The following is a 226,606-nucleotide window of genomic DNA, read 5'->3' as shown; positions in this document are numbered from 1 at the left end:
CTTCGGAGCTTCTCACTGGGCACATTGCTTTTATTAAAACACACATTAAAATGGGCAGCGCCCTTGATTACAATATTTTCTCACATGTAGTCACGTACACACTTTTCCTGCCTACCATATTAGGACATGTTCCTGTCTCCCAGCTGCATCCCGTATCTACTGATATAAGGAGGGAGTACTTGGCCCGTTAATTTTTTCACATCCTTTTCCCACCCCTACAGTTCTTCAGTATTTTTCTGCTTCACCACACTCAAGGCCAAGTTTGTGCAATAACAATTCTGCAGGCCACTAACACAGGTTATACATTTTATTTCCCACGCTGGTTATGAACATAATAATAATGATGCACACACATAATATATCTCCACAAAATGTACAAAATGCACATGTATAATTGTGCATAAAAAACAACAACAGACTACAAAAAAATGAGGGAAAGACTGCAAACAATTGCTGGGATGTAAACATTTATTGCGTTTGTTGGGAGTCTAACAGCTGCTGGGAGGAAGGATCTGCAACAAGGCTCCTTTGTGCTCTTATTTTGTTTTATTTAATTTTTTTAATCTTGCTTTAACTGTATTTTTATTGCGGACCACTTTGTGGCTGCAGTCTGAGAAAAGTGGTACATAATAAAATGGACTTACTACTTACTTACTCCTAGGGTGCAGTAGTCTTTATCTGAAGGAGCTCTCCAGTTCTGCAACAGCTTCATGCATAGGGTAGGAGATATTCTCCAACTGTAATACTGTATTATTTTTGCTAGAGTCCTTCTGTCTCCCACCGCCTGGACTGTGTCCAGGGGGCATCTTGGACATAGTGCAAGTGGTGGGAGACAGAGCTGGCCTTCCTAATGAGCTTATCTAACCACTTCCTCTCAGCTGTAGATAAACTGCTGCTCAAACAAACTACACCATGGAAGATGGCAGATGCCACCACAGAGTAAAAAAAAAATGTTTCCATATCCTGTTCAAAAAAAGTCAAAGTCACAATTGTCTTCTGCCAATGGTCAAATGTACAGAAAACATTGAAAAGACTTTTCTGTTCAGTAGAAACCACCTCCAATGTCCATATTAATCTCCAAAACGCAAACATAGTGACAGTTTATATAGTCTTTGTATAAATCACTGTGAAGATGGTTTTACCGTCAGCCTCTGAGAACAACTAATCTGGGTTTACTCTCAAAAGAGAGCGTTTCCCAAGAGAGCTGCTGCAGGTAGGATATTTAGTACTTGTAACGTTTTAAAAGAACACGCTTTCAAAATCCTGAAAGATCCCATTTGGTCATTGTGCGTCAAAAAAACCTGTTGTGACAACCTTCTATTTTTTTAATCTGTAGACATAACAGAACACATAGGAATGTGCAGTTACAGGTCAATATGTCATTCTGCACTTTATCACTCTGACAAGACAGATCAGTCATTAGTCGACCTTTATGCAAGTCGTTTTTGTTCAAAGAATCACAAGATCCCAACCAGCTCCACTTCTACAGGTAATTTCCTTTTCTGGTCTTGCTGTTGTGGCAACCAAAACAGATTTCAAAAGTTTGTCCCCATGGCTTTTTGCACTTTTGTCTGTTAATAATAAAAAAATACTGTAATTGTACATATGCATATGTAGGTGTACATATGGATTTATTGTCCATGTTATATTGCTATATATCCTACTTATTCTAGCATTTAAATGGAACCAAGAGTAGCCAGCTGAAAGACTGCAAACATTAGTAGAACAAAGTTGTAAACATGGTATTTGCTGTATTTTATTTTTCCAGATGATTTAATTTATTTTTGATTTTCTTTTCCATTTTATTTGTTGTACAAACAATTTTTCTTACTGTTGCGTTGGACACTTTACTCTCCGCCAAACATTATGTTACTTGTTATACGTTGTAGCATCTGAAATCTGATCTCTCCTCTTACTTTCCAGAAGAGCTCATGTTCTGTTTAACATATAAGTTTTCTTCTGACAAAATGTATTGCTGTAAGTTGTTTTTGAACATTGCACAAACTACAAATATTATAAGCCTTCTATCATTTTACAAGAGTAATATATGCCTCCATATATATTTCATTTAACATAGTTAAAGAGCGTATTGTACATTACAGTCATTTTATTATTGTTATCGATGACCAGCACCTTTATTATGGAGTATTTGTTTTTACGTGTGGCTCCTAAAGGAACCCATTTAAATGTTATCTGTAGTTTTTAAAACCTGTCTATCTTCTTGTGTTTCCCATTTGTTGTAAAGCTTTGTGTACTGACAAATTATGTTTTCTCCATATATCAAACTCCTCTGTTATAGTTACTGTTTTTCAATGTCTATGGCTTTAATTGCCACTAACTTGTTTATGTGAAATAACTGAAGCACATTTACTTAAAACGCTCCATCTACCAAATATGTGTATGACTGTATACAACAGGAGGTCAAACGTACAGGAAGCTGTTACAAGATGTATGTAGTCCTGGAAAATAATTGCTAAAATAAACCAGGACAGTGTCGACTGCTGTTTAAGCTGTTTTGTTTCAACAATTCAATTCAATTCAAAAATACTTTATTAATCCCAAAGGGAAATTAAATGTTGTTATAGCTCATATTATGAAGGTTTCCTCAAAGAGCCGTTGTAGATGCTGATGGCTGTCGGCAGGAAGGATCTCCTGTAGCGCTCCGTCTTACAGCAGATCTGAAGAAGCCTCTGACTGAAGACACTCTGTTGTTGTAGGACAGTCTCATGAAGAGGATGCTCAGGGTTCTCCATAATGTTCTTCATTTTATGAAGAATCTGTCTTTCCACAATGATCTCCAGAGGTTCCAGAGGAGTCCCCAGAACAGAACCAGCCTTTTTTATCAGCTTGTTGAGCTTTTTTAAGTCCCTGGTTCTGATGCTCCTCCACCACCTCCACTTCTTCTCCCATGATAGAAATAGTTTTTGACTTATTCCTGTTTCTCTTAAAATCTACAATCATCTCCTTTGTTTTAGTCACGTTCAAGATGAGATGATTGTTTCCACACCATGCCACAAAGTGGTCCACCACCTTCCTGTACTCATCTTCTTGTCCATCTCTGATCCACCCCACAACCGCAGAATCATCTGAGTATTTCTGCAGATGACAGGAGTCTGTCTTGTACTGGAAGTCTGAGGTGTACAGAGTGAAAAGGAATGGTGAGAGTACAGTCCCCTGTGGTGCTCCTGTGCTGCTGACTACCTGGTTAGACTCACAACCCTTCAGTCTCACAAACTGTGGTCTGTTTGTCAGGTAGTCTTTGATCCAGGAGATTGTTGAGGCCTCCACCTGAGTCTTCTGGAGTTTCTGACAAAGCAAATCAGGTTGAATTGTGTAAAATGCACTGGAGAAATGAAAGAACATGATCCTCACAGTGCTGCTGGCTTTGTCCAGATGACAGTGGGTTTGTTGAAGCAGGTGTATGATGGCATCTTCAACTCCAACTCCACAGCGATAAGCAAACTGAAGGGGGTCCTGATGGTTTACTGTTTGCTTACTCAGGTGGGCCAACAGGAGTCTCTCTAGGACCTTCATGATGTGAGATGTCAGGGCAACAGGTCTATAGTCATTGAGGACTGATGGGTGAGTTTTCTTTGGTACCGGAACAAGACAGGAGGTCTTCCACAACACCGGAACCTTCTTCTGGGCCAGGCTAAGGTTGAAGAGGTGCTGCAGAATCCCACAGAGCTGCTCTGCACAGGCCTTCAGAACTCTAGGGCTGACATGATCTGGACCTGCAGCCTTATTCAGATTCAGTCTCTCCAGTTGCATCTTCACCTGACTTCTTGAGACACACAGGTGGAAGGGGGAAGCAAAGGAAGCATCAGCATCTTCTGATATGGTTGAAGGCAAACATGTAGAAGCAGAAGGGTCCATGGTTGAGGTGGAAGATAAAAAATGTGAGGTGTTACTGGACAGCTGTGGATCCTGTGGGTCAAAGGAAGGTGGAATGTCTGTTTGGCTGTGAGCAGGAGAGGAGGATGCTGAGCTTCTTTCTGAACTGAACCTATTGAAGAATGTGTTCAGTTCATTGGCTCTGTCCAGACCTTCATCGGTCTGATCTTCTTTCCGCTTGAAGCCGGTGATCTTTTTCATCCCTGTCCACACATCTTTGATATTGTTTTGCTGGAGCTTGCTCTCCAGCTTCTTCTTGTACACCTCCTTGGTGTCTCTTATCTTGACTTTAAGATAAGAGACAGCAATCTAAATGTATTTTTTTTTATATAATTGTATGTAAATTTAAGCAGCAATGGGTTTTAAAATCTTAACATGCAGGATTAAATGACAAGGACTCTCTGGCAAAAACGTACCGTACCTAAACGGGACCTTTCTGAATAAATAAAATATTCGAGTAAGCCACCTTACTCTGAACAAAACTGTGCTGTATGAAACAGTGGTTTACAATAATGCATCTTTGTTATGTGAATTGCATTAAGCTCACATCTCCATAGAGAAGCACCAAAAAGTCACTCCTCTGAGTCACTTCCAGAGCAGAAGGAGATGAAACAGTTTTCTCACCTCCTCCTTAAATGTTCTGGATAAGAAAAATGAATCAGCAGCACCAGACTGGTCTGTTATGGTTAAAAAAAAAAAAAAACAGAGGAAGCTGGACTAGAAAAGCAAGAACGATGCAACAATCCAGGTGAAAATATGCCCTCTTGTTGTGATTGTTACATGGTTGCATAAAAGCACACATAAGTAAAGGCCAAGGGAAAATATTTAAGAATTTCACTTTTCGTTTAAAAAACAATAATACATAATATATTACAAATAAAAATGTAATCCTACACATAGCCACAAAAGTGAACAGACATCTTGCTGAATTCATTTATTGAATTTAATGAGCTGATGGACCCAAACTGGAATCATTTTGGCAGAGCATATATTAATGAGGCCTGTTTGTTTCAGAAGAAACTGAAATGGATGAAAAAAACAAAAATCACAATAAAGAAAAAAAAAAAAAAAAGTATTTTTCTCTCATTTTATTGAAATGAAAAAGAGAAAAATAATGAATATTCATAGATTGTAATAGCCTTAAAATAAGACTTGGCAAGATTCAGGAGCCGCACTTTATGACACATCTGAAAAGAATCCTAAGCTGGATATGTAAATGAAACCAATACAACTGGGTAAAAAAATCCACTGAGATGCACACTCAGAAAAAAATCATAAGATGCAACAAAATAATCCCAATACTTAGACCAGTTTCTTCGGGACTAACTTATGGCAATGTCTAATAAAAAAAAAAAAAAACGGAAATAACTTGAAAATTTGCCATTTCAAAGGCCATTCAAGACCACATGTTCACAAACAAAAAAGTAAAATAAAAAACAATATAGAGATCCATAACAGCACAAGTTAAAAACTAAAAAAAAAATATCAGTACATGTTCATAGGATACAAGGATTGCAAATTTATTTATCAGTCATATAGAACAGCAATAACCAAAATAAGATAAAACATAAAAGCAAAAAGATACAATGCCAACATTCAACACTCTGTAACATTTCATTTCGGTCAAATCCAAGTTGTTGCTCAGAATAACTGTGGCTATTGATGGAATGTATGAAGCTAAATATTTATTCACCAAGTGGCTAAATGTATTGGAATACAGCTTAATATTTAGCTGCTGTGTATGAAAATGTACCCGTTTGACTTGCAGCTCTTCGTCTTCGCAGCTGGATAAAACATTTCACATTTGTTTAAGTCTCTAAACCACATGACTCCATGCTTTCAATAAAGTTACGCTGCAAAACCGGCGCTTGGAAATACAAAGTCGGCCTGGCAACAGATGAAAGCTGTGTATGTGTAAGATAAAATAAGGATAAATAAAGATGCTTTAAAATGTTTTTGATAAAACCGTTTTCATAAAACCTGTGTCTGACCCATTAATTCTAGAAATATGGACTTCAAGAGAAATCCCCAGACAAGCATGGAAACCATGAGCAAATGTAATGAAGTTTGGCAAAGCTACGTTACATAAAGCATAAAGTTAGTATGCTTTAATCACCAAGAACATCTGAGGCATCTGCAACCCCACAAAACAGTGATATATGTAAACAGCAAAGCACCTCTCCAAACCCTCACCATAGGGGTGTGAGCCTACAGTTTGTGTCCAAGTCAGGGAAAAAAGAAAATACACCCGGTTGATATTCATTTCATCTGAACCGCATATTCAAAATGCAGGACCAGCAGGTGACGGCTCAATGCACACAATAACATAGCTCCAATAAGCAACATATCATCACTCCAGCCCGTCTAATAAACCTGAAAGCATGGGCTGGACTCTCCACAGCCACTAATCACACCTCTGTTAATAATAGTGGCATATCTGCAGCCTGCTGCCTACATCGTTCTTCCCTGGGCTGAAGAAAGGATAGACGGGCTCCTCGAAGCAGGTGTTGAACATGTAAAGTCTCTTCATTGTAACCGCATCATAGAAACTGAGGCGCCCGTTATCATAGTCCAGATACACACCGACGCGAGGGGAGTTCCAGTAGTCGGCGAGGGGAATGCGGCCGTCTTCCACGTTGGCGTACAGTCGGTCTTGCAGACAGAGGCTCCAATATCCTGCAGACGGAGTGAGGTTGACAAAGCCCTTTCTGTTGCTGCATTCAGTCGTCACCCCCAGGTACCACACTCCTTTGTCCCTGACGTCCACTTCCCAGTAGTGCTGACCGCTGGCATACTGGGCTGTGGCGAGGACTCCGCAAAACCGGTTGAAGCGGCCCGGAAGGTCTGGCTCCTGGCTGCGAACGCGGCCCTCCTCCACTTTGGTGTCAAAGTCTGATATAAGCAGGTTTGCGTGAGCGGTGTCAGGGTCCAAGGTCAGGTTCTGAGGCACTATGCAGAAAGAAATAAGGAACATTTAGTTTACCTTCCTGGTAACAGTGAACACTGAGACAGTCAGAACCATGATATATTGGTGGTCTGAGACGTATAAAGTAAGTCTTTTTATTGGATACATTATTGATGCTATAGTGGAACAAGGCGCTCATCATGTGATGACTAAATGTTTCAAATGAATATGCAAGCAATCTGAGCACCATAACATCCTCTTGAATGATCTATAATGAAAATGTCAGGGGTGTCAATTATAATTAGGCTTAAATATTAGCGGCGCACTTCGAAAATGGATGATGACTGGTCGGTCCTCACTGTTGAGCTGCTCGAAGAATAAAAATCCCTTATTTTACCAATAAGTCAGCGCACAATACCTCAGAGCTACTATGTCACAGTCACACTACCAACTACAGTCCTCAGTGTGGATGTTTTTACTGCAGGAAGAAGACTCAGTTTGCCTTTTTTAATATTAGTTAGGAGTTGTAAAATAAAGTTGGGAAACATAAACTAGGGGTGCACCGATTGCAGTTCTCTGGTCGATCACCGATCTTTAAAAAGCCTGCTCTGCAGATTTCAGATACTGATTTTTTTTAATGACTGACACTGCCAGGTGTTATAAGGTCACAATACACCTTCAATGTTCCAATCTTATTTTATGGAAAAACACTGAACAACATCTATGGAACAATACAAACATGTTTTAACTGCACGAAGTGTCCTCAAATATAAATGAAAGGTTTAGAGCATTGCAGTTCCTTTAGTCTTTCATTTTTCACACATACAGGGGCAGGAGCTGCTCATTCTGCTTCTTAGTCATTTTGTATTTTTGCAATTTTGGTTGTTCTGTAAAATCTTTTTCTCTCCATGAATTGGTCTTCCACAGTACATTATGCCCAGAGACATTTCATCAAAAGGGACAAAATTACTCGACTGCAGCCGATCCCAGGAAGGCTGAATGTATTACTGCACAGTTGTCATGGAAGATGCCGAATTAGAAATGTTGCGACGGCGTTTTGGAAATCTCACAGTTAGTGTATGGTAATTAACACTAACAGTGTACTGCAGTAGTTTACAGTTAGTCATGCTCACCAAACTAATCATGCTAATTTCAAACATAAGATGCTAAAAACAATTTAAAATGCCAACTCCATAATTTTTTATCTAAAACAGTAAAACCCTGTTTAACAGTGACTGCTCTCACACCACTGCTTCTAATCTAAACATTGAAAAACATATTTTCTACTTTAATTAAAGAGAAGTAACAACTGGCTAAAATCAGTACTGGCAGGTCCCAGTTTTACAAACCCCAAGATCAAAAATCGGATACAAACTCAGATCCTTCCAGTTCGACAACACCCCTGCCTTTTTTTTGTGCAACGTTTCAAATATCTGTTGCACATCACAAAACAAGCCCAAACATGGATGTAAATAAGGAAAGAACAAAGATCATCTTTACAGTTCTGAAACTCAATCTATTGTCAAGGCAGAAAAACTAAATTATAGCAAAGTTTTTTGCGTAGAGAATCTCTTGTTTCAACAGTGACCACTGTAATCTTTACTGTAATCTTTACTGTAATCTTTACTGTAATCTTAAGGAATTTTTGCTGCATAAACTTACTGGTGTGCAGCACGTGCATCATCTTCTTCCACATGATGAGCTGGAAGGGCCCTGAGAAGTCTGTAAATTCAATGGTGCAACTGACTGGCTCAAGGGATGTGAAAGACTTATGATGCATTGCTCTGGAGAGGAAATAAATATGTTAACATTAATTTTTTCCTTTTTAAATTTAATGAAGTCTTCAGCTGTGGGTTACTTACTCGTTAAATGTTTCAGCAAGACTCTGTTGGAGTAAAAAAAGATGTTACCTTAATTGTCATAGTGAATTTTATCACTAATTTACTGCAAATAAAACTTAGCAACAGTAGTCATTAAAGGTTTTGGTTCACATTATTTAACTGCCCGCATGTCCAAATTCTTCCATTTGTTACACGTGTCTGTTCAGCACAGATTGCGATGATACCTTCATGCTCAACTGACCTCAAAGTTAGTCTTCCCGCCGATGTGACTATGAATATCTGCTATGAGTTTGTCCAAATCTGCTGCTTCACTCTCAACAAACTCTAGGTTGTCGTCAACGACAGACAAAGAGGCGGCTTCCTCTGCGTCCAAGCTCTCCAGAAAAGAGTCTCGCTCATCCAACAAGAACTGGACCAAGACCCCTACATCCGCTTCAATCTTCTCTTTGAGTCGCTGCTTCTTCAACTGGAAGACAGAGAAGTTTCAATATTCATGGCAAACTAATTAATATACAGTCATGAAGAAATTAGATACCCTACAGAAGACTGTGTATTTTTCTTACATATTTGGACACATGGATATTTAATAAAAGTTTCTACTACTGAGAAATTTAAGCAATAAATTCAAGTAATGTTTGGCATAAACCAAATACAGTATTCCATGTATGGACTTGGAAGTGTCATGGTTTGTGAAAGCTTTGCTGCAGCAGGACCTCATCTGCTCACCATCCTAGAATCCACCATGAGTTCTATCATTTATCAAAGGGTGCTTGAGGAAAAATGTGAGACCATCTGTTAAAAAGGTCCAGCAAAAACAGAACTAAACCTGCCAACATGACAATGACCCAAACATACTAAGATATGAACTGTGCCGTGTAGTTTTAACTAAATTTGAACTAAGGCACTGGAATGGAGTTAAAGTCCAGACCTTAATCTCCCTGAGATGCTGCAGGGTGACTTGAAAAAGGCTGTACAAGCAGGAAATCCCCCCAAAAAACTTGCAGCTGATAGTGAGGATAGGGGCAGATTTTCCTCTGACTGTCGGGGACTGGTAGATGGCTACAAAAAGCATCTCAAGGAAGTGATTTCAACCAAATGGGGTAAGACTAGCTGTTAGGGCTTGGGGTGTGCTAACTTCTTAGAATACATATTTGTTGATATCTTTTATTTAATGGATAAACAGGGTTCATTTTTAGGTGTTTACCTGTTAAGGGGAACGCACATTGTCTTTTGACGTCTTACCTCACATCGGAAGTCCCAGAACACATCTGTGAATTGTGGCCAAATGCAGTTATCCATTTATGCCAGAAGGTGGCGTAACCCACCATGGAAAACATGTACAACTACACCAAAATGCTTTACCATTAAACGTTCATGTAAATTTTTTAGACCGCTTTAAAATATTACCACACTCTTCAACTAGATCCCTCCCCAGAATAGCTAATCACCACCAATTGTCCTTATAATGACGAGATTGTAGTTAATGTAAACTTTTTCAACTTAAATATCATCCATTTTGAACTATTTTGCCACCAGAAACGGTGCTACCATACAACCATTGAAGAACAACCACAGTTACTGGAGCCAGAATTTACTGGCATTAGTGTTTATGTTCAGGTTTGAAAAGGACTGCTGCCTTGAAGCCTCAGCTGTGGAATGTTCTTGACGTGCGTTTCATGCCGCCGGTGTGTGTTACCCTTAATTTAAAAAAAAAACTAAGGGTAAAAAAGATTAGCCATCAATACGGGAGGACTTATTTTGAAATCCCTGAATATTTAATGTAGTGTGGTAATTTTTTATATGACTGCAAAATAGGTACAATTAAAAATGCTACGGTACAGAGCTGAACACAGTTCATTGTTATAACCTGAAAATGTACAAAATATTTAGACTAAAACAATCCTTAACACACTGCAATTTACTCATGTAGTTTAGGCTATGAAGATCCCACAAGCAAAGAAAAATAAAATTGCACTTCACATACCCGCACTTCATTTTTAGTCCGCTCATCCGTTGTCCTAATTTTGGAATATTGCGACTTTTGCCAGTTGAGCTCCATCAGCCTCACTTTCAACTCCATCTGTAATAAATGAACACCATAATGCAAGTAGAAAAAAATAAAAAAAACAGAACACATTGTACAGGTAAAGTCTGAATGCAACAACTAGAATGTACAATAAATGCCATAAACTGATCTATCTGCAAAATTACCGTTTTGATTCACACTTTTAAAGTCTCCTGCATTTAGTCTTACCTTCATATCATTCACAACTTCTGGCACTGGAGCAACCTGATGGTGTCTGAAAAACAAAGTTTATGTTCACAACTTGAGCTATTTACAATTCTCTGTAGAGCTTCCTATATATAAAAAAAAACAGATGTTTGGGTTATAGCTTGACATGTATTTCAGTATTTTGTCCCTAGCTCACAAAATAACTAGACCTCTGTGTGTGTATGTCCTTGAAGTCAAGCAAAAATTGCTAAGTGCATTTTTCTTTTAAAGCATTTCAAATGCACTTACAAAAATTACATATTTTAATGATTTGCCAAATTCAATAAAATATCATTTATCATTTCCCTTTCAAAAAGTAATCCCATCATGAAAAAACAAACTAGGTTGTTAAACAAATCCACAAATATTTGTGCAGTTACATTCCTTTTCTCCTCTTTTTGTAATCTTGTTTATTCTAATTTATAGATTAGAATAAATTCTTTTAGATTTGTATCAGATGGAATACTTTTTTTGTCCTACTCTTGCCCTTGAAGGAAAGGAGAACATACATTGTATGGACTACTCAGAAGGGAAATGGGTTTTACTCTAGTTGCTCTCTACAATATTTGGATTTATGTCCTTGTGTTCCCTTTTTTATCACATATTATGTTGAACAAATAAAAAGTTAAACTGTTTCAAGGTTTCTAAAGGAAGGACACAACCAACCTATGAGCTCTGGATTCCCTGCAGACAACACAAATGCGCCTCTTATCAGTTTGGCAGTAGAGTTTCAGCTCTTCGCCATGTTGCTCACACCTTCCATCCGGTTTCATGGACTTGGAAGGAGCAGGAGAAGAACCAAGATGCTCCAGATCGTCCAGTTTGGCCACTAGGTTCTGCACCAAGTAGTTTTTAGTGAAGCTCCTTTTGTTGAACACCTGAGAGAACAAAGAAATAAACACACATATTGTTAGGTAACTAAAGTGCTCTTCAGTTTGTGTTGGTTGTCGACAGCTGTCATAGCAACCGTATCCAAAGACAGTGCTGAGTGGCTAATCGGTACGAGTTCAATTTTCTAACGTAAACCTGCTATTTGGTAAACCTTTAACGTTTTTATCATTAACAAAACGAAATAACAGTTAAAGCCCTCTCACAGCAGCAGGTTCCCCAAAAAATTTACTTTGGTAATAATAAAAAAATTGCTCATCACCCATTCTCAGCAAATAAAAAACAACCCTTCATGGCTGTAAAAAAAAAAAAAAAAAAAAAAAGCAGTTAGCCTGGCTCAACTTACCGTCCGGCATTGAGGACACTGATACCCGTAGTCTCCGCCATTTTCATCCCAGTGCATGCAGATACAAAAGCGACAGAAATTATGTCCGCACTTAAGTATCACGGGGTCTTTGAAGAAGTCCAAACATATAGCGCATGTAAGCTCTTTCTTCAGGTCGTCTCCAGTTGCTCCAGCGGTCGCCATGTTTACAAGCCAACAGCGGCAGTTTGACAACACACCGCTGCTCCTGCAGGAAGTGAGGGAAGAGGAACGAAGAGAGAAGAGACTTTGTGCTACGTCATTCTCCGTCCCAGCCAATAGGATTCTGCGCTTTCACGCCTCCTTTATTTCTTCCGTTGACAAACTTAAAGTTTTGACCCAGAGGTCATTCTTTAAATGTTCGAAATTTTACATAGATTTTATCCAGTAAAATATTATTTTTGTCGTTTCTTTCCAAATGTCAGTAGCAACTGCTCTTTTTGTCAGTGTGCGGGTGAAATTATTGAACATTTATTTGTAGAATGTTCTCTTGTAATATTTTGGTCAGATTTGCAAAGTCTCCTTATAAAGAAAATTGGAAAGAAGCTTGTATTTTCAAAATTTCAAATATTGCTTGTCTTTAACAATTCAAGCTTTTCTTCAGATGTAATAAATTTAGTCAGTTTAATTATTATCCTAGCAAAATATTACGTCCACAATATGGTATGGAGTAACAATATGCCCACTTATGTTAATTTTAAAGAAACTGACTTAAAAACATACATTTCCTCTATTTGAAAACTTAATTTAAACAATTATAAACTTGGAAAAACAATAGCACTTCTTGAAATATTTTATGTCTTAAGCAGACCCCCGTACTATATTGTTCACTTTTATTTTTCTATATTTAGTTGTGGTAACGGACCCCATTATATTTGTTTATGTTCTTGATTGTACTTTCGCAACAATGTACAATTATTAAGAATGAATAAAAAAAAAATCTTTTGATGTATGTCTAACAATGCCCACTTGTGTCCCATAGCTTTGTGTTCAATATGTAATTTAATTACCTTGATAAAAAAAGTATTTCTACAGACAGTAAAAAGCCTTAATAATTAATCTGTTATTGCAGAAGCATAATCTCTCACGTCTTAATTTTGTGAAATCCAGCCTTTAATTTGAATACATTTGTTCGCTGGAAGGGAAAGAAACCCTATGTTAAGAAATACACTATATCTCAAAAGTGTCTCAACACTGTCAAACTGCAAGGCTTTTGAGATTAAAAAGAAAATGAGACCATGATGAATTTTTGGAAACATTTTCCCATCCATCTTAAATGTGTCTTTAATCCTATACATTTCAATTGAAAAACACAGTCCTATTTGGAAGAAAAAAATGAAGGAAAAAAAGCAATAACCTGGTTGCATAAGTGTGCACACAGGTTACTTTTTTAATGCACCTTTTGATCCAATTTCAACCATTGGTCTTCTTGGGTACATACCTGTTGTAGTGAAAGTGATGGTCTATATTTCCAAAGCTCAACTGCCCTAGTTGGGTTTTCCTAACAATTGCTCATTTTCATAAAGCAATAGTTTGCAAAGAGGTTCTAAAGGATCAAAGGGATCTAATTTTACAAAGGTGTTCATCGGGAAAAGGGTATAAAAACTTCCACTGCATGTTATACAGGTCCTTCTCAAAATATTAGCATATTGTGATAAAGTTCATTATTTTCCATAATGTAATGATGAAAATTTAACATTCATATATTTTAGATTCATTGCACACTAACTGAAATATTTCAGGTCTTTTATTGTCTTAATACGGATGATTTTGGCATACAGCTCATGAAAACCCAAAATTCCTATCTCACAAAATTAGCATATTTCATCCGACCAATTAAAAGAAAAGTGTTTTTAATACAAAAAACGTTAACCTTCAAATAATCATGTACAGTTATGCACTCAATACTTGGTCGGGAATCCTTTGGCAGAAATAACTGCTTCAATGCGGCGTGGCATGGAGGCAATCAGCCTGTGGCACTGCTGAGGTCTTATGGAGGCCCAGGATGCTTCGATAGCGGCCTTTAGCTCATCCAGAGTGTTGGGTCTTGAGTCTCTCAACGTTCTCTTCACAATATCCCACAGATTCTCTATGGGGTTCAGGTCAGGAGAGTTGGCAGGCCAATTGAGCACAGTGATACCATGGTCAGTAAACCATTTACCATTTAAATGAGTTTCAACATGCTTTCCTTTAACAGTGGAGTCTTGTGCAGTGAGTAAGGCCTTTGAGGTTGAGGGCATTACGTATTGCTTTCATGATACAACTGTACCTGCTATTCTTAGGTTATTCTGAACCTCTTTGTGAGTGCTCCTTGGTTCTTGGACCACATTTCTGGTTATTCTTTTGACTCTGTCTGAAATAACCAGAGAAGCCTCCAGTTCTGGCTGGTTTATGTTGAACTGATGTTACAGATTGTGGTCCCAAGGGTGCTGACTGGAACATTCAGAAGTTTAGAAATATGTCTGTGTCCAATGACATAAGTATGGTTTGCAACAATGATGTTGCAAAGGTTTTGAGAGAGCTGTGATGCTTGTTCTGCACCACTTTGGTAATAAAACAATTTTTTATAGGTCATCAGTTTGGACTAAACCAACTGATATTAATTGGCACCACTTGGAGCAGGGCTCCTTTTTAAAAATACTAACAGATTTCTGTTGGTTTCTTGGCTTTCTATGGCGTTTTACTGCTTCTTTTCTTCAGGTGTTAAATACTTATTCTGTCATTTCACTACACTTCACATATCTTAATTTCAGAGAACTGTTGATAAGTTCAATATTTAGTGTTTTATTTGTCATAACTCATTGTTTCTGTATTTGACAGAAGCACTGCATCTATAAAACTCTACACAAGAACTGATAACACAGGACGGACCAGCAGGCACCAGTAAACAATATTTATTATTAATTACATTTACATAAAAATGAATTAATAAAAAGACAATACCAAGATTGATTGTGCTGAAATTGTGGCCTCTATGTAAATGACTGACTGTGGAGTGTACGTTACATTGCATAGCTTGTATCGACATGTAAGTGTTGTGATGCAAAAAAGTGCATTTGATGTTAGATACGATGGCATTTTCTGATTCATCAGGGTCCAAAATAAAAATCACAGTTGGATCTCAGCAGGATCTTACATTTTCATGTTTCCTATTGATTTACACCTCATCACCACATTAGCTTACCCTGATAAATATAAGCCATAATTATACAGTGATGACTCACAGCATCATTATGAGACAAACGTTCAAGCACACTGATCTGAACATGTTCAAAGCAGAGTAAGACACTGACTTAACACTACATCTAAACTGTACAATTCAGATCTTAATAAAACCATGAACATATGTAAAATAGCAAAAGCTATACTCTGCCCTATAGTGATCTGTAAGCAGCTCTTATGTGTGCATTGCTTGGTTGAAAACGATAAATCTACACAAAACTGCCAAGAAATAAAGCTTTGAAATACACATTGTGAGAGAAACAGAGGTCAGATCGTCAGGCGCAGATACATCTTTTCATTGTCACAGCACCAGACTCTTCTGTAGTGTGACAAAGAGGCTGAAAGTGGCTTTCTGGAGATTCTCTTCAGTCAAAACTACTACACTGTGCCCATTTGAAGCAAAAGAAATAACTAATGAGATGAACATTTTTATACAAGCATACCGTAACCTCCTGTGGTTAAAAAGAAATCTTTCCATTAACTTTTAATAAATATGACAATATCCTAGCAAAAACACAGTGGCTCACCAACATTCAGGGTGGTTCATATAAGTAAACCCACAATCGGTCATAAAAAAACATAGTCAGAAAAAGTGATATTATGCCATATGGTATTTAAAAAAGGGATACATAAAAAAAATATTAGCTCAACAAATAAGCAAGCAAAAATCCTGTCAGATGCTGGATTTATCTAGTGGGACTGCAAGGCTAGGATATTTTATAATGAAGTGACTGTTTGGTTTTTTGTTTTCCACAATAAATTGGAAAATCCAGAGGGATTTTTCTAACAACCACTCTACAGAAATGATGATTATCCTCTTGGAAAGCAAGAAAAGATGATTTGTATTTTTCAAAGTATGCTGAAATGGCAAAATAGATGCAGCATCCCCTTGCACCCTTTTGAATCCCTAATATATCCCTAATATCCTTAATAATCTTTTGCAGGATGCAGAAAACATAAGGGTGAAACTGTAAGCATCGGACGCCCGATTGTTTGATGACCGCCAGGTTTTTTTTTAGGGGAAAATCTCAGTATAAATACTTTCATTTGCTAGGAATAAAGTAGAAGCTAGGCATGGGCTAACAGTATTACATTATACTGCTAAGATTTTCCGTCGAAAGTTTCAACTGTTTAAAGTTGCGACATATCTGTTAATTTGCAGTTATCATCCAGCATCCAACCTCTTTTAACCATCCACAAACACTCCTACAGTTGTCTCTTTTCCTTCAAACCAGCTTTCCCTCCAGTTACTGTAGTCACTTTATTGTTGAACTGATGTCTCTGTTGGAGCTTTCTGACAAGAATCTGTTGCAACAACAAATCAGGAGATACTATAAAGTATAATGTTGCTCTTATCCACAGTGACATGTTCGAGCCCTGTGCGATTGTTGAAATCGCACACTGTGTGCTGGAGTTCAAGCTACCAGTTGCATGCTAGCTACCGGAGCAAGATAGTCATGCTAATTAAACTGCTAACATCAGATAAAATACAGATGAAAAAACATGAGAATATCAACTTTGATAGTTTAAATGGGATGCACTCTCAACTCAAAGATTGCAAGTATGACCTGGAGAAATGAACTCTGATTACATATACCATCACATTTTGCTGTTTCATAAATCCAATTGCTATGGAAGAACAAAGGTAAAAATACAATTTAAGTCAATATTAATATTAATAATTTTCTATACTTTAAAATCAGACAGCTCAATACCTGTGCATTTTTAGAGGCAGTTTTCTGCTGTAGGTGAAGAATGCTGTTAGGGATGAAGAAAACGGGACGTGATCAACAAACAAATTATTGATGATCAAAGGGTGTACCAACATTGAGCATTATTTACTAAACCTAAAATCTGATCTGCTCGCAGCATTGCTGTTATTCATCTACAGAAGCCAACGTTTCTTCCCTGGTGTTCAGTTGTAACTTGAGCAAAATGGAGCAAATAAACAAGCTGTTCAGTGATTGCCTCTTATTTAAATTCGGCATTCATCTTGATTCCTTGTCTGTCGTCAACCTATTACAAATAATCCACTATTCTCAGAATTAATCCTTTTTCACTTTGGGCAATTGATTAGACAAAATTAGACAAAATATCTGTGAAAGTTGCAATGCTGCCAGGAATATAGGTAGCATACAGTGACAAATATTGTAACGGTAATATGTTTTATTATCTTAGCTGCAATAGTAAGAATTGTTGCCATTTTATTTTAAACAAAGGGATTAAATCGTGACATTTTTTTTAAACATTCCTAAATAACGCATACTGGCCCATGCCTCCTTCCAGCACTGCATCATTAGTCTGCGTCATCCTTACGAAAGCTGGAGTTGACTGTCCTGAAGGATTAGAGTTTCTTCAGGCACTTTTAGACACAATAAAACCAGTACCCGAGACTGGAAATACCATGGTACTAGCAGCAGAAACTGAAATGATAAATAAACATATGGCATAATAGTGTTGAACTGAGTGCACTTGAATGAATTCAGTACAGTGGTAACATTATCAGGCACGCTCAAGAACACATTTGCCCAGTTAAATTATTTTTGGTGTTGTGAAAGTAACTCAGAAAAAGAAAAGGACATATAAAACCGCCCACATATCCCCTGTGTCTGTTTGTCCAATCCATGCATTCACTGCTCAGACCTCAGAGCTGTTTTGACAGTCTTGCATTCTCACCACCAGCATGGGTTCGGTGCTGACAGACCCTTTCACCACCTCCTGCACCCCCTCGCTCCAAACCTCCTTCCCATCTTTCTGTCTGGATCTCAGTACCAGTGCAATGGTGACAATAATGAGAACCGTCAGCAGCAGCCCCACCAGTGCCCCCACTATGCTCACTAGACTTTCCTCTTGGTCATCGGTGTTCAACTCTCTGAGTCCTCGGCCACCAGGAAACAGCTCATCCATTCCCTTCGACCTCCTCTTGGTATGGTCCAAAGCAATATGCATAATGTTGGTGCCCCGGCTGTTCTCTATTTCAATATTTTCAGCGATGGCTGGGATTTCATCGCCAGCAGACCTTCTCCTGCGATGCCTTTTATTGCTTGAGGATGTCAAAGTGGAAACAAAAGAGTGGGACTCTAGGCTGCGTCTCCCAATGCCCCTGTTGGTGTTCTCTTTGGAGCGAACAGTGTAAATGGTGTGTATATACCACTCACGCCCTGCAGCAACCTGAGAGTGAGAAAAGTTAGAAACAGTCAACAAAAAGGCTATAGATAGTTAGAAGGAAAAAACACAACAGGACATGACATGAAACATTCTGCTGCAAAAAGCAAATATCTGTGACAGACTTATTAAATAAAGCTCATTGTTGACTAACAAAATAAAGAAACACTCAGAGTCTGAGACCCGTTTTAAAACATTTGTAAATCCCTGTTTTAAAATGACTCTTCTCTCTCATGGCATGTTTACCTAGAGCATATCCCTTCCATACCACACTTTGTAATTTTTTTCATGCCCACTCTGCACAGCATGAAATCACCTCTTCTCCTAAAGAAAGGTTAGAAAAAAGCTTTTCAATGTTCTCTTACACCCTCTTCAATTATAGCAAAATCGGAGATCAGAAATCAGCATCAACATTCTGATAAGTGCATAAGTACAGTAAGACATGCCATACTTGGAACATGGCGGTAGAGTCCAGTCTAAACCCATCAGATCCTGGTTGTCTGACAAGAGACATAGCTGATAGATCATCTACTGCCAGCACTGCATTAAAACTGACATCTCCGAACACTCGTGCCTGAGTCTCTGGCTGGTCCTTGTCCTGGTGAGTCAAGCGATTTTGGTTTATGAATAAAAGGAAGTGAAGTGAAAAGATTTTTATAGCAGTCATAAATAACGTTTTACAGAGACTTGTTACACAGAGACCTTTGTATACTCACAAGAATCTTGAATCTGTATAGTAATGATGGAGAGTCTGCCAGACAGCCAAATTCAAACTTGGTTGGGTTATATTTGGGCACGTAGCCATCAGCACCAGTACAGAGAAACACCTTCTCTATGCTGCAGAAGAAGGAATCTCCCAGATTCTGCACTGGATCCACCATGACACGACCGTATATTGTGTCACCTATAAGAGGTAAAAATGCTTAAGTTTTAAGTGCTATTCTATTATCCAGTTTAACCCTCTGAGTACCCATGCTTTGAAAATACCAATCAAGTGGAGAACCCGGTTATAAAATGTAATTTCAAAGATAATGCACTCACCCATAAGCTGTAAATACAGTACTTTCCTTAATTCATTTAAGTCAGTATCATTTTAAATGAAATCTTTGCAAAAAAAACAACAACTGAAATCAAAGTAGCATGCAGGTTTGCAAAATGAATGAAGAAAATAGAAAGTCGCACCTTCAGAAAAGGCAACATCACTTTCCTGACCAAAACCCAAAGATCCATCAGAAAGCCAGAGGCTCTTTTTGGACAGCAAGAACATCTGAGTATTTAGACTAAATTCCACTGCAACTGGGTCGCTCACCTAACGAAGGATGCAGTAATGTAAGTGAGTGAAGAGCACAACTCCTGACAAAAAATGACAAAAAAACCAAACACAAATGTTCCATAAGTGGATTTTCCATGAAATGATTATTCTTACTTGTTGAAATCTAATGTCGAGGTCAAAAGTGAGATGTTCTCTGGGACTGCAGACAGGTGGAACAGTGTATTCCATATTCTGAGATGTTGTACAGGGGATCAGTTTTACTGTGTATGTTCCAGAATAATCTCTGACCTGTATACGAGGAACACAAAAATATTAGTATGTCCCTATATTGTGACCCTCAGGTTGTTTATAAAGCTTAGACAGGGGCCGGTTACTGGTATCAAAGTACATCAAGGTTTTAAAAAGTTAAGGTTCAGAGCTGTTACAATTCTACATCAGATGGGTTCTACGAAAGCCTTTTTAATGGGTTGCCAGAGAAAGTTCAGGAGAAAATCCAAATAAAACAAATAAATACTACAGATAACATTACAACTGATTCTCAGTGACTCTGAATATATTCCAAAAGTTTTTTATGCCAGTAACATTTTTCAGTTACACAGAGTAACATATTACAAGCGTTTATTTTGGTAAAGTTTAAAGGTTATTTGAGGGTTACAGCAAATGAAAAGCCATAATTATCCATCCCTCCAACCATTGTCTATACCCACTTGTCCTTGCAGGGTCGTGGGTGGGTTGTTGCCTATCTGCATGGGGCCGAGGGGCAGGGTACACTCTGGACAGGTTACCAATCCATCATAGGGCAACCCAAAAATTTGTTTTTTAAAAACTTTAAATACTACAAAGACCAATAAAAAGTAGTTTTTTAATACAAAGATGTTGGCCTACCAAAAAGTATGGCCATGTACTGTATAGTATATGCACACAGTAATTGTTGGGGCTCCTTTAGCTTGAATTACTGCATTTATATGGCATAACAGGGAGGTTAACTTGTCGTTAAGGTAGCCCGATTAACTTGATATTGTCCTTCAGCTCGTCTGCATTGTTGGCATCAAGATACACGTTTGTTTTACTTTTTTGAGTAAATACAGGGATACTGTAAAACAGCAGCATTTTCACTTAGGGTTAGCACACTGTGAGAATCTCATACTGACCTAATCACGGTACAAAACTGAGAAAAATACATAATGTCTTACAGCAAAATCCGAGATGAAGGTCCATTGCTGGACAGGTTGGTTGTAGGTGGGCTCACTCCTCACTAAGGTGAGGTTAAATGTCAGGCCTGGGTGGTCCACACTCATCACCATGGATGCCATGGATGTTGCTAGACACATTTTAAGAAGTTTAAAAGAGGTATCAGCATCACCAATAATTATTTTGTTTTAATATTTTGCATAACAATGTCAGCCAGTCTTACCGGTTCTTTTAATTCTCCCTGAGGAATGAGACTCAACAAACAGACCCCTGAAATGAGCTTTGGTGTGGAAATTCACTATCAAACGTCCCTGCTCATTAATGCGCATGCTGGTAGGATACAATAATCCTAGGAAAAAAAAATATATATAATTTTTAAAAGAACTCATTTTTAATGAAGCACATGCTCTTTCTGATATGGAACCTACCCTGCAGCCCTGCCTGTGGGGGGCTGCCGATGCCGTCCTTCCACAGAATGGCGGTGTCGTACACAAAAGTGAGACGAAGCTCTGACTGGAGGTCAAAATGCTGCCAGCCGCCGGTGCCCAGGGGTGAGTGGAACACATAAGACACGTAAAGAGGCACACGTAGGGTCACGTAAGATTGGACCAGGTTCAGCACCTATAAAGAGGTTTTACGTGGATGTGAGTGAGAACTTTGTTCAACTGAATGCAGACATCTCCGATTATTGTTTTATGCTTTAGTTATTTAAATAAGTCTTTCAAAGAGTGAAGTTCATATTTTATATAAAACAGCACCTTCCTCTGTACTTATAGGTATTTGTTTAAAGCAGTCTAATAAAACATGTTACAACCTTTCAGATAAAGAAATGATTGTTGGTGGAAAAACTATAATAAGTACAGAATAGATGTAACAGATGAACACAGTGCTCTACTCCTCAAGGTCCTAGAAGTCTTCCACTCCTACTCAATGTGTTGCAGAAATGTCAATGTCAAGATGCAGGCACGCCTTCTTGTGTTGTACACAAACAACCAGTGGGCAGTGATGTAGGCTTATACTGACATTACTATTATGTTTCAAAGCAAGCTGCGTCCGCGATTTAAGGCTTCAAACTGATCATGTCTGAAGGTAGACTGGATATACATTCCTTATTTATTTCCTTAGTTATTAATTAAGTTAATGCAATTTATTTAATCACATTCAGCTTTTATGAATGCAATTCCCAAAACGCTACCACTAGATGTCACTCCTTACCAATATTTTGGTTTTTAATCTGGCTTTAAAGATTCGAATCACAAGACTTTACCCAAATTTGAAGCTCTTTTTTGAAAACAGCTGAATTGACACATTATATTTAACTGGCATAGAGTGAAATTGTTTTAAATTAGATATTCCATTACGGAACTGGAGGAAAAAGTGTCAGAGGAGAAAAAAAGCTACAATGCTATTCCCTCTGCTGTAACAATCCTATTTCAATTCAATTTACATTTTCCGCTTTGTGTTTGGCATAGGCAGAGCTACTCCTGCCAATAACTTCATTTTCTCTATGACAAACTTAACTCTCTATGATAAACTTAACTCTGTCTTTAAACCTGTCTCTGTCCTAGACAAACTGTGAATGAGATCTTGCTGTGACTAACTGTATTTACTTCCATAATTCCCATAATTTTACTATTAGCTCAACCCTGGAAAAGTGCCTATGTGCTTTTTGTGTGTCTGCTGTGTCTTATCAAGACCCCAGTCGGTCACGACAAATGGCCGCTCACACTAAAATAGGTTCTACTGGAGGTTTCTTCCTGTTTACCTTACCACTGTTGCAACATACATGCAGAGTATGAGGGATTTCTGCACAGTTAATGACTGGATGCAATCAAGTGTCCACTTTTTCCACATGTACGTTTAGGAGGAGGGGTTGCTCCAAAGTCAGTGACTCAATGCATTTGGGTTATCTTAGATAGAAAACTTGTTACCAACTTGACTGCATTGTCTCATAACCAGAATCCAACTGGAATGTATGTAATTGGCTTTAAAAGAGTCTATATTATATGTTCCTGTAAAGTGTAAAGTGCCTTGTGGATCACAAGTCTCACATATAACTAATGTGTGCTATTGCTGTTCCCAGCAACTATTATTTTTACCTCCTCTCCATCTCTTTCTGCATCACATGCGCTGTCACAGTTATACAAAATTCCACAAGACTGGAGGGGGACAAAATAACAGCAGGACATTCCCATTGTCTATATCCACAGAAACTATCTAAGGACCACTACAAAGGTGCATTGTAATAACTGAAACATCTGCAGACGAGATGCAAACAGAAATTTTGATTTGTAATGTTGGGACCCCCCAGCCATGGGTTACAAAACTAAAGGCCAGTAAGAACTTTTCTGGAACTTTCAAAATAAATCGCATTAACCTACTTTCAGCACAGCCAGGAACAAGAGTAACAGCGGACTTCTCGTGCCATCACTGTTCAAATAAAAACCCCGCTTTGGCAACAGACTGTCCTCTTCCACGCAGAACTGGACGGAGGGACACAGCGCTAATGTCTCTTTGCTGGCAAACAGACATAACTCTTCAAACTGGATCCAAGAGTGTCATACGATCACACGATCATATGCACTAAGTTAAGTAGGAATGAATTGCTGTTTGTGTATCCGGTATTCATTCATGAACTGGGTAATTAAGGTACAAGCGTTGCTTGACTTTCTCTCTGAGGTCTACAGAAGCAAACTGTGTTCCAGAGAGTTCCCAGCAGAGACCCTGTCTCTACAACGCTGAGTGGAGCAGTTTTTCTGGTCTGAAGGAAGGACAACAGAACTGCGTCACCGTGGTTACAGCAGTAATGTGCAGTTTGGCCGGGACCCCCCACACAGCTACGGAGGTTAACTGCAGTTAACCCTTTGTTCACTGTGGATGCTTTCTTCAACTTCGTCGCCCCGGACAACTTTTCCTGAGCACGGTTCATGTAAGAGGTTGTGTTTTGGGCAGAGAGAAGTAGTTTAGAGTGAAATAATCTAAACATTTTTGGTTTTATGACGTTTGGTTTTGTTTGTGTTGAAAACTCAGCCACCTTAGTGCTAGCAGATTAGCTGTAAGCTCATGTGCTCAGTTTGTCTGTTCTGTGTTTATGTTTTTTTAAAGTTAAGACAAACTTTATTTAAAGGGTGATTTTAAACACAGAAGATTGGACATAATGCGCCGTCCAGGCTTATGCATTTTAACCCTTTTATCAATGGTATTTTAAAGGTAGGTGTTTGATTCTGATGATAAGCTATAAGCTTCTTTTGTTAGCTCCAACCGCTAACAGCTAAGAACACGTGCTTGCCTACTAAAGATCATTTACCCAAAATGGTTCTTAGTTTTCAATTCTAGTAAAATAATATTTTCCTAAATATTATTTTTCTAAAACTAAGTTAAACACCATTAAGCCCCATTTCTCTAAAATCTGGTTGTTATTCAAACTAATATCACCTTAAATATTATTTTACTATTTCCATAATAATATTTATTTAAATATTATTTTAACAAATAAAGGCAGCTAATTAAACACCGCTGAGAATTGGTCATCCAGAATGTTGGTTTTATTCAGCAAATCATTCTTTAAAATATTATTTTATTAAAATAATATTTTATCTGATCTTGCATTGTGAATGGTTGTCTAAACGTATGCTGATTATTGCCCAAGTTGGTTCCAAGACTAACTTAACTTCATTTCCAGATTCTTCAAGATAATCCTTGGTTCTCAAACATAAACATTGCATGGTAATGTTGCATCACTCTTTTGGTCATGGTTTTCAACCATCTTTGATCAACTTCTTTATATTGTACATAGCCCATTAGTCCTTATTCTTTCATTCTGCTTGGTAGTTTAGTTGGATTGTTTTAGCATAGTAAAGAGTTTGTTGATTGAAATATGTTTGACTTTGAGTTGACTTATTTTTGTTAATAAATTCTTGTATTTTAAGAAATTGTGTGAATTCAGTCTGTGTGTGTGCAGAGTTTATGCTGTTCAATAATGTCAGAGCTTGGCTCATCCCTTTCAATTTTGTCCTAATATCACCACCTTATTGGGCTGGTATTCACAGGACAACCCTTAACAGACCGAAATATTATTTAATAAAATATTAAAGTATTACTATTAAATAATATATTCATATTCATAATCACAGCAGTAAGGATTCAGGGGGCTCACCTTGTGCAATGTTTTACTCACAACCTGGCATGTACAAAAATGAATGTTGCGTGGAAGTGGGTGTAAATTTACGCAAACTTTTGACCTGCCATGAAAATGTGCCTAAGCCATGTAAACTTTTTCAATCGACAATAATAAACTACAGAAAACTAAAACTCACCTAAATCCACTGAAATATGACTCATTTAGCTTTATGTAATTCATGGAGCATCAAACCTGATGCTTTTCTCATTAGTTTGAGCTTGTATGGTTTAAACCAGAGCGATGCAACTGAATTACATTTAGCCTCATACAATAACATAACACCCATCAGAAAATGATGGAAACAACCTCAGTTGGATGTAAACTGAAACTCCCTGTGTATTTGTCACATGTAGATGGACATGCTCATCCGTCTATGCACTGAGGAACATAAAATGTATGTGAATCATCTAAGGGGGACTTTCATTCTCACTGAGAAAGAAAACATGTTGGATCAGCAGATTAATTCCTAACAAGTCAGGTGTGATGATTCCTGCGGTGGACAAGTTGTAGACAATCACAGATGTCCATAAATAGCTGCGTAAAGGTAATTGTAACTGTGGAACGATGGCTTTGGCACAAGTGGAGGATAGAAGATGTCAGAGGGAACGTTTGATTCAGAGATTTTACTGACCAGCTGGGACATGATGATGCATGGCTTATCGGACGGTTTAGATTGCCCAGGGCAATTATTTTGAAGTTCTGCATGGAGCTCACTCAGTGTTACAGAGGGAAGTTCTCACTATGCCGCGGTCCTTTCAACCGAAGCTTTTCAGAGCGAGCTGACTGATAGGTCGGGTATTTAACAGTCATCCCCGAGCCGTGCCATGCCAGCCATATGGGACAGCCTCATTCGTATGTTCAGATATATAAAGTTCCCCTAAACTATGGCTCTCATTTGCAGCGATGAACCGATTTCTGAATGTAATCACAGCTATGGACTACACTGATATTGCTATAAGGGTCAAGCTGTAAGTGAATATTAATTTATGAATAGAAAGGATTTTCATTCAATATATGTGCAACCTATTTATGACACGCTAATGTGTCTCACTAATGCAATGGCACATTGGCCTCCTCAGCTCAAGATTCCTTTATACTATAATAATTATAAGTGTTGAACAAACCTTCGTGCACAATGGCTGGCTTCTATGTGATTTTCTATTTTTTATGTGGCTTCCTGAATGGTTTTAAAGTTCTTCACATAGTGTGTGTGGTGACAGTCTTCCAAATTGAAATATGGGAGGAATATTCACATCGTTGTAATGATCAGCACTGAGCTGTAATTGAGCTTAGTACAGCAGCTAGAGTGCTGTATGGATTTGATGCAGATATTGTCGAACTTAACGGGTTCGGGCCAACAACCTTTTTATTTCTAGGCAGGTTTGATTTGCTGATTTTATTCAAGAAGTTGTTGGTTAGCTGTAACTGATTAAAAATATCCCTCATGGTGTGTAGACACAGTCTTTCTTAGCGTTTTCCGCCAATAGGAACCGGTTGTTTGACTGTCACAGCACCGTTGCCATGGTTATTTGGACATGTGATGGGTGACGTCCGGCTATTTATACTACTTTGCATATGTATTTAGGGGCGGTCCAAGTGCCACGTGCAGATCAGATCCATCGCAAATTGGGATGTATGAAAGCTACGTGTGCGGTGATATATCTACACACAGTTTTGTACATTTGAATTTTCTTGTGCGCCGCAAGTTTCAGAATTTCTCCCTACCGCAAACTTTTTGTATGAAAGCTGTGCACTCTTTGTAAGTGAGGCGCCTGGTCATAATGAGCACAATTAGTAGAGCTAAATATTTTCAGGTGTTTCAAGTGGTTTTCAGTTGATGTTAAAATCTTTCGTGTCAATCTAAGCAGTGTTAAGCATTAGGAGAATCATTGGCTCGCTGGACAAACTTTGTGTACTTTTTTCACTGAAAGCTGTCCATCACAAGCAGGCATCTGGAATTGGCAAACACATGCACAAACCTGCACTAAATGAGACAAAAGGAAGAAAACTGATTTGGTGCCACTCTGTCTGCACAGCCTCCTCATTCAGATGTCTGTAAACAAACTGAGCATACACAGGGCAAAAATCCGCACAGAGGTAGAAGTCAACCAGACATACACACAATTCCTACATTTGATTTAAAAAGATGTTTCGGACAAATGCTATACACACCTGTCCATTCGTGCCTATTGTTCCTCCACAGTCTGTAAGCAGCTCAGACATGTGGTAGTAGCTCCTGAACTCCCAGAGACATGCTTCCAGGTTCAGGTTCTTGTAGAAGCGCAGTGTGCTGTTCCCCCGCAGTGAGCTGCTGAACTGGTATGGCGCAGACTCTCCAATGCTCTCAGGGCTCTGTATCGAAGCGGTGATAAAGCCGTGACCTGTGGTGACCTCACTGAAATCAAGCAAATTTGAGCAGCGGTGGTTTCCGACTCGGGTTCCATCTGGACTAAGAGTCAGATCAAAGTTCGTGAGGGGTCGAGTGGAGATTACAGGAAGCATGCCTGCAAAATTTACAAACAAAAGAGTCCAGGCATGTCCAACTATCTTTGATACAGAGATACAGAGCCTCACAAAACTATACAGACCCTTTGAACTTCTTCAAATTTTCTCACATTAAAACCACCACATTTTTTTTTTATTATTGGGGTGCCAAAGACCAACATAATGTGGTCCAAAATTGTAAAATGAAAGGAAAATCATACATGCTCTCAAACTGTTTGCAAACAAACCTGAAAATGTGCCTTACATTTGCTTTTAGCCCTCCTGGTTCAACACTTTAGAACCTCGTTTTGCTGCAGTTACAGGTGCAAGTCTTTTGTAGTATGTCTCTACCAGCTTCTTTTAGACACTAAAATCTTTGCCCATTGTCCTTGCCTGGCTTGTCCATTTAGGTGGACGCCAGTGTGTTAGTCCGTCAAACCACTTTCCATTTTCAAATGATGGAAAGAACAGTACTCTTAGAACTGTTTAGCACCTGGGATACTCAGAGCCGGCCCAAGGTAAATACAAACTAAGCAGCTGTCTGGGGTTGCTTAACCGTCAGGGGTCACTCAAAAATGCTTGAATTTGAACGCATTTTAACACAGTCCATTGTTCTTAAAGTGTTACATTTGTTTATTGAGAATGACTTTTAAATTTGATCTGATAGTTACAGCCTTGATGAATTCAAAATACTTTTAATTGTTTAAAATCTTAATTTAAGATTTAAAAAAATTGGCACGACATGTTACCAAATAATTATCAATTTCACTAAATCTGTATTGAAACACTGTTAGTGGTGGTGAAGGTTTTAATAGGAGAAAGGCCCCCAAATCAAGTTCTGCTTAAGGCCCTGTACAACCTTGGGCCAGCTCTTGGGATATTGTATTACAATCTGGCCCTGTTGTCAAATTCTCTATAGTTTTATCCTTGGCATGCTGTGTTCCTTGTCCTTTATGAAGCAGTTTGTTCTTTAATGTTCACTGATAAAACTCTGAGGCTTTCACAGAACAGCTGCATCTACAGTGGCATTTAATTACACGGGTTGACACCTTTTAAAATTAGCTTATATCTAAAGGCAATTGATTGCACTGGATTTTATATAGGGATTATCAGAGTAAAGGGGGCGTAATACAAAAGCATGTTCCAGTTTTCAGATTTTCATTTGAGAAAAACAATATTAACAAATCCTATATTATTTTTCCTTCTATTGAAAGATTTAGCAGAAAATTGTAAAGGTCTATCACATAACTCATAATAAATCACTGACGTTATTAAGCAACAAAATGTGAAAATGTCTCATGGGTATAAAAATTGAAGAGAAAATGGTAAAATTTCTAGAAGTTATAAGTAATTTATAAAAAAAGTAAAATCAAAACCCTTAATTTCAAGTAGTAGCCTTGCAGCAGGTCTTTTTTTGCCAGCGTTTGATCAATATTCTGGTTGCTATTCTGCTCCTGATTCCCAGTTGTGAATATTACTCACACTACATTACACTTGAGTTCATCTGTGGAAGCAGGCCTGCCTCCAGCTCCAAACTAACCATCTATGTGAGGCATGGTGATGGTCACTTTGATGAGGTTAGGGTGTTTCAGGTCATCTGTTCCGGTGTAGTGCAGCTTTGCAGAGAAAGGTTCGGCGCCTACAGTTCCCATCTTGCGAGGCAGACACATACCTTTTTATGACAGAAAAAGAAAGCAGAGACACAAACATATACTGCAAATCAAAGACAAAACTGCTCATTGAACAATGTGCATGGGTGTTGTTTTAAATGGAAAAATAGATTTGGTAATTTATACACGAGTGACACAACTATTACCAAGTCAGGTAGCGATTTCCAGATTTGCAGAACTACACTGCCACCACCCAGGGAGAGCAGGTTTGGACTTGTTTTCAGGATGTGTAGGTGGAATGAGTGCAGCATAAATGATTGCGTAGCAACAGCAAAAACCAAGAATTATTTTCTCTTTTTGAGAAATGACTGATAGCTTTGAAAAATTCTCAGAAATCACAGCTTTTAGCAGCACTGAATCATGAACTGTTATAATAAGTGAAAAGAATGCATGTGTTATCAAAATGTTATATTTTTGCATAAATGTGATACGTTTGGTAATGAATCACTCTAGCTAGCAATCTAAAAGTGGGTTTTTAAACAATCACTAAAGTAGAAAAAATGAAACCAATTTAGGAAGGAGACAGAAAGATTATTCTTGATAATTTATTTATGGTGAAGTCTTACAGGAACTGTTACACATGCTTGAGTGGGTAAATGTAGGCAAGGAATAGCAATCCATTTAAATAGGGGCCTTCAGAGTAAACGAGATGAGAACAAGTAAATTGTTTTTTTTTAAAAACAAGGTCTATAAAAAGATATTACAGAGATTTCTGAAATATTGAGAAAGGAAATTCATCATTGATGTTTCCCAAATCATCCTTAATTACCCTCCCTAAAGAGAAGCTCATAAACAAAAACTTCTCAAGAACACTATAGGTGTGTTGCACTCTTAGGCCCTCTTCAGACCTGATATTAACATGTTTCCTGGCTGATTCGGGTACAAGTAAACAAGCTTTAGGTACCATCTGGTCAGTGCATGGAAAAATAAATAAAATAATTCATTTATGTGAAATAGAAAAAATACAAGCAGTTTGTTTCTGTATGAAGCGGTGAATAACACAGTACAACCTCTACCCTATCTCTTACTGTGCATTGCTGGTCAGCTGGCTGCAAGAAAACAACGGTGGAAATACAAGAAGGCACCGTGCAAACTAAAAGACTTTCACTTATCTCTCATATCAAGAGTCATGTACAATAGAATCTGGGTTACAGGAGCATGGGGGTTTGGCAGCTGGGGCCCACTGGTGCCTGGGGTCCTAGCTGGTCTGGCAGGTCTCTGGGTCCTGGGCTGCTGACGGTGGGCTCTCACATCACCTGGTTGACCCGGGTTCTCCCAGACTGGTCCCGACCTGCAGGGGAGCCACCCTGTGGGGACTTCCCCCAAGTCTTCAGACTTACCCAGGTGTGATATTAACTAACAATTAAACACAGAATTTTACAGCATCCCTGGAGTTTACTAAGATTTTATGGACAAACCAGAATACTGCTGTTGTTGAATGCATATAACCAAACCTATTTATGCTTCTTTTTTAAAGAGAAGTATAATCTATGCAGGCATCCTGTTGCACTTTGCATTTCATGCTCTGCTTTTGCAAGCCTCTGCTTGGTTTACTTCAGCCCCTCCACCAGCACCCCCTGTGGCTCTGCGGTCAGAGACCCTCTCTTCACTTCCCTACCAAAGACATATTGACAGGGATAGAGATGAGCTCATCACTCCATGCCATGTTTAGCAGCATGTCCATGAAGTCATGTTGCCAAACTCAAACTTATACTTTATTGCCTACATAATATGTATTTAAACCTTTACACGAGTTGTTTGTAGCATTGCTGGAAAGTAAATGACTCTGTCTACTGTTGCCGCATGCTCATCCAGGAGGAGCAACTGCTGCAATCGGCTGGGTTTCCTTAGATAGAAAACCTTTTTACTAATCTGAATAATAAACTGAACTTGATTGCATTGTTTTACAACTAAAATCAAATTGGATTGTATGTAACTGGCTATAAATCTGTCTGTATGACAGGATTGAATTGAGATTTTTGTAAAGTTTCTTGAGACAATATTTGTTCTGAATTGGAATTATATATATAAAAAAACTAATTGATCAAACAATCACTGTTCTGCAACAAACAGTTTTATTTCTAATAATGTTTTTTTTTCAATAATAATTTAATTTAGTAATAATTACAGTTAAACCCTGTTTTCATGTTAAGAAACCCACTCAAAAATCTAGTGATTTCTTGTTTATTTCAGGTAACATTATTTCAAAAACTTAAAAGGGTGAAAAAATAGGCCCAAAAGCCTGACTTCTCAAAGAAGAGAAGGTTTTACATGGCTCAGTATTATGCTTTATTGTGTCTTTATTTAATAGCCCATTTCCTGAAGATTCATAAGGCCTAAAGTACAAAGCTCTTTCTCTGTGCAACAAGGGGGCAAATCCGTTAGATTTCTTTTCCTCTGGAGAATTGGAAATGCACAGAATGAAGTTCATTCATTGTTTGGCTCTCACCTTCTTCTTGGCTGATGGTGACAATGGGGCTGCTGAGCTCCAAACCCTCCTCACCATTGGAATTAACAGCCCGAGCGGCACACCGTACCCTCGACCCTGCCTGGAAGTAGACCGAGTCCAGCGTAATCATCTTAGTGGAAGTAAAGAACGTCTCAAAATCCACCTCCTTCATGGGGCTGGTGACGCCATTGGGGCCAGCTGGGGCACTGATGAGCCAACGGTAGCGGGTCAAGGTGTTGTTGATGCACTCACTGACACAGATAGAACCTGTCTTGTCATAATCTGAATATTTTGGGTCGCAAGCCTGGAGGATGGGGCACAGGAGGAGTGGGTGGGTAAAAAGTAGAGAAGATAAAATCCACATGTTTCAATATGTTATGTTCTCATAATGGAGTGTTTATAATTAGCTTTTGGATATTTAGCAGGGTAGAGATAATCGATGGAGGGGTGAGCTTTAAAGAGATTCTGCAGATTTGCTTTTAAGCCTGTTGACACTAAGCCCCCTGGCGCAGCACTCAACACTTTTTTGTTATTTTATGACAAGACTACTTCATTTTGCCTCCTTAGGGAGCCTCCCAAGCAGCTGACCACACTGCAGCAAAACAAGCACATCCACACTCCTGCACTCAGTCCCTCACACACAAAAGCACTCAGGGTCCACACACAGCAGCCACCTGTGGATCAAATGACTTAGCACATCACCAGAACCCACTTAAGAGTCTCACTGAGCCTGTCTTTCGAGAGTGGAAGTGATTCTCCTGTGTTTGAAAGAAGGAGGACTACAACCCCTGCTAAACCATGGACTGTTTCTTTTTAGTGAAAGGCTGGCCAAAACCAGGACGACATTTTGGTGTTGCTGTCCTCATTATAGGGAGACCATCAAATCTGACTGTATATAGTTGGAGTATTGCTATTTTGTTTTGAATTTCTTAAAAATAGCTTCAGAATCAGATGTGTGTGTTGCTTGACTTACTGTCACACAGATGACTGGGTAGCCAGCTGGTGGGTAGAGGTTGTCCGCCTTCCTGGCGACATCATCGTAATGAAGCAGTGACATGACATTGGGCAATGAAGGGAAGGTGACATCAGCCATGCTGTTGGACTCCTCGATGTAAACTATAGCTTTCGTCACCTGTTCCAGAAAGAGTTTGAAATTAATGACAGCTACCTATCATTAAAATCTTTATTCAGTTTCTTCTTCTTCTTCCTGTACATCCCTTTCTGTTTCTGTCTCAGGCTCTTAGTGTGCTGGCTGCTCTTTCCTTTTCTTAAACGATCTATTATTTATTGTGAAATGTTTTCATTACAGCAAAGTGCTGCTGTTGTCTGTTCAGCACATTCCTGGAAAACAGATCCCTAGTCTCACAGGGACTGACCTGAATAAATATGGCTCTATACATCTTTTTACGCTTGCAGTTTGTAAAGCTCTACAAATTAAGTGTGATAATAATGTGGTGGTAAAAAAAGAATAAAAGCATAACTGACCTGGGTTTCAGCCACCATGTTTTCATCAGGCTTTAGATGGACCGTAAAAGCCTCCCTCATCTCTCTGATTCCATCGAACAGTACCTCCACCTCTACGACATGCCGCTTCTCCCCCTGTTTAAACTCGATATCTGGGCACACACAAACAGCTTTAAATGCAACTAATGAATTGCACACAAAACAGGACAAAGAGATCATTACCAAAAGTGTTTGTGTAATGCAATCATATCTGTGATCTTTCTGTTGCAACATAAACCAATGTCATCAAGGCCAGGGTTCTTTTTTATGTTTAATGAACATATCCTCTCGGGACATACGACAAAAGGCAGTACAGACTAGACTAGACCAGCTACAGTACATCAATTGGCACTTCTGGTAAAGTTATGTGAAAAACTTTAAAGTAAACTAATCATTTATAGTTTTAGCATGATTTCAGGTTGAAAAATGTAAAGAAATAAAAAAAATAGCTTGAGCACATTGATTCAGTTATTTAGCACTTTGTCTTTTTTCAAAGGATTGCACAATGCTAGATCACACAGTGAGAGGGATCTTTGAACATTTCTCTTTGCACAATCTCTCAGATTACCCAGACTTTTGGCTCCTCTTTAATGTTCTCTCCTCTTCAACTCAACCTAAAGCTTATCTATTGAGGTCAGGAGACTAAGATTATGATGGAAGAAGGTTGATTTTCTGTATTGCTAAGCATTTCTTTGTGGATTTGGCCATTTGCCTGGATCATTCTCCTGTTGAAAGACTCAATGATAACAGGTTTTCAAAGTACTGGTAAGAGTCTACTCGATTTTTATTCAAAATCTTCTGATGTTTTATAGAGTTAATGGTGCACTCCACTGAAATGGTGTCCAAAGGTTTTGTTCAAATGAAAGAACTTACTGGCTATGGATTTTTTTTTCTCACTTTTTCAAAGATTTTATTCGCAAAAATACATTTATTGAGAACTTCTTTATTTTTACCAGTTCTTCATTAAACTAAACAAACACTAATGAAACTATTGTGATTTTGTAAAAAAAAAAAAAAAGCAAACAAAAAAAAAAACATTTTAAATGCCAGTTTTTGGGGTCAATTTTTCTCTTTTTTTTTTTGGTCTACATATTTCTTCAATCTTTTCTCAGTAACACAAGTGATATGAGTCACTATTTTCAAAAACATCTGCTGTATTTAACCACATTTTGTGAAAAAGTGCCACAAGCTGGATGTTGGTATGTGGTAACATTTACCATGAAATACAAACACAAGCAAAAGATGTGGTTAATAAAAGACAATAACTTTGTGTTGTAACTAATATTTTTGAATTTAAGACTTTAAAATTGAATCACATGTAGACCCTATTCCCTGATTAGGTGACTTCTGTCACTTGGTTGAACTGTATTTTATCTAGGGGTATCAGAGCAAAGCGGTGTGAATACAGATGTATGTCACATTCTTCCATTTTTTATTTGCAAAATATGTTAATATGTGTTTCATTTCCTATTCTTCATTATTATGCGCTACTTTGTCTTTGTCTGTTTAACAAAATCCTAATAAAATGCATTGGCTGTATCGTGAAAAACTCAAGGATGGAATTTCAAATTGTTTGCATCTTGTTTGAGAGGCCTCGCATCATTGAAAAAGACAAAAATAACAGCATCAACAACATTTCTACCAGTCTTGAATTGTTGTCAAGGGTCTCACAAAATAATTTGCGAATAGGCCACAGGCCACACTTTGGACACCCCTGAAATAGTCTAATCTGATTATAAACAGCAGACATTTGCATTGTCTTTGAATGTTTACATAATACTAATAAATGTACAAAATAAAAACAAGACAGTAAGTTGCAAACAATGAGGGATTTAGCATTTTTGCGAGACTTTTCACATATTTTGGTGAACATTCAGTATCGTTTGCACATTTGGGAAATATTGATTTTTCACAAGCACTTTCTGAATTGTTTTTGCATATTGTTAGATTCCTGCTAAGGTTCTATAGCAACTTCAATAAGAAGGTGTAAATAAAGTTTACCTTTAGACACAGGATAATAATCTACTCCTGATACAGCCGACCCATCTTTCGTATGAACCCGAACCACTGACACTTTTGATGTGTCACCAACTCGTACCACAGGGATCCTCACAGTTACCACAGCACCAGCTTCCTTCGGTTCGCTAATGCTGAACTTGGCTTCCGTAAACCGGATGATAGGTTCTGGAAAATATAAACATAGCGAGTAATGCAGAATAAATTCCTATCAATGTCTGATTGTAGGCATAAAGCTTTTAACTGAGAACCACAGATTAAAATATCTGACCACTGATCAAGGAATTGATGTCTGTCTTCGCTGTTCTTCATCTCACTTACTGTCAGCTGTGTCCTTAATTTTGAGCAGAGCCTCATTCTGAGATCCCACTGATGCACCAAACTGTGAGCTGCTCTTTGGTGTCGCTAAGACCAGCCTCAGCTCCTCAACCGCCTCATACAACGTATCATCAACCAGCAACAAAATGCACAGCTTCTCCATCTCGCCTAAAGTGAGAAAAAGATTGTTGACACAAAACATGTAAAGATTTTAATTAAATGCAGGAGTTACACAATTTTAACTGTTCCCGAAAGCAGTGGAATTTACATAAAGAAAATCTCAAAGAAAATCATCCGTTGTGATGAACTTAAGAATTCACAGGCTGATTCTCAAGAAGAAAAGAAAGATCTTGACAAAAAAACTGATGCTTTGGAGAATTTAGCTTGTTGTCACAGTAAGAGCAATTCTATTTACGCCACTAAATTCCTGCACTTTTTTCACTATACAAGGCTAGTAGTTTTTCCGTTATAACATTAAAAAAAGTTTGGTTTTTTTTCCACGTTCTTGCATATTTGTGCCAAAACACATATGCGTGTGACATCGCCCGGTACGGCGGAGCCGAGGTCCCACCCTGGAGCCAAGTATGGGGTCGAGACTCGCCGGAGAGCGCCTGGTGGCCGGGTAGCTGCTCGCGGGACCCAGCCGGGCTAAGCCCGAACGAGAGACGCGAGGCCACCCCCCAGTGGGCCCACCACTTGCAGCGGGAACCGTGAGGGACCAGTGCAAAAAGGATTGGGTGGCAGACGAAGGTGGAGACCTCAGCGGCATGATCACCAGATGCTTAGGTTGGCTCTAGGAACGTGGAATGTCACCTCGCTGGGGGGGAAGGAGCCTGAGCTGGTGCGGGAGGTTGAGAGATATCAACTAGAAATAGTCGGGCTTGCCTCCACGCGCAGCGTGAGCTCTGGAACCCATCTCCTCGAGAGGGGCTGGACTCTCTTCTACTCTAGAGTGGCCCACAAGGAGAGGCGGCGGGCTGGGGTGGGTTTGCTTGTAGCCCCCCCAGCTAAGCCGTCTCGTGTTGGGGTTTACCCCATTGGATGAGAGGGTCGCATCCCTGCGCCTTCGGGTGGGGACAGGTCTCTGACTGTCGTTTTGGCCTACGGGCCGAGCGGCAGTGCGGAGTACCCGGCCTTCTTGGCGTCCCTGTCGGGGGTGCTGGATAGTGCCCCTCCCGGGGACTTCATCATTCTGCTGGGGGACTTCAACGCCCACGTGGGAAACGACAGTGACACCTGGAGAGGCGTGATCAGGAGGAATGGCCTCCCCGATCTGAATCCGAGTGGTGTTTTGTTATTGGACTTCTGTGCTAGTCACGGGTTGTCCATAATGAACACCATGTTCAAACATAAGGGTGGCCATCAGTGCACTTGGCACCAGGACACCCTAGGCAGGAGGTCAATGATCGACTTTGTTGTCGTATCATCAGACCTTCGGCCGCATGTTTTGGACACTTGGGTGAAGAGAGGGGCTGAGCTGTTCACTGATCACCACCTGGTGGTGAGCTGGATCCACTGGAGGAGGAGAAAGCCGGACAGACTTGGCAGGCCCAAACGCATAGTGAGGGTCTGCTGGGAACGTCTGGCGGACCCCTTGGCCAGGGATGTATTCAACTCCCACCTCCGGGAGAGCTTTGACCAGATTCCGGGGGATGTTGGAGACATAGAGTCCGAGTGGACCATGTTCTCCGCATCTATTGTCGATGCTACTGCCCGTAGCTGCGGCCGTATGGTCTGCGGTGCCTGTTGCGGCGGCAATCCCCGAACCCGGTGGTGGACACCAGCAGTAAGGAACGCTGACAAGCTGAAGAAGGAGTCCTATCGGCTGTGGTTGGCTTGTGGGACTCCTGAGGCGGCTGACGGGTACCGTGAGGCCAAGTGTGTCGCGGCCCTGGCTGTGGCAGATGCAAAAACTCGGGCCTGGGAGGAATTCGGTGAGGCCATGGAGAAGGACTACCGGTTGGCCTCAAAGCGATTCTGGAAAACCGTCCGGCGCCTCAAGAAGGGGAAGCAGTGCTTCGCCAACACTGTTTATAGTGGGGGTGAGAGGTTGCTGACCTCGACTGGGGACATTATTGGGCGGTGGAAGGAGTACTTCGAGGATCTCCTCAATCCTGCCATCACGCATTCCCTGGTGGAAACAGAGGCTGGGGACTCGGAGTTGGACTCTTTCATCACCCAGGCTGAAGTCACCGAGGTGGTTAAAAAGCTCCGCGGTGGCAGGGTTTTGGGGGTGGATGAGATTCGACCTGAGTACCTCAAATCTCTGGATGTTGTGGGGCTGTCATGGTTGACACGCCTCTTCAACATTGCGTGGCGGTCGGGGACAGTGCCTCTGGACTGGCAGACTGGGGTAGTGGTTCCCCTTCATAAGAAGGGTGACTGGAGGGTGTGTTCCAACTACAGGGGGATCACACTCATCAGCTTCCCTGGTTAGGCCTACGCCAGGGTATTGGAGAGGAGAGTCCGGCCGATAGTCGAACCTCAGCTTCAGGAGGAGCAGTGTGGTTTTCGTCCCGGTCGTGGAACACTGGACCAGCTCTATACCCTCTACAGGGTACTTGAGGGTTCATTGGAGCTTGCCCAGCCGGTCCACATGTGTTTTGTGGACCTGGAGAAAGCATTCAACTGTGTCCCTCGTGATGCCCTGTGGGGGGTGCTCCAGGAGTATGGAATCGGGAGCCCTTTATTAGGGGCCATCCGGTCCCTGTACAAGCGGAGCAGGAGTTTGGTCCGCATTGCAGGCACTAAGTCGGACCTGTTCCCGGTTCATGTTGGACTCCGGCAGGGCTGCCCTTGGTCACCGGTTCTGTTTATAACTTTTATGGACAGGATTTCTAGGCGCAGCCAAGGGCTGGAGGGGGTCTGGTTTGGGGACCAGTGAATTTCGTCTCTTCTTTTTGCAGATGACGTGGTCCTGCTGGCCCCCTCTAGCCAAGACCTACAGCATGCGCTGGGGCGGTTCGCAGCCGAGTGTGAAGCAGCTGGGATGAAGATTAGCTCCTCCAAGTCAGAGGCCATGGTTCTCGACCAGAAAAGGGTGGCTTGTCCTCTTCAGGTTGGATGGAGTCCTGTATCTCGAGGTCTTGTTCACAAGTGAGGGAAGAATGGAGCGGGAGATCGACAGACGGATCGGTGCGGCTGCCACAGTAATGGGGGCACTGTGCCGGTCCGTTGTGGTGAAGAGAGAGCTGAGCCGAAAAGCAAAGCTCTCGATTTACTGGTCGGTCTATGTTCCTACCCACACCTATGGCCATGAACTTTGGGTCATGACCGAAAGAACGAGATCCTGGATACAAGCGGCTGAAATGAGCTTCCTCCGTAGGGTTGCCGGGCACTCCCTTAGAGATAGGCTGAGGAGCTCGGCCATCCGGGAGGGGCTCGGAGTAGAGCCGCTGCTCCTCCACATCGAGAGGAGCCTGTTAAGGTGGCTATCTGTACTGTATGTCTCCTGAACGCCTTCCTCGGGAGGTGTTCCAGGCACGTCCCACCGGGAGGAGGCCCAGGGGATGGCCCAGGACACGCTGGAGGGACTATGTCTCTCGGCTGGCCTGGGAACGCCTTGGGGTCCCCCTTGAGGAGCTGGAGGAGGGAGAGGGATGTCTATGTGTCTCTGCTAAGTCTTTCGCCCCAGCAACCCGGTCCCGGATAAAGCAGAAGACGACGAGTATGAGCACATATGAGTATGTGCACGAGTGTGCACGTGGGTGTAGGGGTGATAGGGAGCACAAGCTGTTGTTCTGTGTAAGAATGGAGGATCTCAGTAGAAGAGGTTGTGAGACCACTGCTCTAAAGCAATAGCATTGTTTTTAATGTCAATAATAACATATAATATGAAATAAAGATTTAAAAAATACTAAAAACACAAATAAAAAGATAAAATGTGAGATGTACCCGTGTGCCTGACAAGCTACCTGGTAAGAAAGTGATGACAGAAGCGTCTGTGTTGGGTCGCTCCTCAAAGTCAGAGGCGACTTGTGCGGAGCCTTGACGGGAGTAACAGCGAACAGATGATTTGTGCCAGATGTCACCACTGCGGTACACTGTTGCTGTTATCTGACCATCACTTTCTTCTCCACTGTAAACCGGTTCACGAAACTGGACCTTTGGCACTGGTGGTCAAATATAGCGAATAGTGAAGTTGTAATAAAATTCCCATTGGTGATCTCAGAAGACAGGTCATACTAAATTGACAACAAGGAGGTTTTGGTCAACTATGATGATGATGATAACCAAGCTGTTAAACCATAAATGCAATTAATAGAAGACAATAAAAAAGATTTTTAAAAAATCACAGCATTGATGTATTATAGATTGAAAAACAAATTAAAGAATTTTCAGAAATTTTACCAGATGATAAAATCTATTATTAATTCTGGACAGGCCAGAAGCTCTTGCGGAAGCTCAGGTTTAAATCAATTCATGTTTTTAAAGTTGGTTTTATTAAGTTAAAAAGCATAGTCCATTTGCCAATTTTAATTGTTTTCAATGGCATCAGCTAGATAATAATCATCTTGATTCGTGAATCAAATTTAGCAGAAAAGATGAAGCCAAAACAGAATTTTTAAACACCAGGACAACAGCTACAGCTTTTCATTTCATTTCACTTTTCAGTTATTCTTCAGTGTCAGTAAGCGTCTGGCATTTCAGGATTTAACAGAAATGCAAGTCAGACTGAATTTGGATAAAACTCATTTGGTGATGATGATAATCTGATTCTGGTGGAAGATAAGAGAGATAAAAAGTAGGAGGAGTAATGAAACAATCTTTTGCCAATGCAATTACCAGGTCTTGACTTAATTCAGAGAGGACATGAAGTGCCAAAGGCACAGAATAAAAGGGTAAGTGGACCACATAACTCTTTGGCTAAATTAACTTTTTCACAAAAAATCTAGTTAAGCTGCAGTCACACTTTTTCTTCCTGCCACACTTAATTGTGCAAAACCCTTTTTTTGTATGGGTTCAAATGTGAAGAATTCAAATGCATATAAGTGTGCGTATTGTCTCTGATGTGACCCTGTTACGTATTATGCAGAAGTATGGGGACAAAGTTTGTCAATAGCAAGCAAAATAGTGTGGTAACTAATAAATTCTGACCTACCTTTATAATGACAGAATGGGGGAATAAAGCTAGGAAAATTAGTGCTGAAAGCTCTAATTCTCTTTCCTGTCAATTAGAGCTTCATAAATCTGGAAGGTGCTACAGAGCCCATCTAGCTAAAACTTGCTTCAGAAAGTGTTTCATCATAAATGCTATTGGCATTCCTAAGTCACTGAAGTGAACAGCCCAGAGTAACAATATCAACTGCTATATGACTTGACTTTATATATCTTAACCTTGTGTTTTTGCTGTAATGGGGGCGCTGTGTTGGTCTGCTGTGGTGAAGAGAGAGCTGAACCGAAAAGCGAAGCTCTCGATTTACCGGTCAGTCTACGTTCCTACCCTCACTTATGGACATGAACTTTGGGCCATGACCGAAAGAATGAGATCCCGGATACAAGCGGCTGAAATGAGCTTCCTGAATAGGGTGGCCGTTCCCTTAGAGGTGAGGAGCTTGGCCATCCAGAAGGGGCTCCGAGTAGAGCCGCTGCTCCTTCGCATCGAGAAGAGCCAGCTGAGGTGGCTTGGGTATCTTTACCGGATGCCTCCTGGACACCACCCTCAGGAGGTGTTCCAGGCCACTGGAGGAGGCCCAGGGGATGACCCAGGACATGCTGGAGGGACTATGTCTCTCGGCTGGCCTGGAAACCCCTTAGGCTCCCCCCCGGAGAAGCTGTATGTGTGTCTCTACTGAGTCTGCTGCCCAGCGACCCGGTCCCGGATGAAGCGGAAGACAACGGGCACGAGTATGAGTACAAGTTTTTGCTTTTTTTTTCATGTGCTTCATCCTTTTTCAGATTTTTAAAAGGTTTGTCTTGTATGTTTTTGAGCAAATCTAATTTTACACTTTGGTGGACAATAAAGTCCTGTTCTATACTATTATATACTTAACAATTGCCTAACAATCTGTGGATGAATGCTCTACAGCTACATCTAACAAAAATTGAATAGTGTGAAATCTTCAATATTTTTTGTCACTCATTTCAGAAAGTGACACTTGTATATTATAAAGATTCCTTACACATAGAAGCCTTTTTCTCTTGTTATTTTGATAAATATGGCTTACAGATAATGAAAACCCAAAAATTCGGTAAATGTCTCAGAAAATTAGAATATTACATAAGATCATAGTGTCGACGACTATGAGCCATTGTTTATGAGGCATGTGCTCCACCGCTTTTACCACCCTATATATGTTGATTTTAAATTGATTGATATCTCTGGAGGCTAAAAACCAATGTTTCATTGAGTGTTTAAAACATTCTGGACAAACTTTATCTTGCCTATCAATCTAATTTAACGCTTAATTAGGAAGTGTGACTAAGCTACCATAGGTGTGATATTCTATTGGTTTTCACTCTATTGGTTAGGCAGTTTTACTGTACAAATAGAAAAAGTCCCCTACATATTATGTTCTTACTTAATCAAAGAGACAATGTAATATTAAAAACTAAAGAAATTGAGATATAGATTTATGTAATGAACATTGATAGAGAAGACATCATGAATAATGGAAACAAGAACCGTGACCGTATGTAACCTATATTGCTCAGGTAGTGTGTTTTTATTACTTACAGTCAGAAACTGAGTCATTGATGAAGACTGTAGTCTTTCCTGGTTCTCCCAGGATACCATTCAATGGCATTCTCAGGACTAGCTCAAAGCTCTCAGCTCCCTCCAGCTCTGGCTGTCCCATGTCATCCAAAATTGTGACCTTAAACATCTGCATGCTGACACCCGGGGCAAAGTCCAGGTTGTGACTTATGCCCACATAATCGATACCAGCTTGAAATTGGAAAGGGGGAGAAAGGTTAGAAATATGTTGAGGAGATACACAGAATAGACTACTGATGATGATAAGTGATAAATCTCTCTGTTTGTGAATATTTAAAAACAATAGTTGATTGTGGAAGCCTGCCTTCAGCAGAGGCACGCTCCGCCTTCCGAGAACGGACTGTCACAGTCCCAGTTTTGGACAGATCAGTTCCAGTCCTCCATACTTTCACCTCTATGTAGCCATCACTCTCATCCACGTTGTACTGGACCTCTCCAAAGTAAAACACAGGAGCTGCAAAACAGAGATAGGGAAATTGTGTTGGCTTCCAATTAAATGTGATTGAAAAGTGTAAAACTGTCAACATAAAGACATCTATTTATCCCTAAATGTGTTTGAGAAGTTGCTAGGATTGACCAAATGCATTAAGAAATCCTGACTTTTACTGTAGTTTTATTGTTTAAGGGTCTATGGGCTAAAAAGGTCCCACAGTAATGAGATCAGATGCATCAAAGCATTGAGATATTGAAACACTGCAATATTTCTTATTGAAGGATCAGTCTCTCAAAGCGCTAACTAGTTACTGTACCAGTCTATGCTCACATAGAAAACAAAAACATTCACAAATTGACATACATGAAATGAACAGTTTATACGCACTGTGAAATTACTGCAAACGTGAACTGGATAATTCTATACTTAACAAAGATTTATAATAAAACACCATTTGAGCTTCATGAAAACTTTATATGATTTCTAAATTCAGAAAAAGTACTTATAGGCATTAGGAGCACTTTAGAAAGAGATAAGTATTATAACTGCAACATACACTAGCAGGCCATTTTGCACACATGTACAATTGTGAATCAGCCAATACCATGGCAGAAACACAAGGCATCTACGCATTCCGACATGGTGAAGATTATATGCTGACGTTTCAACCCAGTATCAGAATAAGAAATAAAGGGGATTTAAGTTACTTTGAACGTGGCATGGTTGTTGGTGTCAGCTCGTCCAAGTATTTCACAAACTGCTCATCTATTTTATGCACAACAGTCTCTTGAGAAAATATCCAGTGAGAAGCAGTTGAAAATGTCTTGTTGATTTCAGAGGTCATATGAGAATGGCTAGACTAATTTGAGAAGACAGAAAGGCAACAGTAGCTCAAATTAATACTTGTTATATAAAAAGGTATGTATAATTTTATCTTTAAACGCACGTATGTTGAACCTGTGGTATGTTCTGCACCTTGGTTTCATTTTTAGATTAAATTCAGCTGTTTCTTCTGTTTGGCTCATGTGCTATTTTTTGTTTGGTAATTAATAATTAATTCTTTAAAGTATAGTTTGGAATGGAAATTCTTAGTTTTCCCCAAAATATTATTAAACGTTTTGTCTCGTTTTGTGAGCTAGAGGTATCATTAGATGCCTATGGAATAGAGACATAGACCAACAGAACAGAGACAGACCAACCTAAAATAAAAAACAGATGTCCATGGATGTCTACTGTTAGGAAGACTATCAGTTCACAGTTTACCTACTGCTTTAGCTTGTTATGCCATTTTACAAATGTGCTTTCTGGTGCCGTTTTCCTGAGTTTGACATCTTGCTATTCATTTCCAAGCCTACTGACATAATTAGCATTTTTGCATTTCTTTGCTATTGTTGCATGCTGATTTAACATGAACCTGTCAGCAGGCACATGAATCATTTGTAAAGGCACAGGCCAGGCACAGGGGTCAAAAAAGCCAACAGCCCATTAGTCTGATATGAAACTGCAGGGAGGTCTGACATTGCAACCTTTCCTGTCTTCTCATTCAACTTCTCTGTTAATTGTCATTTGCCCTTTCACACAGAAACAGTGCAGCTGTTCATCACGTTTGTTCGGTCAACACGAAAACAACCTTGCAGGGCAAAATGTTACCCATTTATGTTTTCAGACAACATAATAGTATTTAACCTATTAACTCCTTGTTAAGAGTTTTCATCTCTCTATTATAAGAGAACACAACTCATCAATCAATCCACCAATTCTCCAAAAACAAAAGGTGTACAGAATTTTAGCAACAATGCACCCCCATTTATTGTCCTATCTTTTGCAAATAACAATGAGGCACACTGAGGGTAAAGTAGTCCCACTGGGAGCAGGCTGCGCTTTTTCTCCTGACAAAAGAACAAAGTACTTTTTACAAATGAGGATGAAGTTAACACTGAAAACAAAGTCTCTTTGCATGCATGTCTTTATCTCTGAATGCTGAAGCAGTGAGATGGCAAGGCAGAAAAAGCACCCTCCCCTCCCCCAGACAGCTCAAAGGCTTGTTTGAACAATGATTGTATCCTAAGGCAGTAAAGTGGAGGCAGTCCAGTGTGTATTAGACAGATGCATCCTTCACAAGTCCTGCTGTCAAATGATACTCTTTCTCATTTGCCTCTTTTCTTATATTCTGGCATGTAATCTAAAAATAGCAAGTGTAAAATCACTTTTCTGTCAAGATAAAACATGAAACCCTCGAACTTGTCTGTCTGTCTGTCTGTCTGTCTGTCTGTCTGTCTGTCTGTCTGTCTGTCTGTCTGTCTGTCTGTCTGTCTGTCTGTCTGTCTGTCTGTCTTTATTTTATTTATGTACTTTAACTGGGCCAGCAAACAAGAAGCTAAGCAATGTAGATAACAAAGGCTGTAAGAAAATTGTCAATGGTTAAATTCTGAGTCTTAGCTTTATGGAAGAAGTGACACCTCAGGGTAACAGTATCCCGCGAGTATCAAACATCAAGCGCAACCTGTGCCCTCTCGCTCCTCTCTTTTACCTTTTCCTCCCACACACAGACAACAGATATAGCACTGGTTTGAAGTTCATAAAAAAATTGTTTATTTTCATGCTAGTAGAGTGAAAAAAAAAAGCAAGGATAATAATGTTTGACCAAGAAAAAAAGATTTGGCAGTTGCATGTCTTCTGACTTTCTATCAGCTTTAATAGAGGAATTGCGTGTTTTATTCATGTGTCAAAAAATTTTGACCCACATTCCTTTGTGCACAGAGAGGGCCCCTGTGCCTGCATGTTAACACAGGCCTTCATGTCGGCCGTCACACATCTCGAAACTTTACACCACTTGATGAGTGATGAATGAGAACCGCATCCACTCTCCCCACTGGGGCCACGCCTCTGCTTTAGCACTTCGGTGTGTGACTGAAGGCTGGGGAAGGTGTGAAAACTAATTGCACTAATTACTACAGTGTGGGGGTCTGTAGGCATTTGTGTCACAGCGCCTTCAAATGCAGTTTATAGAGAATTTTTTGCTGTACTTCAAAGCAATTGTCCGGAAGGAACCTAAGAAACAAGTTCCTACAGTTCTGTTTGTGTATACTGGCTGGATAATCATGTCTTCTTTCAAGTAATAAGCACCTTAACATCTTAGCGGTCGGAGTTAAAAAAAGTCCTACAGGCAATCATAGTATGATGTAAACGGTTTTCTATGACATTATCTGACTATATAAAATGTGCAGTGCCTTGTAAAAGTCTTCATACCATTGACATTTATCCCCTTTTTTACATTTTTTGCGATGTCAAAAGGAGGTGAGATCCTTCCATGTATCCATGCAGGAATTAATTAAACCCTCATAATTAGATCAATGAAATATACAGCAGTACATTTTCACATTTTAAATCTATGAAGTCTGGGGGGCCCATTTGATGTATGCTTTAATTCTTCTTTCTTTTGCAGAAGAGTATCACTATGATCGAGTTTAACAACAATTACATATGATGAAATGAGAGCCTAATCTTTAGAGTATCAAATAAATAATGATTATATTACATGGATAAGATATCATAAAACAGTAAAATGAGTATATCTTCGTACTCTGGAACTGAGGACGGAAGAGGCCTGTATGGAGTCACACATTAACTGTGACTGTCTTATCTTTTTCACAAGTCTTAACTGTCTTATCTTTTTCAGAAGTAGAAAACTACAAGTATTGTCAAAGAAAAATGTATGATGATTTTTTATTTTTCTACAATTATTAAATGTAATGAAGAGGGGTAATGTTAAAGTAAATTGTGATGTATGAATAAAAAGAATGAAGTGATGTTTTTTTTTTTTTTTTACTGTAACTGGTGTGAGAGCAAGAAGCAGAGAAACACTGTGTTAGAAAGCTTGAGGCTGAGCAGATAAGGAGGGCACCATGGCCTGGGAGCCAGAGGCAGCAGAGTCATAACATCAGGATGGGAGGGGCAGAGGAGAGCCAACGGGAACTGGGCATGGATGGAAGGTCAACGAGCAAGCTGAAGTTATAACAAGCATGGGAGCGAGAAACGAGAAGCCAGGTGCACGCTGTTTTTCATCAGTTTGAAGTTCAAAAAACAGGCCAAAGTCATAGCACCAGGGCAGGAGCGGGAGCGCTCCCGTCCTGGTCCCGTCGTGAAGGCCGAAAAACAGATAGAAGTCATAACACAGGGAGCCAGCTGTGGGCTGTTTACGACTCTGTTTATGGAGGCTGGGAGACAGCACCGAAAAGTCACATTGTCCGCATAACTCAATGATGGGAATGCTTGCCCAGCAACAGGGGATGAGCAGTGAGGCTATCTGCACTTTAAAAACTGTGCCAAAGAAAGAAACAGGGTTGTTTCCTCACAGAAGACCAGCGAACAAGATTGGACGGAGAAGACCGGAGACGCAGCCCCGCCGACAATTCTGCATTATAAAGAGGATCAACCAGTGTGCCCTGAGAAGAGCTGCAATTCAAAATTGAGGATCAGAATTTCATCTGTTGCATTTTTTTTACCAAGACAACTGAAGTAAACTTGGTCAGTGAACAACTGATTGTTTCAGGCTTCTGGAAGTCCTGAATCAACCTCAATTACACCTCAAAAGTTTCCTTCAACTATTCAGCCTCTGGAAGCTACAGACTTTTTAAACATATCCCAACAAAGTTTCTGTTTTTAAAATGTTTTGATTAAAAATGTTTTTTTTTAATTTTTTTAATTTTTTCCAACTTGACAATCAAACCCCAAGCATTAGCGAGGAAGAAAACTGAAGATTTGCCTTTCACCCAAGAAGGCAATTACTCGTTGCCTACTGAAGAAATCCTTCCACTCGGATCCATGGTGAGCCTCCGTCTCCAAAGCCTCTTCAGCCTTACCAGTTTCAGCATTAGGGAAAGATAGGTTAAGTTGATTGGTTTATTTCAAATTATTAAGTTTTGCTGATTTTTAAGCTGTTACTGACCCCTGCAAAAGCATTACTAATTAAAGAAAGCATATAAATTCTAGATTTATTGTGGACAGTCAATCTTTTGAGTCACCGTATTTTTGGGTTTTTTGTTGGTGGTAATAAGTCTTGTTGCCTGGTTCCAAATGATTTTAGGAGGTTTTTATAGGTTGCCTTAAGCTAAACTTGTTAAAACAATGCCCTTGGGGCTCATGCCGAGCCACTAAATGCAACCTAACCCATATACCAATTGCAAGTTGTAAAATAGGGGATGAGCAGCCGTTAACAGAAGTGACTGTTGAGGAGTGGATAACTGCTGTGGGCTACTCAGTTGTCCAAACCACCAGTTGAAGAAGGGCGAGACGTCTGGAAAAGATAGGCTCTTAGAGGTTTGCCAAGTCATTTCCCGACACCAGCTTAAACAGATTATCCAGAAAACCTACTTAATAAGACCTTCCAGGTTTAGGGAAGTCTGGACCCGTTGGATGAAGAGCTGGATTGAGCAATCCCCTTAGAAAAAGGGAAGTAGGAGGGAGGGGTTAGCTCATCAGACAACAAAAGCAGCTACTATCAGGTTTTCTTAATACTCCCCTGTATTTAGCTTTATCTATCTTCCCATCAACTCTGACCAGCTTGCTGTCCTTGCCGAAGAATATCTTCACAGCAGGGTACTACTATGACTGCGTTTCATTGTTGGCATAGTGGTTTCAGGATGATCTGGAAGGATATCTTTCTGTTACACATTTGGCATATACACCAAACAGTTTTATTAAGTCTCATCTGACCATATCACCTTCTTGCACATTTTTGCTGTGCTCCTGCATTGCTTTTGGCAAACTGGAAATCTTCTAGCTTTCTTTAAACAATGGCAAACTCTAAGTGAAACATAATGATTTAATTTAACAATGACTCTGTCTGTTTACTAATTAGGGGAATTCTGAAGGCAATTGGTTGCATTGGATTTTATTTAGAGGTATAGAGGAAAAGGGGACTGAATTCATATAGACAACATTCTTTTAAGATTTTTATTTGTAAGTTATTTATTAATAGTGCATTCTTCTCCTACCACTTCACAATTATGTGCTTTTTGTGATGATATTTCACATAAAAATCACAATAAAATACATTGAGCTTTAATGTTTTTTTGTGATAAAATTTTATGGTGTGGTTATAGCCTAAATCCAAATTAAATTTGGTGTCAATCAATCAATCAATCAATCAATCAATCAATCAATCAATCACACATAAACCCATCACTTTAGGAGTGATTATATAATCCTTATTGTGTAATATGTTTACCTTGATGGCAACTAGATTTCTGTACTTCACCTTGAAGCCTGACCTTGGCTATCCACAAAATACTTTTTATCTTTGAAGTCAAATAGTTCAACTTTACTATTCTTTAGGAGGAAATTGGGTAGTCCATTTGGGCAGCTGAAATTTGTTTTGTACCTTGCATATGGAGAAGGAGTTTTTTTGGCTATCACCTTCTAAGTGCATGCTGATGTAAAGCTGGCTTCACTGTGGACAATAAAACTTGTGCTCCAACAGCTTGAGAGGTTGAGCCAGATGGTTCAAAGTGGTTTCCCAAGAGGACTATAGTGTGAAACAGACATGGAAACTAGTATTAGAAAGCATAAAGCAGTCTAATGTTGTTCAATACTCAACCTTATTAAAAAATCATAGTCTATGCCAGCAAATCATTCAGTTTAAATGAGCTCTGCTGTTTGTTAAGAAAAGTTGCCAAACATCCAGTCAAAATCATGCCAGAAGCTTGTTTAAGGCTACAAAAACATGCGGTTTCTCTGCAACTTGCTAAGAGAGATTATATCAAATATTAGTGGACTTGTAGGCATGTACATTTGAGCCTGTATAGTTTTTACCACGTGTGGATCAAAGAAAATCCACAATAAATTCAAATGTGAGCACCAGACTATAGGTCTCAATTTAAACTGACATTAATGTCCATAATAACTTCATGTAAACATTTCTCATGCCACTAGTTAAATACAGTAGGTTCAAAATTTGACAAACTCGCTACAACAATATGCAACCAAAACAAAAAAACTGAGTTCCCCTCTACATGAGGATAAAAAGGAGATAACAACGCTTGCTTCCAGACTTAGGGTGTAGCCATGCAGGACTCTCTTCAGCAGACAGGTACTATAATGATTAATCTGACACAGTACTAAATCGAGCTGACATCCTTGAGCCTATTTTTTAGCTTATGTGGAGGAAAGTAAGTGTGAGAGAGGAGTGAAGCATGCAGTGGATGATAAATAGATGGAAGAAAAACAGTCGACATTGACCTAGGGGAAGGAAAATGAGTCTAAAAAGAGCAGCGACCGCTACAGTTAAGAATTTTTTCAATTTTTATGGTTTTCACAACATTTATTTTCAATGCATTTAGAGTCTAAAATTAACTTATTGTGGGTGGATAGAGTCACATAAACAGGTGTTCAAACACAAATAAACACATGCTGTTGTACCATTTGTTTCAGTATTTTCCTTGGAAAAATCAAGGCTGTATAAGTGAGAAACAGGCTGCCATTGGACTGCCTTGGTACACGTTTTAGAGCGCTGCCTCTGGGAGACGAAAAATGACATATCATCTCTCCCAGGAGTTGGGCTTTTGCAAACACATTTGCATTTCTTTGAACTACGCACCAAGGCTGCTATATACTGACAGTTTATTAACAATCTGAATTGTGTCAAGTTTCTTGTTAACTAGCCCCTAGATGCTCACACACAAAATACGTCGTCAATGAGGGACATTCGGTCGTATCTTTAAATGAACTCTTAGTTGTAATATTTATTGTTTTTTAATCAGTTTGTCTGCTTGAACTCTCCTTGACATAATATTGTAATAAAAACAGCTTAATAGGCCTAAATTACATGGGATACCAGGGATTAAGGGGAAACTATCAAAAGTTTTACAACTAAGGGTTAAGTTTTCTTAAAATGATTTACATCACAACCTAAGAAACTACCAGAGGGGGATCAAAATAGTTTCAACACATATGACTGACATATTGCCAAATTAAATAAATGGAAATAAATAAAAAACTAGCACATCAAATTTAACGCTGCATTCAATTTCAAATAATACACTACAATACTACAATATGACATGCTGAAAAAGAAAAAAAACATTCACAAAGGAAAAAATTGGTCAGAAATAAATTAATTCCACACCCCTCTGGCAAAAGACAAATAAGAAACCATCCTCCCTGAGAGGCCCATAACTAAACTGTCATAATTAATAGCTGAGGGAGGACCTGAACAAAGGACTGGGCAGGCAGTCCTCTTTTTAACTGAATAAAAGTTCTGCACATACTGGTAATTCATAAACAGAAATCTGCCCAAGACAAAGCAGGAGAGAAGATATCCTTTTTAACTGATCCAAATACTATAAATGGGTAGTAGTTCTCTGAGGTTGTTAACTCACTTATTAACTCACGCTTCCTGCCTGTGTTTATGTGAATGGTCAAAAAATCAGGTGGATATGGAATAAGAGGAATGTGTAGAAAGAAGATGAATGTGTGTATTATTACAAGAGCACAATCTGATAAATCTTTTTGTATATTTCATTACAGTAACATTCTGCTGTTGCATAGTGAGGTGTGAGAGATTCTTAATCTGTACTAGAGCTAAAGGGAAGGTACCCTGCGCATCATATAGACACATAGGACAAACTACCATCCATGCATAAACACACACACACACACACACACACACACACACACAGTCCTAAGACAATTTAGAGTATCCAATTAATCTAAGAGTTATGTTTTTTTAACTGTGGCAGGAAGCTGGAGCAACTAGAGAAAACCCATGCATGCACAGGGACAATATGCAAATTGCCTGCTGAAAGAACCAAGGCTAGGATTTCAACCCACCACTTTCTTGTTACAAGGCAACAGTGCTAACAACTGCTTGCTTCCAGGCTATAAAAATGTTGATTATTTAAGTAAAAAAAAACAAAAATTAATCAGAGAAATAGAAACTGTGTTTTCATATAAATGACATTTCTTCTGAGATGGTTGCTGGTAATGTTGGTGTACATCAGGGCTCTACATTGGCTCCTATGCTTTTTCATTGGTATGATAATGACTTTCATGAGGTTTTTCCCACTCATGTTTCTCACCAGATGTATGCAAATGACACTGTTGGATATTTTCATGATAAGAGCACGTAGAGGCTATACTGGTTAAGATCTCTGATTGGTTATGTAACCTTTGTGTGCATCTATAACAGTGTGATAAAACTGTGTTCTTTTCAAGGTCTGTAAATAGAGATAAAAAATGTTGGGCTGTCAGGAAACAGACTGTTAGTGGTAAATGATTAAAAGGCTTTAGATATATTAGTGAACTGAAATTAAAAACTATTTGTGACTGTTATAATATTATGTAACTAATCATGTGATTTAATGTTTTATTCTTGTTTTATACTATGAACCAACACAGGTGGGAGATTTAGACCCTGTGGCTAAATATGGGACATTTGCATGATGTATTGAACTACTTATATTGATCAATGTACATTGTTCTTTTTAAATAGGCTGAGTAAAGTACATACTCTTATTTACTTCACTTTGTTATGGTAAAGATAGAAAAACATTTTGGTCCCATATGTAGAGTTAATGTAACTGGCAGGTGATTTTAAATGGGATTATCACATGACGGATTTAGATGGAAACATAATAAAATAAAAGGTAGTTTGATGTTTACAATTCTCTGGTGTTTACAATTATGTTGTAATTAGTTATGGATGAATAGCAAAGAAATAGTTTAAGGTTCAGATGTGTTTGCTAAAAAAATTTATTTGATACTGTCCTCTAAACCTTGACTTTTGACAGGAACAAACTTTAGTCTCCATTTTAGGCTGCATGCTATCCAATAATAATGTTGAGATATCTCTAAACGTCTTGTCTACTGTCCTAAATGCGCCACCAATAATTAATTGAGAGGCTGTCTGTTCACTTCTGTTAATCTCCTACCTAGAAGCCAGATGTGATACAGTTAAGGTTAGGTTTTAAAGTTACCGTTGTGACAGACATACTCAAGAAGTTAACCAACTTATTGCTGCTGTAAAATAACTGAAGGGAGTAAAATCTGCAACACTCCACATTTTATAGTAAATAAATCCCTAATCCTGCTTCAAACTACAGAACCCTGTGTAATGCATGGACAGTAAGCAAAACTAATAAAATATCTGACAGAAACAGGCTACAACAAGCCTTAATATAAAAGACACATACAACAAAGATAAATGGTTAAGCAGCTGAAATCATACAGAAATGATTCAGTTTTAAAGTAAAGCGAATGCTGTCTTCAGTAATTAAATGCTTATTATAAGAAGAGTTTGAGTAAGACAGCGGTCTTTTTTTAAGCTGAGCATATATTGGTCAAAAAAACAATAGCTTTTTTTTCCTTCAACTGCTGCTGTCTTTTGTTTGTTCCATTTCAGCTAAATCCAAGACTTAAGGGATTTTTGGGGTTCTGTTCTTTGCATTTTCAACAGCATCCCAAGTATTTTGGGAACAAGGAGGTAAATAAAAGCTTTAGATGGAGCTCTTCCCCTCTTTCTGCCACAAAGGTGCCTTACATATAAACATCTTCTCTTTCTTGCACCGTTATTTTACATCATGTGACAGCCAAATGAATGCACGTGTTTCTCCACTACAGAAAAAGGCAAGTAATGAGGACAGTTTCTACTGGAGACAACCAAAATAGAAACCACTCTTGTGTTTATACATCAAGTGCATGGAAGCCAATGAAAACAAATAATTTACATGTTGAGTGCCATATGTGGGCCAGTCACACTATACAATGTCTTATGTGTTTATTAAAGGGCTGATGCAAAGGCACAATGACTGGAATAAAAACACAAAATCTTTAACAGAATGGCTCATATATGTAAGAAAAAAATAAATATCTTCTAATGGCACAGTAATATTTTAGAATTCAACTTCAAAGAGCTTTAAACCGGGATTAGTATAAAATGTTTATGATTAAACTCCATACTGTGCAAATGGTAAATGAATTGAATTTATATAGCACTTTTGTGGTCATACTGACCACCCAAAGCGCTTGATAAGAGCTACATTCACCCAATCACACTCACAGATGTGTACACATCCGTACAGCGATACACAGATCGGTAGGAAACATGAGGTTAAGTGCCTTGCTCAGGGGTACATTAACATGTGGCAGGAGGAAGTTAGAATTGAATTGAAGAGACTAATAAAATTCTAAATTTTATCATTGATTTTAAAATGAGTCTTTTTTGTCTTATACCAGTGCCACTGTCTAATAACTGTTGTTGTTGGTCTGATTTGTTCTATTTCCTTATTCTGTCCAGACAAATCAAACTTTAGAACTAGGATAGTCTGTATTTCATGACTTTATCTGTGTGACAAAAACAGAAATGTTGGACTTTTACTTTGTCAATCTATAGTGTGGCATTTAGTAAAACCTGTGTTAAGTCTGTGCAATAAATCAATGCAGAAAACTGAGACAGTGGAAAAAATGTGTAGTTTGCAACTGCTATGTCCCATCAATGCCCAGATGAAACTTTAATTAAGAGTTTCTGCCTTTCAGGATAAATAACCTTCTCAATACATGTAACGCTGGAACTGGATGAACACATAAACATGTCAAGCTGTTCCAAAAATTCTAAAACTGGAATGAACAGCCCCATGTACGACAAACTGTAACACAGCTTAATAAAAACTATAAAAACAATTAAAAATCATAAAACTTACCAGTGTACTGTAGATTTTAGTTTAACAAAATTTAAAATTTTGGCAAAACTGTTGTGCAAAGTTTAGTAGTTCCTGTGGTATTTAGATTAGATTACTGAACATTTAATGGAAATTAAGGAAAAATAGATTTTATTGTACAGAGTGTTGCAAAACAATTCCCACCTCTTTTGGGATTTTATGCGACAGACCAACACAAAGTAGCACGCAATTGTTAAGTGGAGTTAATGGAACTAATGGAACCTTGTAGAAATTGTTACTGTTAACAGGAGTACAGCAGCAATTATCTGAACGTTAGCAGACACAGAAATAGCAAAAAATACACGTATCTTACCGTCATCCATATCTTTGAGGATGTTGACTTTAGTCGTGGGGTAGTGCCTTCCTAGCCGTCCCCCAACAGGCAGGGACAGAGTGACATTGAAGCTCTCCTCTTCCTCGTACAGGGAGTCATCGATGATCACAACGCGACACATCTTCTCCCTCTCTCCTTTGTCAAACCGAAGGATGCTCCCGTGTCCCTCGGGACGTGAAATGTAGTCTGAGTAAGACAAAACGGTGGTGGGGATGGTTCCTGTGGCAGAGCCTTTAGAAGAACCAGGAAAAAGGGAGCACAGGGAAATGTTGGAAACGTTTGAAGTAAAACTAAAAGATGAGCGGGACTAAGTTAAATATGACAAAAAACCCCCCAGCTCAGTTTATGACAAAAAATTAATTCCTGCATATTCAACTTTAGACATTTGCTGTTTTATGGACTCTCAATGATCCATGCAGAAATGGAATATAAGCATATACAGTACTGTGCAAAAGTTTTAGGCAGGTGTGAAAAAATGCTGTAAACAAAGAATGCTTTCAGAAATATAAATGATTGTTCCTTTTTATCAATTTACATAAGGTGAGCAAACCCAAACATACAGCCAAAGTCATTAAGAACTATCTTAAGCGTAAAAAACAAGACTTACTGGAAGTGATAGTATGGCCCCCACAGAGCCCTGATCTCAACATCATCGAGTGTGTCTGGTATTACATTAAGAGAGAGAAGGATGTGAGAAAGCCTACATCCACAGAAAATCTGTGGTTAGTTCTCTAAGATGTTTGGAACAACCTACCAGCCGATTCCTTCAAAAACTGTGGAAGAATCGAAGCTGTTTTGAAGGCAAATGGTGGTCAAACCAAATATTGATTGGATTTTGAATTTTTCTTTTGTTCATTCACTGCATTTTGCTGAATGATGAAAATAAACGATTAACACTTCCATTTTTTAAAGCATTCTTTGTTTACCGCGTTTTTTCACACCTGCCTAAAACTTTTGCACAGTGCTGTATAGGAATTTTCCATATATGTACATATATAGTAAAATAATTTCAAACCAAATATTTACATATGTTGTGTGAAAAGAGTAATTCTTTCTCATTGTCTGGGAGGTCAGTTATTTACTAATTTCTTTTTTCTTTGTACTAAATACCAGAAAAATAAGTAGGCAACTTTAGAGAATTTGTTAGAGCTCTCCTGAAATTATAAGTTTACAAACATTTCCTTAGTATCTGGTAGAATGACCTTTTAAAGCTGTGTAGCTTTGGTCTTCTCACAATAGTTTGCTGGAATTTTGGCCCATTTGTTCTGACAGAACTGGGACTGAGCAGGATTTTAGGCGGTCTTTTGCAGTAAACCTGTATTATCTTATATGTAAAAATGTTATGTTTATTGTTTTTGTTGTTGTCAATCTAATAAAATAATATACATATTTGTCCTATAGGTACTTTATTTATATGAAGATAAGATGCACTTTTGTGATGACTATGCTTGGATGTGTATAACAACATGTAACACCAAACAGGTAATGTTTGCCATTGTCACTCAGGATAGCGGGAGATATATGTTAGATGTAAGATTCTTCTGTCTACAATGACTTTAAATTCTGGTTAATTAAGATTCCATTGCATAATTGACTACGTTTATATTTTGGATCATATTGGATGGATGTAACTGACTTTGAATGTGTAATAAATGGAATTAATTGACTATATATTTCTGTTTAGAAATTGGATTGTTTGTATAGTAAAGTGCCTTGAGACAGCATTTGTTGTGAATCAGAGCAATATAGAAAACTAAACTGAATTGAAAAGCAATTAATATGTATGTTTATGCGTTGCTGTTTTTTTTTTTATTGTTTGGCAAAACCTACATGTTGCATATCAATTGCAGCATATTATTTGATAAGGACCTTAAAGAATCTCTGCCTTATAATATAATCAGGTCAAATATAATTGGAAGAAATAGCTTTTATGAACATGCTTGGACAACTCCTTCATTATCCTTTTATTAACTAAACAGTCTAAATAAATGTGCCTTCAACTGAGATTTTTTTTTCGGAAGCTGTTATTCTGAGACTTCAACCTTGTGCTGTGAAAATCACATGAAACAATCCAATCAACAGCTTCCCTATGTTAAGAAAAATAAAAAAATACAACACAGTTGAGACTGATGGCACAAGAAAGGGAACCCAAATTTGAGCAGATGCAGAAGGCTTCATAAGAAGTACCAACCAGTCAGCAGCTACTAAAATGTGACTAGACTAGATACTGTCAGAAAGAGTCTTAGAAAGCCAGAGCACTGAAGCCACATTTTTTTGACAGATACTTGAACTTTTGGCAGAAAGATGAGAAGAAAAAAGTTTGGCAAAGACCAGCTAATTCTCTGAAGATTAGAACAACATCCTCAAGGACAGGGAGGAAGTTTGATGGCACTGACATACATGGGTTCTAGTGGTCCTAAAGACATGTGAGCGCTAAATACACTTTCTGCATATTTGACCAAATACAGGAAAGTTAACTCAATGCCTCTTTATTATATGGAGACGGACCTGAAACCTACAACAGAAACTGAGTTTATAAAATGTTATGTATAATATGTGGTTTAAACATTTGATTTTTTCATTTAAATTGCATCCTGTCTACAAATTCCAAACCGTATGCAACTATAACCTGGGAATACATAAACTTACTCTATTTATAATCATGTTTTTTTACATCAAAGTCACTGAAGAATATATCTCTCCAAACAAGCTGTAATGAATGGATCCTTCGCCTAGTGTTTGATTATTTCTAACAGTTTATATGAAATAATTATAACCATAAACATTTTCTTAAGAGATTAAATTACATATATTGTGTTACTAGTAAAGTATTTTTAGACATGTATGTTAATATTTAGCTGACTTTGGTGTAGTAAATTCCAAACCCATGGAGGAGGTTTCTCAAATTTTCTTTAAGGTCCTTTTATTATTTAAAGTTTTACCTTAAGTTTCTGCAAACCAAACAGTCAGTCTATGCTCTGCTTAAATATAAAGAAAGTGACTTCTACCCCTTTGATAAAGACATACCTATAATTTGAGTCGCATCAGCATTTTAGCAATTGTATCTTGATAAAGCTATTCAGTCTAAGGCTTTGCAAGTGCGAAAAAAGAAGCTCTGTTTACATTTCTTTAAAATCTAAAATATGCTAACCCTAGTCTGTGTACTTTTTGATAGTTGTTGGCTTTTTCTGTAAATTAAATGTTTTGATAACTGGAGATTCTTGAAATGTTTCAATGTTTCAAAGAGCTGACTTTGATTTGAACACATTTTACAGGTTATGCAAACTGCAATTGAACAGGTTTGTTTTACACTGTGTTGGGACCCACAGCCATGGATTTCAACATTAAACTCCGGTACGAACTCTTCTGGAACTTTTCAAAATAAAGTGCATTAACATTCTTCCGGCACAGCCAGGAAACGGGATAACTGCGGACTTCCTGTGACGCCACTACCCAAATAAAAGCACAGCTGTTGCTACATCCGCTCTCTTTCCACACGGCCTCTAGTGGGACCGGTCAGGGGAGGCCCAGCGCGCTGATGTCTCTTTGCTGGCAAACAGACATAAACTCTTCAACTGGATCCAAGGAAGCCATACGATCATCAATCATATGCAAAGATAAGTACGAATGAAATACTGTCTATTGTAGAATATAAACTATTTATGTGTGTAATATAAACCATCTATGTATGTAACTGGCATGTGTACATAGAGCAGAGGGGTTCAAGCTTAGGGAGTGAAGCATAGAGTCCAAAGTCATAAATTAGTGAAGGACAAGGAATCACCGATGGGGGAGAAGAAGACAGGGGAGAACAGGGCACAGAGAGGGCAAGGTCATAAATTGGGGAAGGAGACAAGGCGGGAGCCAGACAGGACATGAGGTTATATTGTTGCTGGGGAGATATTTACAGACAGGATGAGTGTGTATGTGTACTGCATAGCAGCGAGGGGTATATAAAGGTATTGTGGCCCCTCCAAAACGGACAACACACAGACGTTTCCAGGTACCAGTGTAAGTGTGTGTCCCCTCTCTGAATTCATATTGGTTTGAATAAACTTGTGGAAACGTACAACTGATCTCTGACTGAGGATTGTCCTTTGGGTGCCAAATAAAAAGAGTCGGGGAGAGGTGAGGAGTAATGTAAGAGTTAACTGACGGCCAGTAAAGTTTTCCTACCTCAACACTGTGAATCCGGTATTTTCATTAATGAACGGGGAAATTAAGGTGTAAGAGTTGCTTACTTTTTCCTCTGAGGCCTGTGAAGCAAATTGTCCCAGAGAAGTTCCCTACAGAGACGCGCGGTCTCTATGAAGCCGAGCGGAGCGGTCTCCCAGTCTGGAAGGAAGACAACAGAGACCCCATCACCGTGCAGTGGCGTTGGCGGACAACGAGCCATTCTTCATCTACAGCTGGAGGTTAGCTGGAAGCTAACCCTTTTGTTCACAGAACGAACACACCTTCTGTTCGGAGAAGCTGAGGAGGTTAGCGGGAAGCTAACGCTTTGTTCACTGTGGATACCTTCTTCAAACTTCATCGTCTTTTGGACAACATTCCTCACCACAGGTCATGAGGTTAGGTTTGGGCACATTAACAGTTAGGATGAAATGATCTGAACGTTTTCATTTTATGAAGTTTTGTTTTGTTTTTGTGAAACTCGGCTATGTTAGTGCTAGCAGGCTATCTGCAGCACAGGTGCCCTGTTTGTGTTCTGTGTTTGTGCTTTTAAAGTTAAGACAGACTTTATTTAAAGGGTGATTTTAAACACAGAAGATTGATCATAATGCGCCGTCCGCGCTTATGCATTTTAACCCTTTTATTAACCCTGGTATTTTAAAGGTATGTGTTGATTCTGGTGCTAAGCTATTGGCTCCTTTTGTTAGCTCAACTGCTAACCGGTAAGAACACGTGCTTGCTACTAAAGAGTATTTAACAGAAAGGTTGTTCGTTTTCAAGCTAGTGAATAATGTGTCCCTAAACATCATTTACTAGATTTGATAACTAAGTAAACACCATTAAGCTCAATTTCTCCAGAAAGATTTGGCTCTTTTCCAAAATAATCCCTTAATAATATTTCTTCAAATATTATTTCAACAAATAAAGGCAGCTAATTAGACACCATTGAGAAAGGGTCATCCAGAAGGTTGGTTTTATTCAGCAGATCATTATTTAAAACATTATTTTATTAAAATAATATTTTACCTGATCTTGCACTGTGAAGGGTTGTCTAAACGTTTGCTGATTATTGCCTAAGTTAGTTCCAGTACTAACTTAACTTCACTTCCAGATTCTTCAAGATAATCCTTGGTTCTCAAACATAAACATTGCATGGTAGTATTGCATCACTCCTTCAGTCATGTTTTTCAATCATCCCTAATCAACTTGTTTATATTGTACATAGCCCATTAGTCTTCCTTATTCTTTAATTCTGCTTGGTATTTTAGTTGGATTGTTTTAGCATAGTAAAGAGTTTGTTGATTGAAATATGTTTGACTTGAGTTGACTTATTTTTGTTAATAATTTCTTGTATTTTGAGAAATTGTGTGAATTCATTCCTTATATGTGCAGAGTTTATGCTGTTCAATAATGTCAGAGCTCGTCTCACACCTTTCTATTTTGTCCTAATACCATCGCCTTACTGGGGTGGTATTCACAGGACAATCCTTAACAGACTGGAATATTATTTGATAAAATATTAAGATATTAATAGTAAATAATTTTGTCAGATTAATTATTCTAACAACTGCAACTACACTTGGAGCTACAATGGTTTGGGCTAGGGTCCTTAAATGTAGCAAATCTATATTTATGATATTTATTATTTTACAACAAATGATAGCTTAATACAGGTTAGCGTTAGAGCGGCTAAGATTTTTCTGAGCTATTTTTGTAGCTGTGCTCTGGTTGGCATCTAGAGAACAAACTGACAACTTTTCCTTACTGTGCAATCTTTCCAGCTACTCTCCATCTATACATCATTTCTATATTCTCCATTTAGTTACTTTGTATTCTTTATCTGCTTTTTCTTAAAAGGTACACTTGGTCCAGTGATTCTATGTTTAGCTGTGTGCCCTTTTTGCACTCTGAACTGCCAGCTGGTTAGGGTTAACCTGATACTGAGCCTGGTTCTGCTGAAGGTTTTATGTTAAAAGGGAGTGATTCTTCTCCACTGTCACCACATGCTTGCTCAGAATGAGGTATTGGTGCAAAGTCAACCACTTGATGACAGTTGGCTGGGATGGGACTGACTCAACCGATTTCGACTGCATTATATTTTAATTTGAATTCAATTGGACTGTTCGAAAGGGTCTCTGGCATCTCTCATCTTCTTGACAATACTCCACAGATTCTCTATGGGGTTTAGGTCAGGAAGGTCAATCACACATCAATCAAACACAATTCATACCCTGCTGTGTGGAGCAGACCACCATGAGTTCCTCACTTATGTCTCCACTGCGGTGTACGGGGATGAAAAGTTCCCCAACATCTTCGTCAACTGAGTGAATTGGTTCAGGGAAGAACACAGTCGATTCTGAAAAAAAGAGGAAAGTAATGATATGTGTAACAATCAGCTGTAATCCACAGAACATCAGGCTATGAAGAACTCATACAAGTCATTCGCTCTCTGACTGTGTAAGCAGCACATGGTAGAATTTGCTTTTATCTACTTAGGTGGTCATCCTGTGGTGAGGTTATGCATATGAAAAAAAAAATCTATCTCCATCACAGTTTTTTGGTTTAATGCAACCAGAGGGGCTCTTCGAAGAGACCCCTACAGAGTTTTTTTTATACTTTCATGTGGCAGACAAATACATATGCAGGCCTCTCAAGCTCATCAGGCAGAGCTACATCACCTGGGAGTGTCACTCATCGACTGCTGCGTACTCAGAAGGTTCAGCCACTCACTTATTTTCCATCTCCACTTCTTTCTCGTCTCTCTGCTGTGGTTTATGATTGAAAGAAAAACTTAGATGATGCTTTCAGTAAATCTATCAAAGCAAAAACCTTTCTGGTAGTGTGATAACAGAACCGTCTGAGTTATGTCCTGCACGATGGGATGGAGCCAATAAGAATTACAATAAAGTGAACTAACTTTCAGTTCATCTCAGATCATCTTGTGTTGTCTATTTTCGCAGAGAAAATGAACAATTGAACGAAGAGACTCTGAAGACTTGTGAATTGCTTTTGCAGTGTGAACGGCAATTAAAGGGTCGGAGAGTAGAAAAATACAGTGAAATTGATTTATCTTTGAAACAACATAGAGCGTAAGAGGAGATAAACACCTGAGAAGACTCTTTGCAATGAAGCTATCAATATAAGACAATCTTACGCACAGCGGGAGCTCAAACATTTCTCCTCTTTTGTGATAACACTCACTAAATCGTTTTTCCTCCTCTCAATCTTCTAGCGTTTCTCCCTTCTGCTACTGCCTACAATCTGTCACTCCCTGGGGTGTGGGGTGTGGGGGGTACTAGAGCAGGATACTGGGGTCCTCTGCCTTACCTATTCCCTCCACACACACAAACGCACCATGAATTTCCACTCCTACTCCATGCATATACTGCAAACTCTGTCTCACCTCATAGTACTTTCACGTCTCATTCCACCATTTCCTCCTGCACAGCCCCTTAATCCAGCCAAGATTAAGAAAAGGAAAACTTTTCATCCAAGTGGGTCAAGTTCACCTTCTTGAGGAAAATGCACTGTCATTTTAAAACATTCATGGGGAATGCGAAAAAGGCACACGCTTGTAGAGAAAGTGCTGAATTTAGAAGTGCTTACACTTAATCTTGTTATTATCTAACGGAAAAGAGAGCCAAAGAGAAATTCTGTTTGGCTTTTATTTCTTTGTATAGCACTTTGCAAATATTGATGATATCATACATTTTCTGTTTTGGGATGTTTGTACTTTGGCCACCTTATATGGATATTATGCCAATTATACAAAAAACCAAAAAACCAGCAGTTGATAAAGAACAAACATGCCATATTTTAAGGCAGGAACAAACCTCTAGATATGAAACAGAAAACTGTTCTTCATGTCAATGGACTGGTGCAAAGTACAATCAGTAAAAGCTCCACTGATATATAGCATCACTGCAGAAGGAAAAGCAAGCAAGATGTAACAACGGCTGTGGCCAGAAGCTGCTGCTTGTGGCATACAGTTAAACAGCAGGCTGCCACCTTCATCTTTAGTCAGCACTGTCCATGGATTATATATGGAAGTTTCATAGGAGCAAGGCTCAGCTATTGCAAGGGAAACAGGCTACAGCATAAGCCTACATTACAAACACAAACTTTAATGTATTTTATTGAGATTTTATTTTAAATTCTAAAAAGTGTGAAATACATTTATATTCTTTACTCAGATATGCCTAAATAGAATCCAGTGAAACAAACTGCATTGAGAAGCCATCTAAGTAATAAATAGGGGACTCAGGAAACAGAAGGAAAAAGGTGCTGTATTTAGATTAAACCGTCATTAGTGAAGGTCCTCCGCTCATGAAGCAAATGTATCGGAGCAGTATGCCGAGGCATGGTTTAATTATGTCACTGCTGACATTTGAAGGCCTTGAGTGACATAATTGGTTAGATTTGTTAGGTGAGTCATTTAGTGAGAATGAACAGGTGCATGACAGGATAGGATATTCCTGCTTAGTGGTGTTGATTTATTCTTTACCTACATCCGATTCTGTTGATTGTACTGACCTGATTCTAAAGTCACTTATCTCCCCCCAGCAGTTATAAGTCAGTCTGTTTCTCTCACCCCTCATCACTCCCTTCCATTTTCAGCAAAGCTAATTTGTCTGTCTGTCTCTGCTGTTTATCGTTGTCTTGCTGTTTTTGCTCTCCTCAGATGCCCTTCATTTCCTCACATACCCATTCCTTGTTCTTTGTACTTAAATTCAATAAATATTTCTTTTCAGTATGAGATTGTCTTTCTCCGGTCAGCACTTGGGTCCAACTCTTGGCAGAGACCAAAACTCACTTTTCTATTTTGCGTGCAAGACTGCACATGACCTAGAACACACTGTCCCCACAGTGAAACACTGTATGGTAGCATCATGCTGTGGGACATGCTATTTCATCAACAGAGGCAAGGGAACTGGTCATACTTGATGGGAAGATAGATAAAGCTACATGCCCAATTCCAATGAAGTTGAGACAATGTATAAAATGTAAATGAAAAGAGTATACAATGATTTGCAAGTCCTGTTCAACTTACGTGCAACTAAATACACTACAAAAACAAGATATATAATGTTAAAACTGATAAACTTCATTGTTTGTAAAATGTTCCAAAAAGCTGGGACAGGGGCAACAAAACAATAGTAAGGTTGAGGAATGATCCAAAAAACACCTGTTTGTAACATTTCACAGGTGAACAGGTTAATTGGAAACAGGTGAGTGTCATAACTGGGTATAAAAGAAGCATCACTGAAAGGCTCAGTGGTTCACAAGCAAGGATGGGGCGAGGTTCACCACTTTATGAACAACCGTATGAGCAAATAGTCCAGTAGTTTGAGAACAACGTTTCTATTTGTACAATTGCAAGGAATTTATGTATTCTATCATCTACAGTCCATAATATCATCATAAGATTCAGAGAATGTGGAGAAATCTCTACACATAAGTGGCAAGGCCAAAAATGTTATGATTCTGGCACGTCTGCTCTACCCTGTCTCCCTGGCTGCAATCAGCAGATTAGATGCACCTGGTGGCTGCTGCAGTGTAGTGCAATCTGTGGATTGCCAAGCACCTTTGTCTGCCCTGATATATACTGACTCTGACAAGCAGACGGTGCCAGATTTTTGAAAGCCATTGTGTGAGTAGATATCCAGCGTTCCTTCCTGTCTGATCATTGTTCTTGACCTTGCCTTGCCTTTTGGATTTATACCTCTGCCTCCTCTCTGTCGGACTATTTGGATTCTGGTTGTCGACCTTGTTTCCTGCATCGGGTTTATGCCTCTGCCTGCCCCTTGCCTGACGCCTCTTGTTCCGATCGTTGACCCTGTTTCTGTCCTTGGATTATTGAGCCAGCCTAGCCCTCGGATTATTCAGCCTGGAGTCACTTCTTACCTGTGCTGTGGAGATCACCGCCTGCCGCCCACTGAGGTTTCCCCTCTGGGTTTCAAGTCCCACTCAAGACAAAAGCTTGTTAGTGGCTTTTCTGATCCCTGCAAAATCTGGAGAGACTACAAGTCACTAATCCCTCTTTCTGCCTCAGTGATTCCTGGAAGCTGTGAGGAGTGTTACCTGTGTGACGTTTTCCTGTGGCTGAATAAACCTTTTAAACTTTCAGTACTGTGTCTGGCTGAATCTTGGGTCCGCCTTTTTCTGATTCATAGCAGAAACATCTGGCCAAAAATGGACCCATCGCCAGCACAACAGTGGCGTACCCACGTTGATGAGACCCTTTCCTGGTTGGGTTCCGGCATGGAGGAAATAATTTCCACATTACGTTCTGGCAATCTTGTCTACAAGCCGCCACCATCATAAAAAAACCACGCCCAAGTAACATGGACAACAGCAGAGGTAAGGGAACCACGCCTCTCTCTGCCTGAGATGTTCAGGGGAAACTCAGACCAATGTCGAGCTTTTTTAACTCAGTGTGAAATTCATTTTGAGCTTCAGCCGTCATCCTTTCCCACTGAACGTTCCAAGGTGGCGTTTGTTATATCTCTGCTGGCAGGAAAGGCAAAACAGTGGGGAACTGCTGAATGACATAACAGGTCTGCATCTTGTGATCTTTATGAAACTTTTTCCAAGGAACTCATTCGAGTTTTTGACCCGGTCATTCCAAGTCGTGAGGCCGCAAGAGGATTATTGTCCCTCAAACACGGTGATCAACCTGTCTCGACCTATATAATTGACTTTCATTTGTTGGCTGCAGAGAGCCGTTGGAATGAGGCAGCACAAATGGATGCATTCATGAAAGGATTAAACGAAGACATCAAGGATGAGCTAGCGACTCTTGATTATCCTTCTTCCCTGAAACAACTCGAGGATTTGGCTGCTCGCATTGATATTCGGCTGGCAGAAAGAAGGAAGGAGAAGCGCCATGAGAAGGGTCGCTCATCATTAACTCAGGTTTCTGCACACCGGTATGAGAGAAGGAGTCGGTCACCTCTCACTGAGGAAAATGATAATTGTGAGCCCATGCAATTGGGCAGAACCAAGATTACCCCTGAGGAGAAAGATCGTCGGAGAAGATTCAAGCTCTGTTTTTATTGTGGAGAGAAGGGACATTTAGCACTCAGGTGTCCACTAAAAGGACAGGCTCAGCAAAGGAAGGGAGGTCTCTGCTGAGCCGAAGTCAACTAACTGCCTCCTCCTTCTTGTTTCCTGCCCATTTTCAAACCTCTTCTTTGTCTCTCTAGGGGGCCGTGTTTATTGATTCAGGAGCAGATACTGAATTCATGGACGAAACATTTGCAAATAAGAACGGCATAAAACTTATTCCGTCAGCTGACACAAGAAACGTGCTAGCATTGGATGGTCACAGCATGAACAATTCACATCTCAGGACGGAGGAGATTACCTTAACAGTTGGAGGTAATCATCAAGAAAAAGTAACTTTCATGATCATTAATTCACATGAACTTCCTGTAGTCCTAGGGGCCTCCTGGTTGCAGAAACACAACCCTCACATCGACTGGAGGAAAAAAGAAGTTTTCGGTTGGACTGTCTTTTGTCTGCTGCTACGGAGGTCAGTGTGAAGAATGAGGTTGAGGAGACCTATCCGGATTTATCCAAGGTACCGTAAGAATACCATGATTTAAAGGAGGTTTTTAATAAAATCAAGGCCACAGCTCTGCCACCCCACAGACCATATGATTGTGCTATTGATTTGCTTCCTGGCACATCACCCCCTAAAGGCAGAACCTATTCATTGTCTTGTCCAGAGCACAGGGCCATGAAGTGTTATGTTGAGGCATTAAAGGCAGGGCACATTCAACCCTCCTCCTCTCCTGCAGGTGCTGGTTTCTTTTTTGTTGGGAAGAAGGATGGTTCATTGAGACCATGCATTGATTATAGAGGCCTTAATGAGATAACAGTTAAAAATAGATATCCCTTACCACTCATGAACACAGCTTTTGATCAGATCCAGGGAGCCAAGATATTTTCTAAGCTGGATCTAAGGAATGCATTTCATCTGGTCCGAATAAGAGAAAGAGATGAGTGGAAAACGGCTTTCAACACGCCTACGGGCCATTATGAATACAAGGTCATGCCATTTGGACTTACTAACGCTCCTGCAGTTTTTCAGTCATTGGTCAATGACGTTCTAAGAGACATGGTGGGTCAATTCGTATTTGTTTATCTCGATGACATACTGATTTTTGGTCGTTTTTTGGTCGTTTTAATTTCTCCCTATCTTACAGGTCAGGGAGTAAAAATGGCAAACCTGACGCCCTATCCCGGATTCAAGAGCCTGAAGAATCTCAGTCTGCGGGTGAAGAGGAGTTTATCCTTCCTGAAACTGTCAGGTTGTCTGTATCCCGAGTGGAGGTGGAAAGGGAGGTCCAGAAAGCCATTAGAGATCTGCCTATCCCACCATCATGTCCACCTGACCGCCTTGTGCCTAAGGTACTGGAGTCTTGTCATTGCTCTCGTTTAGTTTGTCATCCAGGAATCAGCAGAACCATTCAGACAGTTCGAACTCAGTTTTGGTGGCCATTGCTGGTCAAGGATGTCAAAGACTTTGTTTCTGAATGCACTCATTGTTGTCGAGCCAAGCCTTCTCATCGCCCCCCTGCGGGGGTTGTTGCACCCATTGCCCATTCTCCCTCGCCCATGGTCGCACATTGCGATGGATTTTGTGACAGGTCTACCAGTTTCAAATGGTCACTCTGTACTACTAACCATAATTGACAGATTTTCAAAGATGGTTCATCTGGTGCCCTTGGAGAAGCTTCCATCTGCAAAGGAGATGGGTTAGATATTGACCCGAGAAGTTTTCAGGCTCCATGGAATCCCTAATGACATTGTTTCCGATAAAGGACCCCAGTTTGTGTCACGTTTTTGGAAGGAATTTTGTTCTTTGTTGGGAATTTCTGTTAGTCTTTCCTCAGGGTTTCATCTTCAGTCTGATGGCCAAACTGAGAGAGCCAACCAAGAAGCTGAAACCAAACTTTGTATATTATGTGAGTCTGACCCGACCAAGTGGTCACAAAATTTGCCCTGGGTTGAATACGCCATGAACTCTATGCAATCAAGTGCCACTGGTTTGTCCCCTTTTCATGTTGTGTTTGGTTTCCAGCCACCCATGTTTTCAGTTCAGCAGAGAGAAGCTAATGTTCCATCCGCCCAAGCGGCTGCCCTAAGGTGCCAAAGAATATGGAGAAAGGCCAGGAGGTCGATGATCAGAATGTCACTGGTTCAGTCAAGAACCGCCAACCGGAGACGGATCCCTGCCCCTAAGTACCAGGTGGGGCAGAAAGTTTGGCTCTCTGCCAAGGACCTCCCGTTAAGGGTAGAATCCCGGAAATTGGCACCCCGATTTGTTGGACCTTTCCCAATCTCCAAAATCATCAACCCTGTCGCTGTACGACTGAGATTACCCAACTCCATGAGGATTCACTCCTCGTTCCACGTTTCTCAGGTCAAGCCCTTCGTGGAGCCCCGACTTGTGCCCCGAGATGTGTTAGTGCCCATGGCATAGGGAACTTACACATCTGTGAAGGCACCATTAATGCTGAAAGGTACATACAGGTTTTGGAGCAACATATGCTACCATCCAAGCGACGCCTTTGTAAGGGGTGTCCCTGCTTATTTCTGCAAAACAATGTCAAACCACATTCTGCACTTGTTACAACAACGTGGCTTTGTAGTAAGAGTGTGGGTACTAGATTGGCCCGCCTGCCGTCCAGAGCTGTCGCCCATTGAAAATGTGTGGCGGGTCATGAAGCTCAAAATACTACAACAGAGACCCTGGACTGTTGAGCAACTGAAGTTGTACATCAAGCAAGAATGGGAAAGAATTGCATTCCAAAGCATCAACAATTAGTACCCACAGTCCCCAAATGCTGATTGAGTGTTGTTAAAAGGAAAGGTGATGTAACACAGTGGTAAACATGCCCTTGTCCCAGCTTAATGGAATGTTCTGCAAGCATCAAATTCAAAATGAGTAAATATTTGCAAAAAAACGTTTATACATTTAAACAAAAAATGTATTGTCTTTATGGTGTATTCAATTGCATGTAGGTTGAATCGGATTTGCAAATCATAGCATTCTGCTTTCATTTATGTTTTACACAACGTCCACAATTCATTGAAATTGGGGTTGTAAATAAAGAGTATTAATGAGAGGAAGAAAACAAGCTGTCTGCTGCAAAAGACTTGAGAGTGGGCAGGGGGTTTAGGTCCTTTCAGGGCAGTCACCCTGACCATACAGCCAATGCTTTAATGGAATTGTTTTGATCAAGGCATGTTAATGTGTTGAAATGATCCACACCTAAATGCAATTAAAAATTCATGGCAAGACTTGATAATTGGTCAGATGTTCTCCATTCAATCCTCACTGACCTTATGCTATTGTGCAAAGCTGGCAGAAACTTAATCCAGAAGATGTGCAACTGTAATTTAAATAAAAAGTCATACCAAGTATTGACTCAGGGGGCTGAATGCAAACATGTTCGTGCGGTTTCCAGGATTGTAACTGTAAAATTTTTTTTTTTTGTTCCTCTTTTGCAATGTATTACTTTAGGTTTATTAAATAAAATCCCCAATACATTGACGTTTGAGGTTGTAAAGTGCCAAAAAGTAAAAAAGTAAAAAAATTGTTGGAGGAATATGAATACTTTTGTAAAGCACTGTAAAGCAATGTAGTTAAACTCTGACAATTTGCATAGCCACACAGAAATTTTCATTGCCCTCAGAAGAAGAAACTCTGCCCGCCTAAATCTTGGAAAAGTTTTAGTTAAAGCTTAGCGTCTCCGCTCTCTAAAGCTGATATTAACCAGGCTGACATGTCCTCTAGGTAGGGAATTTTCAGGCCAACCAGAGGATCACATAAAGGCTAGTTTCATCATTAAAGGCCACACTGTTAATTCCACAGGCACTGCCGAATCTTCTCTGGGCCCATTGGGTTTCAGACAAACACATTTCTGTCACATTAGACCATCCCTGGAGATGACAGAAAACAAACCAGCTCCTATCCCCTCCTCACACACACTATAATTAACCCACAGGGGAAAGACGGAATGAGGCAGGAAAATGAAGCAGGGATAGAGAAAGCAAGAGAATACAGAGACAAATGAGAAAGACAGTTACGAGAGCAACTGTTGTATGTTTCTAATTACTTAGGCTGAGCTCAAAAGAGGGATAACGCATACAAAAACCCAACAACAGTGACAAAACAGTAAATCTAGCATTGATTGACCAGAGCAGCTCCACTTAATATTCCATTAACGTTTCAATTTCGAGAAGAGACAAAAAAAATAAAAATAAAAAATAGGACAGGATGTCTGATGTTACTGCTAGACTTCTAACTCTTTTTTTTTTAGGAAAGTAACCACCATGTTCATTTGTGGGGGGTAGGAACTAGAAACACCATGCTGAACAAATTAAATGCATCTTTCCTAAAACCCCTCTCATCTGGCTAACATGTCAGAATTGAATTTCCATGCCGGAGCTAAAAGATTTCACAACACTCCATATCAGCAGAAGATAGTTTTATACTGACATTTTTTTTCTTCTACTGTGTTGCATTTAATCTTATATGCAGGCTGGGTATGCAAATATATTATTATGAAAAGCACAATCGAATGGCAGAATTAATTTTGAGTCGTTTGCACTGTAGATGTTGAATCCCTTCTTTTTTATTCATATTTGTGTGCCTGAAATTTGAAACATTTCTACATATAATATAGATGAAAAGGATATCCATATTCGTCTAACCAGTGTCTGAGCAGAAAATTTTCCGTCATACAGCACATGTATGAAAGGATAAAGCTCAAACATAATCCTTAGTCAGTCCTGTGAAAATGCCTTTTGCAGTTTCACACACAAAAACATCTAAAACTGGTTTTATTACCAGAAGCTGAGGAATGGTAGTAAATTACAGTGCTGTGAAAAGAGTATTTCCAGTAATATTTGCAACCCCTAGAAATCTTGTGTTTTTGTTTTGATTTTTGGGTTTAACTTAAATCTTTCAGGTTGTTAAATAAATTCAGAAACCCTAATAAATACAAAAATGTTTTTAAATGATTATGATCATTAAGGAACAAAGATAGCCAACCAATCTGGACCCAAGTAAAAAATGAATTGCGTCCTGTTAAATTATAAACTCACTGTGACTACTTTTTGTGGTTCAGTTTTACTTCTCGCAGCCAGGCCTCATAACTGCCAGGTCTGTAGGATTAAAGAATCTCTTGAATAGAAGCTGTCTGACTTCTGCTTTATTTCTGTTCATTCAGATTTATTAGATTCATTCTGTTGTTCATTTTTTGTAACTTCCCTGCATTCCTGTGTTAGTTTACATTTCTTTTTAGATCTGGTTCCCCCTGTTAAAGATCTTTAGTTAGTTTTATTGTTTACTTTTCTGTTCACTCAGATGTTTTCTGTTACCTCCCTGCAATCCCTGCTAATCAGTATTAATTAGTCAGTCTCCCTCAGTTCCCTGCAGTCCCACTGTCACCAGCTGCCTCATATTCCTTCTGATTAGTTCCCTCAGTTCATTGGTCCATTTCTCCACTCCACTCAGCATTTATGCTCTCTGGTTTTCTGCTCTCGCCACTGGATCCTACTGCTTGCTACCTGTCTGTTCCCTAGTGAGCTCCCTCTGAGCTTCTGTCCCTTGCCTTTATCATCTCAGAAATTGTAAGTGGATACTTTATTTTATAATAAACTGAAAAATACTTACCATGTTGTTTCCTCACTCCACTCTGCACCTTGGTCCTACACTACTCCGACAAATCCTGACAGAAGGTCTTCAGGTCCAAGCAGAAATACTGAGAAGAGTATTTAAAAGGGGTGAAAGTCATTGCTGCATTGTACCAACACCCCCTCACTTTTCCCAGCTCACCATGGTGGAAGTCAAAGGTGGCTAACCAGCTTAAGGCTGGAGGAATGGGGAAAACTTTTCCCCCAGAATTCATTATCTCCAGAGATTGTTGAGATGGGGCGTCAGAGAGCTTTGGCGGAAATCTTCTCTCCTGTTTCTGCTCCAGCCATGGCCCCAGAAAATGCATCCATTCCGCCATCCTGATGCCATCACAGATGCTGTCTCCCACGGGTACATCAGTTTATACTTCATCCCGCCAATGGCGACGTCAGAGATGTACCCGTCCCCGTTTCAGAAGGGTCTGGCGGACACCTCCAACCTTCTTCTGGAGCGTCACGCTGAAGGCTTCCCTGTTTTGAAGGGTCAGACAGGTGCCTTCTCTTCCGGAGGGTCTGGTCGACACCTTTCCCCCTTGCCTGGTGTCTCACCATGGAGAAGACTCACTATGCCATTTCCTCAGTCCACTCTGCACCTTGGCCCTACACTACTCCAACAAACCCTGACAAGCTCAAGAGAACTTGGGTTATGCAGCAGGACAGTGATTGAAAACACAACAGCAAGCCCACCTTTAAATTTCTTAGAAATAAAAAAATAAAAATAAATGAATGTTTTGCACTGTCCCAAAACCTGCACTCAAATCTGATAGAGATATTGTGGCAAAAGTCCCGTACTGTGATGCAAAAGAATCTTTCCATAGCTACTGCTCAAGAGCAGTCATTGCCGTCATAGGGAGGAACAACCATTTATTACCATTTATAACTTAAAGCTCACCCTCTACCGATGATCCACATGGCCCTGTCTTTCAGTGTTTAACCCCTTCTTTCTCCTAGACATGGCTGAGCTTTTACTGTAACTAATTATATGTGCTCTCTTTCATACTCTAACCTTGAAAACTGGCTCAGAGTTGATCTGTTCTTTCTTTCTAGATGAAACGACTAAAGGAGCTACATCCATTAACATTTACTTTTCCTTCCCATAGAAAGTACTCCTGGATCAGTGCTTCTTTGTTCTCTTTGTGTCTCTGCTCTGTTCTCTCTAACCCCCAGTCAGTTGTGGCAGATGACCGCTCTCACACTGAGCCTGGTTCTGCTGGAGGTTTCTTCCTGTTAAAAGGGAGTTTTTCCTCTCCACTGTCGCTACATGCATGCTCAGTATGAGGGATTGCTGCAAAGTCAACGCCAGTGACTGTCCACTGTCTCTACATACTCATCCGGGAGGAGTGACTGCTACAAGTCTCTGACTGGATGCAATCTGCTGGGTTTCCTTAGACAGAAAAACTTTTTATCCAATTTGAATAAATAACTTAATCTGACTGCACTGTTCAATGATTAGGACTAATTGGAATGTATGTACCTGACTTTTGTGAAGTGCCTTGAGACAACATGTGTTGTGAATTGGCGCTATATAAATGAACTGAATTGAATTGAATAACGATTGGGGGCAATTCCTTTTTTACATGGTGTCAGGTTGGTTTGGTTAGCTTTTTACCTGTAATAATTGTTATAATCACTGGTAAACAGCTTTTTGTGTTCATTCAGGTTTTGTTTGTTCATGATCTAAAATGTTTAAGCCTGACAAAAAGTCAACAACAGAAGAAATCTGTTAGGGGGGAAGTACTTTTTCACAGCATTGTATATGTGTTGGACAATGATTCCTACAAAATGAGACAACTTGTTAAAAAATGGAAAACATGTAAACACATGGAAATACAGATATTTGCAGCAGGTCAATCCAGATGGTAAAAATTACACAAAAAAACATTTTCTTCTATCTTTGTCCTGCTGTTTTGTCTTTATGTGCAATTCCACATTTTCTTTACGCTCAGGTCAAACTGACCTGATCTGCATACATTTTATGTGTGTTCAGTGTGATTTGTGCTCAGTGAAACACTCAATGAGTGTTATAGGGTTTCGGTCTGGGAACCCTATAACCAATTTTGGACCTCAACGCTGTCCAAAAAGCACTTTTAGGTGTTAGAAATAGTTGTCACAGTTTGAGCTAGAGGTAAAAAGTGGTGACTGTAATTTCCTTGTAGATGCATTAGCTGCCTTTTCATAGACCTTTTTTTAGTTGATGGCTTTAGTTGTACAGTGCTTTGGAAAAAAAAGTCACACTTCTTGAACTATTTGAAGTTTTGTGGTAAGATCACAACCTTTAATCTACAGTATTTTACTGTGCTTTTAAGTGATAGACTAGAACAAAGTGGTAAATAATTATAAAATGGCAAGAAAATTAGATATGGTCCTCAAATTGTTTTACAAGCAAAAAACTCAAAAGTGTGGCATGCTTATTTATTCAGCGTGTTTTTATTGCTGAACAAACACAGTGCATTGCCTTCAGTAGTCACAGAAATAGTACACAGGTGTGTGCAATTAATAATATAGTGTGATACTGATGTTACATTATGAGGATTGCGGTTATGTGAAGGCCTCAAACGTTTGTTAGAGAACATTGGTGAGGAAACATCATAATGAACAAGGAACACAGCAGACAGGTTAGGGATAGTGTTGGGGAGAGGTTTAAAGAGGGTTAGGTTATAAAAAAGATCACGCTTTCAACATCTCAGAGAACACTGCTGTTTTTATCTGATTAAAAAATGGAAAGACTATGGCACAGCTGCCAATCTACCTATAAGACATGGCCATCTACCTAAACGACAGACAAGGAGCGCATAGATGAAAAAAGCAGCCAAAAGCCCCATAGTACTTGTGGAGGAGTTGCTGAAATCCCCACCTGAGATGGAAGAATTAGCAGACACCACAATCATTAGTTGCCCAGCAGACAAGGAAAAAGATAATGTTGAAAAAAAAGCAATAATAGGTCAAATTTAGATCATCACAAACCATGTAGGGGCTACTTCTGTCTATGGCAGATGAGTACAGCATTTAGCCTATGGGCTTTTATGCAAAACCCATGTGTGTGGAGGAAATTTAATGCTACTTTAAAGATCCATGTTTCCTGGACAGTGGGAGGAAGTGGGAATATCCAGAAGAATCCCAGGCCAGTAAAGCATAAAACTCCACATAGATAGGGTTAGGGTTTGAATTTAGAACCTTACTGCTAGGCGGCAACAGTGCTAAAAACTTTTTTAGCCTGTGGAACCCAAAGGTAATTTCGTGGAGATAATAGGTCAGTTAAAAAAACAATTTCTAACCTATAGAATTCTTTTTTCTTTATGGCTCTTTGTCTATGTACATTTTTCATATGCAAAATTTCAAAATCGATCAGCACAAAGGAAGGTATTTAGAAAGGTATTGTCCTGGTTAAGTTTCTTCTTTTTGCTGACACTGTTCTTGAGGTTTCAGAAACCTCATGTAGGTCACTCCATGGGTTGCAAATTTCTGAAAGGTGTCAATTCTTTACTGTAGCAAACTAATAGGTTCAGTTCCGTATTCCTAACCCTAACACTTGCTTGTGAAATAGCTACTTTTTACTTTTTCAATTAAACGCATGTCCGGCTAACTGTGTGTGATGGAAACAATGTTTCTTTGCTCTAATCTCCTTGAGTCTCATCAAATTTTCCTTTCCATAATCGTATAACTGTAAATTTATGGTTATCTTGTTTCTTTCCTTATGCTTGTGGAAGTCTGGGTGAGACTGTTTTTGCTACTCTGAAGGTCATCTGCCATAGCTGGTTCTGCAGCTGTTACACAATAGACAATAAGCCAGTTCTTACAAAACCTTTTTTTGAGAAATTAGTTTCCCACAGTTTGTCTGTAAATATATTCACACTCCTCTGTCCTTTAGAATAAAATAACCGTGCCAACACTCTGTAAGCCAGAGCGACACTCTGGCCTAGTGGTTTAGCCATGTCAACCCAAGTATTTGGGATCAATAGGACTCTGGGTCATTGGAACATAATTCCAAATCTCAAAGACAGAGCTTCAAACCCATCATTTAGTTTGATCTTACACAGGACACAGACAACCGGCAAAGGTTTATCAGCATCATCTCGAAAAGGGTCTGTTTCAAACACAAGAGAATGGTTAGGTAAATGAAGAGAATCTGATTAACCAGCAACCTGGATAACACAACATTTGAAAAAGATATCTCAGGTTCTTCATGTCTTCTTTTTTTTTTCTACATTTAATATATGGACAATAAAAACTGATTATTTGCCTTTCATTTGATAAATCCTCTACTGTTAGTTGTTGAAGAAAGACGAATTTCATACAGATTTAATGGATATTTTGCAGGACATGGTGTGTGCATTAACAACACTGACCATCATCAGGGTCTAGGATCTCAACTGTTGCTAAGATGGGAAACTCCATCACTGCCATCACTGGTTCTGACAGCAGAATCTGGAAGGTCTCTGCCCGCTCGTACTTCTCGTCGGTTAGGATCTGGACGCGCCACGTTGCCCTTGTCTGTCCTGGGTTGAACTGAACCTGCCTTTGAGACTTTCCCTTGAAATCTTCATCCTTTCTTGCACTACCATCCTGGGTACCGATGCCTGTGGGGACACAGAAGACAAAAAAGCACAAGAAGAATCAGCCTAACAAAATAAATTTAACAAATATGTAAATGCAGAGGGAACAAAAAGACACTAGCAATGGGGGACTGACAACCACGAGAAAGAAACAGGAAAACAGATTAAACATTCACACCCTTTAACAGAGAGGTGAGGAAATTAGTGCTGTCTGTGTTTTTCTTCACTGATCACGTACAGTGCAATGTGTAAAAAAAGTTGTGACTGAAATATTTATTATAAGGTCTATTCTTTATTACAGAGAGAGAATAGTTACAGTTGTTTGATACACATAAACACGTTTTTCCTCTCTGTGACACATCGTCACCTTAAAGACTCCTTATTTAATTTGAAAAAGCCCTTTATCGTAACTCAGTTTCTATGTGATATATCTAACCTTTATGCTATGAGATATAATACATCACCCCTGAATGTAGGGAACTAACTAACTGGTAAACACAACAGGGGACGCAGGTGGCAAACACTTATGAAATAACGTGTTACATCTGGAAATGAGCTGTTTATATTTCTTGGTTAACATTCATAAAGCCCTAGGATACCAAACAGAACCATGACCACACTAGACACATACTTGTGCCTGTGAGAGCAAGACAAAAGGATTTATTTTCTCTTTTCAGACGATCTAATGCGTGGGCAAACAACAAAGAGGGCGACAAACATATGCAGATGGGTTTGGGTACATATTGAACATGAGCACAGTGAGTATTGTATGCAAAATATAAGCTAAAAATCAATGCTACAACATAACAAAACACAGTCACACTCATTCAAATCAAATAAATATTAATGTCATTGCATTGTATACTAAAATGCATGTGACAGAATGAGAGTGCTTCTCTGGGATGTATCCCAGATAAGTGTGAAAAATAATTCAATCTAGTGAATAGATAATGGAAAATACAAAACAGATACACATAGGATAAGTGCAATACTGTAAAGTGCATTATCGGAACAGCAATTTAGCATTTTAACAGCTTAAGGCAGAACGCAAGGTAAATGTGTCGGCCCTGCTTTTGATGTTGGGGTTCCATTTGTGTGGTGGCAGTAGTTAAAAAAGTTCATGAAGAGGGTGTGAAGAGTCTCTGTTTCTGCAGCTGCTCTGAAAAAGATCCTGCACAGATCATAGAGACACTCCAATGAATATTTCACCTCCGCTCACTATCCATTGCACGGCTCTCTTGTTTGCCAAATTGCAGCTGGAGAAGTACTCTTAGAAGCATTTTGTTAACACTTTATCAGCCACAACTCTGTACAATAGCAGAGAGAGATAATGATGCTTATTTCAGCTACTTCAGAACATGCCGTCTCCACTAGGCCATGTTATGTTACTCTAAGCAATTAAATTAAATAAAAAAAGGAGACTATAAATTCAAGGCTGGAAAGTACTCCTCTCTATAGTAATGATGTTAGACGTTTGAACAGATGAACACACACACACACACACACACTACTATATAAGTATATATATATATTGATAATTATTTGTTTCTTATAACTTGGCTTCCTGGCAATGAACCTTTTACTTTATACTATTAGAAAAGCCTGTTTAATCCCCCTTAAATGGTGCCACCTACAAAGGAAAGTGCATTTGTGGATTTAGCGGCAGAGTTGAGTATGTGGGTTGCGATCATGTAAAACTTACCAGATCTTCTCAGCCAATGCCAGCCAGCTCACTTTGCCATTGACTCTTGTTTTTTGTAATTTATAGGATTGGGTGATTAAAGTTTAAATACACAAATCTAAGTGAAAATGTAGCATTTTATTTATTTATTAAAGAAGAGCCTGGTTGCTGCATGGACAAATCCTACATGGGTAGAAAGGCCTGAAACCTCCTCCGCATGCTGGTCATCAGCTTGGTTACACACTGCTGTGTGATGGCATCCCATTTCCCAACCAGCATTTGTCTTAAGTCAGCCAATGTGGCTATGTTGGTCACTATGACACACCCAAGCTGATCCCACAAGTGTTTAAAAGATGATTTTTAGGTCAGGACTTCAGGCAGTCCATTACCTACTCCATTCCCAAATTTGGGAGGAAATTCGAAAAATTCCCACTCTGTTGAGGCGAGCTTTGCCATGTCGGAGAATAGAGTTTAGTCCTAGACTGGCAAGATATGACACATGGGGTTCCCGAAGATCGAGAAGAGTATGTGGGTTGTCAAAGCATTGTGACCCACATGCTCAGCTATCTTGCTCAACCAATAAATGTGGCACCCTTTAAGGAGAAATGAACAAGCTTTCCAATAAGGTTTATTTCCAAGAAGTAATGTTCCAACCAAAAGAAATCACTTTTTTTAAATACAGTGTAATTTTGCTGGTAGAAATTCTTCAGCTGCGAAATAACAAGCCAAACTGTGTAATGGAATTGAGATACCCCTCAAATAAAGGGTTTGTCAAGGTGGTAAAACAGCTGGCATGATTGACAACCAGGTGACTTTCTAAGCACACTAAGGATGGGTTGTATAATAATGTTTTCCTGTTAGTGTTTACTGTTGGTCCAGCTGGTGCAGGGGTGGCACTGCATGTTTTTTATGTTTCTGCCCCAACACAGCTGATTGAAATGACTGAATTACCTCCTGAATGTTGGGATCTGGGTTGTGTGTGTGTGTGTGTTTGTATTGTGCTTGTAACATTGTCTCAGTGTTTCAGATGGTGCTGGAATTCTCAGGTGTGCTGGGGGACAGGTGCGACTTATTCTGCTGATTGCTTGGAGGAGTACTTTAGCAGGAGGCTGCCAGCACTTTGATGCCAGAGTGTTTTGCCTTCTGTGGTAACAAGCTCAGCCAATGCTAAGTCTATGCTTTGTCTTTCGATCTCGAATAACTTTGTTTATGTCCCTTCACAGACTAAGAATCTGAACTTTGGATTTATATCACTGAACAACTGACTTCGTGTCCAGGAGTTTTCTGGGTGATCAAGATTATCTACGTTCTGAGGACTTCGTTTCCTAACTATTGCTCCCGTCTGGATTACCGACCAAGCTGGCAGTTTCCTGCTTCCTCCATCTCCAGGACCTAAGCAGAAGCATAAGCGTACCCTGTCCACCCTCCAATGCAAGTATCTGCACAAACGAACTAACTCAATTGTCTCCAAACTCACCCAAAAAGTACCTAAGAAATCAACAGAACAAACTCTAAAACGACAACCTGGATCCCAAATCCCTCTACCCCTGCTGACCTGACCGCACCTACTTAGTAAGCCGTTCACTTCTCTGTCTAAAATTCTTGTCGTTCGCTCAGTTATGTTTGTTCCCTGTTTTCACCAGTTCTCTTCCCCTCTCCCCTTACAGTTGAAGTTTCGCCCATTTATGTTCCTGATTATTTTGTGGCACAATAAAGTATCATTTCACTCATTCTATTTTCTCTGGAGTATTCTTCTGTATGTGGGTCAGAGCTATTATGTAAATAATGACTCTAAACTTAATATCAAGTGCTGCAGGGGCCTGCTAACATTCATTTGAAACAGTTGTGTAGGAGCAGGGAATTGTCTAAAACAAGCAGGAAACCAGTTCTCAAGAACTGGTTTCCTGCCCTGAGAAAGTCTGCTAATCACAGAAGAAGGGTTTCTGGCAGCATAAAAGGAGAAAAAAAAAAAGCTCCATGTGCAGCAAAAAAATTTAAGTCAAGGTGTAGAACAATGAACTCTTGTATGCAAGTCCATGATTAGTTTGTAATATGAAATTGCTGGAGCAACATGTTCTTGGAGCCACTGGCAACATGTAGGCTTTTTGTATTTCAAGCAGTGACATTAGATGTGTATTCTCTTATCCACAAAGGATCAAAATGCGCATTTGCTCAAACACATGCATACACTTCAATATTTGAAATGTCCTTTGGCAAGATGCAGATTAACTACTATATAAGCTTTATGTAGCCAATAATAAGGTGGTGTAAGTTTAGGTGGATAATTGTATATACTTATCAGAAATGGTAGGCTTTAAAGAGGTTGGCTTCCTGGCACAGACCCAACTTTAAGTTATTGCCTACAAATGTTTGAATAGCTAGCTGACCATCACCACACAAACCACTGTGATGGTTCAAGATATGGAACACATTACTTGAAGACATAAGACTTTCAGCTATGCCATGATGCATTGAACCACAGAATTAAAAAAGTATTTACTTTCACCGTCCTTTCTAAAAAATCTGATCCAGATAAAATAAAAAAGACACAAGGTATAAAAATGTGCCTTAATAGAGAGAGATAGAGGGTTGATCATAAAGTCTGTGGAGCTTTACTGCTTCACACTTGCTGGGCTCCCTGGAGGAAAAAGACACAGATTGTGGGTCATACTGAGGTTGCCTCTGTGTAGGAGGATATGTACCCTCCAAGCTTTTGATCTCATTGACTACTAGTCACAGATTTAAAGACCCTGATGTTTATGTCTACACAATAAAAGTTTAAAGTTGCAAAGAGGTGCTTAAAAGATCCCAGAAATACTTGGCAAACTGCAAGCTTACCTTATTTTTGTCTGTTGATCCATTTAAATATGTAATTTATAACTGCTGATGTGGTTAGCTTAATCACTTACCAAAAAAAAAAAAAAAATGTGATAAAGCTTATTTAAACAAACTGCAGAAAAAGCAGTTTAATGCCCAACAGTTTCTCCTCTATCTCTCTGTAAAATACAGTTATCTCTTCATCCAGCTCACTTGGTAACAAATAGGCTGGAATAAATCTCACAAGTGAGGATACATATTACCCTGGCAAAAGTACACCTCTTAACATGTCCCCATTTATCTCTTACAACAATGAGAAAGTAGAAAAACTGCATCAAAAACACAAAATACTATTTGCTTGTGCAGAATAAAAAATAGGATCGAGATCACCATTTAATTTTGCGTCTCAATGGTATACAGCATGTTTTTCATACAGGACAAAGCACAAAAAGAACGAGGGAACATAAAGCAAAGAGAAGAGAGGAATAATGTAAAGCACATGCTAAAAATGGACGAGTTTCACAAAGGAAATAAAATGACATGACAGGTTAAAGATGGAGAGATCCTGGAAGATATGTACTTCAGTACGTCACAAACATGTAAGACATTGACAGTACTTTGCAAGTTCATCACTCTTAAGAATACAGTATAAATTTAGCTCAAAAGGATTACAACTGTTTCTCAAGTTTAATGAATCACCATGGGCTGGATTTATATAAATGTGCTGTCATTTAATGTTATTTCTGGTATGGTTTCAGAAAACCACAATATATTTTTCCTCATATAAATTATTATTCTTAATATTCTTTCATTAGTAAGGTTTTATTTTTATACATTCTTTTTAATTGTAGCTTTCTGCAGAAGCCTCTTAAGTCTTGTGTTTACACGCAATGACAATAAACACATTTTCCATCTTTCTTCAATAAACAATGACGTAACCTGTGATGTGTAGTTTTGTACACTTAAAGCTAAATTTCAAATAACGGTAGATCTTATAAAATCATTCTATAGTGCCTTATAAAAAAAAACTAATACATTTAACATTTTCACATTTTGCCACATTACAAATACACACTACAGTAACCCGGTTTTCAATATTTCAACAAATAAAAATTTGAAATGTGTTACATTCATCTGTATTCAACCGACTGAAGCAACACTTTGTAGAAGCACATTTCAAATGAACTAAAGCTGAACTTATTGAGTTTGCCTCAGCAAGCTTTGCACATCAAAAGCTTGAAATATTTGCCTAGTCTTTGTAAGATAATACAACAAAATTACATTCAATGGAAAATGTTACGTCTTGTCACCTTTTCTCAATGACAAATGTCACAACATTTATGCACTAAGGGAAGAGCTATGTGTGTGTGTGTTTCTGCACCTTGTCTCTGTTGCTACCTTGGGAGAGCCTGCTTCAGGCAGGGAGTGAGACTAGCTGTGGATTAACAGGTACAACAGCAGCAAATGAAGAGATGAAGGTGGACCTTGAAACATTCTGTTCCTTCTATCTTTGCTTTCTGATCATTTTAGAAATTAGGTCAGTAAAATTTGTGAGTGAAGATTTTGCCAAAATATGTGTTAAGAGACACTAAATTGTTTTGAGTCTGTAGGTTTAAATTTTATACCTTTTTTTTTTTTTGCTTATAACGGCAGTGGTGGGAAATGTTTTTAAAATGTGATTTTATTTATAATCGATCGAATAAAAACTACTCAAAACAAACTCATTACTTTGTTCAATCACGAAATAACAGTGGGTAACCACATTGTTGGGAAAGCTCAGTTAAATTTCACTGGCCACACCCAGGCATGATAATTGCCAGGCATATAGAATCAAGAAATCACCAAAACAGAACCTGTCTGACAATACAGATTATCTTAAAAAGCAACACATTATGTCCTGATCTAAAAAGAATTTAGGAACAGATGAGAAACATTGATGTACAGGTCCTTCTCAAAATATTAGCATATTGTGATAAAGTTCATTATTTTCCATAATGTCATGATAACAATTTAACATTCATATATTTTAGATTCATTGCACACTAACTGAAATATTTCAGGTCTTTTATTGTCTTAATACGGATGATTTTGGCATACAGCTCATGAAAAGCTGTATGCCAAAATCCGGAGCTCTCTCACCAGAGAAGAACTCATGAACATCAGGGCTACTACACCAGAGGAGTTATTTCCAACATTTCTGCCTACTGCTCTGGAATATTTGGACATTCTGGTCAAAGGTGCGCTCACCTTTGTTCACGCGGTGAAACGCCGGAAGAGAGGGAAACGGGCTGGGGTGCTGGTACGCCTTCGCCAGCGTGAACTACGAACACCGTTACCTGGAATATTTCTCTCTAACGTGCGCTCACTTCCCAACAAAATGGAGGAACTACAACTGTTGTTGGGGAAAAACAGGGACTTTTATTCATCGGCAGTTTTGTGCTTCACGGAGACGTGGCTGTGTGGATTAATACCGGACTCTGCGCTGCAGCTGGCAGGATTCCAGCTCTACAGAGCGGACAGAGACACGGAACTCTCCGGCAAAGCGAAAGGTGGAGGAATCTGTTTTTACCTCAACAGTGGTTGGTGCAACGACGTGACAGTGATTCAGCAGCACTGTTCTCCAGACCTGGAAGCCTTCATCATAAACTGTAAGCCTTTCTATTCCCCCCGTGAGTTCGCTTCGTTCATCCTGGTCGGTGTTTACATCCCACCGCAAGCTAACGTGCAGGTCGCACAGCGCATGCTCGCCGACCAGATACTGAGTGTGGAGCGGACCAACCCGGACTCCTTAGTAATCGTCGCTGGTGACTTTAACAAAGGTAATCTGACCCACGAACTCCCCAAATACAGACAGTTTATAAAATGTCCGACCAGAGAGGACAACATTCTGGATCACTGTTACACCACCATCAGAGACGCTTATCACGCCGTCCCACGTGCTGCACTGGGCCAATCCGACCACATCATGGTCCACCTGATTCCTGCATACAGGCAGAAACTTAAGCTCTGCAAACCTGTTGTGAGGACGACAAGGAAGTGGAGCAGTGAGGCTGTGGAGAATCTCCAGGCGTGTTTAGGCTGTACAGACTGGGATGTGTTCAGGACTACTACCAACAGTCTGGACGAGTACACAGAGGCTGTGACTTCCTACATCAGCTTCTGTGAGGACAGCTGTGTACCATCATGCACCAGGGTGAGTTACAACAACGACAAACCCTGGTTCACAGCTAAACTCAGAAGGTTAAGACTGGATAAGGAAGAGGCCTTCAGGAGTGGGGACAAAGACATATACAGAGAGGCCAAGTACAAGTTTGGCAAGGCAGTGAAAGAGGCCAAACGACTGTACTCTGAGAAGCTCCAAAACCAGTTCTCAGCCAACGACTCTGCGTCTGTCTGGAAAGGGCTCAAGCAAATCACCAACTACAAGCCGAAAGCCCCCCACTCCATCAACGACCGACGCCTCGCCAACGACCTGAACGAGTTCTACTGCCGCTTTGAAAGACAAAGGGACAGTCCTGCAACCATCTCCCACGACGCCCCCCAACAGCTGCAGCCACAATCCACCACCCCCACCTCCCCAACCTCAAGAGGGGCCTTGGCACCTCCAACCCCCACCCTGAAGTTCCCCCCCACCAGCCCCCTACCCACGCCGAGGACGGCTCTTTCCATCCAGGAGAGGGACGTCAACAAACTCTTCAGGAGACAGAACCCCCGGAAAGCTGCTGGTCCGGATTCTGTCTCACCAGCCAGCCTGAAGCACTGCGCTGATCAGCTGTCTCCAGTCTTCACAGACATTTTTAACACCTCACTGGAGACATGTCATGTGCCAGCCTGCTTCAAGTCCTCCACCATCGTCCCTGTTCCCAAGAAGCCAAGGACCACAGGGCTTAATGACTTCAGACCCGTCGCCCTGACCTCTGTGGTGATGAAGTCCTTTGAGCGCCTTGTGCTCTCACACCTAAAAGACATCACCGACCCCCTCCTTGACCCCCTGCAGTTTGCCTACAGAGCCAACAGGTCTGTAGATGATGCAGTCAACCTAGCCCTTCACTTCATCCTCCGGCACCTGGACTCCACAGGAACCTACGCCAGGATCCTGTTTGTGGATTTCAGCTCTGCCTTCAACACCATCGTCCCAGTTCTGCTACAGGAGAAGCTCTCCCAGCTGAGTGTGCCCGACTCCACCTGCAGGTGGATCACTGACTTCCTGTCTGACAGGAAGCAGCGCGTGAGGCTGGGGAAGCACGTCTCTGACTCCCTGACCATCAGCACCGGTTCCCCCCAAGGCTGTGTTCTCTCTCCTCTGCTCTTCTCCCTGTACACCAACAGCTGCACCTCCAGTCACCAGTCTGTCAAGCTTCTGAAGTTTGCGGACGACACCACCCTGATCGGACTCATCTCTGATGGTGACGAGTCCGCATACAGATGGGAGGTGGACCATCTGTTGGACTGGTGCAGCCAGAACAGCCTTGAGCTCAACGCTCTAAAGACAGTGGAGATGGTTGTGAACTTCAGGCAGAACCCAGCCCCACCTGCCCCCATCACCCTCTGTGACTCCACAATTGACACTGTGGAATCTTTCCGCTTCCTGGGAACCATCATCTCCCAGGATCTCAAGTGGGAGCCAAACATCAGCTCCCTCATCAAGAAAGCCCAGCAGAGGATGTTCTTCCTGCGGCAGCTGAAGAAATTCAACCTGCCAAAGACTATGATGGTGCACTTCTACACAGCCATCATTGAGTCCATCCTCACCTCCTCCATCACCATCTGGTACGCCGCTGCTACAGCCAAGGATAAGGGCAGGCTGCAGCGTGTCATTCGGTCTGCTGAGAAGGTGATTGGCTGCAGTCTACTGTCGCTCCAGGAACTGTACACCTCCAGGACCCTGAAGCGGGCAGGGAAGATTCTGGCTGATCCCTCCCACCCCGGTCACAGACTCTTTGAGACTCTCCCCTCTGGCAGGAGGCTGCGGTCCATCCGGACCAAAACCTCACGCCACAAGAACAGTTTTTTCCCATCTGCCACCAGCCTGGTTAACAAAGCCCGGAAACCACACTGACACTCTCCCTTTCCCCCACACCCCCCCTTTTTTTGCTGACAGGACACCTGTAACCTGTAACTCTATGCGTTACATTAACGCTCAGCTTGGACTCCTGCTTACTTGCACAATGATCACCTGCACTGTTGTATTGCTCTTGCATCTTATACTGCTCTATATTTACTCTCACTCACTTAAAATTGTGCACTTATATTTATATTATATTGTAGATATGTTTGTACTGTTTAATTTGTACTGTATTGCACCGACTACGCCAAAACAAATTCCTTGTATGTCCAAAAACGTACTTGGCAATAAAGCTTTTCTGATTCTGATTCTGAAAAAAAAAACCAAAATTCCTATCTCACAAAATTAGCATATCATTAAAAGGGTCTCTAAACGAGCTATGAACCTAATCATCTGAATCAACGAGTTAACTTTAAACACCTGCAAAAGATTCCTGAGGCCTTTAAAAGAGGTGACCAGACCTTGAGGAACATTGTGGAGAAGGGCCGATTCCAGACCTTGGGGGACCTGCGGAAGCAGTGGACTGAGTCTGGAGTAGAAACATCCAGAGCCACCGTGCACAGGCGTGTGCAGGAAATGGGCTACAGGTGCCGCATTCCCCAGGTCAAGCCACTTTTGAACCAGAAACAGCGGCAGAAGCGCCTGACCTGGGCTACAGAGAAGCAGCACTGGACTGTTGCTCAGTGGTCCAAAGTACTTTTTCGGATGAAAGCAAATTCTGCATGTCATTCGGAAATCAAGGTGCCAGAGTCTGGAGGAAGACTGGGGAGAAGGAAATGCCAAAATGCTAGAAGTCCAGTGTCAAGTACCCACAGTCAGTGATGGTCTGGGGTGCCGTGTCAGCTGCTGGTGTTGGTCCACTGTGTTTTATCAAGGGCAGGGCCAATGCAGCTAGCTATCAGGAGATTTTGGAGCACTTCATGCTTCCATCTGCTGAAAAGCTTTATGGAGATGAAGATTTCATTTTTCAGCACGACCTGGCACCTGCTCACAGTGCCAAAACCACTGGTAAATGGTTTACTGACCATGGTATCACTGTGCTCAATTGGCCTGCCAGCTCTCCTGACCTGAACCCCATAGAGAATCTGTGGGATATTGTGAAGAGAACGTTGAGAGACTCAAGACCCAACACTCTGGATGAGCTAAAGGCCGCTATTGAAGCATCCTGGGGCTCCATAAGACCTCAGAAGTGCCACAGGCTGATTGCCTCCATGCCACGCCGCATTGAAGCAGTCATTTCTGCAAAAGGATTCCCGACCAAGTATTGAGTGCATAACTGTACATGATTATTTGAAGGTTGACGTTTTTTGTATTAAAAACAATTTTATTTTATTAGTCGGATGAAATATGCTAATTTTGTGAGATAGGAATTTTGGGTTTTCATGAGCTGTATGTCAAAATCATCCATATTAAGACAATAAAAGACCTGAAATATTTCAGTTAGTGTGCAATGAATCTAAAATATATGAATGTTAAATTTTTATCATTACATTATGGAAAATAATGAACTTTATCACAATGTGCTAATATTTTGAGAAGGACCTGTATATCATTTTGGAAAGGGTCACAAAATCATATTTTAGGCTTTGACATTCCAGTGGACCACAGTCGAGCCATTATGCACAAACAGAAAAAAACACAGAACGTATCAGAATTTTTCAAAGAGTGCATTGACATCTCTTCCAGGAGGTCATAAAATAACCCTGAACAACATCTAAAGATCTGCAGGGATCACATGTTTCAGCTGAATTCAGTGTTCATAATTAAAAAATAGGAAACAGGCTAATTGGGCACAATTTGGGGTGTACTTACATTAGTGATGTACTCACAGTTGTTGCCAGCACATAAGACATTAATGGCTGTGTGATAACTTGTTTTGAAAGGACAGCATATATAAACTGTTATACCAGTTGTACACTGACTAATTTAAATTGTATCAAAGTATCATTTCTTCAGTTTCGTCTGATTAAAAGATATCATGCAAAATTTACAAAAATGTGAGGGGTGTACTCACTTTTGAGAGATACTGTAGGACCAGGTTGATGTGGATAGCTTTCTTCCTTTCATAAATAGTCATCATTTGAAAACCGCTTTTTAGATTTACTCAGGTTATCTTTATATGCTAATAAAATTTGTTTGCTGATCTGAAACATTTAAGTGTGAAACAAAAAGAAAAAAAAGAGCATATCTATAAATATTACAACACTGTAAAAGAGGAAAATATGTAAATGTGATCACATTTAATGGGAATACACACAAATGCATTTTCTTTAGCAAAGATAATACAATATTATTAAACAGATGCAAACAAGCTACCAAAGCCCTGGTTTTAAACACTGTTATATAAAAAGATTGATGAACGAGAGCTAGTTAATAGTGGGACTGTGAATTTAGTTCAAATTATGTGGGTAGTGAACTGTATACATGCATAAATTCAGTTTTAACCTGTGTGAACTGAACTAGAACTTGTTCTTAGGAAGTGTGAACTGACACCACACTTTAAGTGGCATTTTTCTTCAATGACAAACACTGGAGTTTGAATGCTCTATTTGAGGATCTGTCAGTTGAATATGGTGACCTGTTTCTGGATACAGAAATCCAGAGCTCAGCAGGAGAAAAATTTGAAGTTCTTTTTGTTGCTTTTCAGTGAAATCAAAGAGTTCATGCAATCCAAAAGGTAAGACGCCTTGCTGTTAAAGGACACTGACTGGATGGGTGACCTTGTACTTTAAACAGACATCACTGGGAAACTGAACCGTTTGAAGTGTGAGCTGCAGGGTAAAGGTAAGAGTTGTTGAAGGTAAGTAAACATTGTAACATGACCTTTTATTAAAATGCTGCAGCAATGGTTCTCCAGCAAAAGTTGAATGAAAGTTAAAAATATACATCGATCAGGCATAACATTATGACAACCTGCTTAACAGTGTCTTGGTCCTCTTTTGGCTGCCAAAACAGCCCTGACCAAGCAAGGCTTGGGCTCCATTAGACCTCGGAAGATGTGCTGTGGCATTACAATATTAACAGCAGCTCCTTTAAGTCCTGCAAGTTGCAAGGCGAGGCCCCTAAAGGTTGTTTGTCCAGCATACCCCACGGATGCTTGATTTGATTGAGATCTGGGGAATTTGGGGGCTTCCTCAAGATTTTAAAATTGTTTTGTTTAAAGCATATCAACTTGAACTAGTTTAAAAGAGATGGCCATTGGGGAATATTGTTTCCAAAAAGGGTGTAGATGGTATCCAACAATGCCTAGGTAGGTGATGCATATCTATGTAACAATCACATGGATGGGAGGACCCAAAGTTCTAAAGCAGAACATTGCCCAAATGACCATCCTACTGTTGCCGACTTGCTTTCTTTCCATACATTATTACCAACATTATTTATTAGACTAGGACACCTTCTTCCATTACACAACTGTCCTTCTCTCATGCTAATCATGCCCATTGTTAGGGTGTTGTACCGGGGTCAGTTTGGGCACCCTGTCTAATGTGTGGCTATGCAGCCCGATTTGCAACAAACAGTGATGCATCATGTATTCTGGCACCTTCATCTCAGAAACAGTACAAATTTGTTCAGCAATTGTAGCTACTGTAGCTCATCTCTTGGATTGAACAACATGGGCCAGCCCTTCACTCCGCATGTGCATCAGTGAGCCATGGCTGCCTATGTTTCTGCTGTTTTACCACTGTTCCTTCTTCAGAAAACATTTGATAGTTACTGACCACTGCAGACCAAAACATCCCATAAGAGCTGCAGTGTCTGAGATGTGTTAATTCAGTATTTTGTCAGAGGTCAAAGTCACTCAAATTGTCAAGCGTCTCTAATTTCCTAGTTCTAATTCATTAACTGTGAGGGGAAAAACAACTTGTAAACTAGTATTAAACACCTTTGCTTTTCACCTATTTTGTTGCATTCTAACCTCTAATTTTTGATCTGCACAAAATAGTGTAAATTGGCAAAGTAGATCTGCACAAAATAGTGTAAATTGGCAAAGTAGAATATATATATATATATATATATATATATATATATAATGAATATTAATATATTATTTAATATTAATACTTTAATGTTGTCTGAAATAATATTTCGGTCTGTTAGGGGTTGTCCTGTGAATACCAGCCCAATGAGGCGGTGGCATTAGGACAAATTTGAAAGGGTTGAGCCATGCTCTGACATTATTGAACAGCAAAACTCTGTACACACATGGAATTAATTCACACAATTTCTTATATACAAGAATTTATTAACAAAAATAAGTCAACTCAAAGTCAAACATATTTCAATCAACAAACTCTTTACTATGCTAAAACAATCCAACTAAACTACCAAGCAGAATGAAAGAATAAGGAGGACCAATGGGCTATGTACAATATAAACAAGTTGATCAAAGATGGTTGAAAACCATGACTGAAGGAGTGATGCAACATTACCATGCAAAATTTATGTTTGAGAACCAAGGATTATCTTGAAGAATCTGGAATTGAAGTTAAGTTAGTCTTGGAACCAACTTAGGCAATAATCAGCAACATTTAGACAACCATTCACAATGCAAGATCAGATAAAATATTATTTTAATAAAATAATATTTTAAAGAATGATTTGCTGAATAAAACCAACCTTCTGGATGACCAATTCTCAACGGTGTTTAATTAGCTGCCTTTATGTATTAAAATATTATTTAAAGAAATATTATTAAGGAAACAGTAAAATAATATTTAAGGAAATATTATTTTGAATAAAAACCAAATCTTTCTGGAGAAATGGGGCTTAATGGTGTTTACTTAGTTATCAAGTTTAGTAAAATAATATTTAGGGAAATATTATTTCCTAGATTGAAAACGAACAACCTTTTTGGGTAAATGATCTTTAATAGGCAAGCACGTGTTCTTAGCTGTTAGTGGTTGAAGCTAACAAAAGAAGCTTATAGCTTATCATCAGAATCAAACATACCTTTAAAATACCACTAATAAAAGGTTTAAAATGCATAAGCGTGGATAGCGTGTTATGGTCGATCATCTGTGTTTAAAATCACCCTTTAAATAAAGTTTGTTTTAACAAAAAAAAAATATAAACACAGAACACATAAACTGAGCACATGTGCTGAGCAGATAATGTGCTAGCACTAAGATGGCTGAGTTTTCAACACAAACAAAACCAAACGTCAAGCGGGGGATGGGGAGGGGGAGGGGGAGGGGGAGGGGGGGTGTGCCACACTGCTGTAGCCACGGTGAGGCGGTCCCGTTGTCATTCCTTCAGACTGGGAAAAACTGCTCCACTCAGGGTCTCTGCTGGGAACTCTCTAGAACATAGTTTGCTTCTGTAGACCTCAGAGAGAAAGTCAAGCAACGCTTGTACCTTAATTACCCCGTTCATGAATGAATACCTGATACACAAACAGCAATTCATTCCTACTTAATTTAGTGCATATGATCGTGTGATCGTATGACACTCTTGGATCCAGTTTGAAGATTAATGTCTGCAAAGAGACATTAGCGCGCTGTGTCCCTCCGTCCAGTTCCTCTGGGGACCTGCGTAGAAGAGGTCAGTTTGTTTCAAAAGCGGGATTTTTATTTGGACAGTGACATCACGGGAAGTCCGCTGTTATTCCCGTTTCTGACTGTGCTGGAAGTAGGTTAATGCGATTTATTTTGAAAGTTCCAGAAAAGTGCTAATTCCGTTCCTTGTGTTCTTTAGCCCTAACAAGATGTACCCATGGCTGTGGTCCCAACATATATTTACAGTACAGACCAAAAGTTTGGACCCACCTTCTCATTCAAAGAGGTGTCTTTATTTTCATGACCATGAATATTGTAGCTTCACACTGAAGGCATCAAAACTATGAATTAACACATGTGGAATTATATACTGAACAAAAAAGTGTGAAACAACTGAAAATATGTCTTATATTCTAGGTTCTTCAGAGTAGCCACCTTTTGCTCTGATTACTGCTCCACACACTCTTGGCATTCTGTTGATGAGCTTCAAGAGGTAGTCACCTGAAATGGTTTTCCAACAGTCTTGAAGGAGTTCCCAGAGATGCTTAGCACTTGTTGGCCCTTTTGCCTTCACTCTGCGGTCCAGCTCACCCCAAACCATCTTGATTGGGTTCAGGTCCGGTGACTGTGGAGGCCAGGTCATCTGGTGCAGGACCCCATCACTCTCCTTCTTGGTCAAATAGCCCTTACACAGCCTGGAGGTGTGTTTGGGGTCATTGTCCTGTTGAAAAATAAATGATGGTCCAACTAAACACAAACCGGATGGAATAGCATGCCGCTGCAAGATGCTGTGGTAGCCATGCTGGTTCGGTATGCCTTCAATTTTGAATAAATCCCCAACAGTGTCACCAGCAAAGCACCCAGACACCATCACACCTCCTCCTCCATGCTTTACGGTGGGAACCAGGCGTGTAGAGTCCATCCGTTCACCTCTTCTGCGCCGCACAAAGACACAGTGGTTGGAACCAAAGATCTCAAACTTGGACTCATCAGACCAAAGCACAGATTTCCACTGGTCTAATGTCCATTCCTTGTGTTATTTAGCCCCAACAAGTCTCTTCTGCTTGTTGCCTGTCCTCAGCAGTGGTTTCCTTGCAGCTATTTTACCATGAAGGCCTGATTCACACAGTCTCCTCTTAACAGTTGTTCTAGAGATGTGTCTGCTGCTAGAACTCTGTGTGGCATTTACCTGTTCTCTAATCTGAGCTGCTGTTAACCTGGGATTTCTGAGGCTGGTGACTCGGATGAACTTATCGTCCGCAGCAGAGATGACTCTTGGTCTTCCTTTCCTGGGGCGGTCCTCATGTGAGCCAGTTTCTTTGTAGCGCTTGATGGTTTTTGCGACTGCACTTGGGGACACTTTCAAAGTTTTCCCAATTGTTCGGACTGACTGACCTTCATTTCTTACAGTAATGATGGCCACTCGTTTTTCTTTACTTAGCTGCTTTTTTCTTGCCATAATACAAATTCTAACAGTCTATTCAGTAGGACTATCAGCTGTGTACTGTATCCACCTCCTGCACAACCCAACTGATGGTCCCAACCCCATTTATAAGGCTTGATATCCCACTTATAAGGCTTGATATCCCACTTATTAAACCAGGGCACACCTGTGAAGTGAAACCATTTCAGGTGACTACCTCTTGAAGCTCATCAACAGAATGCCAAGAGTGTGCGGAGCAGTAATCAAAGCAAAAGGTGACTACTTTGAAGAACCTAAAATATAAGACACATTTTCAGTTGTTTCACACTTTTTTGTTCAGTATATAATTCCACATGTGTTAATTCATAGTTCTGATGCCTTCAGTGTGAAGCTACAATATTGATAGTCATGACATTAAAGACAACTCTTTGAATGAGAAGGTGTGTCCAAACCTTTGGTCTGTACTGTATATAAACATATCTTGTAGATACATTGGTTATGGTTTCCGTTTTATTTTTATTTGTTTTACTATTTGCTAATTCTTTTTATTTTTACTTAATAGTTTAGTTGAATGTTGCTAGCCTAGTTGAAGTATTGTGTTAATAAATTATGGTATTCTGGAGAGAAGTTGCTTGCGTTTATTCTGTATATGTGTGTGGAGCTTGCTGTTTGGGAACACCAGTGCACAGATTCACTCCTTTATTAATTGTTCTATAATACCACATAAAACAATGACAGAGACTGAGACACGTTTGGCTACTATTTCCTGATAATCAGGTGGTGCAGCGACTTAGTGATTTTGATAATAATTACTAAGTCTGTTCATAATTGCCTTTGACACTTATAAATAGTTGTTCTTAGACAAACCAAAGCTACTATTGAACGACACAAAATATTACCTCAATCAGTTTGTGCAAACAGACGCAGCTATATGGCAAGAAGAGACTGTTGCTTTAATGAATAAGAGCTTCTCAGGAGCAAACACCCTTCAACGCCCTGGGATAAGGCGATGAAAGATTGAAGAAGACAGCAAGCAAACATGAGAGGAGTCAAGTGGGGTGACAGCTAAGTGGAAGTAAGGGGGTGAAAAACTGTTTAGTAGGCATAGCTTGGAAACACACATTCATAAGAAAAATGAGGAGCCCTGCATAGCTTTGTTCTGTGTGGACTGATTTAATTGATTCTTAAAAGAAGTGTGAAAAGAAGGTGAGGTTAAAAACAGCAGCAGGAGAATCAACATGTTCTTGTCCAGCCCTATCCTGCCTGAGCTTTGCTTTGCAGGGGCAATATCAAACCTTGATCTTATCTTTGTGTTCCTTATCTGCTGATCCTCACTACCTGTGCACCTGCTGGGATGGACTCTGTAAAAAGATCTGCTTCAGTGTTACCTGGAACCACACAAGCTTTCATCAGCAAACCATTGCAATAGCAGCAGGCTTCTCGCAACATTCCTCCCTACTTTTTATTTTATCCCTGACACACTCCTCGTCAAATCTGGAGCAATCAATCCTTCTGTCTGCACACACAAGTACTAGCAATTCTTATGTAGGCTTTTCATTCTTGTGTTAAATTTTTTACATCTATTTAACATATTTTTGCTGTTGAGATCCTTGTTAATATATTTTCAATACACTTTACAGGCACACCACAGACAGAAAAATTATTATTTCACAGTTCTTTTTATTTTATTTTGCAATAGTTTGTCACAAGCGAATATCGAGCATAGAAAACACGTGGAAGGTAGTGCTCTGGTCAAATTTGATAAAAACTGAACATCTTTGGGCTACATGCAGAATGCTATTCATGGCAAAAAACACACTGTGCTTTACCCTGAAAAATTCATTCAGTGCCATGGTGAGAGATGGTAGTGGCAGCATCATGCTTCGGGGATGCTTTCTTCAGCACAGACAAATCAGCTAATCAGAGTTAACGGGAAGATGTATGGAGCTAAATAGAGGGCAAACATTAAAGAAATCCGGTTAGAAGCTGCTAAAGAATTGAGACAGGGACTGGGGTTCACTTTCCAGCTGGATGACCCTAAACAATCAACCAGAACTACAACTGAATGATTTAGACCAAAGCATATTCATGTGTTACAATTGCCTAAAGAACTCTGAGACCTAATATAATTGCCAATCTGTGGCAATCATCGGCAAGATGATATTTACTGATGCTCTGTCCATCCTTCTCTTAGTGAGCTTGAGTTTGTTTTCGCATTACCATACGTTATTTTAAAAAACAAAGGCCTAAGATGTCCAATTTGCACTGTTTGCGATGAACCATGTAGGGGACACAGCAAACATGTAGAAGAAGGTGGTCTTAAAAAAAATGAAACAAAGTTAAATTTTTTGACCTACATGCAAAATGCTATGTGTGGAGGAAACCTGACACCCTGAACACATCATGTCCACAGTCAAGCATGGTGGTTAATGCTCTGGTGCTGCTTTCTTCAGAGAGGAAACATTGATCACAGTTGACCTTGAGATGAGACGGATAGAGCTAAACGGCAATCCTGAAAGAAAATGTGTCAGAGGATGTGCAAACAACTTTGGCTGACATTATTCTTTCAGCCAAACAACAAACATGGACATACAGGGGTTGGACAATGAAACTGAAACACCTGGTTTTGGACCACAATAATTTATTAGTATGGTGTAGGGCCTCCTTTTGCGGCCAATACAGCGTCAATTCATCTTGGGAATGACATATACAAGTCCTGCACAGTGGTCAGAGGGATTTTAAGCCATTCTTCTTGCAGGATAGTGGCCAGGTCACTACGTGATACTGGTGGAGGAAATGTTTCCTGACTCGCTCCTCCAAAACAACCCAAAGTGTCTCAATAATATTTAGATCTGGTGACTGTGCAGGCCACGGGAGATGTTCAACTTCACTTTCATGTTCATCAAACCAATCTTTCACCAGTCTTGCTGTGTGTATTGGTGCATTGTCATCCTGATACACGGCACCGCCTTCAGGATACAATGTTTGAACCATTGGATGCACATGGTTCTCAAGAATGGTTCGGTAGTCCTTGGCAGTGACGCGCCCATCTAGCACAAGTATTGGGCCAAGGAAATGCCATGATATGGCAGCCCAAACCATCACTGATCCACCGCCATGCTTCACTCTGGGCATGCAACAGTCTGGGTGGTACGCTTCTTTGGGGCTTCTCCACACCGTAACTCTCCCGGATGTGGGGAAAACAGTAAAGGTGGACTCATCAGAGAACAATACATGTTTCACATTGTCCACAGCCCAAGATTTGCACTCCTTGCACCATTGAAACCAATGTTTAGCATTGGCATGAGTGACCAAAGGTTTGGCTATAGCAGCCCGGCCGTGTATATTGACCCTGTGGAGCTCCCGACGGACAGTTCTGGTGGAAACAGGAGAGTTGAGGTGCACATTTAATTCTGCCGTGATTTGGGCAGCCGTGGTTTTATGTGTTTTGGATACAATCCGGATTTGCACTCGAACATCCCTTTCAGACAGCTTCCTCTTGCGTCCACAGTTAATCCTGTTGGATGTGGTTCGTCCTTCTTGGTGGTATGCTGACATTACCCTGGATACCGTGGCTCTTGATACATCACAAAGACTTGCTGTCTTGGTCACAGATGCGCCAGCAAGATGTGCACCAACAATTTGTCCTCTTTTGAACTCTGGTAAGTCACCCATAATGTTGCGTGCATTTCAATATTTTGAGCAAAGCTGTGCTCTTACCCTGCTAATTGAACCTTTACACCCTGCTCTTACTGGTGCAATGTGCAATCAATGAAGACTGGCTACCAGGCTGGTCCAATTTAGCCATGAAACCTCCCACACTAAAATCACAGGTGTTTCAGTTTCATTGTCCAACCCCTGTATGTATTAATGTAGAATTGTTCAAATGTTTTCAGATTTTTAATTACACATAGATTGGAAAACATTAGATAATTTCTCTTCAACTTCACAATTATATACACTGTGTGTCTATCTCTATCATACAAAATCTTAATAAAACATCTAGACATTTGTGCTTCTAACATGACACAATTTGTAAAAGTTGAGGGGGAAAGAAAAAATATATATATCCACTGTGTCGATACTAAGTGTTGGTTAATGTGAAAACCTTTAAATAGTACATACTGTGTAAAGCACTTAGCAGCTCAAGGTCATTGGTATGGCTTCATGTCAAATTCAATGTGCTGGAAAAAATATGTCTGTAAAAAATATTCTATCAACGTCACCTAATTTCTGCCTGTGTGACTTTGTTTCTGAAATGCTGGTGTTGTTTTTACCCTCTAAATCAAAGCGACAAAAACAATGGCAGAAGTGAGCCAATATTGTCAAGTACAGTCAGGAGTGTTCGTCAAGTAGCCGATAATTGCAACAGTCAAGCACAGTCAAGTTCACTACATACACTTTACAGTAGCTATCTCCAGTGAAGATGAAGCTTCCAAAAATTAAGCAAAAATAAAAACTAAATAAGTCAAGATGTACAGAACCTCCAAAATCAGGCTGTGTGGAGTGGGTGCATTCTCTTTCCTTTTGCACATACTTGTGTAATACAATGTAGATGTTTTTTGGATACAGGGAATAATGTATCCCATTTAACTGCTTCACTTAAAAGAAAATAAAACATTTTAAAATTATTACATGTAGTGTAATTAAATATGCACTGTACTAATTTGTGATATATTGTCAGAATGAAATTGATAATCTGATATTTTTACTAAATAAATGAAAAATGGGGGTCTTGTTTCCATCACTGAATGCTAAGATTCCTGTTGAGGACGGATTTTCTTTACAGCGTATACTTGTTTAGGTTCTGTGGAATTACAAATTCACAATTAAGGCATTTTATTTAAGTAGAAATTATATTTGCAAAAATGTCAGGCCAACCTCAAGAGAGGATCAAGTCTACCTCCTGTGATATCTCTACCCTCTTCTTTGTAAATCCAGTAATAAAGTATGTAACAGTTTTCTCTGCTGTGTTAAAATTAGCATTAGCTTTCAGCTGGTGGTATTTTTTGGGCAATCTGTGCGACACCTACAACGCAATTTGCTTTTCTTGCAATAATACAGAAATATTAAAACATATGGGTAGAGAGTCCCTTAAATTGATACCTTATAACTAATTCAAATTGTGTCAGAACTGAGAGATGCTGTTTGTGCAGTAGATGTATTTTATGTGCAAAATGCTATGCGTTGCAAATGCTACACATCACCCACAACAGGCCAAAGCAATTTGCTCTTACTGTAATTTATATAAAGACATAAATAAGAGCAGACCTTCCCCTTAATGCATATGCACTGCCTCATTTACATGTGGGCAAATTGCAGCAGAACAGATAAATAATATTTGCTTGGCATTGTTATTTTAGGGATCAGATCTTTCTTTGCGTGTGCTTTCAGACACTGAAACTGACAGGGAAATTCAGCAAAAATATAAATTCACCTCATTACACGCCTTTTTTAAAAATCTATGTGTCGCGTTCTGAGGTTTAGGTTGACCAAAGTGCAGACAAGAGCTAGACAGCAGCATGTTTAAAGGAGTCTTCTTCTTTATTCAAAGAATAATCCAAAACGTAGCAAAAACACAGCAGGTACAAACACAAGATGAAAATCCAAAATCTTACAAAGTTTACTCTGCAGGAACATAGTAGACACCGTACTTATGCGAGTGTAGTGAATGGGAGGAACCAGCGAAGAACAAACAAAACCAGAGAGCTTATGAACAGAAGGAAGTGGAGTATGGACCAATGAGAATGAGAGGTAGGAAATCAGGGGAGATGGAATTCAGGTGTGGACCAGGCTGTAGAGAACTGAGGGAATGTGAATAGTTGCTAAGGTGACCAAAACTAGAAAAGGGAATGAGAGGAACTAGACTTAGAAAACAAAACTGCATACACTGTAAACACTGCATAACAAAAACTCAGGGAAACAGAACTAAGCGACTATATGGACATAGATAGATAACTAAAGAAACATAGGAACCTAAAATAGTCATTAACGAAAGTAAACTGAGAACCAGAGGAAATAGAAGGAACACCCCAAACTAATAATTAACAAAGAACCTATAACAAAAACCTTGATCGTAAAATAAACAAAAACTAAACCAACACTGACTGAGATAACTGGAAATGAAACAGAGAATGTGAGAACTAGCATATGTGCAAAGAAAACGTAAACAATAACTAAAGCTAACCTATAAGGGAGGCTGGAACTATAGAAACTAAACCGAGGAACTAAACTAGAAAAGAGAACAAGTACCTAACATAATAAAACACAGAGATACTAAATGAGAAACTAAACATGAGAATCCAGGAAAGACAAAGAACTATAATTATAATAATAATAATAATAATAAGAAGAAAACCACTCAAAGTAATAAGAAAGCAACCACCAAGAAACTCAGAACGAGAGGAGAGAAAACAACACACACACTTGGAAGCAATAGAGAGAACAAAGTTATTAGGGATAAAAGGAAATAAACAAACATGACTACAAAACCCAAACTAGACGGAAAAGTAAACAAACACAGAACCAAAAACAAAGTCCAAAATGTCGCACCCCGACATTATGGCATTTTTAAATATTTCTGGGGATACAGTGTTTTAAGTTATATTGCACTATGTTACTCTATGCAACAACACCCTTTATTTTCTTTAAAGTTGCCATATTTCCCACTATCACAAAATGAAAATACTTTGGGCTATAAAGTAAAATCTAACAATATTCTTAAGCCAGAACATGTATTATTTCTGTTTAATTTTCAGTCTAGCCATTGTATTAGCCCTCCGTCGAATTTCTGGGAGCTACATCAGCCTTGATGAAAGCGCTTCATTTTGAAGTGTTTCAGCACTTTGTCAGAAAACCATGTTACCTAAAAGCTGCTTTCAAAACACTGACTTGAAATAGGACGAGTGTGTATGTGTGCTCAGAAACAATGTGCCTAACTGCGCTAAGAATGTGAATCAGAACACCGTCTCTCATTTGTACTTAAGAGACAGATTTCAAACTCTCCCAAGTGGTGTGTATTGTCAAAAGTACATCTACACAGCTAGATAAAGAATACATAACCTGCCACACTCTTATACTAGAAAAGGTCTCCACGATTAACAAACATCATAGTGAAAATGAGAGGTGGGACAGTAAAAGTGGCTTACAACTGCTACTTTTCCATAAGCAAACCAGGTGAAAAATGATAGTCAGGACTAAGGGTGGTGCTCAGAGACAACATTGTCATCCTTTTAATCTGCACAAACACTCAGGCATAAGCACACAAACATGCTGTGCTGTTCCTTTTAACATCAAATCACCAACCTCTGCCACTCAGAAAGCTTAGTATTAGACTGGCATTGATGTTTTACTATCTGGGTGCAACTGACATTGAAGAGAAAGACAGCAATGTGTTCTCTACCATGGCCTTTTGGGAATTATAAACTCTAAAATGCCTTTTTCAAATAAGTCCAAAAGGATGTAAATAACATTTTGTCCATGTTTCTAAGAGTAATTATGAGACTGAATCATCATAAAAGCATAATACTGTCTGCAACAACTCAGTAGAAAAAACTAAAGCAAGAAATAAATAGGAGAAATAATGGTCATTGGGTTAGTCAGAAAAATGTAAAAAGGTTTTCACAATGGAAAATCAATTTTAGTACATGGGTGTGTTTAGAGATGTCTTCCCCCAAAGATCTGACTGGTGGTGGAGTGGAGGGCTGAAGGATCGGGTTGTTGTGAGTCCAGAAGGAGGAGATGGGGAGGAGGTGGGTCAAAGTTCAGCGGAAGAGCGAGCGAATCTTGCCGATGAGGATCTTAAAGCGAAGCTTTGGAGATGATTGGCTGAAGAGAAGGTGCGGACTTGACGCTGATTAGATGGGCGGAGACGCATGGAGCAGCCATTGGACCGGCTGTAGTAGGGGGAGTCTTCCGGATTGAATTTTCGTCAAAACTTCATTTTAAATGTTTTTAAATCTTATTTTATGTGATGGATTTGCACAAAATACAACCCCAATTCCAATGAAGTTGGGACGTTATGTAAAACATAATACAATGATTTGCAAATCCTGTTTAACCTTTGTACAACTGAATACACTAAAGACAAGATATTTAATGTTCAAACTTAATATTTGCAAAGAAACTTCATTGTTTTTGCAAATATTTACACATATTGATTTTGATCCTTGTTACATGTTCAAAGAAAGAAGCAACAAAAGACTGAGAAAGTGGAGGAATGCTCAGATATTTTGAACATTACATAAGTGAACAGGTTAATTAGAAGCAGGTGAGTGTCATGACTGGGTATAAAATTAGCATCCCCAAAAGGCTCAGCCGTTCACAAGCAAGGATTGGGCGAGGCCACTTTGAACACAACTGCATGAGCAAATAGTCTAACAGTTGAAAAACAAGGTTTTTATAGGTACAACTGCAAGGAATTTAGAGATTTCATCATCTACAGTCCATAACATCATCAAAAGATTCAGAGAATCTGGAGAAATCTCCAACAACCATCATTGAACGCCCATGTCCTTTGATACCTCAGGAAACACTACATAAAAAACTGAAATCATTCTGTAACAGATATTACCAGGTGGGCTCAGGAACACCATTGTCCGTTAACACAGTTCTTTACTACATCTACAAGTGCAAGTTAAAACTCCACTGAGCAAAGCAAAAGCCATATATCAAAACACAGAAATGTTGCCAGCTTCTCTGGGCCCAAGTTTATCTAAGATGGACTGACGCAAAATGTAACATATGACTCATATTTGCTAACAAATTGTAAATATAAGTGTAATGAAACTAAAAGTTTAGAAAAATTTTACCATTCACCCAAAGACAGTTTGCATAGTGTCATTATAAAAGAGCGAGAGCGACTTTGCACCTATCAGCTTCATGTAGCCTTTTAGTAGTTTCACCGTGTGATGTGACAGTGGTTATCCATTGATAATTGGATTTAAAGTATATAGATGCCTGTAACATTTATTACTTGTGATATTTTGTGCCTCTCTCTGTCTTGTAAAGGAAGACTTCAGATAATCTTGGATAAACAGAATGCAGAGAAAGTCACCGCATCCCAACAGACTGGTTCAACATTTCTACTGAATGCTTCTATTTCCATTATGGGAAAAGAGGTGGAGATGGTGAAGGAGTATAAATACCTCGGTATTCACTTGGACAGCAGACTGGAGTGGAGATGCAACTGTGAAGCCATCTACAAGAAGGGACAGACAGACTGCAGTTCTTGTTGAAGCTTAGGTCCTTAGATGTTTACTGCAAGATGCTGCATATCTTCTATAGGTCTGTTATAGATCTGAACTACAACAATATTTAATTTCCCATTTAATAAAGTATGTTTGAATTTGAGCTGCACGGTGGCGCAGTTGGCAGCACTGTTGCCTTGCAGCAAGAAGGTCCTGGGTTCAATTCCCAACCAGGGATCTTTCTGCATGGAGTTTGCATGTTCTCCCCGTGCATGCCTGGGTTCTCACCGGGTACTCCGGCTTCCTCCCACAGTCCAAAGACATGCCTGTTGGGTTAATTGGTCACTCTAAATTGCCCTTAGCTGTATGAATGAGTGTGTGCATGGTTGTTTGTGTGTTGCCCTGCGATGGACTGGCGACTTGTCCAGGGTGTACCCTGCCTCTCGCCCATAGACTGCTGGAGATAGGCACCAGCTCCCCCGCGACCCACTATGGAATAAGCGGTAGGAAATGACTGTTTGAATTTGAATTGAATTGAAAACAAAAAAGGTTATAGAGAGCACCAAACTATAGATCAGGCTTTTGGAAAATGACTTGATTGAAAGGATTGTCTCTCACTGTCATCTAATTTCCCTTTGAGATTAATAAAGTATTTTTGAGTTGAATTGAATGGAATTGAAGATAGGAATTTAGTTTTTAGAATCGAGACAATGGACAAGATGTGTTGTCACAAAAAAAACTGTAATAAGCATTCTAATTGATAAACATGATGCATGAAGCAGTTGACTGACTGCTTTTATTTGTAAACTTTATACTCTTTAATTTAGAATGTTTACATGTCCTGTTTCTAAGAAATTTTTGAAAAATGTTTAGATAATTTATCACCTTTTTGTTCATTTTAAATTCCTCATATTAATAAAAGTATTTTTCATTAAACCTGTTTGAAAATTTAATCTGGAGTATTTCGCTTTCTTATTGTTATTAGTTAAACAGAAATGTGAATTAAATTGTTCATATTTTTTCCAACATTTTAAGTTCTTGAGAAAATAGCAGGCATGTTGAAGTATTTGACCAATCCTTAAATTACTAATGAAGAACAGAGCTGCTGTGAATGCTGTTTCGTGGGAAAATCTTTATCAAGCTCATGGTGGTTTTTGGATGTAGTGTAGGTCTGTTGTTGTATGTACCAAATAACGTTTGGAGTGGATGATTCATTATAATGTACAGGTCCTTCTCAAAATATTAGCATATTGTGATAAAGTTCATTATTTTCCATAATGTCATGATGAAAATTTAACATTCATATATTTTAGATTCATTGCACACTAACTGAAATATTTCAGGCCTTTTATTGTCTTAATACGGATGATTTTGGCATACAGCTCATGAAAACCCAAAATTCCTATCTCACAAAATTAGCATATTTCATCCGACCAATAAAATAAAAGCGTTTTTAATACAAAAAACGTCAACCTTCAAATAATCATGTACAGTTATGCACTCAATACTTGGTCGGGAATCCTTTTGCAGAAATGACTGCTTCAATGCGGCGTGGCATGGAGGCAATCAGCCTGTGGCACTGCTGAGGTCTTATTGAGGCCCAGGATGCTTCGATAGCGGCCTTTAGCTCATCCAGAGTGTTGGGTCTTGAGTCTCTCAACGTTCTCTTCACAATATCCCACAGATTCTCTATGGGGTTCAGGTCAGGAGAGTTGGCAGGCCAATTGAGCACAGTGATACCATGGTCAGTAAACCATTTACCAGTGGTTTTGGCACTGTGAGCAGGTGCCAGGTCGTGCTGAAAAATGAAATCTTCATCTCCATAAAGCTTTTCAGCAGATGGAAGCATGAAGTGCTCCAAAATCTCTTGATAGCTAGCTGCATTGACCCTGCCCTTGATAAAACACAGTGGACCAACACCAGCAGCTGACATGGCACCCAGACCATCACTGACTGGGTACTTGACACTGGACTTCTGGCATTTTGGCATTTCCTTCTCCCCAGTCTTCCTCCAGACTCTGGCACCTTGATTTCCGAATGACAAGCAGAATTTGCTTTCATCTGAAAAATGTACTTTGGACCACTGAGCAACAGTCCAGTGCTGCTTCTCTGTAGCCCAGGTCAGGCGCTTCTGCTGCTGTTTCTGGTTCAAAAGTGGCTTGACCTGGGGAATGCGGCACCTGTAGCCCATTTCCTGCACACGCCTGTGCACGGTGGCTCTGGATGTTTCTACTCCAGACTCAGTCCACTGCTTCCGCAGGTCCCCCAAGGTCTGGAATCGGCCCTTCTCCACAATCTTCCTCAGGGTCCGGTCACCTCTTCTCGTTGTGCAGCATTTTCTGCCACACTTTTTTCTTCCCACAGACTTCCCACTGAGGTGCCTTGATACAGCACTCTGGGAACAGCCTATTTGTTCAGAAATTTCTTTCTGTGTCTTGCCCTCTTGCTTGAGGGTGTCAATAGTGGCCTTCTGAACAGCATGATTGGGGTTTTGAGTGATGAACCAGGCTGGGAGTTTTAAAGGCCTCAGGAATCTTTTGCAGGTGTTTAGAGTTAACTTGTTGATTCAGATGATTAGGTTCATAGCTCATTTAGAGACCCTTTTAATGATATGCTAATTTTGTGAGATAGGAATTTTGGGTTTTCATGAGTTGTATGCCAAAATCATCCGTATTAAGACAATAAAAGACCTGAAATATTTCAGTTAGTGTGCAATGAATCTAAAATATATGAAAATTAAATTTTCATCATGACATTATGGAAAATAATGAACTTTATCACAATATGCTAATATTTTGAGAAGGACCTGTAGATGGCAGTCATGTCCTGCAGAGACACTTCTGGAAGACCTTTGATTGATGAAGAACATGCAGTTATTTTAGGTATGTCATTATCGGTCTGCTTTCCATTCTGGGAAACAAATTTACCCTTTGAGATTGTCATAGCGTAATTCAGACCCTGATTTAGATGCAAGAACACTTTTATGGGAACTCCTGTGTTTTATGGGTTCTTCTCCCTTACCTATTTTCCAGCACTAGATGAACAAGTTAAATCTGGAAAATGTCCTGGGAAAAGGGATTATATTTTTAAGATCAACCGGAGCATTCGCTGCAAACCTTTCAGTACAAAACTGATCTGCGGTTCTAAAATGGAAAACACAGATCTTTGTGTCACACTTTTCTTCCTGTTATTTATTACAACTTAAACATTAAGTCAAATAACACCGTTTTATATAATACAACTTAAACGATAAGTCAAATAACACTGTTTTATTTAATATATTTGATATAAAACCTGTTTTGGTGACATTTTAAATTATGCACTGTATTCTTACCTGTAACAGGGATGAAAGTTGTATATTGTTTTTATGATGCACTGATACACAAAACAAAAAATTAAAGTTAAAATTATGTTTATTTATTCAAAAGCAAAGTATTATATTAACACCTATGAAAAAAAACATGGTCCTTTTTGGAGAAGAATTAATGAATGTATTGCGAAAAAGTTACAAAAGCCTAGAATTAGATACCTTGGCTACATTTTGATTACTGAAACTTCCAAATAAAAAATATGTAATTCAGCCCAATTAACCCTTCATCAGTCAAAACATATCACACTGTTTGTACTAAGCTAATAGGATCTATCTAATTAAAGTCTTGTGCAATTTCCCCCTAAATGGTTGAATTACCTAAAATGATGCATGACAATTATTAATCTCATTACAAAACTTAATTTGGTGTGGAAATTCACAGACTGTGTTTGAGAGGAAAAGCAGGTTTAATTTGTAAGAAAAAGAAACAGAAGCTTACTAAGAAGCATGAACTGTCTATGCAAAAGTGTTGCTGTTAGTTGTATCTTTTTAAGTGTGTCCTGAAGCCCATGAGCACATCAACAACAGTTCAATGTGCAGGAGAAGGAGGTTTTGCTTGTTAAAAACATTCTGTATGGCACTAGAAGAGCAGGTTGTTTGACCTTGTGCAGGAAGTTAAGGCAGCTGATTTGGAAAGAAAAACTTATTAGGTCTGAGGTTTCTATTTTCTATGTCCACAAGGCTATCTCCACAAGTCCCAAAGTAATAGCAAAGGTACATGCACGAGTAAATAAATACAGAGTACTTCTGACCTATTGGTATTTCTAGTAAAGCCTTAAGAAATGTATCTTTTATTGCAGCAGCATGACTTTTTAAAATTCTTTTTTATTTTGTGGCACTAGCGCCCTTTATTTTGTAAGTTGACCGAAAGGAAATGCGGTGGAGAGAGAGTGGAAGACATGCAGCAAAGGTCATTGGGCGCACTTCACCCTTGCACCACCACCCTGCCCCTACAGCAGCATAATTTTAACCTCATAAGGCACAATTGGTTTTTTTTTGTAATTTGTGCTAAAAATAACACAAATTCACATTCCAATAATAATATTGCGGATACAACACATGTTTATGTTTAACTAAGGGCACCTATAGTTTTAAAATTAGAAAACAAGAAAAAGATTAAAACCTTCCCCAAGTACTGGAGTTGAACAAAATACATTACATTTCAATTCTTGTGTAATTTCAATTACACTCAATTGATTCCGTTTGGGGAAAATTTCCACATTAAGGAATAATTGTTGTTTTTTAAAACAAAATTACCATTGCTACAATTATTGGCATCCCCGCTGTGCATACTCTCTACTGCTACTTTTTTGACAGTATGTCTACGTATTGCATAGAGAGAGAAGGGTCTTTAACCATTTCTCTTTGCATAGGCCCTATGGAGTCCAGGATGTATATGTATATATATATATATATATATATATATATATATACATATATGACTTAGCAAACCGGCCCTCTACAAAGAGATTTAAAAGCACCAAAATAGCCGTCTTTAATTGACTAGCCATGCAGTGGTTTTGCAAGTCTCACTATTTCCCACATAAAATCTGTTTTACCCTTAAGGGTTTAACTGTACTTCTGTAGTGTGATTGCCAAAATGTACTTCTGAGGACCTCTTCTGTCACACTTTTTAAACTCTATTAGTCCATCTGCAGCTAGTTTTCCACAACAAACTATTTGGCCAAAAAAAATAATTTCAGTCTAACACTAAACACTTGGTGATTGGAGATGAGGTTAAAATACTGACTGACAATCAGACCGCATTTGTAGTCAAACACTCATTCATTTCTGAGAAAAACAGATAATCAGCCTAAACATGCAGGATAATTGGTTTGAGGTCGCAGTCACTCATTGAACACAATTTCTCTTTCCTCAGGTTTAGCTTCTTTTCTTAAATCCAGTATTTCAGTGATTTCATATATCTGGGGCAAAAAGTTTTCTCGAGAGACAGTTTTTGTGTGGGTTAGGAGAAATCCATCATAATCACCAACTTAATCACCCAGAGCTCATTAATGTTCCTCGTGTAGATGGTCTTTGTAGCAGAAGTGCTTACTCCATCCCTTTTCTGTGTCGCCAATAAATGGCCACACATCCGCTTAACATATTCCCATTGAAAATATTTCTTGGTCAGGAAAACAAAATGGTCTGTGATTGCAGTCAGAGATTTTCAAACAATGTAATGACAGATAAAAGGTCATCATCCATATGTAGAAGTTATTCTGTTATGATTCTGGCACGTCTGCTCTACCCTGTCTCCCTGGCTGCAATCAGCTGATGAGATGCACCTGGTGGCTGCTGCTGTGCAGCGCAATCTATGGCATGCCAAGCACCTGTGTCTGCCCTGATATATACTGACTCTGACAAGCAGACGGTGCCAGATTTTTGAAAGCCATCGTGAGTAGATATCCAGCGTTCCTTCCTGTCTGATCATTGTTCTTGACCTTACCTTGCCTTTTGGATTTATACCTCTGTCTGCTCTCTGTCGGACTATTTGGATTCTGGTTGTCGACCTTGTTTCCTGCATCTGGTTTATGCCTCTGCCTGCCCCTTGCCTGACACCTCTTGTTCCGATCGTTGACCCTGTTTCTGTCCTTGGATTATTGAGCCAGCCTAGCCCTCGGATTATTCAGTCTGGAGTCACTTCTTACCTGAGCTGTGGAGATCACCGCCTGCTGCCCACTGAGGTTTCCCCTCTGGGTTTCAAGTTCCACTCAAGACAAAAGCAGGTTAGTGACTTTTCTGACCCCTGCAAAATCTGGAGACTACAAGTCACAAGTCTTTCTGCCTCAGTGATTCCTGGAAGCTGTGAGGAGTGTTACCTGTGTGACGTTTTCCTGTGGCTGAATAAACCTTTTAAACTTTCAGTACTGTGTCTGGCTGAATCTTGGGTCCGCCTTTTTCTGATTCATAGCAGAAAAATCTGGCAAAAAATGGACCCATCGCCAGCACAACAGTGGTGCACCCATGTTGATGAGACCCTTTCCTGGTTGGGTTCCGACTTGGAGGAAATAATTTCCACATTACGTTCTATCAACCTTGTCCCCGAGCCACCACCGTCACAAAGAAACCACGCCCAAGTGACATGGACAACAGCAGAGGTAAGGGAGCCACGCCTCTCTCATTTTGAGCTTCAGCTGTCATCCTTTCCCACTGAACATTCCAAGGTGGCTTTTGTTATATCTCTGCTAGCAGGAAAGGCAAAACAGTGGGGGACTGTTGAATGGCAAAACAGGTCTACATCTTGTAAGTTCTATGAAACTTTTTCTAAGGAACTCATTCGAGTTTTGACCCTATTTTTCCAAGTCGTGAGGCCGCAAGAGGATTACTGTCCCTCAAACAGGGTGATCAACCTGTCTCGTCCTATATAATTGACTTTCATTTGTTGGCTGCAGAGAGCCATTGGAATGAGGCAGCACAGATGGATGCATTCATGAAAGGACTAAACGCAGACATCAAGGATGAGTTAGCGACCCGTGACTACCCCTCTTCCCTGAAACAACTCGAGGATTTGGCTGCTCGCATTGATATTCGGCTGGCAGAGAGAAGGAGGGAGAAGCGACATGAGGAGGGTCGCTCATCATTAACTCAGGTTTCTGCACACCGGCATGAGAGAAGGAGCCGGTCACCTCTCACTGAGGAAAATGAGAATTGTGAGCCCATGCAGCTGGGCAGAACCAAGATTACCCCTGAGGAGAAAGATCGTCGGAGAAGATTCAAGCTCTGTTTTTATTGTGGAGAGAAGGGACATTTAGCACTCAGGTGTCCACTAAAAGGACAGGCTCAACAGAGGAAGGGAGGTCTCTGCTGAGCCGAAGTCAACTAACTGCCCCCTCCTTCTTGTTTCCTGCTCGTTTTCAAACCTCTTCCATGTCTCTCCAGGGGGCCGTGTTTATTGATTCAGGAGCAGACAATGAATTCATGGATGAAACTTTCGCAAATAAGAACGGCATAAAACGTTTTGCATCAGCTGACACACAAAGCGTGCTAGCATTGGATGGTCACAGCATGAACAATTCACACCTCAGGACGGAGGAGATTACCTTAACAGTTGGAGGTAATCATCAAGAAAAAGTAACTTTTATGATCATTAATTCACCTGAACTTCTTGTAGTCCTAGGGGCCTCCTGGTTGCAGAAACACAACCCTCACATCAACTGGAGGAAAAAATAAGTTTTCGGTTGGTCTGAGTCATGTTCCGCTGACTGTCTTTTGTCTGCTGCTACGGAGGTCAGTGTGGAGAATGAGGTTGAGGAGACTTATTCGGATTTATCCAAGGTACCGCAAGAATACCATGATTTAAAGGAAGTATTTAATAAAATCAAGGCCACAGCTCTGCCACCCCACAGACCATATGATTGTGCTATTGATTTGCTTCCTGGCACATCGCCCCCTAAAGGCAGAACCTATTAATTGTCTGGTCCAGAGCACAGGGCCATGAAGAATTATGTTGATGAGGCATTAAAGGCAGGGCACATTCAACCTTCTTCCTCTCCTGTAGGTGCTGGTTTCTTTTTTGTTGGGAAGAAGGATGGTTCGTTGAGACCATGCATTGATTATAGAGGCCTTAATGAGATAACAGTTAAAAATAGATACCCCTTACCACTCATGAACACAGCTTTTGATCAGATCCAGGGAGCCAAGATATTTTCTAAGCTTGATCTAAGGAATGCATATCATCTGGTCCGAATCAGAGAAGGAGATGAGTAGAAAACGGCTTTCAACACGCCTACGGGCCATTATGAATACAAGGTCATGCCATTTGGACTTACTAACGCTCCTGCAGTTTTTCAGTCATTGGTCATTGACGTTCTAAGAGACATGGTGGGTCAATTCGTATTTGTTTATCTCGATGACATACTGATTTATTCTCAAGATCTGGAAACCCACAGAAAACATGTCAGAGCTGTTCTCCTGCGTCTTCTCCAAAACCAGTTGTTCGTCAAGGCAGAAAAATGTGAGTTTCACATCACTACCACTTCCTTTTTAGGCTTCATAATTTCCCCAGATCAAGTGCTTGTCGATCCCTCCAAAGTAAAGGCCATTTTGGAATGGCCTGTTCCAACTGATCGCAAGCAACTTCAAAGATTTCTGGGCTTCGCAAACTTCTATAGAAGGTTTATTAGAAATTACAGTCTGGTTGTTACTCCCCTGAACACTCTTACCTCTTCTAAGAAAAAATATTTGTGGAATAAGGATGCAGAGAAGGCCTTCAATAAGATGGAGATCTTCACGTCAGCTCCAGTGTTACAGTCTCCTGACCCAGAGAGAAAGTTTATCGTGGAGGTGGATGCCTCAAGCACTGGGGTCGGAGCCGTATTAAGCCAAAGAGGTGAGGATGATCGTGTTCACCCATGTGCCTTTTTCTCAAGGACTCTGTCTCAGGCTGAGCGGAATTACGACGTGGGAAACAGAGAGTTACTGGCCGTCAAGTTGGCATTGACAGAGTGGAGACATTGGCTGGAGTGGACTAAGGAGGCGTTTATGGTGTGGACTGACCATAAAAACTTGGAGTACCTGAAATCAGCAAAATGGCTGAACCCCAGGCAGGCAAGGTGGGCTCTGTTTTTTGGTCGTTTTAATTTCTCCCTGTCTTACAGGCCAGGGAGTAAAAATGGCAAACCTGATGCCCTATCCCGGATTCAAGAGCCCGCAGAATCTCAGTCTGCGGGTGAAGAAGAGTTTATCCTTCCTGAAACCGTCAGGTTGTCTGTATCCCGAGTTGAGGTGGAAAGAGAGGTCCAGGAGGCCGTTAGGGATCTGCCTATCCCACCATCATGCCCACCGGACCGCTGTTTGTTCCTGAACGCCTTGTGCCAAAGGTATTGGAGTCTCGTCATTGCTCTCGCCTCGTTTGTTATCCTGGAATCAGCAGAACTATTCAGACAGTTCAGTCTCAGTTTTGGTGGCCATCGCTGGTCAAGGATGTCAAAGACTTTGTTTCGGAATGCACTCAATGTTGTCGAGCCAAGCCTTCTAGTCGCCCCCCTGCGGGGGTTGTTGCACCCATTGCCCATTCCCCCTCACCCATGGTTGCACATTGCGATGGATTTTGTGACAGGTCTACCGGTTTCAAATGGTCACTCTGTACTACTAACCATAATTGACAGATTTTCAAAGATGGTTCATCTGGTGCCCTTGGAGAAGCTTCCATCTGCAAAGGAGATGGGTGAGATATTGACCCGAGAAGTTTTCAGGCTCCATGGAATCCCTAATGACATTGTTTCCAATATAGGACCCCAGTTTGTGTCACGTTTTTGGAAGGAGTCTTGTTCTTTGTTGGGAATTTCTGTTAGTCTCTCTTCAGGGTTTCATCTTCAGTCTGATGGCCAAACCGAGAGAGCCAACCAAGAAGTAGAAACCAAACTTCGTATCTTATGTGAGTCTGACCCGACCAAGTGGTCACAAAATTTGCCCTGGGTTGAATACGCCATGAACTGTATGCAATCAAGTGCCACTGGTTTGTCCCCTTTTCATGTTGTGTTTGGTTTCCAGCCACCCATGTTTTCGGTTCAGGAGAGAGAGGCTAATGTTCCGTCCGCCCAAGCGGCTGCTCCAAGGTGTCAAAGAATATGGAGAAAGGCCAGGAGGTCGATGATCAGAATGTCACTGGTTCAGTCAAGAACGGCCAACCGGACACGGATCCCTGCCCCTATGTACCAGGTGGGGCAGAAAGTTTGGCTCTCCGCCAAGGACCTCCCGTTAAGGGTAGAATCCCAGAAATTGGCACCCCAATTTGTTGGACCTTTCCCAATCTCCAAGATCATCAACCCTGTCGCTGTACGGCTGAGATTACCCAACTCCATGAGGATTCACCCCACGTCCCGCGTTTCTCAGGTTAAGCCCTTCGTGGAGCCCCGACTTGGCATGCCAAGCACCTGTGTCTGCCCTGATATATACTGACTCTGACAAGCAGACGGTGCCAGATTTTTGAAAGCCATTGTGTGAGTAGATATCCAGCGTTCCTTCCTGTCTGATCATTGTTCTTGACCTTGCCTTGCCTTTTGAATTTATGCCTCTGCCTGCTCCCTGTCGGACTGTTTGGATTTTGGTTGTCGATCTTGTTTCCTGCATCTGGTTTATGCTTCTGCCTGCCCCTTGCCTGACGCCTCTTGTTCTGATCGTTGACCCTGTTTCTGTCCTTGGATTATTGAGCCAGCCTAGCCCTCGGATTATTCAGGCTTGAGTCACTTCTTACCTGAGCTGTGGAGATCACCGCCTGCTGCCCACTGAGGTTTCCCCTCTGGGTTTCAAGTTCCACTCAAGACAAAGGCAGGTTAGTGACTTTTCTGATCCCTGCAAAATCTGGAGAGACTACAAGTCACTAATCCCTCGTTCTGCCTCAGTGATTCCTGGAACCTGTGAGGAGTGTTACCTGTGTGACGTTTTCCTGTGGCTGAATAAACCTTTTAAACTTTCAGTAATCTGTCTGGCTGAATCTTGGGTCCGCCTTTTTCTGAGTCATAGCATATTCCTGTTTTATAGGGAGTGACTCAAACGATTGTTTTGTGTCAGTAAAGTAAACTTAAATTTCCTCATCTTCTTTACGAATTAATAAAAAAGCCAATAGTGATTTATTTATATTTCATTCTTTTGGGATTTTGGAAGTTTCTGCTTAAAAAATTTGAAGATATATGTACTTCATGTACTATCACAGACAGACAACATAATAATGTTGCTTGTTCCTTGTTTGCATAACCTTAATTACATGTAATATGCTACTATGCAGCACTGCCAGTGTGACTGTTTCAGTTATTTGCTTTATGACACAGCCTTAGTGTGGTGGTACTAAAATAATCACAAGAGAAACTCACTTAAGCATGCCAAAACCATATTCAAAGTGCTGTATTTCCTTTCAAAACACTAATCACGTTTATCATCAGATTAGCTTTGCTTTGGGCTTGACTAAAATTGAGCTACAAAAAAGGTTGTTGTGGAAAAAAGCATTTGGGAAAGTAGGTGTGAGATTGACTCTTTACTTCAGAAATGATAGCTATTTGACCAGAAAACTCAAAGAAAGAAAAACAAACCTTTTGACATTACCACTGGCTTGCTGAAGTTGCTCTTTTTGTTTTGAGTGATTCAAAAGAAATAGAAAACAAGACTATGCCAAAATCAGAAAAATAGCCACACCTGGTTAGAACAAATTCTTTGGGAAAGGCTGCAGTTGACCAAATGTCATCATCTCATTTATCATCTATGTTTGTTTTTAAATCTGAGGTTATTGTAACCTCTGACACAGCAAGCTCAGCTTTTTCACTGACCTACAAATGACTGTTGCTTTGAGTTTTAACTGTGTAAGTAGTGTCAGTTTGATGAACTTACCCTGAACTCACCAAGATTTTGCTTCTACCTTTGTTGTTACTTACCTCAACTGTGCAGAAGACAAAGCAAAATGTTTTAGTTTGAGATGTGTTTTTAGGAACACAAGTAACACAAAAAACATGATTCAGTATGTTTTTGGTATGTTTCAATCAAGAAAAAAAAAAAAAGACTTTTTTTTCCTTTGGTCAGCAGTAAATAAATAAACTTATTCAATTTCTTAAATTAATTAGACTTTATTATGTTCTAAAAGGCAAAAAAGTGGCAAGTATCAAACTAACTAGAGATTTGGATCATTACACAGATGAACAGGTTAATTGGAAGCATGTGAGTGTCATGACTGGGTATAAAATTAGCATCCCCAAAAGGCTCAGTCATTCACAAGTAAGGATAGGGCGAAGTTTTGCCACTTTGAGAATAGCTGAATGAGCAAATAGTCTAACAGTTTAAGAACAATGTTTCCATATGTACAATGCAAGGAATATATGGATTTCATCATCCGCAGTCCATAACATCATCAAAAGATTCAGAGAATGTGGATAAATGTCCAACAACCATCATTGAATGCCCGTGTCCTTTGATACCTCAGGAGACACTGCATTAAAAACTGAAATCATTCTGCAACTGATATTACCAGGTGGGCTCAGGGACACATCAAAAAAACCATTGTCAGTTCACACAGTTCTTCGCAACAAGTGCAAGTTAAAACTCTATCATGCAAAGCAAATATATGAAAACACAGAAATGTTGTCGGCTTCTCTGGGCCCAAGCTCATCTGAGATGGACTGATGCAAAGTGGAAAAGTGTGATGAATCTGACGACTCCACATTTCAAATTGTTTTTTGAAATCATTGATCATGCCAAAAGGTACATAGGTTTTGGAGCAACATATGCTACCATTTTAGCAAAATGTTTTTTCAGGGATGTACCTGCTTATGTCTGTAACACAAAGCCAAGCAACATTCTGCTTGTGTTACAACCGCGTGGCTTCATAGTAAAAGAATGCGGGTGCTAGACTGGCCTGCCTGCAGCCCATACCTGTTTCCTATTGAAAATGTGTGGCACATTATAAAGCACAAAATATGACTACAGAGACTTTGGACTGTTGAGCATCTGAAGTTTTACATCAAGCAAGAAGGGGAAAGAATTTCACCTACAAAGCTTTAACAAGTAGTATCCTCAGTCCCAAAATGCTTATTGAGTGTTGATAAAAAGACAGGTGATGCAACATAGTGGTAAACATGTCCCTGTCCCACCTGGCACCTGCCTTATTTAGAATGTGTCGCAAGAATGAAATTCAAAATAAGTGAATATTTGCAAAAAAAAAAACATAAAATTAAATATCATTGAACATTAAATATCTTGTCTTTGTAGTGTATTCAATTGCATATAGGTTGATCATTGTTTTCTGTTTTTATTTACGTTGTACACATATACTTCCCAACTTCATTGAAATTAGGGTTGTAAAAATAACAATACACTTTTTTGAGTTTGCGAAATGACATGTGGGCAACTCCCCAAATGTACGGAGGAAGGTGTTCTGGTCAGATGAGGCTTAAATTGTACTTTTCGGCCACCAAGGAAAACACTATGTCTGGCACAAACCCAACACATCCCATCACCCCACAAATGCCATCAACAAAGGGAAACATGGTGGTGGCAGCATCATGCTGTGGGGATGATTTTCAGCAGCAGGGAGTGGGAAACTAGTCCAAATCAAGGGAAAAATGGATGGTGCTAAATACAGTTATATTCTTCAGCAAAAACTACACTATATTGCCAAAAGTATTTGTCTGTCTAACTTTACATGAACTGTGATGGTAAATGGCCAGTACTTGTACAGCGCTTTATCGAGTCCCCAGAGACCCCAAAGTGCTTTACACTACAATCAGTCATCCACCCATTTATACACAAATTCACAAATTGACAATAGTGAGCTACATTGTAATCACAGCTGCCTAGGGACAGACTGACAGAAGTGAGGCTGGTGTCACCGAGCGCTCTGACCATCATCAGCAGGCAAGGCGGGTGAAGTGTCTTGCCCAAGGACACAACTGAGACAGACAGAGCTGGGATTCGAACCTACAACCCAATGCTTACAGGACAAACCCCGACCACTGCCGCCACAGTCGACATCCTATTCTTAATCTATAATGTCCGGTTTGTTGATGAACCCACCATTCCCGGCTCATAGTTAGATGAGAAAACCAGAAAAGCAGCCTCCTCTCTAATTCATCCCAAAGGTCAGTGACGTTTCTCCACACCAAACTTTATACAGGTGCAGAAGTAATTGGGACACCGGAATTCATTGATTTGGTGGAGTGACCCAATACTTTTGATGTTATAGTGTCAGTCTGCCTACTATTTGGGACTGGGACTGAGACTGCTGTATGTTCTCTTTGTTTTGCAATTTGAACATGTGAGAAACAGAAAGCGTAAGATGTCAAACTTGAAAAACAGCCTGAAGTGTATCTATCTGCCCAAAAAGGAAGTATATATTAAACTACATCAATAATGGTGGAACGTCAGCTATTTCAGTATGAATTTTGATAATTATCTTATATTGTTTCCAATTCCCTAAATCTAAACTGTCAGTTTGATAACAGCACTCGTAGGGGGTGGCGGGGGAGAGTCAAGGGGAGTGTTTGTGTTATTCATCCGGGGGCAATAAATATCTCACCAAGAGGTTACGGCAATTCATCTGGCGGTTATTGTGACACTGCTGCCTAGAACCTATCTGAAATTATACTCCCAGCATCCATCATTGTTTAGTGTGGCTAAATCCAAAGATGATAAATCTCAGTTCAGAGAGCGAAGGAGACAGAAAGGCAAACAAACTGACCAATGAACGACGTCTCTCTTAGGTACCCTCTCCGTCGTAGCGCCACCTCCAAGAATTTGGCCTCCTCATCCACCACAAAATACTCTTTCTCAAGAGAGATCCAGGCCCAGTCCAGATGGAACTGCTGTCCTTCAAGCTTGTTTCCACCTAAAAAACAAAAAATTTAAAAAAGCAGCATATAAATCTATGTTTTGAGTATGTTTCACCATGAATGTGTGGCATAAATTTCTTTTATAAAATCCAAGTCTCGTAATTCACCTCAATTTGTACACTCTATAGACTGCTGGGTTAAAAAAAACAAAAAACATCCCAATTGAAGTATGTAGTTGCTTGGTCAAACATGGGCCAGGTTAGAGTGACTAATGTCTAACGTTAAGACTAACAAAGAGTAGGTGAAAAAGAAACAATTACTGAACAAGTAATGTTTGGGTTGAAATGTATGATTGTTTTGTTAGTTTGATTCTTTCTTATAAAATATTAAGACAACTTTAACTAAATGAACTTTTATTTACAAACAATTTAAAACAAAGTTCAAATTCAACATAACACAGTATAACTTCTCATATATCTTTCCTCCCCAGAACATCCTTGGTTAAACCAAAAAAAAAATTGATTATCAAATAGTATTAAATAGATACAGCTGAAATAATTAATAATGTTAAAAAACAACAGTAAGAAAGCATTGCCCAAAGTATCCATGTTAAACATAGCTAGCACTAGCTTATGCTAGTCACTAGCCTATATTCACTAAAAGGGTAAAGTTGTTTTCTAAGGTGAACTAAAATCGTTACCACAAACCACTGAAATTAACAAACTTAGTTCTGTCATCTCAGCATTTCTTATTTCGTTCTATGTAAGACGTTAAGTAGAGTCCGATCGGGTATAGGGAATGGGCACATTGCATTCTGGGATTGCTGTGAGGTTACTGTCCGTTCTGCTAAATAGGAGTCTATAGTGTTCGGAGAAACACTGTGACAGAAAGAGAAACAGTAAAAAGGAAAATATTTAGAAAAACTCAAAGAAGGGTGGTTGTAATTACCATGAAAGGCTATGGCCTGTGTTCATGACAAAATTAGGTATTTAAACAGGTTGAATGCAGCATGTTGGAGCTCCCTGACAAGGGGTGATCCTGTTTGCTCCCATAATTTTTAACTGTTTTGTTGACATTCTTGAAAATGTAGTATTGCTGAGATTTTTACCTCACCACACAAAAATCTTACACTTTATCTGATATTGTAGCCTGGATCTCCCATTGTCCTACATAGGAGGTTGCGGCTAGCTTAGCCACTAATATATCACACATTGTGTGACTATGTGATCCTATTCCCAATACCTCAAAATGGTGGACTTCTAACCTCGTCTCTGTCCCAAAGAACTGGGTCACAGATTTTAACCCAGGTACCAAACCTCTGTCCCAACAGCTGCAACCCAGTATTTGAGTTAAAAAAATAACTTAGTGGTTCCTTATGTGCCACAACACTGTTCTACGTTGTCTTTGGAAATATTACTTATATGCAGATTGTTTATTTTGCCAGTTTCAAATTCAAAAGCTGCATTAAACATTCTAACTGCCAAGGAAATTATGAGAACTAAATCTGCGACTCTGGGGGATAACTATAATTAAAATAGAATGAAGAAACGTTCTTCTTACTTTTGGTTTGCAATCCACTCCTCTTTAAAAACATATTGTTTACACATTAATTAAAAGAGAACAAATTGTCATTTTGTGGTTAATGAATGACCCAAATGCAGAGCTTGACTCATGTGAAAAAGAAGTTCTTTAATAATGAAAATAAATGAAGACTTTTAACAGTTGCACAGGGTGAACAGGACATGGAGCAGGAACAGAGTACCAGGCAGCAAAGGGCATGGAAATGAATGGCGAATGAGGCAGAAATGGACATTAAGCAGGCTTACAAACAGAAGAATCCAATTAGGAACAAATAGGAACAGAGAGTTTAAATAGGAGGAAGGACAGGTGTAGGCAATGGAGTGAACAAGGAGGCACAGGTTAGCAGAATCTAGCTGAATGCATAGGGTAATGGCCGAGGGTTCAACAAGAATGGAGCACACAGAAACACAAGAAACCCAATGAAGAATCTAACAGAAGTTTAACAGGAAAGAACTTTAGACGAGGAAGGAACTAGTAAGAAGAGCACCTAACAACAAAGAGCATAAGGAAAAGAACTAAAGAAGGCAAGACCTAAAGAGCAAAGCAAACAGTGAAGAAATGGTCAAAAATGCACACAAAAGGAAATCAAAACTCAAACTTGTCATGATCATGACACATATAATGCTATGCTATTTATGTGCCATGTCCTGTTGAGCAAGGTTTTATTTTCTTTTTTGTAATAATCTGAGGTATTCAAGCATGCCAACCAATCAGTATATCTAAGAAAACATTTGCAGAATAAATCATTGCTTTTTTTCCTGGTAGGCTAATAAAGCAGCTCAATAACTGACACTTCAAAAGAGTAGACAGTAAAAATGGCACTTTGTGCATATAATTTAACCACCTACCCTCAGAGGTTCATTACTGAATAGAAATCAAAAGAAAACATAAAAAAATGGAACATAAGGAGTGGTGCCGGATGATGTTTTTATTGCTTTGTGAGTAGAGGTAAATAATGCTTATTTTTGGAGGTAAAGACACAGGCCAATTTGTTAGCCCCCTTACAGTTCATTAACACCTCATTTCTCTTGAAACGGCATTCAATTAAAAGCAATGGCCTAATCTGTATGTCTTTAAAATAGAATGGTGCGAAAAAACAAAACTGTGTAAACAACCAATTTGTTGTATATTTTAATATACTAAAATAGCTTAAGCGTTATAGAAGATGAACAAACAAATACTAAAATAGAATAGGCAGATTATTTGGTATCTGTAAAGATTTTTATTAATTCCATTATAGTCATGTTGAAAATTAAAGGGACTGTGGATAACCTCAGTGCTTGTTTCCTGCACAACTGTCTCCACAATTGTATGGGCCACAACATGACACTTCTGTTCGAAATTCCTTATTTCCATTTAGTCCTATGCAATATTTTTTATTTTTCAGAGAACTTGAATTTTGTGTATTCATTGGATGTATGAAATCCATGATGATCAAGGTAAACAGAAAAAACACTTTAAATATACTATTGTATGTGTACAAAAGTCAATGTAATATATGAGTTTCACATTTTATATTAAATTAGAGAAATAAATGTTTACTTTTTGATGAAATTCCAATGTTTTTGGAATGCACCTGTAGAATACAGAGAAGTACAGAGATCCTGGTGCTGCAACAAAATATTACAGTAGAGGTACCATTTTTTGTAAATTATATTTATATTTGTTTAATTATATGAAATATTCATCTGAATCCATAATTAAAATCAAAGTCTGAATTAACAATAAAGCATTGTATAAAACATATCTCAGATTCAAGGCATGCCAGAGGTAATTGTGAATATAATTTATTATGGACAGATACCAACAAATGTATCCCCATGTGTTAGTGTTATAATAAGGATCTGAGGAAACATTATGCAGAAATCTCCTTTAGCTGCAGCATCAATTTCATATCTATTTGTTTGACAAGTTGTTTCTCTAAATAAGTGGATTCATGCAAGCCCAGTAGATTGCACTCCATCTTCAGCAAAAGAGGTCATAAAGAGCTGCAGGGCAGCATTGTTGTTCAGCGATACCAGAGCAAAAAAGGTGGTGCTGCTCTGCCACATCCATAATTAAGAGCAAAGATAAATCCATCCATCTACACAGTCAACACCCATTCGCTTCAGCTTTTTTTTCTTTCATGAACAGAATAAAGCTCTAATATGGTTTGCTGACATGGTGCTAAAACATGCAGCAGAGGTGAAACGTTCAGCACTTTCCAGCCTGGCAGACACATCCACAAAATGCTGAGGTGAGGAGAGTGTTAATACAATCAGAGTTCATGTGTCCCCCAAAAAACCCTGCAGGCCAACTTTAAACTTCCCATAACGGGTACAAATTCAAAATCACACACATTCCAATCCCACTTCAGGCTACAACCTTGGCTTTCATCAATGATAGTGAACCAACACACAAATCTTAGTTTATCTACAGTTGTGTTCAAAATGATGCCAGCCCAACAGATCAATCACTGTTTTTGGTAGTCATATTACCACATGGCAAATTTGCTGTAGTAGTCATGGAAAACCAATGGAACCAACATTGATTATATGCAAGCTCCTGAGTCTGTGTAAATGAATAATTGATTAAAAGATGCATGTTCGAAATAAAAGCAGTCAGGTCATTCTCTCTGTGAAGCAACAGCTGCCGATCAGGTGACCCTTATTTAAGGATGATGGCAGCACATGTACATGCATTTCTCTCTGAAAACCTGACAAAAGTGGATCATTCTATGCACTGTTCAAAAGACCAGCGTACTTTGATTAAGAAGTTGATTGGAGAGGGGAAAACCTATAAGAAGTGTGGAAAAGGATAAGCTGTTTGGCTAAAATGATGTCCAATGGTTTAAAATGGAAAGCAAAACCAGAGAGATGTGGAAGCATTTGAATGGATCCCAGGATAGCCAGAATGACAAAATATTTGCATACAAGGGATGATGGATCAGTTTGTGTATATCAAAATGCTTAAAGAGGTCATGTTGCTTTATGCCAAAGAAGAAATTTGACTCAAATGGGCAAGCTGCAAGCTGACATTGTTTTTTTGCAGGAATCACACCTGAAGAATGGTTCACATAATAGATTTCAGTGCAGCTGGATCTAACAGATTTACTATTCCAATTCTCCACGAAGGCTAGAGGCATAACTATTTTGATCCCTAGGGCTATCCCCTTTAAACAACCATCCACTATAGTGGACAAGGATGGGAGATATGTCATTCTCTTGGGAGAAATCCAGTTTACTCCAATAACCCTACTAAATATATATGAACCAAACAACAATGAAAATACATTTTTTTAGAAAGGTCCTAAATCTAGTGCCAGACATTTCTAGTACTAATCTAATCACCGGTGGTGATTTCAACTTTGTTCTGGTCACTTATTTAGATAAATTCTCTACTTTCAGTGCAGAACCTTCCAAAGCATGCAACCTAGTAAAATTACACACTGAGAATATGAACCAATAAATATTTTGTAGATTTCTGGTAGGGAGTACACCTTTCAATTCAAAGTACACGATGTTTAAACTAGGACAGATTTCTTCTTAGTTGATGGGAAACTGTTAATGCTAATTTATTACAATGCCAAGTACCACAATATTGTCATCCCTGATCATAGTCCTGTGTCATCAATGCTGAAGCTTTCTGAAAATATGCCTAATTAGAGATGTTGGAGATTTAGCCGTCAGCTTCTTACAGAGACCAGGTTCTGTGAATATTTGGAAAAACACGTGAAGTTGTTCTTTGAAACCAATGATAAAAATTATACCTCTCCCGCAATGCTATGGGAAGCCTTTAAGGCCTTTATAAGAGGCTGTAATATATCTTACCAGTCTTCACCTCAAGAAATGCAATGTGAAAGCACCACCAACATTCAAAAGTGACCAAAACATCAGCCAGAAAGCATAGGTCCTGAGAAGTGGTCTGTGGTCCTCACCTGCAGAACCACTCCTTTATTGAGTGTGTCTTGCTAATCGCCAAAGATTTCCCCCTGTTGTCTATTCTATTTGAACAACATCATATGAAATTGATTGTCAATCAGTGTTGCTTCCTAAGTGGACAGTTTGATTTCACAGAAGTTTGATTTACTTGGAGTTATATTGTGTTGTTTACGTTTTCCCTTTATTTTTTGAGCAGTGTACTATTGCACACTGGATGGATGATACTCAATTGTCATTCAATGGTTTAGAGATGGGGCGTGAAGATTGCTTACCTTACTTAATAAGGGAAATTATATTATCACCTATACCTGTTTGCAAAGCAGACTATAAGCGTAACCCTTTCATTCATGACACGATAAGGATAAGGAGACAATTGAAAAAACGCATCAATTTTAAAACGCTGCCTTTTTTACTGCAGAGAGCAGCAAACCCTTATTTCACTTTCTTCACCACGGATGGGACATTAAATGTCTGGAAGGAAATTGGGCTTTGTAAAATTGGCAGTCTGTACATCAGAGGGTCTTTTGCTCCAGCAGGAACATAATCTACTCAACAATCATATCTGCAGATATCTGCAGGTTAGGAACCATGTTAAAACACACCTTCTAAACTTTCAGACGGCTCAACTGCACATGTTAGAGAGCCATATTAGAACTTTTGCCAATTTAAGTTTTATAATCTCCCAACTCTACGAAAAACTACAATTTATGTGCGGTCTTAAGATGGGTAGTGTAACGGAAAAATGGGGGGGGGGGGGGGGAGAAAGCCCTTATTACCTGGGACTGTGTGGGAAAAGAGCTTAGAATATGTTCATGAGTGCCCTATTATTGCTCAGCACCACCTAATAAAATGTAAGATCTTACACAGGTTACATTACTCCAAGATTAGGATGCATAGAATGTTACCAGATACCTCACCCCTGTGTGACACGTGGGAATCCACTATGGAAACCCTATCACACAGCTATGCCATTGCCCTGAACTACAAGAGTACTGGTGTGACATATTCCGTCGCCTTTTCATGATACTGGTGGTACCTGAACTTCCAATTCCTATCATTCTGGGAGTATCTGATGAGCTTATGAAACTCAATGTAGCACAACGCCATCTTCTAGCAGATGGTGTTATAACCGTGAAAAAAACATATCCTTTTCTACTGAAAAAAAAGAAGTGCCTTCTTTTAAGCTTTTGTTGGCAGATGTGACCGACACTCTCCATTTGGAAAGAATCAGATTCATCTTAAAAGACAAATTGAGTGATTTGGAGTATATCTGGCAGCCTTTAGTCTCTTACCTTGATAAAAACACAACTAAAACGGTAAATAGCAATGCACTCCTGGGGAGGGAGGGGTGGCCAGGTGCATTCGAGGTCAGGATTGGGTTATGAAGAGGACAGTCTGAATTATGTTCTATATACCTTTTTTCTCTCTCTCTGTTTCTTACTTTTTTGTAATTTTTATTTTATTTTATAGAAACATGTAAATGTCAAAGTAATTGCCTGTTAGAAGGAATTGTTTGATTTAGAATATGAGCAGTGTTCCAAATGCATGAAAATAAAACCTATTCTAAAGGTTTTGAGCTTCACTCAAGTTTTTGAGCGCACCGCTATTGTTTTGAACACAACTGTATATTGAAGTTTGTTTCTCGGGGTGTGTATGTTCCTTTTCCGTGACCTCTCAGTGGGGATGAGAAGCTATGCACAAACAACAGGAATCTGAGGCAAAAGGCTTTGGTATGCCTCATTCCTCCAGCCGTTTAGAAGGATGAAAGACCTCTCACATGTGCTGACAATGCACAGAAGATGGCTTTGAAATAATTCTCAATAGAGTAAAACAAAAAAACACTTTTCACATTATTTTAGAGGTTTTACTGAAAAAAAAAGCACACAGGTTTGTTTTCTTTACTTTGTCTTCTCAGACCAATTTGAGATTATTGCTTCTGTATGACAAATTCCAAGGATCTCAGCACCCCTGAGAAAACCCAAAAGAAAGCATCTGATGTCTGAGTGCCACAGTCTCTATGATGCCATGGGATGCACTTTACCCAGTAAATTCTAAGAGCTGTAATGTCAGATGAGATTACCCTCAAACTAAAAAGCCTTAATATTAAAAGGCATCAGAACTTTAAAGCACCGGAGCGTGAAAAGGTTTCATGCTATAATAAAACTAGAAGTCTTAAACTCACATCCCTTTCAAGTGCCTAAAATATGTTTTCTTTTTTCTCTTTTAAAATATTTTTATTGTTCTCAATTAATTAAGTTTTGCCACAGCTATGCTGGCCTAAAGCTAACCAAACCAATGGAAACACCACATTTGAGACAATAGTGAAACTACATTTGTTAAATGCGGTGAATGGTGTCCCTAATTAAATATGACTATGCACCCTTAACTGCTTGAAAGGTAATTATATGTTTTTCATTTTCATCAAAAAACAAGCAAATGTTTAAACCTGGCAAATTTATTTTGATGTTGCCCTTGATAGGCAGACTTTGTTATAAAATAAACATCAGGAACACTTTAGATTTTGAAAAAATACAACATTTGTATCCTATTTCACATTTTTTTATGTAAGCTGTTTTTTATATAAAATGCATTTTTTTAGACTTTTGTCTCACAAGATACAAAAGTCCATAGAGGGAAATCCTATTATTACATATTCACAGTGACATCAAGCGCTCCTGCTTTCAAATAAGCCATGTCTACTTTGTTTTTTACCATGCAGAATGGACAAGGCTTTAATGCAACGTTTCTGACAACTGTGTCATAACATATTTCTCCTGCTTTGAAGGTGTTTTGTTTTAGGTTTTTCTTTGATCATGATTATTTTTTCCAGGTGGTGTGTTAGTTAATTTCTCAGGTTTAGTCCCTTAATAATTCTTGTATTTTGTTCATGGTGCATTTTAGTTTATATTCTGTAAAAGCTTCCTTTGGTTAGATTGTTGTATTGCATCTTTGTTCAGCTCATTTATGCTCTTGTTACCATTCCCTGCCACAGTCAATTAGTAATTAGTTTCATTTAGTCCACCTGCTCCTTGCCAATCAGTCTTCCTGTATCCCTGTTTGCAATGCCAAGCCTGTCCTAGACCGCTATACTTATGCCAAGTTGTTCATGTTCATGTCCATGCCTGCTCCTGCCATCTCATGCCAAGCTGTATGTTTTTATTTTGTAATAAAATGTTTTCAATTACCAATCTGCTCCTGCCTGCTTGACTGCATTGGGGTCCTACTTAAGAGTAATTTCTGACAAGATTAGGTTATGTAAAGTTGCCAGTTAATATATGAATACAGTATATGTCTGTGAGAAACATGCTCTTGTCTGATACATGGTGCCTTGCAATACTTTTGCAAGCCCTGCAAGTTGGTCAAGGATTGAAAAAGCTGAACATGGGGCAATCCTGAAAGAAAATCTGTCAGAGCTGGAAAACACTTAGACAGATGTTCATCTTCTAGGAGAACAATGAAAAATTATTAATAATTTGAAAATCATGTATTATTTGCCTTTTACTTTATGCATTACTTTGTGTTTGATAATTACATTAAATCTTAATAAAATGCAGTGAAGTTTGAGGCTGTAACATTGCAACATGTGGTAAGTATGGATACTCACTCTAAAACTTAATAAAACAAAGGACTGCTGCTATATTTGCTACAGCAACTGATAATAAATTTAATCATGATACTATTAAAATTGTAGTTTTCATTTCGATTTTTCAAAAAAATAAGATGCCCTTCCAAAAGAAAAGATGCGGGACCTTGTAATAACCTTCCCAAATTGATATGAGACCACCATTGTTGTCAAAGGTGCTTCAACTATGCACACATTGAGGAACAAATTTACAAATACTTTGCCCCATACAAAATCATCCTCGTCTGAATGTGCAGCTGTTAATGCTGGAACTGTAGTGCAAACTGAACGCCTGAGAGGTAACGACAAAGTGGACTTTTCATTTCAACCCTTCAACACTTTAAAACGAGTCACACCAAAAAGAATAAATAAATTAATAATTAAAATTAGAATTTTGTTTTTTACTTTTTTGCCCGATTGGCTGTTGCTCTGCTGCTGCTGTGAGGATGCAAAGATGTTGCTGGAAGGAATAACAGGCCTCTCTAATTAAAACTGATAAAGTTGGAATGCATTCACCATTAATTAAATAAGCACTTTTCGTTAGTATGTACGCACATTTTTTAAACCTCTCATCGCATCGCAGCCACATCTGTGTGTCTGGACAGTTGTATAGATGCTCATCTCTTGTAACGATGCATAAAATCCATTTAAAGTGTAACTAAACCCATTTTAAAAGCATAACCCTGCCCCCAGACACATTTAAAAAAATTCCACCAAAGTGGGCAGCGTCAAGAGACACTGAGGGACATCAGCTGTGTGGTCAGGAAGATGAGAAAAATTGACAGCTTGCTTAATTTGACACATTGAAACATGGGGAGGGAGTAGTGAGCTCAGAGAAGCTGGTAGTTTCACCATGGATAAATCTTTTGAGGTGGAGGATTTTTCATCCCCCACGTCGCTGAAGGTTAAGGGAGGCTTTGTGGAGCCCAGCGGGCCTGAGCCTTATCATTTTGAGATGCTGGCTCAAGGTGCTGAATCAGCGATGCCCAAAGCCGGCGCTGCCGAGGCTGTGGAGGACAGAATGGGTCCAGTTCTGAGTGGTAAATTGATGTTAGCAACGTCATTATTAACACGGGTGAACATTTAAAGCAGTAAAAAAATTTCGAGAAAGTTTTAATTTGCATGCATATTTATATTATCTCAAGTAAAGCATATGATCAACGGTATGAAGCATAAAACACTATGATCAATGCTCATAATTCCAACTCCTGACTCGGTACGGGGGCGTGTGTCTGAGTGAGATGGTTATATACCGAACGTAGGGCTGTCACGTAGACATATGCCAAGCTTTACCGTGTGAACCAATAGGAAAATTCAACTGCAGTAGCCACCGTTCTTCAACCCAAGGAGGGCAGCACTATGATGGTTTTAGAACAAATATTGCAGAAATAAACAAGTTTACTGCAGAAATTGCTGCAGCTCTGTACAAGGATATATATTATCTTTCCATACTATCCTCCTTATTGTACATTGTGGCAATATTAATTTGTGTCCTCTTCCCACCCTGTTTATCATGGTCCCAGGTATTTTAATCCTTGTAATTATTACTTTGGCAGTAGATGATATAGTTAAGGTCAGTAACTATTTTCTTATGGTGATTTCTGTATTTAAAAAGATCAGCACATATCTGCTTTACTAAAGGCATGTTCTCTTATCTTTCCGCTTTTGAAGTGTGGCCCTTTGGTTGTGTCACATCATATTTATAAACCATGGAAACAGAACGTCTTAGGTTAGACATTCCAAGACATCTGATAATCTTAAAAATTATAAATAAAAATATAGTATATACAGTACTTCAGTTAGATTTCTTGTATAGGAAATGCTACTCAATAACTGTGACAAGGGGATTCTGAATTTTTTTCCCCAACTAAATAAATGCAACCAAATTCAAAACTTTTTTTTTCTCAATGTGAGATTTTCCTGATGCAATAAAAAATGGGTTTATTTCAAGGAAGGGGTGCCAAAAGGAAGAAGGGAGTTGTATTGTTGTCTGTTGACTGCTTACTGTGCTTAACCACTAGGTGCCGCCAGAGCTACCGTTGCGAGAAGGTGACAGGTGCAGCACATTACCATCATCAGGAGGAATATATGAGGACCGGGCTGTCAGCACTTCAGTACCTGAGTGTTTGCCATTGTGGTGACTTCCAAGTCCTGGCCCAGTTCCTGTGTGATACCCTGACAAGGTTCAAGAATTCAAGTCTCCTAGAAATCTCTCTCGGACTCCAGCTGGCAGCCCAAGCTCCTCAACTCCAAGGACTCAAGTAAGCAAACCCTGCGAACCCTCCAACAAGCTCCACTGAAAAAGACTTCCCCACCGAGCTCCAAGAATCCGCACCAGGTGCTACCTCTCACTGTGTTGTCCTCCTGCATGGAGAAAGTGCTACCGTGTGCTCACCCAAAGACCTCCACAAAGTGCCGTGATCACTTACCTTGGATTTAACTGATGCCTAAGCAGCTGCTTCACAACCACACTCTTGGACTCTGCATCATTCCCTCCCTGGCAGACCATCAAACCAACCTCCGCTAGCAAACCCATTATTCGTCAACAAAGGTTCTCATCCTGCTATATATCCAGCCTCACCTGATCTCCATACAGTGTGGTGTTTCCAGTCCCGGGTCAATCTCCATTATTCATTCCTGCAAAAATAAACTTGTTTAACTTTTTTACTGCCTTCTTCGTGTATACCCGCATGTGGATTAAACACGTCAACAATACGATGACAGAACATTCAGGGCAATCTGACCCAGCAGAAACACTCGGGAGGACCCTTTCAGAACACAGCCACCTTATCCAGTCTCATGGAACAACTCTCCGGTCTCTCCAAGAACAACAACACACAAACCAGCATTTAGATCAGATGGCTTCTTTGCTGCAACACGCCATGAGTTCCCAGACATCCTCTATACCAGAGGGCGCTACAGGACCGCTGGTCTCACAACAGCTTCCGCATTCACGTGACGTCATTTCCCCTAACCCAGAGAAGTTTTCCAGTGTGGTTAGTAATTGTGGGGCTTTCCTCCTACAGTGTTCACTGGTTTCCAACCGTTCCCCGCAATCTTTCCCACATGACGATGTTAAAATATCATTCATTTTAGGATTGCCTACAGGATAGGCACTTCGTAGGGCTGACGCTAGGTTCACAAATTATAATCAGTTTGGCTGTTCTTATGATGAGTTTGTTCAGGAGTTTAAGCAGACTTTTGCCTCTGAGACAGATCAGACAAATGTAGCTCGCTGTCTTTGGGCTTTAAAACAGGGAAATAGACCTGTCACTGAGTTATTCATAGAATTTCGTACTGTAGCAGCCGCTTCTGGCTGGGATTCAAGCGCTCTTAAAGCTGCTTTTTTTCAGCCTCTTCATGTATCACTGAAAGATGAGCTAGCTCTGATTGATCAACCCAAGACTCTTAATGAGCTAATTGCTTTAGCAACCAGAATAGACAATCATATGAGGGAAAGAAAGAAATCCCGAACGGAACGAACTGTTGCGAGATCCCAAATGCCTGTCCACTCACCATCTCCATCCAAACCTCAGCACAATATATCCCATCCTGAATCCGAGCCTATGCAGCTGGGGCAAACTCATCTAACCCCCGAGGGGCGGCAACGGCGCAGGGAATTGAACCAGTGCCTCTATTGTGGCTCACCTGATCATTATATTGCAAATGTCCCGTTAGGCCAAAAGAGAGGGTTTGCCATCTGTAAAGGGGGAGCTGGCGGACCAACATTCTAAATCAAAGACCCCTAGATTCATCTTGCCTGCCACTATACTGCTTAATCAGGACCATATTAGCCTCTCAGCCCTCATTGATTCAGGAAGCGAACAAAATCTAATCGACCAGCTTCTTGCCAAATAGAGTTTGAGCCTCTCCCTGCACCCCATCTACATGATGTCGGAGTCTGAGAGTTTATGTATTTTGTTTTGCCTGCTGCTTACTGTGCTTAACCACTAGGTACCGCCAGAGCTACCAGTGCGAGAGGGTGACAGGTGCAGCGCATTACCATCATTACCAGGAGGAGTATATGAGGACTTGGCTGTCAGCATTTCAGTGCTTGAGTGTTTGCCATTGTGGTGACTTCCAAGTCCTGGCCCAGTTCCTGTGTGATACCCTGACAAGGTTAAAGAATTCAAGTCTCCCAGAAATCTCTCTCAGACTCCAGCTGGCAGCCCAAGCTCCTCAACTCCAAGGACTCAAGTAAGCAAACCCTGTGAACCCTCCAACAAGCTCCACTGAAAAAGACTTCCCCACCGAGCTCCAAGAATCCGCACCAGGTGCTACCTCTCACTGTGTTGTCCTCCTGCATGGAGAAAGTGCTACCGTGTGCTCACCCAAAGACCTCCACCAGTGCCGTGATCACTTACCTTGGATTTAACTGATGCCTAAGCAGCTGCTCCAAAACCACACTCTTGGATTCCACATCCTTCCCTCCCTGGCATACCATCACACCAACCTCCGTTAGCAAACCTATTATTTGTCAACAAAGATTCTCATTGTGGTATATATCCAGCCTTACCTAATCTCCTTCTCCATACAGTGTGGTGTCTCCAGTCCCGGGTCAAACTCCATTGTTCATCACTGCAAAAATAACCTTGTTTAACTTTTTCGCTGCCTCCTGAGTGTTTACCTGCATGTGGGTCAGGTCCGTCAACAAAACCATGACAAAATGATTACAATGTAAGATGAATCTGTAACCTGGTAAGAAAAATGTGAACGGAATTGTGAAAACCAAAAATGATTTAGAATGTTCCCTCTCGGTGGCAAAACAATGACGAAAGAATCCCTAAACTTTATTACTATTTCCCTGACATTATGAGTTCCGTTGCATTTAAAGCCAGATCGATCACTTCCAGATACAAAGGCCATATAAGGCCTGCTGTGAGTTATGTGTGATCATAAGCGTGTGTTGCAGTGATATCTTGCTTTGTGCTGGACTGTTGATATCAGGGACTGCAGGAACCACTCCAACAGCTGCAGCTCCACATTGAAAAGACATTTACATTTGAGACATAATGTCAATACCAAATAATTAAATGCAACTACATCAAAAGTTCCTAAAAACATTTCTAAAAATCAAGGATACAGCTACTTCCTCCACTTTTTTTTCCTATATACAGTACAGACCAAACGTTTGGACACACCTTCTCATTCAAAGAGTTGTCTTTATTTTCATGACTATGAATATTGTAGCTTCACACTGAAGGCGTCAAAACTATGAATTAACACATGTGGAATTATATACTGAACAAACAAGTGTGAAACAACTGAAAATATGTCTTATATTCTAGGTTCTTCAAAGTAGCCACCTTTTGCTTTGATTACTGCTACGCACACTCTTGGCATTCTGTTGATGAGCTTCAAAAGGTAGTCACCTGAAATGGTTTCACTTCACAGGTGTGCCCTGGTTTAATAAGTGGGATATCAAGCCTTATAAGTGGGATATCAAGCCTTATAAATGGGGTTGGGACCATCAGTTGGGTTGTGCAGGAGGTGGATACAGTACACAGCTGATAGTCCTACTGAATAGACTGTTAGAATTTGTATTATGGCAAGAAAAAAGCAGCTAAGTAAAGAAAAACGAGTGGCCATCATTGCTGTAAGAAATGAAGGTCAGTCAGTCCGAACAATTGGGAAAACTTTGAAAGTGTCCCCAAGTGCAGTTGCAAAAACCATCAAGCACTACAAAGAAACTGGCTCACATGAGGACCGCCCCTGGAAAGGAAGACCAAGAGTCACCTCTGCTGCGGACAATAAGTTCATCCGAGTCACCAGCCTCAGAAATCGCAGGTTAACAGCAGCTCAGATTAGAGAACAGGTCAATGCCACACAGAGTTCTAGCAGCAGACACATCTCTAGAACAACTGTTAAGAGGAGACTATTTGAATCAGGCCTTCATGGTAAAATAGCTGCTAGGAAACCACTGCTGAGGACAGGCAACAAGCAGAAGAGACTTGTTTGGGCTAAAAAACACAAGGAATGGACATTAGACCAGTGGAAATCTGTGCTTTGGTCTGATGAGTCCAAGTTTGAGATCTTCGGTTCCAACCACCATGTCTTTGTGCGGCGCAGAAGAGGTGAACGGATGGACTCTACATGCCTGGTTCCCACCATGGAGGAGGAGGTGTGATGGTGTGGGGGTGCTTTGCTGGTGACACTGTTGGGGATTTATTCAAAATTGAAGGCATACTGAACCAGCATGGCTATCACAGCATCTTGCAGCGGCATGCTATTCCATCCGGTTTGCGTTTAGTTGGACCATCATTTATTTTTCAACAGGACAATGACGTCAAAAACACCTCCAGGCTGTGTAAGGGCTATTTGACCAAGAACGAGAGTGATGGGGTGCTGCGCCAGATGACCTGGCCTCCACAGTCACCGGACCTGAACCCAATCAAGATGGTTTGGGGTGAGCTGGACCGCAGAGTGAAGGCAAAAGGGCCAACAAGTGCTAAGCATCTCTGGGAACTCCTTCAAGATTGTTGGAAAACCATTTGAGGTGACTACCTCTTGAAGCTCATCAACAAAATGCCAAGAGTGTGTGGAGCAGTAATCAGAGCAAAAGGTGGCTACTTTGAAGAACCTAGAATATAAGACATATTTTCAGTTGTTTCACACTTTTTTGTTCAGTATATAATTCCACATGTGTTAATTCATAGTTTTGATGCCTTCAGTGTGAAGCTACAATATTCATAGTCATGAAAATAAAGAAAACTCTTTGAATGAGAAGGTGTGTCCAAACCTTTGGTCTGTACTGTATATTAGTGTGGTTGCATTAGAAAGTGCTCCGTATATCAAATAAAATATCTCACAGCACATAGGTGCTATTTCTGTACAGTACATCTATGCTGCAGGTGTTGGTGCGGTGCATTCTTCTTTTCTACTCCATTGTTTATGAGTTCCAACAACCCACTGCATCATGCAAACAAAGGTAGACGCAACACTTTCAATGTTTTCTCACAATGGAAACCTTTGAGAAACACATGAAGTGTCCTGACGTGTACTCTGCTAAAACAGTAATATTTCAGTAAAAAGAGAGGCACAACGGATTTTGCAAGAGTAACACCCCACATTCAGTGCCTTGCAAAGGTATTCAGACCCCTTATTTACATCTATTTATTTTTGTTACATCCCCGTAACCTGTGCATTTTATTGTGAATATATGTAATAGACGAACAGCATGATTGTGAAGTGGAAGGGAAATGATGCTTAGTTTTAACATTTGTACAAACAAAGATCTGAAAAGTGTGCCATGTGTACTCAAACAGCAACTTGAAGAGAATACATTGATAGGTTAAGGATGAAATGTAAGCTTAAACACAGTGTTAGGCTAAGCTTTAAATATTTCACGGAGCACTGTTCAATCCATCATTGTGAAAATGCCATTTTGGTTCACAACTGCAAGCCTACAGTGATGTGGCCATCCTCCTGGGCAGGAAATTAACATTAATTAGAGCAGCAGCCAATAACTCTGGAGGAGCTGAAGAGATCCAGAGCTCAAATATAAGAATTTGTTGACAGGACAACTATTAGTCATGTATGCCCCAGATGTAGCCATCTTAGCTGAGTCGCAAGAAGAAAACCATTGTTGACAGAAAGCAATAAAAAGTCTCATTTGTAGTTTGCCACAAGCTATGCAAAGGACATGCAGGGACTTGAGCTATTTTGCAAAGAAAATTGGAACATTTTCAGTCTCTAGATGTTTGAGGCTGGTAGAGAGATACCCCAAAAGGTTGCAAACTGTAAGTGCAGCAAAAAGTACTGACTGAGAGGGTCTGATTACAAGTGCGCACCCAACATTTTACTTTTTGTTTGTGAATAAAAAAGAAAAATTGACAACTATGTGTCTGCCAAAAAAGTGACAACAATTTTTGTCTGCACATTGCAAAATATCCCAATAAAACACTGTAGTTTTTGGTTTTGGTCTTCACGCCCCCCGTTGGGGAACTTTTATGCCTACTAGTTTATTCTGACAGATCTTTGATTGCTCTGAGAGGACGTGTATACTTGCAACTCCTAAAAAATAATTATTGTAAAAGCGTGTGGATTTTGGCCCAGGCAGACTCTGCTCAGTTCTCATTTTCTCCTTGACTCCAGACTAGTAATGCCATTTCTCTTTAAATTATTGAGAAACATAAAAAATATGAAGAAAAACTACAGAAATCTGGAAACATTTGGCAGAAGGTGCTGAGGCATTGGGAGTTATATGTGCACTGACCAAGTTTACATACAATGCCATGAGCAGTATTTCAAGCACATGGTACTAAAAATAATCAAGTTATGCGTTTATTTATAGTTTAATTGGTTGCTGACTTCCAGGATTCTTAACCTTCTCAACTTCTAATTTGCATGTATGTCGTTTAATCATTCATATACTGCATTTGATCATTCACTCCACATGACTTGAATCACTGCTCATAACTTCAAACCAAACACAATCCAGGGGTGATATGTTTTTTTTTTTTCCATTTATGCATGAAATACAACTATATGCACTTTTTGGTATAAAGGAGTGTATTTCACATGTATTGCACCCCAAGCATGCACTCATCCAACCACAGGAGATAGAAGTGGGGTCTGACAGAATAATACATCGTTTCCATCAAGTATCCAATTGCCAGTGGGCATGACTTTGCTGCAGAGGCACCTTAAGCCACCTTGGACACAAAAACCATAAGAAAATGACTTCTAAGGCAGAGATTATTTCACTCCTTTGAAGTTCCTGTGATACACTTAATAACCGTGGGGTTTTTCCAGTGATGTCTACAAAGACAGCTGTTTATGACCCTAGGCGTAGCTCAGGGGGGAACCCTTGGGGACGAGGAAGCAGTGACTTCCTTTAGGTACCTTACAATATCTGCATGCACATATATCTTTTGTCTATGCAGAAGAGGCTGCATACCTATGAGGCGCAACCCGATAGTGTTGGATGAATGACGACACCTATAAAAGTGTGTGCTCTCCAACAGGAATGCTCATCACAGCGGCATGCATGTCAGTCCAGCGTGTCTTATTGGCTTCACTATATTATTTAACAGAGTGATGAGTTTAATGTAGCCCGGAACAGTTACTGGCACTGAGACCAAACTGTCCAACTGAAAGCTTTAGTTTCTCTTTTCCACATTTCTTTTCTGCTGTTATATTCATCCAATATCTCACAAAATTCTGCAAAAAAAAAGTCATTTCTACTTTAATCACATTCATAGTGTTTACTTCTGCATGAATGGCTTTTATAGAAGGATTTTAAGTGCAAACAATGAGGCATGACTCAAAAAAGACTCATGACCACTGTGTACTTCTACATTGTATTGTGAGCAGGCAGAAGCAAATTTAGCATTATTTTACATTACAATGCTGATATGATTGAAGTATGAATTACTGGCCAATTAGGATCAATTAGAAATGAAAACAAAGAATGAGACCAGAAATAATTAGATGACAGAGGAAAGGGCAATATGACAGAGAAGGGGGGGTTATCCTTTAAAGGACCAACAATAAGAGGGAAGAAAAACAGGACGTAAACCAGATGGGAAGAAAAGGATTTTTCTGCAGTTAAATCAATAACTGACTGGTCAATAATTCCATTCAAAAAGTAAACCTCACATTTTATAGATTCATTACACACAGATCAATATATTTCAAGCTTTATTTATTAATTTGGATGATTATGGGTTACAGCTAATGAAAACCCTAAATTTATTTTCTTAGAAAAATTTGATATAACTTAAGACCAATAGAAAATGTATACAAAAATGTTGGGCAAATGAAAGGTATGTGCATGTAATGTACAGGACATGTACTCAATACTTGGTAGGGGCTCCTTTTGCATGAATTACTTCAACAATGCAGCGTGGCATGAAATTACCAGTCCAGGTTGCTTTATAAGCAACCTTTAGCTCTTCTACTTTGTTAGGTGTGGTTTCTCTCACCTTTCTCTTCACAACACTCCACAACATCTCAATAAACGTTTTCCTTCCACTTAGCTTCCCATTAATATGCTTATCTGCAAACAGCCAGCGTCTTAAGCAATGACCTTTTGCTTTCCTCTCCATGAATGTGTAGACATTCATTAACATTTCTACATTATTTTTATTTCTTTATTGGTTTTATGTAATACTCTTATTTTTCTAGAAACTGTATTTTTGGTTTTAATTAGCTGTAAGCCATAACCATAATTAATGGAAATACAGTTTGAAATATATGACCCTGTGTGTAATGAATATGTTGGTATATGAGTATCACTCTTTGAATTAAATAAATTTACTTTTCAATTGTATTGTAATTTATTGAGATGCACCTGAATTTGTAGCAAGAAAAAATTTACAGATGCCAAATTCATTATAGGGTGTGGAAATTAGATAGCAAAATAAATTAATTCAAACTTTTTTTGTGGTAATAATTCCCAACATCAGATAGTGCTTGGTGACTTTAAGTGTATTAAAATCAAACATCAGGTGTCAGGCACCAGAAAATCCCGTAGTAATCGTAGATGATTCGAGTGATGAAAAATCCCTCCACGACCCTCAAAGTCTGATACTCTCATCTCAAGGTTCTAATGAAATGCAAAAAATTATGAGCAGCATAGCAGAATGTGCCACAATAATCCTACAAGAGAGAGATCTATCCACCCTTTGAGAGACAAACACAGCAAGCAGAGACATACGTGAATGTAAAATCCAAAAGCTGATGACTAAAACAGAGTCAACACTTATAAGTCATAAAAAAAACACAGCGTAGTGGGACATTTAACTCAGCAAGATGGGAACACTAAAGGACTGCATCTCACTGAACTGATGGCTATGCAGGCAGAAATAGTACTGCAAAAGGAAACATACAATAAATACAGATGGCTAGCATTTTAAAAGAGTAAGAAATGAATAAATCACAATGAACAAAGATCTGAGACTGAAATTGTAAAAAGAAGCAGGGTTGAAGAGACTGAAATAAGAAGACCTGAGCTCTGGCAGGAGAGAGCGACAGTAAACTCCCAAATGCAGACAGATAAAGAGAATTGATGTATTACCTTTCGGTCATACTCAGATTAGTACACGGTGATTTAACAACAAAAAGAGGTTAACTACGGGAAAGGTCAGTAGATTAACCTGGTCCATTTGTAACCATGGTGACAGCTGGTTTAACCTTTGCACATGTTTGTTTTTGTGGGTTTTCTTAATGCTAGACACCACAGGAAAAACCACAAGTTTGATTTTGGATTTTCACTAACATCATTTATTTTTTACTTTTGTAGAGGGGCGTATCTAACAGGCATTTACGGTGTCAGAACATTACATACACTCACTAAGAGTATAATTGGGGAGCTTTTAATAATTGTTTAAACCATTTTATCCATGCTGTAATGAATAATCTACAAACATTGATTTTTTTTTAAGTAGCTGATGCACAATTTTGTATATAGTGTGGATTTGTTTGTGATCCAAAAAGGTTCAAACTATACAATAGGCTCAAATACATACATATATCCCATACTAATATTTGTTTAAATGTAGCTTAGTAAGTTGCAAAGAAACCTCATGCTTTTTAAAGCGGATCATTAAGCTTCTGACATGATTCTGGCTGTGAATTTGACCACTCAAAAAAAAGAGATTTTTTTTAATTTGTTGGTTTCCTGACACAGTCTCAATTTTGTAAGCATAATCAGCAGGTTTAAATAAGGTAGGTTTCCAGAATCTTAATGGTAGTTGGCTTTATCACTTTCAAAGCACAAAGCTTTGGAGGCAATCCTTCTTATTTATAATTCCGTCCAAATTGTGCAGCAGTACCACTGGCAGTGAAACACGCCATAGCACGACGCTATCACCACCGTGCTGACAATTGATACAGTGTTCTTAAGTTCATCCAAATTTTCTTCTTGTCATTGTGGCCAAATAGCTTATTGACCAAAGCGGTGGTGGGTGAGGAACCAAAGGTAAACAGGTGGATGTCAAGATAATAGCTTATAGACTTAAATGCAGAAGATGTAAATTATTAGAATGCAAAACAAAATCGTAACTGTGGGGGAAAGCATGGAAATAGGGGGAAAATCTGCATTTACATTCAGACTTCTTGTTAAATTCTATTGCAGATGTGTGTGATATTCCAGCTGGAAAAATAACATTTCAAATGCATCAATAAAATCACCAAATAAACATGACATTTATGCCGATGTTGAGTGTATTTAACTTCTGCCCGACACTTCAAAGGCTTATTTCTTTCACACTATGACCATTAGGTATTTATACAAATCAATTTTTTTTTTAGATTAGATAAAAACTTACTTATATAAAAACTGTTTATCTTAATGTAAGTAAGCAACCAAAAGGGTATGATTTATTTTGCTACCAAAAACACTTCACAATTCACCTCAAGAGTTTCCCTTTCAGAACTATATTAGCTTTTCAATTTACATTTTTATTCAGACAAATTATTACCAATGATTTCCAACATCTGAGCCCAAACAGAAATAAATCCTATTTCTTCTTCTCTGAGTCAGATAGTTAGTTTTCTGAAACATCAACTTTTTTTTACATGTGTGATAGAAGATCTGTATTTACATAAATAATTTGCCACTCTTTTTAACATCTTTATCTTGAGTGTGACACTGCTTTTAAGTGTGGGGGAAAAAGCCCTTTGCAGACATGAGAAACTATTCACAGCGATAACACTGATCTGCACTCATCAAATATCATGAACAAACAAACGATGCTAAGGAAAAAGAATCCTTGCGGAAAATATGGTGATAATTAGTCCTCTAACACTTGCAAGCCATACACAAAGTGTTTTGCTACTATTAAGGCGGAATAAAGTACTAATGTAATGTGAAGTGTGTGCAGTGCGACGTGGATAAAAAGCAGATCTAGACGAAGCAATTAGAGTTTCAGGTGGATATGTAAATCTAGATAAAGTGCCGGTATGTATGGGAGCAGAGGGTGTTGCTGCTGGGATAAAATGATTCTGTTGGAACAATCAATCTTGTTTGCAGTAGGAGATGTGGGTTTAAAGAAAATTTACCCTGATCTTCTGTTCTATATAGTCAGAAGTTGTGGTGGGAATTTTTTCTTTGATTTTAAGAGTCGGGGCTAACTTTCACTGCTGTCCAGTGAATTGAACTCCATATAGGAACTATTTAGTGCCATACCTGTACATACATGGTGCACTGGATGGAGCTTTTATAATAAGGAACATTTTTAAAGAATGTGTTTTGGTTTCCCCAATATTCAAAATACTGCGACCTTGTTCCTTTAAGCACAGCGAAAGACATACTGTGCACTAATTGTCTAAAATAAGCCACACAGCTCAAGCTTATACACTACTTATACAGAGATAAAACCTACATTTGAAGCAAAGAATAAATGAAAGTACACATCACACGTCTTTTGGAATAAAAAAAACTTTTGTAAATAAAAAATAATTTAGATTTTCAACTGCTGAAAATTCCAAACAGGTTGGATTTGACATTTTTTAGATGTGAAATTTATTGATCTATTTATTCATTCATTAATTGTTCCTGTAACTTTTTTGATGTGTGTCTCAAACGCATGTATAGCAACATACTGGGCAGGGTTTGCATTCAAAAATATTGATAAAATTCGCCAACCTTTAAACTTTTTTTTTTTTTTTGTTGAGTTATAATAAAATTAATGTATCTACATACAGCCATTTTACAATAAATGTCAAACCAAAGCACAAACAATACAAATAAAGAAAATTAAAGAAAATCCAAATTATATAGTCTGGAAACACAATGATCAAACACCCACTGACAAACAAAATGGTAGAACTGGTTTGTGATTGCCTACACTTCACTCACCTCACTGTGATTTTCACCATTTATCATTACACATTTTTCAACAGCTAAACTGAAGCCTGGGAAAAAGCCAGCATTCCAGTCCTTCAGAATTAACAATAGAGATCCTAGCTGCTCTTAACTTTGCGGTAATAGGGCCACATAATTACCAGCGGCTCCCTCAGAGCTCTGCCCGGTTTATTTGCCTGGGGCTCTCATTACCAACAATGCTGCCTGGGTTGTTAAATATCAAACACCTCTTTATGCTCAAGGCACTGACTGCCCCTTAGCCTGCGGCAGCCCCTCCATGCTCATGCTCTATGTACATGTGTGGGATTGTCTGCATAAGTGTGAAAAAGCACACATGATCAGTGATTAAACTAATCTTGTTCATAACAGGAAACCTCACTTAGGTGTACATTCATGCTTTGCGTCATACTTGTGCCATGATTCACAAGTGTTTCATAAGAAAATGTTCACAATGTCTCTAAAAATATTGTATTTCCTCTGCTAATTTTAAATGCAGAATACATTTGCTTAAAGTCTTTAGACGAAGAGAAAGACGACAGTAAAGAGACAAATTCATGGTCATAGACTGTTTTTTTTTTTTAAACACCTTTCAGATTTAACCAAAACATTGACCTGAGCAGATGGCAGAAGAAAATATAATAAGCTCTTTCTTGGACTTTCAATTACATTTCTTCTGTCAGCTAAATAAAAGAACTGTTGAGCTTTTTATGAACTAGCAATTCACCTTTATGCGAATGTGAAAAATGATGGGGGATGATAGCTTCTATTCACACACACGAAAAGCTGAAAATCGAACATGATTTAAGACATAAAATGTCCAAAAAATGAAATGAATATCTGAATTTTGGCTATTGTAAGTATCATGTACAATATTTGAAACTGCTGGCAAATTATCAGTATCTAAGTCGGACTCTTAGTTCTATTTGTTACTAAAGAATGTGAGTCTGATGAACCAAAAAATTAAAAAAGTCACATATGAACCCAGCATAAACTTTTATCCTGTGATTAGTGATACATACTTCTGTAGTCCTCTGAGTCACTAAGACGCTGCCTGTGTTAAAAGGTTCTGCATCGATTGTCATGTGTGTGTGTAGTGTCTTACACAGCACCAGCATATATAAGTGGTGGCCTCCAACTGTGTGTGTTACCATGTACGTAAATGCAAGCAGAGCTGGAACAGATGCAAATCTTCTTTTACTTCACATTTAAAGGAAATAATTAATTAATACAGATATGTGTGGCATCAAGCTGTCTGAAAGGGATGTTCGGGTGCTAACCCGGATTGTATCCAAAAAACATAAAACCACGGCTGCCCAAATCACGGCAGAATTAAATGTGCACCTCAACTCTCCTGTTTCCACCAGAACTGTCCGTCAGGAGCTCCACAGGGTCAATATACACGGCCGGGTTGCTATAGCCAAACCTTTGGTCACTCATGCCAATACCAAACGTCGGTTTCAATGGTGTAAGGAGTGCAAATCTTGGACTGTGGACAATGTGAAACATGTATTGTTCTCTGATGAGTCCACCTTTACTGTTTTCCCCACATCCGGGAGAGTTACGGTGTGGAGAAGCCCCAAAGAAGCGTACCACCCAGACTGTTGCATGCCCAGAGTGAAGCATGGGGGTGGATCAGTGATGGTTTAGGCTGCCATATCATGGCATTCCCTTGGCCCAATACTTGTGCTAGATGGGCGCGTCACTGCCAAGGACTACCGAACCATTCTTGAGGACCATGTGCATCCAATGGTTGAAACATTGTATCCTGAAGGCGGTGCCGTGTATCAGGATGACAATGCACCAATACACACAGCAAGACTGGTGAAAGATTGGTTTGATGAACATGAAAGTGAAGTTGAACATCTCCCATGGCCTGCACAGTCACCAGATCTAAATATTATTGAGCCACTTTGGGGTGTTTTGGAGGAGCGAGTCAGAAAACGTTTTCCTCCACCAGTATCACGTAGTGACCTGGCCACTATCCTGCAAGAAGAATGGCTTAAAATCCCTCTGACCACTGAGCAGGACTTGTATATGTCATTCCCAAGACGAATTGATGCAGTATTGGCCGCAAAAGGAGGCCCTACACCATACTAATAAATTATTGTGGTCTAAAACCAGGTGTTTCAGTTTCATCGTCCAACCCCTGTACATTGTTCAGGTGGGAGAATCAGTCAACAGGACAACTATCATTCACGCACTCCAGAAATTTGGCATTTTAAAAAGATCTGTAAGAAAAAAGCCACTGTTGGAAGACGGCCATGAGATGTCCTATTATGCAATTTGCAAATATGTAAAAGAAGGCACTCTGGTCAGAAACAAAAAAACGTAACTTTCTGGCCTTCATACAAAAGGCCTCATCTGGTCCCTGGTTTAGGTCAAAGCATATTCATGTTATAATGAACAAGTCGAGGGCCTAAATCGAACTGATAATCTGTGGCAAAACATTGTATCCTACTGTTGGTCTATCACAGAAAATCCCATAAAAAATACAGTTTGTCCATGTACCATGTCAGAAAAAGACGGTGCATGAATTAGTTCACAACTATTATATTACATTCGATATTCTTACAAAAAAAATAGGGGTTTGCAGCGTTGAGGTAATCAAAGATAAAAGTAACCAATTGAATGACACTATATGAAACGCTTATGTTGAAATTCAGATAATACATTTTGTGATTTATCATAAAATATATTGCTTTGTTTCTAAAAGTATTCATTGTTTTCATTATTTGTAAAAATCCCCAAAGATTAAAGACATGAAACACAGAAAACAAAATCAGCTTATTTTGTAAAAAGTGTTTAAACCTAAAGGGTAATTATTTTTCATTTTCTGTGCCTTAATATTTATGCTTGTTTGCTTCATTGCCTAATTTAAATTGCACTTCTTGTTTCTCTTAATGTTTTTCTCTTGCCATTTAAGTTTGCTTTTACCAAGCAATTTTCTACCACTGCATTTTTATTCACTTGTGATTTTCTCTTGAGATGTTCAAATTGTCTGTACTTCGTTCCTGCACTTTGCTATTGTCGAACAAACGCATACACCTCTTAATGGCTCCATAACAAAGATTTATTTCATGATAAAGTGGCTGTTAAAGTAAAATTATGTCTTTGAGAGAAGATGCACACAGCAGGGATGCATATTCAATAAAATATGCTGATTGTTAAATCTTCATATCTTAAGCATAACGGCCGGATGTACAGGTCCTTCTCATAATATTAGCATATTGTGATAAAGTTCATTATTTTCCATAATGTAATGATGAAAATTTAACATTCATATATTTTAGATTCATTGCACACTAACTGATATATTTCAGGTCTTTTATTGTCTTAATACGGATGATTGTGGCATACAGCTCATGAAAACCCAAAATTCCTATCTCACAAAATTAGCATATCATTAAAAGGGTCTCTAAACGAGCTATGAACCTAATCATCTGAATCAACGAGTTAACTCTAAACACCTGCAAAAGATTCCTGAGGCCTTTAAAACTCCCAGCCTGGTTCATCACTCAAAACCCCAATCATGGGTAAGACTGCCGACCTGACTGCTGTCCAGAAGGCCACTATTGACACCCTCAAGCAAGAGGGTAAGACACAGAAAGAAATTTCTGAACGAATAGGCTGTTCCCAGAGTGCTGTATCAAGGCACCTCAGTGGGAAGTCTGTGGGAAGGAAAAAGTGTGGCAGAAAATGCTGCACAACAAGAAGAGGTGACCGGACCCTGAGGAAGATTGTGGAGAAGGGCCGATTCCAGACCTTGGGGGACCTGCGGAAGCAGTGGACTGAGTCTGGAGTAGAAACATCCAGAGCCACCGTGCACAGGCGTGTGCAGGAAATGGGCTACAGGTGCCGCATTCCCCAGGTCAAGCCACTTTTGAACCAGAAACAGCAGCAGAAGCGCCTGACCTGGGCTACAGAGAAGCAGCACTGGACTGTTGCTCAGTGGTCCAAAGTACTTTTTTCGGATGAAAGCAAATTCTGCATTCATTCGGAAATCAAGATACCAGAGTCTGGAGGAAGACTGGGGAGAAGGAAATGCCAAAATGCCAGAAGTCCAGTGTCAAGTACCCACAGTCAGTGATGGTCTGGGGTGCCGTGTCAGCTGCTGGTGTTGGTCCACTGTGTTTTATCAAGGGCAGGGTCAATGCAGCTAGCTATCAGGAGATTTTGGAGCACTTCATGCTTCCATCTGCTGAAAAGCTTTATGGAGATGAAGATTTCATTTTTCAGCACGACCTGGCACCTGCTCACAGTGCCAAAACCACTGGTAAATGGTTTACTGACCATGGTATCACTGTGCTCAATTGGCCTGCCAACTCTCCTGACCCGAACCCCATACAGAATCTGTGGGATATTGTGAAGAGAACGTTGAGAGACTCAAGACCCAACACTTTGGATGAGCTAAAGGCCGCTATCGAAGCATCCTGGGCCTCCATAAGACCTCAGCAGTGCCACAGACTGATTGCCTCCATGCCACGCCGCATTGAAACAGTCATTTCTGCCAAAGGATTCCCGACCAAGTATTGAGTGCATAACTGTACATAATTATTTGAAGGTTGATGTTTTTTGTATTAAAAACACTTTTCTTTTATTGGTCGGATGAAATATGCTAATTTTGTGAGATAGGAATTTTGGGTTTTCATGAGCTGTATGCCAAAATCATCCGTATTAAGACAATAAAAGACCTGAAATATTTCAGTTAGTGTGCAATGAATCTAAAATATATGAATGTTAAATTTTCATCATGACATTATGGAAAATGGAACTTTATCACAATATGTTAATATTTTGAGAAGGACCTGTATATGATAGTGTTTACCTGAATGGAATAACATTTTATTCTGTCTTTACATAGTAAAGAAACATTTCAAGCATTTTCAAGTGAGGATGATAAAATCCTGCCTGCCTTAATGTTTTAATATATGGCTTGTGTGTCTTATATTCTAAATTTACCTGGCTGTCAGAACTTTAAACAATTATCTTCACATAAAATTGTTTACAATCTTCTGCAATTTTTCTTGACATGTCCAACAGTTACATTTTCAAATTATTGAGACTGTCTCATCCATTCACTGAAATTGTTGTTAAGACTGGCATCACAAAAACAGGATTATTTTCGGCTTCTTCAGATCAGTTCACTGCTAAATTAACAAACACATAATCTGCAGCCCTTAAATGCAGAAAGGAGACCTATAGATCTGTCAGAGCTAACGTTCTATGTCACTGCTTTGACTTTCAGATCATTTTATCTTCAATCCTAATCAAATCAGGTCAAAAATAAAGCTAAATTAAGCTTCACTGATCTGTTTAGAAAATCTGCTGGGAATACGCTACAAAAATGTGTCTAGCTGATTGCTAGAATTTAACAAAAAATTATTTATTTAGCTATTAGAGCGGCTTTCTTAAAATAATGTAGTTTTTCTAACTCTCCAAACTGTTGCTGTGCTGCTTTGTTTATATAAAACATCATTATTGTGAGTAAGATCATTGTTGATACTCTACAGCTGCTCAAACTCTGTCATTCAAATTAGAAGTGTTTGCCTTTTGCGCTACTGAAAAAAAAACCTAGTTGTGAGTGGAGCTTCAAAATGCAACAAGAAGAAACAAGAGCAACAGACCAAAAAAACAGGGATAGCAAAATATTGGAAGCTGCATTTAAACTGAAACAGGCTATCCATTAGCTGATCAAAGGTTTAAGGCTAAAACCAAAAATAGAACTAAAAGTGAAAAAACAAAACAAAACTTACGTTGCCCCACCGCTCTTGCTGATAACTTCAAATATTTGTTTAGGCATGTTTGAATTGAGTGTTTCCAGTAGGCTGGTGAGAATGTTGCTCTGTTTAAGCATCTACAGTTTGGAAATCATGTCCATTTTTTAAACCTCCCTTGCCATCCATCCCAAAACATGTTCAATAGGATTAAGATCAGGAGAACATGTGGGATAATCTAAAAAAAAAGGACGTCGTTTTCTGGTAAAAGTGTTTTGTGAGATGGGTGTTGTGAACAGCAGCATTGACAACATCTGAGATGGATCTCATTTTAAAGCCGGTGGTGTTGAAAGCAATCCAGATTAAATCTTTCTTCATCAGTAAGTATTAATAAAGGCCTTAGTTTCACTACCCACCATATCATCCGGCTCAGAACCTCTTTGGGTCTACCTATCGACTTTTTGTTCTATAATCCTTAGGTTCTTTTAAGAAACTTAAAACACCAATTTTACTCTCTCCAACCTCTGCAGCACAACACAAGCGTGTTTACTTGTGCACCTCAACAATCCTGCAAGGTTCAAAGACAGAAAGCCTTTTTGCTTCTGCCATCAGGGGGTATTGACAATGTGAATGCCTGACAGAAAATCTTATAATAGGAAGATTTATGTGCTGTGGTCTTTAACTTTTGATCAGCTGATGAACAGCCTGTTTGATTATAAATGCAGAATTTAATAATTTATTTGTTTTATTTTTTGTCTCTTGCTGCTGTTCCTTCTTTTTGTATTTTGAAGCTGTATATACAACCCGATTATTATCCAGCAGCACAAAATGCAAATACTTGTAGTTTCTGGTGCCGGAACAGAAAAGTGGCCCGATGGCTTCAACACAACCACTGGCATAATCAACTTGCTGTTGAAGCAAAAACAAATTGTTCCTTGAACAAATCTCAATAATTCATAGTAGATTAAATATTAATCACTGACTCAGAATTGCTGTTAATTCTTCATTTGGTAATCATCATGTGTCATTTGATTTTTATGAATTAAAGCAAACAAAGATTACATTTGGAGTACCTCAAGATTGTATTCTTGGGCTGCTTTTCATCAACATCCATATGATTCTACTAGCTCAGATTATGTACTACATTGCTGTCTTGTCTCAGCTTCTTCTTTGCTTCTATTTATGTAATTTTAGTGGCCTTTTATGCCTTAGGGGTTGTATTTTTCTATCTCTGTAACTTTGTTCTTCCTGTAAATAATTTTAAATTGCAATATGTATGAAAATTGCTATAACAAATACACTTTCCTTGCCTTTCTACCTGAATCCTTAAATGACATGTTAATTTTACATTGATTTGTTCATTTTGTTTTGTTTGTACATATCTACCCTGGGAAGAAGTTTCCTTGTCTTATTTTGTATTGATTTAATTAATATTTTTATATACACTTTTGATAAATACACAGACAAGCTGGTTTATGGACATGCTAAAAACTCTTACCGTTATCCTCAACAAAGAAGTGAAAGACATCTGAAGTAGCATTTTCCTCGCCCCGCAACACAAAGCAGATGTTCAGGTCATTGATATCGGCTGCAAAAGAAAGCAAAGTTAATTTAAAAAAATATATATCTATCTTAATGAGATCATATGAAAGTGAAATATTGTTAAATGTATGACCAGATAAGCAAACTGTGAGAGGGAATGTGACAAAAGTTGAGATAAAAAACATAAAAGCAACTAAAAACATGTGACAAGAATATAAAATAATGCAAATGAGGGTCAGTTTATTCTAAATAGTTTCATGGTCAAGTCAATGTCAGGTGAGGCATGATAAAAATGTAAAACAGTCTGATGGCTTAAGTCCAAATTACACAAGGAAGAGATTTGTCCTTGACAAGAAGTGCAAAAAAAAAAAACATTTAAGAAAGAATTTGCATTTTGTGATTAAAAAACATTCATGTGATGTTTCATGCTGACTGCAGAAATAGCCTCAAACACTCTTTTGAGGTTGCATTGCAGCCTCTTGGCTTCTTCAAACATTTCCTCCGTTCAAATAACTGTTCAGAGACGCAAACTGTCCCGCTTTAGTATCAGCTATACTAACAGCAGGTCTCTAGTATCACACTGATTCAATTACTTATCAGTGCTCAGCGTGAACAATTTCCAACCACAGGAATAAATTTTTAAGGTCATGCTTTCGTAATCTGATGCGATAAAGCCTGCAAACCTGAAATCCAAAACGGCTTGAGCTAAACCAAAGAGAAGAAATAAAGGGCTTTAAATCAAAGAGCCAAAAAACGGTCCGTGTCAACACCACCCCCCCAGAAGCAGGTGATTGTGGATCTTTTAATGACAGACAAGGTAAGAATGTTAAGAACAGGATTGCACAGGGGACCACACATCTGTTTCCCAAACCTTTGAATTACAGAGCTATGCTTGCACCTTTTCCCTCCACCATTCTCTAAAAAAACATTTATTATAGCACAGAGAAATCATCAGTGCTGTGCAAGAGCATTGGCCCAGGAAAGCTTCCCCTTCAATAATAGATGTCAGAGGAAAAAGGTTCATTAAGTATAAACCCTTAACTTTTTACTTGGATTTCTGCCACTTACTGTAGGTGGCTTTTTGTCCGTTCCATTCCATTTATTATTTTATGTATACAGTATTTGTCCTCTTACAGATTTCGTTTTTTTGTAATTTTAATTTTTAGTCACATTTTAATGCTTCAGAACATCCAATAAATTAGCAACACGCTAGCCAAAACAATCTAAAGTTAATCAAAAATATAATCACCCCCTTGTAAAAATCATGAATTAAATGTTATAGTAATAATAATAATCATATTCATTTTTTGGTTCAATTTCACTAGCCACACCCAAGCCTAATTACTGCTAGACCTTTAAAACCAAAAACATTACTTAAATACAGTCTGACCACATGAAGTATGCTAAAATATCTCAAAAAGCAACACATCATGACCCGATATAAAGGAATTTAACAACAGATGACAAAACTATGTCATTGACAACTATTGCTCTGGAAAATGTTTCAAAAGTAATTTCTAAGGCTTTATGATTCCAGCAAACCAGGATTATGCAGCAAGTCAATGATCCAGAAGACAACAGCAAGTCCACCTCTAAGTGCTTTAGAGGGACCTAATCAAAGTCAAGAGTTAAATCTCATTGAGATGCTTTTGCGAGGCTTTAAAGAGGCCGTTCATCCTCCACTGTGGCTGAATTAAATCAATTCTGTAAGGAAGAGTAGGCCAAAGTACCTCCACAGTTATGTAAAAGATCCATTGCCAGTTATTAGGTTTAGGTGAAATTAATTTTTTACATGAGACTAAATTGATTTGGATAGCATTTTTCACATAATAAATTAAATCATGATTTGACATTTGCATTGTGTATTCACTCATTCGTCTGAAGCTAGAATTTCCTTGATGATCTGACACATTTTAATGCGACAAAAAAAAAGCAAAAAGAGAAGAAATATGTAAGGGGTAAATAATTATCACAGAATGGTAATTGATTATTCTGAAAGTTTTTTTTTTCACTTTAAGATTAGGCCTGTAGGAAGAGAATCCTCTTTGCGGCACAGACCTGAACCCGAGGACCTTACAAATCTAAAGTTAACAGTGTGAACAGGGGGCACGCTCTTCATTCAATATTTAAAAAGAACGTCTCTTGGGGAGTGCCCTGGAAAAAGGACAAGTAAATAAAGAGCAAAGGATTGTCTCTTTCACCTGACTGCTTCTTTTGATGAGCCTGTTTGGTCTCTCTGACTCAATCTTTCACGACCCTTCCCTCATTCTTTATTTTTCTCGTGTCACTTACATCCCCTCACCCTGCTTCCCCAGCCACCTCCTCTGTGCTCTCTTTCCCCTCTCCAGTGCTTTGATGCTTTTTTCTGCTTCTTTTTTTGTCTTTCTGCACTCTTGTCTTATCTGTGTCCTTTTTTATTTGGAAGACCGCAGCTGCACAATGTTTGTAAGAAGTGTCTGCCTCCTCCAGGCTTAAAGAGCTGTTTCTCACTGTGTTCTTAGCTCACATCTTTGCTCACACCAAGCAAGTACATTTTCATACATGTTGGCTTAATTGCCATGGCGTGGTGATTGCATTGCTTCAAACAGCAATCAGTGGCATTGTTGTCTCTGTGCATGTGTCAGTACCTATCTAGACTCAGATTTCCAGAGTTCTTAGTAATTTCACAACATTTCCTAAGGGTTAAAACACATAATAGGAAGGAAGGAAGGAAGCAAGGAAGGAAGGAAGGAAGGAAAAAAAATAATACTAAAATCAAATTCCAGGCTTTAACAATATTTTCTCCATAAGACATATAACATTTCAATAAATTGCTTCCAACTGACCCTACCCAATGCAACTACCAGAATTCAGTGCAGCTCAAATACCATCCTGTCACTTTCAGCTCTGCAGTGACCTTCTCACACCATACTCAACTTCGTTCCTGCTTCATTTAACAGACCTCCAAAGTGAACATCAGATGTGAACATCACCCGGGAGACGCAGAAAAAATAAATTATTCATCCGTAACGTCTACTAAAACATCACTCACTAACTTTGGTCTGCTAATTACAATTTGATGAGCGAGGCACATCTAAATCAGACCCATAAATTAACTATTTAAATTCCCAAGCTGGCACTTGTCACACGTATGAATAATTATAACCCCATAAATTAAAATCTGTGCAAAGCAGTGTGAAAAATTAATCAAAACTTACTGATATACAGAAAATTTGAATTTCTCACTTTTTTTCTGTATCAAATCACTTGTTATGTGGCTATAATTATTTGATCACAAAAACGATGAAATGATGAAATGATGAAAAGCAACTTTCATAAGTGAAAACAAAATTAGAAGATTAGGCTCTCAAGAAGAGTTGACATAGTTGTCAAACATTTTCTTTACCACTAATACATGAAAAATTACCAGTAGTAACAATTGGGCATCTACCTCCAGCTACTACTGGGCACTGCCAGTCAGCTGGTGGCAAAAAGACTACTACACTTTTCCCTCAATTACAGAAAAGACACATTTGGCTGTTTTGAAAAACAAAATCTCTGTTCATGACAAACACAGACAGCCATGGAGTGATACGTTATTATTAAAACAGCAGAGAAAAAAAAAATCGATAATATTCTGCACAGTAAGAACCACAACAAAATGTTGCAAGTGTTTTTTCAGGATTTTTGCTGTCAAAATAAAAAAAGAAAAAGTAGATAACAAATATAGATAACAATATTTTAAGAGTAATACTCAATGTTATACAATGCTTTTCTATTTTAAATAAAAACAATGAGATCACTTAACACATTTTCATTTACATGTTCTTTGTGTAAACACCATGGTACTGGGAAACTTGGTATTTTTGCTTAATCTTATAGTACCATGAGAATAAATGCCAGTCCATTCCTAGTAATAATATCTTTAATTAGGGGTTCACAACTTGTTATCAATATGCAAGTGAATCTTTAGGCCCTTCACAGTGGCTCCTAATAACTTTGGTAAAAAAAAAAATTACATTTTGATTGTATACTTGAAAAACAAACAAATCTTATATATATATAGTATGTTCTCATAAAACTTGATAAGTTATCTTTCTTCAACGAGTCAGTTAGGTTTTGCAATTCTGGACAAACCTTACTCAGGAACGAGGGCAAAAATTATTCTTTGGGTTGTAAAGCTGCTGACCCCCGTATTATGCTTATGTGTAAAGATTACATAACAAATTCAGTCCAATTTTCAATTAATCTATGTGCCACATTAATTGGATTAAATTGATCCCTATAATACAATTATTGTTGACTGCCACTGAGAGACTGCTTCTGTATTATTCTTGCAAAATATTGAGCAGAATAACTTGATATTATACTGTTAAGACTTAATCTTAGAGCTTACCTTGACTAAAAGTGTCGATGGAGATGTTTCCGTGTCCCAGGTTGACAATGTAGCCGTGTTTGGGCTGGGTTGCAATGCGGAACACCACAGAGGCCGGCCCGCTGTCCCTGTCCTCCGCTTTTAACACTTTAGGGTTGATAGGGAACCCCAAAAGGCCTGTTGCCAAAGTCTTTAAAGTTGTTGCACCTTTATTCACCACGATCTGAGGGACATCGTTATCAATTGCCATGATCATAATCTTCATAGTCTGAGGGAGTCTTGTCTCAAAAATTGTGTTGGGGAAAACATAGAAGTCTGTGTGCGTGCCATCGGTGACAATGAATGAGAAGGAGTCTTCGGGTGATTCAGTTCCATTATGTTTGTAGCTGATGAGGTTTTCATTGAGATCTTGTTTGGTGAAGCTGCTGACCGGTCTGGACCGGTTGTACAGCAGTTTGCCATGTACAGGCAACTGGGTAATTGTAAATTTTATCAGCTTCTCATTAGTGTCCTGATCCTCAGCTGTAAGCTCGAAGGGTGTGATTAGCTTCAGCTGCCCTTCAGCGACAGCCAGACCGTTTATTGTCACAACAGGTTTCTTATTATCTACATCTACGATAGAGATTCTAAATGTTCTGAATATGGGATTGTACCCGTCGGTGACTTCAAACTCAAAACTGTCCATTTTTACCTCATCATCTGAGGTGTGAATGTAGAAAATCTTGCTGCCTGCTAACTGGAGTTGGGTAAAAGATCCAATGGGTACCCCAGGAGTGTCAGTGCACTCCAGGTGCCCCCTGACTGGGGCCCGTGTGACAGTAAAAACTAAGTTCTCATCAGGACTGTTGAGATCAGAGGTGCTAAGAAGATCTGTGGTCAAAGTCACCCTGCCACCTTCTCTAAGAGACACACCTTTACTAATCACATCTGGGAAGACCATGTCAATGCTGACCACAGTGATGTAGAAGTAACGATCTATGAGTGGGTTTATTCCATCAGTCACATCAAATTTAACTAAATCTCGGATGCCCTCTTGTCCATTGTGTGTGTACAGTATGAGCCCTACGTCAATTTCAGATTGTGTGAAATTCATGCCAAGTGTGATGTTCTCAAGAGACCCGGATGGTGTTTTTCTCTGCAGGAAACCCTGACTAGGCCCAAATCGAATTATATATGTTAGCATACTGTCCTCTGAATCTAAATCTGTTGCTTTGAGAACTTTATTGTTAATCTCTTTCGTCTCTCCAAGATCCACCTCCAGGCCATCATTGATAGCCATCCTGGGGGTTTCATCATCTATAGGGATGATCATAATAACGGCTGTTTTCTGCACATAGTACTTTCCATCTGTCAGAATGATATCAAAGCTGTCCTCCATTGTCTCTGAGTCATCATGCTCATAAATAATACTTGATGTTTCTCTAATCTCCTCTAAGGTGAAGTTAGACACCAAAACAGAGCCCGTAGATAGCTGATTTAAAATGGCACCATGTTTGGGAGGTTTGGAAATGATGAACAGCAGCTCCTCTGGTGGAATATCGCCGTCATCTCCATTCAGAATCACAGGGTCGATGATAATGTTCATCCCCTCCATCACAACTATCTCCCTCAAGTAAATCTCTGGCTTTTCATCATTTGTTGGGATAATTGCAATTGGAAAGAAATGTTTCTCTGAGAAATTGATGCCATCAGAGCACCTAATTGTGAACCAATCCTCCACTGGCTCTACCCCTTTGTGAATGCTCTGCACATAGTAGATATTTCCCTCCCTTATGTCTCTGATGGTAAATGCACTGATAGCTGTTCCTGACCTTGACTTTTCTGAGCCTGGAGCAGGGGAAATATTTTCCACATAGCCTGCAATGGGCTGCACATTGATGGTGCAAAGGATATCATCTGTTGGAGTGTCATTATCATCAGCGTTCAAGTGCTGGGGGCCAATGCCATATTTCTCTCCCTCAATAACACTGAACTGGAGCCCAACTCCAACCTCAGGGGCCTGATTGTCAACAGGCAGGACAGAGACTTGAATATGGACTCCACTTACTGCATTGCCCCCGATTCTCCAGTCATCAGACATGTCTGTGAGGGTCAAATTAAATCCATCTTGCTGAGAGATAAGACCTATCTCACCACTAGTGTGTGCATATCCAACTTCCCCACTAATTATGTCAGCTTGAGTAAACCTTGTGGCAGGTACACCTTTAACCAATATTTCCCCAAAGACTGGGGGATCTTCCACAATAAACGTCAGCTGGATATCATCAGTGTCAATATCATGGCCTTTAATAATGTTTGATGTGATTTCTGCCACACCATTTTCCAGTACGTCCATGTGAGTTCCGATTTTTCCCGTGGGCAGGCGGATGGATGGAGTTTCATCATCAATGGGCTTTACATTAACTTTAACCGTCACAGTCACAACATGTATCTCATCACTGACATCCAGCTGAAATTCATCGCTGACATTCTCCTCCCCACTGTGAATATATGATATCTTCCCCTCTGAGATATCCTCTAATTTGAAAACCCCGTTTTTCTCAAGGTCAGTGAACGCAGCCTGAATCCGGCCATGTTTAGGTGGCCGACTCAGAGTAAAGGTTATCTTTTCACTTTCTGTGTCAAGGTCTTGGGCTTCCAACTCTGCGGCAGTGATGTTGTGCATGCCGCCTTCAAACACAGTAAAGCCAGTGTTTGTGATCTGGGGAGGGTTGTTATTGACTGGCTGCAGAAAGATGGTGAACGTCCCCTCTATACTGTTCCCCGCCGTGTCTTCGACGGTGTAACGAAACTGCACAACATGGGCCGTAATTCCCAGCTCCACATCTGGGGGTGCATATGAGATCTTATGATGGTTTATTTGAGCTTGCGTAAACTCTGTCACTTCGGAGTTAAGGTCATCTGTCAGCACTAAAGATCCAAACACAACGGCATTATTTTCATCTATGTCAGTTGGTGATTGGATGAGTGTGTATTTGAGGTCGCGATCCTCTGAGTCCATATCAGTGTAACGGAGGACCTCTTTGTTGAATTGAGTGAGTTCATACTCCTCAACAGTCATCTGCAGAGCAGTGCCAGGGTATGGCTCTGGGGGCACATCATCGATCGGTAAAACACGGATTACAAATATACTATTTCCAGATAAATTTGGTGGGTCATTGTCGTCCTGAACTGTGAATATAAACTGATCCATGATTGTTTCTTTGCTGTGGAGACCTGTGTGCCTGTAAAACAACTTTCCATCTGTGATGTCTTTCTGAAGCCACTCTGTTACCTCCTTCTCATACATTTCATCCTCAGCATTAAACTTCCAAGAGGAGGGGTCTTCTGGGGCATCTGACTGTCGCAACAGCACTGTGCCAATTGTGGAAAATGGGGGAATAATGGTGAATTTAATTGTGGAGTCTTCAGAGTCAATATCAGCAGCACTAAGTATGACAGGAGATATGGGAATCATTTGGTGTTTGAAAAGCCATAGACCTGTGTTTGCGTTGATGATCGGAGACTCATCATCAGTAGGGATGATGGTGATGGGAAAGAGGAATTCAACTTCATTTTTCCCATCTGTCATCTTGAAGACAATGTTGTCGCTGTACGTGTTGCTTCCATCGTGCTGGTAGATGACGGCCCCTGTTGTGAGGTCAGCAGGGGTGAAGAATTTCCTCTGAGAGCCCTGCACCATGAGCTCTCCGTGCCGTAGGCCGTCCACCACTGTGATTGTAACAGAGTCCAGGTTGTCTTCGTCGCTGATCTCCAAGTTGTGGGTGCTGATGAGAGGCCGTGACTGGCCCTCGTACAGCAGCTGTCCCGTATTACGCATCACAACAGGAGCCATAGTGTTCATCGGCTTCACAACAATCATGAAAGCAAACTGGTCAGAGACAGCTCCTTCTGTGTCTATCACTTCAAACTCCAGCTGGAAAATCCTGTCTGTGTCCGAATCCAGAGAAGGTGGAATGTAAGCTATTTTCAAATCCTGCAGGTCTCTCTGGTAGAAGGAGGTGATTGGAAGGTTTCTGTCATCTGTGCTGACTATGTAGCCCTCCTCATAAGACAAGGGAGAAGTGATGTTAAAAATAAGCTCTTCTGGGTCTGACTCTGTATCCTCAGCAGCCAGCATGTCAGGGATGAGGGCAGTCATCACAAACTGGCTCACCTCCATCATCATCATGGAAACAAAGCTGGGTTTGGGGGGAGTGTTCTCCTCTCCATCTTTGATGCGAACCATGACATGAAAATACTCCTGCTTTACCAGGTTCCTTTCTTTATCATGCAGCTCTACAACCATAGGAATATAATCCCTGTTTGGAGATGTGCGATCAAATGTGTGCTCATAGCGGATACGCGCTTGCATGAAATCATCACAGTCCATCACAGTGGAAAGTTTATCTCCATCAATGAGTTTTCCATATCTGGGCAGTGCTCTGGCGCTGGATATGGATGCCACCTCGCATTTGTAAGACTCTCTATCATAAGTAAACTCTAGGATCCTCTTATCAATAGGATTACTGATCCCTTTAAGGCGATCAACAGTGAGAGGCATGTTTTTGGTGAGTAACTCCAACTGCGTAAAGAGTACTTCCACCTCCATCATAAACGGGATAATTACAGTTTCGATTTGGGCATCATACCTGAGCTGCAGCCTCACTCTGTCCCTGGCCGGACTCCTGGAGCCGTAGTGAGAGTACGTCACGTCGCTCGGACCGAAATCACAGGGAAACTTTTTGGGTGAGAGGTGGCCCGGTCTCTGTGTGAGCGGATCGTTGTCCAGTACGGTGATGCTGCACCGGGCTCCCGGCTGCGTTTGAACCACCAGATCATTGATGGGGTCGATGAAGACCGATCTTCCGAAAGGCACGCGTATTCCGTTGTTGGCTACCAGGATCGCGTCCTCTGACAGCTCCGATCGGAGCGCGTAAAATAACCCCGAGCTGTCGGGCTGCGCGAACACAAAACCTGTTACTAAAAAGCACAGGAGAAGTCCGAGGAGCAGCATCTTCGCGTCCGAAAACAGTGACGCTGCCGAGGTACTGTTGTGCAATGCCCACCCAGGCTGTTTCAGTTGGAAAGAATAAAATCCCATGAACCAATGGGAGTCAGATGGATGTGACTCCCGCGGATCTATCCGTCCATCCACATACTCAGCCCGCACAGCGCGCAGGAGTTTTAACTTCATGCTCCAGAGATGCACCGAGTGAGCTGCTACCGCCCATCTCTGCACATATTGGAGGATTTCTGATGGCTTGTTGGCTCAGCAGCATCGTCAGTGGTCAACACATCTGACAATCACAAAAAGAGGCTGGATTAGGAAGATGAGCTGAATTGGTTCCAGCGGATATAATTGATTTGGCACATCTTTTGTACCTGACTTTTGTCCAGGTATAGATACGTTGCGCACAAGTGAAGTGATTATAAAATATTAAGTATCACACTGAAAGTTTTGTTTGTATTCTGCAAAACACACACACACCTTAAGTACATGGATAAATTAGACTGCTAGTCTTAATCAACATTTAATAAATTATTCTCAGCGGCAATAATGTGTGTTCAACAGCTGAAAGATGTTTAACTAAATTAGATAAGTGTAATCACGTTATACTAAACTAGTTCAAATCTGCACTGTAAAATCTAACAGTCTTAACAAATGGACACAAATGGAAACAAATGTATTAAGTTCCTATAATGTAATTTTGTACAGAAGGTTTTGGTCACTCATTTCCACGAATAGATTGTATTCAAAAACTTGTTTTAGTATTACTCAGATGGGATAACTTCTTTCTTTCTTTCTTTCTTTCTTTCTTTCTATCAAACCCAAATTTTTAGACAATAAACTTACATCTATCATCTATCTGTTAATAGTTAAAACTATTTAAAGCTGATTAAATAAAGTACATTTTTCACAATTTACATCTGAATGGAAATAGTCAGATGTTGCAATTGAGCCCAGACATGGTGACAGTTGCAATATTGTTTGGAGATGGTTGCAACATGTTACAAATGCAATATATTCCACTGTTAATAAAAAGTTTATTATTATATAATGTATTACTATTTTTATAAAAAAAATTGTTATAATAATATGACAGTGTTATCAGTTTCAATCAGATGACAATGATCTATTTGTCTACATGAGTAGGCCTTATATGCAGATGTCAAAGATTCAAATTCATATAAAACACATAAAGACATAATAAGAATGGAACAAATTGTGAGCCAATTAACTTTTATTTTGTTAATTGTCAGTACATGCAATCATTATGCATAATTTACCTTTGAGAATACTGGGCCGAGGAAGATACTTTTCACGTTATCCTCCTTAGTACATAAACACAGTTGTAAGCACGCATGCACACACACATAAACCTCCTGCCCCAGCTATGACCTAATTAACTTTATTATATTTAAGTAAACACTAATAAACAAATGTTAAAGAAATACTGTTATGTGGTCTGTTTTATAATAATGGGGATAGTTGCAACAACTGTTACAAATGTCCCCAATATAAACCTGTGCTAGCTAAACTAGATGATTTTGATACATGCTAACTATATTAGCTAAAAGAAAACTTATAACTCATTTAAACCATATAGGTTTGAGATAAATCAGAAAAACAGTGACAACAGTAAAAACTAAGCTCAAGCTAAAAAAATACTTTCATACCCTAAAAACACTTTTATTCCAATTAATCCTAAAGAAGCTCTCAAATTTGTTTGCTGTTTCTCTTCAACAGTCCCCCATCTCCCTACCAAGTTGCATATAAGGACAGCTGACCTGAGAGATAATATTGTGCCCAAGCTGTAAACCTTAGACCAACATTCTTTGCCAAGGCTAAGATTATTAGTAGATGGATTTAACAGTTTCAGTTAATAAACTTGACTGACTTGTAATGGGTGTGCTCAGATGGTTTGAGTTGGACCCATTCACTGGGTACTGGGTCAGTCACTTAATAAAATAATTTCCTAAAATAATTTTAATTGAATTGATTAATTCAAACCACAGAATAAATAAATAAATTTGTGAGTTTCTAGAGTTTCTGTTTAAAACTGACTTAAATTTTTGTCCCAACAGGTAAAATAATTCAATCGATATTAAAATAATGAAACAAAAGAGCACAACAATCACAGGATAATAGCATGTTTTTTTTTTTTCACAAGCAAGCATTATTTCCTGAAATACATATTTAAAGCTTGTAAGTTGAGACTGATTAATGCTAACAATTACCTAATTAGAGAGGATACAGTTTTACAGCAATGGTCATCAGTGCACTCAAATAAATTGGGTAGATGCAGAGCATCCCCTCTGCATACAGCTACTGGAGCCTCCTTGACAAGAAAATCATGACTAACACCTCACTTTTCGTTTCTTGAAATCATCTAAAACATTAGATTTACAAACTAATGTGGTTTATTAAAAATTTAATAATTCTAAAGGCTACTTTTTGATTCCCTCAAAATCTCCTATTTTATTGTGCAAGTAGAAAGCCATTTGGCAGCTCTGACAAGCTTCCCTCTTTCTGATGAAGAAAAGTCTCCCAACACGATGATGCTCCCCTCAGCCTGTTTCAAATAGGGATTGATGAGTGTAGTGTGATGTGCATAGTTATTTTTCAACCAGATGTGGCCTTTTGTGTGAAGGCCAGAAAGTTAGGTTTTTTTGTTTCTGACCAGAGTGCCTTCTTTTACATATTTGCAAATTGCATAATAGCAAATTGCATGGCCGTCTTCCAACAGTGGCTTTTTTCTTACAGATCTTTTTAAAATGCCAAATTTCTTGAGTGCGTGAATGATAGTTGTCCTGTTGACTGATTCTCCCACCTGAACAATGTACAGGGGTTGGACGATGAAACTGAAACACCTGGTTTTAGACCACAATAATTTATTAGTATGGTGTAGGGCCTCCTTTTGCGGCCAATACAGCATCAATTCGTCTTGGGAATGACATATACAAGTCCTGCACAGTGGTCAGAGGGATTTTATGCCATTCTTCTTGCAGGATAGTGGCCAGGTCACTACGTGATACTGGTGGAGGAAAACGTTTCCTGACTCGCTCCTCCAAAACACCCCAAAGTGGCTCAATAATATTTAGATCTGGTGACTGTGCAGGCCATGGGAGATGTTCAACTTCACTTTCATGTTCATCAAACCAATCTTTCACCAGTCTTGCTGTGTGTATTGGTGCATTGTCATCCTGATACACAGCACTGCCTTCAGGATACAATGTTTGAAACATTAGATGCACATGTTCCTCAAGAATGGTTCGATAGTCCTTGGCAGTGACGCGCCCATCTAGCACAAGTATTGGGCCAAGGGAATGCCATGATATGGCAGCCTAAACCATCACTGATCCACCCCCATGCTTCACTATGGGCATGCAACAGTCTGGGTGGTACGCTTCTTTGGGGCTTCTCCACATCTCTCCCGGATGTGGGGAAAACAGTAAAGGTGGACTCATCAGAGAACAATACATGTTTCACATTGTCCACAGTCCAAGATTTGCGCTCCTTGCACCATTGAAACCTACGTTTGACATTGGCATGAGTGACCAAAGGTTTGGCTATAGCAGCCCGGCCGTGTATATTGACCCTGTGGAGCTCCCAACGGACAGTTCTGGTGGAAACAGGAGAGTTGAGGTGCACATTTAATTCTGCCGTGATTTGGGCAGCCGTGGTTTATGTTTTTTGGATACAATCCGGGTTAGCACCCGAACATCCCTTTCAGACAGCTTCCTCTTGCGTCCACAGATAATCCTGTTGGATGTGGTTCGTCTTTCTTGGTGGTATGCTGACATTACCCTGGATACCGTGACTCTTGATACATCACAAAGATTTGCTGTCTTGGTCACAGATGCGCCAGCAAGACGTGCACCAACAATGTGTCCTCTTTTGAACTCTGGTATGTCACCCATAATGTTGTGTCCATTTCAATATTTTGAGCAAAACTGTGCTCTTACCCTGCTAATTGAACCTTCACACTCTGCTCTTACTGGTGCAATGTGCAATCAATGAAGACTGGCTACCAGGCTGGTCCAATTTAGTCATGAAACCTCCCACACTAAAATGACAGGTGTTTCAGTTTCATTGTCCAACCCCTGTAGTTCCTTCAGCTCAATAAGGACCTCTTGGCTGCTCCTCTGATTAATGCTTTTCTGTCATTCAACATGTCAGTTTAGGTTGATGATAATATTCTTGTAAGTTTTTAGTTGTGCTACAACTATCCCATTATCAGATGATGGGTTTTACAGTGCTGGTCATGTAAAATCCCACTGGAATATGTTGAAGTTTGACATTGTGACATGATAAAATGTAAAACGTTCACAGAGTTTCAAACATTTTTGCAAGGCACTGCAATTCCCTTTGAAATATACATAAACTAGACAGTGGCATGAAAAGAAAATATATCTGTTTTGTTATAATATCTGTTCATTTACTTTAGATAATGTAACAAGTTGCACATCAGTAGTTGTTACATTCTACTTATGAAAATTCAGATATTAATTGGATAGGAAAATCCTGCTTAGTTTAAGTATTTAAAACAAAAAGGGAGAAAATAGAAAGTTACATTGAAGAGGCAGTGTAACTCCAGGTCTGTCGTGGTTTTTTAAATGGTCTACCATAGAAACACAAATGTACTGCATAATGTCGATTTACAATAAATGAGTTGGATTAAAATACATAAAGAGGATATAGCTACAGTTTACGTATCCAGTCTGACCATGCAGCTGCCAGTGCTCTCTGCAGGGATGATATAAATGTTTGGCTTTGGGCTTTATTCCTTAATTAAAGGGACAGTGTCATTATTCAGTCTGTTTTCATCATATTAAACCACTGTAATGACCTTCCTTATTTACAGATCTCTGTAGAAATCTACAGTGTGAATATTATCTATTTATTTATTCATTTGTTCTCTTATTTATTTAGCAGTTTGTTCTGAAGTATTCAATATGGATCTCTAAATAATGCTGACCTATCCTCAATTAGAAAATAGTACAGTTGCAACCTCACCATTACCCATTAGGTATGAAGAACAATAGCCTTTTTCTTTACATTGCAAAAAGCAAATTTTCCTAAGTTATTTCCTTAAGCAGCAGTGTGGGCATGTGGAACAGATAATGAGCTTTAACAAAAGCAAACAGAACTGCAAGCTGTTGGTCGGGAAAGAAGAAAATATGTTGCCCAACCTTGTTGCTCTTTTCAGAAACTATATGGTAACTTGGATATTTTTTAGCATTTATAAACCTAATGACTTGCAATGCCAATCTCGATGTTGGTGACAACCCAAGCGATCAACAGACACAAATAAGTCAAAGCAGATTAGTACTCAAATAGTTATGTGCTGTGAAGTGGAATAGTACAGGGAATACATATTGAACACATGAAGAAAAGGATGTATTAAAAGGCCTATAAACCCAAGAAACCAGTTTAAATCTGTCGGCATTGAGAAAATATTCATGCTGCTACTTGCAAATCAATTTCAACTGGTTTAATATTAATTGATGGCCTATAAAAAGGTTTCCTATTACCAAAGAATTGCACAGAGTGGTACTACTAGTAGAAGCCGAGAGCCCTTCAGTCTGACTGTTGTGAAACATACTACTGGCAAGGTTACAGTAACATTTCTTAACTTCTGATTGTTTCAGTAAGTGTTGTCTGAGGCATAATCTGGAAGTGGAAAGAACATTATCGCATTATAAACAAGCTGCAGCCAGGTGCCTCTTATATGATGTCTGGCAACGAGGTCAAAAGAATAATCAATAGAGTGGTCTAAGAGCCAAGTAGCACTCGCAGAGAGTTTAAGAAAAACCTGGAAATACAGACACATTCAATAGATATGAGCTTCTAAGAAGCTTGTTTATCAGATTAAAATTTCTGTATTAAAATTGTATTTTTATTGGTGTGATGTAATATTTTAATCTTAAATGCCATGTTCTAATTAGCTGGAAAATCATAATTAATAGAACTAAAAAGGCTAGAAAACATCAGTTTGTGTTTAATTAATCTAGATATAATGTGTCTCACTTAGTGAAATGAGTTACTGAAATAAATTAACTTTCTAGAACAAGGCTCCACTACTGAAGAAAAAGCATGTTGAAGCTTGTTTAAAGATTGTGGCAGAAGATTTGGGAAAGTCAGTGAAATACTGAGGGAATATTGTCGGGTCACATGAGGTCGAAGGTAAACTCTTTGGATGTCATTGCATAGACATTGCTCGAAAGAGAAATTGCACAGATCTTCACCCCAAATAAACCAACAGTGAAGCTTAAAGGTGGGAACATCATGATGTATGTTTTTCAGCATATGGTACTGACAGCGCTCATAAAATCAAAGGAAGGATAAATGATTAAATACACCAAGAGATTAATTATAAGAATCTCAAGAAGAATCAAGCATAGATTTGACATATTGGGAGGTACAAATATATGAAATCTGCAGGTGGGAACATAATGGTGTGAGCTGTCTTAAAGCATATGATACTGGCAGATCTCAAATAACTGAAGGAATGGCTAATGGAGAAATGTTCAGGGACATACTTCATAAGAATCTGTAGATGAAACAAGTGTGGATTTTTAAACAAGTCCTAAACACACAGCCAAAGGAACTCTTAAAAATTAAAGTAGAATGATGCAGTTGATTACCTGACTTGTGTCCAATTAAAAATCTATGGATAGAACTGGAAATCAGAGTGCATACAAATGACTCCCACAACCTTTAAGAATTTATAACAATTTTGGTGGAAGGAAGGGTTAAAATCACACCTGAACAATGCATTTAAATTGTTATTCCATATAGGAAATTTATTTAAGCTATCATTAACATTAAATATTTTCCACAAAGTATTTAATACATTTCTGTAAGTGTGTGTATTAAATCCTTATTACCTGTATCATTCTAGTTATTTACCCATAACTTAATTTGTGGACCAGTTTTTGTTTATTCTCTTGGATGTATGGATTACTTGGGTTGGTGCTGACATCTGATGTGAATTTTATGTCAATAGAAAAATTTGAATAATATTTACAGAATAAAAAAATCATTAATGGGTTCAGTATTTATTTTAACCAGTGTAAATAGCTATATTAGAAGGTTCAATCTGCATCAGTTTATCCATGAGAGCATACACTTCATGATGAATGGCTATTTATGAACTTTAATTCCTAAACCTTTATGAGTTAATTTTCTGAAAAGATTTTTCATTGCTAAAAAAATCTGCTAAATTTCCAACATGAATATTTGAAAATGTCCAAACTCACAAACAAGACAGCCTTGACTCTTAGATGTAACCCTGAGCTATGCTTGTAGACACATTTAGTTTTCCATTCTCCTTCTTCACATTTCAAATGCTTGCTGATTAGAGGGCTTTCAGAGGCTTGTTATTTTGAAACACAAAGCGCAGCCTTACATTTTCCAGCTGTTTTTCACCCTAAACGCACAAACACATTCTTCTTGGGATTTAACAAGACAAAAATACCTCTGCATGTAAGAATGGCACTGAAGTGAATGCATAAAGCAGATTGCACTGAACAGCAAAACCTGGGTACAGGGAAAGGCTGTGTGACAGAACAAAGTCAGGGTATAAAGATCATGACAAGCTAAACAAAATTAGAGAGCCCTGTACATTTTCACCTGCAACCTTGGGTTGTAATTGTTTCCAGCTTTTTTATTACCAAAGCAAAAGAAAGAGACATCTTGATGAGCACCTGCTTATGTGATTCTTATAGTGACCGTCTGGACAGACAGACATTTGTTCTGTTCCCATGTGACCAATTAGCAGTCAAACTCTGGCTAATCCCTGCAGCTCTTTACCACCTAATAGGTACAATGAAAGTTTTGAAAGCTCAGCCGCATATTTATGTCATATTCTCACAGTGCAGGATATGGGGTTCCCTCTGCGTGGCAGCTGCTGTGCCGTGATAAGGCCCCACATGGAGACTTTGAGGTTTGAGACTGCACGGCTCAGTGAAAAATTCAAAACAGCCAACTAATGACATTGTAGAGGTCAGATATGCGAAAAATTTAACATTTGCATAAAATCTGAGCATGTATGCCGTAAATGACTGTAAAGTTTTATATAGATGATATAAATTTAAGCATTTGAAGAGGGATTTTTGGGATGATATAAAGAGCAGAGTGACAGGAAAACACCAAAATACATTAATTTAAGTGGTTTTTACATTTTGGTCACAATGGCGAATTTGAAGGAGGGCAATTGTAGTTTGTTTAATGATTGAACCTGGTTTACTGCTTCATCACAGGATAAGTAAGAATTAAGCATTGGAACCTAAAAAAAAAAGAAATCAAGATCTTCAAGAATACTGATAATAATTAAATTAGAAAATACAGGACACACAAAAGAGCCACAAATATTTAACACTACACACAATCCATCTGCAGGTCATAAATTATACATTTTCTGTAGCAGCGAATCAACATGAATTCTTTGCAATTATGAACACAAGAATATGTTTACAGTTATTTGCAAAGAATTTACACCCATTGGTTTCACACTCAACAAATGCGGCACTAAGAAAGCCATTGCTGAATGAAAAGCTTTAAAAAGCTGTTCTCAGTTTGCCACAGGTCATGCAGGGGACACAGCACACATCTGGAAAATGGTGCTGTGGTCAGATGAGACCAGAATATAACTTTTTGTGTCTCCACACAGTGTGGTTGAAAACTAACTGCACACTTCACTCTAGACACACCATTTTAAGGGTGAAACATGGTGTTGGCAGTGTCATGATGTGGAATTGCTTTTCTTCAGCTGGTTCAGCAGGAATTGATTGGAACTTGGATAGAGCTAAAACAGGGCCAATCCAGGAAGAAGACCTTTAAGCTGCTGCAAAAGGCTTAAAACTAGAGCAGAGGTTTACCTTGGAGTTCTGAAAATACAGCCAAATCTCCAAATTGGATGGCTCACTTAAATCATATTTGGTTGTTAAAATGGACCAGTGAGAGTCCAGATCTAAATTCAATTGAGATTCTGTGACTTCAAAATTGATGTATACAGAATCTCTCCATCCTATCTTACTGAGCTTGAGGTGTTTTATAATTAAGAAGAGGCAACAATGTCAGTCTCTCAATGAGCAAAGCTTGTAAAGACATACCACAAAAGGCTTGCATCTATAATTACAACAATAAAATGCTTGCCACACTTTTCAGGTTGTTGCTTGTAAAATAAGTTGAAAGTCATGTATTGTTTTCTTTTAACCAAACAAAAGGCACTTTATGTTATAAATTCCTGTAAATGCAAGGGAATCCAATGGAAATCTTGCACGTAAGAAGGAGAACTAGATGCTATATAGTAACTTCCTGGAAACAAGATATTTCCTGACATTTTATCCTAAAAGATATTTTATTCAAAAGCCCTGCAGCATGAAGATGCTAAAATCACCCTGTACATCACCAGGTACCAGAACTAATCTAAGATCATTTCATTCATTCCATTTGAGCTATATGTTCTACTAAAAGCTTCAAATTAAACAAATACAAGCAATAATAGACCAGAGTGTTTTATCAAGCCTGAATGTGGAGTGTGGAGATTTGGGGTAACTCACACACAAAAGCACACCACAGCTATGATGCCCACTATAAAAGTGCAAAAAGGATTTCTCATGAAGAAGCATAGTCTGTGCATACAAATTCAATATTTTAAGGTGAAACATGTTGAAATGTGTAGATCTACTCAAATTAAGAAAATGTCTAATAGTCTAAAAGCATATACAGTGGGGAGATAGATATTGAGCACATAGTCAAGTAAATATACCTTTAACATCTTTAAAGTTCTGGTGGCCCTCTTCTATGACCTATAATCTGTAGTTTCTTCTATTGGTATTTAATTGGACTCGAGTCAGGTGTTTGCCTCTGAAGGTAACGTAGAGGTTCCTTGGCAGTGTGATGCACGATTCTTATCCTGAATGTCCTGGTATCCTTCTTCATTTAAATCTCTTCCTTTAATTCTATGAATGCTGCCAGAACCATATGGTGAAAAACAGTAGCACTTCAGGAAAGTCCTCAATGGACCCTCCAAATGCAGCATATGCCAGTGTAATAGTCACGGACATTTCAAATCTCTGACCAATTACACAATATTTGTCAGATATGACACAAAAAAAAATCTGAGCAGAAGACGAGTGAAGAACAAGCTACAATAACTCCCAAGGCAGGGCTGCAAAAACAGAGTCATGTTGTTGCTGAAAGCCTGGGAGAAGCAATTTTCTCTCCTCTTGTGGAATATGTACATGTTCTGTCTAGTTATTTACCCATGTTCCATGAAATGTTTACATACCCCCTCCCCAAGCTTTTTATTCATTCTCACATAGTTGTTCCACATTGTGTTAATTTGAATCACCAGTCCCTTACTCCACTAATCCTACTCAGCATTTAAGTTACCTTTCAGTCAGTCTTTGCAAGATCCCTCTACTCTACAGCATCTTGGTGCAGTTGTTCCTGGTTTCTTCATATTTCTGTCTGAAAGGTTTTTACTTATTTTAAATTATTATTATTAAATAGCCACACGTCTCGTGATCCTGCCTAACTCCTTTCTGTGTTTTGGTACTTTAAATCCTGAAACTATGATAATCAATTATGAAGCTTCATGTTTTTAAGATGGTTTTTATTTTGTGCTTGCTTTTATTGCAGATTTGATTAAAATAAAGATCACATTCAAGACTTTTTTCCATACATTTTCCAATTTTGTTACATGTTTTTACTAATCTCTACTGTTGTAAAATATTGGACAGTGTCTGTGTCTGGGCCTTTATGAAATAGTTGCCACATTTATTCTCCCAGCACTCGACACCAATGAAAAGGATCATGCCCCTCCTCACTCTCCGCTCAAACCTTTCAATCTTCATTCCCACCCAGAACCTGTCTCTTTTAGAAGGTAACACATGAAAGCAATAGCTTGACATGCACAACCACCGGTTACATTTCCCTGCAACCTGAAATTACTTTTTCTCTGGGTTCGCTGAAAATGTAAGGGAAATCAACGACATAACCCTCCATTCCAATGCCAGTATTCACATTTCAACACACTTTACACAAAGCTTCACATCTGGCCTGTCTTTGTTACCGTGTTATAGTTGGGGAAATGCAGCCATTTAGAGCAGGCCTATGTGTAAGGGAACTCTTTCGTCTGAACGGAAATTTTAGTGTCGTCGGGACTCTGTAATCATCAACACACTGACCATGTAAGTTTGCACAAAGAGCCTTTCTGGGTAATGTTTACCGTCTAGTGAAACTGCGAGTTTGTTCCTGCGTCTCACACACTCCAAAATGTTCACAGATAACAATCAGCCTGTGGATCTTTGCCTTTAATTCAGGGGAACAAAGACATTATTATCAATCATAAGAGGATTGGGTAAAGACCTGTTTGAACTGTGAGAACGTTGTAAGAAAAACTGTTCAGGCAGAATTCTAACCACCATTTGCCATTATATGCTTTGTCTCTTATCAGTCTGCAGTGTGCTGTTTCTTATGTTGACATTCAGTCTATATCCTAAACTGTATAAATATTGATTTGTTTTCAGAGCATGCAATAAACATGTTTCTTTGTTTTGTTTGTTGTGCTCAATGCGGAGCTTATTCTCTGTTTAATGGGTTTCACAAAGGTGATCAGCCTAATAAGGGATGAGCTTGCATCAATCAGACAAAGCACTAAGCCCTGCAGGCAGAGGCTTCTTCTCTATTGTTTGTTTGTGCTTTTGCAGCATTTACTTATTCTTCTTGTCATATTATTCAAAAATAGAAGACAAAGGCAATTTCTTTGCTTCAGAAAATCATTTTTGGGTGCAAATAAAGGCAATTAATACAAGATATTAGCATATTGTCGATAGTTTTGGTATTACACAACTCACAGTAGTAATCAATAAATGAAATCTAAGATAACCTGTTCCGTCCTCTAAATTTAAATAGGATGATTTATTGACATAAATGTGGTCTTGCTTCACCGTTAAATAACCAGGTGAAGAATTCATGTAATTATGTTTTTTTCCTTCTGCTCTCTGGTGGTGAAGAAGTGGTGGAGCATTTGAGGAGAAAGATTTAAGACAGGGCACTAATGGTCAGAGATGCAGCTGGAATATTTGTATTTATTATTGAAATTCCATAAGCTGTTTTAATCAGTAATACAGGAAAAACAGCCTGTGGAAATTTGAGATTGTACAGCTCTGAGCTGAGTTAAAAGACACAGGTGAGATAGAAGTTGTGGAACTTTGTAACCATGGTGCAATATTTTGACCAAAATATTTCAGGTGAAATCTAAGCCAAAAGGTTTTTGATTTTAACTTACCACAGCACCATTTTCATGTTTGCTGTGTCCTGCATGTTTTGTTTTTTTTTTTGAAAACTTTAAACAGTCTTTTTATGGCTTTATTTCAACTGTGACTTTCTCCTTGCCATGGCTCTATAAAGATCAGATTTGTGGAGTACATGACTAAGAGTTTCCATGTTGACAGATTCTTTCGCATGAGCTGTGACTGCCTCTCTGATTAATGCTTTGCTCACCCAGTTGGTCAGTTTAGGTGGACAGCCATGCCCTGATAGGTTTGCATTTGGGCCTTAAGCTTCCCATTTTTAGATGATGGGTGGAACAGAGCACTGTGAAATGTTCTAAGCTTGGGATATTGTTTATAACTTTACCCTACTTTAAATTACTGTAAACCTTTTCACTGACCTGTCTGTTGTGTTCATTGGTCTCCATGATGCTATTTGATCACTAATGTTCTCCAACAAACCTGCAAGGCCTTCAGAGACCAGCTGTATTTAGACTGTTGTGAAATTACACACAGGAGGCCTCTCTTAAGCCTTTACTAATAACGTGACTTCTCAAGGCAATGCTTGCACTGGATTTTATTTTGCAATGTCAGAGATGGCTGAATACAAATGCATGCTTCACTTTTCAGAATGCTATTTGTAAAAAAAAAAAAAAAAAACAACAACAAGAAAAAAACTTTAAAGAAACAACAAATATTTTATCTTCCGGTCCACCACAATGCACTACTTTGCTTTGGTCAGACACACAAAACACAACTAAGTGGTTGTCATGTCATAAAATATGTAAAAGTTCAACAGGTACATCATTGTTTAAGAGAAAACATTTACAGTCCTTTTACTCATCTAGTCCTAATAAATCCTAAAAAAAATTGTTTAGAACAAAGTTTTGATTAAGTTGTAGATTTAAAGTTTTTGATGTTTTAAGGACCTGTGTGCATTGCAGAGAGCAGAAATACAGTTAAGCCCAGAAAAAATTATGCCCCTGGCATATTTAGATTTAAAGTGTTTATTTAACTGAGAAGTTTCCTTGTGAGAAGAAATGAGACAGGCATCTCTCAGGAAATAGTAAAACAATGTAAAAGGAGTTTTAACTTGCATTTCTTTATATTTTATTAAAAAAATCAATGGTAAAAATTATTTATACCCTTTTTAATGATTAATGGAACCCCCTTATTTGGCATTACAGCAATCAAACACTTCTTATAATTGATGACCAGCCCTTTACATGTTTCCACTGGTATTTGTAAAGATTCATCTTCTTTGATGGTCTTCTTGCTATCACCCTAATCCTAAACTTTTTGCATCAGATTTTGGTCAGAACTCTATCTGGCCCCCTCCAGAACCTTAACATTACTTCCAGTCAGATGTTGGGTTTGTCCCTTGAGATTAATGCTAACTTCAGGAAGCTGCAAAAAGACTCACTAAATACCAATCTGTTATTGTAACTGTTGTTTTTCAGTGAGAGTCAGATGATGACCAGAGGATTCAATATGTCAGTGGGCACTGCGAATGCTCCATCTCCACTGGAGTATTTCTGGAGTTCTAAAGGACGTCTCCACACTGCGAGGTCACACTCTCAGAGCATGTGGTCATTAAAATAAGCTTCTGCTGGAACAGATAAAACTTTGCTCTTTTTGTTTTTTTTACTACTCACATCAGCTGAGCCTGGAACTGCTGTCCTCAAAATGCACTCTCCTTGTAATTTAATAATACACCCCCCCAACCTTAATTTGCAGGGGCGTAGAGAGTTGGTGCAAAGAGATGCAAATATAGAAAAGGATTAGATGGGTTTTCCTGCAGTCCTGATTTAACAGATTGAGGTAGAACACTCAACTTAAAGTGGACAGACCGAAAAAGTACAGCAAGGCTGAGTTTTTAATATTAAATAGGGAAAAGAAAAAAAATTGGGATCCGGACTCCAGCAGCCACAGCCAGACTGCTGAATTTCTCCCAAAGATAAGCAGTCAGAAACAGGTTTTAAGTTGTTATCAGCCAGCTCTGAGCAGCTAGACACCCTTCATGGTCTGAGAGCTGGTATAGCCTAAACGTAGCTCTCTCTCAAGGAATACATTAGAAAAAATATTCAGCGCACATCATCTTAGAGACAAGTCAGTCAAATCTTAGTTTATCCTTGACAGTCTGCCCCCAATTCTTTCGGATGAACCTTCAAATATATACTGAATTATGCTGTTTTCCAGATTTTGTGCTGCTAATGCTCAGAAGAGGAAAGAAAAAATGGCAAAGAGAAAGAAATTATGGAATTCTGTAAAGAGACCCAAGCAATGCCCAAAAACCATGTCTAATGCAGTTGAATAACCTACTCCCTCAGTGCTGCTTAGTAATGTTTATAGAGTAACACTTATACATTCGCATACATTCAGCATGAATGTAATCATTGTTCTGCTTTTAATTATTTATTTTTAAATAAATGTTAGAGAAAACACACAGTTTTTGTTTCCATTGTCAAGCTTCTGGCAAATTCAAATATTTTACTGCTATATTCTTGGCAGAATTGGTAGACCTGATTTAAATCAGTTGCTTACTTGTCACGGACCTGACATTTTCATATAGTGTAAAGATTTTTTTTATAAAGTTTTGTGCTTTGAGGAAGGCCATTCCTGAAGCTGAGTGCTTTATGGATTATAAAACAAGTCTGTGTCAAATGTGGTCCTTGAGCATTGCAGGCACTAAAACAGCCCCACAGCATCATGCTGCCTACACCATGCTTGGCACTTGGTACAGGGTTCGAAGGTTTTAAAGCCTCATATGGTCTCATTTAAGCATTCTTGTTTCTGTGGCCATTAAGCTCAGTCCTTGTCCCCTCTGTCAATAAACCTTTCACAGAAGGCACTTGGCTTGTCCATATGGGCAGCTGTAAATTTCAGTCAAAATAGAAGGTGTCCATTTTAGATAAGGCACTTTTTCCACTCTCTCAGTGCATGCCAATATAAAACTCAGTCTTCTCCTCGGTTGTTCTACATTGTTCTTACCAATTTCCTTGTGATGATCTTAGAATCTGCCGTTGTTTTGGAAATAAGACTTTCCCAACTTAATCGGCAGTTCTTCTCCATCAACAATGAGGAGATAAATCCAGCAGTGCTCCCCACCTATGTATTCCTACTGTTGCTATACTGAATTTATGACACAAGAGGGCAGAATAAGGTCATTACGAATATTAACGCTGATGAGAAAACTCAGCGGCTTTTTATTACTAAAGGAGTAATAAAATCTGGCTGGCTGCATGTGAAAAACTTTGTGCATGTAGTTATATTACAATAATACTACATTTCTGTGGGAGTGAACTGACAATTACTTACCACTGCTGTTTGGTCCCACAACCCGAAGTGCATTTCTGGTTCTGGCTCGCTGACCTGTGGCTAAAGCATAGGTTCTATCATGGAGACCAAGAAATATCTTCAGATCTCATCTTAGATTGGCTTCATATTTCAGGAGGCCAAAGTACACACTCAGGAGTTGCACGCTGACATTTAGAAAGCAGTGGGGACAGGATAGAACGAGTAAAAGAGTACAAGATAATCTGCGGGAAGAGCCATTTGGTGGAAAGTGGACTTCATTTTCTGAATCACAGCAATCAATCCATACTGCTGGCGTCCACATGTCAGCATTCACTTCTGTGCTTAAGATTTTCAGATAGATTCTATTTCTTTGTCAATTCATCCTATTACTGAAGTGTATATAAATGACAAAATAGCCTATTTTGTAAGTATCTGCAGAACTAAGTAGTCTGTAGTAAATAGTCATTTTTAGGCCCCAAAACAGCATCCCTGCAATAGATAACTTCTGCTGCACCCGAGACACTCTGGCTTTTTGCCATTTCATAAGTAGATTTCTAATGAATTTGCCCTGCAGTGACTTTGATTAAAATAAATGAGAAAATCCATTCGTAATGACCCTCCTGCTCCTCCCCCCATCTGGGTCTGCACACTAATGGCTAGCGAGAAGCAACATTGAGTTTCTTTACTATTCTCTGCAGCCTGTTCTTACTTAGTGTCCTATTTTCCTGGGCTAAAGAATTGTAGCTTTTTCTAAAACAAATGATTTAAACTGGTGTCTGTGATGGACAGAACTGCCTAGGATGGACTGAGAAAGCTGGGTGAATAAAAACAGGATAAGATGATTAGGGAGTCATGCAGAGATGATCAACAGTAATGTGAGTCCTATTCTGTTTTTTTAATAACTAGTTATTTTTTCAGCTAAGATTTTCATTAATCGTTTTTATGACTAGTGATGCTGCATTTGTTACACATTTTATGGCCTCTGTATAATAATAGCAGCTTTTTAAATGGTTATTTCCTCAGGACTTGCTGATCTAATCATAATAAATCAATCTTAATGTAAACTTCCTTGTGGGAAGTCAGGTATGTACTCCATTTAATGTTTAAACATGAGGAATGCATGTCTTTAAATTCAAAGACAAAACACTGGGTTAAACGCAGTGATGGTTAAAATTGGGGAGACAGAGGGCAGCAGAGAGCCATGTGTTTGCAGAGTTCAATTTAATGGATTTATTTGCTCACAAGATGTTTCCACCTGGTCCACAGCACAAGTTCTTAGCACATCTCTAATGCAAGTTATTTGAATATGAAGAATAGAAGTTGTACAGAAAATAATTATGTGAGGCAAATTTTCTGCTTTAGCAAAGCAACAAGAATCATTAAAAGCATTTGAAAAAAACAAAAGATAAATCACCTCTTATGCTGCCATATTTACAATGCAAATAAAAATGAAATAATACAGAAGTTACTCTGAACTCAGATTTTTACTAATCCTTTCTAAAGCCACAGATGCAGTTGCTTTGTTGATAATCATAACTCAGTATCTCTGGGAATGTCTCTAGCCGTCACTCCAAACCTTTGCTCCCGGCTGACAACATGTATGCATGGACTCCTCAACTCTGTGTGTCATTGGCAACTTTAAATATGCAAAGTCCTGCGTGAGTCACTGTCAGTTGTGTGGACCAGAAAAATAAATATGAAACATGCAGAGGTGTTTCCTGGGTCGTAAGTGTTGTGTGTTTCTGTGGTGTGAGTCATTAAGCCATCGACGGGGAAATGCTGTACAAGTCAGTCTCGTTGTCCTCCCACTCTGTCTCTGGGAATGATCCGAAGCTCTGAGCCGTGCTTTAGAAACACATTCCCTGCAACACAGGACGGAGGGCTGTGAGGATAACAGTTCATGTTTTGGATGAAGATGGTCTTTTTACAGTCACTGAAGCCAGCAAGAACATGCAGACTCACCAGCAGTTAGCATTTTTATAAACGACTTTTTCAGATACATTTTAAAATCTAAATATTAATAACAGAATGTCAAAGCTACTTTAAACATTTGTTTTCAAAGATATACACAAGTTGAAATTGGATATTTTGGTTGGATAAAAAGTATTCATCAACCTTGAACTTTTTCACATTTTGTTACAGCTACAAACCTCTATGCAATTCAGTTTTATGTAATACACCAGTACAGAGTAGTGTGAAGTGAAAGCATTTTTCTGAATAAAAATGCATGATGTGCATAAGTATTCCTTCTCCATTCAGTCATTAGCTTTTAGGAGCCAATTATCACTACAAATCTTTTCATGCTGCTGTTTGTTCACTAATGTTCTTCAAAAACTTTGGAGGTCTTCACAGAAAAGCAGGGTTTATGCTGAGATTACACATACATACACACACATTATTTACTAAGGTGACCTCTGAAGGCTTTTGGTTGCACTGGGTTTTATTAGGAGGCATCACATTAAACACAACTAAATAGATGTGCAAGCCTTGCTTTAGAATTAGAAATTGTGAATATTTTTTGGGAAATCCATATGTACAATTTCCCTCCACTTCTCTACCTTGCACTACTTTGTGTTCTATCACAAAAAATCCCATTAAAATACATTAAAGCTGGTGGTTGTAACATGACAAAATGTGAACAAGTTTAAGAGAAATGAATACTTATGGCAAGCACTGTACACTACAAACTGCAATACTGTTTGAATCATTATGAGACAAAAATAAGTAAACTACTAATAGTATAATTTCATTTAATATCCTTTTTAAAACAGTTAAAAATGCAGAGATTTCACACATGCAGAATACCCCCCCCACTGGTCGAACCCTAATGTTCTGCAACCTCCTGTTGCGCCTCAGAGAAACAGCCTAGTGCAGATATGCAAGGCTGATATGAGAGAAGTGTGTGAGAAACAGAGACTAAAATTACATTCAATCAATCGCAGCTGTGTACTCAGTTGTGTGAGTGAAGAGCAAAATGGCTACAGTGGGTGAAAACAGTCAATGTGACAAAGGTGTCTGAACCGAGGCTATTCTTGGCAGCACACACAACAGCGTAGTGTGGATCAAAAGCTGTTGTGAAAGCCCAGCACAACATACCCTTTTTTGGTTTCTATCAGAACAGCCTAGATTTTCCCTCAGGTTGAACCAGGGATTATCTCATCCTGCTCTATGCAGAAAACCCAGTCATCTGTAACTAGTGTTAGAGGAGGATGATGATGACTTGAATAAGGAGAAAGATGAACCTCGGGGGAAGCACCAAGGAGGCTGAGAAATAGAACATATGATTAATTTGGGGATAACAGTAATAGAAGAAGCTGAAGTGAATTTACACTAAACTGATTGGTACCTCCACTCCTCTTGCAGTGAGATGTCAATGTAAGTTACATTTAAAGTGTGTCTGTGTGCCTTCTCTTTATACTCATGAGTCACTAATCATAACTTCCTAGTTTTTAAAGAAAGAACTGCAAGTTTAACTCAAACATAAAGGTCCTTAGTTAAGCATGCACAATTTAAAAGCCTTAAGCTTATTTCACCAAATTCTGTGACAATAAAAATCTGCTGCAGGTTGGAAAGAGGAGTCTGAACTAACCACCTCATGATGGACCATATTTTTTGAGTGGAAGACATATTGAGACTGGAGGAAGGCCATTTCAGAAGCTATAAATCTGTTATTTTGAAAGATTGAGGTCTCCCATTGTACTGATGGATCTCTGGAGCAAACATGTCACCTTCCTAGCATACATTTACCTGATTTCAGACTTGTGTCTTTATAAACTCAGACTCTTTGTACCTTTTCCCACATGTGACACACTGTTGATGTTGGACACATTTGACTTTCAACATTTTTGCCTTCAGAAACATTCTCTGACGGAGTTTGATGTAAAGCAGTGACATGTGAGCAGACATGAGACTGGGTCTGAATGAAGGCTTTCCGAGTGACTTTCAGGATCACCGAGTATACATCCAAATGACGACGCCTGCTTTGTGTCAACCACAGGCAAGAACTTGTCAACAACCCCCTGCGACATGAGAGTATTTTAAAGCGAACCATCTGAGCAGTCCAACCACAACTGCAAAGGCAGCAGTAAGTATAACTACAGCACACAGCAGATCTTTCTCAGCTTGTAGACACCAAACAATCAGATGAGAAAAAGTCATTCTAACCATCCACATCTCAAAAGTATTTACAACTAGTGGAGTAACGATTAATAAAACTGACAAGATGAGACATGTCTTGGGTGGGGATGGGCATCGTTATGACCTGTGTGGTTTGGATTCTGGTTCCATGTCTGGGTTCCGGTTCCTGATGCTGGTCCCGGTTCTGTGTGGGGAAGGGCGGTCGGCGGGTGTCTGCATGGTTTGGGCTGGCGGGCTGGCCGGGGTTGATCTCAGGGTGGACTGGTCTCGGCTTCTTGGTGGGTTTTGGTTTTGGCTCTGTGGGCTCTCTGCCTTTTGTGGGCTTCGGTGTGGGTTTTCTTGCGGGGCTACTTCTGGCAGGGGGATGGGTGTCGGGCATGTTCTTGGACTGGGATGCTATGTGTCTTCTTCTCACGGGGTGCACTTTCGCAAGGGGCTTTGTTTTTGGAGGGCTAGTGGGGGCGCATTTGCATGGTGTGGGCTTTGTGCATGGATTTTGCTTTGGGTGCTCATTGCTGCATTCTGTCCTCCACTGTATGGCGTGCTGTGGTGTTGGGGAGGTGGTCCTCCGACGAGGGGGTATTGGCCGGGCAGTGTGCAGTGCTGATTGAGATGTGGCCTTGATTTGGATGAGGGGCTGGCCAGCCCGCTTGGTGCGTCGAGGTGTGCAGTACGGGAGGGTGGGTGGGGAAACTACGGGGTTTGCATGTGGGATTGGCGGGGTGCCGGGTCTTGGCGTGATGTGGTGGCCTTCCTCCAATGCTTCGTTCTGTGGCTCTTGCCCCTAGCCAGGCGCAGGGCTACGGTTGGCGTTCAGGTGGGTGGGGCGTGTCTTGTGCCTACACTGGGGCTAGTGCAGGCTTTTTCTACCTGGGCTATTGTTGCAGTGGCAGTGATGTGGGGTGCCTGTGTGGTTGCGGGGGCGTGGTGGAGGACGGCAGCCCCGAGTGCTTGCTGCTGGCCGAGGACCTCTTGCTGGGCGAGTTTGTCCCATCTTGGTGTGGGGTCGGGGGTTCCGTTGTGAGCTCAATGTTTGACGGTGTCTGCCCTGTTGCACCTGTGGGTGGGAGCTGGGGTGGCATTATGCAGGGCCCTTGCCTTGCTGTCGCGGCGCGGTGTGTGGTGGAGCGGAACGCAGCGGGGGTGCTTGGAGCAGCCAATGGACTGTGTGTGGAGCTTGCGCTGTGTGGGTGTTGCTTCATCGGCTTTTTCGGAGATGAAGCTCACCTGCGGGTGTGTGCCCATGTGCTGTGGGGAGGGGATTCATGGCATTTGGGTTCGGGGGCATGTGTTCGATATCTGTGTCCTGGTTGGGAGTGGCCCTGTGGGGAAATTCAGGTCGGGGATCATTGGGGGTGGGGGGCTCATGGGTTTGGGATCGAAATTCATTGAGGGGCTGGGACTATTTTATTCTTTGGCCGCTCTGGTTGGCGGGACTGTTTGGACCATGTAGACCCCTCTTTTGTACATGGCTCTCTCTCCGGATGAGGATGGGGCTTGTTGGGGACGGGAGTTGGGGCGGGGGGTGTGGGGTCCAGGCCGGGGTCGCTCAGGTTCAGGCACAAGCAGCCACCTCAACAAGAAATTTTGTGATGTTTTAATAGAGCGAGATCTCGTATGGCAATATCTCGTTATACTATCTCGTAGACTATATTTACCAATTACCTGATGTTTGAAGGCAATTGGTTTCACTTTGTACCAAAGAAAAGGGAAACTGTCAAAAATATATTGAAGTTTGTGGTTCTAACATGACAAAAGTGTCATTTTTAATGGTTTAATTGGGTGTAAATAGTTTTGCAAGGAGGCAAAGTCTCAAACCTCATCACAAAAGCGTTCAGTTTGATAAACCTCTTTTTCAGCTTCAAATCACTCAGATCACCGGGGGGGGGAATATTCTTCTGCAGGCTTGTCATGATAGGATGCCGTTTATACCCACCCTTCGAAGCTGACATGATTATAGAAAGCATTACCGTTAGCGGTTGGACAGGGTGAAAGGAAGCGGGAGCAGACTCAGCGCATGCGCTACAGTCGACATGAAAACCACACGGAGAGGGAGGCCAGATGTCAGTCAAAGGGTCGCTACGCTCAGAAAAAGTGAGCGTAGCGACCTAATTTCAGCGTAGTGGCAACAACCCTGGATCAGTAACATGGAAAAGAAGAAACATCTTCACTAGGACCTCCTTTGTGATACATCCAGGCTATCCCAATCTTACACTTTTACCCGTCCCAAATGAAATAGTAAATATAGATTCCCTCACATCAACGTTACTTGCATAATGTGTAATATGTTTAAAGTATGCTACTGAGATAAAATTTACAATTTGTTTTATGAATTCACAATTGCCAATGTTGTTTATTTCCCAGAAGATTAATGAAAAACAAATTATACTACAACATTGTAAACTAAGCTGTGAGCTGCTTTTGAAAGGACACAAGAACAGATATTTTAATTTGATTTAATCTGCTTGTTATATTCAACACAATAAAAACATAAAAGCAGAAGCAAAGAGAATCTCACTGTAATGAAACCTTCCATAAAACTAAGAGGGATTTTAAGACTAATTAGTAACACCTCAATGAAACTTTTGATAAGCCTTTTATTTCTTCCAGTGACCTCAAAATGTGTTTCCCAATTATTTTTCCACTCTTAATCAAAGTCCTTATGACAACATAAACATCGAAAAGTTCATCATCATTAGAAATTGGCAAAAAGATTAAAAGAAAGCCTATGAACGAATTGGGCTGCTAAAAACATTGATCTTGACTAAAAGAAAAAGCTCAAACATCGTCATAGGGCTTTTATAGTAGACATTAAAAAAATTTAAATGTGTTTTTGTTCTGTTAAATCAGAGGAGAAAAACTCTTAGTTTTCAAAGATGAGGCGGGAGCTGGAAAACAACATCATAGCTCACCTGCAGTCTGGGCAGGGTTGATTCCTATTCCGTCTGCAAAGAAACACATAATGTAAGCAATGGCAATTGTCATGCAAATAAGCTGCAACAGAATGAGACTCAGCAACAGGCAAATCTATCTGGACTAATAAAGGCCAAAACAGTCATTCTGATCAAACTAAATCTAATGTTTGATACATCAGTCATATTGAAGCCATTTCAGTGCAAATCTCTCCTCATTATTTGCAAAGACAAAATGACCAGAAATGCACCAACTGCAATTTTCTAGTCTGATTTAGCTTTCTGATGAGCCAATCCCAATGATGACCTCCTCCAATTTCTTTCTACACGCTATACGCTATGACAAACATTTCCAACTCAATTTCTGTTTCAATTAAAAGTTAAATTGACATTTTCTACAAATGTGTGTTTATTTTTAATTTAAAGAGCCCGGAAATAAAGCCTCTGTTGTTTCACTAATCTGTTAAAGTTAGCTGCACAGAAAGATTTGTATTATTTTGAAAAGGTTTACAATAAATTAGCCATGGGTTGGCAGAGACTTTCACTGTATGATTACTGAGTAAAACAAAAGCATAGTTTTAAAAAACACAAAAATAAATCAATATGCCTGACTTGATTTTCTAATTATGCCTAATTAACTTAAAAGTTGTTGAAACATATTATTTATACTCATGCCATCTTTGACATTTAATTATTATTTAGATTTATCTACATACACTTAAGCAAATATATAGCAAAAACACCCACTAAATAATAAACATCAAACTTTTTTGCAGTTCTTCTCTTCATAGAGTAACAAAAGTAAAACTAAGGGATATTGGATGGTTAATTAGTTGCTGTTTAATACACCTGGTGCTTGAAGCTTACCAACAGTAGTTTTAAAACCATGACCTTAAATATTTAAAAACTCTATTTACCTCTCTTGTAGGCCTCAGAAAAGCAGTAGCTTTGTTTCAGCCAGCTGGCTGGCAGTGCACATCCACTAGTGAAACAAGGGAGCGCTGAGTTACTCCACCCTTCTGCCAGCCCAGGAGAACTCTGGTCACTCCAGCACGTTCTCTGACATCTCAATATCTCATCATCTTTTTAGCCAAGCTTACATTCATCATGAACATAACCTCTCACCCACTGCACCGGACTGTAGAGGAGCTGATGAGCTCCTTCAGGGGCCGACTGACACACCCTCAGTGCAGGCAGGAGCACTACCGCATCTCCTTCATCCCCACCAATGTCAGACTGTTCAATTCAACTGTATAATAACTTGTGCAATAACCTCTTCTTGTGTTTTTGCGTCAAAACCACAGAATGTTCCATCATTTTTATTCCTAGTGTGCAAAGACCCAGAGAACATATTTTTTCTTCTCAAAATGTCCCAGGCTCTACATATGCAATGTTTTACTGCAAACCTTTTATTTAACATGCAGTACTGCAAAAAAACTAAATGCCCTTTTTCGAAAATTATTTATTTTATTCAATATATACCCACAGCTTTCCACTAGAATATATTGTTAGAAGGAAATGGGCTGTATCATCCTGTACCTTTTCATTTAATTTATAGTTTTTGTTTCATTTGTAAACTGTGTATGTCTCAAACAGGCGCAGATGTATAATGTGAAATAGGATGAATCATTCTTGAGAAATTAATTTCCACCTCCTCTGAACTTACCATTTGTTATGATAGCACTGGTTGCTGATGGCACTTTGAACTGTAAAAGCAAGGGAAGAAAAAGGAAGTGAAAATCATGATAGAGGTTATCTTTAAAATGTCAAAAGCCGCAGTAGAATGTCCTTGATCAACAATTTGAAACGTGCACAAAGCCAAACTTGACCTGTAGTTTTAATATAAAAAAGAAAAACACATTTGGAAAACAAAGCTTCTGAGAACTGAAACTCTGTCAGTCAGGAACACTTTGGAAATATAGATGCACTAACAAAGTCCTGAGAAGCAAAGTCTGGGAAAATGCAAAAAAGAAAATGTGTTTCCAGAAATTCCTTCGCCTAATTGTGTACCTGTTGAAAACAAAAAAATGGCTAACACATTAGGTGTGAGAGGCTGAGGGAAAGAAAACCAGGCTCCAATTTCTGGGAGAAAAACCCGGTCACAATAAAGACCTTCAGCTTCAGCAGAAAGAGGATGTGAGCTGGTGGGATTTGCAGAGGGAAGATGGAAATGAGCAGTCTGGGACCAGAAAGATAAGGTTCGCCAAGAACTGTCCACCACACCACTGCTAGGTAATATAGAGGTGAGTACATGTCAAATACAGGTCAGATCCATCTTTATGATTTAGGTTTCGTTTGAGTTGGCAATAGTCGCCATCACTTACCTTTACAAGAGGACATTGTAATTATTTAGGTCAAATTTACAACTATTTTTGGTGTTTTTTGTGTTTCCAATCAATGGTTACCCCAAGAAACCCAACATCTAATAAAGGGTAAAACTGAAATTGTTCAACACTTCATTGTTAAGACCAGCTTTGGAAAGACTGACAGAATAACAACTTCCCCACAGTGACTAAAAACAAATGTCCTTTATCCCATCCTCATTACTCTCTAGGGGCTGCATGTGTTGTGTGTAAAGAAAACATCCACTGTGAAATCAATGCTCTATCTATAAGCTGTATGTAACTGAATTAAATTAACACCCTGCCAGCACTCCATAAAACAGCACATCAGTACAAACACTTGTAGCTATAATTTCTCCCAGGGTTCTCTGAGCCATAGGACTCCAGTGTGTTTATACACACAATATGGAAGAAAACAGCATTAAAAATGAAACATAAGAAAAACCTTTGAGTGACAAGTTGGCCCCCCTGTCCCAACTGTACCTCAGAGGACGTTTAATCAGGGAACTATTGCCTTAAAACAATATATTTACACCTTAACTAGCGCCTTTAATTTTAAGGTAGTTTTCAGCAAAAATGTTTACATAGGAAATGTGTGAAAAGCTAAACATTACAGGTTCAAATCTTAATGTTGTCTCATCCATTAAATCATTTAATTATTTCCCTGCTGCTTCTTCTTCCAAAGATTGCACCTTATAAATGGAAAAAAAAAAAGCACAGCGAAAGGTGGGATTGCCGCACACCCCTTAAAATACGGAATGGCATTGCCAAATTTTAGTTACGTTAAACCAACTTGGGGGTGTCACTTAGACGTTGTCGATGTGTCCCCAATAGGACCAGCGACAAGCAGGCATCCTTTATTTTTTCCCTGTTTTAATTGTGACAACCCCAGGGAAACGTGTTGAACATTAATGTTTATTCTTGAATAACAAACTGGGACTGACTTCTTTTAGTGGCAAGAAAAAAAAAAAGTACGACACAAAAACAAAACATTTTAAGATTATTTTCTTGAAATGTACCACCAGTTCAAGACCCAAAAATCTGAGATAAAGTCTTTTTTGAGTGACCCATCCTTCTGGTGAGCAAATATTTCAAGCAAAATGCGAGCCTACCTCTTCAGCTGCAAACTTTAAAACCGCTGTGAAAGGTGTGCTTTCTGGGACACTTAATCTGAAATAAATCAAATAAACAGCAGAAAAAAAAACATCAACTTTAGGACTTTAGATGGCTATAAAGAGACAATAATAAAAGCAATAGCTGTACTCCATTTCTGATTGATAGGCAAATGACTACCTCAGTATTTAAGTCACATAGACCTAAACAGTCTACTCTAACTTCAATGATAAAGAGAAAAAAAAAGGTACATTTAGTGTTATGTTATAACAGGGGAAGAGAAAACCATGTATGGAAATTGTACGCACACTGCACATTCAGTTGAATGCTTCTTATCTAAAACTAACACTTGTGAACAGAGACCTCCTGACATTTCAAAATGTCTAACACTTGAACTGAGATGACCAAGTATGGTAGGACAAAGAAAGCTGTTATGGTGGACAAAATCAATTAGAGAAGTCAGTGCAGCAGCAAGAAGCAGAGAGCTGGGTGAAGTACCAAGTAAAACATGGACAGGTCAATATGCTAGTAGGACGTTCAGATCACTGTTATCTGATAAACATGAAACCATGAACCACCTTTATGACTCCCTCTAAGATTCAGATCAGACAAATCAATCCGACGAGATTGCAGGATCGCGCTCAGAACATGCAGCATACATCTGCTTGACATGAGCAGCTTTCCTAAACCCAACACTTCCCGCTGACAACTCTGTGTCGCAAAGACAACTGAATGTATGACCTGAAAAGTGGACAATGGTTGATCTAGGACAGCTAACTCCTTAATTGAAAAGGAGCAAAAGAAGAAAAAAAAAGCAGGCCAAGAGTTAAGGCCAAAATTATTCAAACTCCTGGCAGATTTAGGTAAAATTATTTTTATGATCGGAAATGAGACCGGCATCTCAAAAGATAATAAAACAGACCAGGTATTTCACATATATTTTAACCATTTTACTTGGTGATCCAAAAGCTCCAACCCTTTGAGGTTGAAAGGTCTCTTTGCCATCACCCTTATCTTTATCTCCTTCTACAGATGTTCTATCACATTCAAGTCAGGACTCTGGCTGGGCCACATCAACAGGTTAAATTTTTCAATTCAAACTAATTTTACTGTCAGACTAAAGTGTGACAAAAGGCAAAAAAAAAAAAGAAAATCTTAAAAGGGTAAAATACTTTTTCACTGCACCTTTCAAGTGATATTTAGAACATACAGGGGTTGGACAATGAAACACCTGTCATTTTAGTGTGGGAGGTTTCATGGCTAAATTGGACCAGCATGGTAGCCAGTCTTCATTGATTGCACATTGCACCAGTAAGAGCAGAGTGTGAAGGTTCAATTAGCAGGGTAAGAGCACAGTTTTGCTCAAAATATTGAAATGCACACAACATTATGGGTGACATACCAGAGTTCAAAAGAGGACAAATTGTTGGTGCACGTCTTGCTGGCGCATCTGTAACCAAGACATCAAGTCTTTGTGATGTATCCAGAGCCACGGTATCCAGGGTAATGTCAGCATACCACCAAGAAGGACGAACCACATCCAACAGGATTAACTGTGGACGTAAGAGGAAGCTGTCTGAATGGGATGTTCGGGTGCTAACCCGGATTGTATCCAAAAAACATAAAACCACGGCTGCCCAAATCACGGCAGAATTAAATGTGCACCTCAACTCTCCTGTTTCCACCAGAACTGTCCGTCAGGAGCTCCACAGGGTCAATATACACGGCCGGGTTGCTATAGCCAAACCTTTGGTCACTCATGCCAATGCCAAACGTCGGTTTCAATGGTGCAAGGAGTGCAAATCTTGGACTGTGGACAATGTGAAACATGTATTGTTCTCTGATGAGTCCACCTTTACTGTTTTCCCCACATCCGGGAGAGTTACGGTGTGGAGAAGCCCCACAGAAGCGTACCACCCAGACTGTTGCATGCCCAGAGTGAAGCATGGGGGTGGATCAGTGATGGTTTGGGCTGCCATATCATGGCATTCCCTTGGCCCAATACTTGTGCTAGATGGGCGCGTCACTGCCAAGGACTATCGAACCATTCTTGAGGACCATGTGCATCCAATGGTTCAAACATTGTATCCTGAAGGTGGTGCCGTGTATCATGATGACAATGCACCAATACACACAGCAAACTGATGAAAGATTGGTTTGATGAACATGAAAGTGAAGTTGAACATCTCGCATGGCCTGCACAGTCACCAGATCTAAATATTATTGAGTCACTTTGGGGTGTTTTGGAGGAGCGAGTCAGGAAACGTTTTCCTCCACCAGTATCACGTAGTGACCTGGCCACTATCCTGCAAGAAGAATGGCTTAAAATCCCTCTGACCACTGTGCAGGACTTGTATATGTCATTCCCAAGACGAATTGATGCTGTATTGACCGCAAAAGGAGTCCCTACACCATACTAATAAATTATTGTGGTCTAAAACCAGGTGTTTAAGTTTCATTGTCCAACCCCTGTATATAATCACATACATACAACTTTAAACACAACATCAAATCAAAGTAAGGAAAATACTGAGTACAATTATTGGGGACATAAAGATCAAAAACCAGTAAAAAACGAGTCAACCAAAGTTCTTCAATACCTACAAATTTAGTCGGAGGATTTGCAGATAGCTTGTGCTCCAGCTATCTGGAGATCTGCAGATCAACCAAGCACATAAACCACTGTAGAGTTGTTAGGCTACAGCAAGAAATGTTGGCACAGGCACATTATATCATACCGGATATGAGGCAGGGTGTTGGAAACACAGTTCAGGGTTTAGTTGCAACAGGGAGAGGGAGGTGAATTATCTGCAAAGTTAGCAACCCAAAGCCTCCAGATTACACTAGTGATACAAATTAGTACTTTTAAATGTATCATTATCAGTAGAGGAGGAACTCCATAGTAATGTGGAGTTACATTCCTGGTGTGAAGTGTTTGGCAGAAACCACCAACGGCTGTTTTTCAATGAGAAGTGGAAAAGAACTGAAGGCAGTGATTTTCATGACTTGATTGTGTTTGACAAGGGCAAGCAATCATTTCTGTTCCCAATGTCAGCAGCTGGTACTGGTTATTTCAACACTTTGCTGTTCTGTACTTAAGCAGTTTGGGGGCTTTTATATTGTATTTTTACAATAATAGTTATTTTTTATAATTTTTTCCTATCTGATGTAAAGAAACATGGTTATGAGACTCCAATGAACAATATCTGTCAGCAGGAGGTCGCTCAAGATTTCTTCTGGTTTAGGGGTTATAGTTATCAAATTTAAAAGAGTCGGCTCGACCAAACCTGGTTCAGAAACACAAACAACAGAAATAGAATGTGACAAAAAATCTTCATAAACTAAAATACTAATTAAGTCAATGATATGCAGGTTTTAGTAGTTTATGATTCATTTTCTCATCTCAAAAGTCAAAAAACTACCAAGAGAAATAAACTGCTATGCAATGATTAAGTATATCTCTATGATACAGTCGGTCAATGAGCGAAACACTGATGAAGGGGCGGCTCGCCCCATCATCAGCAGCCTACCACCAGCATCAGTACCCAAAAGTACACAAGCATGATGTATTTTCGCATTTCTTTTACAGGACAGCTATTCATACTATTTTAAAACTAGGGATACATGATAAATCTGTATTAACATTGGTATCAGCTGAGGTAACGTATTTTTAACATATCAGTTTCGGTACCAAAAGTAAAACTGTGCCAACATTAACAAGCAATGTTTATTTCTATCTTGTTGCTGTTTGTGTACGTGTTTCAGGAGGGGTTTGGGCCAGGGCAGAGTGGTCCAATGTTTTTAAGGTGTTTAAAAGCTAGGGAAATATATATATATATGTGATTATGATATTTTAGGGATGGGTACTGAATTCAGTACTTTTATAGGTACCGACCGAGTTCCGTCAGTACTACCGAGTACCGATTCGCGTAAAATCACGTTTCAGTACCTAAACGCGTCATTGTAACACTGAGGGAGTGGAAGAGTGGGCAATTTTCCATTCTGGACACGAATACAGCATTGGACGCACAAGAGCACAATGACGTCAGTAGCCGCTGGTACTATCAACAAAGCAAGCATGGCTGATAGAAACGCTCGAAAGTATGACTCCACTTTTCAAAATGCGGTGCAGATTACGCTCGCTGCAGATTACGCTCGCTGCAGATTACGCTCGCTGCAACATTTGTGATCCAGAGTGCAAGGCCAGCAGCGGGAATACTTCTAATCTGAGGAAGCACCTGCAGCTTTTCCCCTACCACTATTCAAGGGGGACGCCCAGCTATATTCTTCTGAGTGTGTTTGTATATACACTGACCTGGATAAACACAATATTTTTGTCTAGGCTGAAGAGACAATTTTCATCAACCTCAGATCTATGGCTACAACTCCTGCATTCAGCACAGTTTGCACGCCTGCATCCGTTAGCGTCTCGTCTGCAGCCAGCAGCATGGCTGGGTTTTACTTTGTGCATTACACTGTGTAGTCATTTAAAGGTTTTAATGTTGAAGAAATGTTTGAAACAACAGATGTTACAATGCAAACAGCTGGATGTTGTTTTGATATATTCATTAAAGTTTATATATTGAGAAAAAAAATATGTTAAATTGAAAATGTTGAGATTTTATTATTAAACAAATTAACATTTATTTACCACATAAACAGACACAAAAGTACCGAAAACTGGTACCGTTGAGTACCGGTATGTATGTATGTATATATATATATATATATATATATATATAAATAATATTGGTTATTGGACACAACAGCAATATTATTATCAGATATCAATATCGCCCAAATTTTAATAGGGTTAGCCCTAACCCCTAACCCTAACCCTAACCCTATTTAACAACAGTATTGATATTTTATAATAAACAAAATAAATTGTTTTGTATGTCTTTTAGTACCCAAAACACAAGTGTTTTAAAACAATAATGGCTTGTAACATTTCTGAGTGGCTAGTACACATATCCACCTTGTCTTCCACCTCCCGGACTTAACTTTATTAAAGCTAAGCTGACATTTAACCATAGCCATAAGATCTATTGAAGAACCTTTGTGATATTTGTGTCCTGATTAGAGCAGGGTATATGTAAATTTCAGTAAATTAAACTAGAGACTTTTAGGACCTTTTTAAGAACATTTTAATTTAAAAGTAAGGACTTAGATTGAACATTTTGTTACTTAAGAAATTCAAATTTAAATTGTCACCTTTTTTTTAAGATTTTGCATGCGACTCTAGCACTTTTACACATAGGTTAGCTAAATTCAACACCTTCCTACAGTTTATAATTAACACTTCTTCAAACCAAACCTCTGTGAATACAGACTTTCCCATAATGAGCTGCATTATATATCAAATCGCAATAATCATCACAAGATCAATTTGTGCTACATTTGCAAAAGACTGCTTGGATGCAATATCTGGTAAGTGGTTAAATTTAAAGGGAAACACATAAAAAAAAAAAAAAATTGATCTGCTAGATGAAGGGAAAACTGTATTAAGATTCCAGCTGATAAAATGCCTAAACTCACAGAAAGTTGTGGGGAAATTGTGTTGATGGAAAACAAGGAGAAGAGTTGGAAAAAAGCAAATGAATCACAGTTGATATCGTCACAGCAATTTTCAACAAGTATAGTGCAGCCATTTGTTATTCTAAAATTATGCAGCCCTAGTACTGGATAACTTAACCTGCTTAAACATACATTTTTAAGCCAGCAAGACAAGTTCAACAGTAGATTTCTTTCACAGGTCGGTAGAGTATAGCCAGAATGTCTGGGGACAAATTCCTTTCTGCTTACATGTATTGCTTAAAAACCCTTTTGACAGACCTCCAGAAAACCACATGCACCATTACTCATGTCTACCTCAAAGGATTACAAGAAAGTCCAAACACTTGAAAGAATAATGTCCCATGAGAAGGGGTGGGTTAACATACGTTTGTAGATCTGTCCACTCCTTTGAGCGTGTGAATATATATTAGTTAATATTGCTATTACGTTCAATAACATTCTGAGATGAAATAAACATAATAGCAGAACGTGGTACAGTTAGATTTCTTAGCACGTTTTACCAGGGAAAAAAATCCCCAACAAATATCAAACTCTAGCTAAGCAGTTATACGTAAATATTTGGTAAAAAAAAAAAAAAATAGCTGTAAGCTGAAGCTGTGATTAGAGCCTCTCAGTGTGAGTGCTGAGCTGACAGTGAACTCACACTTTGTATGGCAGCCGGGGGTCCGACGTCAGGGTGATTTTAAACGTTACTTTGGACCTAATGAGGAGGATGAAAGGAGCACTGTTAAAAAACCAGCACACGGCATTAAAAACAATCTGTGTCCATTGAAAGTATCAAACAAGATAGAGACTAAACTCACATCTTTTAGGTGAGGCGGCTCCGTCTTAGTCTGTTTATCCACACCCGGAAGTCTGAAGGACCCGTACGTACACGTCATCGTAAAACACCGACGCATATCTCTGTGTGAGTTCGCTTTTTTTTATGAAGTCACCAAGATAGATTATTTATTTTTATTATTATTATTATTTACATTCCAGTATTTTATTGCAAGGCACTAAAAATGTGATCAAATTTTTTTTTTTTCTTACCATAGTTGAAAGGCATTCATAGCAGAATACTACATTTTACCGTAAAGTGTAACAATAGTGCGCAGAAACATTCAATAACCATGTTCGTTTGTGTTGCTGTACAGGTCCTTCTCAAAATATTAGCATATTGTGATAAAGTTCATTATTTTCCATAATGTCATGATGAAAAGTTAACATTCATATATTTTAGATTCATTGCACACTAACTGAAATATTTCAGGTCTTTTATTGTCTTAATACGGATGATTTTGACATACAGCTTATGAAAACCCAAAATTCCTATCTCACAAAATTAGCATATCATTAAAAGGGTCTCTAAACGAGCTATGAACCTAATCATCTGAATCAACGAGTTAACTCTAAACACCTGCAAAAGATTCCTGAGGCCTTTAAAACTCCCAGCTTGGTTCATCACTTAAAACCCCAATCATGGGTAAGTCTGCCGACCTGACTGCTGTCCAGAAGGCCACTATTGACACCCTCAAGCAAGAGGGTAAGACACAGAAAGAAATTTCTGAACGAATAGGCTGTTCCCAGAGTGCTGTATCAAGGCACCTCAGTGGGAAGTCTGTGGGAAGGAAAAAGTGTGGCAGAAAACGCTGCACAACGAGAAGAGGTGACCGGACCCTGAGGAAGATTGTGGAGAAGGGCCGATTCCAGACCTTGGGGGACCTGCGGAAGCAGTGGACTGAGTCTGGAGTAGAAACATCCAGAGCCACCGTGCACAGGCGTGTGCAGGAAATGGGCTACAGGTGCCGCATCCCCCAGGTCAAGCCACTTTTGAACCAGAAACAGCAGCAGAAGCGCCTGACCTGAGCTACAGAGAAGCAGCACTGGACTGTTGCTCAGTGGTCCAAAGTACTTTTTGCGGATGAAAGCAAATTCTGCATGTCATTTGGAAATCAAGGTGCCAGAGTCTGGAGGAAGACTGGGGAGAAGGAAATGCCAAAATGCCAGAAGTCCAGTGTCAAGTACCCACAGTCAGTGATGGTCTGGGGTGCCGTGTCAGCTGCTGGTGTTGGTCCACTGTGTTTTATCAAGGGCAGGGTCAATGCAGCTAGCTATCAGGAGATTTTGGAGCACTTCATGCTTCCATCTGCTGAAAAGCTTTATGGAGATGAAGATTTCATTTTTCAGCACGACCTGGCACCTGCTCACAGTGCCAAAACCACTGGTAAATGGTTTACTGACCATGGTATCACTGTATAGAGAATCTGTGGGATAATGTGCTAATTTTGTGATATAGGAATTTGGGGTTTTCATGAGCTGTATGCCAAAATCATCTGTATTAAGACAATAAAAGACCTGAAATATTTCAGTTAGTGTGCAATGAATCTAAAATATATGAATGTTAAATTTTCAACATGACATTATGGAAAATAATGAACTTTATCACAATATGCTAATATTTTGAGAAGGACCTGTATATAATAAGAAAGGTACATTTGGAGGTTAGGTATATATATATAAAAATATTTGTTGTCTTTGGACCTATAACATAGTTTCAAGTATATATGTGGTGTACTAAATAGGGTTGCGAAATTCTGAAAATGTTTAAAACTGGAAACTTCCTTGGAAATTCCCCAGAACCTAATTGTAAACCCAGAAACAAAACTGCATTTAAAAAAATGAAAACTTGGCATTTACCAGAATTTCTTTTTTTTTTCTTCATTTTAGCATATTATTGACTAAAACACCAGGTTTTATGCAAGTACGCTTGAGTTTATGTATGGTATTCCTCATCACATCGCATATGCTTACTGCAGGGTATTGACAGTGTCTTTTCCTCCATCTCATGTACAAATAATTTGTAGAAACTTGAGCTGTTGAGGGCCCACATTTGAGACAGGGGGCTTCAAAAATATTGTAGGTTTGAATTATATTTTTGGGTAAATATATTTAATGCACAGTATTAATGATTCACTTTTCAAGTATATTAAGGATGTCTGCTACTGATAAAAAAAAGTGTTTATATTTTTGTTTGGATATGATATGACTTGTTTAAATTACCCCATATGCAGTTAGCTCCCATAAATTCCCATAATTTATTGGAGAGCCCACAGTTCAAAATTTTTCCAAATTAAATAATTAGTCTACAATCCTGTATACCCACAGACTAGTTAGAGTGCCCATTAGGGCTTATCCAATTAATCTGATTAATCGTGATTATTTGATTATAGAAATAGTCATCAACTGATTTAGTAATCGAATAATCATTAACTGGAGTATAAAGACCCTAAAACATGCAAATTGCTTTAAGAACAACCCCTCCAGAGCAGTAATAAGGCCAAAATTGTATGAATAATATTTACAATTGTCTATAAATATGCTCTATTCAGAACTTGATGTATCATTGCTTTAGTTTCACCTGGTACAAATTCTGTAAAAAAAAAAATCACCCGTTAAGCACCTTTTCGGTCGGTTAATCGAAAAATTGTCAACAGATTCACTGACAATAAGCTGTCATTTTTATTTACAGCTTAAAGTGCAACATTTTTTATTGTGAATAATGTTTTCTTCTACCTGCTCAGCAATAAATTAGACATGTGATATTTTAGTAAAGTCAGATCTTTGTAAGGAAAAAAAAAATGTTGTAGGTCCAAAAAAAGGTTCTCAGAAATCTTCCTAAAAGAAAAGTGTAGAATTTCCTAACTTTTTGGGTCAAATTTGCAACTCTATGCATTACATTAATGCTCAGCTTGGACTCCTGCTTCACTTGCACTGCCATACTTGCACAATGATCACCTGCACTGTTGTACCGCTCTGGCATCCTATACTGCTCTACATTTACTCTTACTCACTTAAAACTGTGCACATATATTTATATTATATTGTAGATATGTTTATACTGTTTAATTTGTATTGTATTGCACCGACTACGCCAAAACAAATTCCTTGTATGTCCAAAAACGTACTTGGCAATAAAGCTTTTCTGATTCTGATTCTGATTCTGAACATCCTTTCAAAATTGCTGTATTTAGCCAAGTTTAATCAATGGGTGTGCCCAAATCTGTTTTTGGGTAAAAAAATGCTGAGTGTTGTGTTCCTAATTACTAAACAATTAAAATCAAAGAAACAAAAACGGCTTATAAAAGAAAAATATTTAGTATTTTACCAAACGTTTCCATTTAAGAAGATGGTTTTATCAGCCAAAATCTAAAAAATTAAAAGGTGTTCCTCTGCATCAGCTTCATTTAGGGGACAACCAGGCAAAAAATAAACCTCTTTTTTGACTGTAAAGTCTCCAAAATCAACCTCAGAAGTCTTTACCGAGATATTATTTATTTTCTGGTTCAGGAGGCAAATAACATCATTAATTTGAATCTTGCATATAATATTAAACAACTATTGTTTTTCTATTTATCTTACAAAATAAATAATGGTTCTTAGTTATTATCTGCTGCAGAGATACAGTATTCACAACTTTCTTATGTTATCAACTTTCATGATGACTTAAAGTTGGTTCAACATAACTTAATTTAAAACCTGATCCTGACAACAAGTGTATTTCAGAAATTGACATTCGTGACTGTTTGGCCACAGAAGCTTGATTTCAGCATCTCCAGTCTCTGTTTAAGTAAACATTTTCTTGAATTGGCAAATGTGTTGAATATCCAGGTCAGCTACATCACACTGCTCACTGCTCTGACAAATCCAAAAAGACCCACACCAGACAAAACGTGTTTGCGTATATTCTGGCTTGGAAAGATATCACATATAAATCATTGGTGGAGCATATGGACAAAGTCTTGCAGATATCCCAGGTGTAAAATGATACAAAGTCACTTCAGTCCTGCAGATATAATCTAATACTTTAGCAACCATATGGTTAAGCCTGATTACTACCAGATTACAGAATTAAGAAACTCCTTAAATAGAATCTGTCAGACAACATGGGGTAGACTAATAAAAGCCCTGACCTAAAGAAATTCAAAAACAGTAATAATTATTATGACTCCTAAAAGATTAAAAAAAAAAAAACCCACTTCTGAGGCTTTGGGACTCCAGTGAACTGCAGGGAGAGTCATAATCTACAATCAGAAAAAATAGGATATTACTTTTTGAAACTGTATGAAAGCCCTTCTAAGTCTGATTCCTGATCCAGTAGATAGCAAGGGGGGATGATGCAGTGCAGGCTGTGTAATAACAGCCCACCAAGGGAATAGAAGCACACTGTTGCTGATGACTCAGACAAAAGCATAACTACTCAGGCACAACCTTTAGGATTTCAGCGGCAAGATTTACCCCCCCACCCACCATGAACAGAAATATGCTGTGGACTGCAATAAGAACAACATAGTCAGTGCTGTAACACATTGTAGCATGTAGTTGATTGAACATTTTTAAATTACCAAACAGTATACTCAGACTGTGATAAACTATTATAGAAAAGATGAAAGCAGTCACACTGAAGTTATTGGGCTGTTCTCACTCTTTTTGATCATAAAGAGAACCACATAACGAGAAGTCAGTTCTGTGCTGAAATGTACATTTTTATGCAGTGTGTTAATCCACGACTCTGGCAGAATTGCTTGCTTTTAAGGTTGTGACAGTTTGTTCATCATCTGGTCTAGGACAGCGTGTGGATGTGTTCAAAGAGCAGAGAGACAGCTGTGAGTACATTGTGCAAGCTGCACAGAACGAGCTCATTAACATATTAAAAGCAAGTCCTGTGGGCAGAGACAAAATGCCAATGTCATTTCTACTTCCACAATTAACACTGCTATTATCACTGTTAATACTGTTGCTTGTGCATATGAGAACATTCACTATAGACACAGCATACAGTGAACGCAATTTGTATGTTCTGTACTATATAGCACACAGTCCCACACACAACATATGTAGGAAGGATTGGTGCATTACATCCCTCTGTGTTAGGTTAGCACACTTTTTTTATCAAACATAGAAAGGTGTACTGTGATATCACCTATCAGTTTGTGTACTCCTGTTCACATTTGATGTGATGTTATAGCAGAGGCGTTCAATGGAGGCAGCACAATGCACTGGAAGCTGTGTTCTGCACTTTGATGACATCTTCAGTCATCCTCAAAGAAGATGACAGAACCTGTCAAAGATGTTAAACCAACTGTTCCCTCATTACTGTGTTCCTAGATGAAGGGACACTGCAAGATAATATTTCTGTGCAGATTGTAGGAACTTATGTGATTCGTTTAAAATATGGAAATGTGCTTTCAGAAATAACCTGTCATGGAGTGACATTTTGGACTTGTTGGTTTATTTTGTAATTTTGATTCTCCTTATGGCTCTTTGTTTATTTCTTAAGTTATTGTTTCTATGTTCCCCTCTAGTTTCTCTGTTGACTTTAGTTCATAGTTATTCTACTTCTTTATTTCCTCCTCTGATTTATTCTCTTGCTTAGTTTGTGTTTTCTGTTTCAGTCCTTTCACCCATCCTCAGCCTTTGTATTTGTTTCACCTGTTCCTTGTCACACCTGTTCCCTGTTTCTTTGATTACCTGCCTTTTGTTCCCCTCTCTGTGCTCTGTGTATATTAGTTGTTCTGTTTGTTTAGTTCCTCGCTGGTTCCTTGTTTCTATGTCGGTGATGTCTATGCTTCGTTTATGCTACGTTTCTATGCTACGTTTCTATGTCTATGCTTTGTTCATGCTTCGTTTATGCTACGCTTTGGATACCTATGCTTCGTTTGGACTATGCTATGCCGTGCTATGAGTACCTGCAGGTTTGCGCAAGTTTTGATCTAGTCCTTGTTTCATCCCTGCAGTGTGTTTTGTTTCCTTTTGGACTTTTATGAATAAACAAGGAAGTAACTATGATGCGGCTACCGAGCTCTTGTCTGCGCTTTGGTCCGACCCACAGTCCTTCCCCGACATAACCATTAGTTAGGGTTTAATTGATTTACTTCATGTTTTTGACCGGGGGCCTATTGGATGCAGATGTTTTTGGAACAAAACAGACACTACAAACACTCTCACTGTCAATTTATTGTAGCTTAAAGAATAGTTCAGACATTTTGAATTGAGTTTCTGCTAAAGCCTTACATGTAGACAGTATCTTATCTCCAATAAATGACTTTCTTGGTGTCTCGACTTTGTAAAAATCCAGGTTAGTATGTCCCAGAAGCTGCAGCTAGTCTAAGAGGGACCATGACTAAAGTAGACTCCTATTGTCTTAAAAAAACAACAAAACATCAAAGCAGTTTATGCAACCCCTATATTCATGAATCTTTCACGTTTTTCTTTTTTCCAGTCAAAACATGCTGTATTATTGAATAACTGCCTGACACTGAATGTTTAAATTGCTTGTAAACGCTTGAAAAACTCACTCATTGGACATCATTTTTGTTTACCATTCTACAGCAATAGGATTTCATATAATTTAATGTGGCTTTTAAATAATTCTGGTCTTAAGAGGTTTAAACCTTATCTTCTTTGCAATAGACTGTTATTTGCAAACTGCTGATGAGAATTATGCAAGACCTGTAGGTAGGATAATTCTGGTTCTGTTTTTTTTTTTTTTTTGTCTTATAATCTTAAGTCAGTTATATATTACTTATTGTGATAGTCTTAGTTACAGTTTATTTGAATAAATCTAGCTGTAATTTTTTGTTGTTCTTGTAATCTTAGTTAACTCCTGTTATTTGCTTTCTTTCTGTGTTGTATCTGTTGGTGTTATTTTTCATGTGTACTTGGATTTTTGGTTCATTATTGTGTATAAGTTGTCTTCTCTCTTTGTAGATCTCAGGTTTTATTTATTTTGGTAATTTATGTTTCCTTGTGCAGTGTGTTCTATTTATTTCCAGATGTCCTTGTTTCACTAATGTTTTTTCCCCTTTTGGTTTTGTGTTTGTAGTCAGTCACCCACTTATTTTATCATGCTCTGTTGTTTTATTGTGTGTTTCCTTGTTGAACCTAGTGGTCATTTTATTTTAACAGGTTTCCCCCAGTTGTCTCTTCAGCTCCCTGCTCTCACTGTGCTGTTCTACATCTAGTTAAATGTCCCTTCTTATTACAGTATAATAATCAACTACCTCTGTATTTAAACACGTTTTATTGAATTCTTCTCTTGTTTCGTTGTTTTACCTCTGTCATCGCTTTTGTTGTGCTTGGTTGCCTGACCTATTTTTCTCCCACTGAGGTTTTCTGTAAGGTCTCTGTGCCTATTGGGTTTATTTGCACCCTGAGATCCTTGTCCTTGTCACTTTGAACTTTATTAAAGGATCACTTGGATATGTCATTGTGCCAGTTGCCAGCCAACACACTGCATTTGCTTCATAAGTGTAAAACATAACAGGAAAATTTAAGGCATTTTTGATCAGAGTAACAGCCTGATAAAAAAAAAAAAACAAACAAACAAACAAAAAAAGTATATACATATATATATGTCTGTAGTCAGTCACCCACTATAAATATATATATATATATATATATATATATATAGATAGATAGATAGATAGAGAGAGAGAGAGAGAGTTTAGGGATAGTTTAGGAGTTTTGAGACTAGTTTTGAGAACCTAGTCTCAAAACTAGTCTCAAAACTCCTAAACTATCCCTTTAGGGCATTTGTGCATTAAAACATGCATTTCAAATAAAAACAAGACTGTGCTCTTGTTTTTAGTTAGCATTTTTTTTTTTAAATCTATTTAGAGTTTTCACTTCTCAATTGATTTTGAACAATGTAGGGCAATTTGCAAAGTTACCCTAACTCTAAAGTTTCCAGCTAATACACATTGCAATCACTACATCGTTTACGAATTTTATTATCTGACTTCATTTGATTATGCCACACAATTTTCCTAGATGGCCTGTTTGATAAGCTGCATATTTAGCATATTTATAGCTTTGTATCCTTTCCCATTTGATATATAGAACCCACAAACCCATCTGCTCCCGTCAGAGAGGTACTTTAAGATTTATACTTTAATAACAAGCTGCTGACCACCTCAGACAGTGCTACTTTTGAAAGAACACTGGAGTTATGATTGGATTTAAAGCCTTGCCACCTTTTATCAGAAACACAGCCACTGGAGCATAAGGTTTTTTATATCTCTAGAATGTGACTCATATCAGAGTATACAGATAGTTTGTAGGAGAAATTTTGTGACATGCTATATGTAAAATAGTGTATAACCTTGCATCAATTCTAGCCCATTATCTAGCTAGTTCAGTGGCCTGTGCTGTGATGTTCATCGCATTCCTAAATTCTGTTATTCAGAGTATTAGGTAACAGAAATACAACACCCTCCACAAAAATTGGTGCCTCTCTGGTAAAGATGACGTAAAAGCCATAAAATAAACCCATCTTCCATAGCAATAGCAGAATATCAAACAGGTTTTTTTTAACCCAACCTTTGAGTACATCTCATCAGTGGAGAAACAAATCCAATATTAACAAAACCATTGATGCCACATTTAATGGCAGTTCTAACAATAAATAATGTAACTAAATCATAAAAAAAAATTTATTGCTTTTTTAAGTTGATTATAGTACCAATTAACTTTTAATTTTAATCCATGATTTACTGTTTTCCTGGAGTATAAATATGATGCTTTGCTTGTATTTGAGGCACTTAATGCATTAAGACAGGTTGCATGAGGGTCGTAACAAAGATATCAGCCAAATATATCCCTAACATATCTGCATATTGCTCAGGTAAATGCTAAGTTTTCCATTTGTTCTAATTTGTGAATGGTTTAAGATCTATCTTTCCCTCTTTGCTCCAGCCTTGTGAAATATTTGTGAAGATGTCTGAGCACTCTCCTACTGGCAAAACTGAGTTGTGACAGCAGTTGTGCCAATAATTTCTAACTTTTCACAAATATTTCTTTGTTTCTTTAGCCAACCTTAAGTTGTTGGTTCAGAGCACAGATTATTCCCACATCATCCCATAGTCACAACGTTATTAAGCTGTATATAGCTGGTCTCACAGAATTTATTTAAAATATTCAAAATTTGTTACTGGTACAAATAAAAGTCTTGCAGTGTTTAGCTTTGGCTATATTCCAAATCACCTATGTTTGTCATTCCTTAAACCACTCTGTGGCTAACTCGATGCCGTGCTTATAGTCACTGTACATTTGAAAAGCCCATTCGTGTCTATGTTTTCGTTTTCTGGATGATGCCATCTATTTTGTTAAGTGGACCAGTCCCTCCTGCACCAACACACCATCAGAACGTAATGCCATCACCCCCTTTGTTTAAAGTTGGGAGGGTGTTTTCTGGTAGGCAAATGCCCCCCTCTTACTCCAAATGTAACAAAGTTCATAATGGCCAAACACTTCAACAAAAATTTGTTTTTGTCTGTGATTACATTTGCAAACTATAATCAGGCTTTTCATGTTGCTTTTGAAGTAAGGAGATCTTTGACATCCTTTTCTTTTGCTCTGGGATCAACGTGCACATTTTGTACCAAAACTCCTTAATCTCTGGGTAACCGAAACCTAGTATGATGCCTGGAGATTCCCCTGTTATTTATACTTGCATAGTTTTATCAGATGAATGTGACATCTTTATGCATCTAGAAGTTGTACCCAAGCTCGAACTAGATTTGAGGAGCTCAACAATTCTCTTCTTGACAACATGACTGATTTCTTTAGTTTTTTCTCATAATGTCACACAAAGAAGAACTATGCTTCCAGTTAACTCAAATGTTGTGAATTAACCTAAACCTAAAGCTGACAGGTCCATTACATCATTTTCTGGGCTTTCCTAAATTGTTTACAGGCATAGTTGTCCTATTTAATCACCTTTTGCACAGTATATATAAACATCTAATTTCAAGTGTATACTCATATTTATTTTAGTCATATATAATATTTCAAAGGTATTAATGCCTTAACTGATAATTGGGCAAAGGTAGTTTTCATCTTTGACAACAGGTACATGAGCCCTTAAGTCATTATGAAACATAAGCATAGATAATGAGTGAAAAGCACTGCACATACACCTCAGGCTTTGACCCCCCTCTGTCACTCTTCTAATGTTTACTTACTTTGCATAATCCCTCACACACTGAGTTCTAATTAGGTTAGAGCACAGTAATAAGTCGCTCGGGCCATGTTAACACACAGAGGGCACAAGAAGCACTGAGCTGATGCAGCTTTCTAAACTAGGTTCAGATGTTTCTCCAGGGAACATTGTACAGTGACATCTTAGATGTTACCTCTGACTGAATGACTGTGTTGATATTCTGCAGTTAATGTTATTGATAGATCTTTACAACATCTGTGTTGTAAATGCATTTCCCAGATACCTCTCAGGAGAGAGCTCATTACTATGGCTCTGTACACAACCCAAAATGAATCAGTTATGCATGTGAATGAAAATGTGTATCATTTAAATCTATTTGCTTTCTTTCATACAAACACCATTACCAAAATGTAATGATGCACAGGAAAACAATTCAAATTTGGCACAGGTTCTGTGGGTTTAGTCCATTAAAAAAAACTTTCTCACTGATTTCTTAATAATCGAAAAACATTTTACATTACTAATGAACTGTATTTGCCCTGATTGTTAACAATTTCTCTCTGTAATAAATACATATATTCAAACTCAGCATGACCTCCACTCTTCATAGGTTGAGCTTATCTTTAATTTCCCGTCAACAGCATATCATTCCGACTAACAGGCTGGTGCTCAAGCAGCGGTCGACTAAAAGGGGTGTCAAAGTGATGTCAACGTCGAAGCAAAGCAAAGGGCAACAGCTAAGTGCAGACAAACATCCATTTTAATTACATGCTTCATTCAAAACTAATCAGATGTTGCAGGAGAAACTGCAGAGTGCATCGATACCTTAAAGTACAGAGGAGAAATGATGAACAGGGTGAAGGTTTGCATCAGCACAAACAGCATATAAACTCATAATCTATGGACAGATGACTATAAATTTTAAAAACAAAGAGAAGAGGTTTAAAGCTGGATAAAATGTGTTAAAATAAGGAAGGTTTGTGCTTTATTAAAAGAAACAGGTTGTGGCAAGCAAGCCCATCACAAGGTAACTAACATTGACCTCTCATTATGTGTCATATTTTATTTAACCATATAACTATATATAACTAGATTTGAAAAAAAAAAATAATTTGGCCTGAATAAAGGTAAAGAAAAAGCTTGCCAAGTTTCAAATTTACAATAATATGTTAGGCATATTTGATTTGATTCCCAGATTATCCATACCTGAAATATCACTGCCTCTTTCACCTTAAACACCAATGAAGTCCTTCAATAACTTCTAGTAGTAGTACTTCTACAAGTACTGAGACTTTGTAACAGGGCTATGATTTATGCTCAATAGAAGATGTTACCCACATTGTGAAGTTTCATGGCAAATCTAAAAATACCCTGTCTATCCATCAATTCACTGTCTTCCGATTAACAAAGATCAGGTCGCGGGGGTAACAGGTCCAGGGGGAAAACCCAGACATCTCTCTCCCTAGTGACACGCTCCACCTCATTCTGGTGGATCCCAAGGCTGTATAGGATATATAGTCCCTCCAAGAAGTTCTGGATCTTCCCCAGGGTCTTTTCCCAGTAGTAGGTGCTTAGAAAACCTCCTAAGGGTGGACCCAGAAGGCATCCTGAAACATTCCATCTACTCCTACCGATGTGGAGAATCATTTGCTCTACTCCGAGTTCCTCTAGGATGATGGAGCTCCTAACCCTATCTCTAAGGCTATCTCTGAGTCTCGCCACCCTGCGGGGCGAACTCATTTTGGCTATCTGGGAAAGAAATTCCTCAAAGAAGTTCTTGAAATGTGTTCCCTGACTCAGAAAGGGGAAATAGGGACCATCCCAAGCTGCATATGCCTTGTGGGCCAACTGCGGAGCCATACTAAGGATATAGTCAGGAGGTGGATGGAGCACTTTGAGGATCTCCTAAATCAGGTCACCATGTCCTCTTTGGAGAAGAGTGAGGTTGAAGACTCGGGAGAGGGGTATTCCTTCACTGTGGCAGAGGTCGTCAAGGTTGTAAAAATGCTCTCTGGTGAACGATGCCAGGTGTGGATGAGATTGGCCTCAGATGCTGAACGCTCTGGGCATTGTGGGGGTTATATGGTTGACATGCCTCTTCAAAGTCGCATGGAGGACTGAGACAATACCGCTGGAGAGGCAGACCGGGTTGGTGGTCCCATTTTTTAAGAAAGGGGACCGTACAGTATATTCTAGAGGACCAGGGTCCATAATCACAAAGATCCTCAGTCTTCTCAGAGAGCTCCTAATTTAGCCTGCCAAGGACTCCTAGCTTAAGAGTGATCCTGTTCTCTGCTGATCGACTCTAAGGAAGGAGACGACAGAACTTCTTATCTTAGTGAGGAGGTGTGGTTGACCCAGATGCTAGACGTGACGCTGTCTTCTAAGAGCTGTTATGGATTGTTGCAAAAAACCAAAAACGAAACAAAAACAAATGCGCTCCCAGTAATCAATAGAGAGAAATGAACCAATAATAGAATTTAGACTGGATTCTGAAATGTTTAAATCATGATGATAAAAATTATTTTTCACACAGCATCAAAATTTTTCAACGTAGCTTATTTACATGCTCGTCATTATTTTAATTTGATTATTACTTCTTATTTAATGAGGTTTATTTTGGTAAAATGATCACAACAAAATGGAGATAAAAAGGAGGAGAAAACTGAACTCATCAGCCGAGAGAGATTGCTGGTGGAGAAGAGAGGAGTGTTGAAAGGTAGATTTGGTCTGGGGATCACAGCGCAAACAAACAGGCATCGCCGCACAATCAATGCGTCGTTCCCTCTGCTTTCACACATCAGCCTGGAATTTGAGCAACTCTGGCACATGTAGATGACCATTTAGGCTTAGGCTACTGGCATCATCATGTACAATGCAGCAAATACCTACACGATTGAGCTGGTAGCTTTTCATTGATTCACTGTAGTTCATTGTTCGGCGAATATCTCTCTTTTCTTTCCACCATCATTAATGCTTAAGACACTGTAAAGCTCACTAAAAGTCCTCCTCACTACTCTTAACATTTCCTCATGTTAGGAGGTCTCTGAAGGCCTAAGATGCTTTGTGAATAACTTTTATCTTAACGAGGGAAAATTCTAAGAAAAATCTTAGAATTTGAGAAATTCAAAGATTTGTCTTAGAATGATGTCATTTGGAGCTACTTTTAAGCTTAGGATTCTTTGTGAATACAGGCCCAGATCTTTTACATTGTGGCATTGCTGAGGGGGTCATGCAAGTATTGTTCTCTGGTCTACATGTGTTTTGTGGATCTGGTGAAGGCCTATGATGGTGTCCCATGAGATATTTTGTGGGAGGTGCTGCAGGAGTATCAGGTCTCTCAATGGCTTTTAAGGGCTTTTGAATCCTTGTATGCCCACAACAAAAGCTGTGTCCACATTCTCAGCACAAAGTCTGTTGCCAGCACATGTTGGAATCTGCCAGAGCTGCCTCCTGTCAACGATTCTGTTTGAGGATCTCAAGGCGTAGTTGTGGAGAGAAAAGCGTCTGGTTTGGAAATGTCAGGGTCTCATCTTTGCTTTTTGGAGGTGATGTGATTCTGTTGGCTTCTTCAGGCCACAATCTCCAATGTGCACTGGAGTCCAACAGTCCACAGCTGAGTGTAAAGCACCCAGCATGAGAGTCCACTAGTCTAAGTCTGAAGACATAGTTCTCAACTGGAAAAAAGTGGACTTCGCCCTCTGGTTTGGAGTTCAGTCTCTGCCTCAAGCAGCGGAGTTTAAGTATGCCTTTATCCCTGGATATCCTTATTCAGGGAAAATATTAATCACTATTGTTTGTGCAATCAGAAGAAAAGTGTTCATACTCTGTGTACGTGACAGCCTGCTTGTCTGGCCTTATTGTTGCAAAGGTGATTGCGGGTCATCGGAAAGTCACAATATTCCAGACTGGTTTTTAATTTCACTGCTTTGTAACTAGCTGCTGCCTGTGAGACTGTTTTGAAACAAAACGGCTGCCTGTCCCATGACAGGGAGAGGCTGCTTAGCTAAACAATTGCTTTATATAATGACTGTGTGAGCCCTGTTGGCCAGGGCAGTTTCATATTCTTTGTATGTGACGGTCCTCACTTGCGCAAGTTCATTAAACTGTGAAGCATTATCTATGTTGTAATTTCTCTTTCAGGTGATTTTATCACACCACAAGAGACACTTTGATATGATATTCTTTCACAGTTTCTTCTTCTTGTTGCGCACCACTGTGCCACCTTAGAACCTGCTGTCCTTTCCTGTTTTTTTTAACCCAACCTTTGAGTACATCTCATCAGTGGAGAAACAAATCCAATATTAACAAAACCATTGATGCCACATTTAATGGCAGTTCTAACAATAAATAATGTAACTAAATCATAAAAAAAATAAATTTATTGCTTTTTTAAGTTGATTATAGTACCAATTAACTTTTAATTTTAATCCATGATTTACTGTTTTCCTGGAGTATAAATATGATGCTTTGCTTGTATTTGAGGCACTTAATGCATTAAGACAGGTTGCATGAGGGTCGTAACAAAGATATCAGCCAAATATATCCCTAACATATCTGCATATTGCTCAGGTAAATGCTAAGTTTTCCATTTGTTCTAATTTGTGAATGGTTTAAGATCTATCTTTCCCTCTTTGCTCCAGCCTTGTGAAATATTTGTGAAGATGTCTGAGCACTCTCCTACTGGCAAAACTGAGTTGTGACAGCAGTTGTGCCAATAATTTCTAACTTTTCACAAATATTTCTTTGTTTCTTTAGCCAACCTTTAGTTGTTGGTTCAGAGCACAGATTATCCCCACATCATCCCATAGTCACAACTTTACTAACACACTTTTATTAAGCTGTATATAGCTGTTCTCACAGAATTTATTTAAAATATTCAAAATTTTTTACTGGTACAAATAAAAGTCTTGCAGTGTTTAGCTTTGGCTATATTCCAAAGCACCTATGTTTGTCATTCCTTAAACCACTCTGTGGCTAACTCGATGCCGTGCTTATAGTCACTGTACATTTGAAAAGCCCATTCGTGTCTATGTTTTCGTTTTCTGGATGATGCCATCTATTTTGTTAAGTGGACCAGTCCCTCCTGCACCAACACACCATGAGAACGAAATGCCATCACCCCCTTTGTTTAAAGTTGGGAGGGTGTTTTCTGGTAGGCAAATGCCCCCCTCTTACTCCAAATGTAACAAAGTTCATGATGGCCAAACACTTCATGTCTGACCATGCATCATTTTAAAGCTTTCCTTGCCAGCATACTGCAACTGAATTCCAGATTTAACACCATACTCTCCTCCTTTGTCTCCTCCTTTATCTTAGGAATTCAGGTCCCAGTTAATCATTTGCCATCTTTCTTCCTATCTCATCCTTCTTCAGAGAGCAGCATCGAATGCTCTGCTCTACTCACAGTTAAAGCAACTTCTTAGAAAAATCAGTGGCAGCATAAAAGCAATCAGGGGGCCTTAAGTGGTGCCATTGTCCTCCTCACATTCTCCAAAGGTTACCAAAAGCAACAAAAATTTTCAGAATCAATACAAATTAGATTATAATATGAGGCGGATGTAATTCATAAATTGATCATTAATATTCCCAACCTTTTAGACACCAAACTCCCTCTGGTCGAGATGTTTATGAAGCTGCCAGCTCTCAAGCTTATTTGCTTAAAAGCATGTACCCAGATGATGCGTGTGTTTTTGTATGTGTGCAAGCACGATCAGTGCATCTATTTGTGCCTTAGCTGGCTTCAAAAGATGAGGCCTGAAGCATTAATTAGAGTCTCTATGATTACAGCTCAGTCCTCTTCTGCTGTCATTCCACTCACTTTTCCAGAGATAGCCAGGACCTCTATATTTAGAGGGAACATCAACATCTCTGCCAAAATTCAGCACCACAATTAGTCTGGGATGTGCATTAGTGGCATCTCTTGGGGTATTTCTTGGTATTTTGAAAACATAGCTGTAAAATGTTTCTATATTGTTGGAAGGTGCGCATAAGCCCATGGGCTACGTGATCTCTGCCACCCACATTGCCCCATTTGATTATCCAGTTTGTATTAAAAAAATTAAATCAGTTTGAACTGCAAGGTTTGCACCTTCAGTAGTTTCAATCCTTTCCTCACTATTAATCCAGATTTTACTGTGTAGTGATGTTTGTAAAATTGTAATAGATTTATAGGTGATATATTAATTATTCTGCAAGAGATTTTCTGCAGCATTACCTGTCAAATCTGTAACCCCCTGTTACAAAAATGGAATGAACTCTAGGAGCATGTTTTTTTTTCAGATTTAATTTATGAAAGTAATAAAAATAGTGTGTGTAGCATGAGAACATTCTGGCTTCATTGTGAACATGCAGAACAAAACAAATAAGTAGGGTCATGATCCCAACAGAGTAGTTACACATTCATTGTCCAACTTTCATACAAAAAACATTATAGATACATTGGTGTACTTTGCTACAAAATAAACATGAATACTATATGAAGATCAGAATATATTCCAATTGCAGTCAGCAGCTATTTGTGTTTTTCTTGCTTAAACTTTGCTTTCTTCTGAGTATCCTCCTCTGGTATTAACAACAGTAGTTATCTGTATTTTACTTTTATACTGGGGTTAGGGTTAGGGTTAGGCTTTTGCCCTAACCCACTGAAGAAAATCTAAGGAAATTGTGCAATCAATTAATACATTTACTACTCTGAGCAGATTGTTTTTTTATTGAACCTTCAGCAAACAAATGTTCTGACGTTATCTTGAATCTTTATTATTATTATCTTTTATCCAGTACATTTTGATTCTCTTTAACGATTAATGATTATTTGACTTCTACTATATTTTTGTTAAATTTGTCCTGCATGTTCTATTTAACAGCTTCCTTTTTGTGTTTATTTCTGTTTTTGGTCTCTAGCACCCATTCCAGTGGATTTTTGATTATGGGTATCATCATTTACAACTTTTATTTTGTTTATATTCAGTCAAAGTTTTATACTTGCTGATTCATAAAATTCAATGCCATCCGCAATGATCACTTTTTAATTACTCCATTCATCAAGACTTATAAAGATCCCATTTTACTCTTTCAGCAGCTCTTTCATTGGTCTGAGTTCAGTTCTGTCCCTTAACCAGGTGCTACACCTCAGTAAGGTGTGAAAGCATTTTCTTGTAATTGCAGTCATTATCAGTTGTGATTATTAGCCTTCTTTATTATTTCTTACAGACAATACTATTAGTTTGATTCCCTGTCAGTGAGAAAGTAAATCATTTAAAAAAGGAATATTTTTTATGCACTGGCAATTTTAGAAATTTTTAGGCAAATTTTAACTCCTTCATGAAAATAAACTACCATCCCGACTCGGGGAGGTAGCCTAGAGTTTCCACATTATTTTAGCAGTTACAGGGTGTTGGACCACTTGTTTGCTGAATATTGGACCATTTGCACGTTGCTGGACGCCACCAGGCCTCCTAGCGTTTTCGGCCATTTTGCATCCAGGACAGTCCGTTCATACAGATCCCGTCGGACATTGCGACTGATATGACGGGGCGCCCCAAGTCTGACATCACAGGATGCTATATAGGAAGGTGCCCATTTTGAACACTCGCCTTCAGCTGGAGACCGTGACACAGTTACCAACATCTGAAGCATCACCTGGGAGTCCCGAGTGGATTTCATTTATTCTCTCTGTCGTTGGCCAACAAAGAATTCATAACTGAGGTTTCTGGAATAAGAAGGCCAGAAATTTCACTTTGCCGATCAAAGACGTGAGTTTAACACGTAACTAAAAAACCACGAACCACCATATATTTTGAAAGGGAGCTCCATGTGCTTTGCTGTTTGGGTAGCTTTGCTTATGGTGGATTGATGCAATCACCCTATTTGCTACAATGTAAGCAGGCACTCATCTGGTAAAAAAAAAGAAAAAAGCAAACAAAAAAAAAAAATAAGAAAATACAGCTACAATGTATGTTTTTGGATGCACGTAATAGGTAACTTTTTTGTGACTGCCTCAATTTATTACCTGTTTTATGAAACATAAGCTAATTTGCTTCTTCAGCTGCTTGATTATGACTCATCATTAAATGCAGTTTTTTTTCAGATGCACTGGGTTTCTGGTCATGTAACTGAATTAGGAGGAAATACACTGATGAAATTTGTCGCATCTGGTTTACAGAAAATATTACATTATTCATAATTTTTTGTAACTAATCAACTCTAGCTTTGATTTCTGGAGCAACCTTAGGCAAAGGGCCCAATGGTCTACCACATTTTAGAAGAGCCTCAACACCTGTAAAACATGACTGTTTATAATGTTGCATGCTGCAATATATTACCTTCAATTATTCTGGACGGCTCTTTGATTGAATAGTCCCATATTATAGTATCTGACTTTCTGAGACAAATTAGTGACAATCCATTCTTAACCAGTACCATCATTCTCTCAAAGTTGGAAAATGATGCTATGTGAAATTGCAAAATAGCAGTAGCAGAAGGTGGTGGGGTGGTGTGCATGAACATCACTAGCCACTGTCATCTGGTGGGGGGAATACATTGTTTTTTACCACAATGCAGAAAATAGTACTTAAAATGCAACATTTATTGTTGAAACTAAGCTAATGTGCTTAGCAAATCAAACCACTAGCCTCTAACCAATAATGTGCCTTCCTTAGCCAAACAGGAAGAAAGCAGTATACTCTGCAGATATTAGCGGTTTTTAAAAATAAGAACATGCATTCATAAATCACAGTCTTTTACTATAAGACATTTCATTCATCAACAAATGGAATCCAGTGAAGCATTTTCTTAATGGATAGAGCATCACCAAACCCTAAACTGAGCATTAATAAAAATAAGAATAAACATTTATCTTTTTATACTACATTTACAAATTAAATATTACTAATACGGTTAGAAATAAATAATAAAAAAGGCTGAACGAGGCATCGTTGTCTCCTCTGTATATATTCCCTGCAGCTTTGTGTACAAACTCATTCAGGTGGAAAGAGCGTCAATATGATCCAGAGTATACAGAAACATGTAAGATATTGTACAAGTTACTGAATGGCATTTAGCAGGAGAATCATGAAACATTGACTATATTTTGTATACCTTATGTAGCACCCTACAAAAGTATTTCCTCCCTTACTGTCATAATCTATTGTTGGAATGGACCCAAATGCAGGATATCCAGAAGCAATATAAGATGAAAAAAAGATTTAACAATGGAATAAAAACAGAACTTTTACAACACAAAGGGAAGTGGACATCAAATTGGAGAGTAAAATAGAATATTCCTGCAATAAAAAACAAGGAGCTTTAATACTGAGGCAAGGGTGGAGAATGACCAGGTGAGCCTAATCAGCCGGAAGGTGGAACAGCTGTAGCAGAGTGAGAGCAGGGAGACAGAGGGAGGGATACTCAATAACACAAGAGACACAAAATTACACTAGAGAACAATAATACACTGTACTGCACAAACAGAACACAATAATAAGAAAAAAGCTAAACACAAAGGAATGAACTAATAAGACATCTTATGTATCTTATTATTGTCTTTATTGTGTCTTCATAACAAAGAACGGTGAGGAATTAATTGATATGGAAAATCCCAAATGACAATAATAAGGAACTGAATACAGGAAGACCTTACTGATAATATTTAATAATTTAACAATGATAGAAAACAGACACAAAAGCAAACCAAATCCCAAACACTAATCGATCATGATGCTAATAGATTTCTTCTTTTTTCTTTTTGTTCTTTTAGTCACATTCAAATTCTTCAGATAATCAATAACAATTTAATATCAAATGAGCCAGAAACAAGTGCTCTTACAGACCCCTACCAGTTTGCTCCAGCCACTGTCCGTTCCTAGCCGCCCCTTGTCCCACATAGCACTAGACTTTGTTACCGGTCTCCCTCCATCCAAAAACAAGACATTCATTCTTTCCATCATCAACTGTTTCTCCAAAGCCTGTCACTTATTGACTCCATCCTACCATCCGTCAAGACCCATCTTCTCCAGTGCACAATGATCTGGGACCAAAGTAGGGTTGCTCTACAATGAACAATTTCCCAAAATAAGACGTATGCTGACAGGAAAAGAACACCTGCTCCCATCTACTCATCTGGCCAAGAGGTTTGGCTTTCATCCTGAAACCTTCCCTTAAAGCACACTTGAAAAAACTCACACCCAGATTTCTTGCTCCTTTCAAAATCGACACTATCATAAGTCCTTCCACATTCCATCTAAAACTGCCCTCTCACCTTCGATTCCATCCCATGTTCCATGTTTCACAAATTAAACATGTCTAGTCCTTTGTGCCACTCCTCCTGCTAAACCCAGCCACTATGGGAAAGACTTACCTCTGCCAACAGTAAGCTGACATTGCTCCTGTCCCAAATAAATCTTCATGACTTCCACCGAACAATCAAAAACTTCTCTCCCCTCCTCACTGCCAGTCCAGATCCCTCCAGCCAATCAAGTCTGTATTTAACCCTATTTGTTGTATTACAAATAAATTGTTCAAACTGCTTCTTTGCCTCAATAATTGTTGTCCTAGCTCAGAGTCGGTAAAACTCAACATTATGACAATGTGAGAAAATTGGCTGGCTGCAACAACTGCTATTAGGCATCGGTGATAACTGGTGGTGAGCCATTTAAATCACTGTGGAGGAATTTTGACCCACTCTTTTTCACAGGAGTGTTGTAATTCAGCTTAATTTGGCAGTTTTCAATCATTAACTGCTTGTTTAAGTTCATAACACAGCATCTCCAATCAGATTTTGACTTTCATTTTGTTTTAGCTGAGCCATTCAGATGTGGACTTGCTGGTGTGCTTTTGATCATTGTCCTGCAGCATAACCCAAGTGTGCTTGAGTTCAAGGATAAAAACCGATGGCCTGACATTCTCTTGCAGGATTTTCTGACAGAGAGCAGGATTGACTATTTCACAATGTCGGGTTACTTAGTGAAGTCTTGAAGCAGTGAATTAGCCCAAGGCCCATCACACGGCCACCATCATGTTAGACTGTCAGTATGATATTCTTGAAATGCTGTGTTTGTTTATTGCTAATGTAACGAGACACATACTTTCCAAAAAGTTCCACTTTTGTCTGTCGGGCATTTATGTTCTGTTTTGCAAGCAGTGGTTTTCTCCTTCTCCAGTCTCCATTGTTGAATTCTAAAAGAAATTACCTTAACTAAGTGAAACATGCCTGCTTTAGATGCTGTTCTGAGTTTGTTTGTGAGCTCCTAGATGAATCAATTGTGCACTCTTGGGGTAATGTCTTCAATGTATTTCCCCTTTGTGGATTATGGCTCTCACTGTGGTTCACTGGAGACCTAAAGCCTAGTTTTGTAACCCTTTCTAGAATTTTAAATGTCAGTAACTTTGTTTCTCATCTGCTCTTGAATTTCCTTAGGTCCAAAAAGCATGTGTTGCTTTATTTTTACTTTACTTTATTTTGTCAAACATATTCTATTTAACTGATATCCTCAGGCTAAAGCTCTGATAGAAATCAGACCTGGGTGTGGCAATTTCTGAGCAAAATTTGATCACAGTTCATTATTTAAAACCATATTTTCATAGGGCCAGGTTGATTAGGATAGCACTTTCCCCTTGATAAATAAATTTATTATTTGAAACCCTCCTTTTGTATTTAATGAGGTTATCTTAGTCTGATGTAAAATTTCGTTTGATGACCAGAAATTTTTAAAAGTGACATAGCAAGCAAAAACTGAAAAAATCCTTGAGGGCAAAATACCTTTTCCACTGCACTGTCTTTGTGTTGCTTTGCAGGAAAATGACCAATGGGGTTATAAACGGTTTAAATTCTTCAGTCACTCCTCTGAGAGATTATGAGAAATCCAAACACACATCAGCAAATGTCAAGATAATAAATTGTTTTTTAGTGTTTGCAGACGAGTCTTAAATCATGTTGTGCCACAGACAAATGTTTGGGACTAGCGGACAATTTATAGACCACTCTCCCTGTCAGCCACACCTCAGTGCAGTTTGGTGATGATAAACTGGCAACTCCATTCAATAGTCAAGCATCTGTGTTTTGGTCTATTCGATCTGGCACTAATTCCTCTGCACCTCCTGCCGTGTAAACAGCAGCCAGTCATTGCAGATGGTCAACATGCTGCCTGTCTCTCCGAACATTCCCTACACATATTCAAACAGAACCATATAGACACATGGTTTTCTCCTACTCATCAGCCTAAAATTTTTATTTTGCTTTTGGTTATCATTAATGTAATGGTTACAACTTGGCTTATCTGAATGGAGGCTACAGCTGTTTTATGGTGCCAACTGCTGTCAAACGTTATCATGAAGAGATAAAGCTACTGCCTTATGAAAAACGTATAACAACATAAATACTTTACATTTTACATTTCAGGAGAAATGTACTAATGACTTAATTGCAGATGTGAATGTGATTTTGGAGGTCTGCATCATTTTCATGCTGTGCCAACAAATCTTGGTTCATGTACAATTTGTTGGATTGGATTCTGTTTTTGTACCAACTTACTTAGGAATATAGAACTATTTTCTAATCCTTCTTTTCCTAATGTTTCTTGTCTTGATATAATTCAGTGCTTCCACCTTGACTCCCGAGCCTCTTTCTGATCCTCTCTGACTGGTTATCCTTTTGCAGAAGCTCAGCCTGCTCTGATCAGCCGCTGAGCTCTAATCTCAGTCACGATTCTGCGTGCTTACCTCTGCTTCTGCCCCCCTGCTTTGACCACACACCTAAAAATAAAAACACTCCTCTTCCAAAGTGTATTCTTTAATTGTCTTAATATGTGGATACACATTTCCAAGCATTAGAAATCTTAGGATCAGTAGCTGTGTACTTCTGGAAGCAGCTGATTAAAGCTCTGAAAATAAACATATTTAGAAGGAAGCTACACAGATATAATGGCTCTCTTCCTATCTCATAATGTACCGCGGAAAAGGCAGCGAAAACAAACTGTGGGTTAAAGCATATATTTAAAGATAAAAAAAAACATGCAAAAACAGGTTTTATGTTGCAGCTTTTTAGGCAAGAAATACACTTATGAGGACACTTTATCAGGTAGAGGTCTTCAAACACTTGGCACAAATAACAAGACCACCAATCTTTTGGCAGCACCATAAAGAATAAAGGTCTCTACAGTTGAAACAGGATAGTTATGTACAAATAATATATACAAAGACACACTTTTCTCAGCATCTTGAAGTTTTTCAGGTATAGGTCAGTTAGCATAATAAAAATTATTTTTATTTGCTAAATGTCATAATATGCTAATCATTTCCTCTAAATTTTATATATTTATACTTAATGTCTGTACACTATGAACGTGTAAAACTGAAGTCAAATTCCTTGTTTGTGCACACAATCATAAAGCTGATTCTGGTTTTGATTCTGATTCAGACTAATAGAAAAATTCGATTTTTTAAATACAATTTCTTAAATTTTCTTCAAATTCCAAAGTTTACATGTTTCTTTAGTATATGGTAGAACTGACTTTTAAAACCCATGACCTAGGTCAATCATATTTGGTATTCTTCCACAAACCTCTCACAACTGTTTGGCCTTAATCTGGCCCATTCCTCCTTGCAGAATTGTTTTAACTGAGCCAGAGTTGTTAATTGCTTTGTTCACACACACCTTTTCAGCTCTCCCCTCAAATTTTGTAAGGTACTGAGATCAAGAATTTGTGATGGCAGCACCAAAACACTGACTTTGTTCTCCTTAAGTTACTTTGTGGCTTATACATCAAAACCCATTTGCACCTAATTGTTAACTTCCTGGCTGATTTATTTGGGTGTTCCCATAATGCTTTTTCCACAATGTCATGTGTAAAGATAAAATAATAATATAGATGACATGATGTCATCTATATTATTAAGTGCACCTATCCTTCCTGTAGCAAAATAACCCATGAATCTCCCAACGTGACATGCAGGACGTGACGTGGGGAAGCAGGTCCTCATGACAAGTAAAATACTAGCAGAGATAAGAGAAAATCAATTTGTCCACTTGACTGTTCTATATATTTTGTTTTCATTATGATTTCAACATTTTCATGGTCAAAATCGCTGAATTTATGCATTGCCGATTCAGACACATGGGACAAAAAGCAAGATGAGGTAGTCAATGGCTGTGCCTCACCACTGATGGCGCTGTGTCACACACACTTATGCAGGCAGTTGGGGCATCCTTTTTGCTTTCTTTCTTTATATCGCCAATATACATGCTGGATTACATATGTGCTAAATACGCTGATGTTCCACAGTCTGTCTAATATAATTAATAAATGTGTGTGAGATATTAATTGTTTCTGATTGGCCATAAATGTGCAGTGAAAATGGACAGGGCTGCACTGATAGGGGGCAGTGCTGAGCCCCACGGGCACAGATAGCACATCTTTCCATACTCTTCAGCTATGCAGGGCAGGGGTGTTTTCACCAAAAAGTCTTGTAATTGTACTTGTATTTAAATTTGGTCTAAAAACAATGGAATATTACTCCTCAAAACAGGAAAATGGTTTTTCTAAACTGCATTTTCAGGAGGTTTTAGAGAGACAAAGACTGACAACAAATGTCAGAATGGTAACCAGCTCCTTTCAACCAGAGTGATTCACCTGAAAAGAGTGTGGAGTACATAGATGTGACTTGGCATTGAATGGGCAGCACACACTGAACATTAGCGTCCACAACGCAAAGGTGAGGGAGAACCGGGAGATTTTAAAAGACTTGATCAATGTGACCTGCTTCCATGAACTTCTTATACAAATAAAGATAAGATCACACACAAGTTTCAGTTTTAATAAAAAAAAAAGATAGATCAGGCAAAATTAGAAAAATTATTTTTAATAATTAAATTTGACCTTATATTAAGGATTTTTTGTTAACAGTACAAAATTGATTAAAGCATAATTAAAACCTTTTAAAATAATTAAATGTTTCAATTAAGGTCAGAATTGAAAACAGTCAAATTTAATAAATGAGAATATTGGTTCCAACTAGGCTCGTTTATCAGATAAGAAGACCCCTTTGCAAAAAACAACTATTAAGAAGGAAATAAATATATTCTTCATTAAATCCATGTTTCAGTATTAAAAGATTTATTCATTTATTGGTCTGATGTAATATTCTAATCTTAAATGTTGTGTTTTTATGAGATGCAAGCAAAAAATCATAATTAACAGATATAAAGACTTAAAAACATCAGTCTGTGTGTTATTAATCTATATAAAGTGTTTCACTTATAGTTTCACTTCACAGCTTCTTGGATAATGGGAGACTGCATCTGCACTTTGAAAAATGTATCGCAAAATCAAAATGGTTTATGGCCAAATAACCTATCAAATCTGTCCACCAATGTAATTCCTAAAACAAATACCATTTAGAGCACATGTCCAATATAGTTGAAAAACAGAATGTCCCAGATCATAACACAATCTAATGAGATGCATTAACGAGGAAACAAAAAATGGTAGCAGTTGAGGCTGCAAAGATGATGGGGATGAACCTGCCATTATTTGCACCAGAGTGTGAGCACACAGTGTACCCTTGGCTTCCTTCATAATAGAGTCTTAATGGATGACAGATCCGAGAAACGGCATGCACTATTTTGAAGTGATAGAGAACTGTCACAGAAAGTGCTTTTACTCCTCTTGCACATATTTTACCTTAAACACAAACATACACACTGACACACACACACACACACACACACACACACACACACACACACACACACACACACACACACACACAGCTGTGGATTTAGTCCTTGGAGGAAATTGCAACATTTTAGAGAGAATCTTGTCTATGTTTTGCATGCCGTATGGTGAGTGGCAGCTTTTTGCGTTGACATAATTGCACTTTAGATGCACACTCTGGGTTGACAGCCTTGCAGTGAGTGATTATCACTCCCAACGCCTACAAGCTCATCAAGACTTAAACAGCATCAAGACCCGTGTCATTTTCCTGACTGTAGCATATAGCACATGTCTAACCCGATTTTCCTCAATAGTTTAATAAAGTTTGCTGTTGTTGATTATTTTGTTTGCTGATCTATTGTAATTGGATAGCAACATATAATCAAAATAGTAGAATTGTACTGTTTTAATATGTGCCAACTGAAGCTGAAACAAGATGCATATTGTACATATTTTTTTAAAAAAGGACAAAAGGGAACACTAGCACCTTAAAAGAGTGCAGCAGTGATGTTATTCCTGGAGCCCTGCATCTATTCAAAAGTAATATAAATGAAGCATTTGATATTATTCAATGTCAACCTGCTGTGTTTCTGCTCATACACCATGAGGATATCAATTACTTCTGAAGACAAGCATGATCTGGAGGAACACCACAAAAACACACAAGAAATATATTTCTTCTATTTGGCATTCACCTACAACATTACGTCAAATTGAAAAGGGTTAAAAACATTTCTAAATTTTCATTTTAAGTACCTGAACTTTTCACCTTTTGCCTCTTAATAACTACAATTTCTAACATACATTATTGGGGTTATATATGATGTACTAACAAAGAGTAGCACGTTATATTAAAATGTAAGGAAAATGATATATGTTCTTCATGTCTTTAAATAAAATAAGTGTGAATCCAGTGAAACCAATTGCCTCCATAAATCATGGAATTACTAAAGACATTATACCTAAGTACCAGGCTAATTTATAAAACAATATTTTTTTTATGTGATGAAATGTAAAACATTTCAAGAGGTCTGAATTCTATTGCAACACACTGTAACATTGAAAAGTTCTGGAAAGTTTTCTTCATTTATCTTCCTGAGCCTAAATAACAGCTACCAAACCATGTTTACCTTCACTAATTATAGTCCTAAAAACAAAAGTGGCTGTGCTTTTATTTTTAAAGGACTGTCCAAACTTCAGCTCTTTTGTCCGCCCCACATGATTCATTGATTCAATCACCAGAAGTTGCTTGTGCATTACTACAATAATGTCGCTCTAATGGAGATAAATTATTTGCTTTAGTGGCCTTTTGCAAACAACCTATGCTGATCTTGTGGAATCAATATTTTACTGGGTTGTTTACTTTATTAAGCTGAAGACACAGGAACTGTTTAAAACTCAAAGAGAAATTGTTCTGGTCTGATTTTAGATGGGAGGTAGAGTTAGTGGAGCCATCCGTGTGCCTCTGTAGCATATGGTTGTCAATTGTTGGGTTAAGACACAAATGTCTTACATTCATTCAGGCTTTAAAACATTAATCTACAAGCAGTTTTTGTTTTCATCTTTTTAACTTTTCTTTGTTCTCATATTGTTCCATCAACTCAATAGTTTTCGAATTCTTATTAGCTGTCTTCCTGATTGTTTAACCAATTTTGGTCCACATACCTTACTTGCCAAAACTGTATATCCCTTGAACGTTATTTACATTAAATCACTTAATATCTACAAAGCTCAATGTATCTTATTGATTTTTTATTTAGACCAACACAAAGTGCACACTTGTGAAGTGGAAGGAAAAATAATAGGTGGTTTTCAAATTTATACCAATCTAAATCTGAAAGGTGTAGCGTGCTTTTGTATTTAGTCAATAGTTTTAGAACCACATTTTGGATTGAGAGGACCTCTGAACAGTAATTTTCAAGACTTGTCATAGATTCTCAATTGTATTTTGAACTGAACTTTAAATGGGCCATTCTAAAACATGAATATCTTTAATCTGAACTGTCCTATTGTAGTTCTGGCTCCATGTTAAGGACTGTGTCTTGCTGCAAGGTGAATCTCCATGCTACAAAGATGTTCACAAGTAATTTTTTCCAAGTCCAATTCAAGTTTCTAGTCTTTGAGGGGCAAATCGAGGTCAAATCTCAAGCCTTGGAGGGGCAAGTCCAATTCATCTCTCAAGTCCTTCTCCTCAAGTCGTAGTCAAGTTTCAAGTTTCTAACGACTGAAATAAAATGTTCTCATCAAATCCTATCTACATCTAGTGCACCTCCACATCCAGTAATCAATGAGAATAAACAGAGAGCTTATATACATGGAAAGAAGTGAGGAGAAAGACCTGGGAAGCAGGTGAGAATAATCACGTGAGAATGAGAAATAGCTGAGACTATAATGAAGGGAAAGAGAGCTGAGGGCGAAGAGAAAATGAGCAGGAGTCAAAAATGTCCCACATGAAGAATAGCATCCCTGCAGCATAATGCTGCCATTACCATGTTTTACCACAAGAATGGTGTGTTCAGGGTGGTCTGCAGTGTTTTTTTTTTTCATCCACACAACATTTTGCATGTAGGCCAAAAATTGCCATAATATTCATATCTTTCCAGAGCACCATTTTCCAGATGTTTGCAAACAAACCAGTTTCCTGTGGTCCTTGGTCTTTATAAAGCAGTTTGTTAATGAATGCTCTCTAACATACCTCTATGACCTTCACAGAACAGTTGTGTTTATACACAGATAAAACTGCACACAGGAGGGCAGGAGTATTAAAAAATCAGGTGACCTACTTAACAACTCAGAAGGAAGACCACTAGTGCAGGCATATAGGGAAGTGCAAAAAGAGGGTAGGGAAGTACAAGGTAGGTGCTAGGATAGGAGGTGCTCAGTGAAGACCTGAGTCTTCAAGAGAGGGTAAGTCCTGTTCTGGTAGTGCTCAGTGCATCATTCCACCATTGGGGAACAACACAGGAAAATAATATGATTGTCTTGAGTGTTGTGTAGGCACTGCTAACTGAAAATCCCTTGAGTGACCGGGTTGTGGCAAAAGACTGTGTGAGAATGTTCATGTAGATAAGAGCTGTTCTTTTAAGCACCTAGTAGGCTAACATTAGTGACTTGAAACATTAGTGACTTCAAAATGTAAATATTTGTAGAAACATTTCAAAACTCTTGACTTATGTAATTTTCTTATTGGTCTATTCCATAAAATCCCAATAAAATAAACATAGCTAATGTGTGTAACATGAAAAGAAAGTGAGAAAAGTTCAAGGGATAAGTTATGCAAGGCACTGTGCATATTGCATTTTTCCTTGCTGTTTCTGTGACAACATCTTAAGGGTTGCCCTAAGGCGTACCTTATTTTTTCAACCCTGTTTCCTTATTATTGTAGCGGTGGCTAAGATCACTATTTTTCCTTTTTCCAGTGCACAACAAAGCTGTGATAGTAAAACAAAATGATCACTTTGGTATAATCTGTGTACATTTTGTGTCTTGCACCTGCTGTGAAGATTTATAAACAGACCTTGATGAAAGTTGTGTGTGGAGGTTAATGTAAAGTATATTACGGTGTAATGTGGGGGGCTGTATTAAATTCAAACAAACCTAATATATTACCCTTAATCCTTTAATTAGAAAGATCCCTCAATGACACTTTATCTCATTTATAAGCCATCATAGATCCAACGTGCAAGAATCCAGTACCCAAGATAGAGAGGCCATATATGGTCGATAAAACTAGGCTTGACATAATCTTCCTCACTTAGGAACCTTACAATGGCACTACGTATGTTTGTTAGCAACACAAGCCTTACACAAAGGGCTAGATAACAGAATGAAGGCTGCAAAGAGATTAAACAGAAGCCAGCCATTAGCATTATCCGTTTTGCCTCATATCCATGGAGACAGGTTTTGGTTCATTGTCAGGGAATAAATTATGTGTCCTGTTATTTAGAAGCCACAGAGGGCGATGAAAGAACAAGAAGAAGCAGTGAGAAGATGAAGATCTATTTTTGCAAACATTTGACTATAGTTCAGGTTTAAGAAGCTTTTTCTAAAATAGAACCAACGCTGTTTTATGGCTAGACCTCTGCAATTCATTCAGGGTTGCAAATTATTCTAAATGAATGTGGAATAGGAGCAACAAACTACTACCAGAAGAATATTCAGTCAGTGATGTACAAGATAACAAAGAAAAACATTCGACTTTTTTTCTGGACCCTTTTTATTTATTAAATTATTCGTTCCTCAGATTGTTGCCCAGACGTTTTATGTAAAGGTCAAATGAAACAGACCTAGAAAATATCTATTTGCAATTCAGTATCCATTTCTATGACTCACACAGTTTTCATCTCACAGTTATATGTACTGTCATTTTTTAATCCTAAAGAGAATGTTAAGAAATCAAAAATATAACAAAAAGGCAATATGTATGCATATAGAATTGATATGTAAAGGAAAATGCAGAATTGGCTGTGGCAGGCAAATCATCTGAAGATGACTGCATTTTCATTGGTATTAAAGCAAAATGTCAATTGAAGACTAAATGTATGTTTTGTTTGCTAGACGGAACTACTTTTATTACATAAAATATGAACTATTTAAAATTATTTACCATACATTCAGTAAAATATTTTGGTTGTTAAATTAATTAAAGGTTTTGTGGGGCGTAAACCTCTACCAGTTGTTTAATGTCTTTTGGCCTTATTTACTAAAGATTTGCATGTATAAAAAACATGGAAACTTGATAGCACATGCAAAGCTGATCTACTAATCAGGTGCAAAGAGGATTGCATCTGTCAAATGAGCAAAATAGCAGGCGCAATCCATTTAGCGTGTTTGCCTTCATGAATATGCAGAACATATGCTGATCATCAGAGCGAGCAAAATACTGGGAGGAGGATATGCAAAAGTAATTAGTTACCACCCGCAATGCCATTTATCAGACCTGAAAATGGATATCGGTGCAGTTTCTGCCTCTATATTTAGCCCATTTGAAGGGCAGGTGCGAACTGGCTCGCAAAAATGTAATTGTGGCGAGAAGGAGGCATCGGTACAACGACAGACGACGGAGAGACGACAGAAAGAGAGAACCTTTTGTTGGCATTACAATATATTTTGACTGTCGGACATAAAAATAAAGAGATATAATTTATCCACCAATGCCGTTTTGGAGCATTATAATTCCAGTGCAGCATCACTTTATGGGATGAAACAGTTCTGTCTGCATGCACTCGAGGAGCGCTTCGATATTCTCCAGAAAAGGTGACACAGATTATAGTTGCCTGCTCTATGTTTACAGCAGGACAGCAGACAATTTTAATGCCATTAAACCAAAATGAAAAACACAATGACTGAACCTAAATATTTTGTCATGTTTATGAACAAACAAATCTGAACATCAAAAGCCACCAGAGAACAGAATAAGGGACACTTGAATAAAAACTAATGAAATAAGGTGTGCACTCCTATCTTGTGTACAAGAGAGATTTTATTTATTAAATTATTTTATTTATTAAATAAGCGTGTTATTATGGGCCTACCTTGGTTTGCATTGGGTCAAACAAGTCACATGTCTGATAGTCACATAATGAAAGCCAACAGCTTTCACAGGTTGGGGTTTACTTTAGCTTTTATTATTTTCATCTGTTAAATGTTCTTCTTCTTATTATTATTATTATTACCTACAATCCCAAGGCTTCAACTTCATCTTTTTTATAAGGCCACTCTGCTCTCCCAATCTGACTGCAAATAAATGGTAAATGGACAGAACTTATATAGCGCTTTTCCAGTCATACAGACCGCTCAAAGGGCTTTACACTAGCGCCACATTCACCCAATCGCACTCACTAACGCTCACACATTCATACACCGATACGCAGATCGGTAGGCAACTTGAGGTTAAGTGCCTTGCCCAGGGGCACATCAACATATGGCAGGAGGAAGCTGGAATCAAACCCACAACCTTCTGATTGCAAGACAACTACTCTTCCTACTGAGCCACACATAAATCTCATTTCAGTAGGGTTGTCTTCACCACTTGTGCGCCTTGTGCATCATTTGTGCGAGCAATCATAGTAGATTAACCGCAACACGCCCACTAATTGCACGTGCAATTTTGTTTTTTCACACACAATTTAGCACCCATTATTTGGGATTTAAGTAAGTCAGTTCCCTTTATGCATAAAGGCCTCCCTTTAGACGTTGTCAAACAGACAAGCAAAATGCAAGATATACAGTGACTTGGAAAATTTGAACACACCTTGAACACTTCTAAATTTGGTCAAGTTACAACCACAAATGTGTTATTATTGGGATTTTATGTAAAAGACCAACATAGCACGTGTTTTTTCCAAATAAAATTTGGAAAAATCTGGCATGCATTTTCATTCATTTTACTATTAGTCATTTACTTTTATTTCAGAGAAGTTACTCCATATTTAAAACAAAACACTGGACAAAAATGCACAGTGAGTAAAATACTCGTATTCGTACTCGTTGTCTTCCGCTTTTTCCAGGACTGGGTCACGGGGGCAGCAGACTCAGCAGTGACAAACAGACGTCCCTATCCCCAGACACCTCCTCCAGCTCCTCCGGGGGGATCCCTCCAGGGGAGGGATCCCCCCTGGTCCTGGGCTGTCCTGGGCTGTCCCCTGGGCCTCCCCCCGATGGGATGTGCCTGAAACACCTTCCGAGGAAGGTGTCCAGGAGGCATCCGGAATAGATGCCCGAGCCACCTCAACTGGCTCCTCTCGATGTGGAGGAGCAGTGGCTCTACTCCGAGCCCCACCTGGATGGCGGAATTGGTGAGTAAAATAATTTAATGAAAATTTTCAAAACCTTAAAGGCAAGAATGCTGTAAACAAAAGAAGGAGCATGGATGGAAAACTGGGCTTAACCACAAGGTAAAAGAGGATAGGAAATTGATATGAACAGACTGGCAAACAGTAGAATCCAGCAGGAACAGTGACCGAGAGCTTAAAGTTGCAAAAAAAACAGGTGCAGGCTATGAAGTAATTGAGGTGGCGCAGGTGAGCAGAATTTATTTGACTGCATATGGCTGTGGGTGGGGACTGAAGACTAATTGATAAATGGGGCTGAACAGAATACAAGAAAACCCAGGGAAAATATCCAACAGAGATCTAACAGGAAAAAAAAAATAATAAGAACACTAACAAAGAACACTAGAAGAAGCAAAACGCAATAAGAATGAACTAACTAGAAAATAGGGAAATGAACTGAAGAGGGCACAATCTAACATTGTGCATAAACTGTTCGTTTTATAGGACCATATCTGGCCTCTTTATATAGGTATTGGAGTCGTGCACATTGGATTTAAGTTAAGATAAGATAACGTAACAGTAGAATTATCAAAATGCACACACAAATGAAAATGAAAACCGAAACACTTCTAGATTGTGACATTCAGTCAATTATCTGCAAAACAATAGATGATAGCTCATCTACAAACCTGATCATCTACCTAAACTGATAGGTTGTGCAAGGAGAACATCGCTCAGAGAAGCAGCCAAGAGGCCCATGGTATCCCAGAAGGAGCTGAAAATATGTTGATTGAAAACGTTTAGCTGTGCACTCCACAAATCTGGACTTTAAGGAAATATTGCAAGGAAATGTTAAAATAAACCCCTAAAAAGTACAGCACCCATAAAAAATCCAGCATATGTGGCAGAAAACTCCAGACACACAATCCCTATCATAAACTCTTAGCAGGGAGAAGAAAGATGGTGAGATTTATTCGGTAGAAGCTAAATACAGGGCAATCCTAAAAATAATCCTGTTAGAGGCTACAAATGACTTGAGGCTAGGGAGAGAGGTTCCCTTTCAAACAGGAAAGCAGTCTGTAATACACAACCACAACTACAATAGAATAATAAAGATCTAAGCATATTAATCTGTTAGAAAGGCCCAGTCAAAGTCGAGACCCTAAATTAAGACCATTGTAACCTGACAAATATGAACATCAATGGCCTTAGTTTCTGATTTCATCCAAGGAAAGTGTATCTGATAAAATAACTGACAGCACACTAAAGCAGATTAAAATAGCTTTAATAAAGAATAAAATGCTAAAAACAAAATAAATGTGAAATCTGTTAAAAAAGTATCATGCATTTGTGTTTGATTAGAAATATAATGTCAGGTTAAAGAGCTAGTATGCAAAACTAAAACAACAAAAAAGAATCATCACCACCCATGTTATTACAGAGCAAAGCGTGTTCTATAGGTGGGGAAGCACTGCAGAGGTTCTCTGCTGTATAACTACATCAGAACACATCCACTCACCCACAGTAACTTGTTATGTGACCGGTGAGTCAGAACTAGATTGTGTTATGATCTGTTCCCACTATTCAGTATGTTGACGATACAAAGACTTGGCAGTCTTGCTCCGGGGTTACTTTTCTTGTTATTGTGATTGACAAGTTTTAACTCTGTGTCCACAGTGCAAAACATTATCACCATTTAAAACCCCACCCAAACTGAAGCACAACCTCCTGTATATAAATAAACTTACCTTACCTTATCTTATAGTCTTCAAAGCCATTGCATGATAAAAACAGAAATTAAATCTGGTAACCTTTTATGAACTAATCAGACAAAAATTAAAGAAATGTATTAGTTTTTTTTAAATTTGTACCTACCTTTTTTCCTAGCTACAGGTTAAAGCAGAAGAATGAGCTGTACCCACTGATAGGTGCATGCTCACTTTCACGTGTCATCATTATGTTTATCATCTCATCACATGCAGGCGGTGAATTCAAAGGACTGCATTATGTGATGGTAGTAGCATTTGTGTTTGTTAAAATTGCCCATTCAAATTTGATGGATGTACTTAAATGTCGACTTCCATCCGTTTTCAACTCAGCACAATCACCCTGGATATGAGAAGTGAGATTCAAGGCATGTGTTTCTCCACTCATGAGCAGAGACCCGTTCAGTTTTGTGAATATTGTCCATCAGTCGTGGCAATAAGGGTGTCAGAACCTTTCTTCCATGAGTAGACAATGAGGAGGACATATTGGCAGAAACCAGGCGATAAAAATTTAAGCAGTGTTTCTTGGTGGTGTAAATTCTTAATGAGGTCAAGTGGTCACACAAAGCAGAAGGACTAGCCATAGGGTGCTTAGATTGCCTCCCTACCTCAGGAGCTTACCACGTACCACTGGGAAAAATTCGACCATGTCTCTTTACATAGCAAATCCCAACATATTTATTTTCTTTTTAAGGTACTATTGTTTGCAAATGTTTTTTTTCAACTCTTTCAGTCACTGTTCAGGCACATAATAAAATGAATTTCCAGGTGGCTGTCATCAGAGTTGAAATGTCCCAACCTGAATATTTGTTAGCAGAAAACCAAAGGAAGAAATAATGAAGTTTTCAAATCTTGATTTCAGATCTGTTACATTCCCAAATAATACAGTTAAGAAAAGCTTGAATATGTTTTCCATTCTTGCTGATAGAATGAAAACATAGGAGCTGATACCATCTAAAGCCAGGTATCAGGTACAGACTGTGTTTTTGTCTGATGTTTTGCTAGATCGGTTAAGATATTATTTTGCAGATCAGGACTACTTTGTCTCATTTGACAGTTATAATGCTGAGTAAACAAAGATTGTATGTGAGGTTCTTCAAGACTCCATTCTTGGGCTACTTTTATTCACCATTTAAGCTCTCCATACCTCAGATAATGGAGTTCTACCGCATTGCTTATCATGTGTATACCGATGACACACAACTTGTTATTTCTGTGTCACCGCATTATGATAGTACATTGTACTCACTGAGTAAGTGCATCTATAATATCGAGTGCATGGGTTTAAATTTCCTCCAACCCATTGTAGAAAAGACAGAAGTCATTGGTTTTGGACCCAAAAACGCAAGGTCGGAGATTAACACTCAACTGGAATCGATGAAGCAAGAAACATAGCAGTTGCAAATACAACAGGTTTTTAATGGAGACAGAGATTCAAAAAGAAGAGGTAAAAAGTGGTAAAAACCTTCCAAAAAGCTACATTGCCAGCCCATCATACACCTCAAAGGAAATGTCTTTTAGGAATTGCCCGTGATAAAATTATATATTTTTTTAAGTTGCTGAGGTCAGGATAGTTAAAAGTCCTCCACCAGTAAGGTGTTTCAACCTCTTCAAAGAACTTTTATTGCAGAATGAATGGGTCTTTGCCACTAAAAAACACTCCACTGTGTTTTTTCCCGAAAACCAGCAGAAATAACTTTGCTGATGCTAATCCTGACAGTTAAACCAACAGCATACAGAGTCAATATAACATCGCTGGAAAGACTCTACAGTTGAGCCCTACAGTTTTCATCTATAACTCTTGTTTGCTGTAAAGAAAACACCACAACAGTGCAGTTTGAATAGTGGTAGAATTGGTTCTACACAATGTCAACCATTACTCAAAAATGTATGTACAGAATAGAAACTTCCGTGTTTAACTTTTAAGCAGTTATTGTGTTTATGTACCAGTAATTTCAACTAATATGATTGTAGTATCTTGGCAACCAAGCAAGACTCCCTCTACTCCCACTCACAGATTTGGATTGACCTCTTCACCCTAACCCTTCACTTTTTGAAAATTTATTTTGCATCAGCAACACAGATCACCAACAGTATGTATACATGTGTGCCCTTGCTACAGAATCAATGCAACTGCGACTCAGATATTGCATCAATGAAAACTTTACTTCACTCCACCAACAGGATCAGATCCCAGGGGGAAAGACATCTCTAACCCTAACCCTAAGATGTTCATTCAAGCGCATGTCATCCTCAGCATTCACGTCTTCCACTGGGGTCCAAGCGCCAAAGAAATAAACATTCACTAATAAACTTTTCTAATTGCATCCCTGTATTTTCTTAGAGAGTCTTTCCAGGTTGAAATGACTAATGTTAGGCATTTTGCATATTTTTATTGTTAAAGTGCAATTAAATCCCTTTCTTATTTAGAGATGAAAAAGAAGACGTCAGTATGTGAACATTTATTTTGAAATAACTGAAAATTCAAAGGGTTCCCTTTATTTCTTTTGCTGTATGTCCTATTTTGGAAGATGAACTTTACAAGTTAGTAACTGCTTACAAAGCTCCAAGGAGGTGTGTGAGAAAAAAAGAAAATAAAAGAAAAAGAGTTGTATCTTACAGTCCCTACTGATGTAAGCCTCTTCCCTGATCAAATGCAGCTTCTTCAGATGTGAAGTGAACCATCATTTATTATTGTTAGAATGTGCAAAAGGTCTTGGCCTGCAAACTCGTCCTCATAAATATGATGTATGATATCACTGTGTCAGTGAGTTCACTCGGATCAGAGGTTTTTAATTTCTGCCTATTGGTTGGAATGACATGAAGCAGACAGTAATGAAAAAAGTCCAAAAGCAGCCATGGTGAAGCTGTGATATGAGTCTTTAAAGACTATGTAGCAGTGGTTCAATGTGTAGTATCTCCGGGGAGACACTTGGAATGCTAGTTGTATTTTGGAGGTTCATTAGATAAATTTACGCTATTAAAATCCCTGTGTACAATGATAAAGGAATATGGGTGTTTTTCCTCCATGTCTGTTTTTACATTGCTCCATTGTCGCTTTTGATGTGCAGGCTTTTTGATGGGATATAAGCAAAACAAATAGGAAGAACCCCTTCTGTGAATAAAAATGTTTACAGTTTATAAAAAAAGGACTACAACATGAATGTCCAAGATCCAGTGCACATCCGTGAGCTGAACAATGAAATGGTAAGGGATATATCAGACTGTAATTCAGAAAACCAATTTTCTCCCACTGTGGCCTTGTATGCTAATTAAAACCACAGAAAATGGGAGATCAAACAGGTACTGTAATAAAGGTTTAAAGTCACCCAAAGGCTCTCTGGGCTGTGGACAAAAACAACACGTTTCATAGCAGTTTCTTTACCATAGAGCCAGCAGCTCTGACCTAATACCAGAATCACAGGAAAATCCCTGAGGAAGATAAATGAAGGGGTTCAAGATTGATTTGTTCAGTAAATGTTAGCTAATAAACAAACTGGAAATTAACACAAACATGATGGATGACACAATAGTCACAGTTTTAAGATAAATGATTGTGGGAATTGTGGGTCATTTAACAGAAACAAGGTCAGGATACAGCTAAGCCATCTAAATCACCAAT

The 226,606-nt window shown here is 39.0% G+C and overlaps 3 protein-coding genes and 1 long non-coding RNA gene across 4 annotated transcripts; 1 reads left to right on the top strand and 3 right to left on the bottom strand.

Annotated features, from left to right (window-relative positions):
* Positions 1-4,813: 4,813 nt before the first annotated feature.
* On the bottom strand, positions 4,814-12,404 carry trim47 (tripartite motif containing 47). The gene is made up of 8 exons (XM_047379724.1): positions 12,147-12,404; positions 11,579-11,790; positions 10,895-10,940; positions 10,625-10,720; positions 8,882-9,106; positions 8,662-8,684; positions 8,462-8,583; positions 4,814-6,843 (listed from the first exon to the last, which is right to left on the bottom strand). Exons 1-8 carry the CDS (start codon positions 12,327-12,329, stop codon positions 6,314-6,316), a joined length of 1,437 nt encoding a protein of 478 aa, XP_047235680.1. The 5' UTR covers positions 12,330-12,404; the 3' UTR covers positions 4,814-6,313.
* Positions 12,405-15,042: 2,638 nt separating this feature from the next.
* Positions 15,043-156,294, bottom strand: frem2a (FRAS1 related extracellular matrix 2a). Its single transcript, XM_047380009.1, has 24 exons — positions 151,130-156,294; positions 146,711-146,800; positions 116,475-116,621; positions 76,062-76,292; positions 61,235-61,360; positions 54,811-55,062; positions 42,655-42,804; positions 42,312-42,521; positions 39,550-39,747; positions 35,639-35,803; positions 35,303-35,485; positions 33,284-33,414; positions 32,772-32,930; positions 31,799-32,102; positions 29,220-29,351; positions 27,368-27,699; positions 21,444-21,636; positions 21,239-21,364; positions 21,018-21,145; positions 19,978-20,112; positions 19,734-19,860; positions 19,268-19,455; positions 19,003-19,149; positions 15,043-18,557 (listed from the first exon to the last, which is right to left on the bottom strand). The coding sequence occupies exons 1-24, from the start codon at positions 156,282-156,284 to the stop codon at positions 18,024-18,026; spliced, it is 9,543 nt and encodes a 3,180-aa protein (XP_047235965.1). The 5' UTR covers positions 156,285-156,294; the 3' UTR covers positions 15,043-18,023.
* LOC124876946 lies at positions 79,022-79,679 on the top strand. The gene is made up of 2 exons (XR_007040411.1): positions 79,022-79,521; positions 79,617-79,679. It is a non-coding gene; the product is annotated as an uncharacterized LOC124876946 (long non-coding RNA).
* A 16,583-nt stretch (positions 156,295-172,877) lies between the features above and the next one.
* On the bottom strand, positions 172,878-188,649 carry ufm1 (ubiquitin-fold modifier 1). The gene is made up of 6 exons (XM_047379438.1): positions 188,558-188,649; positions 188,398-188,454; positions 182,177-182,234; positions 180,389-180,428; positions 178,723-178,755; positions 172,878-173,535 (listed from the first exon to the last, which is right to left on the bottom strand). Coding segments are annotated over exons 1-6 (264 nt in total). The 5' UTR covers positions 188,560-188,649; the 3' UTR covers positions 172,878-173,461.
* Positions 188,650-226,606: the final 37,957 nt, after the last annotated feature.

Source organism: Girardinichthys multiradiatus, chromosome 11 (assembly GCF_021462225.1).
Source record: "Girardinichthys multiradiatus isolate DD_20200921_A chromosome 11, DD_fGirMul_XY1, whole genome shotgun sequence".
Classification (NCBI taxonomy): domain Eukaryota; kingdom Metazoa; phylum Chordata; class Actinopteri; order Cyprinodontiformes; family Goodeidae; genus Girardinichthys; species Girardinichthys multiradiatus.
The sequence above is the reverse complement of the archived record's forward strand: the minus strand, read 5'-3'. Positions and strand labels throughout refer to the sequence as shown.

Coding starts and splice junctions, on each gene's coding strand:
- trim47 (XM_047379724.1), bottom strand. CDS start 12,329: ATGGCGACCGCTGGAGCAACTGGAGACGACCTGAAGAAAGAGCTTACA. Junction 10,721..10,894: donor AAGTTGTGAATGATATGAAG/GTAAGACTAAAT, acceptor CATTTATTACAG/ATGGAGTTGAAAGTGAGGCT. Junction 8,584..8,661: donor CTTGCTGAAACATTTAACGA/GTAAGTAACCCA, acceptor TTTCCTCTCCAG/AGCAATGCATCATAAGTCTT.
- frem2a (XM_047380009.1), bottom strand. CDS start 156,284: ATGAAGTTAAAACTCCTGCGCGCTGTGCGGGCTGAGTATGTGGATGGA. Junction 32,931..33,283: donor ACATGGTGGCTGAAACCCAG/GTCAGTTATGCT, acceptor TTTCTGGAACAG/GTGACGAAAGCTATAGTTTA. Junction 21,365..21,443: donor CCCACAGGCAGGGCTGCAGG/GTAGGTTCCATA, acceptor TTTTTTTCCTAG/GATTATTGTATCCTACCAGC.
- ufm1 (XM_047379438.1), bottom strand. Junction 180,429..182,176: donor TAAAGTTTGCAGCTGAAGAG/GTAGGCTCGCAT, acceptor TTGCTTTTACAG/TTCAAAGTGCCATCAGCAAC. Junction 173,536..178,722: donor CAACCCTGCCCAGACTGCAG/GTGAGCTATGAT, acceptor CCTGTGTTGCAG/GGAATGTGTTTCTAAAGCAC.